This window comes from Perca flavescens, chromosome 22, assembly GCF_004354835.1.
Source record: "Perca flavescens isolate YP-PL-M2 chromosome 22, PFLA_1.0, whole genome shotgun sequence".
NCBI lineage: Eukaryota > Metazoa > Chordata > Actinopteri > Perciformes > Percidae > Perca > Perca flavescens.
Window position 1 is genome coordinate 20,155,561 of NC_041352.1, and position 288,358 is coordinate 20,443,918.

Sequence of the window (288,358 nt, forward strand, 5' to 3'; positions counted from 1 at the left end):
ACATTGTGAGGGCTCTGAATTTCTGAACACCACCTCAGTCTGTGCTGCACTTGGAGTTTTCATTTCCAAACAGGCTTTAGAAACCACAATGAAGCGTCTGACCTGGAAAACAAAAGAACATACAGAGTACCACAACAACAAAGCAAACAGAGGACAGATAAAGTTGAGGTTTGTCATTCCGCCATTTCTTTAGACAGACCAAGAGGACGTCTGGCTGAATGACACTTGCTTTTAAGGCAATGGGTTTAAATGGAATACATGCCTATGCTCATGTACTGCAGGGCCTTTTCAGTCCATTTTTATACAGCATTACACTGAGATGTAAAGACAGAAAGTAACAGCTGAAAAACAGCCAATGGATCGCTAGAAGAGCTGCTATTCTTCGGCTACAAAGTAAAGTTGAAAGCTCCCTCAAAAGGGAATGTGATCGTGGCTAATGCCCCTCATCGTGCTCAGCGATGCAATGAGCTTATTCACAACGCTGCCATTGACAGAAGTGATTAAATCATTTTCTTGACTAATGGCCACTTCCCCTCCCCAAGGAGAAAGCCGATCTGTGGCTGATGCATGTGTCGTTCCCATCGCCAGGGATGTAACTTTGATCTGATTAATTTATTCAAACAGGGCAACAGGGACAATCACCACATTAAAAGCCTTGGAACTAATATCCATCTTTCTAATCAGTATGATGAAAATGTTCTATTCATGGAAACAATCATCTGAAAAGATGACTTTGTCAAAAAAAGAATTCTGAAATGTATGGCTCTTATATACAGGGATAACTCTTTAGTCTTCAGATACATGTCAATATTTGCCTGTTGCCATTTCAATGTATAACTTCTTTTTAATTTTTATTCTTTTCTATTTATTCTAATATACTAAGGGTTGATGAATTTCTTCCTCGAGAAAATAAATTCATTAATTTCAGTCCCAAAGTGACTTCAGAACGTAAGTTTGAACATCATAAGTGGATTATACAAATCAATTGCTGCCTTATCACATTGAAAGCTAGAGCATGTTGGCTCTCTACACTGGTGGGCCACTTGAGGATTCCTGAACAGCCGCTTTACCGTTCACCCAGGAATAGAAGTGGTAATTGTTCTTCCACTGTCTCTGGACAATTACTGAGAGTCACTGGTTTATGTTAAAATTGTTCTGATGAAGTTGCATTTATAGTGACAGTAAATGGGGGACAGCAAAAAACAAGTGTATTTTTAGCAGTTATTTTCTGAGAGAAAGACAGGTTACCTTATGTTTCACATATCCTGCTTTGATTGCTTAGAAGCTTGAATTAATGCTGCAGTATTTTCATGATCATGACAAAGGCTGCTTATGTGTTATTAAGATGGAAGTAGGAGTTGCTAAGAGCAAATTAAAGTGGCAATAATGGATTGGCCATGTGTGTGAACAGTGTCACAACTCTTTGTCAATCAGATATATTGGTCTTTTTAATACCCACAACACTGACATATTATTATCTTTTACATCCAGCAGAATCAAAGCAATTTGTCGTGTTTCTGGCCACATTGCGAGTATAAGTTCAATGTTTACTCTTCTTTTGGCTCTGATTTGGTCTCCACCAACTCCAGGGGGAAATATGTGGTTCTTTAGCTGACAAATGTGCCACTATCTTCACCAGCTATTTGCTAATCTCTATAAACAGATATGTAGATATGAATGCTGAATCCGTAGAAAAGATTTCGAAGCATGGTTTCCGTTTGTAGTCCGAGTGGTATTGACCAAGCATGTTTGAGTGGACATTGGTTGCATGCAGGTAAACAATCCAGGTGGAGAGCAAAAGAGGATATGCAAATAGGAACCCATCAGCTATTGTCTGATTACTATTATTTAGTAACTTTATTTGTATTTCTGTTTATAGAATTAACCGAAATGTCATCTGGACCTTAAACACCTACAAAATCTATCGACTTGGCTGTAAATAATGGCCGACGCACAAAAGAGGAAGTCTTGGCCCGGATATCCACTGGCTACACCGGAACCCCAAAATTATTGCTTGAAGAGTCTAAATCGTCATCAGACCGATGGCCGATGGGTTCCGAGATTGGCTAGTCGCTAAGTTTCTCTGCTGTTTGGTGCTGAACTACTTCATGCTGTGGCTGAAACAACACTGATGAGAGCAGTGAGAGTAAACCAAAACAGTAGGGTTGCGGGCTGAAAAACCAAAACAATAAGGTAAAAGATGCTAATATGCTCTGTAGAGCTGAGGGGAACAGCAGTTGGAATATAATTGTCTGTGGGTTTATTCCTACAAGGAATCTCTTTCACATACAGTACAAGTAGTCACGTGATCCATTGTCAATATAAATTAAAGGAAGTTTGTGTATTATATCTTTTGGAAGAAATGTGTCACTTTTAGCAGTTTGATTTCTTTAAGTTGAGTTCTGTACAATCTGTATAGCTGTGTCAGTCTTATTCCAGTTTGTCCGCACCTTCGTGGCCATTTTCTTTTGACTATTTTCCAGACCTGTCATGGATGCTTATGAGATTGACTCAATTACTTTTACAACTGGGGAATTAGCTGTCAATGAGCACGACATCAGAGATATTTAAATAGCTAAAAAAAAATCTTAGATGTGGACGACAATTCAGAGATACTTTTTTGTATGAAACTTTCTTCATGCAGACTTGATGACCAGTGATTTATGATATTTGATTTTCTGCCATAAAAACACTCAAATGTTCCACATTATTCAGGCTTGTTATGAAAAACAAACAGTTGTGCTTTGTTCCGCTGCAGCCTTCCCGAGTTAAAAACAGCCTGAAGCTCAAATCTCTCTCCCAAAACGTTGTTGTATACGTCAATATAAATATTGTATGAGCTGTGTTGTTTATCCTCCAGATAATCTGGAGGTAGCTAATAGTAGTGTTGAGAAATTTCAGACAACAGCCTTACCATTGAGTTTCCTCACCACATTTAATGTTCAGAAGGGCGAGGCCTTGCTTTGACCTCCAATCCCTTGAGTTTACTAATTGGAGGTCAAATCAGCTAAAAGTATTTATAGTACTTGCCTCTACTCTTGTAACGTTCTCTGCTTATATTCAAGACACAGCAGGACATGTTTTCACATCCAAGCTCCTCATTTCCATGCTTTTATTCTCTCAAAACCCACCAAAATAATATATAATTACGGTATTCTATGTCTTTTTAAAGAATCATCTTTCGGCCACTATTTAGTCTGACAACTATTGGAAAGTTAGAGTGTGTGTAAAACGTGGACTTTTTGATCAGGTTTAGATCTCAGAGTGAATGCTGAGCCTATACACTTTGGGGTGATAAGAAAGTAAGGAACACCAGATTAAATGGCCTCAGGGTTCAGCCTGAGGGTGCAGTGGTGATCATTGGTCACTGTCATCCACTAAGTCCTCTTTTTCCTTGCTGCCTTTTGTTTAGCGCAGCAGGCCTCTGTGGTCTCTCCGGCACAGAGAATAATTCTGAAACAGTGTGATTAATGTGATGCCACATGATCTGATCTTCTAAGATGTTTTTCCTCAAAGCCTTTTTTATTTGCTGTGATTAGCACACCAATCGATTGCATGCAAGAAAATAACAGGAATGCAACCAGAATGCAACAAGGAAAGTTTGATTCCCTGCGTGACATTTCATTTCATCATCTAGAATAAAAGGATCTAACATTGGCAAACACTGAGAGGCTCTTCAGATGTGTAAAAAAAATTGTGAACATGGCCATCATCAGCAACACTTTACAGAGCATATTAATCTCTAGATGAACAACAATCTGGAGATTTAGGCTTTCAGAGAAATGGCTAATCAGGAGGCAGGTGCTTAGAGGAGCAAGGTGTTTTCAATTAGCTCCTCAACCAACTAGTTGGGTGCGGTGAAAAGTCTTCAGGTATCTATATATAGACAATACGGGTTATTATGTTGGGTATATGTATGCATCCACCAACAGGTACATATCTGCATACACACATGTACAAGCATACAAAAAAAGAATAGAGAGAAACAATTGGTCTGGTTTGTGTATAGTGTCCAGACATGGCTCACATAATGGGAAGAAAAACATAAAAAAAGTTGTTTTTAATTGCTATGTAGGAACTACAATAATGGCAACATGAAGAGCAAAAGCCACACATTAACATTAAATAGCAAGATATTACTCTTCTTTAAGTCCCTCTGGAAAAAAATCTCTTTACACTCTCAACTAAGTACTCCTACTCCTATGTGGTTTAGTAGTCTGTTGGATGGCACAAAATAAGAATAATGAGACTGCATGTCGTGGGACATACAGTATGACTTTGTATCACAGGTCTGCTTGTTTTACCAATATATCGATAAAAGGTAAATGGCCAAAGCAGATGCACATTGGCCTTTCTCACAGCACACATTTTTACTTGTCATAGAAGAAAAAGCACAGGTGTTACCAATGACACTAACGATGGCTCTGGTCTATTCAAGTGTTGACAGTGAGGGTAACAGTGAGCCAGCATGCACAATATCGGGAACCTGAAATCAAAGCGGCTAAACGGAATTCAGTCATCGTTCATTTAATTATTTACAAGTCAAATTACATCTGTTAAAAAAGGCTTATTGTCTGACTGGCTAAAGGTTTTGACTGTAGTGCTGCAATTCTCACATGACCTACTGTTCAAAACAAATTTGTGTTAAACTCTGCCGGATGACTCGATTAAGAAGGTTGAAAATCTGCAACTTTCTCTCTTTAGCATTTAGCTTAGCGCAGGGACATTGCAACTATAGACAACAGTGGCTACTAAACCACATAGAAGTGGTTGTTGTAGGAGTACTTAGTTCAGTGGCTTCAAAATAGTCCACAAGCCGGGTGCCCGGATAGCTCAGTGGGTAGAGCGGGCGCCCATATATAGAGGTCGTAGATGCGGCGGGCTGGGTTTGACTCTGACCTGCGACCCTTTGTTGCGTGTCATTACCCCTCTCTCTCCCCTTTCATATCTTCATCTGTCCTGTTGAATAAAGGCCTAAAAATGCCCCAAAAATAATAATAATAAAAAAAACAGTCCACAAGCCAATGGGTGATGTCACTGATGCTACGTCCATTATTTTCACAGTCTACGATCACAGCCTGCTGTTTCAGTATTTCAAGTACAGCCCCTTTAAATATTAAAAATGTCAACATTTTATGTTTACTTGTTCAGTATCTAACCAAATCATGAATTCTCCCTAACCCTACCAAAGTGTTTTAGTAGCGTATAAGCCTAGAACTTTTCATATTGCAAAAATCGACCCCAACCATCTACCTATGACTTCTGTGGTATTCAACACTTGTAGACTGGATACAAAATTAGACAATAATCCAAGCAGCAGTTATGTGCAAAACCATTAAGTGCTTTTGTTGTGTTAAAATGTTTTGAGGAGACAGGTTTGCTGATGCTATAGGTTTTGGCTGTGGTGTGAGATATTCTCTTCCACATGATATACAGTTGCAGCAAGAAGGTCATGCGGAGTCAACAAGGTTTTCCTGTGTTTCCAGCTTCTCCCCTCATGTTACATGTTGGATTGAATGAATACAGTAGTAAGAACAAGACTGAACTGAGAGAGCAGAGGAGAAAGAAAAAAGACTCACCCATAAGAATGTGTCTGTTTATCTCGGTTAGCCACCTTATGTACTCACAACCTGTCCAGGGTATTTCCCTGACTTCTGCCCAGTACATACTGGGACAGACTCCAGCCCCACAGCACCATGAAAAGGATTAGAGAAAATAAATGTGTTGTGTGTGTGCATGTGCGGGGTTTGAAAGATCAAAGAGTGACATCAAATTCATTAAGTTGCTTTTCTGTCAGGCTCTAAACAGTCCTCTCTCTCAGTATCCCACCATGTTATTAGAAGCATCCAGAAAGACACAGAGGAAGGAAATAGGAAAGCTCTATAACTCAAATTGCCACCCTGCGAATGCATCTCAGACTGAACATGATCAGATAGAGGGAGGACATTACCATTTCTATTACAGCTATTTTGCCTTCAGCAATGCAGTCCATCGTCTGTCTCCGTGGAAATAATCTTTTTTTCTCCAACAGTAAAAAAAGGGCGTTTTTTTCATTGATTCTAAAAAAAAAAAAAAAAAGAATCTGGAATACATTTTAATTCATAGAAAATGTGGGATTTTCAAGAACTTGTTTGCATGCATGTTCATTTCTCTCTCCGTGTGTCTCTGTGCAACCAAGAATAGCATTTGAGTCAGAGGCAGTGGTGGAGCCAACAGTGAATGGGAGGTCCACCTCAGTCTTATGCTCCATTAGCAGTCAGTGTGTAATAGCACGGGTGGACATGTGTTCAGTACAGATAACAGAGAAGTGGCTGAGACTGTGACAGAGAGAGACAGCCCTAACAGACTGGCCCTGATGTTCCAGCACCAATGACATGTCTGCCTCGTTGTCTCCCACTCTCTCCCTCTCCCTTTGAGAGTCAGCCCATTTCAAATACCTGTAGGTATGACCGAGCCAAAGAGAAAGATGGCGAAAGGGCAGAGAAAGCTCTTTGGGCTGGATATTATCTGGTTATATTGCAATTATTAGGCCAGGCTCTGACTAATTGATTTAACAGCTCTGTGCATTTTTTCCCCTCATTCAACCCAGGCAGCTTCTGGGACTACTGGATTATGCAGTCTGCACTGAGGCCTTGCTGTTGCTTTATTCACATCAAAGCTTATTCATATTAGATTTCTCTTATGCCACTGCTTTTGACAACATGCCCTCATGGATCCACTCAAACTAATTTTGGGCTTAAATATTTATTGTGAGGGTATTAAATCGGGAAAATCATAACAGTAAAATAAAGGTTTGTTGAAAAGACAACTGTCTTCATAAGTCAGTGAAGATGTTTTAAGTGCAGTATTCAATTTGACATTTCTACCAGTCTGCATGGAACCACATACACTGTCATTTAAAAGGAAATTACTGAGTGATACTAGTGCACGGTCCATTGATACCACTGAGTATCAACACCCTGGCCTGCACCACATTGCAGAAAATGCTTTTGTTGTTTTCTGGTCCATATGGTTGAGTCTCAGTGGCTCCTAACATGGGCAGCTCTGAGTTCATAAGCTCCCATAACCCTCGTTGCCAAGACATTGCAAAGAGCCAAAGTCAACATGTAGCTGGGGATGATTTGAAAATCTCGCAGGCCAAAGAAACATATACTTTGAGCTCTTGTCTTTTAAAATATGACTCAATTTGATGTCTAATTCCTGTAAAGTTAAATGTATAATGTTTTTTTAAATCTACTATAAAGACTAGACTGATATACAGTACATTTCCACTAGTTGAATTGCGATGTTGGCCTGTCGTCAGTCCACCACTTTGGTCCAGACTGATCTAAACATCTATGAGATGGATTGCCATGAAAGACTCTTAGTCTTGTTTTTCAGTGGTTTCATAAGGGTATATATTGTACTGACTAGTTTAAACATCAACCAAATGCCAAATATTTTGCAGTATTCAACGCTGACAGCTGTCACAAGGCATTGACAGCGCTTCTGTGACTAAAACTGTGTTCAGCATGAATGTGTGAAGTGAAATTAGACCTTGTGTTACAGTGCCCATTTTAAACTTGCACTGATGTGTCTTTGCCCTAATTCATGCCGCATAGTGCATATTTGTGTCTATGTCTTCATTCTATTGACTTTGTATGCAGCTATGAAAAGCTACCAAAATGAGTCCAAAAGACTTTTTTGTCTGCTTTATCTCCTTCCATGTGTGCCTGCTCTTGACATAGACCATGTGAGAACAAAACTAATCTTCCCATTTCCATCTGCAAGTGTGTGCAAGTAAAAACAAAGTTTACTTAAACTGCAAACATAAGCAGCCAGCACACATTGCACAATACCAATGAAGACAGTTTTTACAATGATGGAAAACCCAAGCAGGTGCAACAAAAAGACTCACAAGAATGGTTTGGATGGATTTACTTACTTACTTACTGTTTTAGACCTACAAAGCTTAAAATAGATTAATTAACACAGTGTAGATGGGCTGCATTGGAGTGTATCGAAAGAGACAAACAGAATGAGTAGAGGAAAACACTTAATTGGTCCTTAAATGGGAGCGAACAAAATAAATAACATGTCTGTTTGCCTGAGGACATGGTAATTAATTGAGTTTACATTTGCTGTACATGAATTTACATTTACATATTTACATTTAACTGTCCTTAAAGGGAGTAGTTTATACATAGCTATAACTTATACGGATATACTGTAATACAACAAATGCATTTGTTTTGCTGGTTTGATCAAAGTGGCTACTTTTAAGTACCAGCACACTAAAATTTGTTTAAAACTGGACATATTCCAGTAGAGCAGAGAGAGGCGTCACAGTTCATGAGTTAGGTCCAGGTCACATTAATTAGCAGTGACAGAAACAATTTATTCCAAAAGGATGTGGATCAGGAATACACATCAGGACATATTGTAGGGTCGAGGGGGTGAAGGAGCTTGTTGGTTAATTGGCAATATCCTTTAAAATTGTGATTATAATTGGCTTCAAGTGATATTTATTGGGGGGGTTTGAGTGGACATTTCCACAATCCACACTGATATTTGCTACTAACACAACACAACAAGCAAAGTGTTCCTTTATAACTCCTCAAAAGTACAGATTCGATACAGTATGTCATGGCGATGGTTGATGTGATGCTGCAGGTTAATTGTTCCCAGGGAGGTTTCTTCCTGTGATATTTAATACAACATACGTTACATAATGAAACATGTCAGTTTAATCAAAGGCTGTTGAACTCTTTTGTGTGTATCAGCACTTTAAATTTAATTAGCCATCTCAAAGGAAACAGAATATATTTAAGTAAAAGCCATCTCAGCTTCCCCATGTAAGCTTTGTTTGTTTGCAGCTTTATTGTAGCACAAACCAATGCACTTTCTTCTTCTATAAGTACATTTCCAGCAGGCTAGACAGTTACATATTTTGTTTGGAATGTAACTATATTTGGCAATAAGTGAGTGTAACTCTCCACATCTACTGAAAGACAGTGTTGACATGATTAACCCTTAGACACATACATCATTGGAACTATATATATAAAACTACTAAATGATTAAAATCAATGTTTTTGTTAATAATAAATATATGCTTCCTCCATACATTTGCTCAAAAAGATTTCTTTAATTCCACACCAGCCTTATTTAAAGTTTGTAATCTTGATTTGTCATTGAAATCACCAAATTATGAACTTGCAAATATTACAGTCTTAGTGACTATGCTGCTTTGTTACAGTAATGTTAGCTAGCAAGATAAAGTAGGGTAATACGATTACAATATCAGATACTATGGGCTACTCTTACGCATGATGTTCTCAAATGTAAATGTTTGTAACAACTACAAATTTTGTGATGTTAATATCTTCTGCGGTACAAAATACAGATAGTATCAAATGTAAAATGATCTTGCTGTGTGGAATAATGTAGCGGATTGGTGTGGTGTTGCCCACAGTAAATACTATGTACTGTATATACAGACACAAGTACCTTGGGATTATTTTACTTCATTAACTGCAGAGCTTGACAAATACTTTGGACTCATATAGTTTTGTAGAGAACATATTGCTCAGGCACAATTGCACCGTGCAAATGTTGATGCAAAGTGCAGTACAGTATGTGCTACAACCTGTAATTCTTACCATCTCTAATTGTAATGCATATGACAGGATTACATTTTATTAGATTTTTTCCACTTTCCTTGTTTTAACTGGTCACAAGGGCGGGAATAACCAAGGGTTATAACTGTAAAACTTCAAAATAAATGCATTGGACAAACTCTAGTTAAAAACAACCTTTTAGTTATAAGAAATATAACTGTCTTTGTTAATATAAGTAGTGTCATTGTGAAGAAACATTCATTCATTCATTCATCTTGCCAATGCATTACCAGGACTTGATGAGGCGTTATCGGTTGGCTTTGCCAAACTCGGTACTGTAGTTGTTGTAGGCATCAGTAATTGTAGATGCTTTAAAAATAACCCAGCTCCATCTGGTTTTCTTGGAAATAAGAAGCAAAGTGTATAAATGTTACAGCTTTTTAAGGAAACTGAAAAAAAACTGCTCCCATATCAAACAAAAACAGCTTTTGACTTTGTAATTCAAAGTATCGGCCACCCTGTGTGCTCCACACATCCCTCCAGCTAACTCAGATGTCTAGTCTGATGCGTCAGCAAAGGCACAGTACAGAGTGGGCACATGGCAGAGCAGAGAGACAAAGTAATGGGCTTTTAACTGGCTAAGAAACAAGACTCCAAAGTTTTGTTCCTCGGACTAATCACCTGAGGAACATGTTTAGATCCTTTCATTAAATTCTTTATAAACCTTTTTAATTTTTTTTTATATATCTTGGAGTATGTTCTAATATGAATAAATGTTCTGGGTGGAAACATTACAACAGTAATTGTAAAAGGAAATTTTTTAACTTAACTTTTTTCAGTGTACAAATCCACTTATCTGATCTTACGCGTACTGATTTTCCTCTGGCCTCTTTTTGGAAGAGAGCTCTCTCTCACTGAGTACCTAGTCCACACCTGAACCTTATTCAATCGTCACTGGAGCTGTCTATCATCAGAACCAATGTTTTTGATAGTACCGATACAACTCTGTTCAATTAGTCATGGTAACTTGTAGGGGTTCTCTGCCATGTATCCCTTGTTGTCTTCCCGTCGACCATGAACTTGTTGTCCTTCCTAGTCAAAATTTGAAGATTACCTTTCTTGGCGCTTTTTTCCGACGTTTTTGTTGTTTTATTTTATGCCTTTGATGCTTTTTTCAAAACGTTTATTTTTTATTTTTATTCATGGTCAATAAACCCAATTATAATTTAGAAAAAAAAAGAATTATCTTGACTAATAGTTATGATCAGAGGATGTTGACTGAATCACAGACTGGTTTATGTCAAAGTTTAGTCAGGATACTGTTTTGAAACCATTTTCAACACCCAACATGTAGTGAAAGTAATCATTAATTTTACCTGGGAAGATTGTTGTATGGCTTCAATACAATGTACTTTCATGCATCCATGTTAATTTTGGGGCAATTTGGTTGAAAGAAACCCATATTTCTGATATATAAAACTTTGAAAACAGCTCAAATTTGACCCGAGGACAACAAAAGCGTTATTCTGCATCCCCTTTTTCTCCTGTTTTGTGGTCAGTTTGGGAGCTTAGTATTGTCTTTCTGTTTGATTAGACCAATGAGTGTGGGCTTTTTGTTTATTATTTTAGCCTTGGAGACCCTGGCATCTTATTTGCTATGCAATGTTAGTTTTATCTCTTTCAATCATTGTCCTGTAAATAAATGTCATTCATTGTTACACTTACATGTTTCTGCAGTGTTTTCTTGTCATTTTGGTCCCATTCAAAGGTTTTTGAGTAAAGGTATTATAACTTGTTAGTATATTATTCCCTGTGTTCCCCTAAATGTAACATCTCATACAATTTAGTCAGAAGTAGAACGGAAGTTTTGAGCCCAGCAGTTATAAGTGGGTAATTAAATAAGATACAAAAGGGCAAAGTCCATACAATAAATAAAAGATATACTTTATCTGACGATTTTAATTCACTGGATTCAGTGTTGTCCTTTAACGTTGAGGCCCAATGGCACTTTTTCTAATCCAAATCTAGTATTAAACCTGCATATTACATTTTGAATCCTCTGTTGTACTTAAATAAAGTCATAAATAACAACCAGTGAAAAAGGGCGGTCAGCGTTGACATAAAACGACAATCATGCTAACATTACCTAAACGTTTTCTACTGCAATTAGAATGTAGCGAGGTTAGATAAATGGTTAGATAAAGGTTTTGCATGAGAGCTAGCATTTAAATGGAGCCGGCATTCAGAATCTAACTCTTCTGTACTACTTTATATTATATGTTAATCAGGCCTTTACACTTTCCTGTATTGGTTACAAATAAATACCAATTAACAAATTCAAATAATATCACTATTCAGCCATTTTCAAAATCATATTATACACATGGGAACTTCTAAAGGGCTTGCAAGATGTTAAAGCTTAGTGAAATGGTGCACTAGTTTATCCACTTTTGAACACAAACCAGCTTGCAGTGTTAAGATGCTGGATGCCTGTCCTCACAACTGGCATAAATCACTGTGCACATGCCTCGTCCAGATGGAAGGATTTAATCACATGGGAAAGGAATGAAACAAAATAAGGGGGAAGTCAGTCTTCTCAGTCTTGGAGGAGGGTGATAGGATATGATTTCTGGACAGGGAGTGCTAGCACGAATGTGAGTAATAAACAGGTGTAAGGAAGATAGGACACAAAAATGGAATAGGTCATTTCCATCCAGATGTAAGCTGTCAGAGGGTTTGTCTTTTCTGGTACATGGAGGGACTAATAATGTGGTTGGGGCCACTTCCTGTTCATCAAAAACTCCTCACACAAGGTTCTTTCTTTCCAGCATTAGGTGGAAAAATTGCTTCAAATAGGCGGTCAGGACTACAGTGTGCATGAAGTGTATTAGCATGCAGTGTGGCACACGACGCAGTCTCATCAGCTTGTCAAACAAAATTACAGGTGCAGAATACATAGTGAATCATTCATCACCTCACAATGTCCTCCCTGGTCTCCAACTGCTTCCTTTTTGTTTAGCCGTGGTTCTCTATTGGAGATTCACCCAATCAATGTAATTGTGGGTGATTGCTTGATTCAATCCAGTGCCTCCTTACAATCGCTGCTACGATCAATGGCCAATGCTCCCACTTTCCTGCTGTCACAGTAAAGGATTATCCAGGCACGCTACAAGAAGATAAATTATTTTAAGTGAAGATTTATCTGATTATTTCTGAAGGATTGAGCACTTTTATACCTGTGGTACAGTGCTTTTGTTACCTCTTATGTTAGGCATTATGAATTGGCTACATTATTTAACAAGCCATACATAAAGAAAATCTTGATTAATATTGGAAATCAAGACTTCTTCCTCTTTAATTGTCTCCGCTGTCTTTTCACATTCAATATGTATTGGTCACAGAGAATGAAGTCTTTGTCTTTGTATTTAATACTACATTTGTCTCTGTGGTTTTACTGCTTTTGAATAATTCTCTTCATCAAGTATTTCACATTGGATTACACAGTGTTAGCTTTTAGAGTTCAGAAACAAAGGATTTGACTGCTCAGCATTACACTGGAATCTATGTGGGATACGTGTAGCTTTTTTTATGATGAGCTTTGTAATAACTGTGTGACATTGATCGCCAGGGGTTGTGCTATTTATGGACCAGCGATTATCGTCAGTGAACTTGTCTTAAATTATGAAAATAGATTTAAGAAAGTGGCAATCGAGCTAAATAAAACTTTGTATCAGCTACAATGATCATATGTGATTTATTCAAGTCAGTATTTGGAAATCCTCTCATTAGATTTTTTAATAAAGATGAACTTTGATGCCACAGACAGCTGTGCGGGGCTCTGTCTGAATTCTCCTCCCGCACGCTGACAGACTGCTAATCCTCCCTTCTCATATCAGCTTCTTCTGAAATCACGGCTTAGTTTTCATCAAGCTGGGCCGGTTGATGGTAATGAGCTTGGCATTTTCAGAGCCACACTGATACGGGTTGTAGTACATAACACTGAGGAACTTGTTTCCCTAAATATCCATCACATAGGTTGTATTTATACAGACACATAAAATTTTCTATTTTAAATTGCTGGAATCTTTAAAGTCAAACCACTTCTCTGAAACTGCTAATGGATTGAGCAACCAGCAATGTATTAATCTTAGGGGAGATAAGTAGTTGCCGCTATTTTTGGAGCATATTGAAATGTCGACTGGCTGCGTCAGTGCCTCCTTCTACTCTTAGATAATAAACAATGTATTAACACAGCAACATCATATATCAACATGTATTGTATAAGTGCAATTTGTCTCTGTATTTGCAGCCAGGGCAGTGGGTGTCAGCCTGCGCGTCTGCCACAGTTGTGAGCAGTAGCGATGGCCTAAGCTGTGCTGATGGATGGCTTGGCTGCAGGCTGCCAGGCGCTGGTGCTCGCCTCGGCTCCCACCGACGCAACGCGACCCTTTTGCCCAGGGGTATGGCTTAGAATGCAGCTATTAGAGCAGTCCGGAAGATTTCCAGAGCTCATTATAGTCAAGTGTTGAAAACACACACACACACACACACACACACACACAGGCAGTTCCACGTATGTGCGCACAAACACAGCGGCCACTTAGGATGCAGGTCCATGAGCACTGAGGGCAGAATTCACTGGAGCTTCACAAAAAATAAGAGGTGAAAACCACAGTCACCATGGTGTGTTCGGAAACATTTACAGAAAATTGCTCGCATTTTACACAAAACTGAGACAATGAGACAATTTTACAATTTTAGAACGGCGGTATCATTATAGAGGAAGCAGATATGCAGCAGATTTTCTCCTTAGGCAGGATGGGTTTTTAGGACTATAACAGGTGCACTGTCAGATTTTGTGCCCGTTAATTATGTTTGCTTGCGTAAGTAGAGCTTGTAATTTTGTTTGCTTCTTCCAAAGACATTCACAGCTTCTTTTGCAGTCACTGGAGTTATGTAAAGGAACAGATAATGTCAGTGCTGAAAGGCGAGAGTATTGCTTAAATGGGTTTGTAATGACAGATGCTGCTTATAATGGCACCATTTAAAATCATGGCTGTAGAGTTTTCCTAATTCAGTTAAATCCATTTTGATTCAAGGATAAATGTTACTATACATGTATTAACAATTATCATACTACAATAAACAGGTGTATAGTATTTTCTCTGCCAATATCTCTAAAGCACATACAATGCATTAGTTCATATGCTTATGAATTTCACCAGAGAGTCGGACAGGAAGCACAGAGCCACAGAACAATTAAGGGTTTAGTGTCTTGCTCAAGGAGAAATTGAGAGAAGTTGACACTTGCTGGTAAACTGGAGATCACCTTTAACCCAAAGTCTGTCCCAGTTATAGGGCTGCACAATTAATCGCAATTTTATCAGAATGGCAATATGGACTAGTGCAACATCCAAATCGCAGGGGGGCAGCGATATATTTGTTAAAGGCAAAATATGTGTCAAACCATTCTGAATTAAGTATTGTAGTGCAAAAAACAAAAAACATATATCATCATTATAATCATAGTCACACTACAATCATTTTAAATTTGATATTTTTCAAGGAAAATGAGAATAATTATACAAAAAAAGTTCATGCCCTCCAATATTGTGAATCATATCGCAATCGCAATATCAGTCAAAATAATCGCAATTAGATATTTTTCTTCAAATCGTGCAGCCCTACCCAGCTATGAGCATTACTGAAGAAGAGCCAAGACACTGCAGCGATACTATATAGTACTGAATGTCATTCATATATTTCCATTTTTTACTACTATAATTCTTTCTTATGCTGCCCTCCAAAAAATATTTTACACATAAAATTAATTAGCACCAGCAAATAGATTTTGCATGGACTATACTGTAATGCCACCTGCATTATGTTTTATTATCAGCAGAATGAGGCATTAATGTTCACTGTTAACCGTTCTCATTTATTTTCCCAACAATGGAAACCAAAGCATGATTAACATTGTATATATGTATGAAACTCACAGCAGCTGGTTACAGTGGCTTTAATCAATATTTTTGAAATAAAATTGCAACAGTGTGAAAGGGGTCGTTGGTGGTGATGAATCTACAGAGAATTATCAGATGAATCTGAAGCTCCCCTCAGCTTTACGGAGCTTTATACTGACTTCCATGTCATTGATCAGCTTTCCGGCTGCAACTTTACTGTTTTTGTTTGCTTTCAGTGCTCTCATAGTGTTGTTTTAGGCCACAGCAGGCAGCTGTTTTCAGCAAAGAGACTCTATAAACCCACTCTACACTAACTGCTCAGCACAGCAGACATACAGTATAACGTTGGTAACTAGCTGGTGAACATAGTGGAGCATTTAGCATTTCTGTGATTAAGCTGCTTTTTTTCTCCACTGATGGCTGCAGAATTAGTCAAAGTACAGGACTGTTGGCTCGAGCACTTACAGCTCCTGCAGTGGTCCTGTTGTGGACAGTAAATCCAAGACACATTTCAGTCCACAGACAAATCAAAGGGGAGTGTTGATGCATTGTGGGAAAACAGGTAAAGTAAGAATCTGCAGGAAAGTTGCTTACAACGTCCAATGTGTGTAGATTATTCCCCGGCTCTTCTCCAAACTGTCACTCAGCTCTTTGTTGACTTACCCAGCTGTAATGAGAAACACTCAGCCATGGCCACCCCGAGAGTCCAGTTAGTTTTTTGATTTATTGAAATCCACTGTTGGCCTGTGCTGAGTCACCAGCTCTGTGGTGAAAGCCAGACTGATACTTCACAGTTCCTGTCCCTGCTTTGACTCTATTTAGTATTATCATACTGTCAGATATTTTTCTTTGCCTCCATGCACTGTATAGCAGCAAAGGGTGCAGTCATTTATCCAGCAAAGCCACAATCGACAGGGGACACTTGAGTTGGACAGCTGATGTATAAATATTCATTATTACACTTATAAATCAACTGCTTTTTCAAACTTTAAACAATATATACATCAACAAACCATATATTTATGTATTCCCCATCCAATTATTTTTTAAGCGTGTGTGAATGCCAAGTTATTTTCCACCAATATACTTAATGTACCACAGTTTAGTAATTTCTCATCATAAAGCATTGGATGACATTAGTCCAGCTGGCTTTGGTCCTTCCACAAAACATATCACGCAGCATTAATTCAGGCTTTCTGGAGCCTTTTGTAAAATCATTCTGAGCCTTTATTTTTTTAAATATTGTGCAAATAACACTGGGATATAACTAAACATACATAGAGCACAGATAAAAGAAGACCTGCAAAGCCCTGTCTCATATAATTTTCATTTATTTGCAAATTTGCAACAGTGATTTACTGGCAACATTTAGGAAGAGTGTGAGTGCTGGGAAATGTAAAGGTGATGGGTGTCATAGTACTTGAACTCAGTGTGGACTTTCATGACCACAATGTTTCCCTAATCTTAGTCTCGCATTGCCAGACCATCCACACGCTGCAGAGCGGAGGAGGGTCTGGCCAGTCCACACAGCATTCGGGGATGGGAGAAAAACCTGCTCTGGTTTATTGGGATTTCTTTGTTTGAACCGATTACAATCGTCATGGACGGCGCTAAGATACGCACGAGCCGCTGCAAAATAGTCGTGCGAAAGAAAACTCCGATTGGACAGATAGTCTAGCTAGCTGTCTAAATTTACCCTGCAGAGATCTGAGGAGCAGTCAACTATAGTCCTCATAAATCCACTGGAGTTTAAAATTCCAACACAAAGGAAGGAAACGGACATTGGCGAAAATACATGCATCTGGCGGAATTTCCTGCAGCACAACATAAGACATTGGTCTAATAATATAATATAAAAAGCAGGTGCTTCTGGTGGCTGCAGATGTGCTTAAATGTATTAAAAGATCAAACCTGAAGGACAGTTGTTTAGTAATTGTATTTACGTCCTCATTATCAACCCACTTTTCAAATATCTTCAATAGCTAAGACTAATAAACATATTAGTTAAATCTAATTAGAGCTTGAAAACACCACAGTTACTCTATCCTGCTTAATTCAACGCCAGCACTTTGTTTGGACTTTAATTTGCATGGTGTTTTAAGTGTTAATAGCTGCAATGTTAAGATTGATGCTTCTATTATGTTATGGCTGAAAGAATAAAAGCATGATTATTTTATAGCTTATCTTTTCTTGTCTGTTATGATTCCATTTCCACCACAGTGCAAGTCTTGGCAAAGACATATGCTTAGAAGCCTTATCAGAGCTTCCTTTCAGCCCTAGGCCTTTGTAGAAAAATCTCTCTCTGCACTTGCTTCTTCCACTCGCTCCATCTTCTTTTAGCCAGCATCTCTGGAACATTGATGATAATCGCTAAAACCTTAGACATATGCCAGTAGCGTCACAATCTCCGGACATCCTGTTTTTCCATGTTGACCACATAAACATCTCTCCTCTCTCCCGATGCTTACACAAGTTGTCAAGTAGTTATTAATCGCTTTCAGACAAGATACTTCAAAGTCCTCATTTGTTAACCTTCATTTGTCATAGACTCCCCAAGTTGATCCCAGGCAATTACTCATTGTTGAAGATGGGAAGATGAGCAGTCCATAATCAAGCAGAGTTAAGGAACTCTTTGTGATTGATAGTGAGTTGTCATTAATGGCAAAATAATAAAGGCGCAGCGTGCCATAGGGATGCCTGACAGGCAATGGAATTGAGAAAAGATTAATTAATTACACATTTTTTCATTGAAACAGTCTACGGACTGCATTGCTTCTACTTACTCATTTTAAGTGCTTGCTTTATGTCCTTGAGAAAGTTTCTTTTTCAAGCTGTGCTGCCTGCGGTGAATCAGGCCTCACAAAAGATACAGTTTGATGCATTCAGAAATCGTGTTTGGGCTCCTTTTTAACCAACTCAAGTAGATTCTGTAAGCATGACAACCAAAGACAAGTCAGGGAAAATGCTGAATAAATGAGGTTTTGAAATGATGATTGGATTTTTTTCTTTTTTCCATGTGTATTAACTTTAATCAAGATTAATGATTTATTTGTCAGTCAACAAATGGTATCCAGTATAATACTACAAACAGCTCTACTCTGCAACTGAATCTTTAAACTTTTTCTTTTAAGATGACAATTAAAGAAAGGAATTAAGGAACAATATGAGGACATTTTTCCCAAAGAAATCCACTTCCACACATAACATTGCGAAGACTGCTGCCTCAAAAATACCACACAATTATCCTTTTAATTTCTTATAATAACTTTGCAGAAGTGTTTTTTGGGCAAAGGATGGCATCAACAAGATTTCTGCACCATGCTGCATTAACTGTCGGTGTTGTGATTTTCTCAAGAGGAGGTGTTAGGAGAAACAGTTCATTAAAATCTAAGCACATGCTGAAACACAAAAGAGATATCACCTTATGTTCTTCAGATTGACAATCAATGAGCACCAAACTAGTCACCTGGAGGGCTGTGCTGCAATGCCTGGATGTCAAAACATGTAAAGTCGGGCTCTGGATTGTTGCCAAAATATCCCACAATATCTCAAAATGCTAAGCAGCAAATTCTCTCTTTTCTTACTGATATTTTTTACTTGAAAGTAGAAGTTCCAACTTGAAAAGGCATGCAGTTTGTTGGCCAACCTGAAAACCTTAAAGGTGTCATATAATGCTCATTTTTAGGTTCATACTAGTATTTTGTTTTTCTACTAGAACATGTTTACATGCTTTAATGTTAGAAAAAAGACATTATTTGTTTCATACTGTCTGAAATGCTCTGTTTTAGCACCTGTCTCTTTAAGCCCCCCTCCCAGAAAAATTAGCTTGCTCCATTCTGCTCTGATTGGTCAGTTTTCCGGGTCTTTCACATCTGTGCTTCTGGCACCGGTCATTGCAGCCGGGAAATGACTGTAACGACACTTTCTACCCAGTTGTGACATCACTGACAGCTCGTTTAAAGGCACAGTTTCTGAATACGAGCCTGTGTGCATTTGATGGTCTGTCAAGGTCAGATATTGGAGGACACATTTTCATTCTGATCACAGTCCATCACTCTCCATCATCATCCTCCAAGTGAAAACAAGCAACTGCTTATAATAACTGGCTGTGAAGTGGAGAAGCACAACAAAGCATTAACACATTGCAGAATTATGTTTCATTGTTGGTGGATAGATGAATGAATCCGCTGTCTTACCAGAGACCAACTAATGAGTTGTTGAGGTTCCAAAAAGCAGAGAATTTCTCCAAAGAAAAAAAGTCAATGGAAAAGACAGCGGGTTTGCATGGAGTTCAGCACGTCTTTCATTGTTGCATGACAAACAACTGAGGCACAGCAGGGGGCAAAGCAAATAGTAATGTGTATGCCAGGAGGAAGAGCAACGAGGAATACAAACTAGGATGAGAGCAAAGCCTTTATAAGGAAAGAGGTTGAGGGAAATCTGTTTCAATTATGTTGAGAAAGGTCAACTGTTGTGATGACAGATTGTTGGACATGCAATGAGAGTGCACATTATTAATAATCCATACATCTATATAATTAAGAGTCATGAATAATAATTGGTGAAATAAAAAACTGTATATGGCTTCATTTGGAATGCATCCCCTCAACCACATTTTTTTCATGTTTTTTACTTAGTGATTTCTATACTATGATACTGTAAAGCTCTTTGACTCACAAAGATATACACCAATGATTTTGACTTGACATGTAGGTCACACATCTAGTCTCAAAAAAGTACTGCACTTGGTGTTGAAGAGCTATGATGGAAGAAATTAATGATGTGAAGAGTTTGGAAATAAATGGAGCCTCTTAAAATTAAATGTAATTTTTGTATTTTAGGTTACATGAGCTGCTTATTTATTAATGTTTCTACGATGCTATGCCGTTTTTCTCTTTCTTCTGCTTCACCTGCGGTGTGTGAAGGAAAGATACTGCAGGTCCTTCCTTCCTGTCCGACTTTACAATAAATAATTACAAGTAGACTGCACATACCAAAACTGACAACTCACTCATGTGCAATATCAATGTATAACAAACTGTTCAATATCAATATTTCCTATGTGCAATAATATGAATTTAACAGCTCAGTCTGTCTACTTAATATATTTAGCTTTTAAAACGTATGCTACTCGTTATTTCACTATCCCATTTTCTGCTGTATCACTGCAAATGTTCCCGCTGTGGGACTAATTAAGGATTATCTCATCTTATTTTTTCTCCCTATGCCCCCTATTGTTCTCACCTTATTTTTCATTACTCTCTTATTTCATTTAAAAATGTTTTAGTAATTTAAAAAAAGTCTTTATTTGTCTTCTCGCAACTTTAAAAGTGCAGTTGTTTTCCTATCTATTGCATGATGTGTCCTTTAAAAAGAGAGCTTACTTCTGTCATGTATGATGAAGGCTCATGCTGACTAACATCCCCCAGCACATGAAGGGTTTGAACTCCTCCCCTCAGGGAAGAGATACAAGTCCACCAACAGTTTTTATCCAAAAGCCATTACTACACTAAACTGTGCACTGAAATCACACACCTTATAAACACAATTGTGCATTATGCCAAATTATTATATCTATTTTATTATTACAACTGTTGCAATACACAAAACTCTTTTACTCTTTAACTTTTTAACATGCATATGTTGATAATCATGTATGTGATTTGCATGTGTGTGAATGTTAGATAAATATAAATAAAAAATAAATACATTTTGTAGTGCACCTGAATCTCATTGTATGTATCATGCAATGACAATAAAGGAATCTTATCTTGTTTGCATCAATATTTCGGCCATTAATTAGTAACTATCTTAGCAAGAGGTATTTGTTCTGATTTTCTAAGCACTGAATCTGAATTGCATTGTTGTTTATCTCACAGTTAATCATCTGGTAATGTAAGGTATAGTCTATATCCACAACTTTCCCCCTCCGGGATTGCTCGGAAGTGGAAATTTGGGAATTCTGCCGGATGTCACTGTTTTCGGCCAGATGTCCGTTACCTTCCGCTTTCTTTGTGTTGTAATTTTAAACTCGGAAAATTTATGAGGACTATGGTTAACTGCTCCTCAGATTTCTGCAGGGTAAATCCAAAATAAATACATTTTGCTTGGAGGCTACAGTAAGTGTTGAAATTATTAAAGACATCACTGGACCAAGCATCTTAAAAATACATATTGTTTTCTGTATACACATAAAGAAAATACAATCCCAGTTAGTGAATATGTCATCAGCACTGACTGTATAATGTTGCACAGAAGCTAGTTTTCTAAGATGTAACATGCAACCAAGGTTTCAAATTTAGCTTTCCTTTAACATTTCCTTTACTTCTCTCTCATCTGCTTTAATTACCATATTTAATTTTAAAACAAATGTGAATAAAATCTGACTCCTTCCAAATGGCTTGAGAATTAAGCTGAAACCCATAATTAGATGCAGGCTTAGCCCCTTGTGTGATAGTTTGAAAGCATAATTAATATTCATGTTGTTAGTGTGTAAGCTACAAATCCCTGTTGAGTAAATGCAGCATTCTTGTCACAACTGGATGTTTATGTGGAGAAAACAATAGGAGAAAGAGCCACAGTCAGCATCTGCCACTTAATTCTAGTGCTTACAATACAAAACTCAAATCATGAGCAGCTAGTTATCTGTAAACAAAGTGAGAGTAGGTAGGAAATTGTCTCTCAGAAGATTTCAGATTACTGTTTTCTAATGCAGCCAATCAGCACAAAGAAAAACAAAAGAAGCACATACTGCATCGGGTAACAACATTGTTGTTCTCTGTTGAAATGATCATGTCTTTATGTGAAAATTACAGCTTACTCAAATAGAAGTGGAAGAATAGCGGCTGAAAAACATTCATCTGGTCTTGAAATGTTCAAGATATTTAAAAGTGCAGGTATTTTAACATTGCCTGTAAAGATGAGTTAGTAAACTGTTTCTACAGAATGGCCAGTAAAATAAATTTAAATTTATTTTTTCAATTAAGAGCCATCAATAATTAAAAGTTAAATGCTTGAATGAAATTTGGTCAAAAATGTGTTTTTGTTTCACCTACCGGTAAACTCTTTTCTTAATGGAAGAGCCTGAGGTATCATTGCTATGATTATTGATAAATGTTATGAATGTGTAATTCATTAAAGTTAAAAAATTGCTTTAGAGGAATTGCTCCAACAAATTGCAAAATAATGAAATGTATCCAGGAGGAAGTTGTTTAATGATTGCAAGACAGTATTCAGGTAGGAGACAAACTTTTAATCTGAGCTCTGAAAATGTTTGTACAGTATGTGAAATATGTACAGTTTTCCAAAACTCAAATCCAGAAAATGTTTAATATTTGTAGATGTTTTATTAGTATAAATAAAAATTAATGATACAACAGAGTTCAAACAAACTTCCAGAGTATTTTCTACCTACAATAACTAAACACAAAAATGTCCATCGCTTCTTCCATCAGTTTCTTAAAATCCTTTCACCAAGTTTTCATAATTTTACCCCATAGTTTCCAAACTCTGGAATAGAGCTAGTTTGTTTTCTATCTACTGTATTTGCTATCCTCTCTTAAATTATCAAATAATCTATCCAAACAGTTTTCAGAAAGTTATTTTTTTAACTGATTATAACTAAAAGTCTCCCTGTCTTTTCTCACTTTAACTGAGCCACGTAATGTTGCAGGGTAGTATCTCCAAAGTATGTAGATGGTGAAATGTAAAACATGTCAGTACAACCTTATCCTCAAAGTCCAAGTGGCCTTGCAGAAGCATGTTGAGCAGCCAAGAGGCTTGTGGCACACAGCAAGGGCTGGAAGCTAGTCAGCTAGCTGCAAGCCTCAGATGCCAAAGGCACCATACAAAGCCATTCACTACCACTGCAAGGTTCAATGCGAATGAACAATAGCAGGCAAGCTCCCTTAGACTCTTTCTTGCTTTCAGGAAGACTTATATAAGAAAGATCTGCATGGCTGCCAAAGTACTACTGGCCTCTTTTCACTTTCAGCTCCTGCAGGATCTGATTAAGAAGAATGTCCACGGCTTCTGCCACGACCGCTGGGAGAACCTTCTTCCAGAAGCACCTGTGCTTACAAACTGAAATCAAAAACCTTCCAGTTTGGCTGAAGCAAGAGAACATGTAGCCTTGCTTGGAGATGGAGCCTGGACACACACCCAAACACACTCACCGCATTCACCCCTTTTGTATTGGTCCACTATTTAAATGCCCAACATGATCCGAAGTTCTTAATGCTAAGCTGTACCAAAACTAACATTTAAATACTCTACATTAAGGGTTTCAAGGGAAATTAAACACAGTCTAAACAAAAGTACATACATGTGTCAAGACAGTACAGTATCTGAGCCCATCTTTCAACTTAAAAATCATCTATCTATTACAATCCGAAGACATACTGACAAGGGCTTTTTTTGGCATCATTTATAACCGGTTTGCATAATTGATTAGCTTACCCTTACATTTCAGCTTGACTTAGTGAGTCTAAAGAATGATCTCATTATAACTCCGTACCTTTGGGCTTGTTTTGCAAATAGATGTAAACTGTTAAACATTGTGATGTTAGTGCTCTCCCTCAGCAACTATACAGCCAGCAACAAAAAAACATAAATATAAGAAAAACAGGATATTCTGGATAGTTTTTTATGCTTGGTACTTCATAAGAAGTAGGAAGTATGATGACTGGACCGTGGTAGAATTAGAATAAAAGTACAAATGTATTGATTAGCAATACTAAATTGAGCAAAGATTTTAAATTGAAAGTGTTGAATATAAATATTAAATCAGGAAGGAGTTGGGAAACCATGAGGCAACCCAACATGAAAACAAGCATTCAGTAGCAACCATGTTTGTTATATTATACAGCATAGATACTGAGCAAGAAAGATGTATTTAAAATGGATTCTTCAACAAAAACATTACTCGCTTCAGTGAAGCTTCACTCAGCTGTGAAAGTAAGAGCAATCAGTCTAATGAAATATTGTGTTTCCATATTTAAAGTATATACACCGCAGTGTCCAGTCTTGTCTTCAAGCTTTAGTCTTCATGCATCAACATCAACAGTAGCTACAAAACGTGGCTTTGTTTAATTGAACAAACAGCAGGCCTATGTTTTTGCAAGCTAGTTAATTAACCATCACGCTGTTGTTAATATTTTACTAGCTAGCACATGCTAGCTTGTGTGCTAATCAGATGAGTTAGTCGTTAGCCACAAAAGAAATTGGTTAGCCAAATATATGTCCCCATCAAAGATATTAAACACATTGAAAAGAAGCTGAAGACAATATTATGTTAAACAAAAGGTGTATTTGGTTAACTAAAAATCTTTCATAGTGGAGATTTAAATAATACACCACCTTCAATTAAATTCAGTTCAATTGTATTTATAGTATCAAATCATAACAAGAGTTATCTCAAGACACTTTACAGATAGAGTAGGTGTAGACTACATTCTATAATTTACAAAGACGCAACAATTCCAGTAATTCCCCAAGAGCAAGCATTTCGTGCGACAGTGGCGAGGAAAAACTTCCTTTTAGGGAGAAACCTCGGGTGGTGAGGAAAACTTCCTTTTAGGGAGAAACCTCTGACAGACCCAGACTCTTGGTAGGCAGTGTCTGATGGTGCCAGTTGGTGGTGTGATGAACAGTGGCAATAATAGTCACAATAGTGGTTGTAGTAGTTCATGGTGTAGCAGGGCACTGCAGAGCGTAGCAGGGTGTAGCGGGGCATAGCAGGGCGCGGAGCAGGACCACGGCGACAGCTGCAACTATGATTTAGGTGACACCCTAATCCAAGGGAAACTGCTGGGCAAAAAAAAAAAACATAAGGACTCCGGGGAATAAGCTCCCCAGAGCTAGGTTAGTAACAAGCTAGTAAATACAGTAACTTCACATTTAATACAAATTAAAGCATTGCAAAATGGAATACAGATACAGCTTGATGCTGTATCAAGCTTATAGTTATTGATCAAATACACCATAACTTGTACTGTATACTTTGTAAAATAAAAGTGTGACAGGAGCCCTGTGGCTAAAACAGCAAGTGTTTAGTTTCACAGTGAAATGGTGGACAGGCTTTTGCCTTTAACTCTGACTACTGGGGCAGAATTCCTAACTCCACACTTCCCAAAGAGGTGACAAAAACGTATGCAGAGGTATATCGAAATCAAAGACATCCCAGTTGGGGTTTTTCCACACACTTGCAGGTAAACATAGAAAAGAGAAACATACAGGTCCTGAATACCAAATGATTATCAGTACATTTCATAAATGGCCTTGAAAATCCTGGAGACAAATTGACCATTTTTGGTCATTTCCCCCACACCACTGCTGACAAATAATGACACTACTGTAGCCATTACATAATCTCACTTTGTGCAGTATGTTCAGTTGTAGCAGCTCCTCTGTTATTATGGGCACTCAGAAAAGAGCAATGTAAGAGAGGAGGCAGTGATCATGTCCATCTACTGTATACAGTGTGGTTTCAACCTTTTAATATGTCTCTATAACATTAAATATTAATGAATTAATAAGCTCTCTTGTGAAATAACTCAAACTGATACAACTTTGGCAGAATGATCTTGTGTTCATGTAGGACCCCATTTCCCATAATAAGCTTAATATAAAGCAATAAAGCTTTAACATTTGAGTATCAATACCATATTCTGGTGGAACATTTCAAATCAACCATGCACAAAGTGACATATGCTACAAGTAAAAAGTTTTTTAACTAACACATTAAAAAACACTTAACTGATAGTTTTAGCCACACACAATTTAGTCCCAACAATCTCAGTTGAACCAATTTCATGCTTCTGTGATCGAACAAAGTACTTAAATGGATTAGCATCTGCAAAAAAAGTCCAAAAGATATGCCCAACATCAAAAATCCAAAGCAATCTGGTCCCTACCTCTGTCTTTAGCCACACATACAGTATGCTCTACTGTGCAATGCAGGAATGCCATAAAGCAGGGGCATGGCACAAAAGAACAATAACGCTGCATGCAAAGAAATTAACTGTCATGTACTTATGTTAGTTAATTATGAAAAGGGCTCATGCAGCACATGCCACAATCACAGTCCCACAATGCTCCTGGTTGTGTAGTGGCCAGGAGAGTCCTGCTACTTTGTGCTGAAAAGGTCATCCTGCCTCAGCCTCTGTGGGGGCCTGTGGCAGTCGCACAGAAATGGAAATGTCCCCATGTGATGTGACAATTAATTTGACTGCTGTTAACAAGGTAAGTACATCAGATGTGGGCGCATCTGTTCAGAGGGACCTTGCTTCTTCCTCTGCTTCCTCCCTTTTTGTCTTTCAGAGATGGAGCTGTTACACTGTTTACCTCCCTTTTCAAAGCCAATTATTTTGTTCATCAGAATGTAACGATGTGAGCTATTTTTTTCCAGCTCCTTGTCACCGACTGAGCACAATTAATTTAAATCAGAGGAGAACGTTTTCCTCAAGACTCCTCTTTCTCTAAACTTAATTGGAAGCGTAAATGCTTTGCAAGATGGCGCTGTCATTGAAAGTTAAGCGTGCGTCCGTGTGTGTGTGTGTGTGTGTGTGTGTGTGTGTGTGTGTGTGTGTGTGTGTTCATGTCTGTCTGGCCGGCTATTTGGATGTCTGTGTGCATCTAAACATTTGACCTGTCTCATATTTTTGTTTACTTCTCTTGACAGGACATCAAAATGAGTATTACTTGGAGGGGAAGGAAAACACAGTGTGAGTGAATACAGAACGCCTGTAATTGGGTCTTATTTCACAGCCAGACAACACAGAGAAGAGCGACTTGGTTTGCATGAGAATTACAACAACCGTTGACTGATATTTTGATGAGAACGACTTTGACTATTCAACTCTTTTATAGCAAACAACCAAATGCACTGCACAGAGGTATAGGTACGAAGAAATCTGGGCCTCTCAAAAGGAATATTAATCTGTGTTTGGGATATTTGTGGCATCCCTAGCATCCCAACATCTTAACTCAAGTGGTGAAGCAGTGACAATTCATTAAATGTGAAGATGAATAAATGGAGACATTTTTCAACCTTTGTCTTATTCTTGTAATAATAATTTTGCCCTTGCCACCCTTATTGTAAAAAGAGACAGATTGGAAAATCGTGACTCTGAGAGAGCAATGGAAAATCACAATGTATTCTGCTCATTAGGAGTACACCACCATTTTAGCATTGCAGTCCTGAAACATTGTCAGACTCAAAATTAACTTTTTTTTTTATAAAGGAGCGAAGTTGATGCCGCAAACGTCTTATCTATTCCACACATTCTTCTTTCTTGTCAAAACCTGGCACCGACATTTCCCACAATGTATCTCCACTGCCGAAAATTTGGACGGAGATTACGGAACAGTTAATGTCACCACTCACCACCAGGCTCAAGACGAGAAGAGGAGCAGGCTACAGAGGTCTGGTAAACACTTCTTTCTCCACAGATCCAGATTTGTTTACATTTTTACAGTCTCCAGCCTTACGTGACATCACTTGAGGCAAGTTATCACATTTTACGTAGCTCCCTCTGGCGCTAACAAATGCTTCTTACAAAATCTTTCACATATGCAGTCATACTCTCCAAAACCTGTAAACAGACATTAAAGGAGAACTCCGGCCAAATTTTATGTTAATCTTGATCGCTATAAATATGCTAGTACAGAGGTGAAAACACATTTTGTTGTCACGTAAGGGCCTTGTTCATGTTGCACAGACATTTGAATTGTATTTTTTGTCTGTTAAGAGGCACAACATTTTCTTTAGATCATGCCCCCACAACTACCGTTTTAGCTAAGTTGGAGCTCTACATGTAGCTTCAGCAGCTCCGTGTTACTAGCACCACTTTGGCTATTTTTTTTTCTTCTATCGACTGTACTAGCATATTTATAGCGATCAAAATTAACGTAAAAATGGGCAGGAGTTCTCCTTTAATGTGCAAAATCAGTGGACAAATAAAACCGATAAAAATAAAAGATGACATGTTTTGACAATACTTTTTTACAAATATGTCCACTATTAAACCCCCTATTCCCTCTCACAGATATCAGCCCAATTATCCTAAAGTAAGTGTTCTTTGGGCAAGTCATTTTAACATTAGGTATATTAAGCTTATTAAAATGAAAACAAATAGAAGTGTGACCTTCTGAATGTCAGGTTCAATGGATCATTAAAATTATCTTGCACATTCATGGTATAGTACAAATCTAAAACGAACTATATCCTGATTTTTATTAATCAACATGATATAATATTACCACTGCCAAGTTTCACATAACAGGCTTTACTCTATTTGCCTGACTTGAGGAAAAGATTATGGATTAATGGAGTTAGGAGCTTATGTTCCATATTTCCAAATGCTCATACATATATCTCAGTTTGTGACTTTGATGACACTGTCTTTTTGACTTCCATGCGTACATCTGAAAGATAGTTTATCTCATTTATACCCTGTAGTAGTTCTAACATCTGCTTTATTGCTATTAGATCCCATTTCAACGTATAAATAAAAGCTATAAATGTACAGAAACATGCCGTACAGCTGCAGCACAACCACAGTATCTTGTTACAATAAGAACATCCTCTTGTTATAATAAGCCGCTTTTTTCACGAGACTGTAAGCTCTGGATCTCACAAGCCTCATCTGAAGGTTAGACAGAGGAATAAAGATAGCGGAACATGCTGTCCCGTAAATAATAAAGCAGCTCTCAAATTTCACTTTGCTTTTCTCTCTCTGATAGAGTAGACAAAGTCCTTTGTAGTATCCGCATACTAATGACAATCCCAATAAATAGTATACTGTTTAGCGAGAGCACACTCCCATTGTGTGTGTTAACTCTGAAAGGAGAAAAAGTTGACTGGTTCATTAGCAGAGGAATTGGCATGCATTGCATTTTCTGTGACTGCTTCACAATAAAAGCCACCCTGTGTTTTAGCAGTAGGAAAGGTAGTAGGTAATGTTGGGTTTGGATAATTTGATGCAGCTCTGACACAGTGTAAAGAGAGTGAACAGTAACTGACAAGGCTGTTATCAGATTAATTAAAAACAGTAAAATGCTGGATTACATGTATGCATCGTTTCCTATGAATCCTTTTTGTATGTAAAGGTAATTTAAATCCTGTTCATAAATGGTGGGCTCCGCCAGTAACAATGATAGCTTTCATATCTCTATATATTAAAAATATAGATAATATAAACATATCGAATGGCTATTGCAGAAAATATGGAAACCATAAATGAATAGTATTGAAAACTTTGATTGGTCTGATTTCATGAAATGCTTGATTATAGCTTTAAGACAAATCAAAGAACTAGCCATTTGTCTCCTGATTAGTCTATATCCATGACGTTCCACTTCCGGTTTTGCTCCGGTGCTGCCGGAAATTCGTCCGGATGTACTTTTTGGCCGGATGTCCGTTACTTTCTGCTTTCTTTGTGTTGTAATTTTAAACTTCGGTGGATTTATGAGGACTATGGATAACTGCTCCTCAGATCTCTGCAGGGTAAATCCAGACAGCTAGCTAGTTTTCTGTTGCATGACTAAAACAACCTTTGAACATGTTCCACCAAAACAAGTTCCTTCCTGAGGCTATTTTGCTTAGCGCCACACATGATGATTGTGATGCCAACAAACCAGAGCATGTTTTTATCACATCCCGGAATACTGTGTGAACTAGCCAGATCCTCCTCCGCAGTGCTGTGGAGTAAGGTCTGGCAATGTGAGACTATCTCCTAATTAAATCAATTAAGTCTTGTATCGCTTTAACCCTAAACTGTTAGAAACTTAGATGGTACCAGATGTTGATGGTTTTTAGTATTTTAAAAACCTCTGAGTCAAACATGATGATTTTCTGCAGGGTGACTGCTGTTCATGTCAGTAAGCCTGCCTTAAGTCCCAACAGGCTGCTGTGGGTCAGTCAGCTTGGACAGAGTGCATCAGTTGAAGGGCACAAAGGGAAGTATAAAATAAAGGTGTCACATGGCATTGTGAGCAAGGTTCAATGTTTTTGGATTGCATTGAATGGTATTAGAATGTGAAAACATTAGTTTAACACCTTGCATATTATTTTATAGTTTTCTCATTATTATATATCATTATATTCATTGGTTTGCTAAATACATACTTCTAAATTTCAATAATTCAAATGCATGCAGTGAAATGTGATGTGAAAAACTACTTGAAAAATGCATGTTTGAAAGAAAATCCTGACTGAGGTTTTCATAATTCATGCATGAAAGGGTTGATTTATCTAACTGACCCAGCCCACACAAGCACATGTCCAACCTTTAAAACACATAAGATGGTGAAAGAAATCCTTCCCTGCAATGATTTTACAAAACCCGTATATTCATTGCTGATATTAGCAAACACAGGCGACGCAAAAAAGGCTTTGAAGTACATTGTCATTTTGAAGTATTTGATATAATCCTTCCACCTCAAGCTTTAGATTTGTAATTGTAACCCATTTATTGTAATGAGCATAAAATCCCCTTACAGTTATGTGTGCACACTCCATTTATTTTTGATTAAAACATCCCGCACAATTTCTGCAGATTCCTTGACAAAATGGTAATTAAAGAATACAAATCCTCTCATTGCTTTCAGGAAAGGAATTCAGAAATTCATTCAGTCAATAGTTTTTTTTGTATTACCACAAGATCATGTCATCACTACCACACTGAAGTGTGGCTTTCAATCCTATGACTACATGACAAAATATCACCAAAAAATAGGAAAAAAGGATATTATGTTATATATTGTTCTTTAAATTACTATGTTCCTTAACATAGGGATAGCATTTATTAGTAGCACCTGAAGTAGATTTATAACGATGACAATCTTTATTTTGTAAGGTTTTCTTGGGGCTGGGCAGTGGTGGCCTAGAGGTTAGAGAAGAGAGGGAGGGAGGTCGTCGGTTCAATCCCCAGACCAACAGAATCAAATCTGGGTGGGGAAATTGAAAGAGCAGCGCTTGTCTCTCCCTCATTAATACCACTGGGGTGCCCTTGAGCAAGGTCCTTAACCCCAACCGCTGCTGCTCAGTGGCCAGCAGATCAGACTGTGGTTGTGATGGGCAGCTTCCAAGTGTGAATGTGTGCAATTGTGTGAATGTGATCAGGGCGTTCCTGCAAAAGAGAGGCTGCCTCTCAGTGAACATCCCCTGAATAAATAAAAAATAAATAAAATTGTCTTTTCTACATTGCTGTAGCAGCATGTTGCACTTGAGTTCAGCCAATAAATAATGTACTAAGAAATATTGATTAATGCAATGCATTAATGGCTCTTAATGGCCAAAGGCAATGAGTGGTCCTTAATAAGTGGCACATTAATATACTAATAGGGATACTCATTCTAGGCAATGAATTATGATTCTGTTTAGCTTTTATCTTATTTAATTTTTAAAACTACCAATGGATATTACACAGAGATTCAGCTTAGTACAGAAATGTAAAAGTGTGTTTTTCGTTGTGTGTTTGGCCTATCTGGGGCTGCTGATTTATAGAAAGAGCCCCACCATGTCAAAAGGTTGATATGATTGATATTTCTTATTTCAGATGTTTATAAAGGGCATTCCTTTAACCTTGCGAGTCTCTTTCTGATGCACCGGCATGGCTGATAAAAAGCACAGAGTGTGTATTGCAGTGAACCAGACAGCATCTCCTGTGTTTATGGTCACATATTTATGAATTATGTTGGGTAAGACTTACATTCTTTATTTACCTGCATATCTTCCACAACATCCATTAAACATCATGCAGTATTTAAGTGGGCGAAAGGTTGATTTTATACCAAATGACTGTTTGTCAATAACGATGTCATGCATTAGTCATAGTTTATTATGGAGTGTGGTATTGGATTACAAGGAATTATGCTGTCTGTGGTTTAATTGCATATTACTCACCCCTGCTCTGCCCATGTGTTGGCGCCAATCTCTATCTATTTACTATCCAAGTCTTAAGTTAGACCTCTGCAGCTTTCTGAATCACCTCAGTTACAGTGAGTTAGGTCTTGGACACCCCCAGGCATTGATAATTAAGGCCTGACATGTCCTGCATGGCAACACGCTGACCGTCAAGCTTCGTTTATAGGTACAGATGCTAATGTGCTATGACACTGTTGACATGTAACGCTAAATGATATGGGAAAAACAGTGCTGTACAGTATGTTTACCAAAGCCTCTTAAAATGCTCTGTTGGCTAAATGAAAGAAGACTTAAACACACTCGGTGATAATGTGCTATATTTTGCTTCAAGGAAGCTGTTGATCGCTGTTCTTGGACAATGTATTCTTTAGAGAGTGTAAAGCATTTTACCTCGTGCCTCCCAAATGCCTGGATGTGATCTAAAAACTAAATTAAATTAGACAGAGCTTAAGGTGGAAACAGTGCACCAACCACGGTTATGATGAATGAATGGTGACAGCGCTGAATTGTCTCCAGCGCTGTGTGTTACATGGACTGTGTGTTACATGGACTATATCAGCCATAACCTAAATTTTTTAGGTGTATTTATTTAAGAAATGAGAGAGAGAGAGAGAGAGAGAGAGAGAGAGAGAGAGAGAGAGAGAGAAAGAGAGAGAGAGAGAAAGAGAGGGTTTTTGCAGGAGATGCTATAAATCCAAAATGCCACTAAAACCTACCACGAGAGTCACCTCTTTGGGCTGTAAATATACACGTGAAGTGTCTCTCTATGTTAATGCCTGAAGAGGGTTCAGGCACACTGAGTGTAGGGTGAAAGCCACCCTCTTTCAGCACCATGGACAGAGCTGGACAACGTTAAGAATGTGATACTGTTATTTTGTTCTAAATAATGCTACACATTCTTTTAGTTCCAGCACCATGGATGGGGCTAATACTGATTTTGTGCCCCTATGTGTGCTAAATTATCTTGATTTCAGCACCATGGACAGCGCATAGTGATTTTAAACCAGTGTGATACTGGTGGGCATTTGTCCAAATTTACAACACCCCCTCTGTTTACAGAATACAGAATATGACTGTTTGTTCTAAGGCATGCTACAACCCCTACATTTAAGTGCCATGGACAGGGCTGTCCCAATATAGCTGATATAGTGGAGAAAGCATGTTCTGCACTTCCTCAGTATCAGCACCAGAATAGCAGAATAGCTGTATGCTGATATTCCATGCTACATACTTCTTTGTATGTATGTAGCCTACTGTACTATTTGTCATAGTTTGCTGTTTTTGTAGTTTGAATACAACAAAATCAACATACTTAACTGTTTTATACAAACAGGAAATAATACAATATGTGCTGACAAATCGAACTGCGACGTCAGAATGTCACTGCCAATTAAACTTTGCTAATAAACTCCAAATTGATATCATGTATTAAGTTATTCTGTTGTTTTCTGAGCTGCTCACAAGACCGTTTTAACCGCCATGTGCAATTTTGCAACATTTTTATCAGCTATAAGCATCTCCTTTATGATCTTCATGCAATGCATTATGGGAAGATCATGTCCACCAGCAGCCCATTTGAAAAATCAAACATTTATAGCATGCATGCTTACTTTTTGAATCTTCTTAATTTAAAGTCCTACAATCCTTAAACCTGATTAGAATTAGAAAGCAACATGTAATCGACACACAGCTATTGATACTAGCTTGTTCTAAAACGAACCACACTCCTTAAGTTTCAGCCCCATTGACAGGGCTGGATGATATTACTAATATGGTGTTACTAATATTACTGATGTGATGACGTTTTACTGTTTACTTATCCTCAATGTACTACTGTACATTCTCAGTACAGTTTCAGCACCATGGACAGGGCTGGACTGATACCGTTGCTACAGTCCCATGGACAGTGCTAGCATATGCTCGTATTTCATATAGATATGATACTGTTTGTTTGTCCTGGATGTGCTACATATGTGTTGACCAAACACAACGCCTGTCCCTTCATTCCTCATAAGAGAGCAGAAACACGCAGTGCATTACCAATGCGTGCTTCTACTGAATGGAATGTAAGCACACCGGATCGCGGACGTGGCGCTGACACCGAGTGAGCTCTGCATCTTTAAAACGGGAAGAAGAAAAAAAAAGAAGCCAAAGAAAAACACACAACCAGCTCAGTCATAACTGTGAGATGATAAGGACTACCTCTTTTTTACTTTTGGAGAGAGCCAAGCCGTTAAGAGAGCATTCAGCATCAGCTGTTCAACACTGGTCTCTCATTGCTGGACGTCGGGGCTGAATGAGTCACATGACAGAACTGGAGGCAGAGATCTAGAGAAAAGGCACAGCATTTCGGCTTGCACCGCCATACTGTATTTTGAGCCATATCACATTTTTATTGCAACATTTTACTCCCGCTCGGTGAGTACATTTCCAATGGCTTTTTTGTAAGCATTTTTTGTCTTTTTAATTGCCCCCTTTTTTTAATTTTTCTCTCTTTTGCTGGTGTTTGAATTGAGCATTGACATGGTGGTTTTGAGCGTTTTTCACATCCAGGCTTCAAGTTTTTAGCATGCAGTTATTCTGATCCAGAAGAGGGTAATCGGTGCGTTATCGGTCTTGAGAAAGCCTTTACTTGCTTGCAGTTTTGTTTCGAGGGTCGAAACCAAGCAGCTTTTGTCAGTATTGAGATTTTTCAAACAATTTATTGGTGGTTTTGAAACATTTTTATTTTTTTGTTTCTGTCGACTTTTGCTGTTGCTATGCTTTGGTTTGCATTTTGCAGTGTTGTTTGTTGCCTTCGAGTTTTGTGATTTTGGTGTGTCGGTGAATGTCACCGATCAACCCCTTTGCTTTTACTTTTCTTTATAAAAAAGGAGTCATTTTTAAAGCCCGATGACGTTTTAACGTGATATTTTTTCTGCAGCTGAGCTCTCAGGTTTGTTGTTTTTGTGTTTCTCTCTTTTTTCGATTTCATTATACTTTTGCTGGTGGCAGTGTCAAGTATTTTTGGATGTTATCGTTTTTCGACTAGATGATGCTGGGTGGACGAGGGGAGTTTTGATTCTTGGGGGAGTTCAATGCGTTTTTGTTTTCGGTATCAACGAGGATGAACAGACATTTTCCATTTTGCAGGTATATAATATGAGTGCATAAGTGACACGTTTCTGTATATACAATAAAGAATAAGGTGACAGAAATATGCACCTGTGGCTGACGTGTTCTTTTGTAAGGCTGGCCAAATTGCTCATTAGAGAAGGCATTATTTATCAATGTTATCTGAAGGTTACCTGATCTGATCGATCTGTCAGTAAAAATAAAAAATAAAAAAGTGACGCGATCAACAATTCAAGAACAAGGATTGGAAATCACACGCAGGTCGTTTTGATCACAATGTGTTCTTTGTTTTGAGTTCAACAATCTTCAAGCCGTTGCAGCTGAGGAGTAAATGTAAGTAGCTACATGCAGGTTCCTCGGAAGGATGCACTGTAACGACTGTAACGATCTCCCACAGATAAAGTCAAACTCCATCCATATGTCGACTTGACAGGGGCAGAAATAACAATTTCCTTTGCTGCAGAAGGCTGTAAGCTGCAGTAGGATATGCTACCAAGTTGGGGAAATAATTAGGATAACCACAATTTGCACTACATTATGTCAAGTGTAACGCTTCACTTAAGTGCCCTCCTTATTGCTAGACAAACTCAAATCTGCTTTTGCAGGCCTAGATTCATAAATACTCTTGGATTTGTCAAATCTGATTTTGCAAGAAAACATGAATAAAGCCACTGACACAACTAGAAGAGGATTTAAGAGTAAATTAAGCCTCCAAGAGGCAGGTTTAACTTCAGATTATTGGTGTGCCGCAGGGAATGCAAACATGAGTAAACAGTTGTCATGTAGTCTTAGAAAAGGGCATGGGTTGCATTATTTTTCTGTGTTTTGTAGGCCACAATACTGCTGTGTGTATTTTCTGGGAGTAGATGTGTGCTACTGCAACATCGCTGTGGGTCCATGAACCTTTTCTAAGTTTAGTCATCGAGGCCAATGGGTCAAAAAGTACTGCTCCACAAACCTTATCTGATTTTTTAATATTTTTATTCCAGGACTAATCTAAATCTCTTGTTACCTTAAGTGCTGTCTATAGTATTGGCTATTCTGTTGTAAGAAAGGATTTCAGCTTGTAAATGAAAGCTCATGGATTTGCTTTATTTTGATCCATAGGTATTCACTTTAACAAAACAGAGGTTTTGTCAGTGCAATATTGTAGGCCGATAAAATACATGAGAGTGGACCATTAAGTCTGGGTATAGACCATTGAGTCCCAGTGTCATTAAACAAGCTGACGTGGTAGATCAGAGTCAGTGCAGCTTAATGTGGTGAAATGATAGATATTGACTGCAGAAACTATAGTTAAACTTTTAATAAAGCAAAGTGATTAGAGGCAATTAAGATAATATGTTTTTTATCATGTATTGAAAAGCTGTTATCATGTATTGATTTCCCTGTCTCCGGTCAAAACTAGTCAGCTCATAAAGTAGATAAAGAGCTCCAGGGAGGCTTTTAATGGTTTTCAAGTTGTGAGACAATTTAGAAACAGTATGTATACTTCTCTTATAGTCATTGCATTCAGTGTTGATTGTATCACAGAGCTGTCATCCATCGTGTTCAAGATGGGAATTTATCATCGTTAATTATTGAGAGGTGAGGTGTAACAATCCAATGGTTTGATTCTGCTGCAGTGATTCAAACCATTACAATTATTTTGCTCATGATTAGATTTGATTAAATCTGCAAAACAAAGCTCCACAAATTTTAAAAAGCTAAATGTATTCAGTCGTCAATAATTAAACACAGTTAAGCCTTCCACTGAGTCACTAGTTGAAAGAATGACTTTAATTTTAGCCTCAAACCACAGCATCTTATTGTGTCTATATTTTCAACAACTTCTCCAAAGCAACACACTTTCCTCTTGTTCATCTCAGCAGAAAAAAAAAATCATCTGCTCAATTGAATCAAACCGAGCCTTATACAATACATGTTTTTAGCTTTGTAAATAGTAACGTTCTCTATAAATGGATTCAAACATGTCAAATCTTGCCTTTCGAAGCTCGAATCGCTGCATCACGACACATCGACATTTCTTCACGCCCCTAGTTGAGAGGTGTTTCTGCCACCCCGCCACAGTATGAGCTCCTGGACATCTCTCCTGCTAAGCATTATGATAGCTTCTATTACGTCCTGCGGTGTTGTGTCTCCCCAGGCGGGTTTCCTGTTATCTAGGCCAAGCCCGTCCTGCAAAGGAGACTTACAGAGAAGTATGATAGCTCATAAATGGATATACCTCTGCTACCATGAATAAAACATTGCGCAAGAGCAAATTGTATACACTAAGCATGTGCTTAACTATCAGAGTGTATCTGCGTCTGCATGTCTGATGGTCTGAATGTGAGTGAAACAACAGTTTAGCTTTCAGCATGACAGGGTTGGACAAATGGAAAACATAATTGATATGCTGTGTATTGCGTCTTTCATACACGTGGTGTGTGTGTAATTATTATGATATGCTGGATTCAGTGAACACTCTAACCCACATTGATAATTATTAGAAGCCTGCATGCATCTTCTGTTATATTTTAAACAGGCTTCGCCTCAGCCCGGCGTGTTTAGTGTCTGTTTTAGTACACATGCACATGCATACTTTACGATCTAAATGTCAACTGTTCAGGCCGAAGAAAACGATGTAACGAGCCTAACTTTTAAGATGACTGTTTTTGCAGATAAGGTGTCTGTTTGTTTGTTTATTTAGGATCCTCATTAGCTCCTGCATTCAAGTCGCAAACTAAGACTGGCATGTTTCACTCTCTCAAGAGGCTTTTTCTTCCTGCTCCCCCCTTTTTAACAGATAAACAGCTTACCTTTGGCATGACTCATTCTACTGAAACGAGTGTTAAGTACTTTACTGTCCTTTTCTGAGCTGTTAATTTGATAAGTGAGGAGATCTAACACATCATATTGTGGGCAATTAAACCCATATCTGAAGAATAGGGTCAGGCTGAATGACTTTCCAGTGTCTATTATGGGAACCATTTGAGTTATAGTGCATCACTTTAATGAGCCTTTTGCACAGACATGCTGAGACCTGATTGTACTATTCAGAATTTCAGATGAAAGTTTTGTGTTCGTTATATTTCATTAACATTCGGCCTTGAGTTGTAACTTGATAAGATTAGACATTGGTTAAAAGAGCAGTGATTCTTTTTATTCGACCTTTGATTAAAATGTAGAAAACAAGAGTGAGAATTAGTGTGTGTGTGTGTGTGTGTGTGTGTGTGTGCATGTGTTTGTGTAAGAGGAGTATCTCACTAAATGCAGTTTTAAAAGGAGGCAATTAAGCCTCAATCACTTCCATTTCTCCTTATCTGGAGCTCACAGAGGAATTACTTCTTCTATTTTTAGAAGGAATTAGGGTTCATTGATAAGGAGTAAAACCTAAACTCACAAAGATAAAAGAAAGATGGATGTTAGATGTTCCAAATGTTACAGTGAGATGTTTTACTAAAGGAAGCAGAGTTGGTGCTGTTTCACAACTTTGTGTGCAGATATCGATCCAGCCAATCGCCATAGCTTCGAGTTACCATAGTATTCAATACAATTTTTTAATCACGCTGTTCATCAAATTACATTCATACATGCAGCTTCACGGGGATTCATGGGATCTAAACATCCAGAACTAGTTTTCAGATGGCATATAGATTCTGATATGTTGTTGCCCCTGATACATATGTGTATTGTTTTACTTTACTTCGAAAGTAAAACCTCTCAATAAACCATCCTAGAAAATGGTGAGTCTCCCTGTTTGCACATAAGTTTGTTTCAACACACTGAACTTTTGGAATGTTTTCAAATCTGTCAGTGGAGCGGCATCATAATTTCAGTTTAACCCTCAGGCAGGAAGATGACCGTACTAAAGATGACTTGCCTGTTTTCTTTCTTTTTCTGAAAACAATAGAAAGTCTCAGCTCGGGTATATACAGAATTATGGAAATGTAGATGAAATCTTTTGGCAGATCCCAACAATATGGCTCCATAAAACCTTATGAATAAAATACATACACAAACTCACCTATATATAGATAAAAAAAAAAAAAATCATCAGACCAGAAATGGAGGCAAATCAACTTTCAGAGGCAGATTGAATACTAAGATTGTTTTTGAGTTGTGTGTGCGCTTTATTTTAAAGCCAGTGATAACAAAACATCATCATAGTTTCCTGATACCTGGTAGCATCAGATTATGTTCATGAAACGCATTTAAGGTCTCCAGCAAATAGCGAGAGCTAGCAATATCTACTTCAATACTCCTAAAATAACTTTACTCTACTAACCTTACAGAATGAAACATTAAAAAAGCACCAAACATAAAACATAGGAGTGCAAATAATAATAAAAGAGCCCCATCACACAAATGCTACTATAAAATGCTAAAAGCAGCATAAAAAAAAGATAATTAATAGAATAGATACAAGATAAAACATCAGAGCAGATCAATGTGTAGAGTTTAAAATTTTGATTGCACTTGGAACAAAAGACTCAAAACCATTCTTGATTGCCACCCATATGGTATACTTAGCCTAATTAATTTAACATTAAGATGCAAAAGCGAGTAGCACTTGCAATTTAGAAATGACCCGGGCATGAATATAAATGAATATAATAAGTGTAGAAACATGCACGGGGGACATTTAATTGGGGAGATCATTTTTGTTTGCTACTAGATAAGCAGTCGAGCATTCCTCATGGCAATTAGGGCAGAAGAGTCTTAGTGTGACTCATGTATCGGTAAGATTAGGACCCCGTGGCTTCAATGTGGAGACAAAGGTTGAGACAAACAGACATGACGAGGAGATCCATATTTCTCAGGCACACATCTGTAAATTGCCGTGTGGTGTTCGCTGAGTCTGGGAGAAAAAAAGTAAACAAACCTGAAATAAGAAGAGGCAGAAGAACGGAGTGAGGCCTTCCAGAGCAGGTGGCGGAGCCCTCCAGATGCTGCAGAGAAGCAGCGAAGCAGATAATGTCCTGCCTAGATTACCTCAGGGACCCCGATTACAGTGGAGCGTCCTCATCTGGGTCAGCTCCAGGCTGGTTCTGCAGGGATCAGCTGTTCTCACTGTCGTTCTGCTGGCCTCAGCTGTCTCTCACCTGCTTGTGACCAGTTGTGGAGGCGTTGACACACTGAAACCCAGTCTCAACAGACACGATATACAGTGCTGTACTTCATGTGTAGTGACAGCCATATTTGCACAGTTATTGACAGTTGGGATATTGTTTTGACTACATCTGCATGAAGACACTTTGCGTGGAAGGATTATTGAGCGGGCCTCCTGGTCACGCTGACCGAAGTCCCCTGGGTCAGACCCTCTGTTTGAAGTGACTGTTAGCATTGGGGCGCCTGGATAGCTCACCTGGTAGAGCTTGCGCCCCATGTACAAAGGTTCAGTCCTTGTCGCAGAAGCTACAGATTCGACTTCGACCTGCAGCCCTTTGCTGCATGTCATTCCCCTTCTATCTATCTCCTTTCACATCTTCAGCTGTCCTATACAATAAAGGTCTAAAATGCCCAAAAAATTATCTTTAAAAAGAAAATCAAAAGAGACACAAACTGTACTACAAAGAGTAGCTAAACCCCCGCAAAGAGACTCGAAACGACTACGAGACATAAGATGAATGCAAAAGACTTAAACTGACCAAAAAATAATCACAAAGCACCACAAAATATCTAAATCACAAATAAAGGAAAACAAAACAACCACAAATAGATGCAAAATAAAGTCAAAACAACTGCAAAAAGACAAAAAATGATTACAAAGAATCAAAACAACTGCAAACAGACCATAGAGATGCAAATCAAGTACGAGACAAGAGACAACCGCAAAAAGACACAACCTTACTACATAGACGCAAAACAACCACAAAGACGTAAACAATTACCACAAAGTGACTACAAAGGGATGCAAAAAGACAAAATAACGGCATAAAGACACAAAACCATAAAGCCACAATGTTTGTAATGTATTTATCTGTTTCAGTCTGGCTGCGTCATTTGTATTTTTGCGTTTCTTTCAATCTGGGTGTCTTGCCCCCTATGTAGGAGGGGTGAGGGGGCTTTCTACATGTTTGTGCCCAGAGGCCCATTGTCATTATCTGTCCATGTTCATAAGGTAGTTTGAAACATGAGTCAGAGGTTTAAAAATAAAGAAGTTTATATCCATAAATGTGCACACAATGTTTAGCAGCCTGGCAGTCTGTGGGACATGGTGGGAAAAGTCAAATATTTATTTTTGATTTGCTTTGTCTGGACAGTGTGCTCGCTTGTTACTACTGCTGTTAAGGAGATAGTGTGAAGTTTCAATTTGTCTTCTTCTGTTGGTAGGACTGAAACTGACACCAAACCTTAAAGCTACACTGTGTAAGAATTTCTCCCATCTAATGGTAAAATTGTATATGACAACCAAGTGAATATTACTTTCTAGCCCCTCCCATTCTGATCGGTGGCCGAATCCGAAATTAACTCTTAGTATCCCCATCGTTTACACACAGCCATTCTAGCCACTCCAATATTAACTTTGGTCTTTTTGCATTGCCTGTCACATTGTCGTTTTAATTCTCTTTTTCACTTCCCTGGCGAGTAATCTCCCCTTTGCATTCGTCACGGTGCCAGTAGGTGTAAGAGGGCGAAAGGCGGAGGTATGTCCCTCTTTGGCTAATGTATTTTAAAGATGGAGGCGCAACATGCCAGCAGTCATTCGAGTGACTCGCTCGTATGTATTCTGAATGATTCTAAATGTCAGATTCTACGTTTACGAGAATACTTTGATTAGTTGGTGGAAATAATTTAACATGAATGAGTACATATTTGTGAAAGAACAAAGTTTTTTTTGCTAAGAATCAACTAAAAAAATTACACAATGTAGGTTTAACAGATTTCAAACTGAGGGTGAGATGGTTCTCTTTAATGCTGCAGATGATTTAAGCGGATAGATCAGGTGTCTTTCCACTAAACTAAAAGGAAAGTATTCAGACCCCTATTACCTTTTACACACTGTATTTTGTCATATACTTAATTCAAAATGCATTATACTTTTACACTTCTACACACAATAATCCATAATGACAAATACGCATTTTAGAAATGTTTATTTTTTTTATTTTTAATGAATGCATATTTATTAAAAATATTTTAAAAAAATACTTCTTTCATTTACATAAGTGTGCAAACTCTTTGCTGCAGCCCTCCCAAGTGAGCTCAGGTGCATCCCATTTCTATTAACTTCATCAGTGTAAAATAGTAGATATGAATAGCCTGTTAATACAGATATATAATTGTTGATAGATGCAATACTGCAGTATTAAATCTACATTATACAAATGATTGTGCAAAAAGAGGTGCAAATTCACATAAAGAAAACACTCTTTATAATTTGTGTTTAAAGGAAGAAGTTCTATATGTAGAAATATCCAGAGTAGCTATTTCAAGCCAATGTAGCCAGAAATGAAGAAAAGAAGAAGATATTTCAACACGGAGGCCTTTTGACTCACATACTCACAAGGATCATGACCTCAATTTTCAGTGTCTGCCACTAGGAAAGCACAGGTGCACTCAAGGAGAGATGGCTAGCTAGCGTGCTAGCTATTGAGTTTGTGTACCCCTGAGGGCAAAAACATGTCCACAGAGCAAACCTTTTATGTTTCTCTCAACAAACGGTTCACTCAGGGGTAGCGAGAGACTGTGGGTGATGGCGAAAAATGTATTCAGCTCCACATTCAAACTTTGATACACCCTGACAGGGAATGCTTAACTGACTAGCATATGGACAGAGTTAGGGCTTTTCATTCAGAGAGGTTCACATAGGCATTTACATGTTGTCTGCCTTCGTTGAGCTGCTTTGTTCTGCAGAACCTTCATTACAGTCTCCTCAGCTCTTGGCGTATCGCTATGGGCATGGTGTGAAAAAAGCAGAGGTGGGGAAATTTTTTTGATCATTACATTACATTACATGTCATTTAGCTGACACTTTTATCCAAAGCGACTTACAATTAAGTGCTTTCAACTGTGAAGGTTCAAACTCCAGACAACAATTAGAAAGTGCAAGTACATTAGCTTTACATAAGCAAAGTTACAAAGAGACATATGAAAGTGCAGGTTCAAGAATTTCTTTATTTTATTATTTTTTTGTTTATCTGAGGTGTAGTCGGAAGAGATGTGTTTTTAGCCTTCGGCGGAATATGTGTAGGCTTTCAACCATCCTGATGTCAATAGGGAGCTCGTTCCACCATTTGGGAGCCAGGACAGCGAACAGTCGGGATTTCGTTGAGTGTTTAGTTCTCCCTCGCTGTGAGGGGGCAGCAAGCAGGTTGGCTGATGCAGAGCAAAGTGGGCGGGTTGGGGTATGTGGTTTGACCATGTCCTGGATGTAAGCTGGGGCTGATCCGTTCGTGGCCCTGTATGTAAGTACTAGTGTCTTGAAGCGGATGCGGGCAGCAACTGGTAATCAGTGAAGAGAGCGGAGGAGCGGTGTAGTGTGAGAGAACTTGGGGAGGTTGAAGACAAGCCGTGCTGCTGCGTTCTGAATGAGCTGCAGGGGTCGGATGGCGCATGCAGGCAGGCCAATCAGGAGGGAGTTGCAGTAGTCTAGACGTGAGATAACTAGAGCCTGAACCAGAACCTGAGCCGCCTTCTGCGTTAGAAGGGGACGTATCCTTCTGATGTTATGCAACATGTCTCTACACGATCAGGTAGTAGCAGCAATGTTGGCAGTGAAAGAGAGACACCCAGGTTTCTAGCAGTCTGGGTGGGGACTAACACAGAGTTGTCGATTGTTATAGTCAGGTCTTAGGTAGGAGAGCCCTGTCCTGGAAGGAAAAGGAGCTCAGTCTTGTCAAGGTTGAGTTTCAGATGGTGTGTGGACATCCAAGAACAACAACAAAACATGCAAGAATTAAATCCCCCTTTCAGGCACGGCGTTATGGGTGGGCCTGACGGGCCTAGGCCAACCCACTTTTCAACAGGCCCACCCAAAACATTTCCTCAAAAAACATTATTTAATTAATAAATTATAATTGGGTGAAGAATTATTAAAAATCGGCAAATAATCTCATAATTTGTGCTAAAATTGTCTAAATGTTTAGTTTTCAAAAACAATTTAAAAAAACTGGTCATGTCTATTTTTATGTTTCTGCACAAGTTCAGCAGACAGTGAGGTTCGGATCGGATGTAGCTTGTATGCTGGGTTAGCTCCCAGTGATCTGAGAGTGTGAAAATCATTTCCAGTAAAGGACAAGGTTGCAACAGTCGTTGTTTAGGTACCTTAAACGTGCACGAGCGGTCTCAGAGTGATCGCTGCAACCAGGAGATGAAGGAGAGCTGAGATCCACAACGCCGAGCACATCTTTGTCTCGGACACCGCAGGATGCTAACGCGGCTAGCGCGACCAGCGCCGGTGCTAATGCCTTTGCCTCGCGAGTGGATGATATAGCCCCTATGGATATAGCCCTGTGGATCTGTCTTCCGTGGATGAGCCCGCAACTCAACCAGTGCTAAAGTATCTGGTCACTTCTTCTACTTTAGGGAGTTTAATTGTGTAGGACCGCCAGAGGATAACAGTAAGGTATGTGGCTACTCTGCCTGTATTGTATTATGTCGTTATATGAGATATATGGATTAAAATAATCAATTCATAACCCGCTACAGAAGCTGCAGGGGCAGTTCTATTTCTATAACAGCTTGTTACTGTTGTCAAGTTGTTGTTCCCTCATGGTTTTCTCTTGTTATGGCCAATAATGCTTTAGGGCTTGTTAATGCGATTTATTTATTTTTGTTAAACATGTTTATAACATGAATCATCACACTAAAGTAAGGAAATAACTTGAGTCTTGTTTTACATGACAGATGACGTTGTCAATGAACACGTTCTGTGGCCGAGTAATGATTGAAACTGTCGGGCAGTGTTGTTGATCTGTATATTGTTGAAAACTTAAAACAGTTGAAAAGAATTGTGAAATATTCTGCCTCATGTTATACGAGCAGAACTAAACTATGTTTTGGGGAAATATTAGATTCCTGACCACTTTTACAGTCTATAGGCCTTAGGTTGGGAGAGATGTGCTATATATAGCAGCACAGCCAGGTATGGTGCGTAATGGAGATTCCAAAGCGCTCTTCTTTTGGGCAGAACCAAGGAGAGCGATCGCGGATAGGTCCGTCCTTTGCACCGAAACTTTTTACAATGCAACAACATATAAATAGCATTAAGCTATTACAATCTTTATTATGTAAGCACATATAATATATATAATATAACAGTATATTAGCCAATCATTTGTATTAGGTTAAACAGGGATTTGATAACCTTTTTAATTTAAGGCCCACCCACAATTGGTCTAGCCCATCCAAAACTGGAATCCTGGCGCCGTGCCTGCCCCCTTTCAATACCATAGATAGAGTGACACTCAGCCAGCCATGCCAAAACACTTTTTTGTGAACTTCAATATTCAATGGAAAATAATCTCATATGAAAGAGCACAACGTCGTGTCAACATAAAACACAACACTTTCAAGCCGGAGAGCGGAGTTCACTTCACAGCGAAAACAAAATACTTTCACCCAGGAAACGCTCGTTCGTTCCTATGGAGTGTTTTAATCCAAACCACAATCTTTTTCCTAAACTTAAAGAGTCATTTTGGTGCCTAAACTTAACTGTCATTGCCATGGCCCCTGAAAGGAGCATCATCTGGCGGTGCCTGTAGCCGGCTCACAGTCACCTATTGGCGGCTAAACAACTGCCGCTGGTAGCCAGTGTCCCGGAGCTCTGTAACGGCTAAACACAACCAGCAACTGAAGCTCAGATTTTATTGTTCTATTGCTCTATAGACTGTTCACGTTACAGCGCTTCACTTAGTTTTGTTCAGCAGAGGCATGGATATGTAGATCAGAAAGGGGGAAATCCCACACATCCCCTGCCGGCAAATTGCACCCTGACTATGGGACACAAAGCAAACCCAACCCTTACTTGGTTATGCCAATTGTGTGTTTTGTGTGCGTGCTCACATCCCTGCAATTATGCGTCCTTAACAGGATTGCACGTTCGCTGGATTGAGATTAAGAATGGCAAATGTCTCTCTGATTACACTCTACAGGTCTACTGAGGCCCTCTAAGCTAAATCTGACTTGGAAAAAAAACATCTGTCACGCTAAAATGTAGCCCTATACTCACCAGTGTGTTTATGTGTAAAAATAGAACTCCCATCATTTAATTCCCCACTTAGCCTCAAAAAGCAATCTTCTCCTGAAACATTAAGAGCTTGTTGACATCTTGCAGTGAGCCACAGTCAATCAGGTGGAGTGTGTAAATAAGGCTTCATTCTTCATATTGATTTTTCCTCCAGGTTTTGACATCAGAGGAAATCATGGAGCTCATTGCCGTGTTTTTTTCGCAGATATTGGTGGCTATTACAGCCTTTACTTCTGTTTCCATCCACTTTCTCTATTAAACATTATGAGCCTGCACTCGCTGTGCAGATACATGGTTTGGATTTTCGCCCTTATTGGGGAAAAAGATTCTTCCATTTATTACAAATCACCTGTATCACTCAGGCAGCCTGGTCTGCTACTATTAGAGGATATCGATTTTACTGACTTGTGAATTCCCCTGCCCCTTAATAGTAATATGTTTTTCCGGATTATGTTTATTACTCATTTTGGTGCCCACTTAGTGTTCACAGTAGGCTACATTGCAGCTGTGAATAAACAGAGAGTAGCACATAAAAAAAAAGAAACTCAAGAGTTGTTTAGTTTGTGTCACATATCCCCAGCAGCACAGGACAAACCCAATAGTGGGACCTGGGTGCCCCATTCAGCCCCATGTGCTCTCAAGATTTAAGACTTTCGGGGACATTGTTTTGTTCTAATTTCGTTTTGCCAAGTAGGTTTTGGGGAAAACGTAATTAATAATTAATGACATGCAGCAAAGGGCCGCAGGTCAAATCCGCGGATGCTGTGATAAGGGCTGAGCCTTAGTACATGGGGCCCACACTCAACCGGGTGAGCTACCAAGGCGCCTCAAACTTTTTTTGAGTGACGGAAAAGTAGTGATGGCGAGATGAAGCCTCATGAAGCACTGAAGCTTTCCAGGAAAGTGGTTTGCAAAAGGGTTAATTTCTCGAGGCTTCATTTGCTCACTATACCACAAACAGGCAAGCAGCCTGTAGGCTCTTTGACCTACAGATGATCTTTGTGATCTGTGATACACTGTATCAGAGACTGTTTTTGACTGAACTTTGCACCAGTAAAGACTTTTTTATAGTTTATAGTATTTAGAATTTTAGTAGGCTATTCTATTCTAAACTGGTAAGTGGCATCGGTTTAACTGGGCTGAGAGCCGTGAATGTGCGTGTGTAGATCATAGATGTATAATAAAACAGTGTAGATTTGAACCACTTCATAAAACAAATGGCATCTTGTGTCAGTGAATGTTTCACAGATTTTTTTAGTATCAACATTTTTAGCAACTTGCCATATGCGTTATAAACAACATTCCCTCATTATGTTAATAGCAATGATTCTTATGATTCTTTGAAACCATATCTTGTTGTATATATAGTTGTTTATGAATGCAGTCATTTTCAGAAGACAAGAATGATTAAATATCTAGCTATAGAGCCATTAGCTGGTTTACTTAGCTTAGCACAAAGACTGGAAGCAGCTAGCCTGGTTGTCTCTGTCCCAAATTCACAAAATCCTACAGCCTACTATTTAACATGTAATAGTATTTTCATCTGTACAGAACCAGCTATTCTGGGTTTTATGTTAATGGGGGTTATGTTCATGTCATGTGACTCTATGCTAGACTAGAGTTGTATCAAACTTCTCATCTAACTCTCGTCAAGAAAGCAAATAAGGGTGTTTTGAGCTCTTCTTTTAAGAGCATATTACTCAGACTGGAAGAGGAAAGGCTTACTGCACTCACTCCTAATTCAACGTAAAACTTGTGAGTTCATTTTAGTTCAACATTTCACCAAAGAGATCCTGCAAAACAAGTGAGCAGTTCTGTACCACCTCTGTTTTTTAGTGTACTTCGTCCCAAGCCTTTAATACAACAATCCCAACTTGTGACCAGATAACTCGAAAAGAAGAAAGATTCGTTGTTTACATTATTTCATTTTTCAGAGCCAAAGGGAACCAACAGCAAGGAAAATCCATTTCTGTCATTTAGTGACAAGTCAGTGGATGACAGTGAATATATTTGTCAGGGGAAAATGTAAAGTCATTGCGAGCCACAGGAGCTCGACAAATCTGTTATGCAGGCGGAGCCGCAGTTTGTGCATGCGCTGCGACATTCGTACGAGGTGACTGAACTAGGACATCTGCTTAGGTCTCTTCTTATTTTACTGTGAGTACTCTAAAAGCACCTGTCAGTGGCATCGTCAGGGAGTACAAACATAATTAAGTAATCAAACAGACACATTACATATGTAAATGCCATTAATTGCAGACATGGGTTTGAAATATTCATTTAAATTAGTCACATCATTTAGGCAGGGATCTTTTCCCAGCGAGTGTAATCATTGAACTAATTAGGTCAGCCAATGCAAGTTGAAACAATTTGAAAAGCAATTTCACTATCCAATTTATTCTTGACTAAGAGAATGAAAGTGATATAGGATGCAAATGTGTGAAGCAACAGTAAGAAAATCAACACAGGAGCAGACTGACAGAAGCATACGGAAAGACTTAGAGAAACCACTTCACCTTAAAACCTGAACTTCAGCAGTTATTATTTGTCAAGATCCAGTGGGTCAGGTTGTGTGTTTTTGCCAATGTGAAAGTCTGTTTTGGAAGTATCTCAGTGACATTATTCAGTGCTGCAGTGTCAGATGAAAGCCCAACACTCTTTCACATTTCTGATACAAAACAAACCACTTCAGGAGAATTCATAACCACCTAGAGAGTGCATGCCACGTTCAGAAACACACAAAACAAACACTTTCATGATACTGGGGCACAGTTTGATACTATAACAGTTTTGGCTAAATTGAAAGCGAGACAATAATGACAATATATGTGACATTGGCAAACATATACTTCAGTCAGACAACTCACATTTGAAATGTTTATTAACAGCAGAGCATTGTGTTTGGTGGCCAGACTCCAACCTCATTACTCTATATGGATTTACATGAGATATTGGGGAGTGATGATAAAGTAGCTTCCTCCTGGCCGGAGCCTGCAGGTGGATGCTGGGGTGGTGGTGGGGCTAACAGCGGGCAGTGAGACAGGTGCAGGGCAGCAGCAGCATTGACAAGGCAGAGATAGGGAAATTGTGCAGCTTAAATAGACCGCCAAATTGAGGGGGTGTGTTTGGTAAATGACTCAGGGAGTGCGGCATGTCACGTGTGTGTACGCAGTGCAGCTCAAGTTGGCTGCCTGAACTAGCTCGCAGGCGTCGTCCCATTTCTAGGATGGTGAAAGCTGAATTCCTAACTTTTTTTTATACCTTTAAAATGTCAATTCAAATTAAATTCTTCAATAACAGGACTTAAAAATAAACGTAATATTGTCTTCTTCATTTTCAGACAAACGGTGCGTGCTACCGATGTAAACAAAAATGAAAACATGTACGTATATGGGCGGATAATGACCTCTGAATGGATATTAACTGCATCCATATTTTTGCAGACATCTTTGTCCCCTCTGATTTACACAAACATGACACCACTTCTTCTCAGAGTTACATTGCAGGCAAATTGAAACACGCAGACTTCAGGATCCTCCCATCAAAGATAAATGTCCATAAATAAGGTTAGGAATCATAGAAAATATATGCTCCATATAACTTCAGATCTTGGCTCATAATCATTAGATCAAGACTTTTTACTTTAGTATCCAAAGTAATCCAGGTGTTTTTTGTCTGTAAAGTGCGGATAGGAGCTGTTAATACTCAAAGCAATATGGCTTTTCACGAAGCAGATTTGCCAAACAAATAGGCTTTAGGCTTAAAACAAGGAAACCTGCATAGTTTTAAGTTCAATATTTAGACAGTTAGTAAGGTTCATCCTCAATGACTTTTCTTCAGTTTTCAGCAGCTTTTTCTTTTTCATGCCTTTATTGGACAGCTCCAGTTGATGTGACAGGTAACCAGGGAGAGAGAGACACTGTGGCAATAATGCTATATTCATTTTTCATGCAATAAAGGTCCATGTCTGACTCAAACCAGGGATGATGCAGTTCATGGTCGGTGCCTCAAGCCCCAAGCTACAGGGAGACACTTAAAACCAAGGATCGGCAGGATCTTTATTAGATCCTGCAGACCAACTTTAATCTGGGACTTCTCCTATTTTATAGAAAACCTCCAGTTTAGCTTAGATTCAATTTAGATGCACTTTCTAGGATTCTAAAACAAATCATGTTTTCTTATTTGATTAATTTAGGTACATGGTTATAGTATATATAATCAAATTATAATATATTTATTTAGCAGATAAACGTATACGTACACGGAGTGTAAAATGACATAATGTAGGTAACTTATTACAACTTCCAGCCTAGGCCTTACGCACTTCCATTATTCACATATTTACAGAAAGGGACGGGCACTCAGTTTTGTGCAGATTGAAACATTTTTGGAAAAGCATTTTTCTCTTTATTTTGCTAGATCACCCAAAGCAGATTTACAATACAGTACACTAGTGCCCTGATGGGACTTTGTGAGGACTCTTCACCTTTTACATTACCTCCATTCTCAGTTTTCCACCTTCCCACAGCGCTGTCCATCTCTCCATCCTCAGAGATCCCACCTGAAGCCTCCAGACAGACCGATGCTTTGTCCATTCATTCAGTAATTACATTCCCCTGCCAGGTCTTTGCAGACTGATTATTTAGCTGTCTGTTTCCTTCTCTTTATCTATTGGCAAGCCACTTCTTCCGTGTTAGCTCTGATTCGGGCACATTCACAGATAAGACTCACATCCAGTAAGACCATCCTGACTGAGTTAAACAATGAGAAGAGTTGAAAGGGATTAACCTGCCAGATTTAAATTGATTTTAGCTCCCATTCATGGAGGCAAAAAATAATAATAATCGCTTTATCACAACTGACAAACAAATCCAAAGTGTTAAACTGCATTGGACATAATGAATTTATTAGAGCGATACAATATGGGAATAATCCAAACAGTAACATATGGAGGGTGATATTGGTGAGCTGAAGCAATTAATCAATTTATGTAGCCTTTATGTAGCCTTTTACAATCACAATACAGCATGTGTACTGTGAAAACATGACGTTAATTTATTCAAAAAATGGAAACAAATGCCTTTGGGTTTTATTTCTCCCCTTTCTTTTTTGTGTTTAAATCACAGCATCACCAGCTGTTATTGCAGATGGGCAAAGCAGCAATTTAACTATTCACTTGCAAGCACACAAGAAATCGTCTCTTCCGTCGCTGTCTGTCTCACTCACTCTCTAGCTGCAGCTGTCTTATCCTGAGCAGACCTTCCCGTTTTTTCTGTGAAGGACCTGGTCTTGCCACTCTTAGATTTTGACACACAGATTTGCCACCATCATCCTTCAAGTGAGATTGTTAGCATTAAGTGGCAAAAAGGAGAGTGTGGGGTGCTACAGGAGGTGTGTAAGAGGTTGAAAGTGGCTCGAGATGCTATTGAAGCAAGGTGTAGCGACAGTTAGTTGATGGCAGGGAGGAAAAGGTGACGCTGCTGTGATTCACAAATTGCCCAGATCAATGTTTAAAGAACACATGGTGTAATTAGCGGGAGTCTATTGTGCATCTCTCTTTTGACTCTTTTATGCATATCCTAGTGTTAAACATCCAATTGCCCAAGCAATAACTTAAACAGCTGCACTATATCAGACAGCTAGAGCATTAACCTGTCTTGTTACTAACTGCTGGTTAAATGAGAAGCACCAGCATAGACCTGGAAACTCCACATGCATAAAGGAAAAAAGGACAAGGCAAGAAATATATATGTATATATATATATATATATATATATATATATATACACACATATACAGTCAGGCTTAATGTGTTGCCATAGTGTTATTGCTTTCCTACTGCTGCTATTGGTGGCATCTAATAAGTCCTGGCTGACACGTGTCCCCTTCCAGCTACTTGGCGTGAAGTGCATGAGTGGGGGGAAGCTGAGAAGGTCACTTTAATAATATTTGCACCGACTACCGCCTGTAAGTGCAAAAAAAAAAGCTTTTAGCCAAAAGACACTGACAGAGTTGTTTTCAATTCAGAGGCAATACAGGACATCTCTGCGCTGGCAGCTGATGGAAGGCTGTTGCTTTGGCTTTGGATAAGGAGAAGAAAGAGTACCATGAGGACTGCAAGGTTGTAGGCTGCAGTACATACAGTAACGCTTACAATGTGTGATGACAACATTCTTGTTTTTGTTCACTCAAGGCAAACAAATACCATCTTCAGAGTTTAAAAGGGAAACATGATTGACATAAATATGTAATAAATGTGTGCCTGTAAAAGCTGTTGAAATACGTCATACTTCCAAAATGATTGTTATAGGCTACTTCAAGTAAGTGAATAGGAGTTTCAGATTAAACCTAGTATCAGTACTGCACTGCAGCTTGGTCCACTCTGAGAGCTTCACAGTATAGGCATAGTTGAGAGTTGCTGAGAGTTAGATGAGAAGATCGATACCATTCTCATGTTTGTACACTAAATGTGGAACTAAGGCTAGCATAAGGTTTGCGTACTGTAGCTTAGCTTAGCCTAAAGACTGGAAAGACTGGTTCTGTCCAAAGGTAAAAAAAAACAAATCGGCTTTCTTTTTGATACTTTAAGACCGAGCCAGGCTAGCTGTTTCCACTCTTTGCGCTAAGGTAAGTGCTTCAAGTATACGTGAAGAAGTGTATTTCCCAAAGTGTCAAACTATTCCTTTAGATGCTGGATATTCAGAGACAAAGTGGTCTGGGAATGCGTCCTCACAGACCGATCTTCAACTCGTTAAATACCGACCCTTTGTCACGGCCCTCTGCGTCAGATACCGACGCACAAGGCACGTACATGTACTCGCAGCCGGACCGGCTATCAGAACAAATAACAGAGAAGCTCAGATTACACCCCACACAGAGGGAGTGTGAGTTCATTCTCTGCTCAGGACGCCATTACTTAACTATATCTTAACATAGACAATATTTGTTTGCTGCTATATTAATGTGCTGAATATCAAGTACAGGCTTTAACAGCTTTAACTCTGCAGCGATGATGACAAGACACGTCTACCACACACCTTACTGTATAATAGTTCTGCTAATAAATCATACTGCCCTGACATGTTAGGAAAAGTTTAAAAGTTAAAAAAGGTTAAAAAAAAAGTGATTCTTCTCTGGTTTTCTTTTGTGACCAATTCCATTCCCTCAAATGTAAGGGGGTTTAAGGCTGGAGAGCACTGCAAAGGAATAATTCAGATCAACTGGAGGGTCATTTAGTGTCTGAGTGGTGTGTAGAAACTAAATAGGCAGTCATTTTACCCAGGGCAGTGTTATACAGCCAAGAGCAGGTCCAGAAATGTGCCAGAGGGGTCGCTGGGATTAGCCCTGCCTTCCATATATCTAAACTTCTCAGTCTGAAATATTGAAATCAAATCAAATAAATGTTGTATTTGGCCATATTTCTTCTTTTACTTAAATATGTTATTTAAGTACTTAGTTAACCACCACAAAAAAATTAAAGTTAAAGGTGTATTGTATATTGTATAATCTTTTTTATGTATTATATAATTTGATTGTTCTGTATTTAAGTCCTGTAGACAAATAGTTTTTCTCCAAAGAAACCGATATAGAATAAGTGAATTAAACTCAGGGAGGGTTTCAAGTCTCTCCCAACTCGACTTTTTTGATCCGTTTCATCATGTTCTTGTCACCAACACTGCAAACATGATTTTGTCACACTAAAGGGCTGTGGCCAGCATTTAAAAAACAATAAGGTTCACGTGTCACCTCAACACAACCATAAAGAATAAAAAAATAGGGTCTCTGTTTTTGTACTTTGATTATTCACATTTGATTTACTCTGTATGTAGTCTCATTTTGCCAGACCTTCCTCCACGGCGGTGTGGAGGAGGGTCTGGCTAGTTCCCACAGCATTCCGGGATGGGAGAAAAACGTGCTCTGGTTTATTGGCATTTCTTTAAACCAATCACAATCGTCATGGGCAGCAGTAAGCGCTGCACGGAGCCCCGGTACGGCTGCAAAATAGCCTCGGGAAGGAACTTGTTTTGGTGGAACGTGTGTAAGTTCAAAAGTTGTTTTAGTCGTGCAACAGAAAACTCAGATTGGACAAATAGTCTAGCTAGCTGTCTGGATTTACCCTGCAGAGATCTGAGGAGCAGTTAACCATAGTCCTCATGAATCCAATACAAAGGAAGCGTTAGGTAACAGAAATCTGGCCAAAAATAGGGACTTCCGGCAGAATTTTCTACTCTGTAAAGCTTTTAGTTATGCTTGTACATTTTATTTCCCAACATGAAAGTCTAAATGCTGTTTCAAATTGAAACTCTTTGAGTCTAGAAACGTTGGAATCCCAAAGTAGCTATTACTGAGGACCTGATGACCTCAATACAGCCCTGCTTACACCCACTTGTGCTTACATTTGGTTCACCCCATGACATAGATTATTTGATTAGAATCTGAGTCAGCTTGCTGCACAAATGTGCATATATTAGGACAAAATGTGGGATATTGTGTACACTTGTACACTTCACATGGTAGCATTTATTTCTGCTTCATTGATTCATGATAGCCAGTCCACAAACTGATCCAGACTCAAATGCAGCAGCATACATCTAGACACTGTATGTCAGGATGAATATTATTATACAGATGTCTCATTAAGACAGGATAATGTTGAATAAAGTTAAAAATCCATTGCTCAAAGCAAAGCCATAGCAATGAAATTACTCTCTTTTGATATGTTTTGAAAGTATTAGACAGGATTTTGAAAACAGGACGTGCTTGCCAATAATCTTTAAAGTATCCCTTTATTGCAGGTGAGGACATTACAGGGATATCAAGAGTTAATAGGGAATGATGTCCTCCATATCTTGCCCTGGCACATGGTGGACAAAAAAGAATGGAAAAGTCTATCCCTTGTTCGATCTAACCAGACCTTCAAACCTTGTTTGTGCTCTACACAAAAAGCTTATCCAACATTCACTACGGTAGACACATATATAGTGTCATTCTACATGTAGGGATGCATATTTTTACATTATTTACAATTTGGATCAGAGTTGGCAATCCTGCAGCCCACATTTGAATCTAAAGCAGTAGCTCGACAAACTGTCTCCAAAGCGAAAAAAAATGCAAAAGATATTCATACAGTGCTGAATCATGCTGTCTCATATGGAAAATCAGCACATTAAAAGCAACAGAAATACTCAATGTAAACTCTCAAGATGCTTTTTCATGGCCTTGTTGTGCTTTCAAGGTTCTTCTCCCGTTTTGGATCTGTGCCAGTGTCATAGTAATGTGTCAGGATGTGTCATCGTCACTTTTCTAAGGAATCTGTTAAAGGCTTCCTGTTTGTGCAGGATTGGCTGAGTTCTGCACACACAGCATCAGGACAATGTTTAATTTTAGACAGCCCAACACTGATTGCATTTTGAGTGATTTAATAAGTGTCGGAAATGTAGAGAATCTTGGCAGAGTTTGAAACATCACCCAGGAAAGGTCAGCAGAAATTAGCAGAGTGGGAGTGAAACTTAACCTTTCTCCAGGTTGACTGACAGAAAGACAGAAGTGGCTTGATTGCAGCCATTGTGTACACTTGTGTTTGATGATAATTACACATCCTGTTGTTTGTTTGACTTCATAAATATTTCATGAGCTCTGTTCATGGATTTAGAAAGACTAAAAGAAAATATAGATAGAGATAGAAAATGACTATAATATATTTGCAACGGGGTGCAGTTGCTGTGGTTGTTTTACAATACTATTGAATTCTTCTGGGGCCCGTACTTGTGATTTTCTGTCCTGACTATTGCCAGTCTTGGAAACCTCTGTAGCTGTTGTTGCATGTTCTTTGTTGCACATAGATCCTTTTAAAAGTAACGTTTTACTAAAGCACTTTATAAAACAACTTCTCCAAGTGATTGCTAATGTGAATCAAATCTCCAGTTATACCAGCCCTGTCTTGTAAAACTGCATTCTTACATTTAGAGGGCAACATATTTTGTCCCAGATTGCCTTTGTTTTTGACATATCACAAATATGTTTTGAATCAAAGTCTGCGTAGGGGGGAAACATATGTATGTAAACTTAAGTAACATACTTAACTTGTGTCACATTCAAAATGTATTTACTTACTTGCGTACATAACAATATTTTCCTCAACCTGACCTAAAACTAATTAAATTAAAATGAACTAATTCACGTTAACCGTTCTCGTTTTACATCCAACGCCTGTCGCGGGTCAACACATTCTCACTCTCCCATCGCGTAAAATACGGACGTTTGGTCATGTGCCTTCATGCTAAAAGTCTCCTTTAGCGTCTGGACTCTTGGCGTCCTTTGGCGTTTGTTATTTATAATAACAAATGCTAAATTCATGCTAAAAGTCTCCTCTAGCGTCGGGACTCTTGACGTCACTTTTGACACTCGGTCGGGACGTACTGACTGACATGCAACACAAGAACGGGACGGTTAGGTTTAGGGAAAAGATCGTGAGTGGGGTTATAAAATGTATGTTTCTGTGACAAGTAGGACAAGAAGAAGAAGAAGAAGAAGAAGAAGAAGAAGAAGAAGAAGAAGACACGTGCTGTTGTTGCTCTTACTACAACGTCATCTTACAGCACCACGGTGGTGCTGCTGCTCTGCCCGGTGCATTCCATACATACGCTGAAGGGTGCTTTTTGCATCGTATCTGACGCTGAGAGCCACTGCCCAAGCATCCGTATTTTACGAGTTGGGAGTGAGAACGGGTTGCGCAGGGAACAAGGACGTGTTGAAACAAACATGACCTGGTTTAGTTGTATGGGAACGTACTTTTTTAGGAGACAGGGTTGGAGATACTGGAAAGTCAGTTGTTAAAGAATAGTTGGACACGGGAAATACACTTTCTTCTCAAGAGTTCAGAAGATCAACACCACTCTTTTGTCTGTGTGACCTAGTTAGCTAGAGCTGGGATTTGATTAGCCAAGCTGAGCATAAAGACTGGATACATGGGGAAACAGCTAGCATAACTCAATCAAAATAAAAAAAATAGAAATACACCTATTGTACCTACCAGCACCTCTAAGACTACGTTTACACGTGGCCGGCTATTTTCATAAACGGACATTTCCGTTTTCAAAAATAACATGCACGTGCACACCTGTTAGTTTTTAGAAAAGTGTTCATTTACACAAACCCGTGTACCGTCAAGAGCATGCCAAACCTGTAGGTGGCAGTGTAACGAGAAGCTTAAGCCCATGTTAGCCTATCAGAATCCCGAAAATAGCAACAACAGCAACAAATCACTTCCTCTTTCTCTTTTTAACAAAGATGGTGCCAGGATCATCATTCGTATTGACTGACCAGGAGGTAGAGCTCCTGTTAAATACTGTGACGTCCAAAATCTCCACTCTGGCCAGAGTTTTTAGAAAGACTCGTTTCTAGGCGAATCGAGGCGAATTCTCCATTTGCGTGTAAACAAAGGGCACAAACGGAAGGAAATGTCTCCGTTTTTCAAAATAACCATGTACGTGTAAATGGGGTATAAATCTGTTCATTGACATTCTCTACCTGTCGACCATATGTCCTCAGGCTTTCCCACCTCCTCCAGATGCCTAACTCCCTCATCAACCTCCTCACCTGTTTCCACTTTCCCTCATCAGCCGTGCAATCACCCCATTTCTCTGCGGTCCAAGTTACCAAACCTTTCACGCCCACTCACCTGCTTCCCATTTCTACTAATCAGCCCAGTAGTACATCTAGCAGTTAATTTCCACTGGTACTCTGCCAGATAGTTGCGGTTGCTATGTATCTCATGCCTTTGTGTATTAGCCTCTGAAATCTGTTGCCTGAGACTTGTTACTTTCCTATTTTTTTTTTTTTACTTTCTGCCTGCCCTCTTTGGATTTGTTTGTTCCTTTAGACTGCCTTCCCAGTTTTGACCCTTGCCTGGCTCTTGCTTCCATAAGCTTTTGTACCTTCATTCGGTCAATAAATCCCTGAACTTTACAAGTCTGTCTGCATTTGGATCATATCAGCTCGCATTCGCCAGCTGTGTGTGATTTCTTGGGGACCAGTGGCTAGAATCTCACTGTGATAACAAGGCTCCAGGAAGTCACAAGAAATAGTTGCAGCATGTAACACCCCATGAAACTACAAAATGTTGTGTTTCCCCTTGCTTCCAGTCTTCATGGCAAGCTAAACTAATCAACTACTAGCTCTCGCTTCACAGTAAATGCACAGACATCGGAGTGGGGTCGATCCTGTCATGTAACTGAATATGCATATTTTCTAAATTACCACAATATTCCTTTAAAACCAACCTTAAGATAATTTCTGTAACACCACAAAGAAAACTCTAAAGTCCAAGGGAACTTTTCTTACATGTTAACATCTCAGTCAGCCTTTTAATACCTTAACACTTCAAAGAAAGTCTGACGCTTCTGAATTGACATTGAATAACAATGTAAAATAAAAGAATAAAACTGATTATATGCATGAGCCAAGAAACAGAAAGTAAAACCCTTTGAAACACTTTGACCTTAGCGTTTTTAAACAAGCCTGGGCCACAATGTTTCATATGATGACGCAAATATACGTTTTATAATCAAGTTGTGAAAAATGAAGGTGATACGAAAAATCCAAATTGCAAACACTGAAAACCAAATGATTGCAGTGTTATTTTACTATTTTATATTTACTATTTATTGTCAACATAACCTGTATTTCTATTTCCATAGCATTGTCATACTCAAAAACATGTGTTGTCACTGTAGCATTACCATATAATGTCAACAGAGAACAATTGCAGTACTTACCAACACACTAAACTACAGAACGGTAGCAGCAGCATTAGTTTCTGCCTGCTCTGTATTATTCAAAGAGAATTCTTTACGCCAGCAACTAGAAAATTGTCTCTACTATATACACTGCATAGTAAACATGACCCAGCGGCACAAACCAGCAGACTTCAGCACTCATATTGATTACCGGCAGAGGGGTAAAGAATGTAGCATCTGGAGACACAGTTGGGTTTTGATAAACATACCCCCTTTGGACACTGGCTGGTAAATTCAGCTGAACATTAAGATTCAATCCTTTTCTGAAGCACTGTAGAGCACAATATGGCATCTTTTGAAAACCTCTCTAGGGAAATGCTTGTTTTATTGTCATCCATTTTGAATTAAACCCATTAATATTTCTACTGAAATGGCTAAAATGTTCAGTTTTACCAACATTGTTTCTCACTGAAGAACACCTGGGATAGTACCCATTTAATAGACACATAGGGGTGTTAGTGATGACTCTTTGGGGCATAGCCTTCCATATGCTTACTGTATAATGACAAGTATGAGCCTAAATGTTTGCACTGAGCTATGCAATTGTTTTGTAATCATAATGTCCTTATAAGGGAAGTAAATTAGTTTAATTTCCACCTAATTGTTCAGTACATTATTGAGTCATGACTGCATCTGTACATTCTCAGAACTGCTGCTACAAGCCACATCATGTATTTTTACTGTGCATTCTCAAACAAGCAATATTTTCTCTACTGGTTTTCACACACTGTAACTGACCTTTTACATTTACTGACAACATATGAGCTGTATATTAATTAACTATTAGTGTTGGTACATGAAACTTCATAAAGTCTGAGAATTTGCTTATTGTACTTCCATGATATAGCTTTAAATGTGTGTATTCCTGGTTTTAACAAACAAAGGGTATGGTGTTGACATGAAATATAGAGTAATCTGCCTGTATTGGTTATCATGTTCTCAGACATGACTACATAGACTTCAGTTTTTGCAACACTTGAAGAGAAACACATTTCAGTTTTTAGAACCTTGTCATTGAGGTGTCTAGAAAACCCACACACAGATACCTCAGAGAATCTCACCATCCTGTTTGAACACAAACTGGGTATAATCCAAACCTTCCGTTACAAAACCAGGAAAATCTAAAACCAAGAACAGAAGCACAACAAAAACAGTTAACTGCCTTGGTCACAAACAATGTTGACAAAAAAAAGCAGACCCAAAATACACCAGAATATCACTCAAAAGCAAAACTCACACTTCTGTAATTCCTATCCCTAATTGGCTGGAGTTTTTTTTTAAAAGTATAAGGTAAGTCAGGGGATTGAGATGCTTCTTTCAAAACAAAGACAAAGACTGTATAACTGAACACCAGAAAAACAACATCTTCTGTTGTGAGTATTTGTGCAACCATTTCACTGTAGAGAGGAGTAAATTCTATCACATCCAGACTTGGTGGGCCCATTTAAAGGATGACAAATACATTTTCAATAATTACAATGAAAACTTTTTTTTTTTTAAAGAAGTGCTAAAGAGGCCATACACTGTGCTGTATGTCAGGCTGGAGGCTGAATGGGTGCTGCAACAATAGTCTGCTACTTACAACTCTGTTTCAACTCGAACAACTGCCATAAAGTCAATAGCTTGGCATTTTTCCAACTCGCCCCACCTGCCTAGTCCGAGGAATTGGGACACGACCTGGAACCGTGACATCACACACAGAAGGTGACGAATGTGAGCAGGTGTCCTCCAACACATCCTCGTCCAGCAGCAGTCGTGGGTTATTAATACAAAGGATTTACCATCGGATGTCACATGAAGCCATTTAGAAGATAATGTTTTCTACTCCACACATGAATGTATTGCTTCTATTGGTTTATGATGTCTTACTACCGGGATGACTGAGATGACTCAATGCAAGCTTATTTGACTGACTAGTTTCTCCAAATGAGAAGCACCCCCTGCTAATGTTTTTGTCCTTTACTGAATCCATTGGGAATAAAATGTACTGTAAGTGTGTCTTTTAAAAAAAGTTACCTTAAACCCATGTATTTCTGTGAACCTTGAAGATGTTTGTCTGGAGAAATCTGCTCGTTTGAGTATCTACAGTGAACACATTACATGTCCTTCAGCAGCAATTCAGTTTCAGATGTTCAGTTTGCATGCAAATAAAACTCTCCTGGTCTTTGTATAAAACTCAAACTTCTTTTAGAAGATTATGGTTTAGCATTGGACACAGACAGAATGAAAGAAAATGTTTATATGTGGATGAATCTTTAGGTTGTAAGGTGTTTTACTCATGTTTAAAAAGCACATTTGTATTGTTAGCCACGCTAGCAGCTAAGGAATTGCAATAACTTTTTAACATTTTAATTTGTTCAATACATTTGACCAAATTCCTTCTGTGCTTAGTTCTAATTAGCAAATGTTAGCATGCTAACAGGATGAACTAAGAATTAAGAATTGTCATTGTGACTATATTAGCATGTTAGCATGAGATTTAAAGGGGTTTTCAGACAGCAAGTGATGGAGATGTTGGCCTTGCGTCATTCACGCTAATTTGACCGCTGGACTGTTTGCTGAGATCCCAAAGTTTCCAAAGAATCGAAACATTTCAAACAAGTGTGTATAGAATGATTCACAACATTTTTTGTATTATTATTTTAATTGATAGAATATTGCAAACATGAAAACATTCAGTCTTAGGTTTAATTACTTCACTCAGTTTAAACTCATTTAGCTCCAACGAAGAGCCGGAACAAGCAGATACAGAATATATATGATACTGTCAGACAGTGTGGAATAAGATGATTTATGGAAACCCATTTATGGACATTAAACTACTTCATCAGTCTCACAATGCTTTGGGTACAAAATTATTGGATACATCTTTGGGAAAATGTAAGCTATTAATTGTGACTGTATTAAGCCAATGGAAAGCAACGGCCTAAAGTATCATCACTGGTAAATGGTGTTTCAGCATTTGTTGGGCACCACATCAGGTTTTCATCAGTGTAAGAAAAATGACACAGGCATACAGATTATAAACCAAGTGGGCAAACTTTAATATTAATGGAAAAAGAAAACACTTCTTTTCTGTTATTTTATTCATGTTGTTCTGAAAGTGACATTCAATTTCAGTTTTCTTCATATCTTTCATCTCCCGTCTATTTACCCAAATACACTTTCATCACGTGAGTCATTAGAATGAGGGAAAAGTCACTACACGTCTTCTGCACACTGAATAATGGAACGTGTGCTTTGTCATTAAAATGTTCATAACCAAAACGTGCCATAACCAAATGGATTCAGCAGGATACTTCAGATTCTCAGTAAAAACATTTCACTCGTTGCTCTGTTGGATTTTTCCAACCAAAGCAGAGGCATTTAAATTGATGGATGTTATTAGCTGTGAGGTTTGCAGACTTCCATGCCAAAATTGCAAATTGCTACTCATTTCTGATTTTTTTGAATGAACATCTGAAGTGATAGCGATGTCAAAAAGACACATATTAACAACACTTGTTTTAGTAGCTTCTCTCACTTGTTTTGGACAATCTTAGTATCTGCCTTCAAGTTTTAACTCCACTTACCCAAGACCCAATCATGTTCTCTTTATTTCTTTTGTTGTCCTGACAAAACGTTGCCACTATCTCTGGTAAGCAGGAATGAAATTTCCTTATAGTCGCTGTTGACAAAGTCAGATTTGTTGTACTGTGCATGCATGTGGTAGAATTTAAGAAAGAAGTGCAGTTCACACTTCTTTTCTGTTTTTCTCTTCGCACTCATTGGACAGCATCATATGTTTGTTAGAGAAGAGGAAAAATCTCTTAGGTTAAATTTGTGTGTGCCGTGACTGTGAACGCTGTGCTGCTGTCATGAGTGATAGACTTGAAAATGTATATCATGTAGCCAAGGACTTCTGATGACTAACTTGGAATACAGACAACAACCAAAACACTTCCAAAGCCAGGGAGCAAGGGGAGATGTGCTGCAGTTCTATACTATTACTTATTTTTCTTTATCTGCTAAGCCGACTGGGGCCATGGCTTTGATAGTATACAATACTGCTCCTACGAAACCTATGGAATGAACAAATAACCTAAACATCAACCCATGTTTATGGGGGATTTTTGGTCAACTTTTGTATATGATACAAGTCAAGATATTCCTTGTAAACTGAGAAATTTTTCAGCCAGTGCCATTTCGTCTTTGTTGTGAAATGTTAAATTTATGATCCACATATAAACAAAAGAGTTTCCCCACTAGCGCTTCATAAATACCACTGTCAACACCAATTACTGTACACATATAGAGCTTATGAAACTAAAGCCCGTATAACCATGATTTACAACTGGGGCTCTGAGAACCTTTGAGTAATGCATATTTCCTGAAACGTCATTCCTTCAAAATCAAGTCCATAAGAAATGATCATTAGAATTAGGAAAACATACAACGTATCAAGCTCATAAAATAACTATGTTTTTTGAGTCATTAAAGAGGGGGTATGGGTATCCAGGAACATACATTTATATGGTCAAAAATTGTAGAGAGTGGCTAGTGTCACCATGTATCTCCAAATTTGGTGATTTAGAATGTTTAAACTGATGGATTTTGTGTTCATTTATGGACTGAGAAAATACAATTGCATTTTACCGTAAAACTTCAAATAATAGCCCGGGCTTCTATTTACCCAAATCGCCGAAATGCACCGGCTTGTATTTGAGACAGGCATCTATAAGAGACAGGCCTTTAATTGACAATAGGAGGTTACCACATTACGGTAATAATCCGCGTTGTATATGTTACAAAATTCACCAGTTTCTCAGTGAAGTGCTTGGCGTCTTTCTGGGCTACAGTTGTGCGTCTTCTGACTGAAAAGTCATTGCGCTTCAGGAATTTGTCCAGCCAGCCAGCGCTCGCAGTAAATCTCTCCTCATCCCTGCCGTCACTCACTGTTGCATACACTTCTTTTGCCTTGGCCCTGATCATTTTACGTGAGACTCTGAGATGCTTTGCCCGCATGCTGTGGATCCACTCACACACGCTCACCTCCAGCTCTTCACTGACCTTCTTCCTCCCTCCACCTCGCAGTCTGGCCCTTTTGTCGTCTTCCTCGGACAGACGTTGCATTTCTGCTTTATGACGGGTTTTAAAAAGATCAAATACAACCCGACACGAAAAAAAACAAAAAACAGGCCAGGCCTCTATTTGAGACCGGCCTTTATTTACCCAAATCTGTTTTCACACCAGGCGTTTAAAAGAGACAGGCGTCTATTTGGGACTCGGCTATTATTTGAAGTTTTAGGGTAAGTTACATAATAACTGTCACAAAGCTGAAAACATGTCTGTTTTTATTAGCTCATGGAAAGGTGACATTTTGGAGATACATGGTTTTCACAGGTCAGAAACAACAAGCTTTTTAAGCAACATGCTTGTAGCAAACACGTTCTTCACTGGGGACCACATTGTGTGTGTTGGTGAAGGCACTATGTGGATTACACACTATATGAGGCAATTGAAAATAGCTGCAGTCAGATGGAGCTGTTGGTGTAGGTACAGCCATGAAGTGGAGGCTGAAGGAGGGGTGCAGTGCAGTAGATGTGTAAGTAGTAGATTTAGTGTGAGGAGATACAGAGGTGATGGAGAGAAAAACACCAGGCATGTCCATGCAGTACGTCCGAGCTCCTCAGAGGGATGTGAGACAGTTAACAGTAAGCCGCCTGCAGCTCTGTCTCACGTATTATTGGGTTAGCTATGAAGGGATCCCAGGCTTAATCCTTTTCAGCTCTGCAAGTCAAAGTAGGGAATCAGCACGCAATGATTATCACATGACAGTGTTTTGTAGTTTATATTAAAGTAAGTCCATAACTTTGCAACAACAGCACGTGATAAGCTGGAATTTTATTTTATTTAGGTGATTCATTTTTACGGTGATCTCAGGATTGTGTCATAGGGTCAAGGGAGGCTTATTGTTGTGTAATACTTGCTATTACTTCACCAGCATGACAATTAACAGGATTCACTCTTCCATGAGAGAAAGCTGTTTATCTATGTATTTAAAACTCTCTGGGGTTGGTGTGGCGAGGAGAGAAAAAAAAACGCCCCATCTGTCATCTATCTCCTCAGAATTCTTTGATCATTTTGTGACCTCTCGGCACCCTTTCTCCGCCCTCCTACGCCGCAGCGGTTTATTCACATGACGACTCATCCGGCACTCTATCAGCATTAATAATGCAATCTGACAGATATTGTATAATGCTGAGTATGAGGTGTCACTCACAGCAACAAACAAGTGAGGAAATGGATGATGTGATAAGGCTTGAGAGGGAGGCAGAGAGAGGAAGATCAAAGGTGTAGCAGTTCACTTCACCTGAAGTTATTTTAGTATTTGACAGACACAGAGCCCCTAATCGTCGTGGATAAGATTTCATGTGTCACCGTTTTTTTTTACCAGATTTTTATTTTTTTATTATACAGATATTTTTGGGACGAGTCATTTTAAGTAATCGTTATGTAGAATGTGGGACATTGAGAGGGATTTCATTTTGGGAATGAGAAATAGTTGTCACACCGACAGGCTGTCTGAAAAACAACCCCAATGGTTATTCCATTTAAAGGTGGCCAGTCACCCTCAAAGCAACATTCCCCTCATAAGAACTTTTTGCCTTTTGAATGTTTGAGTTCATATATTGCTCCTATGAGGATGTGAGCATTCATGCACAGCTACTATGTCATCATGTGTTCTGGCTTTAAGGCTTACATGTCAGTATGGTGCTTAGAGGAAATGAAGGGTTTTAGTCATTTCAAGTGCTTGAAATCCTTTTTGATATTCAGTTATTACCTCTAACACAGACATGGTTCTTTGCTCAGATATAAATACCTTCTCAGATATGATGTTTAAAAGCTTTTTAAGTAACCTCTGAGCCTTGTTTTTGTGAAATCATTCGGAGAGAGTGTGTCATTTATTTTCCAAATGATTGATGTCTTATTTTGAAAAGAAACCCCTTCAAATGGATATGATAATGCCGCTTTCTGAACCCCAGCACTGTGTTGGTATTTTTCTAATGTCTATTTTTATATTGTGTTTGTTTTGTCTTCATAGAAGTGAAGTTTTTCAAGCTTGAGTAGCGTTATGCATAAAGCCATATGTTATTACTCTAAGAGGAGAAAAAGTGTCGAGGGCAGCAGACAGATTCCATAAGCCTCTTCTGCTACACCAAAGGCAGCATGTGCTGTCAAACTGTCAAAACTTTTACTTCAAGGGTTGTGATTGGTCCGCCGTGTGAGATTCTCCATCGCTTTTTGTCTGCGGTGTTCTATGTGAGTGCCTATGCGTCAGCTTGTGTGTGTTTCCACATCTGTGTATGCACATATCCTTGTGTTTGTGTATTTTACCACATTTGAGCGTGTATCCATGTTTGTGTGTATATTCAATGTCTGCTTATTTTTGACAAACATTAGACTCCATCTTACTGAAGTCTGCTGCTCTAATTCTGCACGTCAGTAGATCTGATAAATGGAAATATGCCAAGGCAAGAAAAAGAAAAAAATACTGCTAGACTTCATGAAGCATGATGACGGCTTCATTGCCCAGGGAGGCCCTTAAGGGTTCCCTTGGGCTCCAACTACCAAACGCTTTAAAAAATCTGCAACTGTGCCTTGCAATTACTACTTGGAGAAAGTGATCGGTGGTTTATCTGGTTTAGAATAGGTACAATTAGAGCAATTACAACCTGCTGCATTTTTGTTTACATATTAAGAGACACAAAAAAATGGGGTATCAGCCCCTTCATCAAGCTTCTCTTATTGTTGCTGCAGTTTATCTTTATTCTGAATTATTTAGAAAGTAAGGGAACTCTTTAAAGAGTGTGGCTGTCAGCAAACATTTAGATGGTTTTAATTGTTCTTTACTGTTAAACTACAAACGCTGTGCTATTAAAGGGAAATTAAATGAGGGTGTGTGGGGGGTGCGTGATGAATTGTCTATATACAGAAAGAGAGGGTGGGAGCCATTTTTAATGGAGACACCATGAGATGCAACCAGCTAATTAAATGAAGCTGTTGAACATTAAATTTCCCACTCTAAGACATGTTATTTATTTCTTTATGCTCTTCTGCAAGACACTAAATTCACACCATGCATTAGTGAGAATATGAGATGTGTCATATTCTTAGTAGTGTTGTGGCTCTTCTGGGACCTGTGGGTTATTGAGATTCAACCCTTAGAAGCTGGTCCTGCTAAGTCTCCTTTGATTTTTGGGAACCATGCCCTTAACTACAAGAGGCTGCTTTGATATGCACATTTTAAATTGAAATCAAATGAATTGAACAGCCCTGCTATTGTCTCGAATCCCTCCATGCTTGCAAGAATATATTAGATTTTACACCTGTTTGTATAAAACTAAAGAGGGGGGGGTGACACGTGAATTGGTTATTCTTGGGATAGGCAAAGGCAACAATGTGTGCATGTTTGTATATTCTGAACTTCTGAACTTATTATCTTGTAGTCTATATGTTTTAGCTCATATTTATATATGTCTGCCTGTGTTTGGGAGGAATGAATGGAGGAGGCTGATAATAATGAACAAATTGAGTCCGCCACTAATGCATGGGATTTAAAATATGTTCCTACTGGACGACCAAAGACGTATCATGCGCACGATTCACAAAATGCAAAAGACAACTCCACTCATACAAACAGAGTTTTAACTTTTTAAGTTATTTGTGTCATTTAAGATAATTTGTCACATTCACATTTTTCCTTGTATATAGAATTTCCTCTTAGGTATGAATGAAAATCACGACGGTCCAGGCCTTTCATACAAGCCATGCACAGAAAGTCTGCCTTTCTCCACGGAGGAAACAAACTTTTGTGTGTGAATTATGAGTTTGAATACCAAATGAATTTGAAAAAAAAAACTACTAACTGTTATCTTAAGGACTATATCTTGACAGTATTTGCATCAACCAGTAACTCACCATTTCGTTACCACTTACTATTAACACAGTCACAGAGAAGATTTGATTTGCCACACCACTGTATTTCATGCAGGAATAAAAGAGCCATTAAAAGTCCTAATAACAACTAAAGTAATTTGGTGGTGAGTTATTTCAGCCTCTTTTGGTCAAAGGATGCATCAGATCTCAGTTAGCAGGGGAATATTGATTGAACAGGTGCAGAAAAAGAAACTGTAGAAAGTGATTTAGTCTGTAACAAGTATTTCTCTCAAGGCGTAACATTTTTCTCCAGCTAATTTCTTGAGATTACTGTGATGCACAAGGCAGCAAAGAGGTAAAATAGATCTACAGTAAGATCCACAGTGACTGGGATAAACCTCCAGGATCACCAATAATTCCCTAATTTACCTTAATGTGTGGCTGCAACCTCTAATGACGTATTCATTTGACTGATTGGTTCTCTGGCAGTTGTAATTGTCTTCAGCCAGGGGCTTTGTATTTCACACAGGCAAGGGACGGACTTTGTCTCAATTAGCTTTCGGTTTTATCTTCTTTCCCTTTCTCTACACCTCACACCTCAGTGGCGCTGACAGGGATGTTTGTACCCGCTATACACAGCGGCACTATCGGTTCAATCCTTGGCATGACTTTGAAGATTAGTCACCGAACCATGAAGAAGCTTTTGAAGTGTTGGGGATTATTTGAAGTTAGCTTTCTTTTCCTTGTCAATGCGTTACACAAATTTTCTGCTACCTTTGAACATTTAGCCAGGCAATAACAAACATAACATGATGGAGATTTGTATCATCAAAGTCCATCTGAGGGATGTTTCAAACCGATGTCTCCGGCATACGTATCCTACAGGTCCCTTCACGCAGAACTGTCACTGCTGTTTTCTGTGATTAACATCTTCTTCTTTGGGAGTTAACAGGAAAGGAAACTATGTGGATTCTTTCCTATTTTATATTTACACATTTTCACAATTTGTAGTCTTTAAGTGGCCCAACAAGTGGTTTGAGAAACTCTAATTGTGTAAAATGACTTACTTATGGCTCTGAAAACTAATAGTTCTGAGATGTTTATTCCTGTCTTGTGGAAAAGCGCTGAATGATTAGAATAAAGTTATCCTCCATTTTGCACTTGGCAGGGAAAGTGGCTATGAATAAAAATGAAAGTGACATTGGAAACAGCAAAGCAGGAAAACCTGCCCATCGACGCCTGATGGCCACACAAAGCAGAGCTTTGGCCAACTTTTCTTGGCCAACTCTCCATGTGTAGGTTGACTTTCCCTGGCTGCTTACCTCAATATGAAATTAATGAATTTCCGGTGACTTGATTGATCGTGTTGCTAGAGGTGTGAACGTGTGGTCGGGGCAGCTGCACTTCACAGCAGACGTGGTGCTACACCAGCAGCAGAAATGTGTACACAAACCCGAGGAGGGTGATGGGCAAGCGTCTTCTCGTCAAAAGGTTTTAGCGGCAGGCGGGGCTATGGGCAAGGGAAGCTGCTGCTAGGCGACACATACTGTAGGTCATGGCAAGGCTACAGATGGCCGACCAGCCCCTCTGTGTAACACCACCATACAGGGGCAATGCCAAAAATACCGTCTCTATAACCTCTTTGAAACTGACTCAAAACATAATACGAATAGTCCACAGTATGAGCAAAGTGCATAAACCTTGAAAAAAAAAAATGCTTTTTTTGATTACACTATGCAGATAATATTCCTGCTCTTCTGCATAATAACTCCGTAAACGAAACCTGTGAATTTTAAGGTCATTTAAATTCCACTGAGCTGTTGCCAAGCCTTTGAAGCCAAAAAAAATTGCCTTCCATCCTCTTACAAGCTATTGAGCACAGCGTGGCTCACAGGGGCGCCCATAAATAAGAAATATCCTTCTGCTGTTAATTGTGTGAGCTGAGAACAAGATTAAATGCAATGTCTCCTTCTCTGACAAAACACACTGATGTTTGGTTCCATGACTCTTTCAGATACAGAAGCCTGGGCTGCAGTTTGTTTTCAGTACAGTCAAATACTTTTTAAAGTGTATATTAATACTGCTAATGAAGAGTTGGAACTTTGTCTTACCGCTCCTGCAGAGTAGATGTTAATAAATGCTAATGTGCCCCTATTAAAAATTTGTCCCAGCTGCAGCTGCAACTTGGAGCGCTAATGATGACACATCAAGATTTAATGAGGAGAGCAGAACGGTCAACGGCCAAATACATTAGACTCACCAAATCAAAGCATGTCTCTACAGTATTTTAGCATGTTTAAACACTTTTCGGTTTCGGTTATGTCATTTTACATTTTTCATCAGTTTCTCCGTATACATTTTTAATGTAGTTTAGTGATTATTATTGGTTATAATGTAACTGCAACAGACAGGATATTAATTTGCAGAATTGCCATAGTAACAAGAGGCAACAAGTGGCAACAATCAGAACATTTCAATATTATTTGATTTATAGCAGCTATAATCACTATTTTTACAAATGGAAAAGGTATTCCGTAGTGATGAACCCACAGAGAATCATCACCAGACTCTATCCAGTTAATTGTTTTAGTTCTGACCTGCAACTTTACTATTTTCGTTTTGGCAGCAGACAGACAAAGTAAGTTTTGTATAATTTATTAATTATATATGTCAGTGTTGTGTTTACTGCTTGTTTCAGCTCCCCAAAATTTTCGGAAATTTAGTTGTTGCACGTTTAAAATTGATTAACACGGACGATTTGAGGTATACAGCTGGTATACAGTGTGCAGTAATATGTAGTTTGATACACTACATTTACATTTGTCTAAGTCCTAGTCCACACAAAGCCAGGTATTTTTGACCTCCCTCCTTCGTTCTTAAAAAAATGCCATCCACACAAGCACGGTTTCAAAATATCTCTTCCAAATAAAAACGCAAAAACACGTGAATGCAATGTCAAGAGCAAGCCAAAACAACAGGCGGCGATAGAACCCTAACCCTAAAGTCTTGTTGGCTGAGCAGAAGCCTGAAGAAAAACTATTACCGCAAGACTACCTGGCTGCAATGGCACATTGATCGCTCCGTAATGCATTGGGACGCCTCTGTTCCTCAATACAGTGGAAGAGTAACTGTACAATTATGTGTAAACATGTAAACAAAAATCCTGTTAGTGTGTTAGAACCAGTGCTATTGTGGCCACGTCACACAGCACACTCCCGTCTAGTGTTGAGATCATATATCGCAATCAACTCTCTCGCGCCACGCAGTTCAAGGTACGTATTACAGCTACTGTAGCCTTCGCGCTTTTTTCTGATGACGCCGGTCTCTAGCTCTTTTCAATATCCTTTTTCTTTTTCTGGGAGAAGAAGAAGACTCCTGTTCCTGAAATTTGGATTTTGAATACATGTGGTCCTCCATGTTTCCTTCTTCAAACTTGCCGGGGGCCGGGAAGCGACAATACCCATTAGCGGCATTAGCAGCACCTGTGAGTTTATCATGTGACAGCAAAAACGTGAAAGGCAGAGCAGTTTATCCTGTATGTCCCTTACCGGCTAATGTATTTCAAGATGGTGCATACAAACACAAATGTAACATTTCAAGCCAATAGGAATACTTTGAATTGATGGTGGTGGTAAATATTCATGAAAAGGACAAGTTTGTGAACGGGCAACACAGATTTTGAGAATGAACAACTAAAAACGTTACACACCGGACCTTTAACAAGCCAAAAACTTCACTCTAGTCTACAAGATCATTTTTGTTTTGACAGCATGCAAACTTGTGTATCTTTGCAGTTATTGTTTAAGTTACTCTTATAGTTACAATATTACTGCTGGTATCAATCTGTATATGATATAGGGTGATACAGGAGATAAGAGAATATTGTATCAGTCTGCAGCCCCTCAAGAAAGAGTTTACTGTAGCATATAACTTGAGCAAATTCAATAGGCATGAAAGTCTGAAAGTGAATGCAGTTTGCTACTTAAAAAGTGCAGAGCTTTACTTACACTTTATTCCCAGAGGAGTGTACTTCAGTTTACTTCGCGCTGCTACTCTTCTTCCTTTTGTGATCCTTCATTTACACTCCACCACGTCTCAAAGATAATAATTTGCATTCAGAACATCTAATAAGTGATGATGCATTACTATAACCAACAGAATATGCAGTAACCACCTTGCCACCCGACCTGTTTATATGTTGATTTTGTCCTAAAACAAAACAACATATGCCTGATGTGCTCATAAGCACTCTGATTGTGTTTGGTAGCTCAGAAACAGATATTAGAGATTGGTCTGATTGCCTATTTTGAGAAGATGGGGATATTCCGCTGCACTGGGCAGAGAAAGCTTTTAAGCATCCCATGGAGCTAAGTTCTATAGTGGAGAGGAAGCTTTCAAAACAATCATGCAGAGTGGGTTTTATGTCATAAAACACCCCGGTGCTTTCCTTACCGATCAAATTGGATTGAGAGCAGACAGAGATTGATCTATTTTGCGCTCAACAGCTCACTGTGTTTGACCAGATTAGTTTCAACTCTGTGCACCTGTGCCATGGAAAGAAATGAAATCTTGTCATTGCAGTTGAGGTGTTCCCCTGTCCATCACAAACAGCAGACTCCCCCCCTGGACAATAACAAATTCCATTCGTATATCATCTTCTGTGCCCCGGCACACAGGAGTTTCTCCCACCTCATTTTATCCAGTTTCCCCTCTGCAGGTGAATGAGGGCCAACTGAGAAATGGCTCCATTTGCATCTTAGCTAATTGTATCATTGCTGCAGGCTTTTTTTTTATATAGTTAATTTATTTTCTGAGAGCAGAGTTTGGAAGGAAGAAAAAAAGGTTGGAGCTGCAAAGCACATAGCCACTATTTGTAGTGAAATCAGGTTTGCTGCAGGTAAGAGAAGGCTGAGAAAGGCTGTGATAAAACGTATGAGGGACATATGTTATATGGTCCAGAGACCATAAATATACGGTAAACCATACAAGTAAAAAGTATTCTTAATAAGTATGTAAAAAAAAAAAACGGTTGTAAGAGATAAGATCAAACGTTATTGTCCATTCGCACGGAAATGTGTCTTGCTTCACATTCTCCAAACAATCTACAGAATAACATAAACATTTTTCTTTCCCGTGTCATGCACATTCATACATCCTATATCTAAACATGTATTAATTGTTATGATCACACAGTCACGGTGGGGGGATGTATGATCACAGTCTGTGAGTTAAATGTGGGCACAGTCCAAGGGTGGGGAGTTTAGTGCAGAGTTTTCTACATAGTGACCCACCACCTTAGAGCAGATCCGTAGTATCCTAGCTTTCAGTTGGACTGAGAGGCCACTGAACCCAACTGAGCCTCCGTTCTGCTGAATACTTTGCATGGTGGAGCAGAAGAATAGACTGAGTGTTTCCTCCCTGGCTCCAAATGACCTGAGCTTCCTTAAGAAATAAATCCTCTGTTGCACATGAAGTACACATAGTAGGTCAAGTTTTTGAACAAAGTATGTTATTAAGCTGTAACGTATAGCCCAAGCTCAATCTTATTCCCACTGCCATCAACGCCAGTAATGTAGCTCAGTAAAGTAAAAAAAAAACATACTGTTTACTTTTATTTTCAAACAGGACATGAACCTTGGTCTACTGGGTGAAAGTCCTGTGTTTGTTTGACCCATCCACCTTACTTCCTGCTCTGCTCCTGTCATATTTACTGCAGCCACTAGAGGACACCGCCACTGAAAACGTAAAAATGGATTTTGCTGCATGAACAAGCGACTTATGGGGGCGGTTTTCACAGAGGACAGTCTCATTCAGCCACTGTGGAGATCTCAATGTCTAAAGAAAAAAAAAGAAGAAAACTACAGTATCTTTTACCGCAAGGAACATTGGCTATATCAATCCAATGTTCACTCTTTTTTAGCTCTGATTTGGTCTCTATCATCTCATGAGAAACACATGTCTTTTCTGTTGTTTTTTTAGCTGCTAAATGCTCTAATATGTCAGTAAGCTAGTCACTAACTTTGTCAGGCTTGGTGCTGGATAGGGAGTATACAGTGTGTTTATCTGAGCTTTCATGCTGAAAGACCTGCCTGCATGGAAAAAGATTATGAAAGACCTTTCAGACTTTAATAGCTTGGGTTCTATGGTTGAGTATAGTATACAAAAGCACACAACCCTTGCCATCCCTTCACACTATTATAGGTTTAAAAAATAATCGCTCAGTTGTGATAGTCATAAATAGTGATGTTAATTCTGTAATTTATTTATGCTTTTACAGCGCTTCAAGCACCCTTGGCGGGCAAAATTAAAGTTGTTTTGCTTTTATTTTATTAAAAATGTGGGGAAAATTAGGTTTTTATCCCTCTATCGTGAATATTTAACACATTTTTCAAGGGACAGGCTAATCTGTGGATATGGCATTTAAGACCACTATCCTGTTTATATTCAATTACATTTATTTTCCCTTCAAATCAGACAAAATGTTGTGACTGCAGTTTGTCTTTGTGCAGTAGAACAGCTTCGCCTTCTGACCAAGCTTCACAAAAATGTATGGCTGGATGCAGCACAGAAATGCTCTGCAGCCTACAATACAAACAGTGGTATTGATTTACAAAATAGAGCGAATATATTTCCCGGTTTTGCCGTTGCTTTCACCAGCAGAGAGACACATTTTAAGACAAGATATAAATGGAAGGAATCCATGAAGCAATTATTCCACCTCTGCAGTACATGGCAGCAACACCATTGGAAAAGGTGTATCAGGGTAACTTTCTCTGTTCTGTCTCACTGAGCAGCTTCTTCAGCCTTTTCTCAAACCGTCAAGCTGCCTTGGCAACATTCAGAGCAGAGTGGCTGAGGCATGGCGGAGAGAAATGTACAATGGCGGAGTGGTAGGAAATTACAAAAGGAATCAATTCAATGAGTTCCCTCCCTCCATGAAAAAAATGTCTATAAATCAGGCAGGTGGCTAGACCCAAACAACAACCTTTTAAGAGCCTGTCTACCAAGGCACAATGCATTACAGAGCAAGGTACAACTCAGTAATATGGCTACTATTCTACTAAATAATTTCTTCTTTTTTTCCTCTCAACCCCTCTCCCAACCCAGCAGCGCTGTCAACCACACAAGCTTGGTGCTTTTCCTGCTGACCTTATCCATATTTCTTTATCATTGGCATGAAATCAAGATGCTTTTTTGTGGTGTATTAGAGGCCAGAATTTTCTGTAATGCCACAAGAGCAAAGTGTTTCATTCTAAAAGGAGACATCCACCTTTTGAAAAATGGGACACCTATTCTGACATGACCAAACTAGCATGAAAGTGAATATGAAGACATTTTGGTCTTTACCTACAAAAACGCAGTACTGTAGAAGCTGTAATCATTTTTAAAGAGCGGGCTTTTGAACACCAGGTCGTCCTTTTTTCCTTTTAAAGAAGCCGTTTGTAGAATGCATTTCTGGGATGAAGCTCTTCTTTGTGTTTTTTTTTCTTATAACAAATGTCAAGTCGGAACAATTATTATGCCAATTACACTCCCAGTGCCTATCACTTCCTGTGTTGTTTCCCCATGTTTCTCCTCATGACGCTATCACCTCATGGGATGAGAAGCTTAATGAAGGTTGTAAATAAACTAAATGGCAAGGTCAGCAGGAAAACCACTGATGGAATAAATTAGTGTCCTGCTCTAAAAAAAACAACAGAGACAACATGAAATATAACAGTAAGGAGCCGTAAAAAGGCTCTTTGACCGTTACCCACTCCTGATTTATCTGACGAGAGAGGCAATCTAATGCTCCTCCACTGATTTGTCATGTTCCCTGTGACCTGTCCATGGACATCAATATGGGATGGATCGTGGGCTTAAACTACCGTTAGGTGGCTATTGTGGGGCTCATTTGAGTTAGCACATGTATATGTGTGCGCTGGCACCACATTAATTTCCAGTGTCTGCTGCTGATAAATGTCAAGGCCATTTGAGAGATGGCGAGCAGCATTTATTCACACACACCCACGCGCAGAAACTAACACAAGCCAATGCAGCACCGTAAACAGCAAGTCGTCACACACGCACGCCCGTAGTGGATGTTATAGTGTATGTGATGTAATGCTAAAAACATGTGCTGCCAAGTGAAATAATATGTTTATCCATGTATGAGCAGCTGAATGTCTAGCATGATCTCAGTTTCAGGTGTAATGGATGCCTGAGAGAGAATAGCTCTCTCTGTAAATCACTTGGCTGCTCACACATTTCCTGGATGACTGGTCAGTTTCCTCATCATCTACTGTAGGTACAGGTACAGAGCGAGTGGCCTTATGATGGAATGTAAGCATCACTCAGTTTGTTAATTACATCATCTAGTCTTTTTTAACAGAATCTCTTGCCCTGCTATAATTAGCTAAATGAACCCATTTTAGTGTAGCACTTCACAATAAAACTACTTTGTGTAATTGTGGAGATTCTGAGGCCACACAGTGTCAAGTCAGGGAGGCTGAGCTGTAAGGATCTACAGCCTCTTGCAATCGGGAAATTAAGTTGGATCAAGGAAAAAGAGTGTGTGTGTGTGTGTGTGTGTGTGTGTGTGTGTGTGTGTGTGTGTGTGTGTGTGTGTGTGTGTGTGTGTGTGTGTGTGTGTGTGTGTGTGTGTGTGTGTGTCCAACAACATCAGTGTTACCTTGGTTACTAATCCTATTTACTCAGGATTGGATCCATTATTTAGGTTCTTCGTCTCAAGGCTGAGTAGTTGTTATCACCGTGTGTCAGGGACAGAGACTCAGAGGAGACAAATATTGAATATTCAGTGTTTTCTTCACAATATTTCACAGTATTTAATGCACAAGGTGTAATCCATTTTGGAATATAAACTGTAATCAAAACTGGGATGTTAAAACAAAATGATGCGTGTGCATAAAAAAAGAAATTCAAGGGGAAAAGCAAATAGAAATTTGTGGGATATATCTACATAGTTATCTACTTTATGCCTACTGTGATAAAATATAGACTTAGAAATAGTGCATCCTTTCGTTGGGATATATAATTTCTCTGATCCTGCAGCCTGCATACAATCATCTTGTATAAAAACATTTGGGTGAAGAAAAGGTCACTTAGAAATAATTGCAGGGGAGGCCTACAAAAGCTGAGGGTAATGTGTACTGATAACTTGACAGCACAAAAAGTCTGAATAAAACTGTAACATAAATTACAGCCTCCGCATTCTGTGAAACGACACACAAAGCATTAGGGATGCAACAATATGGGTATCGAGATAGCAAAGCTGTCCTTCCACTGGCAGCTACTGTATGTGGTTTCTCACGAAGCAGAGGAAACTGCTGTGCCATTCACATATTGTTGCTCCTTCTAATTCTCTCACTCAGCCATAGTAGAGTGGTAATATTTCAGCCATGCGAAAATGTGGCCTAGGTAAGCAGTTGACTGGCCGATGACCTTGTACATAAATGAAATAAGGTAAACCATCAACAAAAGCCTTCATCAACAATAAAGTGTCTATTTAAAATAAATTGATTTAGATTCAAACAGCAAATTCAAGTACATACATTGTGTGTATGGAGCCCTAAAGTGTTCAGTATTAAAGACAATATATAGGACATTGTGAAATAAACAATCAAATGAATAAATGTACCCTATAAATAAGTAAGTAATTTAAGAAATTATTAAAATGTTTGTTTGTTTTATTATCATTCTATTTTAATTTTTACATAATTCACTTTAAATACTATGTCAAAATTCCCTTTCCAAGTCTGTTTGTGACATTTTTATTTCATAATGTCACTTTTCATGACAGTGGAGTTGCCAGTCACATGCTCTCAGTAGGCTCAGCAACTGCCAGCTAGCCAACTAGCTAGCTCCTGTTGGCTAACCTTTAGAGTCACTACCTGCTCCGTACCCAAAACCCAATCCGTTTAGGGGCCTATCCCCTGACCAATGGGCTATCCTGACCCTCACCATCAATGCCTAACCTCAAGGCTCAAACATCTATGCACATGCGTAGACCAAATTGGTTTTTCGGTATGGGACACGCAGTCACAGACAGCACAGAGAAAGACTGTCTTTGCTCTTCAGAGTTGTGTGATTTCTCTTTGAAATCACAACACTGCTCACACCACACTCTGAATTAACCAGTTAACCCAAGCTTACAAACCAGCTTAGCTAGTTAGCTAGCTCAGTAGGTAGCATGTAAAGCCTTGTAAAGTTAATAAAAAAAAGAAGTTAGTTATTATTGTATTGTGTTGTGTTTATTTACAGCAGAAGCTAGTTGGCTCATTCAGAATTACTTTGACATTGTTGTTGCTCTAGCTAACAGGAGCTATCATGCTAAATGTGGTATGGTGACAGTTGTTGCTTTCTGTAGGCTACATGCTACCTAACGTTACCTCCCCATCTAACTAGCGTAACATGAGTTCAAAGTGAAGAGTCAATGTTAATGGAAGAAGTTAACTGGTTAATTAAACATTTTCTTGGCAGTAAATCACATAACTCTGAAGAGCAAAACCAGTCTTCTCTGTGGTTTCTCTAGCCAACAGAGTTAGCTACGTTAGTAAGCTACAGGGTGGTTGGTGGGCCTCCTGAGACGCTGACGGTATGTAATATGTAAATGAGAATGATAAAATTACATTTGTTTTTTTTGTTGAGTAGTTTAGCGGTTCATATATATTTTTCTAAATGATTATTTCATAATGTCTTATTGTCGATGTAATATCTTCAATTTGGGGTTCCATAGTGTTTAGCAGATTCAGCTGGAGTTAGCCTGCCCCAAACCTCTAAAGTTGTGTCCTCCCCTCCCCCTCTGTCTGTGTCCCAGGAGGGCAACTGGAGGAGAATGACTGGTAAACTCCAGACCAGCAACGTGACCAACAAGAATGACCCACGCTCCCTAAACTCCAGAGTCTTTATCGGCAACCTCAACACAGCCATCGTCAAGAAGACCGACATAGAGGTCATCTTCGCCAAGTACGGCAAGATAGTGGGTTGCTCTGTGCACAAAGGTTACGCCTTCGTACAGTATTTAAACGAGAGGAACGCCCGAGCAGCTGTGGCGGGAGAAAACGCCCGTATCATCGCTGGACAGCCTCTTGGTGAGTCTTTTTAGCTTTCTCTTGTTTTCTCTTTAGTGAGAACTTTTCTGTATTGCTTGCATTGCAGATTCCATCAGAAACTCATGAAGGGCAAGTAAGATACAGTCTACATGTCACTTCACAAAAAGAATATCTCATTGAAATACAGAATGTTTCATTAAAGCTTGTTCTTTGCTAGAGAAATGGATGGTCTCTCTCGGGAACACAAAATGCCTCGAACATCTCTCAGACTTTTAGTTTAGAACTTCCCTAGGCTCCTAAATGCTGAAGTGTCTTGTGTTTGTTGTCACACTTTTTTGGAGAAAATCCCTGGTGAATCCTGTAACTGATCCGCTAATGAATGTAAGCACAGTTTGATTTTAACATCTACCAGGCAGCAACTTGCAAAAAGTATGTCAAAGTTCCAGAGACACACTACTTAGAGCATTATATGTTAAGTGGCATTGGGATGCACCTACAGTATGCTGTGCAAGCATTGATTTTTCTACTGTGCACGCACTTTGTAACGTGTTGTTTTTTTGTGGATGTTGACTATGAAAGGTTTTAACTAGGGAACCTGGGGTCCAGAGTCGAAAGAGTGCAAATATCAGCTACACAGTTAAAAAATATCAGCGTGAGATGATTAAGGTAGCAATACATGATGAAAGTTAAGTGAGGGACTGGAATGGATTATTATGCGAATGTGGGATGGGTTGATATTTGGCATTTAGGCTCTGACCTTGTCACTCTCTACAGTGATACACCAATCTTACCCAGCTGAGATTGGGGAGTGATGATGATAACTTTGACCCAAAGGGAACAGAGATTTGAAACGTACAAGGGGACCCTAAGTTGGACATGGAGGTGTGGTAGAGAGCAACATCTTTGGTGTTTCAACCGGGTAATGTGTTCCAGGGAGTAAAGAGTGCAAAGGTGTCAGCATATTACAAATTAAAATGTATATAGTATGAGTTGATCTTTGCAGAGCTTTGCTTTTTCGCAGAGCTTTGCTTCCTGCAATGCCCAGCCTGTCCTGCTGCGTCCGCCGCATCCACCCATGCTCTGCAGTACCATGTTACATACCGCAACGCCTCAGTATGACACAATGTGCCCTGCTATTTGCCACTGTTCATCACACCCCCAACCGGCCCCGTCAGACACCGCCTACCAAGAGTCTTAAAAGGGAGTTTTTCCTCGCCACTGTCGCAACAGCCACTGCTAATGCTTGCTCTTGAGGGAATTACTGTAATTGTTTAGGTTTTGGAATTTATAGACCTACTCTATCTGTAAAGTGTCTCGAGATAACTCTGTTATGATTTGTAATTAAATTGTAATTGAAATTGAATTGATCAAAGAGAGTAGTACAACAAGATGGAAGTTTAGTTAGGAACTGAAGTAGATTATTAGTGGATGTATAAAGAGAACTGGATACAGAGTTTGAGGTGGAGACGGTTTAGCGCGTCTAACTTAAATTGGAAGTAAACGATTTAATCATGCGGCTCTTCTAGACTTTCCAAATGTTATTGTGCCAAATGAATGAAATTCTGATAGTTAAACGAGTCATCATTTTGTGTTGGTTGTGACGCTCAAAAAAATACATCAACTGATTTACAGACGCCTCTTTCACCATCTAAGTCTATCGGAAAAAGTCTTTTTTTGGTCTTAATGGCATCACAACAGACACACAGAAGTTGTTATTCCACTGTTTGCCCACTATGTCAAATTGGCTTCAAAGTCCAGTGCACTTCCTGGGGGCCTAGGATTATTATGTGAAGTAGTTGATATTTGGCATTTAGGCCCAACCTACACCGCAGGCATTGGGGAGTGACGATAATAAATTACCCTATACAGGTGGACACGAGAGTTGAGGTGCAGGTGAGGTGCAACAGACTTTTGTTGACAGAACTAGCTTGGGAGCTTTGCGTCATTATAAAGTGTAACTTAATTGATGCTGTTTGTCCACTCTTAGGGAAGCAAGAGTGTTTGTTCAGCCGTGGTCTTGGCATAAAGATAGTGTCTTTGTGGACATTCATGTTTGTCATCTCTTGTCCTGTGGCTTGAGGATGATCTTTCTAAGTGTTTGTTACATTTTCACACTTAACATATAAGATGTTTACTCTAAAAACTGATTTTCCGATCTAATATCACCGAAAATATAGCATCAACGGTTAATGAAACATTTAATGCATCTCAATCTATTGACAATATAACGACAAACAGATGTAATGATGAGCTCCTGATTAATGTCGGCTAATGTGTTTTTGCTCTTTAAATCTTTCATTAGTTTTATATTTGGCATTATGGATGCTGTAATCAGTGCATAAGCAGAAAAACACATCCGTTATTAAAACCTAGTCGCAAGCAGGACCATCCCAGTCAGAGCCAGTGAACACTCTACCATATCCATAATAATGGTGTTAGTGATTTATTTGTTACTTGTCTGCAAATCATTTGACTCTCTTCACGTATGATTGCTTGTTTTTGGTTGAGAAAGCAGACATAATCAAAAATATTTTCATTACTCAAGACTTCAATTCAAAAACATCGCAGCAAGGCAACCCTGCCCACATTGTTATCACTCAATCTACAATTCATGTGGCGGGAGTATGACTGGGAGATGCATCCTTAATTGACAATTAAGGACACCCTCCGTCTCATCCTCTCAAGCTGATGCTCTTTATATTAACATGGCGGAGGAATGAATCACCCACATAATCATTTGGAGTTGAGGTATGACCTCCTCAAAGGAGTCGTCGACGTTTCATTAAATTTTGCTGTGTTGCTGCATTCAGATACGTTGGTGTCTGGGATCATCCGCAGCCCCCATAAAAAGAAGCAGAACGTGTTGTTGTGGAGGGAAAGGTACATTTGAAAAGCATTGTTTTCTGCTGGCAGTGGTCGCTGGAAAATAATGACAGTGGGATAATCACATCATACTGCAACTGTACAGATCCACCTCAGCTGCTCCGATGTACTGGTGATGACTACTCTGTGCACTCAATGATACGCAAGTGTCAAAGGTCATAGCCTGCCGCCACCACAGAAGAAAAGACTGTTACTCGGTGTGTGTCTGTGTCTGTGTCTGTGTGTGTGCGTATGGATGAAAAACAGCTAATGACCGAATGCAAAAATTCTATAATAGCACAGCTGGCAGCACCTTCCTCCCCCCGCCCCTAAGTGAAAAAAAGTGGATGCTCCATTACCCTATCAAATGTGAATAGGAGTTCACGAGATCACATCTAGGATTGTGAGCACAGCAATCATTGCTAAATAGCAGTGCATGCAATGCTATTCTGAATGCCGTAAGTGCAGTGTCTCTTTGCAGTTCAGAGGTAAAAGACATTTACGCATAAAGACATTTCTCTAAAAGCCCTCCAGATGAACGCAGATGTAGAATTTTGAGTCTTGCAGGGCAGACGTGACAAATGTTTCCTATGTTGTCTCTCTCTCCATGGGGCTGAAAACCCTGACGGTGTCCCAGTTAATATTATAAAGTATACACATCTGCATGGTATAATGTTTTGGCAGTAGATATACAAGAAATGAATCCACTTTAGTCAATAGTACTCCTTACTGGGTTGGTTCTTTATTGACAACATAAACCTAGCAAAAATCAAGCATACATACTTTCTTTTAATTGTGTTGCCATCTTTTCTCTCTCCATGGTGCTGAAACATTAAAACACAAGCTGTGTTCCACTAAATTCTATAGGGTATCCAAATATGCATAGTCTTGGGAGTTAGTATACTGGAAATAAAAACACTTTACTGGAAATGATACCAAGCATGCAAACATCAATCAAACAATTTTGGAGCACTACCAATTTCATGTCTGCACAATGTTTACACCTAGATTTAATATTACATATAATGTAATTGTCATTTAGCTGATGCTTTTATCCAAAGCGACTTACAATTGCTATATGTATGTCAGAGGCTTGCTCAGGGACACATTGGTTGATGTATAGTAGTGGGATTTAAACCCAGATCTCCCACACCAAAGGCATGTGTCATATCCACTGCGCCATCACCACCACGCATATTTTAGATACTCTAGATTTAGTAATACTCTTTTTTTGAGATGTTCATGGAGATGTGTCACCATTATTCCGTATTAGTTTTACAGTGCAAACCCACATAGGTGTTTTCAGTTATTCTGGCTGATTAGACCTCTGTTCAGGTAGGTGGAGTTCAGAATAAAATCCCTTACAGTCGGCATCATAATCATCTGAGGTCAGTTGCTCAGTTGTGGCATAAGTCACGTTAAGTAGAACTAGCTCTACCTCTCATTTGTTGTTGATGTTGTTGTGTGTTCCCTTCCCTCTGGCTAAAAGCTGACTGGGGGGAATTCCTCGTGATACAGTGACATGATGATTGCTGGCATCCATGAACCTTAAATGCATCTGAGCAGTTTTCTTTCTTCACCCACTGAGATCTGTCTGCTGTATCTCTGTGGTCTTGCTCTTCAGTGGACTCAGTGGGCTGCCATAGAGTCAAAGAGTGACAGATTGTTTTTGCCCTCAGCTGTCCCAGCATGCACTAAACCATGACCATTTTACTGCTGAGTCTCCAAAGCTACATGTATGCAAGTACAGCTGACAGTAACCCAAATGCTATCTGAACATCCACTGCTGTATGTTGCAGCAAGCTAAAATCAAACGTAGGTGTTTGAAAGTTTTCTGAGATTCTATGAAGAGTTATGATTCTGAGACTGCATACCACTCTTGCCCTTTATGTGGTGAGATGAAGATCTCGCCTTTATTATTTATTATTTTTTCTACAGAGGTGGTTGTTTCAACTATGTCCTGATGTGGCACCGTTTGCTTGTGTGTGTCTGATGCGTGTGGCAGGTGGTGATTGAAGCGCTGATGTAAAAGGACAATGAAAGAATAGCATCCCACATTTCTCTAAGAGAGGCCATGTATGGAGATATAGGCTGCTGTGCAAAATGTGAGAGGCGGGGGAGAGAGAGAGAGAGAGGTTAATAGCAGAGAGAGGGTGAACTAACAACCTATCTGGTGAGTCCTTCTAGTAGCAAGCACACCTGATAATCTTCCCTCTGTTGACTCCTGTTTTGAGTAGCCTGACACCCTCCCAGAAGAGATCTGCATTCCCTTCCACCCGGAAGTTTCATGGTGAAGGTCCATTCATACAATATTAATGACCACAGTGAAGGATAATGTGTGATGGATCACCAATCATACTGCCTCCAAATGGCATTGGCAAGAGTTAGGCACATAAATAATAAAGTGATTTAGATGCAAAATCCATCCTAAGCGGATTACAAAGGCAGTGGCACTGCAATCAATCGTCATTTTGGGCAAACATGATGCATAGCAAGGAGAGCAGGACACAGAAACTGAAGCATACTGGCAAGAAGGAGAAGACGGAGCAGGGACAGGTAGAGGGAGAGTGTGCAGGGAGTATTGCTTTCAGTGTGTAGTGTGGAGTGTCTTGTTGTTCAAAACTGGCCAAAGACAGTTGCTGCAATGCCATTTTGGAATATTTAAAGGCACTCCTACAGTGGACTTTAATGGCATCAATGTTTTTTATTCTCTTGAAGGCCCTTTACACAAATATCCAAATAGGACAGGCCATAATCACACAAATGTATGCGATATGTGGTGAAAACCTTGGAAAATATAGTCTTAGATCAACGGTTTATCACTGTATTGTTTTCCCTCTGCTGGTATGAAGCCATGTATGCAGGTTTTTTGCCATGTGTGGACTATGTCTTTGGTTGTTTTTATTGTTTGACTTTCTACCACTAAAAAACAATTTCCTTTGGGATAATTAAGTTAATCAATCAAAGCAACCTATCAAAATACAACAAGAAATAACCCTGAATACGCTGGCGAGCAAGGTTAATTCTGTGCCTATAAAAAAGAAAAAGACTTACATTCAGAATTTCATGTTGTCCTACCTTTGCTGACCACGATACGCTTCACAATTTCATCGACCTCTTTCTCTTTTTCTCCATTTGAATTGTAGTACTATGATTCACCAGGCAATCCTGGCTTCATCTGACATTAAAAAATGTATCATACAGTCCAACACAGATTGCAACCATAGACCCTTCTCATCGCACAGTGTGGCATACAATGAACATGCAAGATTGTTGTTATCGCACTATAAGTGCCTGATAACAACAGTTTGATTAATTGTTGAGTGTTAGATTGTGAGAGAAGACCGATATCACTGCTATACCTGTGTGTTAAGTATGAAGCCACAGCCAGCGCTTGGTTAGGTTAGCTTAGCTCAAAGACTGGTATGGAAAATAGATAACATGGCTCAGTCTGAAGGTTATACTGTACAATCCTGCAACCAGGCCCTCTAAAGCTCACTCATTAACACAAATATATATTGGCTCTGGGACACACACACACAGGTCTGATCAACCTGTGGTGGTGGGCCTGCCCTGATGAGAGTGTATTGTGAGTAAAAGGCCGAAACACCCAATGACACTGGGGTACACAACGGATGATGTCTTCCAGGTAACCAATGGTGGTCAACAGCGTCCCTATGTCAGGATAGCCAGGCCAACTAAGGCTGGGTCTTTGGTATTGTAACACCTAGTCCTACAAACCAATCATGTTTGTTTAATCTATACAAAAAAAACTTAGAAACTAGTTCTGGTTTTATGATGGGTGGTATTGATATTCTATTCTAACTCTCGGCAAGAAAGTGATTAACCACATTTTTGGTGTAAGAATTTTTTTTTGCAAAGGTTTTTGGCTGGACTCATCATTTTGCAGATTCAAAAGCATCCTGGTAAAAAAAAAAAGGAAATGTGTAACTCACACAAAGATGAGGCTGTAATGTAAATTGAAACACTTCCTCACAAAATACATGCAACTCCTTAAATGCTGTGAATATCACAGGCTTAACAGTATAAGTGAATACCCGAAGGGGATTTTTTTTCTTTAATGTCTATCCAAAGCAATCCTCCTGCATTTTCTCCACCTGGATGCTGTAATTCTCTCTATCATTCACCATTAGTATTCACAGGCTCACTTTCACTTTGAAATTTGCATAGATAATTCCAACTATGTCTACAATAACTGCACAGCTCAGTAACTTTATTTTTCAGAGCCAGGTTCAGAGGCATGAACAGTCATGAGTGAGAGGCCTTCTGGGTATTGCAGTATGCAACTAGATCGGCCAATTCTTCCTGAGCCATTGGACTGAGCCTTGCAAAGCTAACCCCATAAGGCCCCCTCTGTGTTTTTTTATGTCCCTGTGTTTGCTTCTGATGCTGTGAGAGTATTCAGTAGGGGTGTGCAAAAAAAATCAATTTACATTCATATCGCGATTCAAGCTCTACCGAATCAAAATCAGTTCTTTTTTATTTTTATTTTGTATTTTATGTCTACTGCAATCATGGGAAAAGTAACTACATTTACATACTGTGAATCTTTTTTTTTGTTTAAGATTATGTTTTTGGGCATTTTCAGCCTTTATTTGGATAGGACAGCAGAAGACATGAAAGGGGAGATAGAGGGGGGGATGACATACAGCAAAGGGCCGCAGGTCGGAGTCAAACCCGGGACTGCTGCATTTAGGAGTAAACCTCTATATATAGGCGCCCGCTCTACCAACTGAGCTATCCAGGCGCCCGTGAATTGTTTTTTTTAATCAAGAATTGTTTTTGAATCGAAAATTGATTTTGAATCGAAAATTGATTTTGAATCGAATCTTGAGCCTAAAAATTGATATTGAATCGAATCGTGCACCCCTAGTATTCAGTGTGTCTGAGCGTGTGTATGTGTGTGTGTGTGTGTGTGTGTGTGTGTGTGTGTGTGTGTGTGTGTGTGTGTGTGTGTGTGTGTGTGTGTGTGTGTGCGCACGTGTGTGGGCTTGTGTGTGGGGGTCGATGTGTGCTTGCAGATGCAAAAATGTTGAGTTGGGAATTCAGGTTTGTGCACAGAAAAGGAAGTGAGGACACTTCACACAAACTGTAATATCAAAACATTATCTCTTTCTTTCTCTTTGCTCTCCTATTCCCTTCCTTCCTTTCTTCTGATATCTCTCCTTGTCCTTGTGGGTGATTAGAATGCACCCTGGTTGTCCGTCTCCTCCCTCATTAATCATGCTCTGAGCGACTGGGCCGGACGTTGAATGCACAGTTGGCCTGACCCAGCACTTGACAAAAGCATCCATAACACCAGGAACAGAGCAGTGTGCAGGCTCGCAGTCATACAATAACATCAACAGTATAGCCAAGCTGAGGATTTAACTGAGCTGTAATGTATTCAGAATATAAGAACGTGTTTCTTTTGTGGAAACAGTACTGAGAAAATTTAAAGATTGTCATTGTGCACTTTAGGGGCTTTAATAAAGCCACCAGGAAAGCACATTTCCCCAGCTGCCAGGATATCTTATTGTCTCTCTGTCTGTCTTTTTCTCTCTTTCTCCATCCCTTTCTCTCTTTCAACCATACTGACAAATGCTTTAGTGGGGCATGAGCCACTGTGTGGACAAAGTGAGATGGATTACTGTGTGGATTTTGGCAGGGGAAACTGAAGCTAATTCTCTGATTAGAAATCTGGGTTCAGAAGGCAGAGAAACACTGAGCTGTGCATCTGTGTGTGTGTGTGTGTGTGTGTGTGTGTGTGTGTGTGTGTGTGTGTGTGTGTGTGTGTGTGTGTGTGTGTGTGTGTGTGTGTGTGTGTGTGTGTGTGTGTGTGTGTGTGTGTCAAAGTTTCACTTTCCATCACCTCTGCCACAGAGCAACAGGCTATTTTATATTATATGTTATATTAAAAAAAAGGGTGGTGTGCTGGTTGTGTGGCAGGTTGCAATGTGGTTTCTCATAGAAAATTACTATGCATACTGGTATGTATACATATATTTTACTTTTCTGTTTTTTTTTTAAGAGCCCTTTGATGGGCAGTTGATGAATGCCATAATATACATGGATAAACAAGAATACCATTCGTTTGTATACTTGTGTTAAAATTATCCATGTTCAGTTTTACAGATGTATCTAGAGGCTGATGGTGTGCTGTTATTCTCAATCTAACCTAGTATAGAGTATTAAGTATTGAAAACTAAAACTTTGATCACAAAAAAACTTATGTGCCAAAGTGCTCTTGAGCAAAACAAAGAATCCTTCTCCCTCAGTACAAGCAAAACGGCCACCATGAAAAAAATTATATCCACACCTGATTGCCGTAGAGAAATCTCAGATTTGACTGTAGTTTTTGCAAGTTCAACATGGGTTATAGGTCAAAAGTTGAATGAACAAGTACTTATGTCCTTTTGATTTCTTACAGGGTGAGTTGTTGTTGCCCATAACACGCTAGCATTTTGCTAATGAATGCTGATTGGTCAGTGAAGGACTGATTACGACCGGAGATCCCGCTTGACTGTATCCGAAACGGAACCAGAATTTCAGAGTGAATATTTCGGCGTGGTCTTTAAAACATTACCAAACTTCTTTCTAACACGTGTATTGACAGGGAGAGCCTAACCTATCAGCTGTGTTGTTGACGCCAAAGGAAACGACTCTGAGCTTGCCGTAAAGCAGTATCTCTAGCCGTACGATGTGTATGACGTCATTGAAGGCTTTTTAGAACAAAAAAGTGACTTTAAAAAAAATCTAACAACCAGCAGTGTGTATTTTCTTAGCCTCCCCTTTGCGAATGCAACATTCAAATTACTAGACAAAAAATGATATACTGAGAATTTTTTTTTTTGAGGAGTATAGCTCCATAGAGTCCCATTCATTCTGCACTCGCCCGTGAGCGCCCTATAGTGGAACCAGAGTGGAACTGCAACCAGGTCAGAAGCCGGAAGTATCGAGAGAGTGGAACTTCTTCCCTTATTAGAAATTCTTTGTGTATTCCAAAAAAAAGATTATAGATTCCAAATTGATTAACAGGTGTTATCATGCAAAGTTTGTATTGTTTATGGCTGTAATAATAATCAGAATTGGAAAACAGACTTGTTGTTTTCAACTATGATCAAGTGAGAAATATGCAAAAGTTAAAGATGCAGACTTTGTGTTTATAATTCAGTCCTTATAGTCATTTAATAGCTAAACGGGAAAAAGACGTAGATGAGGCTTAGAAGTAACGAGTGACTTTGCAATGCATTTCGGTACAGATTACATGGTAGCTCATGTAACTACATTGATTTTATTTTGATTTGTTTATTTCAGTTAAAATGGTGTGACTTTAGAAGTTATTTTTGTTAGCATAAATTAAATTAAAAAAAAAAGAAAAACCAGAAAAATCTTATGTAATCTGGCACAGATGAAAGGCTGATGATAAGATCAGCAAAGGTGCAAACAAAGTTTGTGGCAATTACTTATTACTTCAGTATTTGGGGTTTTAATAAGGTCAGAAGAAAAGAAAAGAATGTGTTTTTTTTTTTCTTCACATGCAGCAGTGGGGTCTGTGAGAGAGTATATACACACACATTTATTTTGGAGAAACACTGCAACTTTTTAGTTTTTAAGGAGAACCCTACCATTGGTCATGACATGATCCGAAATATAACATTGATGCCGACATGAGTCAGTAAGTATAGAGGACACATCCATCTTAATTCCTGTCTTCATATCTTCCATCTGACCGACCAGGCACCTCAGTCTCCAGCTGCATTTCTTTCCTTTGTCAGACCGAGGATCCCTGAAGCTGCTGTCCCTTCTTGTAGCTTTTTAGCAGTTAGTAAATAAGATGATGGGAGCCCAGTCCAAGGTGAACAGTGGGGACAGTGAGAAATAGGATTAGCTTGAAGCCTAACAAGCATCCTGGCTGAGATGTGTTCATTAATATTACATCCATCTACAGAGAGAGAGAGAGAGAGAGAGAGAGAGAGAGAGAGAGAGAGAGGCACAGGCAGCAAGGGAAAAGGGCTTTGGACCACTGAAGAAGAACAGAGTTGGATACTTGTTCCCCATGCATAATCAAAGATGCCAGTTTAGCTTAGGTTCACATTTAGGGCATGCTGATACAGACAGGATGGGTTCGAATGAATGGTCATTGTTTGAAATTTGAGATTAGGGCTTTTTTTATAATCCAAAAATGTACAACAGATATGCATATTTATGATTAGACAACATATTTGGAATAATGACATCAACTAAAGAGGCTCGGCTTTACACGTCGCAGCGATGTGTATCAAGAGTAATGAGCCTTTTGTGTAGGATTAGTGTTCTTACAGATGCTCTACTGCATGCTGACAGATAATACTTCAGTAACAAAGCTGTGTGTTTGTGCCAGGTGCGCAGCCTTGCTATGACATAGACCACTGCAGTGCGACCTTTACACGGAACATCAGCCCCCTCCCCCCCGAATGGAAAATCTGCCCTTTAACAGTCCACAATTATTGATTCAGTCAGTCATGTCTGTCTCTTAATTCACGCCGTAATCGTCGATATGCACCTCAGGCTGAATGACAAAAGAGAAATCCAGGCGATTACAGGGTGACGTATTGTGTGAGTAATGGTTTGTGACTTGTGATTACACATGCAGTGATAATTACTGCGACCCCGGAGGGTTTCTGTGGACCCCTGCTCACAGGGCTCTGCAGCATAACCCCTCTGACTCCCCCCCGCTTAGTGTACGAATTAAGAATCACTGTGACAGACTCACAGAGGAGTTCTCCGCCCTGAATGAAGACGGACAGTATAAACAAAATAACATTAAAAACAGCCCCATAACCACGCCCGGAGCAATCTCTTGCTCTCTCAAGTGTTTACTTTTCCCGCTCACATTTCCTCATTTGACTCCGCATTTATTCTCCCTCCGTCTCCTCGCTCTCTCACGCTACTTCGCTTCCACCCTTCCTCATTCCCTTCATCCTCTTACTCACAAGGCCTCCTTGCCAATTACGTTACAAATCTGACTGCTTGTGAATCATTGCATCCAGCTGTTAGCATGGAATACTGACTCATAGCTGGAGGAAGGGAGCCTGCCTTGGGGTCCACTGTCCGGTAAAAGGTCACGTTGAGCATTATGGCGGTTAACTACCTCAAGTTTATTGCAGTCAACACTTTGCATTAGCTGCAGCCAGGAGTAAACTCTCTGACAACATGCAGACACAGTTTACAGTCAGGCCATAACCATCCCTAGGTACTCAGAGAACTGGTGCATGACAAAACTGGCCACTTGGCCTTCTTAGACCTCAAGCCTGTGCTATTTCAGGGAGTGCAACTAGAAGGATAATTCCACCACTGTCTGAGAGGGCACAGATTTGTTCTTGACATAAGATCCACATGCAAACATATATCTAAATGAATATAGACTGATTAAACAAAGCATCTGGTACATTGGTCTGATATTTTTGCAGCCCTTTTTCGAACAATCTCCCCTATCTCAAAACTTAAAACTCCTATCTTAAACTCCGCTTTCTTTCGTTTTATCTGAGTCTCCTCCTGTGTGGCTGGTATAGATTTAATTAGGGAAATCAGAACGGCATAATGACTTCTACCTGAATTGACCTCTTCATAAAAAAATAGTGTCTTGAATATTTTGCATAATCTGTAAAACTTTGATTAAAACACTGAACTGCCTGCTCGCTCTGAGAAATTCAATTGGATAAGAGTTAAAGGGTAACTACTGTTTTTTTCAACCTGGATTTTCCCATGTTTTTGTGTCTAAGTGACTGATGGGAATAACAATCTTTGAAATTGGTCCAGTATTAAGCAAGATCGCTGCAGTTGGCAAACAAGCTACAATGTAAGTCAATAGGGCAATTGTCCAGCTTGTATTTACCTTCACAAAAATGCTTGTTTTGCCACTGACAGGCTAATATTATTTCCACTATTCCAACCATCACAACTCTAGTTTTGGTTGAAATAAACACATATTTACATGTGAAAATATGTTGGTTATATACACGCTAAAAATATTGCTTTTTTTAAATGGAGTCTGGTGGGTTTAGAGCTAGCGACTTCAGAGCTGTTTCTGGTTAAACAGAAAGGTCTTAAAGAGATTGTAAAGGTCTATCTCTGTAGGGATCCTTTCCATAATGTTGTCAGACACTTAGAATATTAATCTGAGTCAGTGGCAAAACGAGCACTTTTGTGAAGGTAAATACAAGCTGGACAATTGACCTATTAACTTACTCAGCAGCTTGTTTCGCCGCTGCCGACTGCAGCGATCTTGCTTAATGCTGGACCCATGTCAAAGATTGTTGTTCCCATCAGTCACTTAGACACAACAACATAGGAAAATAGGGTTGAAAAAAACGGTAGTTACCCTGTAAGTTGCTTGAGCCGAAGAGATGGAAAGATGCACACTGTACTGAGCTGACAGGATGACCAAAACGTCTATTGCAGCTGTTGAGGGAAGGGAAGCCTAACACACAGCTGTCTGCTCCGTGTCTCCAAGGACTAATTGACAAACACAAGCTTAATACGCACAGGGAGGGGTTGTCTTCAATAGATAGCAGCTGGCTTGAAGTGCATGCCTGACCTTGACAACGCCTTGTGGCTTGTTTACACATCCTCATTAGCCCGTAGCCTTGGTGGAGAAGTAGGAAGTGGTAAACAAGTTGCCAAACTAATGACTATAAAACGAGGAACATTCATTGGTAAATACCAGTGTTGTAGTACTCAAGATTAAACTAAGTCTCAAGACCACTTTTTGAAGGTCTCGGTCTCGTCTCAGAATCGACCGCAATTTTATTCAGTCTAGGATTTTATTTCAAGACCGGTCAAGACCACAACTGCAGGGATATCACTAAACTGCCAGTGCATTGCTTGATTTATGTGTTAACATCATTGCTGTAATTGGATGTAAAACTTCCTGTTCAAATGCAACCAATAACTTGACTCATTTATAATTTGAAATTTGTTACTGTTAACCCCCAACCCCCCATTCCCTTAACACACTTTCAAGAAAGTGAATGAGAAGGGAGACAGGAGAAGAAACTCTGGCTGTCTGGCACTGGTCTGGTCTGGACTCGGTCTCGCCCTCCCTTGGTCTTGGTCTTTACTTGATCTCAACCTCTCAAAGTCTTGGTCTTGTCTTGCTCTCGATACACTCTGGTCTTGGTGAAGACTTGGTCTCGGTTTAGGTGGTCTTGACACACTAGTAAATACAAGGTGCTTTCATACGGAGTATTCACACAAGATGACAAAAAATGTGTAAATGTTACACACGAAAGATGGATAACTCAAAGCATGGTTCTTAATAGTCCCATGTGATGTAAAATCTGTGCCAAGGTCTTAAGCATCTTACTTTCCAGGGTACACTATGTGAACACATACCTAAGTGGGGCTTTGCAGCTTCTGGGACTCAGACTGCTTGAGCTGTAAAGTATGTCACCTTTTTTTTTTTTTTTTTCTGTGGCCTACCTGTGTGACAGAGTTATTAATGAGCTGTGTCTGTATTTATGCACCTCATCTAACAGGGGAAGATGGGCTGCCTTCATTACTTTGAGTTGTGGGAGCCGTCCTGTCAAATGAAATTTGAGCCTCGGCCAAGACGAGCGCTTCTTATAACAAAAGGGGAAATTCATCAAGTGTTCATTTGGTTTGACGGGTCACGACGGTGTCAGTCTCGTCTCCTCTCTCTCTCGTCTCATACATGGAGTAAATGAAGATTGTGGAGTCAGAAGTGTGTGTGTAAAACGGCACTTTTCCACTGTGTGGTCACTGAGCGCCACACTGTGGTTCACAGCAGTTATTACCACTTGTGACTGTCATAACCAATACAGTGTGCTTTAAGTTGCAATCATGCCTCAGTGTTCTTCCCATCTAGTTGGTTTCAGTTTCTTTTTGTTGTTGAGAGGAAATGGTCATGTCTTAATGTGCTTATGTGTGACTTTCTAAAAACCGTGGACAAGTTTGGATTTTGATGCGGTTGGATTTGACACACATCATATTGAAGGCCTGGTAGAGGGGCGTAACATTACGTTATATCAATTGAAATGTCTAAAAGAGGTTTAAGTGACTTTTGTACGTCTATCCTGTCATTTGCTAAATCTAATTTAGTGCACATAAAGTTTGTTCTTCAGAATCTAAAAAATGTGCATGTATATAGGGTGTTATAGAGATGTTTTTATGCATGTGTCTATGTTAATGACAATTAATATTAGTAGCATTATTATGCGTATGTACTTTGGTCATTATTATCAATCAGTACAGTAAAATGTCTTTGTATTGTACTTCTTTAAAAAGCTGTTTTGAGGCTTAAGACTTTTGTGTTTAAAGTTAGGATTAGGCATTAGTTACAGTGAGATTATGTCAGAAAAAACACATTATTTCTATTACAAATAAAATATTGAATATATATGCAATAAAATTCACCATTAATCAATTAAATACTCTCAGGGGTTTGCTCATACAGCCTTGCTTGGTCTTAGAACTGAGCATTTAATAATATCCTGTAATTGTCACTTGTGGCAAAAGTCTAACTTTAAGGTTAGAGTTAATGGAATGCATTATGTCAGGTCCTCAAATGTGTGCAGCTGGAAATACTTATTTTCAAAGCTCATCACAGTCATTTTATCTTCTTACATTGTCACAGATTGTTGCAAAGATAAGATAAGATAATCCTTTATTAGTCCCACAGCGGGGAAATTTGCAGTGAGGATAATCGGTGAGCACCAAAACGTGAATAGTTTTTTCTAATGTTTTGACAAAAATACATGTTTTAAAATGATTATCCCTCAAACTTAAGCGCTGCCAACAAGTGTTTTTCTAAAGGGGAATTTCTACCTTGCGAATGTTTTCATAATCTATTTGAAATCTAATAGGTAGAGGAACCATAACTGATTTTCATCTCAACTGAATACCTGCAGTCAGTTTCATCACCGTTTATGAAAAGGGGGCATCTTTGGCCCTTCAGGACACAAGAGGAGATGTTTTACATATTGGCTGAAGATTGCTGTAAAAAGGGACAGACTTGCAGAGGGATTATTACCTCAGACAGAGCATACAGTAGGTGTGACGCTGGTGTAGCCAAATGAGTTAATTACTGTAGTGTAGACTGTGAAAAAAGCACTTTTAAGTTGCGTTTTGTTATATTACAGTGTTGGAATTCTTCATTGTATTACTTGTTTAGGCCTATGTGTAATTGCTTTATGCTGCATATGACTTGTGTGTAAGATGGTACCCTCTGAGCCCCCATAACATAGAAATATGAATCATCTGTAATGCTGCCGTTTGTTAGTGTCTTATTTGTAAAACTGTACTTGATAGAAGAACGTTTTAGTCTTGGTGTTTTAGTAGATTGATATGTTTTTGATGCATGTATTATGTAAATAAATGTAAATGTAAAGTTTGTGGTTAGAACAAGTTAGCAAAAGAAAAAAAAAAAAAGAAAGTATGTGGCGTTTGTTCGTCCGGATTTGACTCTTTGCAGCCAAGAAGTTTGTAAAAGTGTTTGTGAGTTGAAATGTTCTTGTTAGATTTTGTAAAACAGTTCTGTGCTGCCAATATAAAGTATAGAAACATTGGAATAAGTGATCACAGAAGTAATATTTAGGATTAGTAGTGAGAGCAGAAGCATTAACATTCAGTCCTCTGAACAGTTACAGATGTAGAGCATGACAATGTGTCCGACATTGTCTCGTAAAGGTTTTCACTTAAGCTGCCATTTGTCATCCTTGGTGCATTAATCACTCTATTCTTTACGAGTGCTACTTTCTAAATCATGGAAAAGAAATTGCAGCCTTGTTAATCGCAGATGCAGTAGGTAGAATCAAATATGAAGTAAAAGTCCACCTGCTTTGGTGCCTCTTTTCTTCTGCGGTATGGTCAATGGCTCCGTCATTTGTGGCTCCATTACATCCAGGAGACATTATTGTCTATGTATCAGGTTTCTATAAACTGTCGCCTCCGTGCGTGGTGTGTATTATCTCTGGGTGAAATACCGTGGCACTGATAGCGTCGGAGCTGAATTAGGTTTGGCCAGCCTTTATGAATAGCAATTGTGACTAGTTCAACATTTGAATACTTCTTAATGTAATTCTTTGCACTCTGCTGACCCTGCCAGATGGAGAAAGAGAGAGTGTGAAGCAGAAAGAGAGGCAAAACAGTGAGAGGAGGGAGGGAGGTAAAATAAGGGAGAGCAAGTAAGCAGGAGGGAGGGATAATGCAGATTAGGGCCTATAAAAGAAATAAATGAGGTCTTACTTGAGAGGATGTAGGCTGGATACATGTAATTCCAGTGATGTGTATGAAAAAGATGAATGATTAAATGAAGATGATTAGAAGGGTTTCGTTTTCCTGCCCAGCTTTTTAGAAAATAATCGCTCAATGCAATTAAAAATTAAATGTTTGCTTGTGTATTTGCTTATTTACTGAAGATCTGTGGATTTTAGAGGCTTGGTCAAGTTTATTTACATGTTCTTCCGTTAATTACTCCAGTTGTTTTTTCCAAAAGTGCAAAGACATGTCTTACTTGGAGACTCCAACTAACTTTCAGTTTTTTTTCTATAGTTTTTTTTCTATCTGTATTTTATGCTCTGTAACAGACTGGAAGCCAGCTGGTGATCTGCCTTTGGCTCAAGACATGTTAAAATAGACTATCATCCTCAATATGATGGGAAACAAATGGATGAATGATCAGCATTTATACATTTTAATAAAGTAGGCCGGGCAATTTTTTAATAAAGCTAAATCCACCCTACTACAGACTTTACATTGTTCTGTTCCTGTGATTTCAGACAATAAAACTATAATGTACAAACACAGAAAATTGTGTTTTTAAACTAACAAATTAGAGCAAAACATGAGGTGACAGATTGGCCCACTGACACTGATTACTTAAAGACACAGTATCCAAGGGAGCTAGGGCTTAATCAGCCGAATAGGAAAATGCACTGAGGCATATAATGTCCCCAGGGCCGCTTTTATCACTACATCTGTCTCGCTGATGTTCAGCCTATAAAGAAACTCCATAAACTAAGCCGGCAATATAGAAATAACAAGTACCGTAAATTCTTTTTTTAGAGTAGATGTTCCCTTTAAATCTCTCAGTTGGAAGCAGGCATTGCTGTCATGCTGTTTGTGCTCCACTAGAGTGCGCAATTTTCCTTCCCAGGTCTGGGTTGCAATCAACACTTGAACCACAAGGATGCTGGTGTTGAAAAACCCGTTGAGAGGTTTCCTACAGTTTATGCTTTTAGAGGAGGTAACTCAGAAACTGGTAGTAACGTGTGTGTGTGTGTGTGTGTGTGTGTGTGTGTGTGTGTGTGTGTGTGTGTGTGTGTGTGTGTGTGTGTGTGTGTGTGTGTGTGTGACAGGATGCCTTTTTTTCTCCTTAATAATGTTATTTTTGAAAAACTCTCCCAGGCCATTGTTCTTCTTCTTCCCAGTATAATGCACACTGCCCCTTTTGAGTAGTTGAGGCTTATCTGCATGCATAAACTCGGAGAAGTGAAGTGAGAAGGTCACAAAATGTATTCGAAAACACCGCTAACAAGGCAATAATTTGACACTGTTTTAGAATAGCGTGCATCAGAGATTATCTGTGCAGAGTTTTCACTGTGAATGCTGAGAATTTAAATGAACAGACTGCAGTTTTACAACAACAACAAAAATACTGTCTGAGAGTTTGTTCGAGTTTGTTTTCTTTTGTATTTTTTGACACCTTGTTCTGTCGAATGGACGGAATCCAAACAAATGAGTCGTTCAAACATTATAAGCTTAGTATTAGCAAAGAGAGGTGATTTGCTGTCACAGACTGCTAAGCAGTTGCAGGAGTTGACACACTAGATTCGTTTGCAATTACTCAATGCCAAAAGCAGTGCGTGTCTAATGAGCTAAGAGAGGCTGTAAGTAGTAGGCCAATGATATGTGATGGCTTGAGCAGATTTATATCCATCTTGTAGAAAATCTTCCCTGTGGGCATCTGCAGCATCCCTCCATCTCGGCTATAAATGAGGGTCATTTGTTAACAGGCGTGTTTCAAATGCCAGCAGAGATTGTCTGAGAAGGCAGAGCACTTTGATCTGGTTGATGCATGTACTTCTTCTAGGAAGCTCTTAGTATCTTAAAAAGGGTAATGATGTGCTTAGTTCTTTGAAGACTTCACAAAGTTCCTAGAAACAGGGTGTATTCTTCTTAAGGAAATCGCCATGTCCAAGTTGACCGCTAATTTGTCTTCATCCTCCCTTCCTCGCTAAGGAAACCTCAGCACCCAGGTTTTTAATTGAAATCAGTTTAACTGGATTTAACCAGCCCTGTGGTGCAGTATAATAGCAAGGGAAATAACAATGGCTGCTTAAGATAGGTGTTAATATATTGCGAGCAGTCCTTTGGGAAGATGTGTATGTTCAAGTTTTTACACTTTCTCCCACATAAATATTGGGAATTTAAATCATATAATATATGGAACCAAAGTAAGAGTTTAAACCTTTATTTTTTTGGCCATCAGGGGGCAATGCAAACAAGCTGTGAACATTGATATATTATATGTTTATACTTTTATATTATATCATTATATGGGGCGTCTGGTAAGCTCACGTGGTTGAGCGTGCGCCCCATGTGAGGCTCAGTCCTTGTCGCAGCAGCCGTGAATCGGGTCTGACCTGCAGCCCTTTGCTGCATGTCATCCCCCTCTCTCTCCCACTCTCCTGACTTAACATTTCCTATCAATAAAGGCAATAAAAGAAGCCAAAAAATTATCTTAAAATATATATTATTATTATTATTATTATTATTATTATTATTATTATTATTATTATAATACTTTTGTTAATAAGGCAAACTCTTTTCTGGTCACCTATATCCAATATTTACCCTCCTTTTTAACGCTGTTTTTGGTCTCCACCAACTCCAGAATGGAGCGGGGTGGGTATCTGGCTCTTTAGCTGCTACATGCTGCCGATAATGACTCGGACATCAGTGAGAGTGAACCAAAAATGTTCACGTTGCACGTCAGAAAACCAAAAACAATGAGCTGAAAGATGCTAAGAAAAAGCTCTGTATAACTGAGGGGAACTGCAAAGTTGGGTCATGATGCCCTGAGGGTTCATGCCTATGAGTAAGTTTCACATTACTCATTTTATTCAGTGTTAATATACAGATATTGATTATACCTGCTTTAATAGCCTCATGGAGATCCCAGAAGTGTTGTTCAAGTAAATCTATCTGAAAGTGTTTGCCTTGCTGAGGTGGTCCTGACAGAAAAACATTGAATATTGTTATTCAAATTGCAGTGACTGAAAAGGTTGCAAAGGTCAGATTTGTAGTTTTGAGAAATTCACCACACAACTTGAGGATCTTCCCATCTAACTGGAAACATCAGGACTATTCAGATGAAAGGAAATGCTGCCTTTTCCACTAACAAAGGTTGCTAAAACCTGCATTTCATTTCAAAATATTCATGTTTCTAAATGTAAAATAATTCTAATGGGGAGTCTAGCTTTGCTCAGAGATTTTATTTCTGTCTGATGCTCATTATTAAAGCCACTGAGTCAAATGGGAGTATTAAACACAGCTGGCATTGTGTAAAGTCATTCCTGAATTTCACATTTTTTGAGAGAGAAGTCACAAAATGAAGCACATGAATAGTATTAATTATGAGTGATTCAAATGTCCTCATTTTGCTGTGAATCATGTTGACTACATGCTTCCTGTTGTATTATCGAGGCCAGTTGTTGTATTAATCCATCATGGACACCAGATGTCCCTGCTATACTTTAAAGAAAGATTTTTTCTCATTACTGGGTGCTGATGTTTGTAACATGTTTATTCCTTCTTTTTTGCTTTCCTTATCCAAAGAAAAATGTTTAAATGTGAAGAAAAGCTGTGATAATAAATAGCCATTTTTTACAACTAATGACTTATATAGCCAGGGGTGCACATAACTGGTACGCAAGTACGCATGCGCGACAAAAATCAGGAATGCGTAATGCCACTTGTGTTACTACGCGCCTTTGCGTACTTGACCGATCTTCTCATCTAACCTTACACATGACACGTTGCTTGTCAACTACTGTCAGAGATGTCCAAAAAGTAACAGACATTAAGCAGCTTGTTTGGCATTTCGCCACTTACAAAGAAACGCCAACTGGAGCCAGAGCCGAAGAAAAGACTTTTTTCGGAAAAGTGGCTCCAAGATGTGCAGTGGCTTGAAGCTAACGATGAGCGCACTGAAATGTGGTGCAAGATTTGCCGCTCAAATCCACATCTAGCAGACAAAACAGGTGCGTTTTATAAAGGCTCAAAGAATTTCAACCATCCTTTATTTGACAAACATGAAAAGAGCAAGGAGCACACGAATGTGGCGCAAGCCATTGCTAATAAACGAGCTAGCCGAGAAGAAATGTCCAGTCGCCCACTTGTCAAATGGCGAGACAAGCTGAATGAAGAACAGCGGCAAGGTCTGTTAAATATTTTTTTTCCTCGCCTTCCATAAAGCTAAACACGCACGTCCCATGTCTTCATATTCTGAGGATGTTCCTTTACTGAAGCGGCTAGGAGTAAATGTCGGAGGTGCATATCATTCACGTGAAGGGGGCACACAACTTGCAACTTGACAAAGATACCACTGTGACAGAATGGATGCACTTAAAGCAGGCAGGAAAACGCCTGGGAGCCTCTTCTGTGTATGACTTGGTCCAAAAGTAAATACAAGTAACCCAGATGCTTACTCCAACATCAACACTGTGGTTAAGCTGTCTCTTACACTGCCTTTAAGCAGTGCAGCTTGTGAGAGGGGATTCTCACATTTCAACATAATAAAAACCAAGTACAGATCTCGTCTGTTACATGCTCGTCTCTCAGCCCTGATGCACATTCACCTGTCAAAGCAGACCACAGAGACATTTGACCCAAAGCCTGCTGTTGACCTGTGGATGGAGACAGCTAATCGAAGGCTCAATCAAGGACAGAGAGGTGCATCTTCATCATCTACCATGCAGGAAGCTGACGCAGAGGACAGTGGGGGTGACAATGAGGAGGACCGTGGGGGCGACACTGAGGAGGACAGTGAGGAAGACTGCACTTATTAAGACCACGCTACATATGGGGTGAGTACCAGACACCATCTGCTGGTACTCACCTGAGTAACTCACTGAAAAAGTTATGTGCACCCCTGTATATAGCCCAGTGCACGAACCAGTAATCATATCCTCTTTGTTGATTTATTTAATTTTCATAACATTTGAGGGATTTCATCTTTTCTAAGTTTCAAAGTAAAAGCATAAAAAAGGCCATTTGTCATTCTGGAGCATGTTGGAGCAGCAGCTACAGTTTCAGAGGAGAGTAATATTGATTGTATTCCTGCTACTTCCATGGAGTTGGCTTTCAGGGTTATTTTTTTCCATTGCACAATTCATCTCAGGCCAAAAAGACGTGTTGTTATTCAACCCACACAACAATAATGTAATATAGTGAAATGGATGGCACAAAATCAACATCCAGGCTGCTTCCTTATCCTCGTCTCCGTAGCAACACAATCCCCTTTGCAAGTGAGATGAGATGCACCTTTTCTCAAGTATGCCCAGAGGTTGTGGAGGGAGTGGAATATTATTTGAATTCCAATGTCACTGTATGCGCATGTGAAGTAAGATAATAATCAGACCAGTATTACAATTGAGTGGGTTGCTGCCGAATGCCAACTCCTTCTTGTCTAAATACAGAAATGAGCTATCACTGATACAATGTACGGTGGCACCTTTAAGCTCACAGACGGTACTTGATTTCTGAGTATGGTTATCTTTTAAAGGTTGGAATGATAGATCTAAAAGTAAAGTGTGCATACTGTGAGTCAATCTGAATTGAGTTATTCCTAAGATAAAGTCGGATAAATTTTAAGCACTTTTGAAGAATAGTAAGTAGCGAAAATACACTTGGATGACATAGTGTCAACTCATTTAGCAATTTTAGCTATGCTGGCAATATGGATGACGAGGACAGTAAGCCTGAAATATCTCAACAACTAATGGATGGACTGCCATGAGAATTTGTACAAACATTTATCCCACCCCGTCATGATGAATTCTAATAGTGGTGGTGATCCTCCGACTTCATCTAGCGCTGTCATCAGGTCAAAATCTTCAACCAAATACCTTAGTACAGCCTCACAGAGCCACTAGCACGGCTGTAGACTCCCCTTCTTTACTGTAACATATATATCTTGAGTGACGTAAAATAAATATCTAAAATAATAAATATTCATATTAAATGCAATAATATTCAATTTCTGACAGTGAGAAATGATACTCACATCAGTAATTTGCAACGTCTGCATGTAAAATATGTCCTCCGAAAAAAGAAAAATACTATCAACCTATACTTTAGTGTAATGCTTTAGTATCGCTCCTAACGTTATCACGAGATGACATCTTTTTTATTAAGGGATAATTGATCATTTTTCAACTGATAGTCAAGACTAATTTTACCAATAAACTTCACTGCAGACATAAGTATACAATATGTAACCAACAATATAACATGTTCAACTTATGTGTATAAAAGAAAAAGATACAAATGGAAACCCTATAATTTGTATTGGTAGCTACAGATGGAACATTTTCTTTGACTCAGATAATCAGCTCCTACATGTTGATTTATGACAATAAAATGTGGTCAACATAACGAGTATATTAATCTTGAGAGGAAGAACTCCTGACGGTGAATCCAAACACATTTGTCTAAAGAAGAGATCTCCAACAGGGGGCCCGGGACCCCTAGGGCGTCCTCAGAGTTACTGCGTGGGGGCCACCAAATTATTGTAATTTTGTCGGAAGTTGTTTTCAAAAACTAAACTTTCTTAAAGTGATGGTTCAGAGTAATTTCACCCTAGGGTCCTTTGCACCATGACCTCGAGCCAAACACCCCCCCAGAAGCTTTTTTCACCTGGGTCTAACATTGGGAGAGTTAGCGTAGAGTAGCGTTATCAGCTGAATAGCTTAGCGCAGGGGCTAATGGACCCACGTTTGTATCTGGTAAATTACCCCACTAATAATGCCCGAAATGATACCAAACTTCTACACTAGTACAAATAGGTTATGCACTCATAAAACGATGGATTGGAAAGTTTGTAAGAACACCAGAAGTTTATGAACACTTGCCTGCTCTCTTCTGCTCTCTGTTGCTGCTGCTGCTACCTGCAGTTTGACGAGTGCTTAGGGCCGTCTACAAATTACTACACCGAAAAGAGATACAACAAAAATATTTATTAATTTAATGATTAAATAAGGTAATGTCTCCAAACTTACCTCAGTTATTACTTGTCTCCTGCTAGTTATACTACAGCACTTAGTTAAAAAAAAAAAAAGTTAAAATAAAAAATATCTTTGTTGCATCTCTTTTCGGTGTTGTAATTTGTAGACGTCCCTAAGCACTCGTCTCACAGCAGCAACAACAACAGCAGAGAGCAGAAGCCAGCAGGCAAGTGTTATTTAGATAAACTTCTGGTGTACTTACAAACTTTACAATCCATCGTTTTATGAGTGCATAACCTATTTGTACTAGTGTAGAAGTTTGGTATCATTTCGGGCATTATTAGTGGGGTCATTTACGAGATACAAACGTGGGTCCATTAGCCCCTGCGCTAAGCTATTCAGCTGATAACGCTACTCTACGCTAACTCTCCCAATGTTAGACCCAGTTGAAAAAAAGCTTCTGGGGGGGTGTTTGGCTCGAGGTCATGGTGCAAAGGACCCTAGGGTGAAATTACTCCGAACCATCACTTTAACATGAATCCAACATATTATAAGCAAATATATATCAGCCTATTTCTGAAAAAAATCATAATAATGGCCTATAGGTCAGGTAGTCACTAAGGTAGCCATCCACAGATACAGTTAAGGCCGTTTTATGGTTGTGTGTAGAATCAACGGTGTACCCCCGCAGACCCCTCTGCGTCTACACCGGTCGGACCCTACGCCGTAGCCTTACGTGCACCTCTCGAAAAATTTAACTATACGTGGCAGCGACGCATGTCGCTCGGCCGTGGCTTGGCAGCGTTGCTTTTCCCCCGTCTCATTCCCTGGTTCTCCTTCTCCATAAACATCATGAAATCAAGGGTAGGGTTACATTTTCCTGCTAAAGATTTCCCACCTTGGTCAGAAGACACTTTGTTTCTCTCACGATGACTCTAGACTCACTTGCTCCGAAGCTAATCGCTGTCACTCTCTCCCTCGCTCTATCATCCATCCACCCCCCCACACACACACACACACACCCACACACCAGTACAAGTATAAACATCAGGCCACTTACGTAGGCTACGGAGAAAGCTCTGCGTGGAGCCTACGCACAACCATAAAACAAGCTTTAATCCTGAGGATTCCTTGTGCCACATAGCCTCTGTTTAACATTAAAGCATGATTTATAAAATCATGCCAACAATTATTATTTTAATAGCTTAGTATCCTATACACTAAAAGGGTATGTATAAAGGCTTTAGGCCGCCCACACATTATTGTATCATAAGTTTAATATGCAACTTCATTTTATACAATATATGTAGTAGGGGGTCCATCCGTCTCTCAGTTAAGGGATCCTTAGCTTAAAAAACGTGGAAGACACCTGGTCTAAAGTAATATATATATATTAGAGATGGTCCGATACAATTTTTTGCTTCCCAATACCAATTCTGATACTTGAACCTGCGTATCGGCCGATACCGAGTACCAATCCGATACCAGTGTGTCATATATTTTATAATGTTTTAATAACTGTACACTACTATCCCTGTATGGAAGTGATATTATTCTATCTTTGTTGTTAAACTCTTCGTAAAACATGAACAAATACAAACAATGAATGCCACAGAACTTTCTTTTTATTATCCAGTTTGACAGTCAGTTATAACGGAAAAAGAACATAAACTACTTTAATGTAGATTTTCTTTAGAGGTTTATTACGTGGTATCGGATCGGTGCATAAACTCCAGTACTTCCCGATACCAATACCAGCGTTTTAGGCAGTGTCAGAACATCTCTAATTTATATTTATATTTATATATATATATATATATATATATATATATATATATATATATAAATATATATCTTGAGGGTAGATGTGACCAAAATGTATCCTGCCAGATTACTCTAGTTGTTATGCAAAGTCGTGGCTATTTATTCCTGTCATTTTCAGATTTGAGCTCCCTATTTGTGTCGATATAACACTCCAAAGAAGTGTGTGTGTGGATGAGAGTCACTGTGGTCCGGCCTCCCCACCCCCATCCCCAAGTCTCACATGGTATGATCCCCGTTCAACCAGCGCATCCAATCCCCCCCCTCCCCCGTCTGAAGGGCTGAAATTTATTTCAGAAAGTATCTCAGCTCGCCGAAGTCTCGACGCTCCGTGTCTCTGTAGCAGCTGAAACTGAAAGAGGATCTGAAAGAGCGCAAAGGTGGACCCGTACACAATGCCCATGTACAAGGGGAAGCGTCGCAATAACCGATGTAAGTTTTACACAGCATCATGATACGCGCGAGGACATTTTCTTTACGCTGATGTCGCTCGATACAAGTTGCAAATAATGAGCAGTACGATGCATGTATTTCAAGATGCATCCGGTTCACTTTAAACTGGATGCAGGCCTTTTTTGTGTGGAAATTGTTATAGCCTAATTAACGTGAAACGCAGTTTCAGCCAAAGTTAAAGGTAAACCCACCGCTATCCGTCTCGCTCAACGCTTTTGTCTTTGGTACACGTAGCTTGATCAGTGTTTGCGTCAAGCTATTAGTTTGGGAAGCCATCCTCGCAGCTGCTCTGTTGTCTGTTGTAGGCTAATATATTCATTCTGCTCAAGTTGGAATTCATTATCATGAGAAGTGTCGATTCATCAAGGTTATGAGGTCGCTATTCATAATGAAAAGACTCCTTTAAGGTTAAGTTCAGTTAGAATCCACCACCGTGTTAAAATGGGAATTCTGATAAACCGTAATTGCGCTGTCTCATGTAAAACTTGTCCTGGTGGTGCTTTATACACACACACAACACACACGCACAGTGTGAAACACACACACACACACACACACACACACACATTCTTCCGTAGTGATAGACAGTTTAGTCTCCATTAATGACTTCACTCATATGGTGAGAAGGTCAAATGTTTGTGCTGATGTACCATATGAAGTAGGGCTGGGCGATATGGCCTAAAAAAAAAAAAAAAAAAACCAAGATTTTTTCACAAAAAAATCAAATTTAAGATTCAAATCAATCCCCCCTCCCCCCCTACTTAGAATAAATCAGCAGATGACAAAGAAATTGTTCAAAACAAGTTTTAACTTTATTTTGTTTTGACTCATACCCACACGCACACACACATGGATGCAGCATGTAGCTATACTATTATGATTATTCATGCCAATTTTGTGGAAATATAAATTGGTTTGGGTGTTTTCCCTACCATTGTTTTGTATAGTGTGTATATAGCTTAATTATATAATTAAGCTATATATTCAACAACAACAAAACGGATACACACATACAGGTAATTCACTTCTCGTTCCTCGTCTAAACGTTCAAATCATTTTGACTTTAGTCGCGCAACCTTGCCCCTATTTTCAGCTGTTGCTGAGTAACGTACATTAACATCCCATGGTCTCATGAATGTAGCATACCTGTAGCTCCTTCGTAGTAACTAGTGGTAAAAGAACGTTGAAGAGGAGCTCCGTGCTACAAAGCGGCGATTGCTAGTTGTTTAAGCCGCTACAGACCTCCCTCACAGCTCGGTCGGATCAGCGGCATTTAGGAAATGTGTTGAGCCGCAACAGTTCATCAACACCGGCTCCGGTGCTCCGTCAGGTCAGCTGTAGTTGGTGGTTCAGTTATCCGAGAATAGGTGACTGTCAGCCGGGTACAGAGCACCACGAGCTGCCAGTCATTTCAGCAGAGATTACGGTTAAGTAAGTAATGAAATGACTAGTTAAGAAAAGAACTAATGTTAGTCCCTGTCGCTGCCATGTTGTTTGTGTATCTCTATGGCAAATGCGCGGGGGGAGGGCTGAGCAGTTAACTACCCATACGAGTTAATCGATAAAATCAATTTATTGCCCAGCCCTAATATGAAGTCTAAAACCATGGAGCAATGATTGTGATGAAAGCAGCTCAATTGACGAAAGATTAATTAACAAAGCAAGTCAGGTTTTTTTAGGCAAACACGTCAATAATTACCTAGTTCAAGCTTCTAGATTGTGAGGATTTGCTACTTGTGTTTGTCTGTGACTATAAACTGACTATCTTCAGGTTATGGACTGTGAGTCAGACACATTTGAAGATCATCTTAAAAAACTGTGATTTTTCTGTCATTTTATGAACTAAATTGTGATATGATTAATCAATGACTTAAGAAAACAATCAGATTTACTGATAATGAAAAGAATTGTTAGATGCGGCCCTATAACTGTATAATAGAAGTCATACATTCAGGATCTAATGCAAACCTGTTGTGCATGTTTTGATATGTAAAGCATATAGATAGAGTGGTTCACAAATTACCAGTTGGTTAAATTGTTGTTGACACAGTTTTCCCCATCTGCACACACGCTCTACAGTCAGGTGGCACAGGATTTGGAGAGCTGGTTTGTGGTCTAGATGTTTTAGAAAAGACAACTTGATTTTCTTTTCAGCAGAGGAAATGCAAAACTACATTGTGCACTGCAAAGGCTACAAATAGGCCGTACTGCATAACTTTCTGGATGTACAGCTTGCTACATAGACAAAGGTGGGTGGAAACCCAAATTTGGACGCCAACCACAGAAAAGCCAGTGTCAAGAGACAGCGTGGGCAAAGAAATCCAGGAGATCCTAAGCCAAAGAACAGGGACATGGTAACAAAAGCCAATTAATGTGCATATGGGCTCAAATTGGTGAAGATGTTTTGGACTTTATCTGTCAGCTATCAGGCCAGAAACACCGCTAGAGAGAGAGTGCAGGTCCAAGCTCCTGCTGTCTGTTTAAGAAATGAACACACTTGCTGGTGCTTGAAATGTGTACAGGATGCGACATTTTGTGTGGTGCTGTGGAGTCTGATGTATATGGATCACAGACCGTAAACCCGTTGATTAGGGCTGCAAGTAACGATCATTTTCATTGTCGATTTTAATACGTTGACTATTTTCGATTTAGTTGTTTGGTCTAAAATGTTGATCAGTGTTTTCCAAAGCCCAAGATGATGTCTTCAAATGTCCTGTTTTGTCCACAACTCAAAGATATTCAGTTTACTGTTGAAGAGGAGTGAAGAAACTCGAAAACATTCACATTTACAGACTTTTTTTTTTTTTTTTTTTTTACTCAAACCCATTCATCGATTATCAAAATAGTTGGCAATTAATTGAATAGTTGACAACTAATGGATTTATCGATTCATCTTTGCAGCTCTACTGTTCATGAGTTCATTTTGTATAGTGATGGGTTTCTAACATGAGAAAACTACAGTTAGTGGTGTTGTGTGTCATTAGGTTCACTATTACAAACCCCTTTAATTCAACAGCTGGCTTAGTTAGTGTTTCTTTTTCAGCAGAAAAATAGGTGTAACTATTACGATGAGTTAGACCAGGGGTCGGCAACCTTTTTGAAACGCTCAGGACAGTATTTTCTTTTTTTCCTTCGTGCCTTATTTTGTAAAAGGCAATGAGTACTAGCCAATCAGAGCCAAATTATAGGGCGGGTCTTCAGGCAATGAATATTGCTAGTGTACCATTGGTTGAGCTGCTGTGTGGCACGCTTGCCTAAGGTTGCTGACCCCTGTGTTAGAATATATAGATTTATTTTTTGCACCAGCAGCTCTTATTTTGAAATGTCCTTTAACAATGGGGCATAGATATAAAATGGTGGTGGGGATGGCACAGTGGATATGGGACACATGTATTGGTGTGGGAGATCTGGGTTCAATTCCCTCTGTAACCCCTAGTTGCTCCAGAGGCGTGCAACCTCTGATATATAGTAATTGTAAGTCGCTTTGGATAAAAGCATCAGCTAAATGACATGTAATGTAAAATGCAACACATGCAAAGCATTTTAGAAATAGCAATTGTTCCTTTTTATTAGAAAGTAATAATTTAGTAGGCATGTTATGTTATAAATGTGCTGCGTAAAACACATCCCTGTGTAGTTACTGTAATACCCGTTGGGACATTCATCTTTTGTGCTGTTCGCTTTGTTCATTATCAAAAGGTGAACTCTTAGCCTGTGAGCATGTTTATGGTGTTGACTATTGTGATAAATTAAATTAGGAAAATAAAACCTCTCTGTCTCTTTTCTTGGGTGCCTGAGAATGAGCTCGAGTATGAGAATTGAAGTCTATAAATATTTAAGATTTTGCAGCTCAGGAGTCTTTGGAGATCAAATGGGGGGTTCCAGCTCTCTGCACCACCGGGATTTGTTCCCTGTTCATGTGTGTCTGTGTTATTAATGTGTGTAGTATGGTATGTGGTTGTGTGATTTCATCTTCAAGGGGTGTGTGTGTGTGTGTGTGTGTGTGTGTGTGTGTGTGTGTGTGTGTGTGTGTGTGTGTGTGTGTGTGTGTGTGTGTGTGTGTGATTCAACATTCAAAGTTTCACTTTCCATAACCTCGGCCACAGAGCAACAGGCTATTTTATATTATATGTTATATAAAAATATCACTATTGTGGTGCAGGGTGGTGTGCTGGTTGTGTGGCAGGTTGCAATGTGGATTCTCATACAAAAGCCATACACACTTTACTATAGATACTGGTATGTATACATATATTTTATTTAAGAGCCCTTTGATGGGCAGTTGATGAATGCCATAATATACGTGGATAAACAAGAATACCATATTTGTATACTTGTGTTAAAATGATCCATGTTCACTATTACAGATGTAGGCTGTGCCTTCTAGATTAGACTTATTTTCAGCTTAGCTCCATTTCGCCCAAAATCTCAGTTTGCATGTCCTTGGAAAGGAATACAAATCATGCCCAACACCATCCTTGGTGGAGCTGTTGGGGTCTGCTGCTCTGCTTCTTTTGAATAAATCCCAAGCAATTACAGAGTATAATCCGTTCCAGATACTTTAGTTGCCACCAAAGATGCAGTTGCTACGGTTTCAAAAATACACCAGCTGTACTTCCACGCTTGTTTTTTTTCTTCCTCGACCTGAACAAGCACCCACATCACACTCCACTCTGTCCTGGAAATGTGATTTTTACCTGTCAGAAAGGACCTAATGAGACGCCTTGAGTGATTGTCGATGATGAAATAATGTGAGCAGAGTTGTCACAAGATGTCGCCTCCCCCCCTCCCTCCCCCTAGAGTCCTCGTCTCTCCCACCAGCAGCTCCATTTGCGTTTAGTGGAGCAAAGGCTGTTTGGGACTGTTGCCAGGAGAAGCACCAATCAGTGTGACATAAAGACAAGCATTCAGTGACACACATACACACTGACATCTGCACGCATACAAGCGTTGATGTATGGAGAAAACACCAGCACTGACACCTTATCATCCATTTTACTTTGTGCAATAAGCTTTTGGAGGAACAAATGTTGCAAAATGGCAGATTTGTCTTTATCTTATCGTGAAGAAGCAGAATATTTAGAGCAACAGGCTTTGGTGAATGGCCTGTATTAATATTGGATCTAATGTGCATAGTCTACAGCTACGACTGCAGCAGTGTAGCAGTTTGAGTACGGTGGAATTATGTCAAGTGTCATAGCAAGCACAATGAAATAAATGAAATCTCACTCTGTTGTCTCTCGCTTCCTACCACGGAGCTCGTCGCTCATATGCACACTTATGCAGGGATGTGTAATATGGTAATGAAAAGGCGTTCTAGGCCAGCAATATGCCTGTCTGATTTCCCTCAATCAGTAATTCCCTTTGTTTCTGGTTTAAATAAAATAGAGATGTCTTAAGGAGCATGTCAGAACAACTCAAAAGATTTCTCTTGTAGGTTCAATGCTAAAGACTCAAAAAGGACCCATCTTTAGCAGTAAGGAAAGTCGGTGGCGATATCCTGATCATCAGCGTGATTGTTTGTCAGAGGACACACTGAATGCTTACGTGACAGCGACTGACTGCGAGGTGTACGTTTTGAGGCCTCGCTACCCACCGCTAAGCATCCCCACCGTGCCATGTTCAGACACCCGAATTGTCCCCTTTCTGAAGTGCATCATTGTTGACTCGCGTGAGACAGCTTGCTGGGTTTTACAGGTCACACATAGGGATGTGATCTCAAACCGATGCCATGCCTTTATCTGCTCTGCTGGTGCCTGAAGGGCCGGGGGATTATGAGCTGATCCCCTCGGACTTTGGTCCGTGCAGCCTCAGAGAGGCGCCGAGGCAGAGCAGCAGACTGAAAGTCACACTCGAGTGTTTACCCAGGGAGAGATGCTCCAGTTTTGTAATGGGATGTTCACTGAGATGTTGTAGTCGTGTATATAATAAAATGGCTGTTCAGCGAACTCCGGTCTGTATTATAGAGTGGAAGGTGGATGGGATTTTTGAGGCACTGGTTATCGTTGTTAAACCTGAAGAGGATGAGTTTGGAAAATGCTTACAACATAGAAGTAGAAATGAAATTAATCAGCCACTATTTTTGATAATGGATTATTATTTTTTCATTTTTTTTTAAAGAATAAATAAGTGTTTCCAGCCTCTAAAATTGTACCATTGTTTGTTTTTCTTTATGATATTCACATAAATATTGGACTTTGGAACATTGGTTGGACCAAACATCCGACTTGAATATGTCAACTTGGGTGTTATGTATTTTCCAACATTTTATGAACCAAATGAATAATTCGTAAATAATGGGCAGATGAGAATACAAAATAATCATTGGTTGAATCCCTACATAGATGTACGAATGAAGCCACAATGAAAGATAATTTTCTCAGGTTTCTTACTTTTTAGTTTGGAAACAATTAGTGAATTAATCAATTATTCAGATGATAGAAATTTCCCAATAACTTGAGTTTGGATAATGACCAAGCAAAACACACAGACATTTGCTGGTTCTGTGTTTAAAGGTGAAATATGAGGCTTTTGTCGGTTTTATATTTTTGTAAATTGAACCTCCTCTCTGTGTTTTGGACTGATGGTTGGACAAAACAAGCTATTTTGAGGACTTTACCTTGGGCTTTGAGAACTTGTTACTGGTATATGTGAGGCGTTTCCTTTTTTTTTTTTTTTTTTTTTTTTTGTAGTCTTTCATAGATTAAACCTCCTTGAATTTATTGTCTGAGAAGGAAGTGTGAGACATTGGGCAGGAAGGCTGTTGTGAACGTCTGTAAGGATCCACTGTGAATGGCATATTTGTGTTTAATTCACTACAATTTTAGGAAAATCTTTCAGTCTATACCTGCAGTGTGGCCTTTATCAGAAATGTATCAGAGAAGCAAAGATGAAAGGCGTATCTGGAGTGTTATGAGGCTCACACCTGCCAGTGCCTCGCCTGCAGGTCATGATGTACGGCGCTGTGAATGAGATGCGGCAAATCCTTCATTTCAGACCACCTACCTTCCTCACAGACCAGGTCCAGCTTCACAATTCACTGAGGAGTCTGTGACGACCAAGCTGAAGCTAAAGCTGAGACGAATTTCCCCCATCCCTACCTGCATATCCATCACCTGCTTGATTCAGCTCCTTCACTCCTTTCTTGTCTCTTTGCTTATGTCTCGCCTGCTGAAGAGCAATTTGCATGATTAGATACTTTGTTCAATTAATAAAGACGTTGGGGAGATTGTCGCCAGAGTTTCTCGTTTCATGAGATGATCGACAGCTCCCGGTTTCTCATTCTTTCTCCGTCCCTGCCTTTTAATTTGTATCTCATGAAATAGACAGTTGGCCTTTCTGAGGAGAGAAGAATGAAATAAAACATTTGCTGGTTCCGAGTTCTCAAGAGGATCCTCAGCTCTTTTCGGTTTTATATAATTGTGAATTGAACCTCATCTCTGGCATGATGGTCGGACAAAACAAGCTATTTTGAAGACTCTCCCTTTGGGAACTGGGGTTTGTTTTTGCAGTCTTTTATGGATTACACATTTTAAATTTTCTTTTTACAGATAAATCAATAAAGAAAATAAGGTGTGGAGTTTACAGCTCTTATAGGATGCTTGTGCAGTGAAGCCAACTTGTCGATTTTCTGCATTTAGTAGAGCATTCCACCGTGAAATGTGTGTATTATCCATTGCGAGCTTGTTTCAGATTCTGCAAATAATCAAATCTAGCTACTGAGACCCAGTCTTGTTTTCTTAGTTAAAATGAAAAGGGATATTTGCAGCTCAACAAAAATGCACCAGTGTGTTGAAGCTGGTGTGACCTTGAAAGTAATTTTATATGTAGGCAGGAATGAAAGGCTTCAAATCCTAATTGTGTACTTTTTTTTTTTTTTGCGATACCTTACTAAGTGTAACTTTTGATTGGCAAAATGAACTGACCAAGTTATGATGTAATTTTTCATGTCATTGTGCCTTTAATACATTAGAGTAGGGGTTGGATGATGTGGGCAAAATCCTCACATCACAGTTCACGTAACATGGCTGCAACTAACGATTAAGCAAACAATTCATCGTTTTGGCTATAAAATGTCAGATAATAGTGGAAAAACCCAGGGCCCAATATGACATCTTTAAATTGCTTGTTTAATCTGACCAACAGCCCAAAAGTAAAATATTTTCCATATACTGTCAAGCATGAAAAAGTAGAGCATAAAATCCTTATATTTGAGTAGCTGCAACCACCAAACGCTTCTCGCTCAGAAAATTAACTGACGTGATAGAGATTATTAAAATAACTGCAGATTAATTTTCCGTTGGTGTTGACTAATTGATAAATGGACTATTCGTTTCAGCCTTAACGTAATTTCATATTACAACATTGACTTGTATTGTGATACATTTCTTGATGGATGAAATAACAAGACGAGAACTTCTGTTTTTGGCAAACCCAACAAATTAAAACACCTGACAAATCAAAGTACCTTATCACGTTGATGCCAAATTCACATGAAAATCAAATCTAGCAAGAAAGCAGTTCATTGTTGCTCGTTGATTTGTAACATTGCTCACTCTGGCCTAACACCTGTACAACCAGAGATCATGAAGAAATGTATCGTCTCACGGTATGAAATCATAACGTCATTTAAATAAAATGGACCATTTCAAAATGGTGCCCCAACTTAATGCGAAAGAATTCGATGTGCAAACTACACTTGACTTACACAACTGAAAAATGTAGAGAGCCACATCACTTCACCTTGAACTTTGTTTCCCGGCTCACCTAAATAGCCCCGTTTGATGTTTAATCTTCAAAGGTTCCAAGAAGAGCATCTTTGATATGCAGAAAGCCATCCACAGCGTTGGCCTGCTGCAGCTCTCCTGTTGTTAAGAGGTGTCCGTAAACAAACTGTTTTTCTGCAGGTGTTGAGAGGGAAAAAGGTAAATGGCTATTTCAGTTTGAAGGGACCGCAGTGCCTTGTTACCTTGATTGAGGGCTCTGCAGCCCCAGAAAAGTAAAAACAAGGCTAATGTCTGAGAGCGAAGTGAATGAAATCTGAGGTCTTGATTCAACATGGATTGTGAATAGCACATTTGAGTGTTCTTCACTCTGAGATTTTGAGGGAAATCAAAGTTGTCCGCCTATACCTGCCAAATAGCCTTATCAGAAATATATCCGAGAAGCAAAGATGAAAGGCGTATCTGGACTTTTTATGATGCCCACACCAGCCAGGGCCTCGCCTGCAGGTCATGACAGTGCTGTATGATGCTGCAAATCCTTAATCTCAAACCACCCGCCTTCCTCACAGATCGCTCCGGCTTCACAATTCAGCAAGGAGATTGTACGAAGACCTCAGACGAATTTCTCACATCCTTACCTGTCCCTTCTGCACGCCCATCACCTGCTTGATTCAGCTCCTTCACTCCCTTCTTGTCTCTTTGCTTACGTCCGTCCTGCCGAGGAGCAATTTGCATGATTAGATACTTTGTTTAATTAATGAAGACATTGGGGAGATTGTCGCCAGAGTTTCTCGTTCCATGAGGAGATGATCGACAGCTCCCTCTGCATGCCGCTCTGCCTTTCTCTTTCTCTGCCTTTAATGTTTATCTCATCAAATAGACGGTTGCCGTTTGCGAGGGGAAGGGAATGAAATGAAAGAACATGCAAAGTGAAAAAGTGACAAATTATGTTGTAGAGCCGTCAGCTCTGGTCCGTGGGGAATTCCCCCCTCCCGTTTTTGGAAAAGAACAGATTCCTCATTCCTTGAAAGTCCCTTGCTGATACGCCTGAAAGGGAGTTCATTGCAGTCAATCACCTGGTCGCTGTGCTGCACGTCTGTGATATGACTTATAGGCGACACCGAAGCTTTTTAGGTAATCAGGAGGAAAAAAAAGACGTTTGTACCTTGATGGTGACAGGGTGTTTAAGGTTAGCAAGACTGTCCTATAAACTTAATATCACTGGTTTCATCCCTTTGACATAGCTGTATGGCTAATGCTTCTGAACATAGGAACACATGGAGCTTCTGGGTCAGTGTAACGCTTATCAGTTCAATTTTCTAAGCACAAACGGACATTTGGAAAAACATCATGTTCATTTTCAGGTTAAAGATGCAATTTTTTAATTTGTCAAGGTGGAAAAAAATGAAAACTTGGATATTTGAACCCATTTTTCCAAATTTTTCTGTTTTTTCTATGATCCCATAGTAATTATTTCATATTTTGTTTCTGAGAAATCACGTTTTGTTCCATTAGTTTATCATTGCTCTAAATACTTCAGTACCCATGAGCTTTAGCCACTGTTGGCTTGGCAACTGCTACAGGGAAGAAGCCAGTCAGTGGCTGGCAGGTGCCAGTGAATTCACAACACTTCGATACAGCAATTTGGCCCAAAACATGGTGTCCTTGTTACCAAATTTGAGCTAATAATACAAAATGAATGTAAGCTACATATTGTATTAGAATTTACAGCAACTCTAGCTGCTAAATGGACATCTCAACAATTATTGGATCATTTTGCATTGGAAACATTTGTGATCTCCAGAGAATAAATCCGACTGACTTTGGTTATCTCCTGACTTTTCATTTACGTCCACCAAAAGGTCAAAGTCTCACTTAAGCTCCTTTACCACTGGACAAAAAAACCACTAATACTGAGTAACATATGGCTTTTATCTTGAGAAATCACTCTGCAGTAGTAAAGGGGATGTATGGTCTCCAGCCCTAATCGGCAGTGATAGAAACATGACACCCTGGTGGACACGCTAATTTTTGCCTCTTTTCGGGCAACATGCGATGACCTGTTTTTGTCCCCATAGCCAATAATTCCGTCTGTCTCTGTACAAGCAGCGCTCGAACATTGTTCCAAAATTAGTCTGTCTAGTTTGAAAGTGTGACAGAATAAGTAACAGATATAAAAAACGAAGTAACCACTGTAACATTTTCACTGGCCCTGCATACGTATAATCTCTTCTTCAACCAACTCCAAAACGGCTAGTAAATGGCGTTTGTCCTAAAGCAAAAGGCTGAATCCCGACCGGTTTATTTTCAGTCTCTAAATGAGGCCCCAGACATATTTAAGTTGATAATGGACTCACATAATTTTGTTTTGTCAATTATAGCTTGTGTGCTGCACCACAGCAGGTGTCCAAGCCGAAACCAACAAAACACCTGGGTTTTCCTTGCTGGGTTTTCTGTAACAATAATGGGGTTTGGCGGGCAAATGATTTGCAAATTTTAGTGCGTTTTCAGCCCTACAGTTGGTGTAATTTGGTGTAGCTTTGGTCTAAGGAGCTTGCACCAAATTTCTGCCCTACATGCAAATGGTATTGAGCCTGTATTTATTAATGAGCAATGCAGTTTGAATGTTTTATCTTGATGATGACTGACTACATTGATGGATGTGGCTTGCCATATATTTAGACAACACTCTTTATCACCACACATTTTAAAGAAAAGCCTGTGGAAAATGAGCTATTGAAAGCCGAGTGTTTGAATTGTTATTATTCCAATAGCACATAGTTATAGCTGATGAGAACGGTGTCTTTCCGAAGAAATAGATTTTCAGGAATCTGCCCTTTTGTCCTTCTTCCATCACTCTCTCCCCACTAATACAAAGCGGTTCTATGGCTGACATACAATCTATCCGTCTCTTCTCTCCTCTGACCTTGTGGTCACCCCTGCTACCTGTGATTGTTAGCTTACTACAGCCGGAAGCCTCGGGCTATTAGCTGGTTTTCCCCCCTCAGTTTGTGAGAGGAAGAGAAAAGGTAGAACGTAGAAACGGAAAGATTGTGGTCTGATTTGCTGTGGCTTCAGCAGGAGCAGGAGCTTTTGTGGCTGCTCCAGTATTTCATTCATATTCCTTCCAGGAATATAAGGTGTCCTCCTGTTCCCTGCATTCTCACAAAGACTCACCCTCTCCTTATGTTTTTGGGTCCTGTTGATTTTCACAGGAGTACTTTCGCATCCCAGTGATTCCCCTGCAATATGTTGCCATATGGCTGAGTTTATAGCCCTGATTTATTCAAAGCCTTGACTTCTGTTGCTCGGCTGTTATTCATCCCTCGCTAATGAAATGAGGGGAGAAATAAGACTTGCAAAGTTTTCGTTGGCCGGAGGTGTCGAAAAGAAAAAGCCCCACAGGTGATGCTCGGCACTGAAATGTCTCATGATGAGCTTCCTCCGTGCACACAGAGCAACAGGAAGAAGTATGAAACGTGAGGGCGAGGTGAGGTTAGATGCAGTCTTGTTTTGAGCAAAGGGCAGGTGAGGAAAGTGAGAGGAATGAAGACAGAGAAAGAGATGCTGAAGAATCGGGTGAGGCCGAGGGCAGAACAGGAAGCGTGAGCAAGAGTAGTCTGAGGGAGACAGAGACGTAAGGCAACAAATGAGACCAATAAAACACATGGGCATGTTGCTTCGGGGAGTCACGGATCCTTGTTTTCTTGACAGAGGAACACCGGTCTGTCTTCAGTGATTACTTACGCTCTGTGCCTTGGTCTATTCACTGCGATTTACCTCCAGAACCTTTTCTCTCCACATTCCTCAGCCAATAACAGTGTTGCCTTAAATATTTATTCTGTGTTGTTTATTTCAGTATCTATAGGCAGACAGACACCCTCCCTCTCTCAGAGATAGAAAAGTCAAGCTTGGAGTTGAGCTCAAACACATCTATGAATAATTTCACGGCTGCAAAATTCAAATTTCATCATGTGCATGTTCACGCAGCTGCAAGGTCGAGCCCTTTTTGTTTTATTCGCTGCCCAGTCAGAGCAGTGCAACAGACCTTAAAAACCCCTCCGTTCAGCACCACAGACAGCTCCGCCCCATCCCTGTCTGACCGAGCTGCAGATTGAGCAAGCAGACAAACCAATGGGAAACAGGAGAGTAGAGCACACAGATTTGGTCCATGACCCAGGGTACATCTCATTCATACCAATCTTAGTCCTTAGTGCTGCACTGATACAAAGCATTCTGCTAAAAGCTGCATCAGAGATAATCTTTTAACAGCTCCTTGTAGGTTCTTTTCACACTAACAGAAGTGAGGTATGTATGTAAACATGCCAACCCTGCTCTTAGAATCGCATCTAAAGTAGTGTGCAAACAAGGACAATGGGGTGCTTTTGTACCAAAGCTGCTGGTAGCAATTATTATGTGCAACTATGCCTTTTGGTTTTTACAAACCAACCAATTAAAATAGTTTCTCTATGCTTTTGTCTGAGAAAAACATATTTCAGTAAAGTTCTTCTGCTGAAACAATAAATACCAACAGCGTGGATGGATTCGTTGTTTAAGTCATTTTATTTTTGTAATTGATGTCTTTGACAGACAGACATAACCACCACACATATCACACACAGTTTTTTTTTCTTTTCTTTGTCAAGCAAAAATTCTCGCTGGTTATAACATGATGATTTGCTGCTTTTCTATGTTTTGAAAATTGAATATCTTTGGGATTTTGGTCACATATTTGGTTAGGGACTTGTGTTGGGCATTTTTCAATTATGAAACTGCTTAATTAGTAATAGATAGTCTTAAGGTGCAGTCATGATTGAAGTCCAAACTGATTTGAATTATTGTAGGAGCATCTGTTATCTAAAGCAGTGCTTGCATTAAGACAGGGCTTTCCACTTTTTTGGAGGCTGAAATTCATCATAAATGAATTAACCATTTAGGAATCATACAGTAACACTGTCTGTGGTCAGAAAAAAAGATCTGGGGTCAGGGGAATTTTAGATTGCTTGAGGTTTTGGATGCCAGTTGTATTTAGCAGGATTGATGTGGGCTAATCAAAGGGTTGGTCTTCCTCTCTAAGTGAACCTTCAGGTTAATGAGCACAATCATAATAATATCACTTAAATAAGCATCACGGTCAATCCCAACATGCACACACAAAAACACACCCATAAATACACTTATACACTCATTTGGTCATGCAGCTCTGTGTATAAAGTCTGTGTTTTAGCTTGTCTAAGTAGGTAATACAAACAGACCGGGTTTTAATCCAATTTCTCATGAGAGCAGCCACTGGGAGAAGGAGGCAAGAGTTTGCCTGAAGCTTATTTACACCCCTGTGCAGTTCCACTCCCGGGGATTGAGGCACTTCCACATGAAGGTGGGGGTAGGGCGGACGCATAAGTTATTTAGGCAAATGTTTATTGCTGGAAGGGACAAAATGATAGTGAGAACATAGCTGCATGCAAAAAATAAAAAATTGGTCTGAAAGTGCCTTTTTAAGTGATCTATGTGCCTATGAGGCACTTGGCTGAGGCTAGATTTAGGTTTTGTCTCTTTTGCACTTTAAGTGATCCATATTCATCAGAATCCCCTGTGTTGTTTATTCATCTTTTTTGAAAATGTTTGTATAGTGGCGCTGCACGATTTGGAGAAAAAGTCATATTGCAATTTACAATACTTGTACTTCCGATATAATGGTATCATGAGTCTACTTGCTTGATTATCAAGGAGAATGCACAAAATACTAACATTTTTAAAAACTACAAAGTTAAATGAGCAAAAGAAGATACACAAACTAAAAATGTGCAAGTTTTTTAAAACAAATAACTTTTGTCAAAAAAACAAAATAATCTTTGACATTTTAGATGGGTTTAATTTAATAAGTAGTGATTAAGTTACAAAATACTGTATACTTTGTACAGCCTCTTCTTAATGTCTGCATGCTCTGAAACCTGTGTGCGCGCGCACGTGATTGGTCGGGCAAGGAGGGAGAGGGATTAGCGTAGCAGCTGTGTGAGGAAAAAGAGATAGCAAAGACCATGTAAAGTGAGTTAACAGAGAACACTAAAAACAACAAGCTCATTAAGACACAGTGTCACATCTGTTGTTAATACTGTCGGTAAAGTGAAGGCTGTTACGACGCAGAGACTGCAGTGCACACAGGGACTAGAGTGTCACGCGCACAGCACACCTTATTGTTTACCTAAATCCCACATATTTTTCCGTTATGTAATCGCAGGGAGTGACATCGCGATTGCGATGACATTAATCGTGCAGCCCTACTGTATAGCTCACCTGAACTCTGATAAGGATGTGAATGCTTCTTTGAATTGTAAAGCTCAGTTACATGTGTTCTTCTCCTGCACCATTCTCTACTTGACTTCATGGATATATCCTCATGTCCACATCCATAAAGTTTCTGGAATCTTTTTCTCGCCTTTTGAGTGTTTTACTTTGAACTGGGTGCTTGTTATGATCCACTGGCTCCTCTCCCGGTAGCCAGACTGTTACCAAAACAAAAGGACCTTGCAACACCCTTGGCAATGCACAGATAGCAATTGAAAAAATTCTGCATCAATGACTGGCCTGGTCACAAAACTATTCACCTGATGGTAACATTTTTTTTATTTCATTTTTTTTTTTTTACACAAAGAACAAACCACCAGCTATAAATCAAAGCTCCCCAAACATCCAGCTTTTGATGGGGAGTTTTCTTTTGTATGGTTGTTCTTTTTAATTGTTTTTATGTGTTCAAGGATTCTCTCTTGCCTTGCAACAAGACTTTCATTATGTAATCTTTCCAGTGCATGGTGGCAAGGTCAAATTGTCATTCACAGTGCACCTCTACATGAATGTGTCCTACAGTACTGTAGCTTTGTGCTTATTTAAATGTCTCATGAAAAGTTCAGTTCAGTTTTACAATAGAAATAGCACAGAGCTTCCGGAGAGCTTGAACTGATATTTCACTCTCTTTTATTATTAAGTAGTACTTTTATTACTTTTATGCTCCCTTGTGCTCCGGCACTGCTGTGAGCTATAATGCAGTACCATCGCTACCATCATGAGCCGTCGCTCTGTTTGAAGAAAGGGCGTGGTTTTATTTTTTTTTTTATTGACACAGTTCTCTGCTTTTAAATTAGGTTGCACTGCAGCGTAGGACACATTGGTGTTGATAGGAATTAAAATTGAAATCCTATAATGTCACTAATACTCTAGGGGCATGTCCAGTAAAGACTATTCATGAATTCATATACATATAGTAAATAAAGTATATGTTAACAATTTTTCTATGAATCATCTGTTATACTTTATATATTACACCAGAGCTGTTATTGTATTTAATTCAGTGCTGTAAGTTAAACGCGTTATTAATGGCGTTAACGCAAACCCATTTTAACGGCGTCAATTTTTTTAGCGCGATATTAACGTTCTTTTTGGCCTAGCAAACTTTGTAGTTTTTTCACATGCTGTTGCAACAACTAGTAACGTTTAGAAAAACTACACCACCACACCGGATCTAGCTAGCCCGGGAACAAAAAAAACGCACACACTTGTTTGGGCTTGCGAGCCGGCCAAAGAGTAGTAGGCTAACGTTACGTTTTGAGTGGATGGCGAGCGCGCGAGACGCCGAAATGGATGCCAATAAGATTCTGAATAGAAAGTTTACTTTTAAAAAGTTGCCAAATGGTTCCATTGAGAAGACCAAAGTGATCTGTGTGTTTTGTCGTTGTGAACTGAGCTATCATCGCAGCACGTCCAGCCAATTCTCCGCTCCATTGTCAAAGCCAGGCGACAAAAGCACAAAGCAATTTTCCATGTTGATAAGAGCATTAAAATGAGAAAAAAATAAAGGTACAAAAAGAAATCAAGGGACATTTAGAATGGATCAAAATGTGTGATTAATTGCGATTGATTGCTAGTTAACTATGACATTAATGCAATTAAATATTTTAATCGTTTGACAGCACTAATTTAATTATGTGATTAAAGACATTAATAAATTCTCACAGTGCGTAATAAAACATTTACTTACTGCTTATAAATGTGTTCAGAACATATTAAACTTGAAGGCTCATTCTTGACAGAAGAATTATTAACTCAATGTCACTAACCAGATTTCTACTGTGGCTTTCAGCCGCACCTCATGGCCTTCATCAGCGTATATGGAATGTATTTATGAATTTAAATTGCAATTTTTTTTTGTTTTGTTTGTTTCTTCTTCTTTTGTGGGGAGGGTGGTGTTAACAGATTGAATGATGAAATGTTACCATTACATTTTTTATTTATGCATGAAATATGTATAGTTCACTGTAATGCAAGAATGACAAGAGATTTGTCTGCGTTTGTGTTTTTGCAGACATAAACATGGCAGGCGAACCCAAGCCATACAGGCCCAAAGCCGGTTCTAAACGGCCGCTCTCAGCTGTTTATAGGTAAGATTTGCTCTCCCTGCAACATACTTCTTCACATGCAAAGCTTTCACATCCTGCTGCTCCTCCCGCTGATGTAAATGTGGAGTAATATTTTGCATGCGAGGATTCATATAATGTTTTCTTTTTTTTCTTATTCTTTTGAACCTTGAATTTCTAATTGAGTTTTTAATGCAACATTTCTTAGCCTTGATTGGAGTTTGTTTGGCACGGGCCTGTAAAGCTCAAAGGAGATGCTGTTATATAAGCTTCATTAAGCGTGACCCTGAATTTCTGCCCCGTACACATCTCTGGTCACAAACCGATCAAAGCAGTGCTTGTTTACTGCAGTTTAATGTGATAGAGGGACAGACACGGTTTTTTTTCTATTCACTGGGACACTTTTTTTATGTTCTATGATAGTTTGTCCATTCGCAAAGTCTATATTCCCAACAATTTATTAATTTCTGAATTGTGGATGTGCATGGACGTCTTATTTTACAAATGTATTAGTTTGTGCATTGTGTTATTATAAACCCTCATTTGCATTGTATAGCTGCCCATGAAAACAGACAGGATGTAATATGGTAATTATGGAACAGGAACCAGAGAGGTGAAAACCAACACACCACTCTAAATTAAAATAGTAATACATTAATACTAATTAAAATTCCTCTGAGAATTTTGAAACAGCTCCTTCTTTGCTCCTCATCTCTTTATTTTATTTCTGTTCCTGAATTATAAATTAGTTGCCATCCCTAGCGTGTACTTAATATTGATTTTCCTCTCAAGGGTCTAAGAAAAAAAAAATTGTTGTTGATCTCTGGTCTTTGCATGCCAGCGTGGCTTAGGCAGTGAGCTTTAGGGCCTTAACTACAGCGTGTCCGTTCCAGTCAAAACAACTTGAGTTTGATTTGCTTATTTTTGACAGATCCAAAATGGCTGGTCTTAATAAAACCCATCTCTTTCTTTATCTGTTCTTCCCTGTCTCTCTGCGCCCTCCTTACTTTCTATCTCTCTGTTTGTCTCTTTCATAGTGGTTATGAATTTGATTACGAGTACTACAGGGATGATTTTTACACCAGGTATGTATCATTCACATCATTATTATTATCAAATTTGAGATTGAACAAGGAAACAACTGACCTTCAGCCCCATCCGCTTTACTTACTGTTGCTATGCCTCATGCTTTCTGTTCTCACACTGCACATATATTTTATAATGCTAATGGTGGTGTATTTACCACTCAAAATGTGTAGTATTTTTTCTAAACTTTTTTTGGTTTTTGGTTTCAGACAGAGGTAGACAAAAGCAGGCTTCTCGTATCTAACCGTCAACTAACTTTCCTTAGCACATTTTATAAGCTATAGCTAGCTAATTAGCTTGCTAACAGATTCGGTTGCTTTTTGAAGATTTCCAGCTGACTTAAACACTCTTAAAAAAGGGATCTTACTGTAACTATGCACTTAATAGCTATATAAATATTTTTGTGCTAAACCTTCACTTGCCCCAGGCCAAATGTTAGCATCCTCACCAGTTGGTGATCCATGTTGAAGACGTAGACATTAAGAAACAGCATTGTAAGGTTAAACTTTCATTTTGTGCTAACATAAGTTTGGCTGCTTAACCTACACACTTTGTGCTTTTATTTTGAATTTTTGTTAATTTCTTCAAATAGTTTTTACTTTTGACGTTACAAGAGAAAATTAACCTATGTATTTGGCAAACGTAATGCTATCTCGGGCAACCTTAGGACAGAGCTGCTAACTTTACGCTACATTCTGATAGCTTCCAGGACCAGCTTCCACACAGTTGGAAAATACAGTGGATGTGCTAGTTGTGAACGTTTTTTTTTTATTATTTATTTTTCCTTTTTTTTTGTAGCTTGTTACCTCACAAACTAATGTAGTTAGTCCACGGCTATGGAAGTAACAGTTACTACTACTCAGTTACTTCTGTAGTTGGCTAGTTAGCCAGACATACTAACTATTGCAGGTTAAGTTAAGGCAGATAAACACATTTGTTTCTCTAGTGTTTTAAGTTTTGGAAAGGCTAGAAAAAAAGACTCTCTCTATGTAACACAGAGAAATCCAAAGCCTGACAGACGTGGCATGCCTAGTTATGGTTGCTAAGCTATGATGGGACTGTTCAAGGAAGAGAGTTTAGCTAATGATCAAGAGATTTTTAACTCCCTCCCCCCCTTCCTTCATTAAAAGTGTCCCTTGTCAGATGTAAGTCAATAACTATCCCACAGAGGTCCTTTTTAAATAGTCAACTTGTCAAAATGGCTGAACAGATAAAGCATGCAACTCAAACACAAACGCTGATGAAGGAGCAGTCTTGTTTTCACTCTCATTTATCTATCAGTGATCTGACTGCTTTTCTGTGGAGACATTTTCTGAATGTCAAACTTGTTGAGAGCAGTGACAGATATCTGCTGTCACCGAGAACAGTCAAAGCTGACACCTTCATTTGACATTTAGCACCCTCCTCTTTTCATCCTCTTCACTTTCAAAAGATATGTGAAGAGATTATTTGCATGCACGTAACGGCCTGGGTAGTCGTACAGAAAGAGGGATGGTGATAGATTTCAACTGTAATGTTTGTCTTTTGTTTTATGTGTGCCGTTTGAGGGAAAGAACCCAAGAGAAATCCACGGAAAATCTATCTTGAAATACAATACTGGGAACAGATAATAGGCTTTAGAAAGAGGTGATGGAGAAATAAATGGAAAAAATATTCAACTCTAGTAGATGGGTACTTTCTGAATGCTTTAGGGCCTCTTATAAAAAGTGTAATATAGTTTTTTTTTCCTTTCCTTAAGGCTTTTTGACTACCATGGCAGAGTGCCCCCCCCACCAAGAGCCGTGATCCCTGTCAAACGCTCCAGGGTGCTCGCGCCCTCCTCCCGCCGCGGGAAGACCTCCTTCCCTATCAAAACATCCTCCTCTTCCTCCTCTTCATCCTCCAGACCTCCCTCATCCGGGCTCAAACGTACGTATATTAAGGTGCTTTTTACTTATCTTGTGTTTACATTTTGCTACTCAGATGCTCCTTTATTTCATTTTTATTTTTCAAAAGGACACTGCCTAATTACACTAGTGGCATTCTGTCCTTTTCAGGGCTTAATGCAAATCTCAAAACCACGGCTCTGAGTAGGGAGAAAGCAGTGGCATGATTCAGCTGCGCTACTTACGACACGCCACTGTAAAAAAAAAAATATATATATTTAATTCACTCCAGCAGCTTAGAACAAGCCACACTGCAATGTAGAGCAAAACACTAAAGCGCAAACCTAAATATAATCCGAGCTTTGCGAGCAGCACCCATTTAGCAAACAGTGCTACTCCTGTCACCCAGGATCTATCTGGATCTCATTCGCTCTTCTGATTAACTGGTGATTCATTAAAACGTCCTAAATGTAATTAATGTGAGATTGGGGCCATCTCTGTGGAGCTGCGGTCAGCTGTGTTTTCCTAAACATTAGTCTCTATCTGTAGCCTGTGTAATTGGCTACAGTGTTTATCCCATTGTTGCCTGTCTAGGCCTGTGTTATCAGCACAAGCAGCTTGGTAAAGTCTGTGAGGAGGACCCAGTTGCAGTTGGTATTATAGAGAACGGGGGGGGAGGGAAGCCCATCTCCCATCCTCTTTTTGGACAGAGTCATTGAATTCTCTCCTCTGTCTAAGCAGTGTTTGGGAGACTAATTTGCCCCATCCGGTACTGTATTGACTTTGGCCTAAATGGATTGGACAGCAAAACAAGGTTACTGCAGGGTGGGTTAGTGTGGGCAGTATTAAAAACAACTTGGGCTGAACAAGTGATAATTAACTTGAGGGGGGGGAGAAATGCAGATATCACGAGGATGGATAGATTTGTGTTTTCCACATTAAACCTTCTTTGACCCACAATGTTGATCGTCAGTTTATGAAGACAGGATTTGGCTTATTTTGTCTATTAAAGAAAGACTGATGGATTCATCCTTAAGCAGTGCTCTATTTTGTAAAGTTGCAGGTGGCTTTGACAATGGGACACAATCGTATTGTATGTATTTTCTAAGACTTTCATGTTGAATGTAGTGTAGTGTTCAGTGTGTGTTTTCTTTCTTTTACTCAACTGTCAACTCAACTCCCAAAAAGGGAGCTTTTTAATCAAAGTTCCCTTTTTTTACAAGCCCCCAAATGACAAAATATGATAGTTTTTGTTCCGTGGTCTTTTTCTTTTTTAAAATTGGATTATGTTCCCCTCTGAAAGGCAACTTTTTGGAGTTCACTATCAAAAAGTCAGAATTGTTCTTAAGTGATACTGAACTGGAGCTGCAATGATTAGTCAAATAATCAATTAGCTGATCAACAGAAACTAAATAGAATCATCTTTTTTTATAATTTAATTAATTGTTTATTAAAAGTCACTGGTTTCAGATGCTCAAATATGAACAGTTTCTGTTTTTCTCACTCTTCTACAATACTAAACTGAATGTGATTGGGTTTAGGACAATTAATCAGGCTATTAGAGAAATTTGAAAGCATCACCATTTTTCTTTTCTTACAATTTTCTGACATCGTATACACCAAACTAAACACATGTATTTACAGAGGATGTTAAGATCTCAAAATGGTTTACTGGATAGAATGATGAGGCGTCCTTGTCCTTTCAGACGATTCATAGTTTGTCAAAGTTAAATAAAAATTCACCAGTATGACATCCTAAATAATGTAACAAACCCCCCTACTTGCTCGTATTCGGACTTAAATTTTGCGTACATCAGTGCATGAAAAAGTAAGTGTTAAAAAATCAGTTTCTCTTCCATCATGTCTTTAAACTCAAGCTCCTAGAATCATCCTAATGTTTATCTGTCTGAATTATATCATCACCAGCCCCAAAACTCTTTGTCCACTGTGATTATCATCTAAGACTACAGTTTCTCACTATTCCCAATATAAAAAAATGTCAGCTCATCTTGAGTCCCTAAAATTGGATCCAATACCCATACCCTTATCTAGTAATGCTTATTAAATCACGATGGCATTTTTGTCTTCCTTTTCTTTAACACAAGCTATTTAAAATGTGCTGTCTTGATGAAATGATGTTGGATTAGGATGGGTATGTCTCACTGCAGCTTATGTGACTGATAGCACAAAAGGGGGAAAAAAACCTGGAGGCAGCGATAAATTAAAAACTGTTCCACACTTTCTTATCATCAAGTAAGCTGCCCAAAGCGAGCTCCGATAACATTGGAATAAGGGAGAAAGTGTGCATGTGTGTGCATTCATGGATGTTGGTGTGTCCACATGGAAGCCGGTGATACTGAGAAGGAGATAGACACTTTAGCGTGTCCTACAATCAAGATATCATTGTATATTCACTATTTTCTCCTTTTTTGCTCCCCCAGAAAGGTTGATGTTCTGCTTCTCTGTAGCTTTAGGGTTGATGGCTGCTTAACATAACAGAATGAGATTCATTCTTGTGATTTCCAAAACACACATAACCTGTGTATTGCCTTCAGTGTGGCATTATAGACTCCTTTTCTCTCTTTTTCTCATGCACACATTAATCATCCTGCTCCATTCGAAAGAAGTAACATTTTGACAAATGCTATACAGTATGCATTGGATCTTACCTAGGCAGTGTTGTGTTTCAGCATGAATTCTTGTGAAAGATTAAAATGTCCTTTCAGGGAAGCTAGTTTACAGCGAGCTAATATGTCAGAAAATTCTATCACACGCTGACATCTTCTCTAACCGTAGATGTTCATGTTTTATGCATTGGTTTAGCTCATACATGTATAATGGTGCACCTACATAGGAGGGAATCTGCATTGTGATGTGTTGTGGGTGTAAATATACATCAAAGAAACTAACTTAAAGAGCTGCATGCAGACATGATACCAGACAAGTAATGTTTTGAGTCTGTGCATGTCTCCCGCCTCTGATTATCCGGCTGCAGCTTTACAGGAACTTGTGGGTTTGTTTACCGAGTGCTCATCCATCCTCTTTACAGCCCTGACAGAATCTGAAAGGTGTCAAAGAGAATTTTATGATTTCTTCTCAACTTCTGCTGTCTGTTTTTCCATTCCTTCCTCAAAGGATGACACGTTTCAGCTGCCGAGTGTTAAGGAATAAGATTATCTTATTATTTTTATGGTCTAAATTCTCTAATCTGCTCAGTTCAAGCTGCTAAGGACTACACACTTGTTTTAGTAACCGTGAGACAGGCCAGATTGAATTAATGGTAACATCCTTCAGATAGATTTTTTTATTATTATTAGCATATAAATGTTGGCATGATACAGTTATTCATTTACCAAAAGCTCATATATCTATTGTAGATTGTGCACTGAGTGTAAGACAAAGCAGAAAGAAGATAGTAATTATTCATGAGGCAGTAAACAGAAGCTGTGGGAGGGTGATTCTGCCCCCTGTTTCTCATGCGGCAATGATCAGGCGTAGTTGCAATGAGTGTCTGAAATAAAAAAAATGCAGGTGAAACATGTGATACATGTGTTTTGTAATCTAGTTTAGTGTCCTGTACGCAAGTGTCGAGCATCAAAGTAAGATTTTAGTCTTTCTTTAAATACCCTGGATTAACGGACCGCAAATAACGTTTAGCGAGGCAAAAGTAAATGATAATGACTTCATGACTCCTGACAATGAAAACGACTATATATAGAGAAGTAATAACAGACTGTAAATTAATTGAATGGTGCCATAATTTTCATGAAAATTGTATTATATGTTATATGTATTATATCGGATTATAACTTTAAGATGCAACACTTTCACCTGATGAATACAATATACACTAACCAAGTTATATCCTATAGTGCAATCTCCACGTTTTATGTAATCACCTAATGCCAACTGAAAGGTAGCATACAGTTTGTTTAGATGTTGGCATTATTAAGCAAAACTTGAGCAACACTGCACAGCATGGTGGGCGTAAGCTGTACACTAATCTTCAAATTGAAAGCAGCAAGTCCACATTTTCAGCAGGGAAACTTTGCAGTCGGCCAGATGGAGATGTTCTTCCCTGAGGAGGAACGTGTGACTCAGAGTGATGACATGATATCCAAAACTAAGAGCATTAACAGATGACAGCATGCCGTCTGAGATAAAACTTTATGAAGCAGCTTTATTAAAATGAGTGCACACAGAAAATCAGGACAAACTCAACTTAAAGTAACTATAGATCTGTTTCTGTCCCTCAGCAGTGAAGACGGACCAGCTTCAGACTATTAAACGGGAGCTCACTCAGATCAAGTTGAAGATCGACTCTTTGCTGGGACGCCTGGAGAAGATCGAGAAGCAGCAGAGAGCCGAGTCAGGTAAGAAGCAGACAGACGAATCGGAGCTAGCCGGGAGAGAAAGGGAAAGGACACCAACCACAGAGGGAGGGAAATTAAGAGCAAACGCTGGCCATAAGTCTTCATGGCATTGTGCGAGATAAGAGTAGTAGAGCTCTCTGTCATAACAGCAGACAGGTGTCAACGCCACGCTGGCTCAGTTTATATGGGAGGTCTTTAAAGATGCCCTACACTGAAGGACAGCCACAATCTAGCTCACTGTGACGGTCATTTAGACTTAATGCAATGGTTTAGAAAAACACCAGGCATGTTTGCAATGCGTTATTCTCTTTTTTTTTTTTGATTTGTTCCAAGTGAGAATAAAAACTAACTAGAACAAACAGTGACAAATCCAAGGTTTTCTGGTTAGAAGGAAATGGTTGTTTGTATCGAGCAGCTAGAGGCATGCAAAAATGTTTAAAAGGCCATAAATTGCTAAAAGGGCCAGTTGCCATGGTCATCTACCATACAAATGTCTTTTTAATTGCCGCAGATTCTTTATTGCTTGACATATTTGATTTCTCCCATCTGTATTTGAATATCACTTGGGGCTGTGATTTTGTAATCAATTAGAAAAACACCAGGTAGCCTGTGCAGGGAGGAAATGTGGTCTTCTTGCTTTGGCTCAGTAAAAACAGGGGAGCTTTGAATTTGCTGTGACCAGGATAGACAAAAGCATTGAACCATAGATTTCATGTGTTTATCTGTATAAGCTTAAGCTGCAAAGATGATTGATGATTTCCTTAGGAAAATACAGTATGCATTCTTGCAACTTTATGTGGTATATCTTGCTCACAGCAATAACTTTCATCTCCTTTTTATGCATTTAATCAAATTTAGCCTTTAACTCCCTGTTGTTTTGTTTTTAACTAAAGAACAAAAATGCCATGATAATGGTGTAATTTCTTATGGGTATTAATTACATTATTTTTTTTTTTATGTTAAATTGGCGCAAATTCACACGAAGACACATCTGTGCAAAATAATAAAAGGGTTACACTTTACTTGAAGGTATCTACATAAGAGTGACATGACACTGTCATGAACGCTGTCATAAACATTATAATCAAGTCAAAAACATTTATGACAGGCCTAATGCTTCTTTTAGTCAGTGTCATTTGGTTGTTGTCATGACAGGTTAGGGTTCATGTGTTCATGACAGTGTCATGTCACTCGTAAAGTAAAGTGTTACCAAAAAAGGTCAAACGTACAGATGAATAAAAAGAGAGTTCTGAACAAACACAGAAACCATTCCACAGACACGGTTGGTGTGTTAGTTGCTTACAGCTAACATACAGTTACAGGTACATTGGCTGTTTAGAGCAAATAAATACAAACTGTCAAAGTAATATGAATGACACAACATGAAAATGTTCTTCTCTTTCTGTCGGAACACACCTAGCTAATAGTTTCTTTCTAAGTGCACTTTTAACCCCCAAAATTGTAGCATTTTAGTGGAATTCCAAGAATTTGGGCATTTCTTAGCATTGAGCACTAACACCTTGTCTATACAGCAAAAAGAGCAGTAGCAACTGCAGTCCTTCATCCATGTCTACACTTTAATCAATCATGTATGGGTTAAGTGGAAACCTAATGCTATGCTTTTGATTGCAGTTGTGCTCGTATAGCTTGTGTGAAATTCAAGAATTCAGCAGCTGGTGTAGACAGCTGCATTGGTTAAAATAAGAGTGTCTGTTGAGGTCGAACCACTTCTGTTCAGCCGATGGTATGGAGCAGCACAGCCTCTAGGGATCGCTAGTGGGGGCACAGAATTTGAAAACAGAAAAAGGCAGCCAAGTAGCTTTTCTACTGCTGTGTGAACTAAATAAAAAAAATAAAAAAAAATCTTTCTCACTCAGAAGCTCAGAGAAAGTACGAGGACAACTGTGATTCCCTGCATGAGGAGTCTGTGTCCGAGACGGCCGAAAACTCGGTGGAGGAGGTTGGCGAGGGGGTGCTGGACGTGGAGGCAGGAGAGATGACCGATGGCGGCGAGGACGACTACGACGAGGAGGGCAGCCACCATCTGGTAAGAGAAACGTCTTGACAGGCCTGACGGGAGGGAGAGAGCAGGGCACTTTGGGAGATCTCAAGTGGGCAGACAGTCTTTGCTCTCCGAGAGTTAATTTTCCAGAATTATTCATGGCCACAGATCTAAGAGAGCGGGGCTTCACACGAGTGAATGGTGAGAGTGCGTGGACTGACAGTTCCTCCCTGTCGACCCCTGCTCAAACTGTGCCGGCGAGGCTCTTCACAGGCCCTCACACAGCCCAGGCGCACACACACAAACACACACACACACACACACACACACACACACACACACACACACACACACACACACACACACACACACACACACACACACACACACACACAGGCTAAAATTAAAGCAGATGGCTCAAGAGACAAAGAGCAGCATTTTTAAGATCAAATCAGCATGGACTGGTATGATCCAAATGTTCTTCAAAACTTGCCATTTTAGGCATGTAGCTTGCTAGCTTGACGTTTGTTGTTGTTTCCCGAAGAGAACAGAGTTAGACAGCTGTAACACACATCGCCGGAAATGAATTGTCATCGATCCAGACTAACAAATATCCCATCCAAGGCTGCAATTAACTTTGAGACACCTACAGGAATGATGTTTCTAATGGAACAAATGGGCTGAAAGATGTTTGAGTTGAACGAAATGAACCTGTCTGAAGGCCATCTGTTGTTTTTCTTTGAAAAGAATATAGTTTTCTTCCATTTTGTGCTTTGAATAATAAAACAGTGTCACTGAAGTGTTCATATTATACTGAGAGTTAAAACATTATTTCCTTTTTTTTTTTTCCCCAGAAAGTAAACCCTATGGCCACGTTTTATTTCAGTCCACACAGTTTTTTGAATTGAAGCATCGAGATTAAATTATTATTCTTGCGTTCATCTGCGTTCGGTTGTGCAGGGTGGCCATTCTTTTGACCATGCTTTCTCTATTATGCTATATTTATTAGCCATTAGGCCGGTGAGCATGGCCAGGCTATCCTTGATGAAAGCTTGGTGCCCACGCTAATGGAAGACATTATTTTTCAGAGACATGGTGGGGGAGATTTATTTGTTTCCTGAAGGTCACATTGATCACGGATGGTGATAATGTACCACAAAGACTGTTCTCGCAGGTTGGCATGGCTGCTCATGTTATCAACAATGACCTTTTAGAAAAGATGAAATACAACTTGTGTGCTCAGTTTAAAACACTACATCGTATCTGTGATTTTAACTTCCTCTCTCTCCTTTTCAGATAGAGAACCATGTATCGGATGTTGACAACTGAGATCAGGTAAGGTTTAATCCATTACAGCATCTGTGCGGTTGTTGTACAAGACTGCTAAAGGTCCTGGTCTTTATTAAAGGCCTTACAATGGTCCTCATTAAAAGCTGTAAACACTGAACTGTGTTTTGAGCATCTCTAAACATTCGTTAATCATCTCCTAAGTCATAAGCTCAATGACATTTAGAAGACCAGTTCCACTGAAGGGCAGCTAATGCCGAATTCAACAGAGGGAGCAATAATGGCATTACAATGGGCCAGAACTGCCCATAAACAACATTGATCTAATTGAATTGTGTGGAAGGAGGTATGAATGGCGAGGCCTAAGGTAAAGAGTTCCCTGCCTCTCGCCTCTGAGGGTGTGGGTAATGATGCAGCCACATCATCAGTTGGCTCGCTGCTGGCTGGCTCGCCGTAACGCGGGTGCTTAGCTGTGTTTATGAGTCGCACGCTGTTGATGTAACGTAGAGTTAAGCTGTCTTCTTTTCTGATTTAATGTGAGTGTTTGGACAAATGTGTTTATTTTAAATATTCTTAGTTGTAATCTACCTTTAGTCAGCAATACTGAAGACATTTTAGTCTAGTTTTCACCAGTTAAAGTTTAGTCTTAGTCATGCATTTTTAACGTTTATGGTTTTTAAGCTGTCCCCATCTTTAAACTGCACAGTTGCCATGGTTACAGGTCTTGTTCTAGTCTATTGAATTTGGCAAAAAGGGCACTGTGCACCTGTTTAAACCAAACTGAAATAGTTCACAGAAATGTGGTAATAGACTCATTCCCCCAAACTTCACATTCATTCCTAAACTCTGGCAGCTTGAATATACATGGTTATTTCACTGCCGTTCTTGCTCACTTGGCATTTTTGCAGCTACTGTACCTGCTTATTCATTTGCTTGTTCACTAATATATTATTCTCTGTTCAGGTTTAGCTTGAACAGATAGTTTGACATTTCTGGAAATACATTTATTTGCTTCCCTGCCGACAGTTAGATGAAAAGATCAATACCACTGTCAAGTCTGTTCACTGAATATGAAGCTAGAACCAGCAGGCAATTAGCTTAGCATAAATATGAAGCAGAGGGAAACGGGTACCCTTACTCTGTCCAAAGTTAAGATAGTCTGCTCACCAGCACCTCTAAAGCTCACAAATAAACATGTTTGATAATGTGTGTCTTATCCAAATGAAAACCAATGTGTAAAAACTGAAGCTACAAGCTGAAACTATTTCTTTTTTAACTCTCTGACAGAAAGCCAATAGGCGTATTTCCCAAAACGTCAAATTATTCTTTAAAGTGGCCACTGCTGTCGTAAATATTTTATCTTTGTGGTGCTTTATTGCCCACTGTAGATAACTGAGTAAATGTTACCGAGAAGTCATATAGTCGTAATGAATATTTTTCTCAGACAGAAAATAATTAATTTACAATAAGGGAATACGTTAACAGATGCATCGTTGCATTTCAAGTGTTGCATAAGGTAACTTAGCCTCCGTTGGATGTATCGTGAGCTAAACCAGGTAACCAAGTCATCACTGTCACTTTATCAGGAGCCAAAGCATTAAGAGATTGTTGTAGCAACCAACGTAGTAATAACTTATATTGCGCATCTCACGAAACCCAAGGATGCTTTACACAAGTATAGGGGCACAAGGGAAAAGAAAATAGTAGGCCAACACAAACACTGACTAAAAGGAATAAAACGTCCGTGCATAATGGAAGGGGGGCGTAATTTAATGTCTGCTACTGGCATACAACCACATCGGCCATTGTAAGTAATTTTATGAATGAAATAGACATTTCGGGAACGTTGTTGAATCATTTACAATCCTGTAATTGTCTCCATCTGTTTTAAAGCCCCACCGAGATTTCGGTTTCACCCATTGTCTTTCACTTTCCCTTTTAGCTGTTCTTCATTTAATTTCTTTCTTTTCTGTGATTTTCTGCCCTGCCCTAGTACAAGCCATAACTACAACAGATAACTTCTAAAATAAAATAAAAATACCATTAGGCCTATATAAATAAATCTCCTGCTACCTTTTTACCTGGCTGGACACAATAACACAGGCTTTTCCGGTGTTATACAAAAATCTGTGACCCTTCAGAATGTGTGCTCTGTAGCGCCATTTACCTGCTGTACATCATTTTGTGACTTTGCGGGAAAAATTACACAGTTTCAGAAACATTTAAAAGTTACATATAGGAACTTTTAAAGACAAAATTCACAGCTACCCACACTCCTTTTCCCCCCATCTGCCTGTGCAGGTGTATGGTGGTCCCAGTTCTATCCACCTCTAAAGAAACCACGTTACACTTCAGTTTTCCATTTCCTTTCCATATGTCTGCCTTGTTGTGCTTGCAGGCCCACCAAGAATAGAAAATCACAGTGAAAAGAACCTCAATAAGTCATGTCCAGAAGGATTAGAGAGGCAGCTTTGGCTACCAGCAAATATTTCTGCACTTCCCAAGATATTTCTGAGGCCATTCAAAATGGACAAGCTTTAAAACTCAGCCTAATCCTCATCAGATTTACAGCATTATAAATAGCCAACAGGTTTGAAAAGGAGACATAGTCCTATAATGTGTTTTCATCAGTTTTCTCCTTTATCACTTCAGGATGAGGCAGCAGACACCCCCGGTCGGTGGTATTAGAATTCATCATCACCTTCAAGAGACAGAACAGGATCTCTGAGGATCAAGACTTTCATTCTGGACTGTAAGTTGTGTTCAAGTGATGCTGAATCACATTTAGATGCCCAACTGTGAAGCACAAACCAAATGTGATGTGCTCTCTAAAGAAATGTATTCAAGACCCATTTTAAGTCATTAGCCTGAGTTCACCTCATGGATATTCTCCTGTGCAACTTATTTATTCATTGCAAGAGGCTAACCACATCATGCGCTAATCCTGTTCCTGAAAAAAATAAAAAAGAAGGGAATGAAATGAACGCTTTTATTCAGATCAATACATTGAATTACATGCATTTTTTACATGTGTTTGCAATGTACAATTTACAATGTTTTTCAATGAATTTATGTTGTTGCTCAAAAATGAAATGACTAAAAAACAGAACAATCTGCGATCGCAGTATGATATTCACAAAATGTAACATCGGTGCCGTCTGGTTCGGATTTGACTCAAGCATAAGCCAGTAGCTGTCAGCACAACTTTATCCAGCTTTATCCATTTATCACACAAATGCCCTGTGGGGCCGTTCCATCATATATTCAAACACCTGCCAAGTTTCAGAAGCAGAAAGGGCTTCCTGTGGTAGAGAGCCAACATTGGCACAGGCCTCCTGCCAGGGAGCAGTGCTCCAACGTCGCTACTCCCTGCTCAGCCTGTGTATCCCAACATGCAATGCTGCTGTTCAGGAGCCAACGCCCTTTCTCTTTCTCCTCTACTATCTGCCTCTGGATTCTGCATTGATTCTGTCTTATGTAGGCAAGAGAGCGAGGCAAGGTTTTTTAAATTATATATTGAGATGCCTTGATTTTATCTAAGGATGTGATTCAGATTGCTTACATTTCTAAATAAATATGGAATAATCTGACATGACACAATGGCTAATGCTGCCTTAACACAACTTAAATAACGTATTACTCTTTTAATAAGTTACCCATAAAAGTCAATAAAGTGTAGTGCAAACTTTGGTCAGATGAAGCTGAACTAGCCAGCATTGGATTTTTAATTAACCTGATTATAAATGCATTGCAAAGTGAATCAACCAGTGACTGGATGTCAGCATGTTCTACTGTTAATTATTCACTTCATGTTTGCCCATTTTCCCCCGAATATGTAACGAAATAAATTCACTCCAAACAATGACACAGGTATACTTGTTGTCTCAAGCTTTTAAGATTCTTTTAAAGCCAATCCTCAGAAAGAGATAGGTGTTGGGAACTGCAGCTAATATTGTGTGTGTGTGTGTGTGTGTGTGTGTGTGTGTGTGTGTGTGTGTGTGTGTGTGTGTGTGTGTGTGTGTGTGTGTGTGTGTGTGTGTGTGTGTGTGTGTGTGTGTGTGTGTGTGTGTGTGTGTGTGTGTGTGTGTGTGTGTGTGTGTGTGTGTGTGTGTGTGTGTGTGTGTGTGTGTGTGTGTGTGTGTGTGTGTGTGTGTGTGTGTGTGTGTGTGTGTGTGTGTGTGTGTGTGTGTGCTGATTGTTCCGTTGCAACAATTGGAATGATGTGTATATCAGCTGGCACACCCGGTATGTATTAGCTGTAGATCGAGGTTGTCTGCAGGAGCTAGCAAGGCTAGTGGGCTAACAACAACATTCATCAAAGCTGTAAATTACACAGCATCTTATCAAACACTTTATTAGGCTCATTAACCTGTACCGTTGTCCTTGCACTCACTGCAGCCAAGCGACATCTCTCGTCTCTGCTGCTTGTATAACTTCACTAATGTGTTGAACTCTCTTTTGCTTCAATTCACACTCTGAAGCATGAGCATGACCACACCTTAACTCCTCCTGAGGGTGTTTTAAAGTATGAAAGCAGACCGACCTCTTGTCACTGGAGTAACTTACTGAATATCAGAAGTCCTGAATTGATGTAAACGGTTTTACCCAAATAAAAAAAATTGTTGACTAGTCTAGCAGTTAGTTGTGGTTTTATTTGCACAGGTTTTGAGATATGGACTCTTAAGAATTGCAGTCACCCCAGTACAATCAAAGTGCTGGAAGCATTAAAAAAAATCATCTGAAGAATTCAATTCAATGTCACAGTTACTCTGGGAAATCCACACATGCCTCTGTAGACATTTTAAAGCTGGGGTAGGCAGTTTTCTGGAAAAAGGCACAAAAAAACCACCAGCCCATGCCTTCATGCAGTAGCCTGTACGAATTTGAGCCATTCATTTCAACCCACCCTGATCATGATTGTGATCCCGATGCCATTATATAGCTATGAGAATATCAACGCTTCGTTGATATTCACTTGTGTTTTATTCCATTTAATAAAGTCCCGTCCGTTTCCCGGTCTGTTCCTTTTTTGGGGGTTGCTTTGCAGTGTAGGCAGTTGTTGCCAATGCTGGAATAGCAAGTTTTTTTTCCTGCAGGATTTTCCACCGTTGAATCTGGCTTTTACCATCTGAAGGGATGTGCACGCACATCTGCATTTGTAGAACAGCCAATAGGAATGCACCCTCTCTGTAATGACCTGTGATTGGCTAACATCTGCTGTCACGAGCTAGATTTTCTAAAGCCTGAAAAAAGCAGCCAAGAGGATGTACAGAAGTCTAGTTTTCTCTCAGACCAATTCTATATTATGGAATTTTTGCTCAATGATGCCAAATAAAAACTGCCTACCCCATCTTTAATTAGTCTTCGGTGGGAAACGGTTGCCAATGGAAACTGTGGATTAAAAATCCAGAATAATGGTGTTTTTTTTATATATTTAATTTTGCAATGTTTTCAACACCATAAACCAAACTCTTTTCACCCCTATTGTATCTTATTAGCAAAGCACCTGAGAAAATAAAACCAAACCTCCAGGGTAAGTAAGAAAATATTGTTTTGTGATTTGATGCAACTGACCCTTTTAAACAGAGACTTCAAATTAAATGTGAAGGAAAGGTCGCCTTGCACAATTTCATGAACGCAACGGTCAAACTTGGCAGTGCTGCCTGAAAAAAATACATTAGAAAAATGTCTGTCCTGCAGCTCATTCAAAAATAAGTGTCTGTTGAATGATGATAACGTGTAATCTTTAGCACTATTTTTGTATCCAAAAACATGTGTAAGGGAAATGGCTCTGCTACATGTTTATCTTTTTTGCTGTTAGCCTGTTATTTAATGAGCAGTATGGTGATGTGTCAAATATTTTGCTAAAGTACTAAAAAAAAAACTCATTGCTTTTAACTGTTGTAATTTATATGGGTCACTTTAAAACATGTCTGGCTCAACACTCACTTTTAGTTTGCACTGTAAATAGTCTTTTTGTTTATTTCAAATACCAAAAGACTGAAAGAGACATTTTATTAAGTTTAAAATAATGCTGAAACAATATACTGACAGTTTGTTGGAGTCGTTGCAAGTTTTAACCAGAATCGTGGGGCTTGTAGAGATAGTGTGACTGACAACTGTTGTATAGAAATGTACATTTTTTTGTAAAGATATTTTTATCAAAAGGCATGTTTACTGTAACTTTGTATTTTCAGTTCATGTATAAAAAAAACAAACAGTATATTCCAACTGTTGTAAGGCTAGAAAACTCATCGTCATTGTACATAACTATTTGTGTTCTTATCAGTCAATAAAATGTTTGTGTCATGTTTAACTGGTCAACTGTTTCAATGATCAACACTTTATTTTACAAATAAATAAACTGAAGGACAAAGAAACCTTTGGGCTTTATTGTAAAGTGCTGTACATAAACATACATGATAATTACTATCAGAAGGTTTAAAGACATGTAAATATTTGTTGCATCTTTAAGGCGTGCCACTTAAAAAAAATAATATTCTCCATTCATTACCATTCATCTTACTTCAGTGCAGGCTGCTCATTTAATCATGATTTATATAGTTGATTATGCAGCGTGTGTGCCACAGTTGCCATCAAAATGACACTTTAACAAGTTATACAGCACAGTGTTTGAATACATGTCAAATTAACGTCAGTCAGCAGAAAAGTGGACACCATAACGGCAGCTTGTCATCTTGTATTTTAGTAATAGCACCAGTCTCGCTGGCTGCCAGCTGATATCACTAAGCCTTCAACTGTGGCTCGTTTTCCTAATGAGTTCTGACTGCAGCAGCATGTCCACCTGTGGCAGGTCACTCTACACCTTCTCTTGTTGATTTGAAGCGGGTGGGGCTGGAAAAAGGGGATATCATATACTTCTTTGCACCAATCAGGATTTAGAATCTAATGACAGTAGGAAGGTTATTTTGTCACTGTCGAATATGATCAAATCACACACACTCGCATTCCTGATGAAGCAGATTAGTAACGCTTAACATAAATAAATAATACCTGACGATTTTTAGGGTCCGAGCAGTGAATCTGCACGGACCATAGTGGACACTATTGTTTTTGCCGGTATTATTCTGCTTCCTAAGAAATCCATGTTCCCATGCGTGAAAACTCACCAAACTTTGCACACAAGTCCAGTCCTATGCCAAACTTAATCAGTGTGATTTGTGTGATAATTGTCCTGATGGTGGCGCTACAACAGCCATCTAAAATTCTAAACTTTAAAAACTCATAACAAACCAACCGTACATGCTACGCAACTTACGTCAAACTGTAAATTGAGCACACAGTGCATTCAAATATTTTACTGCATACATTAGTGTAAACACATTGTGCAATTTCTTCCAAACTACATATTTGATGTCGATGGAAAAAAAACATTCAAAGATCACTGTAGATTTTGTGCGCAAGATTTCAGAATTTTATCTCAAAAAGTGAATTTAAATGTTTTGTTTTAATTGTGTCCTCATCTACGCCATTGCAGTCAATGCAAAATATATCATCTTTAAACATTGGTTTGTCATTTATTGATCGTTGTGACAATAAATTACAGCTCTATGTTGTCTTAACCAAGTACACAAATTCTCAGAATTTTCTAGTGAGAAATGTTTTATTTTTACAGTAGTTTAAAATTCTGAATTTTCATACAATCCTACCTCTGTCTACTAGATGTTGTGAGGCCACTTGTGTCATCACCCAAATAATAGCTCCCTGAGATCACCAACTGTGGATAACTGCCCTACATATTTTTAGGGGGCTTTTTAGGCCTTTATTTTCCACAGGACAGATGAAGACATGAAAGGGCAGAGAGGAGGAATAACATGCAGCAAAGGGCCGCAGGTTGGAGTTGAACTCATGGCCGCTGCGTTGAGGAATAAACCTCTATGTATGTGGCCTGCTCTACCAACTGAGCTATCCCGGCCACTGCCCTGCATATTTTAAATGTGTCTGCATTAATACGTATAATTATTACATTTTCGTAGCTGTCCAAGCTAAAAGTGTCATCGGCCAATAGCTCGCTGAGATCAGCACTTACCTTCAGACTCAAAGGTTGTGAGTTTAAGCCCCAAGAGTTACAAGGTGACCGTCTTATACCTAATCATTGTTATACCACAGCCATTCTTCTTAGGACACCTTCCCTGCATGTTTTAGATGTTTCTGAGCATCAACACGCCTGTCTGAAATGATCGGCTCATTAGTTTGTGTCCTAGGTTAACGTGCCACTGTGTAATCTGGCATTATGCTGTGGGAATTAGAGGCACAGGTTTCTTAGAGGAGCTGTAGCTCAACAAGTTTGATACTGGTTCTCAGAGATTCATGTTCTTCACAGGACAACAATTTGCAAACGTTCCACTGTATTTGTGTTTTTCTTTTAAAAGTCAGTTATGGATTAAAACATATGGTGTAAATGTGTAAATGGAGAAAATATATACATACATACATACATACACATATATATATATATATATATATATATATATATATATATATATATATATATATATACAACATACATACATACATATATAAAACCTTTCCTTGACACAGCCCTCATGCACATCCATTCACAAGTTTTTGACAGCTAAACTAACATGCGGAAGGACTCGACAGAGGTGAAGAAGATAAGGTGAGAGGTTTATTGATCCGTGTTGAGAAAGATTACTTTTGGTTGCTGCCTTTCTAAGAAGGTCAGAGTTCAGGACACATGGGACTTGTACTTGTACTTGACCAAACAGCACTTTCCCTTGTGCTTCACTTGGGAACCCACAACGTGATTTAAAGGCCGATTATCACCCTGATTTCGACTGCAGGGTCTGCTCCTGGCTGTGCCAATCTCAGCAGAGCAGCATGGACTGTGAATGATACAGCTGGGATGAAGCATTTTTCTGTAGTTTGAGCTGTTAAATAGCAACGTCAATCTCTTTTGTGCGAGTCAGTTCAAGGTGTGACGCACAGCCTTTTCACAGTTGGATAGGTATTTAGTTCACATGGACTGTTCTGTTTTGATCGCGTCCACTCCAGAAAAATCATTTCTTCACCACTTTTCTGAGCTACCACTTGTTTAATTTTGTCGGTCTAAAAAAGAAAAAAAGAAACTTGAATTGTGCTGAAGTAAAAAAAAAAAAAAAAAAAAAAAGAGGGTCTAAAAATACAAATCATTAAATGACAAGATTTAAAAGACAGGATGCCAAAAGCAAGAAAAAAAAGCTCCTGAGATTAAAAGCAAATCCTTTCATAAATGGCGTTTATAGTGACTTTAAAAATGGCTCAACCAGCTCTGCAGGGGTTTTTGTGTGTTATTAGAGACTACAACATTAATGTCCTTGGAAGGTTTCAGTATGTCACTTCCACTCTGTTAGCGACTCTGTAAAGGTATCTGGGCGGCAACAGATGGTCGATTTAAAGCTCCACCATTTATCCACAGTAAAAGGTAATGCAGTAAGGTTAATGAGAGCCAACTACAATGCCACACACAATTAGCCCGCTGCATCGAGTCCACAGCGCCAGTGACTGGCATGATTGCACACAGCTGTTCTCGTTTAACCTATGTGAGAACAAGTTTCACCCCCCCCTGCTTAATGCACTGGAGTTTATTCATATATAGTGAAATGACTGAAGCTTCTGAATTGAAGATATTCAGCCCCGATATTGAGCCTCAGGATGAAAATGACTATACGATTTTAATTCCACTGGAGCTGTTAAGCTTCTGCAATATTGAATTTTCACTTTCACAGCTGTGGAAATAAAAACTAGATTCAAATTGCTGCTGGCCTGTTGGTCATCTCTGGAAATGTGTGTGCATATATATATTTTTAATTTAAACTAATTTAATACTCAATCTGGCTCACAACCATTAACTCGCATGTGTTTATATCAGCTAACTGATTCCGTTCACTCATTTTTGCTTGACTCTCTCAATGTAGGAAATAAGTCATGTCTTCAGCAAGCAGTTACATAAAGATTTGCATCTCTAACAACAATGAATTACTGTGATGAAAAATAAAGCCAAATTTAAAGCATATTTAGAAGCAAGATTTAGGCGATAACTCAAGGTCTCTTAACTGTTGATTTTAATTTGTAAGTTGAAAAAGTACATATGAGCAGTATAAAAGCCCCTAATACTGTATTCCATTGCTAAAGCTGGAGAGCGTTCGCTTTATTGCAAATATTCTTTTTCCCAGCTCGCTGCACAAATCTGAATTAACATTTATATTATATTAGCTCAGGGGTGCATGATGAGCATATTTTCCACATCGGATTTGAAAAATATTTAAATGAATCCATGTGTTGCCAATAATCTGAGTGTCAAATTGCAAAATTAGGATGAAGAGTCACGAATTTCATCTCTGCGGAGGCTTTAATGAAATCAGTAGAATTTATGACTGCAGTGAAGGATGATGTGTTGCAAAGTCACTGAGTTTGGTTAGAGGCCATGATATCATCCTTGTTGGATATAGTGGGGGGATCTCAAAGTCAAATAGTCATAACAATTTTGCTAAGTGCTAAGCTTACATGAACAGACATTTACATGCAGTATGTACATGCAGTGTATTTGAATGCTACACTACATCTTCCCAAATTGTTATATTGCCAGTGCAATTGTAAGCCTATTTGACGATATTGAAATTGGTTCAGGAGCGGGGAAGAACAATCACTCCTCCCGTCCCCGAGCTGCGAAAGTCATCAGGTTTTTTTTAGATGATATCCATCATGGGGTAATTTGGGATTGAAAACACGTCACGGTGATGTATAGGATGTATAAGGAGTTGGAGCCGAGAGCAGGATGATCGTAAAGGTTAATCCTGTTAAATCTAAGTCAGAAATAGACAGCCAGACTGTGTGTGTGGTTTGGATTTGCAGTTTCGGCAGAAAATGAAATGTCACAAAATTGAAAATCAAAAAGAAAAGACAAAAAGCTGAAAGGTCATTGATCCTAAAGCAGCATTTGGAAGAGTAAAAGTAGGAGAACTTAGAAACTTCTATTTTACTATTTTAGACTTCAATACGGAGGAATACTTCGAATGGACTCGTAGTTAAAGGTACCCTGTGGAGTTTACTTGTACACTAGAGGTCCAAGACTCCACAGGATAGCTTTTAATACATTTGATAAAGCTTGTTATCTTTGTTTTTTGTATAATTATTTTTTGGTGCTAATAAAATTATCATTTTTCATGCTGTAGTTTTGTAAAGCACATAGAGGTTGGCCTGTGGAGTTATATTCACATTCAGTGTCATTCAGTAAAATGCATTGTGTGTATCCTTAAGGGTCAAACAAACGTGTTGATTTCCTTCCTAATAAATCATTTGTAATGCCATTTCTTTTAGACATATCAAACCATGCATTGATTGTGATATTTACTTGCTAGCCTCGTTCTTCCCTAGCTTTGTTGGTGCATTGCCACGTTTGTACGTAGATCAGCGGAATAGCATTAACAGCAGGATGGGAGTCACACAGAAAAACGTTACATTACAGTAGCACTAGTGGTAAAAACTTCACAGGGTAGCTTTAAGTTTGCTAATGTAGTTTTCCAGTGTTAATTTGAGACTTTTCTTCATGCAATTCTACAAAATAACTGCTGCTCCAGCAGTTGTCGCTAAGACTATGATCTCTCTGTAAGTTGCTCTTGTTGCCTTAAAAACATTCTTAGAAAAAGGTGATTTTCAGATGGTATTAAAGGTCAGATCAGAATCAGAATCAAAATCAGAAATACTTTAATAATTATTAGTTACAAACTCGAGCTATACAAACAACATTGACAGTAATAATATATAAAATATAAAAAAGATCAGAGCTTTTATATAGACCTTAGTGGTCCCCTAATACTGTATCTGAAGTCTCTTAACCGAAATTCAGCCTTGGTGCAGAATTACAGCCACTAGAGCCAGTCCCACAATTCCTTAGGATGTGCCATTTCTGTGTCTGTAGCTTTAAATGCTAATGAGGAGGAGGGGGGGGCAAGGTGGAGGGTGGGGGTATGGCCTTGACCAACTGCCATGCTCGCTTGTTTGCAAGCCATGATGTCTCTCTCTTTCTCATGGGTGGGCCAAATTCTCTTGCCCGGCAAAGCAGAGAAAGGGGAGGTAACCTTTCCCCTTATGACGTCATGTAGGGAAGATTCCAGATCGGCCCATCTGAGCTTTCATTTTCTCAAAGGCAGAGCAGGATACCCAGGGCTCGGTTTACACCTATCGCCATTTCTAGCCACTAGGGGACCATAGGCAGGCTGGGGGAATGCATATTAATGTTAAAAAACCTCAAAGTGAAATGTGCATGCCATGGGACCTTTAAAGCTGACACAATCTGCTAATTGGTATTCAACCTAATAGGACACACTTGTACCTTTGCAGCCTTTCTAATTTCTTTTTTCTCTTTTGTTGGTGTCGCTTGTGTGCATTGCAAGATTATGCAGCGTAGCATTGAGAAATCCTTAAAATGATGAATGCTGCCAAAAAGCAACACACAAAAATGAAAGACGTTTCAGGGATATTTGCTCATCATATAAATTTAAACCAAAGCCTGAAAAATCACATTTAATGAATGTCTTAGAGAAGATGAAAAAAATGATTCAGAAAATTGAGTTTACTGCCACTATTAAAAGACTCATTATTACTCACCATTAAAAGACATTCATTAGTGCTTTCTTTCTGCTTTTAACAAAGTATAAAAAATATAAAATATGTTACTGTATCTATGTTTACAGTAGTGTATAGTGGAATTATTCAAATACATGCATGTAAAACTAAACACACTCACTTAAAGGATTATTAGGAACACCATACTAATGCTGTGTGTGTAATCCTATCAATATGCCCCAACATTTCTAAAGAATGCTTCCAGCACCTTGTTGAATCAACAACACAAAGAATGAAGGCAGTTCTTAAGGCGAAAGGGATCCCCCCCACACCATTACACCCCCACCACCACCAGCCTGACCAGTGGTAACAAGGCATGATGGATCCATGTTCTCATTTTGTTTACGCCAAATTCTGCCTCTACCATCTAAATGTCTCAACAGAAATTGAGACTCATCCGACCAGGCAACATTTTTCCAGTCTTCAACTGTCCAATTCTGGTGAGCTCGTGCAAATTGTAGCCACCATTTTCCTATTTTTAGTGAAGATGAGTGGTACCCGGGGGGGTCTTCTGCTGGTGTAGCCCATCCGCCTCAAGGTTGTGCGTGTTGTGGCTTCACAAATGCTTTGCTGCACACCTCGGTTGTAACGAGAGGTTATTTGAGTCAAAGTTGATCTTCTATCAGCTTGAATCAGTCGGCCCATTCTCCTCTGACCTCTAGCATCAACAAGGCATTTTCGCCCCCCAGGACTGCAGCATACTGGATGTTTTTCCTTTTTCAGACCATTCTTTGTAAACCCTAGAAATGGTTGTGCGTGAAAATCCCAGTAACTGAGCAGATTGTGAAATACTCAGACCAGACCGTCTGGCACCAACAACCGTGCCACGCTCAAAGTTGCTTAGATCACCTTTCTTTCCCATTCTGACATTCAGTTTGGAGTTCAGGAGATTGTCTAGACCTGGACCACACCCCTAAATGCATTGAAGCAGTTGCCATGTGATTGGTTGATTAGATAATTACATTAAATTTAACAGGTGTTCCTAACAATCATTTAGGTGAGCGTATATGAACTTTGTGAATTAGGAGAAGTTGAGAATTTATCCTTATTTCGTTTGTATTGTCCTTGTTATGAGTTAGGAACACCCATCTTAAATGATTTGTCTGTTCAAAATCCAGAAATGTTTTGGTGTACTAATGACGACAAAATGTGCTTGTTTCAATTTAATGTATATAAGTTGGAAAAACAACAATAAGGTTTATTTCTTTAATATATGTAACTCATGTTGCAATTCTGGTATCTGTTCTTTTGCTGTAAATAATGGTGTCTTATGAGCCTTTTTGGGCTGGGCATATTTTTTCAATCAATTCAACAATCATTATATCACAATAAGGATACATTCCTTCATACATGAAATTAAAAACTTAAAGAGGAGAATGTCAAATAAAATGGCAAACAGCTAGAAAAACACATCTCTCCGTGCAGTGGAAGATCTGACTGCTGGAAACAAAAAGTTAGTAATCATCATTACCTACAGTATGGAGCTGTGTGGGCTGAGTTATCCCTTCAGTTCTGCACTAATTGCTCTGAATCAATAAAAAATGTTTAATCTAAAGGAAGAGTTCGTTCTCAGTCACATTCAGGGCATCATCAACTGTGTTATGTGCTTTCCAGAGCAGAGACAGAGAGAGAGAGAGAGAGAGAGAGAGAGAGAGAGAGAGAGAGGAAGGCAGACACAACGAGATAAAGGGAGAGGATACATTTTGAGTGATCTCTTTTGAAGCAGCATGGTTTTGCTACACGCCTCAAGGTGTAACTTCATAATTGAATCCCTTCCTTTGTGCTGCTGTAAGGCCGAGGAGGCTTGAGGACAGCCTGGGGACGGCGACGGGAGCATCTGCAGGTTTCTCCCCGCTGATAACACTGAGCAGTATCACCACCTGATAACTCTCCATGGAGACAGACTCCTAATGGGAGAAAAAAAAAAAACGTTATTATGCATCTCAATGGGGAAATGATAACATAGTACAGAGAATTGTCACATTATAATTATGAGCAGCAAATGGGTAGAAAGGAAACCCTTTAGGTTTTGTGACTGAATCCACTCCTGCTCCAATTACGTTCTCAAGAGGCCGCTGTCCATTCATGCACAGCCACAAATTATTGTCATTTTAGTCCCAACTGTCATAATTGTCATTCACATCGTGACGAAACTTTAAAATGGGGTTGGAAAGGTAACATGGTGTTTTGAAAATGGAGGAACGGCTGTGAATTCAGCGCTCATCATGTGTTACTGGGGATATTTTAATAAGTAATTAAGTAAATTAAGTAAAACAAGTATTATGAGCAAAATGGATTTGAAGTAGCAACATTTAAAGTATACAATACAATGTGCACCAAAATGGCTCTGTTTAGAATGTAACTGTTACTGTACCAGGGTGAGGTTTTTTAACTACTTTTTACACAGTTACTGAAGTTAAGTTCCGAACTCTATAGGGGTCGGTTCCCTTCCAAAGGGTCACACGATAAATTCTGAAGGGTCATGAGATGATTAATTGGCTAGCAAAGAAGAAAAAACTAAGTTCTGTGTTACAAATTTGTATTCATAGTTTAGTCTTTTTTCAAATCATTTTTGCTTTTTTTATGAAATATTGCATAATTGTACGTCTTCTGGTCTCAAATAATTTAAATGAAACCATCTGAGACATTCAGAGGCCAAATCACTCTTAAACTGCCATACTTCATCCCAACTGCAGAATTGGGGGGGGCTGTGTCTGACTATTTCTGTGACTTTCCAAAACTAACAGTCAGACATTCACACGCACTATATGCAGTGACTGACCAGAAAGAGCAAACAGGGTTTGATCTTCTATCTTTCTTCATTAGAAACTTTAAGATGAAAAGTAACTATAGCTGTCAGGTAGATGTAGTGGAGTAAACGGTACATTGTCTCCCAATGAAATGCAGTGGAGTAGAAGTAAAAAGAATCAAATGGAAATACTAAAGTAAAGTAGCCGACCTCAAAAGTGTGCCTTATTACTCTCCATTAAGGGAAAATGAGGAAATCTGGAATTTTACAACAAAGTTTCTGAGCACGTTATGTATTATAGTGAAAGTACAGATCACAAAAAAGTAATCCTGCAGTCTTATCTGCACTGCCAAGGTTATACTGCGGATGAATGATTCACTTCTTTACTGTACTAGTCGGGAGAGTTCATCATACTTTTCCTGATTTCTCCAGTCTTTCCTTGATCCATTCCAGCCTCATTGCAAGGCCAAATTGGCTATTGATCACCGTCTCTTTGTCTATTAAGGGAGAGTCATGCATGCCAAAAAGCGGTCTCCGCCGTGACGGTTGCCAATATCTCAATGCTGATTGATTCTGTGCAAGCTGTGGTCGGCGGGGCCAAACCAAGGTTGATGGGAGAGGGGCTGAGGATGATTGTCTGAGGTTGCTGTCAGCCTGGCAGTCGATGCACACGACCAGTTGAGCAGAAATCCACATGAGCCGATCCTTCTGCCCCGTTTCTTTGGCTCAACACTACTCCACACCCTCTGTGTACTGCCATCAGTTGAAAAGGGAATGGATACAGAGAGGAACGTTATTCTTTTTATCCCGTCTGGAGGGGCTTGATGTAATCAATACTGGGAGTGTGGAATGATGGAGCAGTGGCTAAGGCAGTGCATAGACTTACTGTGTATTGTATAAGGAAGCAGAAGAAAGCAAAATCCCCCTACTGTGACCCAGTGAGAGAACAACAGTTGCCTTGATTGCTCTTTTCTATGAATGAGTTTTCAACTGTGCTTTGTGGCTTTCACTGGTGTGAATGAGAGTTGATTGATTTTCAAAAAAAAACTCTGAACTTAAACATATTTTTCCCCTCCTGTTCAAACCCAACTACCGGACAAGTTTGGACAAGTGATTGCAAGAACAGAGATTTTCCAAAATAGTTTAAAAAAAATTCTACACCACACATTGATTTTTAAAAAGTTTGCCTCTTGGTAATTTCAGGTCAGGCTACAGTCTTAGCAGCACTCCTCCAGCATTCAGGCTCAAGTTACAATGACAAAACTCTGATTCATGGTTTTAATGGTGAAGAAATCTAATCTCATCAAGAGATGTGGTTTGTATTATATTAATTTCCCAGATACAGAACCATGAAATGGAATAAGCTTGTGTGTTAATTTGATACACCAAATGATATTGGATATTAAAATCAAATTTGGTATGCAACATTGTTCTATTGAAAGGTCCTGTGAGCAAACACATTAAAGGTGCTGTAGGTAGGATTGCGAAGAGCCAGGACTTAGCCAAAAAAATTGACAACTTCTCAGTCCCTCCCCCCTTTCCGCTAAAGCCCAAAACGGTCTCCTAAGCCACTCCCCCCCACAAGGGAGAATGAATGTGCATGAGCAGTGCTTGACACGCAGTTAGACAACCCGGGTTGTCTGCGGGTTGGCTTTGATAACGGGTCAGTTGGGTGCGGGTATTAAAAACAACCTGACCCTCCACTAGTACAGTGGATTCAGACATCTGTAGACAATGTTCGTGAAAGCCTTGAGAGTGAATAAAAATGATAAAATTAAAACTTAAAAACCAAAATAATGAGTTAAAAGATGCTAGAATGCTTTGCAGAGCTGAGGGGAACTGCAGAGTCTTGTGGTAATTTTCTGTACATCCATCGCTTACAGATGTAGTCACATTAAGCATAGTGATTTTTTTTTTTATATTTGTTAGTGCAGCTTTAAGTCATTGCTATTGTGTTATGTTTTCCTGAAACTCTCAAGGACGTGATCAGATCTTATCCACGTTTCATATTTTCTGTTGAGCTATTATGATGGAACATTTGTGAAATATTTCTCTTCATTTAAAAGATTACATTTTTTTTCTCTATCTAGGCTCTACATACGCTGTTGTGCAATGTAGCTTTGTTCACAAAACAATAAGCATTCAAGATGGTAAGAAAGTGCTAACTGAGTATTGAGGGGGAAAAAACATGTTTTGCCACTTTGAGATTAATATTTCTCCAATTACCTACAGCATCTAGTTAATTCTTGAACTGTGGTATTTCAACATTAAAAACATTCATCACCAACAATACTTTCAAAGACGCTGAAAAACTCTCAAGTGGTTTCTCTCGTTCGAGGTTTTGCAGCACGTCAAAGAAAGAGGTTTTGTCATTCAGTGATGGCGTGCCTGTCGAAGCAAATGGGCTGTTTCTGAAATGTCAAACGAAACGGTGCAACCTTTCAAAAGGTTAGGCATAACCAGGGAAGCCCTACTGTACAAACCCCACCACCTGACAATCACTGTGGCCCCAACACAAGATTAACCTCCCTGCAAACTGACGGAAAAATAATAAAGACATCAGAATGGGAGCCGGGGATAAATTGAGTCAGATCTTAACAACAATATTAATGTCTGCTCCAGAGTATCAATAAATCATGAGTTACACTGAGGGTGGCTGCTGAATTTAAATCTGATCTCCATGCATAATTTGATTTTCCCAAACAGCTGCTCAGGGTAATGCGGAGGACTTTATGGGAAGGGGATGGAGTGAGCTACGCACAATCCAACGAGGGGGGAGGGATCCAAAGTGATGGCCTACAGTACAGCTCGCAGGTCTGATTTAATGACTTTTTAAATTAAAGGATGTGATCGATTCGAGGCCGTCTATACGAGTGAAGTGGCTGCTGTTTTAATTGAGATGGGATTAAACCGGTGTAGTTGGAATTACTGAATACTGCAGGTCAAATACATTACCTCTTCTAATTTAAAACAAACACAGCTGCAATCGCATTGCGGTGTCAGGAATGAGGTTTGTTTTCAACCTCAACACTGTGGTGCCATGTTTGCAAAGCACCTTGTGGAAAAAAATCAATGACTTTGGTTCTAAAATGAGGTATTTAGGATTTGTGAATGTGTGCTCATACAGTGTGAGAGTAGGCTAAAAGGTAAATCATTTTTTTGTCACTTATCAACTACTGGACTAATCAATAGTTTCATATTAGCAGTATGTGAAATGATGTGTAATGTGGAAGGAGTCTCTCTGAACCGTCAGATAAACCTAACCCTAACCCTCTAACCCTTATCACCCAACTCTGCAGTTCCTCTCCGCTCTGCAGAGCGTTTTAGCGTCTTTCAGCTTATTGTTTTGGTTTTATGGCCCACAACTGCATGTTTTGATTCACTCTAACCTTGATTCCAGCATCAGCAGGCAGCTGTTTTTGGCAACAACAAAAACACTGAAAAACCTACAGCGCACTACCTGCATCAAGCAAAAAGACAAACAAAGTTAGCGACTAGCTAAATTGAGACCTAAACGTATCTAAAAGAAGGAAATTAGACTTTCCGTGACCAGAAACATGACTTCAAATAAATGCTAATGTTCCTCTGTGTCTGCTGGATGAGCAAATAGGCAACTGTTTGCTAACATGTTCACCATAACAACTTTATATGGTGTCAGTGTTGGGTTTACGGTTTGGTGCTGCCCCCAACATGCAAAACATATTCATGCCAATGAAAGATTTTAAGGCTAGAAATACCTGTAACTTTACCTGTAGCATTTTCAACCAAAATCACAGGCCTCTAGAGAGGCTGAATTATGTTTTGTATAATTTTTTCTGCAAATGTAAAACATAAATATAACCACTGTTCTGTTGCTCTGCTTGGGATAAACTAAATTTTAAGTATGTTGTGAATTTGTTTTGCAATAATGCGTGAAGAATTGATTTGCTGTCATAATTAAAGCTAGTATTGCCCCACTCGATCCAACTGGAGATAAACAAATCAATGTCAAGCTGTCGACTTTTGGTCATTTTCAGCAGTTTTTAAGTTGACTAAGAAATAGACCAACAGCCACATTTTATATTTTGTGTCATAATGAGGTTTTAATTGCTGTGCAGTAATTTGTTTTCTCACACTCCATATCCCATTGTGTCTTTTTGATTTACCGTTGAGAATTGAGTAGGTAACGCTGCTAACTTCACTTTGTCATTTTCACTGTAGCTATTGCTGCTTATGCTAAACTAACAAAAACTTAACTACACAGTTCTTCACGCTATCCCAAATGAACCTGTTACTGCTTCTAAAGATACAAAATGCATTATTCCAGCAGAACGTTTTTTTTTCTTCCTACCAGACACTTGGTTCTCTGAACTGTGAAAATTGAATACAATTTGATAGTAAAACAATAATTTCTTTATGCAGGGAAATGTTAATAAGATCTAACACTTTTACACACTGGATCCTCCATATATTGATGATACTCTTATGTATATCTGTTTATGAATATTGTTATTTGTGGCTTCTAAATGTGTTGTTTATGAAGACATCACACCACAGTCAACTTTATTCCAAATCCAATCATGAGATTCCACATGTCAATGAGTTGTGTGAAAAAAAATGTTACATGGTGAATCACGTTGCATACAAATGTGTCTTTGCGACATCATTAATGGCATCGCAGAGATGTGCCAAATTGAAAATGCAACACAGATGGGTTTTTCGCACAGTTCATTACTTAGATTGCCTTGTGAGAACACAATTGTGGAAATACAGTGTGTGCGCATTGGTGAGTCATGCGCTGTATGGGCAACAACAACTGTCTGCTGTAACTCTGAAAACCATAGCTGTGAAGCAGAGAGACAGCGCTGCTGCCTGTAGTGTAACATCAAGAAGTTCTTTATATTATTGTTGCATGTCCACTGAAGTATTTACACAGTAAATAATGAATCCTCTGTGCTGTGGAGTCTGTAGATTCAGCATCAGATGTCCTGTTGATCCTTAAATTTTAATTGGAGTGTTGATCGATATCTACAGGCTGCTGAAGAACATCATGGAGAATGTAAATGAAAAATGCATTATTAATTCAATGTCAGTGTTTCAGTTACTGAATTGAAAATGAAAAATGCTTTTATTTTATATCATAAGCACTAGGATTTTTGGTATTATAACTAAATATTGTTGAGATTGCTGCACCCTCAGTGCAAGAAGGAGCGCTACCGCAGGTCCTTCATTCCAGCAGCAGTCAGACTCTTTGATGCAACATCATAATGTAGCACTGCTAGCTCTTTCTGCAATATGAGCCATCACTGGACAATATTCTGCACTATGCACATTTATCTATTTATTACTCTTTGTCACCTCCAACGGTGCAATATGTCATCTATTCATTCACACCTTACTCATCTGTATATCTGTGTTTATATACTGTCTGTTTATATAAGGTTGTTTATTGTGTAAATACGGTTGTTTTATTACTATTATTATTATTATAACAAATTTTATTTTTCCATTTCCTATAGTCTATGTATATGTTTTCTCCTATGTCTAATTAATGTGTATTTGTGTTATTCTGATGTGTGTACATTTTTCTTTTGAACTACTGTAGCACAGGAATTTCCCCAGTGTGGGATTAATAAAGTCTCTTATCAATATGTTGTGCATGATTGCCAGAAATCAAATCAAATAGAAGATGTCAGTGTTTCACAAGGTTTACAAGATCGCTCTATCGCACTGACCCTCACATTTAACATGGAGAAGAGAAAGGTCTGATTAAAAAGGTCTCAAATAGATATACAAATGATTCAGACTCGTTCACTTTTTTCAACATTTTATTATGTTGCAGCCTCGTGCTATGATCATTTAAATAGATGTTTTCCCTCATCAATCTTCACTCAATACCCCACAATGACAAAGTGACAACAGGATTTTAGAATGTCTTAAAAAAGAAAAAGAAAAAAATAAATATCACATTGACATCACTATTTAGCTCAGGTGCCTCCCATTTCTCTTGATCAGATGTTTCTACACCTTAATTAGAGTCCACCTGACTTTGAAAGGCACACACCTGTACATGTAAGTGTGATTGATATGAGTGGAGAAACATTTATTTAAATGGCTACAACATAACATCTGAAAAAAGTGAATACTTTCTGAATTCACTGTATATTTGAACTTTAAAAACTTTTCATAACCAAAGTATTCTGAATTATGTCAGCTTCAATTTAGAGAATAAAAAGACATTTCAATTCATCACAAAACAGTGTGCTGTGGGTTAAAGGTTTACATAGTTTAAAATGGGCGTCATGTTCAAAGTTAATAATGCATAAGAGAAAAGGTCAACCTGATATACACAGTGAGGTAAACACAAAAGTCTGGTAATTTCAATTAAGTCACACAGTAGAACTCTCATTTTAATGTCATTGTGTAATGCAATTTTAGGAAACCGTACAGCTTTCAAAGTTGTACTGTAATATATCCAAATTCAATTTTGGTTCTATGAGAAGGGGGGTGGTTTCAGTCCCACAGTTTTCACTCTTCATATACTTCATTATACATCAAAATGTTCCCACAAGCCTCCTTTTCCCCAATATGTAGAAATCTAACCCATAGGAGTTACAGCTTTGTATCTTTGACTCTAAATGAATGTAAATAGCTCTGAAAATAAAGCGAAATCCTTTTTTACTTTCCCCTTTTGTCGCTCAAAGATTCTTCCTTAATTTGAACAGGGTGTACATTTATTATATATAATTATGTTTAGCTACACCAGCTGTCAGTCAGTGTAAAAATCTAAGAGATACAAGTTATATTTTGAGGGGATGAGCTGTTATTTTCAGCCTTATCATTCTTTTCAGTAAATCAAACTTCTCTTCAGGAAACTGTTGGCTCATGCAAAAGGTCCTGGCTTTAAACTCTCTAGTGTGTTAGTTGACAAAGATCCTCCTACATGTACCACTTCACCTGATTGAATAGGGACTTTCAGGTTCTCTGAGTGTGCTCGCTTTAGGTGAAGGACACTGATAGAAAAGGCCTAGTCTAACAGGTAGCTTCATTCAGGGAACATTCATTTAACTTTGAGCTGTAGACCTGCTAAATGTACAGACTAATGCAATTGTACTTAAAGCTGCAGTAATCAGTATTTTTATTTCAACTATATGGATCAAATGACTATTGTAAAAGGGGTCACTCATATTGTAAGAGCCATGTATTTGATGTGGGTTTGTGTGTAATTTGCTCCCGAGCACTAGGTAGTGTATTGTTCAGGTTGAGGCTGGCCACAGGTTATTGAAGTTCTTCATATTAGTAACCACAGGTGTTTTTAAATGATAAGAGGCAAACAGTCCTTGACTGTCCTCGGAATGTGGGATAACATTGTGGCATCGTGGTGTATTTTTTTTCCTTTTCTGTTGAAAGTTATTGGAAGTGAGGGACATTATTGAATATGAATTATTTTTTAAACATGGTAAAAATGTCGATGTGTTTTTATGACTCCAGGTTGCTTAAATAATGCAAATGTAACAAAGAATAAAAAATAAAAAAAAAATTAAAGGGGGGGTAGTTGGTAATTTGTTTTATTATATATATATAATTATTTCTTTAAAAACATGCTTTTAAAGGTCCAATATGTAATATTTGTACTGTAATAAATCCAAAAATGACACCAGTGCCTTATCAGATATTAAGGAAACATGTTAAACTGAAATACTGACAACACTGCTAATTTCAGTATTTTTTCTTTTTGAAATTTACATTCCGTGACGGAATTTACAGTGGTGTGAAAAAGTGTTTGCCCCCTTCCTCATTTCCTGTTCCTTTGCACGTTTGTCACACTTAAGTGTTTCGGAACATCAAACCAATTTAAACAATAGTCAAGGACAACACAAGTAAACACAAAATGCAATTTGTAAATGAAGGGGTTTATCATTAAAGGTGAAAACAAATCCAAACCATCATGGCCCTGTGTGAAAAAGTGATTGCCCCCTAAACCTAATAACTGGTTGGGCCACCCTTAGCAGCAACAACTGCAACCAAGCGTTTGCGATAACGTGCAATGAGGCTTTTACAGCGTCCTGGAGGAATTTTGGCCCACTCATCTTTGCAGAATTGTCCTAATTCAGTTACATTAGAGGGTTTTCGAGCATGAACGGCCTTTTTAAGGTCATACCACAACATCTCAATAGGATTCAGGTCAGGACTTTGGCTAGGCCACTCCAAAGTCTTCATTTTGTTTTTCTTCAGCCATTCGGTGGTGGACTTGCTGGTGTGTTTAGGATCATTGTCCTGCTGCAGAACCCAAGTTCGTTTCAGCTTGAGTACACGAACAGATGGTCGGACATTCTCCTTCAGGATCTCCTGGTAGACAGCAGAATTCATAGTTCCTTTTATCACGGCAAGTCTTCCAGGTCCTGAAGCAGCAAAACAGCCCCAGACCATCACACTGCCACCACCATATTTTACAGTTGGTATAATGTTCTTTTTATGAAATGCAGTGTTCCTTCTCGCCAGATATACTTGGACACACACCTTCCAAAGAGTTCCACTTTTGTCTCATCGGTCCACAGAATGTTGTCCCAAAAGTCTTGGGGATCATCAAGATGTGTTCTGGAGAAATTGAGACGAGCTTTGATGTTCTTTTTGCTCAGCAGTGGTTTTCTCCTTGGAACTCTGCCATGCAGGCCATTTTTGCCCAGTCTTTTCCTGATGGTGGAGGCATGAACGCTGACCTTAACTGAGGCAAGTGAGGCCTGCAGTTCTTTGACGTTGTTGTGGGGTCTTTTGTGACCTCTTGGATGAGTCGTCGCTGCGCTCTTGGGGTAATTTTGGGCGGCCGGCCACTCCTGGGAAGGTTCACCACTGTTCCATGTCTTCGCCATTTGTGGATAATGGCTCTCACTGTGGTTCGCTGGATTCCCAAAGCTTTGGAAATGGCTTTATAACCCTTTCCAGACTGATAGATCTCAATTACTTTCTTTCTCAATTGTTCCTGAATTTCTTTGGGTCTCGGCATGATGTGTAGCTTTTAAGGATCTTCTGGTGGACCTTACTGTGTCAAGCAGCTCCTATTTAAGTGATGCCTTGATTGTGAACAGGTGTGGCAATAATCAGGCCTGGGTGTGGCTAGAGAAATTGAACTCAGGTGTGGACAACCACAGTTATAGTATGTTTTAACAAGGGGGGCAATCACTTTTTCACACAGGGCCATGATGGTTTGGATTTGTTTTCACCTTTAATGATAAACACCTTCATTTACAAATTGCATTTTGTGTTTACTTGTGTTGTCCTTGACTATTGTTTAAATTGGTTTGATGTTCCGAAACACTTAAGTGTGACAAACATGCAAAGGAACAGGAAATGAGGAAGGGGGCAAACACTTTTTCACACCACTGTATGTTTATGTTTTGATCTGTGTGTTGTTTTCAACAGCCCAGTTTGACAGCCAGGCCGGGTTGCCAGATATACCTGTAAAAACGTAAACCCAGCGCGCTACAGCTGTAACGTTAGTACAGCCATGAAAGCAGCAAACAAACGAACAGGATCAACGGAGATAGATTCTACATGACATTAAAAAAAGAAAACAGCATGTTTCTAACAGTTGCGTGACCAGAGACGTAACAACCCCCTGGTAAATATTGGAGATGTATTTGAAAGATGGAGACAGCTTAGATCCCAAAAGGACGCAGAGTTGGCTTATTTTCTCCTGAACAGGTAAGCATTAGCTTCAGGCTAATTTATCACAGCTACTAGGGATGGGCATTTTTTGTCATTTCAACATTTGTGTACTCACATAGAATTATATAGCTATGTATAATAGAGTACCCGAGTTGGTTACTCGCAAAAACAATTGAGACATAGCCAGTAAAGTGATCCCGACTGGTCCTGGCTAACGCCGCCATGCTAACCCTGCTAACGTTACCGGAGGAAGCAGCCCATGGCTGTTTACAACGTGTAGTTCAGCGGCTCGAGCCGACAACGGTGAGTTATTTTAAGCCACGAGAGGGGGGCTGTAAATCGGAAAGAGAGGACTGTGAGTTTCCAGTGTGTTTAGCGATTGTTGCCGTAATTCTAAGCCAATGAAGTGTGTTCCGTCGGCAAGGTAGTGGTATTTTTAGCGTTTCGTATTGTAATTCTAAGCCGAGGAAGTGTGCCTGACTGGCGTGTGGAGAGGACAGTGAGGTTGTTGTGTTTTTAGCGGTTCATACTGTAATTTTAAGCCGAAAAAGTGTGTCTGTCAGTTGGTTACAGAGCTCCGCGTGAGCACGGGCTTTTATGACTGTCAATATAGCCAGCATCTACCGTTAGCTACTCTGCTGTGCTGTGGAGTAGTGTCTGGCTATGTGAGACTAGCATCTACCGTTAGCTACTCCGCTGTGCTGTGGAGTAATGTCTGGCTATGTGAGAAAAGCGTCTAACAACGTTGTTGTGAATGCTGCGGTCTCAGCCTGGCAACCCCCGTGAACTTCGAGTCTGGGCAGGAGGGGGCGGGGGAGACGACTCTCCAGTATTTTGAATTGGTAGTGCAGTAACTATTTTAACCGCTAGCTGCCAGTATTACACACAATATTACATATTGCACCTTTAATGAAAAAAATACCAAACAAATTCAACTTATATTTATTAAAATGTACAGCCCAATGTGTTTACAGTGAAATTAGTTTAGTTTTAATTGTAGTTTGCGATGATTATTAATAACACTGTAATAAGACAGTTATATACATGCAAGAAATTCATTTACATTAATGTGTAATTAATGAGTCAGATAATATATTAATTAAAAAATGGCTGGAATAACACAATATAAATACATTTTCATATTTTTTCCTTTTAAAATATTAGAAATAATTTTTTTTTACAGAAACAATATTGCATTTTATCTGGTTTAAATGATGAAAATTGAAAGTTTACTTACCCCAGATAACAGATGATTTTTTAAAGAAATGCTTCTAAAATAAAAAATTAAAAAAACCTACATTTTGGTTGATACTGGGACGTGATCTTCAGTGTGGCACAAGTGCAGAAAAGGGGCCAGCAAACAGGATTTCCTGGTTAGATGATGTCATCAAATATATTAAAGTTCAAAATAAAAGACCCAATTACACAATTAAATAGAAAACAATGCATTTTATATAGTTTATTGTGAAAAAAAAGAATGTGTTGCTATATGGCAACACCATGCAATAGAGGGTTATCACTGAACACAGAAAATAAAGCATTATGATATTGTGTTTTCTTAGCGCACGTCGAAACAACTCACGTCAATTAGCAGCCAGTAGAGGCTAAAGTACATATATCACATGTACATCACATACATCCTATAGAGCTGTATAGAGCATTTTAGTGAATTTCTGTTCATTGTTTTGGTTTTAAGGCATCTGCAATGTTTTGGTTCACTCTCTTGGCTCTCATCAGTGTTGTTTTCAGCAGGCAGCTTTTTCTTTAGCAAAAAAAACACTAAAAAGCCCACAATAAACTTACCTGCTCATCTCCGAACAGCACACAGACAAAGTTAGCGACTAGCTTTTGAACATAGTGGAGCACTGAGATGGTGAAGAGACAGATGTTTCCCTCAGGAGTTGGTAGGGACCAAAATCAGAGCTAATAGGAAAGTGAATATTCTTTATCAAGTGGACACAAACATAAATGATAATCTTGCTCCGTTTCTGCTCAATGTGTAAATAAGCCACTAGCATGTTCACCATATCACCTTTATCGTGTTTACAGCTTGTTGTGCTGCCACCAAGTGGCCAAAGAATATAAAACGTAAACTGTGTTTTGGATTACGGCAAAGCTTTTTTATTCATGAAGACGAGACAGATTAAAGATTGGAGGCTGAAAGATTTGTAATTTTAGATATAGCTGTTAGTCTAAATGTGTATCTCCTCCTGTCTCTATTGGTGTGTCTTTTCCTCCTGATCATAACAATCTGAAATTGGAATCTGACAAATTGTTTTGAAACTTCCTCCTATCTGCTCCATTTTGTGTACTTGTGTGCACCTTCACTTTCCTCCATTTTACTCGTCTCAGTGCACAGCCGCGCTGTAATCCATTTCTTCACAACACCTCTGGGCTCCTCACCTCCCTGGGGTGAGGTGAGCCCTGCTGTCATCATCTTCTCTCTGCTTGTCTGCAGGTGGAAAATGTCCCTCTCTTATCTGCAGAGTCTGAAGAGGCTAAAACACAAGTACATTTTTTTTTTTTTTTTTTTTTCTCTCGCTCATTGAGGCAAACATCACCAACAAAGCCTCTCCACTCATTGTACAAGTGTCTGACTACATCTGACATGCCTGTGAAACATTAATAGCAACATCATTTTTAGATGTTTGCCATAAACCCTTTAAAGGGAGGAAAATCCTGTTTTTAAAATGTATTTTGGTGACATCCTGGTTGCAAAGCAGCCAAGCAATCAATTCCCAAGTATTGCCTGTCAATCAAATGCTGTGTGCAATATTGTGCAATCTCCCCTCAGTTTTTCTGTTGATGGCTGCAACTGCTCCTGCTCTTCTTCTATTTATTCCACACAAACAATGCTGCTGCTTCTGGTAACATAAAAAGAAACATTTCCTGTGCATCAGAGGACTTTTCCCAGGAAAGACCCACCCAATAGCAAGTATACAAGCTTCCATGGGCTGACACAAACAGCAGGCACATACTAGGCTGGTATTTATAAACAGGATTGATAGTCATTTTGTTTCAATTTGTCTTCATAAATTCATGTAGTTTTTTTTTAGTAGTATTTTGATGGTTTGATGGTGATCAAGGTAAAGGCTTATTGTATTTGTAGAAAGTGTGGAGGTTTGTTTAATTAAAAGAAAGCAATTTTATTACAACAACTAACCAACTACATGGATTCTAATAATAATAAATCAGTAGGCAAGCTGTTAAATTTGTTTCATTCACTCACGACTTGCAACCGCCCCACGAATGACTCTTTTTATTCTGTATTTTTTAATTGTTTGGGGAATATTAGACTATAGATCAAAAATGTAAATGACAGAGAAAAAGTCACAATTACAAATCAGTCTGCTACTTCAGCTGCATGAACAGCACCATAGATTTATCAAAACAGCACAGTTAGGCTACTGATATTTCAGAGCCATGGTAGGGGCCATAGATTCTAACTTGCACAAACCTTAGTCAGATAAAGGATCAATGAGTAAGACAGTCTAGGGGATGGAGAAGATGGCAGGTTAACAAGAGGCATGTATTTTGGACACTTTCCATCCCCCCTCTAAGTATTTGTTGACATCTATGAACACCATGACGTCACTAAAGAATACACCCAACAAGCTAACAAGTATGAACTATCTGATAAGTATATTGGTTGTAAACAAGCCAACAGTTTTGCCAGATAGCTACCACTATACTGTAAGTAAGAGCATCCCGATATAATTCCTCACTTTTGGCCTATAGTGGTGAAGATGCATACCATATACTGTGATCGCGATATCCTAGGGCTGGGCGATAAATCGATATCATATCGATATCGTGATATGAGACTAGATATTGTCTTAGATTTTGGATATTGTAATATCGTGATATGACATAAGTGTCTTTTCCTGGTTTTAAAGGCTGCATTACAGTAGAGTGATGTCATTTTCTGAACTTGGCCACTTTTATTTTATAGGCTATTTTTATTTAAGATATATTTTTTATTTAAATGTGCACCTTATGGAGCTTTGATTTAAAAAAAAAAAGGTACTCCTGTTGTTATACAGTATTTATGTTTACATTATATTGTTATTTTAACAGCTGAGCATTAAATCATGAAACAGGTGAAGAAACCTGTTTATTATTTATTCATTTGATTTTGCAACTGTTCACTGAAATAGCCGGTTTCTATGAAACTACTTGTGACATGTCATATTTGGCTTTGATTTTGACTGAATATTTGCTCTCACTCCCCTTATTTTCTTTAACCTATATCCACAAATAAAGGCAAACAAGCCTCATTACTCAGGAAAACCAACTATAGCAAGTACATTGAGTCTAAAGTTCGGGCAGGAAACATGGGCAATCATTTTATTTTTTGCCTTTGTGTTCTTTTCCAAATATCTTTGTCCAACCTGAGGATTTGTTTTCAATCACTAATTGTTGCCCCGTTGGACCCATTTTGTTCCAAGATCCCAGCCATTACTTTGGTGATTACGATGTTTTTTACAAAAAATGAAAACCTCAGTTGTAGATTTAAATCCTTAAATGTCGTTGCAGTAAATAAACACAATAAACACTTCCAAACTCTTCCAGCAAAAGAGTTAAAAAATTTTCATCTTCATCGTACAGGTCTTACGTGTTTCAAGATAATGGAACGTAACCAACAATGCAGCATAATACTATCTACAAATTGTACAATCCTGGTGCTGGAACTCCTGGCTACTAAGGGAGCTGCACCAGCTCCCTTTTAGTCTACAATCCAGCAACCACGTTGTCTTCCTGCCCGGATCCTCACCCTCCCTGCAGCAACATCCCCACTGCTCTTGAAGAGCCTCAGCTCCTCTGCCTCCTGGATCCCTGACGTTCCGCTGACCTGCTCACCCCGGTCGGGACAGCAGAGTTTCCTTTTCTTCCACTGAGACTTCCTCTCATCAACAAGCACTTCATGTAACTCCCTTTCTCTCCTGAATAACAGATCGCTCTCTTTTTGCTCTCCTCTGCTAACATTGAAAATGTTCCTGTGTTGTAAGAGAAATGTACGGATCTTCCATTATCCCAATCCATTGTCCCAATCCTTTGTACAACTTCTATCGTCTCTAAACTAAAATCTGATTGCTTATTATCATGTCATTGATTACTAGATGTAATATGCTTGAACTGCCTTGCAAAGCAAGATACTGTGCCAAACAATACAAATTTATGACTAAATATCAATGCAAACACAAGCTGCAGACCCAGAACAGAGTCATAGATTATGTATTGTTAGAACAAATTTGTGGTGAGAGATAAGGAGCATTATTTCTTTTTCTTATTCTACATTCAGGGAGGTTTTGCTGAGCATGCATAGTCTTATTCAGCACCTTCACAGGCTTATTTACATTTGTATACTCCCTGTAGCACTATTATCCACCACCTGCCATTGAGAAGATCCAACAATTGCTCAAGGGAACTTCCACAACAGCTGCTTAGAGGAAAAAGAACATCACAACTAAGTTTCTTGGCTATAGGTAACCCCAAGCCCATCATTGATTAGCAGTATAGCACCAACAGAATATCTGTTGAATACAATGAACTTGGACCAAAGCAGTGAACAGCAGTTATGCAAGGTGACTGGCAAAAAAAAACTATGAGATTAGAAATAAAAAATCTCTGGTCTAAGTGTGCAGCACCAGTCTGCCAAAACACAGAGCAACCAACTTTAAAATTCAAATGATGAAACAACATCCCTCTGTGCATAAAGAAAGCTGTGTAAGAAAACACCAATAAGATAACAGTTAACCATATCATATCAAGCAAGCCAAGCCATGTATTTAGTCTTAAGATCTTGTTTTTTGCCTGAAAGAAAAAATATTTCCATGTTTATACTTTCAAGTGTTGACAGCTTAAACATCAAAAACTTGCCTTAAAAGCCCCTAAAAACGTGTTTTTAAATCTCTCTCTATAAAGAGACTAAATAGCAACAATTAAAGGTTAAAGGTCCCATGGCATGAACATTTCATTTTATGAAGTTTTTTTAACATTAATATGCGTTCCCCCAGCCTGCCTATGGTACCCCAGTGGCTAGAAATGGCGATAGGTGTAAACCGAGCCCTGGCTATCCTAGCCTGGGTAAACCCTGACGAACTTCCGGCAAATTTGAGATTTGCTCTGCAAGTCAGTCTGTTGGTCAAGGCCACACCCCCACCTTGCCCCCCCCCCCCTCCTCTCTCCTCCTCAATAGCTACAGACACAGAAATGGCACATACTAAGGAAAGCTCATTATGGGACTGGCTCTAGTGGCTGTAATTCTGCACCAAGGCTGAATTTCGAGAAAAAGACTTCAGATACAGTATTAGGGGACCACTAAGGCCTATATAAAAGCATCCAAAGAGCAGCATGTCATAGAACCTTTAAAGGTTTGGGAGGGAAAAAACAGCTTGCTCACCTGTGTCTCATTGCCCAATCACCCTGCCGGTATATATACCAGCTCCTTTTTCCCCACTCACTTACCAGATTATTAATGTTGCTTTGTACCCTTGCGTTCCAGCAACCTGAACCTTGTATCCTTGTAACACCCTAAAACTCTGTTAATCTACTTCATCAGGGCCGTGTGGCTGTTGTTTGATTGGATTTGACCGACATTCGTGGCAGCACAAGCAAACAACCCAACTATCATTACTGTTTTGGTTCAAGTGTAACTAAACTCTGATTAGTGCAGGGTAGTGTCACATTTTTCCAACTGAGCTACATCCGTTTCAAACCAGCGAGAAAATCTAGGACAAAAACACAAACACAGAAGTCTCTCACTGGAAATAAAAAACTGATACAAACTGTTAAAAAAAAAAATTGTGTCCTCATGTCCCTTACTGATAGTGAGGGAAATTATTGAGAAAATAGTTTCAACACCTTAAAAAAGAAATACATTTGTTGAGATTTTTTTTATTTTTTAAATATCATCAAATGCAAGGCACGTCTGTCCCAAACACTAGTCAGACCTAATGCGTGAAAAAGGACAATTTTGACATTTACAGTATATTACTGTATATTTTATATGCATATATTAATTCACACTGAATTGCTGAAGATAAAGAGGATGATGATGATGAAGTCGATGCATCAGCCAATCTGTTACATATTTTCTCACAAAAGCTATACTTTTTAACATATATTTTCAAGCCCAAACATTAGGCAGTGATTAAAAATCTCTTTTCACAACCTTGCACATGACACATTTTAAACAATTTCACTTTTGCTACAGACATGCATTTTGTGTAAATACAGAAACAGCACAAGGCTTTCTGACGACTGGACAAATTATATAATGCTGTAAACTGAGTATTTTTGCACTGCGGTATATCTTGCCCCGCTTTCTTGTGCATTTCTGCTCATATGTGTGAAACAGAACGAGACTGTGACACAGGGGCATCTGACAAAGGAGGAGGGGATGAACAGATGTACTTTGTTCATGCGTCGACAGGTGTACCAGAGAGCTCTCTTCCCTCTCCACTTCCCTGACAAGCAAGCAGACGCTCCCCTCCAGATCTCCTCTGAGCCTTACACCTCTCTCCTCCCTTTCCTGTCCCTCAGCTACAAACCGGCCCACAGTACCCGCAGGTGGGACCTCACCGGTGACTCGAGCATCGTGCCGGGGATCCCATTAAAAAAGCAACTCTGTGTGCTGTGTTCTCTCAAGTGTAAAACCTATTTTATTCCCTACGAGCCAAACAGCTTGCAGTGGCTTGACGCTCGGGTGGTTTGTTGCAGATGGAAAGAGCTGCAGAGGCTTGGGTTTGTTTGTTTTGGCATTTGGTTGTGATCCAGATACAGTTTGTGGCATGGAGTTTTTGACTCGGCTAAGAATCGGGACTATAAATTCTAGTGGTCAGTCCCAAGCATTGCCCTGTCTACCAAGTTTGAGATTCTTGCATGTTAAGATCAAATTGTGGATAAGACCTTTGATAAATCATGATACATTGGGAGTAACTTCCCTGTTATTTGCAGCATTGTACTACATTTCAAAATCAAAATGTGGTAGCTTCATTATAGGACCCGATATACGTTGAAATATCCTCGCAAGGCTTTAAAACAATGGTTATATGTACAGTATGCGCTCCAGAAACCTGACATCAGTCGTTTGTAGGGCAGCATCAAGCGATTATTTTCTGTTACCAATAATCTGATAATTATGTTTTGATTAATTCATTCATTAAAAATAGTAAAAACAATACCCAATCACAAACTCTGAGAGCCCAAGGTGACATCCCCAAATGTCTTGTTTTTGGAGAAGCTGCAAATGAAATCTCTCAGATGCAAAGGTGGAAGGAATGTGACATTGTGACTGACATTACAGCGAAGACCACATGTTATGTATCTTACCCAAATGTAACCAAACCTTAACCATATAGAGGTGGAATGTCCTTTTAAATTGCATTGACAAATGACAAATGATTGAATGATGAATCATTGTGATACTTGGGTATGAGGACTGAAGATGAGGTATTATGTAGGCAAATTACCCAGAAGAACCCACTTACTGATTTTGTTTTCAAATGGCTTTTGTTGAAGTTAAAACTCAATAAATGATGAGCTTTTGGGAGACTCTCAAAGTAAGCATGGTCTTGATGATTTAAAGGAGCTGAGTGGGTAAAGCTTGATTGAAGAGTGGATTTTTTTTAAATCTCTGTTACGTATGAAAATTGTTTGATACTGTAGAATAATGTTCTTACTATTTGCAGATACATATAATAAGAATGTAAATGGTTTCCATAAGAGACCAAGTGTGTTTTGGTGTATGCTTATTTAGCTTAAGCCATAAATATAAGATAGTTAGGGTCACAGTGGCCTCGAGCAAAGTACATTGAGTAATAATAACAAGTGAAACAGGAGTAGAATGTATAGCTTCGCATGAGAGCAAATGAAGACGACACATAACACAGTGGCCCCCACCCTGGCGGGTGTTGTGTGAAGATAGCAGTCCCGGTGCGGAAGAAGAGGGGGCCCAAGAAAGAAAGTATAAGAGATGAGGGGAAGAATAGATTGGGGCGCACAAGGTCCGATAGTCTAGAGACACGTGGACCGGCTCCGGATTTTTGTCTGTTGCTAGGAAAACTTAGTCTCTGCGTGCCTTGTGATCCCACAGATCTGTGTATTGAAACTCTGATGCTTGACTGATTAAACAAATGTATTTGACTTTATCTTATCGTCTTATTTGGCTCTTGCTTAGGATCATTGTAATTCCAATTTAACGAATGTGCGGGGATATATAGGTCTTTTATTTGGAGTCAGGCACATTGTCCCAAAAGGGGGGACACAGAGGAGGAAAATCCCCAACAATACTTTAACACGTAGTAGATACTTGTACAAATAGTCAAAACATCTGCAAACGCCTCCATTTTCTACTATTTTCCCAGGCAAAGATTTAGCAGACACTGGGGTTTGGATCTGTATAGTCTTTAAAATTCAGTTTCTTCCTGACCTTGATGCAAAGATATTTCTGAAGCAAGGAGTGGCAGAATGCCAAGCCTCCTGTGTTTCTAACGATAAAAGAGACAGGAAAGAGACAAGGGAAAAAAACATTTTAATCAGCTTTCCTTGCTGGCATTAAGAGAATTCAGAATTTGAATTGTGGCTGGCACTTACTTTAACTCAGTGAGAAGCCCTCTTAATCAAGACTTTTTACTTCTACCCCAGGTGCTAAGAACAACAAATGTAAAAGCTTTAATGAAATTATAACATGCTTAATCACCACTATTCTAAAAACATGTCTGCAAAAACACCAGTCCTTGTGTAATGCTAAATTTATTCAAAATGTATTAGATTAATGTTTTCTTGGTTGAGTTCTATGATGGTAAACGGATTGGGAAGACTTGTTGTAGCTGTCTTTTCTCCTGCCCAAAGTTTTCAGATTCAACATAAATTCAAAATAAAATGCTAGCTCGATGCCAGCTTCATCATGTCAGTCAGTGATGTTTTTGGTGTTTCTGTGGAAAAACATCACAAGCGTGTGCATGGGTGTGATCTGACCTTCGGAGGGATAGACTCTTAATCAAACAGCAAATCACACTGAGGGCACAGTCGCAGCCAGAAATCCCTGACTATAACACTGAAGATTATAGCAAAAACATACAGATTCACACGAGATAAGTCCGCAGGCGTGAGAGCGTGAGGAGAATTTTAGGACATTGCTCCACTGGACTCTGGTCTGACAAGAAACTTTAATCATAATTTGAATCTTGGCTGTCTCACTTGTTGGCAAAATGCCTTTAAATACATTAAAAAGGGAGATTCCAAAGACTACTGTAGGAAAAGGGCTCCATTTTTTTAATGACAAATGTGTTTCAGTAAAGATAATTTTCTGAGTAAATTTACATTAACATATATCCTTTTCAGGCACATTTATCAGACTTTAACCCTATGCTGCAGAGTGAAACATTAATTTGTTTAATAGCCATGCCAACATACCGTTTCAGATTTCATCACGACTTATAATTTACTTTGAATGGCATTTAGACATTTTCAAATATCACAATTTCACATGGCTTTCTTTCAAAGTCAGGGTTGATGTGCTTTGAATAGTTCACCATGTGTTTTTCACAAAGCAAAGCTGTCATAAAAGCATTCATCATTTAACCGCATATTCCATTAAGACATTAAAGCTGACAATATGCCCTTGCCCCCTACGGCATTCGTAAAAAGAGGAATAGGAAGAAGATCAGAGACGTGTATATCACCATAAAAAAACACTGCCGTCTGGCTTGTGACAACTGCTGTGATCTGAAATGGCTGTGGAAAGCAAATCTGCATAGGCAAACACAAGCAGACAACACACACACACACACACACACACACACACACACACGCACTTGCTGTGTCTGTCTATGTCTCTTGCACCAACAAACACAGTGATTCTTATTTCTGTCACAGGGAGAAGTGCAGGTGCTGTAACCTTTTGCTGCTAGTCCTGTCGGAGTGAAAAACCCAGCTGTGTGGTGGGAATGGCATACTGCAAATAGGCCTTCAGCTTCTTATTGGCATTCAGGGAGCCTAACACTTTACTTGCGCACACACACACACACACACACACACACACACACACACACACACACACACACACACACACACACACACACACACACACACACACACACACACACACACACACACACACACACACACACACACACACACACACACACACACACACACACACAGATCCACTTCCTTGCTTGTCACCCTGCATATTGATAAGCCCCATCCAGAGCACCATCTTGTGGACATTTCCAGCTCTGGTGGCTGTCTAAAATGTCCCTTTTGATTACATCCAATTAAGCAACTGACTAATGAAGTTCAATCAAAAGTGCCTTTATTTTTTTTGTCTTAAGACAAAGTTTTAATTAAGAATCTAATTAATGAAAATCAATTCTCTATATGCTTTATATATATATATATATATATATATATATATATATAAAATAAAATATGGCATCATTAGATTAGTGAGACATACTGAGCCAAGTTTTTTATAAGTTTAAAAGAAACAAGCAGAACTGTGTTTTGTTTTTGCATGACTAACAGCAACACAAATGACTAACAACACTCTTTGGCTGAGAAACACACAAACACACCCTCTCCCTCTGCACAGATCCAACTACCCCCTACCAGCTCATGAAGATTACATTCAAAATGCAATGTGTGCATGTGCTGGCACGATATCTGTCTCCCCAGGGTGTGTAGCAGTGCAACCCCACCGCCTGTGCTGTGGTGCAGCCATCTGGATCACAGTGGGAAGCACCTGACACCTTAACTAACACTGCATCTGCTACTCTACTCGCCAATAGTTTCCAACTGAAAACCTTTTCCTCTATATTATAAAATAAATGTTTTAGCCCTAAAGGCATTTATCTAATGCATTTCATACCAAATCTTTTCATATTTGTTGATTTCCTGTGATTCTGCTGTCGTTTCTTAGAACTTTTATTGATGCTTCAGGGGTTAGATGCCCCCTTTTCAGGAGCTTCCTGCCTCATCCATTTACACATTTATATATTTAAAGCTCTAATCAATATTTTTATATTAACAAAAGATCAAATAACTACTTTTAATTGGGGTTGTTCATAGTGACAAACCCTCTGCAGTTTCCCCTTCAGCTTTATGAAGCGTTTTAGCATCTTTCAGCTCATTGTTTTTATGGCGCGCAACTTTAATAATAATTTAAATAATAAAATAATAATAAAATGTAATAATAAAATAAATAAATAATAAAATAATAAAATAATAAAATAATAAAATAATAAAATTTAATAATTTAATAATAATTTTTGGTGTCACTCTCACCGCTCTCATCAGCGTTGATTTCATGCACAGCAGAAGACTTTTTAAGACCTTTTTTACACCATTTAGAATAAAATGTAATACCAACTTCATGAACATACTGGGATATAATGGAATATCAGAAACGATTGTAGGCTATAAAAATAATTGTTTACCAATTACTTGAATTTAATGCATTTTAGTACTCAATAGCTTCGTGACGTAACAATGGAGTTATTTAATCTTATGAAAATTCAATACAAATGTATGTAGACCTTTGTGAACGAAATGTAAGACTTTTAAGGCCTTATTTTTCAAAATTATATTTAAGACATTTTTAAGACTTTTAAGGCCCTCCAGGTACTCTGCAGATTATATTCTTCAGCAGGTGGTAGAGACCAAAAACAGAGCTAAAGAGAGTGAATATTGGACTTAAATTAATCAGGTGGACACAAACATGTCTCCAAATGAATCACAATGTTGCTCCGTGACTGCTGAATGTGTAAATAAGCAACGGTTTTCTAACAAGTTAATCATATCGACTAATAGTGACAGTGATGTGTTGCACAGTAGTCAAAGTAATTAGTTATTGCAGGTTAAAGCTTTTCAGTACAACCACCTCTACTGAATAATAAATAAAATCTTCATTCAAGTCATCTCCACCTTGAAAATCTTCTTCTTTCCTTATTTATGTCAACATGCGTTGGTTTGTTTACCAGCCTGACTCATGCCTTCACCTTGCTCCAGACTTATTGACTAACTAGCTCAGCCAGAGGTCGCCATGAAGACGAGCACTCAGCTGGGCCCGGGTACACCTGTGCCCTCTGGTGTCAAGTTTCTACAACAGGACGCAGCCGTAGCATACTGATAACTGCCCGCTGTCCGCAAGTGGAGCCGAAAGAAATCTATACTTCATCTTCAGGTGCAGTCCTAATATAAATGACAGTGTGAAGCCTCTGCAATAGAGCTTGTACTTACAGCGGTGGACGGAATATTAGAAACGCCTGACACTATGATTCAGTTCAGTACAGCAAGACTACAAACTGCAGCCTCAAAATGAGTTTGATCAATGCCTCTCTCAAATGAACATTACAGTATACTATTTAATGATGCTACATATGTGAGTTTGAGCTTGTTATGTGAACTTCTACATGCAATTTTAATGATTTCCAGAAGAACAAATCTCTTTGGAACAACACACGTTCATCATCACAAACAGCAGTCATGACGATCTCCTTTGTGACTTCATTTACACTACATCAGAGGCAGGAAAAGCATGGAGAAAAAAAAGGTGCAAAAACCTTGAACTGGCTTGCAAAACAAAATTCAAAGAGTAGGGCACAGTGCACATGGTTATATCTTTCCTTTGAAAATGTTCTGTTTAATTATCTTTCATAAGTCACCTTTAACTTCATGCAGATTCAGATGATGAAGACGCAGCCACATCAACAGTTTAGTCAAGAAAACAGTTTACCGTCAAATCAACAGAAAATGAATTAGTGACTACTGTGTTAATTGATTAATTGTTTCAGCCTATTTTCAAGCAAAAATGCCAAATATTACCTGGTTCCATTTGCTTAAATGTGAAGTATTTGCTGATGTTCTTTTTTGATATATGATAGTTAACAGAGTATGTTTTTGTTAGGGACTGTTGGTTCTTTGTTATGATGGATATTTTTCACTAGTCTACAGTTAATCAAGGAAATAGCCAGCAGCTTAATTAATAAGGAAAATAATCATTTGTTGCAGCCTAGAGAAAACAAAGATTTCTACACAAAAAAATATTCATTAATAAAAATAAAAGAATCTCCTTTGATCCTGAAACAATATCACTGAGCACACATTTGTCTTTCTTTGCATTGAATATACAGAATGCTTACAATACTTAGGGTTGGGTATCGTCTGGATTTTTACAATTACGATGCCAAACCGGTACTTTTCCTAAACCGATTCTTGAAAAACTGAAAAATGACATCAAAGATATAATATGTTTACTAGCGATCACTTGCAATGAATGGTTAATATGCTTTTACGTCCGTTTTGGTGAGCCCAGAGGGAAAATATGGCATTTTAAAAGTAGAATACATTTACGGTAGCTAGCTAACGGTAGACTACAGACAAAGTGTGATATCGAAACGGAAAAAATATCACACTTTGTCTGTAGTTCCGTTTCGGAGTGACAGAGGGAAAATATTTCAGTCGACACATTAAGTGGAACCGAAAAGAGGAACCAAAAGTGGACGCGGGTTTCGGTACCCAACACGTTTTCCTATCATGGAGTAACCTCTTTTAATTTTCATCTTATCTGCAGTCCTCATTTTGCCATGAAATGTCAAAATGCATTGGAAGTAAACTGACTGACATGTCCATCATGAAGAGACATACAGTTCAGTTGGTCACTGTGTTTGTCCTTAGACTTTATGACAGTCCCGCTGTCGTGGTCCATTATAGCTGAGAGAAGAGCTGAGCCGCATTGTCAACGTTTACAGATTCCTTTGGTGGCTCTCTGACAACCTAAAAAAACCCACAAAACATAATTAGCATTAATTATGTCAAAAGGATTAAAATGCTGGATGATAAACATGAGTGTCAAATGTCAACAATTTACTCCCCTACCTGCGTTTGTTTCTTTGGTTCAGGAGCTACAGACTTTGAAATGCTCCTAACATCCCTCTGGACTTCTGTGAAGATTTGATTGAGGTTCTCCACCTTCTCATTTTTCACTGCATTGATCTGTGAAGCCACAAATGAAAGTACGCTAGAACAGGTCCAACATACAAAAGAGAAGAAAATATAGGCAAAAAGAAAATAGATCTTACATGCTTGAGCGTTGTCGTGACAGGTTTCGCTTTGTTCTTGGGCTTCAAGTGCTTGTTTGCGACTTGAAAGACGTTCTTCTGCTTTTTCCCCTTTTGTTTATTCTTCCCCATGTTACCTGCGGAGACAACACCAGTCAGCTTGGATAGGCGCATGGGAAGATACTTCATTTCAATACCATGGCCTCCGTTTTATCCTTTGTTTTGTTTAAGTATTAGTTCCCACATTGATCACACAGGCTCACTACTCTAAAAAGGACAGCTGTTGAGTTTTTTTTCCAGGCTCTCTACATGCCTCCTTCACTCAGTAGGAACCTGATTAGCAACATTTGTGTTTACACCAAAAGCTCGCTCCTTAAGACAGTGAGTCATAAAACGTGAACAGGGTCAAGAAGTTCAGATGATATAAATCAGTGGTTCCCAAACCTCTTTTTTTTTTTACCTCAACCTCACACCAGATAAAGACTTGCGCACCCCCTGTGATCTTTGCTGCCCCCCTGAGGGGTGCCCAGACCCCAGGCTGGGAACCACTGATATAAATTAATAAATTAGTATGAATAAATCCTTCTGAATGTGCCATAAATTGAGGCCAAACCCACCAATATGTTTTCTGTTAAATTCACAACATTTGACATTGTCACAGCTGACCATCTTACAATTTCATGCAGTGTCTAGACTCTTACCAAGAGTTGCACCATAAACAAAACAAAGCCTGATCCCAGTTGTCTGTCTGTTTATTTGTAGGGTTGGTGGAAAAAGACATACATAAGCTGAGTTTTAGAAAAGCATTTTCCAAATGAATAGCTCGCAATTCACAAGCAATAATTGTAATAGTATGATAATAGACTACTAGCCTATATAGAACCTTTTTATACAGTAAATGTAAAATGCAACCTAATGTGATTTCATTAAAGGAAATCGGCCAACCAAATATAAAAAAGAAAACAAAATAGAGAGAATTTGTATTAACTAATCCTACAGTCAAATGCAGGTAGTTAAGTACAATTTTGAGGTACTTGTACTTTACGTGAAAATTAATACTATTTATATTTCTACTCCACTATATTTTGGAAACCAATATTGCACTTTTTACTCCACTACATTTATTTGACAACATTTGACCGTTTTAATTATTAATACAAAATATAAAAATAGAAATAAATTCTGATTTATGGATTACTGATTTTACTACTGACATTTCTTACAGATTAATGCATCACAATAAATAGTGATGCATTAATCTGTAAGAAATGCATGTTATAAATTTATAATCCAGTGATATAATATTAAAAGGGCCATTCTGCGTAATCCGTACTTTTATGTTTGATACTTTAACGTTATAACGTTAGCTAGTTAAACATGCTAATACGTGTATATGTTAACATGAGTAATATTTTGAATGCAGGACTTGTAACAGAGTATGTTATTATATGTTTACACTATGTACAAGATCTGAGTACTTCTTCCACCACTGGTTAAGTGTGAAGGCAACTAGACAACCTTTTAGTGATAAACCAGCTGACGTACTGTATCGTTACATGTGAGGCTACAGTTATTTTCGTCACCATCTAGCTAAAGAAGTTGATTAATTTGACTAAATGGCGTATTTTGTTCATAAAAGAGATCGAAAACAGCGCGTTTACAGCGTAAGGACTTAACAATAAAAACGTATAAACACACCGTAATTCAGGAGCTGATGTTTGGTGTTGATATCCTCATGTGCTCGCTAGGTAGCTACTTAGTGGGTGCTCTTTCTTTCACGTCATCTGTTTGCGACGACTGTTGACACCGGTTTCCCATGTCCCGCCCTGCTCTCCCTCACTCACACCTCTGATTGGTTTACCCTGACATTCTTACCTAACCTGACCAATCCCACTCCTCTTGCCTAATCCTAACCAACGAGATCAGGCAGCGAGTGCTAGCAAATCAGAGGGCGAGTAAGGCGGGTCATACCTTCGCCATCCTAGGGGGGGGAAAAACGGAAAAAGTTCCGTTGTTGATGTTGTCGTTTTTCCGTATTAAAAAATGGCGACCAGAATACTAAAGCGAACCGGCGTTTCACATGACATGTGTGAGCAACTCAAACGACATCAAATAGAAAGTTGCAAGGACCTGTTGTCTCTGTCTGCTGTTGAAGTGATGTATGTTGCAGGGCTGAGCTACCACAAGGCCTCAGTGCTGCTGCGGTCAGTGAGCAAAGCCGTTGCACCGCCAGTCACGACGGCTCTGGAGCTGTGGAAGCAACAGTCGTGTTTCTCCACGTCGTTGCCTGCTCTGGATAAACTTCTGAGAGGAGGCCTGCCCCGTGGGACCATCACAGAGGTCACAGGGCCCTCTGGCTGTGGGAAGACTCAGATGTGCTTGATGCTGAGTGTTTTGGCCACTCTGCCAAAGAGTGAGGGAGGCCTAGAGAGCAGTGTGATCTACATCGACACAGAGTCAGCTTTCTCTGCTGAGAGGCTGGTAGAGATCGCTCAGAGCCGGTTCCCAGACTACTTCAGCGGTAAGGAGAGAGTCCTGCAGATGGCCGGGAGGGTGCACCTCTTCAGGGAGCTCACCTGTCAAGATGTCCTCAACAGGCTGGATAGATTAGAAGAGGACATCATCTCAACGGGAGCGGGTCTCATCATCCTGGACTCTGTGGCCTCAGTGGTGAGAAAGGAGTTTGACACAACGCTGCCTGGCAACCTGATGCACCGCAGCAGCCTGCTGGGTCACGAGGCCTCCACCCTGAAATACCTGGCCCACCAGTTCAACATACCTGTGGTACTCACCAACCAGATCACAACTCATGTGGGATCTGAGGTGGATTCTGGGTTTGTGACAGCGGCTCTGGGTAACACCTGGAGTCACAGTGTCAACACGCGTCTTATTGTCCAGTATGCGGACGCAAACCAGAGACAGATACTGATAGCCAAGTCACCCGTGGCCCCGTTTGCTGTGCTGAACTACACCATCGAGAAGCAGGGCATCTGTATAGATGGAGGTGACAGTCGGGAGAGTTTGTATGAGGGCACAGATCCAGGCCTCCAGCCAATCAGGGTACAGACTGGATTCAACTACAACTTGAACACGTCTACAGACTGCACTGACTAAACACAGCTTGTGTGTGTGTGTGTGTGTGTGTGTGTGTGTGTGTGTGTGTGTGTGTGTGTGTGTGTGTGTGTGTGTGTGTGTGTGTGTGTGGTGACACAGCTACTATTTTATTAAAGCCAATACATATTTCACCTCACCTGTTGTCTTTACTCTCGGACAGCTAAAAGTTATCTAGCATAAAACACCATCAGTTTGAAGGACAACTTCATTGGGAAAACTACTTACTTCATTCCAGTCTCAACTTTTATTTAAAAAAAAAAAAACATAACATTTTTCATGTTCAGTTTATTGTCACAAAACCCAAAAATATGACTCTGAGTTGATTTCCAGTGAATAAAAGCAGAAAACGCTTGTTTGTTTTGGACGTGGAGCCTTCAAAACAAAAGCACACAAGTGTAAATCTGTTGCAAATAATGATTTTCTAACATTATCTAATTAATGCCACACACTGTTTGGCACCCCATTTTCCGCCAAATGACACTGTCCCCATAATACTGAAATTCATGGTACAGTAGGTCTATGATTTGACATTTTAGAAGTTATCATTGGAAAAATTACAGCATTTTAATTACTGTATTGCAATTTTACTTTAATTGGATTGAGATGGAATTAATATCAATTTAGTTTCTATTGGTTATGTTTATTTGCCTCAAACCTGCATGGAGAGAATAAAAAAACGAAAAAGACGCACCAAAAGTCTTGTAGTCCCATTGACCAACAGCAGGTGGCACCATAATACCATCACAGCTGCTGTGTTCGTCTCAGCATGTTTGATATTCTGATCAGCTGAGCTATCTTTGAACACTGAGCTGTTTTGGCCACAAGGATGATGATCAGGGGCGTAGCAAAATATTCTGGGCCCTTTAGAAAGGCATTCTCAATAGGCCCTTCCCCACATCCACAGCTATTCATTCTAGCATCTTTTTGGGCCCTCCTCACATGAGGGCCCCGGGTACTCAGTCCCCTTTCCACCCCCAGTCCGACGCCCCTGATGATGATCGTCAATAGAAGGATGAAAGCACATCCCCAAGACAATTTGTTCTTAATTATTTTGTTTGTAATACTTGTCATGCAAATTATGGCACGCTTTTTGGCATAGGTTACTAATATGTGATTATAATGTGTTGATGGGTCAAGTCTTTATTAGTAAACACAAGTCAGCCTACTTGCATAGCCTACTAGGCCTGTCGTGGATAAATGATGTGCCTTCAGTTTTTCTTATCTGTTTTGCGGAGCATTAACCCGCCAGAACTCTCCTGTCGAACATTCTCTTATTCCAAAGACACTAGTTGTGTTTTTGATTAAAAGTGTGTTTTATTTGCCTATAGGAGATAATTACTATTTTGTTTGTTTGGAGATCCAACTGAAATTCTGCAAATAACATAACGCATGATTCCGTGCAGCAGCGACTCCAAATGCCTTTTTTGTTGTTGTTGATCAAAATAAGCTGCAGTGTTAAAGCCAAACAGCCATTGATGTTACACTGTATCGATTATTACATTGTCATCAAACGTATAGCCTATGTTTTTTTTACTCGTATTTAGTCGTGATCCAACAAGTAGGCTACCAATTGTGCGTATTGCTATTTTATACTTAGCCTACTAATTATTTGAGGCCCTCCTACCTTGGAGTTTTCCGTTTTAGGGTCTTAGTATTATTATATTTATTATATATATTCCCAAAGCTATTATAATGTCACACAGCTGTTTGAAGGTGCCACTGCATTCATTCGCGTAATTTCCTGATATGACAAGTTAAACCTGTTGAATGAAAGGTGAGAATGTGGGAACTTTTTTCGAGGAATATTATCTTGCTCGTCTGTCGCCGGTGAATGAGGACTTCACCACCACCACAACAGAGAGAGAGAGTGTGAGAGAGAGAGAGAGAGAGAGAGAGAGAGAGAGAGATCCTGATTGATCTAAAGTGTTGCAACGTTGCGGCGCATCCAAACTCCTCCCGATCATTGCGGACATCATGTGGCTAACACCAGCCCGACAAACACACACACACACACACACACCGCTCACAGGGGACCCTATATAAGGTCTGCAGCTGTCAGGTGGAGGACACTGGCTGCTTTGCGCTGAGGGACGACTCGCTTTAGGGAATTACAGCTCTACATACTCATAGATCCAAAACTGTTACCATGTCTTGGGGATACGAAGAGAACAACGGTGAGGCTCTCATTGCAAGTACACGCTATAATGCAGAGGTGACATTAATGACAGAGAATGAATGGAAGAACAGAGAATGCACTGGCCAATGCATGCAGACATTTTTAATTCTGCACATTTGGGGGGCTTTTCTGACGCGCATATGAAGCGCATTCCCAAATGCGCAATTTGTTTAATTAAAATACTCAAAACTAATATTCCTATGATCACAATTTATTATCCTACTGTTTTTAGGACCCGACAAATGGGCTGATAACTTCCCTATTGCCAATGGACCCCGCCAGTCTCCCATTGACATCGTCTCTGGTGCATCATCATACGACAAGGGGCTGAAGCCGCTGAGCCTGAAGTACGACCCGTCCACCTGCCTCGATATCCTCAACAACGGACATTCCTTCCAAGTGACCTTCGCAGATGACACCGACAGCTCAAGTTAGTGTGACATTAATATTGTATGAACACAGGCGCTCAGTGGAGAGCCTATACACGGCTTGGTATCAACGCTCCAGAATCCGATTATGCGCATTGTAATATATCGTCTTAACCTGGAGAAAACACAATATCTTCTTATATTTGAAATTATAATTCAAATATTTGTAGATGTAATAAGAGGAGCTGAAAGAGTTCTGGACCTGGGCTATTTTTTGGTTTGGTTGCTAACAAAGACAATCAGGGTCCTGGTGATGATTCATAGGATGCATTAAACTGCTAAATGCGGCATTCAGGTTTAATGCATGGCTCCTGTGTGTTAACAGCAGCTCTCCCAGTCTCCACCTTAAAGACTATAGAACTCAAGCATGTTAACATTATCTTAATATTTATATGGATGCATAGGTAATTGCGCCCCAGTTTCCAGTAGGCCTATAGCGCCAACAGGGATTTGACAATAATGATCCAACAGACAAACATTGATTTTTTATTTTATTAATTATTTGGGGTTGTTGTTGTTGTTGTTGTTGCATACCGTTAATACAAATATAAATAGCCTGCAAGGGCTTCATTAAATGCCAATCACAAAGCATGTAGAGACTGATTGAATTGGTAATGTAACCCCGTGGTAAACCTTTCCCACGCCAGCTCTTTTCAGCTGCTAGTGAGGTCAAAAGCGCAAAAAAAAAAAAAAAAAAAAAAAAACGAAGGTTAGGCTCTCTCAGTCAAACAAACCCTGGCTCGGTTCACTATCAATACGCCAAATGTGCGTGGGAGTGAGGTACTATACAAATGAAGCTTACACTGTTTTTATTCCCTCTTTTGTTTAATTGCATGTATTCATATAAGATTGTATGATATTTCAGTAAGAGACCAAAAAAAAGCATTTAAGATTTGAAGAATTTTGGATTGGTTGTTCTGATAAAGGATAATAAAGAATATGGTTACATAACAACAGGGGACTACAGATGAAAAATAGCCTTTTGGCTAATTCTGGCTTTTTTAACCATGTTTGTTCATGTGTTTTATGAAATTGCACTGTCCCCTTCTAAATAAACCAATAAATCAAATAACCAACACAATGATGGCTTATTTCTGGTGGGCATTTATCAAGATGAAAAAAAGCACTTCTGCTAAGAATGAGCTAGATGAGTTAGAGCATCTTAATCTTTCCTTGATAGTTCACTTGTTTTCCACCCTGCTCTTCTAAATAAAGGACAATCTGACGCTGTCATTGTCATGCAGCTGTGTGTGTGTGTGTGTGTGTGTGTGTGTGTGTGTGTGTGTGTGTGTGTGTGTGTGTGGGGGGGGGTGTTTGTGCACAGTGGAAAAGATGAATACCACAAAGCCTCTTTATTTTTGTATTTTTCAGTAATGCCTTTAACTCCCTCACATCTCTCAATTTCTTCAAGATCAGTTCTGCACCTTTTTAATCTTTTGAGGCTGACTACTGAGAAACAGATATCCTGTGTGTGTGTGTGTGTGTGTGTGTGTGTGTGTGTGTGTGTGTGTGTGTGTGTGTGTGTGTGTGTGTGTGTGTGTGTGTGTGTGTGTGTGTGTGTGTGTGTGTGTGTGTGTGTGTGTGTGTGTGTGTGTGTGTCTCTCTGTCTCAGCTTTTCGTAACATTGCACCAGAAATAGAATCATCCGCTACAGATTGAGCTACTTTGTATTCTGCAAATAGATACGTTATGTAACATTGGGAGACAGATTAATGTTAACAATACCTGGACATCATTTCGGACTGAGCGTAGCCCGCAGTTTGACTGGAGCTTACACAACAGGAACTGAGTCTGCTTCCATTAAATAGGAAGTCTACCACAGTGACACAAGTGTGTACAAATAGTGTGTATACTCAGATCTTATTCATCTTGTTAACCTGTTCTTTGTGTATTCTGCTCAAAAAAAATATTATCTTTCACATAGGTTGTTTGAAACTTGGCCATGAATCACTGTTATCTTTTTTATAACAAGATAACAGGCTGACTGCAGCACTACCCACGACTAGTGTGGGATGAACTGATGGGAGATTTGTGTTTGTTCTGCAGCTCTGAAAGACGGCCCCATCTCAGGGACCTACAGGCTCAAGCAGTTTCATTTCCACTGGGGAGCTTCTGATAACAAGGGCTCCGAACATACTGTGAACGGGACCAAGTATCCTGCTGAGGTACAGATGCTCAGGGCCGTTATGCTGATTGTCATTCTCAGAAAGCTTTAGTTTCTAACAGATTGAGGTTGACATACAGTTAGTGTCTCTGCTGTCTCTGTTAATTGTCTTTGTATAAGTAAACATCAATCCGTGAGCAAATGAATGTGGTTTTTCTCCTTAAATAAATACACTTTTCTTACATCCTTTAAAAAAAAGTTATTGCCTTACAACATTTTGTTTTTATTGTGTTGTGTTGATCAAATAGCATTTTTATAGCAAAATAAACTTTTAAAATAATCTATTCATCCCATCTGCTATTCAGTTCAATATCTATATCTTGTATTGTATTGTATTCTATTATTATTTCATGTATATTGTATCCTATTATTTAATACTGTATATTCTGTATGTGTGCTGTGTGTCTGATATTTTGCTGCTGCAACACCGTAACTTCCCATTTTCAATCTATCTATCTACTGTTAGATTTAGAAAAAAATGAATAATGATGTGCATGAAAGGTCCTGTTACCAGATCAGAAATAACAGGATTTCCATGATTCTAAAAATGGATCATAAAAAAGCAATTACTTCTGAAGGGCTTTGTTTTTCATTTATTTGTTTAATTTATTCCCAGCTCCATCTGGTGCACTGGAACACCAAATACAAAAGTTTTGGTGAGGCTGCTAGCAAGCCTGATGGGCTTGCTGTTGTTGGAGTATTCCTGAAGGTCAGTAGCAACGATTAAAACATGTTGTTCAGTATAAGTGCAATCAATATAACACATTTTTACTGCAATGGATGGCTTTGTTTGCTGATGATGATGTAATTAACCTTCAACATTATTATATTTCAGATTGGTGGTCCAAATGCCAGTCTTCAGAAGATTATTGACGCCTTTAAAGATATCAAGGCCAAAGTATGTTTCTATAAAAACCACATTCTCTTGGATTTAATGATTTATGATAAGGTATTTCACTGACCTTCTCTTTCTGTTTATTTCTTTATTGTTTTCAGGGCCAGCAGACCACTTTTGGTGGCTTTGACCCTTCTACCTTGCTCCCTGGTTGCCTAGACTACTGGACATATGATGGCTCCCTAACCACACCTCCTCTGCTGGAGAGCGTTACCTGGATTGTCTGCAAAGAGCCAATCAGTGTCAGCGCTGACCAGGTATGGCTAGCTCACAGCGTCCATTAAGAGGTAGCGAGAGGGTTGGCTCCGAGCCCACGGGCTTGAATAGCCCTGTCTGAAAAGCCTCTCTCACACTACGATCGAAATCAAGGGCTTGATTGTTCAGTGATCAGCTGCACGGCTGAACTGACAAGAAAAATAACTAGGAAAGGCAATACAGGAGCCTATTTCACTTTCAAGATGAAAAACACAGAGAGAATGGGGGCAGCAAGGGTTCACATAAATGCTGTTGCTTTACCACAGTATTTCTGTTTCAGTACGTTGTGAGTAAACAGGAAGTGTCCACCCCCGACATTCTGTACTGTAAGAGACGTAGCTGCAGTCAGTGTGAGATTTCATCCATAAAGTAAACACAGTAGACATTATACCTGCATTTGCTAAGTATTTACTCTCACAATTAACCCTAATCCTACCACTGCAGTACCAAAGTGGATATTTGACTTCTAACCACCCATTAATCTGAACTAACAGCCCCTCTAGACCGGTTGGAGTCTTTAGGCCTGCTCAAATGTTTATTTCATGGCGGCGAGTAGGTGTTTCAAAGGTAAACATGTGAGATGTGTTGACATAACCTTCAGACTTGGTGCCATATAAGGCCAGCAGATAATGGCATAGAAGTCATTGAGTAATGGTTTCTAATCAGGTAAGAAGCTGAATCATTTTGTCCCAGTAGAGAATAGTTACCTAAGCTATACATTATACTCATGTGGCTGAAGAAGTGTGAATACCTTAGACAAACTCATTCACCAGAGTTAATGATAAATCTCTTAAATAGGTCATCTGACACCATGCTGTAGCAGCTGACCTGTTTTTCTTGCCGTGCTTGACAGAAATACGCTTATTTGCTTTCTTGCCGAGAGTTAAGTGAGAAGGTATTTTTGTTATATACCACTGTAATGTTTGTACGGTAAATATGAAGCTAACGCCAGTTTTCTTAACTTAGGATAAAGACTAGAAACAGCTGTTTCTTCCCTGAAAATAGATTTTTCGTACGAAACACGTTCAACTTATGAAATATGATGCATCATCATAGATTATGTAAAATTCTGAATGCAAGACTTTGGTATTTAATGAACTATATGTGACACTGTAATGTTGCTACTTTTACTTAAATGAGTAATTTTGGGAAATATGCTTATTCGCAATCTTGCCAAGAGTTAGACGAGATGATCGACTAATGCTAAATATGACACTACAGCCAGGAGGCAACTAGCTTAATCTTAGCAAAAAGACTGGAATCAGTAAATAACCACAATTTGTAGATTTTTAAAGAATATTTTTTTGGGGCATTTTAGGCCTTTAATTCGACAGGACAGATGAAGACATGAAAGGGTAGAGAGAGGGGGAACGACATGCAGCAAAGGGCCGCAGGCCGGAGTCAAACCCGCGGCCGCTGCATCGAGGAGTAAACCTCCATATATGTGCACCTGCTCTACCAACTGAGCCAACCCGGCCACACAATTTGTAGTTTTTACACTTCAGTTTTTGTACAGATTAATCTAAGGAGATATAACATTTTAATTGGTGAGCTTTAGATGTGCTGGTAGCTAGCTGTTCCTTCCTGTTTACACTCTTTATGCTAAGCTTAGCCAACCGGCTGCTAGCTGTAGCTTTACATTTAGTGTACAAACATGAGTGGTATCGATCTTCTCATATAAACCTCGGCAAGGAAGTGCATGAGCTTATTTCCCAAAATGTCAAACTATTCCTTTAAGCATCAATAACTCAACTGCTAGTACAAGACTCTTGAATTGAAATAAAGTGTAGTCAGTGACTCGGCGGTGAGACTAGTGATGGGTTTGCTGAGTGACAGTCACAGGAGGTCAGCAGCAATGACTAACGTGACCGTCTTCTCCCTTTCCACAGATGGCCAAATTCCGCAGCCTGCTCTTCTCCGGTGAGGATGAGCCCGAGTGCTGCATGGTGGACAACTACCGCCCTCCCCAGCCTCTCAAAGGTCGCTCTGTCCGTGCTTCCTTCCAGTAATACCCCCTTCAGCCCTTTTTGCTCTTTCTGCCCTGTTGCCCTCTCCCCCTCCCCTTCCCTTTAGATAGAGTTACCTCTCTTTGCAGTGAGCCACAAAGCACACATATCTCTCTCCATCCAATTTTTAAAAGAAATTAAATTCCTGTGACCCATTGCTTTTGACACTGGGCAGTCTATATGAGAGAGAAGCACTCTCTATTTCTGTGTGTAATAAGCCAGCAAAGATGCCCTGTCATAATTTATTCTATAAGACAAGCTGCATCTGGTGCCAATGTTTTCAGAGACATTACACGGGTGTGTGTAGGTCTTCTTTGTGTCAAAATGGTGCTTTCGAGCCAGCAGAATGCAGAAACCACAAGCTAGTTGCAGTAGGCAGGGGGGAGGATGAAACTACATCACCATCTGTGAGGGAGGTAAGATGCACACACAGACAAACAGGACACATACAATCCCGCTGCCAGTCTGCCTGTAATCTCTGACTGACTGCCAGCCTCTGCATCACAGCAGCTTAATGAAACGCTGCAGCCGCCTCCATCACAACCGATCGACTCAGATAATCCCCCTCTGGCACACATGCACACACACAACATGGCACGCACAGTCTCATGCAGACACGATGCCTATAGGCGCTGACCTGCTTATTGATTTGAATTCAGTGTACAGCAACAAAGGGCACAAGGACAGGCTACTGCTAGTGCTAGATACTGAATATCATGACAATGGCTTATTTCTGTATTTACAGCCTAATCTTGTTATGTTTCATGTTATCCCATGTTGTGTGTTCTTAGTATTTTGGATTATGTATTTGTTTTTGTAGCTTGCTATCTTATGCAAAATAAGACTTAAGTGATTCCTAAATAATGTTTTGTAACCAAAATCTGCATTTTTGCAGATTCCCTGATAATATAGCAATAGAGAGGAATTATCCTCCTTTTCAAAATGAAATGTGATGTGTAAAAAAAATCCCTTCATGTGTTGTTTTGAAAACCCTTTGTGTCGAGTGCTAAAGCTTTAAACGCACAGTCGCCTTGTGGGCTAAGCCATAGTGGCTAATGCACAAAGCCAAGGAATAAATTACCCTGCCAAGGAAGCCTAGTAAGAAAAGAACCTGTCAACAGATCAGATTATAGTGTTAGCCTGGTGTCATGCCCTGTAAAGGAGCAAAATTAACAAAAGACCTCTGGTTTTAGCCCTATACCCAATGAAACAATAGAAAAGCTTGGCAAAAAGAAAGATTGTAATTAACATAAAGAAAACGCCTTATGCCAATCATTGTTCGGGCCGTCCCATGAGTATACGTTGTTGTCATTCTATTTTGGAAATGGACGTTTTACTAGTTAAATAAAAATATTTTATGACTAACAAGTGTGAAGTGTTTTGCTTCTTTCTATACAATTGAGCAAATCCTGCATATCAGTTGCTGGATAATGATGTTTTATTGCCTATCACCTTTTTGAGTTCTATACATTTTGGACCGCAGGAAGACTAGCTGGTCGTCTAGGCGTCAGCTAATGATGATCCTCATAATAAACTAAACTATACATTATATAATGGTGCATTCGCATTTCCTGAGTTGGGAAGTCGTTCCGCCGACTTTGGTGTGTTCGTGAGCTTTAAGTCACAATGTGGAAACAACATGGACGCTACAAAGAAGATGTGTTTTATTTTATTGCTCTGAGCATCAAGTTGATAGCTGTTTCCAATACTTATTTCTAGTTTGAAGCTTTATATTATTGGTTTTGTCCCAGATTTGTTGCTGCACCAGTACATCCCTTAAAATGTAATAATTAATAACTTTTCAAATTACATATTACAAATCACATGTGAGGAAATAATTGATATGCAATACATGAATTGATTAATTTTTTTTTACCTTCAACACAATATTTTCGTCTGCCATGTTACTGTGTAATATGACGTCAACTCAGCAAATTGAGTAACAACATTTTTGCAGACTTTCCGAGTTGTTGTTCCGACTTAAGGGGGGCGTTCATGTGATTTTTCCTAGTCGGGAATTATTCCGACACCTCTTGCAGCATATGTCAATGTATTCTCTGGCATGCAGATTGTCGGCTGGTGTAAATTCCCTTTAGTGACTCAATTTTCACCTGCCAATACCTAAAACCTACTAACAGGATTAGAATTGCACAATCCCAAATGACATGCTGGTCAAAACTGATGTATAACATGATTCCTTTTTGTATCCTACATATAAATATTTTCACTTAATCTGCACCAATTGTCTGCTGAATAATTTGAAAATTAAGGAATGTACCAAAGAGACAGCTTGTTGAACAACCAATTTACAGTACACTGTATGTCACTACATGTGCTTGGTATATGCTGACTGGTGACATTAGGCTGTCTTATCTCAAAGGACCTTTTAAAAGTCTCTACGGACTTGAGATCAAACATACTAGAGTGCATGTTGTGGTGAAGTGACTGACTTATGAAGAAGCTAGATTTTTATCAAACTTCCTGTGCACTTTTGCAATTGTCTGTGAGTGTGCAATGTGCAGTGGTGAAGGAAGTATTGATCCTTTCTCAAAAGTATCATTTGACATTTTGGAAAATAGGCTTATTTACTTTCTTAGTGAGATGAGAAGGCAACACAGTTCTCAGTCTCATCTCAGTTAAATATGAAGCCAGGAGATGGTTAGCTTAGCCTAGAATAAAAACTGGAAACAGAGGGAAACAGCTAGCCTGGCTATGTCCAAAGGTAACATAGTTCTCCTACCAGCATCTAAATACTCACTAATTAACATTGGTTGATTAATAAATGAACGTAAAAATGACAAGTTGTGGTTGTACTGCTTCCAGTCTTATGCTAAGCTGTCTTGGCCACAGCTTCATATTTAACAGACAGACGGGGAAACGATGTTTGTACTGAAGTAGAAATATAGAATATTAAATGGAAATACTAAAGTTGTTAGGATTTGCTGTATTTTCCACAGCCCCTCTTGCTTGTCTCCCCCACTGTTTGTCTCCCCTGTCTGTGTTCTGTGAGGCTGGGCGTTTCCGTTCACCTGCCTGTTCACTCAACCACCTGGAAACCCTCAACACTGATTGCCATCTACTCCTACTTCCATATTGAACCCGGCGCCACTCCAGTCTTTGCCCGTTCGTCATTATAACCTCAGTGGTAACGTCCGGCTCCTATCCTGCTAAACTTTTTGCTCGCTGCTGGTTTTGCCTTCTACTTACCTGTCCTTTTTTGATGTGTTTTTGCTCTCAGCCCTGCCACGCTTCACCTGCCTTCTGGCCTCGCCCAGCCTCGACCTGTCGACCACAATCTGCATCCTGATCACCACTCTCTACCCCGCCTGCGTGTCTCCACACACAGCTCCCATTTTTGAGTCTCCTTTTTGTTTTGTTTTGCAATAAACCGTTTAAAGGAGTCTGCATTGTGGGTTCAGTTCTGTTTGAAAGCGCAAGCTTGAGAAAACTTAAGTAAAATGATCTAGTAAAATACACTTTACTGAATGTACTTTTTACTTAACACCATTGGCCTTATGTGTAGCTATGTCAGAAATAGTAGCTCCAGGTCTTTGATTTTGTAATTACTGTAAATACTTTCCAAGAATAAAACTGCCTATGGTCCAAAGTACTGCACCCTCAGCATTGGGAAAGGAGCTGCTACCTAATCCTAAACTATATGTGATTATTTGAGCTAATCAATAATCTTCAACTGCATACTGAGACAAGGTTAAACGGGAAACATCCTCCAAAAAATCCACAGTACAGGCTACCTTTTCCTCATGATATTTTCACTTCTATTATAAGTGATGAAGAATTACGACTGCCAACACCAATCAGAAGATGGGCAATGGGTGATGATCTCCAATTATCATGTGTGGGCCAGAATAGACAGCTAGCTGCTATCACCTCTGTGTACCTCAGTGTAAGATTTTAATCAGCAGTGGTATTTCACCCTCTGCAATGAGAGCAACTTCTCGCCTCTCTTGTAAACCTTTGACAGGCTGATGAGACAGATTTTTATCAAACAAGCTTTTCTACCTCCTCTGCTTGAGGGTTGGTGTTACCTACTTGTTTCAGATTGCCTTGAGGCTGTGGGGGAATGTGTGTGTCCCTTGTGTACAGTTACAGTTGGTTTGTGCACACAGAGCTCTAAATAAAGCTGGATTTGTCCCCAGTACACCCTCAGTCCCCAGTGTACCCTTTGTCACCCTGGTTTAGCATGTGTCCTAAAAAGTATCAATAAAAAAGGGCTATTGACTGCTGTCTGTCTGACTACCCCAGTCAGAATCAATAACTATCTGTATAATAAAAAATAAAAAAAACCACAAGGTCAACCCACAAGGTCAGTTGTTGGCAGGAGACAACAGTGATGTCAGTATTCTCTTTGTGGACAAACCAGTTACAAACCACTGTGTAAACTACGCAGTCTTTCTTATGCCAGTGAAGTGTGAAGTATGAGGAACTTTTGCCTAGATTTGACACTCAAATTTCTTAGTAATTTGTTACACAATTATGATGTGTCACTTGCAGATTATATCAGCAGTAGCTAGCTGTAGCTGTCTAATTAAGCTAGAGCTTAAAGAGGTTGGGTAAAAACCTCACTTAGGTTCCTTTCACACCTGAGCTGTTTGGTCCATTTAAACCAAACAGCAAAAGTGTTTCATCGGATCATTTTTGGTGGTGTAAAAGCTTGTTGGAACTCTGGTGCCAACCCGTTCTCACTCCAAACTCGTAAAATACAGACGTTTGGGCAGTGGCTGTCAGCGTTAGATACGATGCAAAAATAGCCCTTCAACGTGTGTGTAGAACGCACCGGGGAGAGCAGCAGCTACACAGCGTTTAAAGACGACGTAGCATTAAGAGCGACTACGGTAGCGAGTAGTATGAAAGCCGGAAAATCCGCATAGGGAGGTTGGTTGGGGCGCTGGATGGGTCAAACAACACAGGACTTTCACCCAGGAGACCGGGGATCGTGTCCCGCGTGTCACGTTTCCTAAACCCAACTGTCCCGTTATTCTTTTCCTAAACCCAACCGTCCTGTTCTTGTCCCGCGTGTCATGAAAACGTAAGCCCACCCACGACCTTTTCCTTACCCTAACTGTGTCTCGGTTCGCTTCCAAGTGCACTAGAGTTTGGTTAACTTCAGGGGAGAACGCAATCCAACTCAAATAGGCTTATATATAGTGAACCAAAAACCAAAAAGTGTATTTACTAGCCTGTAATTTCAACCTTGCACATGTCAGAATGTGACTTTAGCACTTTGCATGTTTTGGTTAATTTCACAGTTTGAGTTTTAGCAGTGTGTGTATTTTGCATTTGCATTTATTGGTAGATGTGTTGCATGTTTTAACTGTTATTATTTGCATGGTTTGGTGTATTTGCTGTGTTTTCTTAATTGTTTGTTGGACTGGGAATTAAGGTTATGAGAAGCAGCTGTGATTGCCCGGACCACACCCCCTCCACAGCTCAGGATTGGCCACAGGATAGTATGACGTGCTTGTTGCAAAGATGGATGTGAAACCGGCGCAGAGGACAAGGAGAACAAACAAAAAAACTTACGGGTGTGACCGGCTGGAGGAGAGTTTTTGTTTTCAGTACTTTTTATGCTGTACAAAAGTTTTATTTTAACCCTCCTGTTGTCCTCGGGTCAAATTTGACCCATTTTCGAAAAGTTTCTATACATAAAATGTGTGTTTCTTTCAATCAAATTGTCAAAGAAAATAACGTGGTATAAATATGGTGTTGCTCCATTATTTCTGAGATCAGGAAGTCTGTCGAATTTCAGCAAATTTCACTCGGATATTCTTTTCAAGTAACAGGCGACCGTTTTGACCGTGTGTTCACAATACTTGGTGCGTTTGAAAAAGTGCAGTCTGAATGCAAACTAAACCAAATGAGAAATACAAAAATGTTGCAACTACACCCACGAACTATAGGTGTGAAAAGCGACCTCAATGATCTTTCCAGATGACTCATTTTAAAACTGTCATCCTGTAAAAGGTATCTAAATCATACCCACCAAACCAAATGAGAGTTAATCTAGCCAATGCCTACTACACAAGTGTCAACACTTAGGTTAGCAGCTAGCTAACATTAGCTATGAAGGGTTAAGGTTAGGTTAGGGTGACCTTACCCTAACGCTAAGAAGCGTGTGACGAATAAATGGCATGAAAATTTAAAATAATCGCCTGCAAATAATCTTTAATAATCTTTAATTTATCCCCCGTCACCATCTCAGTAAAGCTTCCTATTTCCAGTCTTAATATATCACCAGTGGTGTCTTTGTGTTATATCTTTTCATCTCACATGCCGTTGTGACAGCTGTGTGAAAGGAAAGATCCTGCTGGGTACCATCATGTAACACAGATGTGGCTACGCATGTTTTGTCTCCCCGAAAACATGCTTTCATAATCTGATGAGAATATAACATAAGGCCTGGTTGTAGTCTGCAGAAAGGTCAGAAACTTCAATGTCATAGCAGATTTATATTAGTTACAGTGGGCCGAGCCCCACATGAAATGCATGAGATGGTTTTGTCATATTGTTGTATAAATGAACTTTACTGAACATAAGGTGATGGCATACAAATCAGTGACATTTATTAAGGAGACAAGAACTATGCACACATCCATAATCTGAGCGAAGAGAGAGTGAGGGAGTCCAGGGAGGTAAATGTACACCTCTGCAGTACACAGTCAATAGAGCTGACGTTGCACTTCTGTGTGATTGACAACCAGGGTGAAATCTAACCTCTAGTCAAGGACAATGAAGTCCATTTCCACCGAGGAAGGGATGCATCAACCTACTGTAGAGACGCAGTGTTACTTAATCTCATTCAGTCACTGACAACAATGAGCACTTAAGGTTGTATTAAATATTGGTTCAGTGCTGCTAGGACACACATCGAGGTCTACAATCCTGGCTTGGTTGCTTAAAGGTCACCCTTTGTTGTCATGATGGTATTTTATTCTCTAAATTTCTGTCATTCTTGGTAGGGATGTGTGTTTTTGAAGGTAGGCCACAACCCAACCCAACCTAAACATTATTAACTAAATGTTACAGTTACGGGTGAAAATGACAACAGCAATTAACAAGTTTGCAGATTTCACATATCTCCGCAATTCAAGTCAACTGCCATTTGTCTACCCAGAAGGGATTTTGCGTTAGCGTGACGCCACGGTGATTTGGTCTACATGTTTAATGATTGGGTCATATGGTGTTGATCAATCATGTGACAACACATCTGTGGCTGCTTATGGAGTTCTTTGTGTTGTTGTAATAGCCCTGATACAGAACACTGTGTCACTCAGTCGTTTCTGTTGACTATAGACCATTTCTGCAGTTGGAGCTTTCAATGTCAGACGTTACTGTTTTGATTTTTGCTTGTTTACCCGGCGATTCACTTTTTGTAGCAACTTGTGTTTTGTAACCATTGAGTCCTTAAATCAGACCAAGAGGGACACGTGTAAAAAGAGGGAGGGTTGCGTTGGTTTAAACTGGATTTAAAGAAGATTGTTGGGTGGATAAATTGGAGTGCAGTTTTGTTCCTTAACCTGAATGCAGGGGCCCTACTGCGTTCAGCTATCAATCCATGTTGTTTCCTGCTATTCGCTGCCGTTCCTTTTGAAAACATTCTGTAAACGATAAAGTAAAAAAGCAATATGAATGACATATTCATTTCATATCTGCTTCAAGTGCTAAACTTCTTATGACCACTTGTGCACAATCTAGAAGTCATCAGTTCAAAGATAGTGTTCAGGAAGCCTTCCACTTAGCACTAAGCATTTTTCAGACTGTGTGCAAGAATGGCCCACGTAAACATTTCAACAGCAAATTTCCTCAGTAATATCCTGCTTTCGGGTCTTCATTGCAATTTACGTAAACATCCACTTATCAAGAAGAGTGTTTCACCGACAAGTCCACTGACTCAAGTGTGATTCATCATCTTCTCTCTTATTGTTTGTTTAGGAAATAAATGTTTCAACACACTCTGGTCTTTAACCTGGCAATATGACACAATGGATAGATCTAATTTAAACAAATGTGTTAGATTTCACAACCTACTCCTTTTTGATAAAGCACATGCTAGCGTGTACTTTATTTCCTAGACATGAAAGTAATAACAAACACTGACCCTGTGTGTGACTCTCAAACATCTACAGGCAAAGTGTGTAATTCAATCAATAAATTGAAGCTAAAAGAAAATAATTTGGGAATTATATTGGTTATTGTGTATATTCTTGAACAATTCTTTAAATTCTTCAAAAATCCATCCCATAAATAGAAATGTCTATTGCTGTGTTTGCAGCCAGGACACTTTGGGACAACAGGATATTTGCCTCAAACATCAACAACAGTGTTTTTACATGTAAATCCATGGGGATGATGGTGGCCAGAGGATGTGTCAATAAACAAAAGTAAAAATGCAAATATTCGTTCTATTTAGTTTCCCACGACCAAAAGGACAAAAACAACCATTTGTCCATGAAGCCTCAATAGTAATCGACTTCCATTGTGGCCTCTTTGTTTCTATAATCACACTATATTCAAATGTCAATTACATCCACTGCTTTGTTAAAAATAGTATCTTAAATTGATTCCTACAAACAAAATAGCACGGTGTAAAGCTACAGCAATTAAAATATCACATTAGATATTCCTGATCACACATAGCTTTTTAGTGAGTATAAATAGATGCAAAAAGAAAGCTGACGAGTCGGTTCTCCTGCAGCTCTGTGAGACCATCAGTATGATTCTGAATTACGTATGACAAGTCCCCATACAGTGGCTCTAACTATAATGAGATCATGGGATAATCCCTGTTAACTGCAGGGTCATGGTGCTGCTGAACCAAACTATCTCTGACAATTAAACTGTGGGTCATTACAGACTGTCGTGACATATGGAGCATTCACTGACACACTATGTTCAGCATCTGTTTATGTTTAGTGAATTACTCATTTCTGTCGCAGACAGGATGGATAATGATGAATGTGGATTTTGTGTGTCCGTTTTGAACCCATAATCCACAAGATGCTTATTCATTTTGATGACATCATCAGGCAAAGCAATGATGATGTTTTTTCCAACAGCATTTGATGAGCTTAGCCAATAGCATTGCAAGTGGACCCACTTCTCCATCCAACAGTGTTTCAAATATTAAGTCTAGTTTTGGTTCAGAGATTCCAACTTTTGTTTTGCAAAACATGCATGTGTTTGCTCTGAGGGTTGAATCTGTTTGTGTTTTTTTTCTTTAGTGCTTTTGACAATCTTCTTAGCTAATGTGTATTTCCCTGCTCATGCTGACTAGCCAGTTCTTTTTTGTTTTAATCAGAGTAAACTGAAATCCGCAAAATAACAGGTGCACTGGCATCCAGGTCGACTCTGTACCCCATTGTACTTCCAAGCAGTCACACAGCAACATTTTCTTAACAAATCAATTTATCTTAAAAATCCTTAGCATGTGTTTGCAGTTGCTACAAGGTGAGCAATGGTAAAGTGAAACTTGTTATGTTAATTGTGTCTGGAGTCCACTGACAGCTTGCTGACAAGTTGAACCTGTGCCACTGGACGTTATAACTCAATTGGTGTGGTGTTTTCTAGCTGTAAATGTAAAGCCCATTAGTTCCTGTTCACCATTAATCACATCTCAAGACTCAAGATTTCAGCATTCCAAGCAACAGGAGTATCGAGTTTATTATGGACAACTGTGAGCAGGAAACACTATTTGTGTTACATTTCCTGTTTTATGACTGACATGACAGTATTTTCTACTGGGGGTTGATAGCGGAGGGGTGTGTCACCTTCAGAGGCCGCACTTGCTCAGGAATATATAACCTTGGTATATATAACCTTATCTAGGTCACCTACACAGAACCTCCTCCTCCTCCATGCTCTGCTGGCGACACTGATAAGAAGAATGAGTCTATTCAATGAGGCTATCAGGCTGGCGCTTTGCTTAGTGAGAGTGAGCCAAACCTGTACCAGTTCCAACCATTTTCTGTCTGATTGTTGGGTGTCTCTCTCTCTCTCGCTCTCTCTCTCTCTCTCTCTCTCTCTCGCTCTCTCTCTCTCTCTCAATCGCTCTCTCGCTCTTTGTCCCTCACTTTTTCTCACACACACAAGGACACACATTTTTTAGGTGGAGAGACGTTTCGCCTGAATAGATAACAACAGTCAGTTATTCACTTTCTCATTCCTTCCTTCCTTTGTTCCCTTATTTCCCAGTCGCTCATCCGAAAAAATAAAAATCTTGTCTTCTTCTTTTTTATGCCATCCACTGATTTCCCCCTTTCATTGCTCCTCCTGACCACTGTCAAATTAATTCACCCATGGGCCGGATTTCTGTTCATGCTCCTGTGCTCTCTCTTTCTCATAGTGGCATGCTGGCTAGCATTACCCATGGGAGTAGGGTTTCCTGTAGCACAGCGGGGGGTCATTTCTCTCACATTACCACCTGTTAGCTAGTGCTTGTGAAGGTAGTTGAATGTGGCGATGTTATGGCAACATTTGCAGCTCTCTAAGAAGTTCTTAACGATGTGAAAGATTTAATAAGGTAATTAAGAGGGAGTGGTTTTTGATAGTGATAGTAATCACTGGTAAGTAGCAAAGTAATGTTATCCTTATCTAGGTCATGACCGCCTTTAGTATTTAAAGGTGTGTATGTATTTGTTTTAGATTATGTAGTAAATATCTAATGCTTGGTTTACTTATCTCTTGAATTGCTATCAGGAGATCGGCTGTTACATAACCTGGTGTGCCAGATGGTTTGTTACACAGAACCATCTAAGAAGCCGTCATTGGAAACTGTTTGGGAAAGGACAGGCACTTTAAAAAAAAATGTCTATCTATCAAGTTAGAAGATGTATTTATTTATATTAGGACAATGCACATTAATCAACATTTCTGTAAATGTGCCAGTGTTATCCAGTTGGCTAATTTTCAACTGTAGTCCTAGTTACACGCATGTCTTTATGGTGGGAAGAAACCAGAGCAAACCCACACAAGCACAACATGCAAACTTGACACAGAAAGGCCTGGGTCGACCTGGGTTTGAACCCAGAACCTTCTTGCTGTGAGGCAGAAGTGCTAACCACTGAGCCACCGTGCTGTCAAGTTCACAGCTGTTGTTTATAAAATATGTGATTCTGGCATGATCTTGTGATATCCAGCTGCCGTGCAAGGTAAGCTGTTACCTGAAAGAGCTATATAAACTGCATATTTCTAACACTAACAGTAGTGACAGGCCATATTTTGAATTTAATACAATATTTTAAATGAGCAGCCATCAATTTGTTTACAAAACTGTGTTCATGCTGTAAAGAATTGCAACCTAATCTGATTCTTCAAGGGGTATGGCTGTCTTTTTTGGCCCCTGTTGGTTTTCTGATAACATACTGTTACTCTGATAACGTACGTTCTTTTTGAGGAGACTACTCTATGCAAGGGCGTCGCACCCGTGGGGGATGTGGGTGTTTTAACACCCACACTTTTCCCGGTGAGAGGGTTCAACACCCACACTTTTTCTGCAGTTTTTCCGCAGTTTTGCACAAACGCCTCGCGTCGAACTGCCGCCGTAGCTACGTCGTAGGCTGTGTGTAGCGATAGCAACGCTCTGTTTTTCATGGCAACGGTGTGTACTTCGCAGCGGTCTTAATCATCCCGCTGCTCCGCGATCTCTGTCTGCACCCTGTCATCATATACCCAATGCATATACCGTTGGAAAGCTCTCTCCTCTACAATGCTGTCGGATCCAAATATGGCAATTTCCTTTTCATCAGCAACCAATCGTGAAAGTAAAAGGGGATTTGATTCTAAAAGCGCAATCTCATTGGCTGATGGCAATTTCTGACAACGTGATTCGCTTAGAATGGTCACGTGACGTGCTCTGACATTTCTGCGGTAGTTCAGAAAGTCAAAAGAAGTGCGTCGAAAATGGTCGAAAATCACCTCAGAAAAGACGAAAACAGTTGTTATTAGTAAGAAGACACAGGGGATTACACACTGAGACAGCAGATGATGAAATGCATTCACATAGTACGTTGATGTGTCAACTGTCGTTCAGAAAACAGGAGTTTTCAGACAGCGCAACAGATCTAAACATTGGGTATAGCCAGGTGAAAATGTCTTGTTGACATATAACAGTAAAAGACTTAATGTAAAGGTCTGAATGGAACCCATTTAGGCTACCCATGAGCATTAATACATAGAGGCAGGAAGAAGTGCTTTAAACCAGTATTGATTATTGAGTGTATTAAACCAGTATTATTATTATTGCAGAGATGGGGTTTGGGGCTGAGTCAGTGGGACTGTTTCTGGGGGATGAGTCTGAGGGAAGAACAAGGGTAAGGAGAATGCAGAAGACAAAAGGTAGGTAAAATAAAAAAGTGAACCCCCAGAAACAGTCCCACGGACCCAGCCCCAAACCCCATCTCTGCAATAATAGGCTAATTAATAAATGCTGGTTTAAAGCACTTCTTCCTGCCTCTATGTATTAATGCTCATGGGTAGCCTATGGGTTCCATTCAGACCTTTACATTAAGTCTTTTACTGTTTTATGTCAACAAGACATTTTCAGCTGGCTATACCCAATGTTTAGATCTGTTGTGCTATTTATGCAAATTACCACATACGTAATTAGATTATGCTCCGTTTGCCCATGTTAACAAACAGTACGACACCGTTCTCTCTACACAGACTTTAAACGCGAACTTATTTTTCGTGTGTTTTTATACTTTTCTAGTATCACTCATTAAAATTTTTTATATCTTATATGTTATACATTTTGTACCCCTCTGTCATTGTATCCATCATTTTTATTGTTAATAAACAAATCACATCCATCCCCCTCACTTTTGAAAAGCTTGCCACGCCCCTGACTCTATGAGAGGGAAAACGACAAACTGAACTGACCACATGGCCCCAAATGTGCTTTGTTTGATTTGATCTACTGTAAATGATTATTTTGCCTTTGATGCCCATCTAATTTTTCAACTGTTTTGTGTTCCTGATTCACATACCCACAGGAACATACTAATCATCTTAGAAATAGGTGAAAAAACAATCTCACCACTAGTTCCATGTTTTGGAGGTTCCTGAGCAGATAGAGTTTACAAAGTCATCGTGGAATTTCTACTTTTAATCTCAACTTTAATCGGACATGGACATAAATGAAAATTTGAACATCTACAATTCCCTGACAAGTTGCCAAACTTCATTTGCTGAGAAAGATCCCAGGATTTGATTGACAGCTTCTGTTACTAAATGGTGAGATCATATTGTCAAATTCTGTTTGCCATGGCCGAGACCAAATGCAATTGAAAATCTGTAAAATATTTTCTCTGTCACTTTTTTAATCATGTGTAAAATGTCATTTTAAGCACAAAGGTACTTCAATATCTTCATTGTGCATCAAAACACTGCCATGCATTGGTTATATAACAGTGGCTGAAGTATGCTCACACGACAAGAGATACTACAGCATGTTTGTGCAGTGTAGCAAAAACTAAATGCAGCTGAAGTGTCATCTACCACAGTCCCTTGCCTGCAGTTCCGATGGCTGTACAAGAGAATACAAAGTGACAGCTTCATTGTAAATCTGACAAACCGCTGGACTCGAGGAAGACGTCAGGGGTTTAGGCTGTTAAATCTGTGGGATGTTGACGATAGCATGTTTGTGTGGAAGTGAATGGGAGGCAGAAAAAGAGGCAGAAAGAGAAAGGTAGATTAAGCTGTATCACCAGCTGAACATAACCTCTCTCCCTGCCCACGGTTGAAACACAGAAGGTTTATTGTTCTAATTATTTATTCTCTGAGATTGTGCAGCCTGATGCAGTGACTGAGTGTTGACACCAAGGCCAGCATAGTTCTCCACATAGGCTCTACCTTTTGAGATGATAATATGTTTTCCAAACTCTAATGCACCGGATCTCTTGTGAACAATATGCAAAGGTATTGCAAAATGAGCATCAACAGTTGGCTAACTGCTATTTTTTTTAACCATTTAAGCAATATTATATGTCACGATAGCATAAAACGGATATGTTTCACTTGTGCAACAAAAGGTTTGCTGACAATTAAAGGTGGCCTGGAGTTTATGACCACTAGTGGCCTTATTGAGTAATGCTAGCCATAAAACATGAAGAAAACAGGAAACTATAAACAACTAGATGGGGCACTCTGAGAGCGCAGACCTCGGCCAAGACCAATCCGCTACAAAAATGTTATGGGTTCCTCCTTGGCCCATGCTACATTGTTCATCAAGTTTCATGAAAATTGGACCAGTAATTTTTCGGTAATCCTGTTGACAGACAAACAAACCGAACTGAAAGTATAAGCTCCTTGGCTTGGTTGGTTTATGAATGAACTAATAACTAATGTTTTAGGGCATTTTTACCTCAGCTGGAAACAACTTATCACTTAGCTGGTTCTGCATATCAAATTGCCTAATCTCCTATGTTGCCTTCATATGGAATATTGTTTGTATTTCAAGATACCATTATCACTTTTATGAGAGTACTAGCCTGCTCATGCTCCATTGAAAAAACGTTTTTGGATAGAAAAGCAAAAAGGGATGCTTGAAAATGGGTTAATCACAAATTATGTAACAGCAGAGCAGCAGAACTGTGCGTTTTCCCTCTGCTGCCTCGATGAGTTGTTCTGATGTCTTTGCAGATAATGATGATTGCTGTTAGTTATCATGCTGTAATACCCAGAGGCATTAGGAAGCTGGTAAGGCTGGGTGTAGTTTTCTATCGCATATCATGTGGGATGCTGTTCCCAATTATGCTGCATAAGCCTGCTGACCTGATTTCATTGTTTGGATGCTCGTTTTTAAATTTTTGACCCACACACACACACACTACTTTACGAGCATTTTCACAGTGCATATTTAATGTTTTACTCAGGCCAATTCATTCATGGACTTGCATGATATTTCTCTGACCTACACATCTGATGTCGCCACAACAGCCCTCTTATCTGCCAAGCTCAGATACTGACTGTGTCGTCCTGTTGGCAATACAAACAAAAATGCCCTCATCATTTGAAGCAAAAACAGAGAGAATATTAGGCCAGCTGATTGCCATCACACTTCCTCCCCAGTGGGGCCGTTGACTGGCCTCCTTATGCAACCAGCACCCGCACATCAAACTGATGTACAAATAAAGTGGGAGACGAGGGAACAGGTTTGTCACAACAAATCCCACATGTACTGTATCTGTTTGTACATCACACAGTGCATGGAGTGGCCATCAGATTTTATAGGTTCATGGGATGCAGAGACACATGTATAAATAGCAGGTGGACGAAATAAAATAAACTCTATGAATAGTATTTAAATCTGCAATACCTGATTATGAGTATAGTGTACAGTGTTTGGGAGTAAGGCTGGATTTATTGTTCTTGCCACAAAATGTAAAAAGGTTAGTCGTTGTGTGGAACCTTCAGCATTTTTCATTTATCTGTGTATTATAATTTTGGCGGTAATGTCTGTTATGCCACAAAAGGGTTCTCTTGGATGCCCTTATATATAAAACGTGATAAAGTGCCTTCTACATTGGCCCAATGAGCAAGAAAATGTAATTAAGTACCCTTTATGGTGCCCTTCCAGTGTGGAAAATGGGATGCAGTGCCATATAGGAGCCTGAACTGCCCCAGGTCTATTTACAGTATTGTCTAGTTAGACCTGTTTGATACACAGTCCTCAAAGAAGGTTACTTTGCTCAAAGTCTATATCCTTGACGTTCCACTTCCGGGATTACTCCGTTGCCGATGGAAAATCCGCCGGATTTCACTCATTTAGGCCAGATATCCGTTGCCTTGGGCTTCCTTTGTGTTGGCATTTTAAAGTCCAGTGGATTTATGAAGACTATGGTTAACCTTTTCCAAACAGCTAGCTACACTATCTGTCCAATCTGAGTTTTCTGTTGCATGACTAAAACTACTTTTAAACATATTCACGTTCCACCAAAACAAGTTCCTTCTGAGGCTATTTTGCAGAGGCACTGCTGCTTTTCTCCGGTGCTTGGCACCGCCCAAGATGATTGTGATTGGTTTAAAGAAATGCCAATAAACCAGAGCATGTAAATTGTGAATTGAATGTTTGTTCAATTTTAATTAATCTATTCTTAATAAATTAATCCTAAAATTCAAAATCCTTTCTAGTCTCCCATTACGTAAACTCCAAACTGCAGCTACAGGTAAAAAGAGAAAGAAAAAACAATTATCAAATGTTTCTGGGTGAGCGATTAAACCAACATGTTAGCATCAGAGTTCAGGTGTGCCCCATTCTTCTTAATGATGTGAGGCTGTAAAAAGAAAACCTGTCATTAACTTGTTATTATGATGCTTTAGTGAATGAGTCAGAAAGATAATTGATGGTTTGATTGAGTAAACCTGGTTTCTGTTGAGCAGGTTCAGGTACCTCAGCAGTCCGCTCTATAATGAACGTTTAACTGAGAGCTATAGGAGCTAGATTGTAACAAATGACAGATGTCAATACCTTCCAATAAGCTTAAAAGCAAGGAAGAAGGTTGATTTAGAAGATCCTTTTATTTCTGACTTATTTTCTAAAGACTTTTAAAAAAAATGAGGAAAGGGTAAACTATAATTACTACTCACAGTAATCATAAAATTATGTGAAAGGTGGTTGGGTAAAAGACATAAAAGGTATTGTGCACTGGCAATAAAGGTTATTCCTTTAAAAAATAAAAAAAATAATGTTTGTCGTTTGTGTATTTTTCTCTTTAAAATCTAAACTGTACAAAATGTCTATTTTCAAAACTTGAAAATTTGATCTTGATAAAATATGTTTAAAACAAAAAGCAGACCAAAAGTGCAGTCGAGCATTGTTTCCTACAGCATATCAATAAAGGTGCATAAACATAATAAATATCCAATAAGTAAGGGAAAACTTGTTCTTACCTTTTAACAAACTAAATGGTTGTTTCAGAGGCTAATGTTTTGAGTGACCACAAAGCTCTGTTTTTAGGTTTACAGGGATTACATCACCCAATGATCTGCTTCTGCTCAAACCACCAGTGTTTTCCCTAAGATGATTATGAGTGAACAGAGGTCTGCATTTATCAACATTAAGACAGCTTCAGTTGTTTTAATTCAAGGGTGGTTTGCACCTGACGCTTAGTTATTGTTCTTGGGAATTTAACCTGATCCAACACAGCATTCCTTCACTGCTGAATATTTCTGTATGAAACAATGAAAACTGTTAGGTAATAGTTTGCTGAGCTTACGACTGTCTCGTGTGGTGTCAAGGTCATTCTTAAAATCCTTTCTTAGAAAGTAGATCTCATTATCTCAATATAGCACACAACAGCTTTAATCCAAAGCCTCAAACACACAGTCACTCTGTGAGATTGCATGCTCACTGACCATTAAATATCTTAAGCCAACAGGTTTAATACAGTTTTAATTTTCACCTCAGATTTTAAACGTGAGGCTGTCGGTCAAACAGGTCTTTGGCTCGTATGAGTTTCCTAAAGACCTCAAGCCTTTTAGCAATCATGCATCTAGTCTCGCATTGCCAGACCTTCCTCCACAGCGCTGCGAAGGAGGGTCTGGCCAGTCAACACAGCAATGTGGGATGGGAGAAAAACGTGCTCTGGTTTATTGGCATTTATGTAAACCAATCACAATTGTCTTGGGCAGTGCTAACAGCCGGACGGAGCCACGGTGCCTCTGCAAAATAGCCTCGGGAAGAATTTTGGTGGAACGTGTACATTCAAAGGTTGTTTAAGTCATGCAACAGAAAACTCAGATTAGACAGCTAGTCTAGCTAGCTGTCTGGATTTACCCTTCAGAAATCTGAGGAGCAGTCAATTATAGTCCTCGTAAATACACCGGAGTTTAGAATAACAACACAAAGAAAGCGGAAGGTAACTGACATCCGGCTGAATTTCCAGAGGCACCAGCACAATCCCGGTGGAAGTGGAACATCATGGATATAGACTTTCATGCATCAGACTGAAACAGTCCATGATCAGATGGGAAAACATGGCAAACTGGCATGAATAAATTGATACAGTAAATCTTTCTATAGTAGGTCCCCTTGTAGAACATTTCCTGATAAATTGCCTCAAGTGATGTCACTTGTGATGTCGGTTGGTGCTGAAGACTGAAGTTTGAACATGAAACAAATCTCAGGTTGTGGAGTTACAAAGAAGTGACTTCAACAGAGCTCTGCAGCCCACTCCTCATCTCTGCTTGAGGCTACTATCGTAACACACCTGAGTCTCAGACCAAACTGTCAGCGATCAAGTTGCATTGTAGGTAATGTAGGCACCAGGTTTTGACAAATGAAGAAGAATTGAATAAAACATTACTGTCCATTGTGAGTCCAACAATGTTACAAGAGTGCAGTGCTAAAATAATGGAGTACTCTTATTGATCTTGAAAGAGAATGAATGCTCTTTTACTTGGATTGAAAGTTATTGACCAGCATGCTATTACTGTATTTTATTCGATCTCTCTCTGTCCTGGCGTAACATAGCGTTAAAAGCTTTAAAGCAATGTTTCCAAATTCCCAAAGAGGATTAGCATAAAAAAGAATTGCAGGGTTCAGCAGCAGTTGGTAACATCTGTCTTTAAAAAACAAAACGAGGCATACATTACGCCCTCTCTGCACAATGTCTATTACACCACGCTAACGCTGAACAAAAAATGGTTACACCCAAATGAGTAATGTAACCTGTAGTCTTGGTAGACCAGGTGTGGTACAAAGCCCTGTGAACATAAGATATGGTGAAACCTTATCGATCTATGTCAATAAATTACGTCATTGCAACAGTAAGGATTCGGCAGTGAGGAAACTGGCAGTAGAAAGAGAAAAAAGGCTAAATCATCATGTTTTGGGAGTTATGCAAAAAACAGAGCCAAAGGGCATGGGAAATGGATGGATTGCTTGACACTACCATTAAATTGACTGAGTTGCTATAGAATGTATGTATTTTGAATTTGAATATGATACACCACCCAAAATCTATTCTTTGAGTATCACAACATTTAAATAGAGTTTAGCTTTTGTAGCTTTCTCTCTATTTTTTAATAAATCCATCTGCGCACAAACCATATTTTCTATTATTTGCATTCTTTATATTCATAAGGTCATTGTACCAGTCCCATCACGGGGCTGATTATATAAATAGCGGCCATTTTACTATAGTGATGTCGGTTGGTGCTGAAGACTGAAGTTTGAACATGAAACAAATCTCAGGTTGTGGAGTTACAAAGAAGTGACTTCAACAGAGCTCTGCAGCCCACTCCTCATCTCTGCTTGAGGCTACTATCGTAACACACCTGAGTCTCAGACCAAACTGTCAGCGATCAAGTTGCATTGTAGGTAATGTAGGCACCAGGTTTTGACAAATGAAGAAGAATTGAATAAAACATTACTGTCCATTGTGAGTCCAACAATGTTACAAAAGTGCAGTGCTAAAATAATGGAGTACTCTTATTGATCTTGAAAGAGAATGAATGCTCTTTTACTTGGATTGAAAGTTATTGACCAGCATGCTATTACTGTATTTTATTCGATCTCTCTCTGTCCTGGCGTAACATAGCGTTAAAAGCTTTAAAGCAATGTTTCCAAATTCCCAAAGAGGATTAGCATAAAAAAGAATTGCAGGGTTCAGCAGCAGTTGGTAACATCTGTCTTTAAAAAACAAAACGAGGCATACATTACGCCCTCTCTGCACAATGTCTATTACACCACGCTAACGCTGAACAAAAAATGGTTACACCCAAATGAGTAATGTAACCTGTAGTCTTGGTAGACCAGGTGTGGTACAAAGCCCTGTGAACATAAGATATGGTGAAACCTTATCGATCTATGTCAATAAATTACGCCATTGCAACAGTAAGGATTCGCAGTGAGGAAACTGGCAGTAGAAAGAGAAAAAGGCTAAATCATCATGTTTTGGGAGTTATGCAAAAAACAGAGCCAAAGGGCATGGGAAATGGATGGATTGCTTGACACTACCATTAAATTGACTGAGTTGCTATAGAATGTATGTATTTTGAATTTGAATATGATACACCACCCAAAATCTATTCTTTGAGTATCACAACATTTAAATAGAGTTTAGCTTTTGTAGCTTTCTCTCTATTTTTTAATAAATCCATCTGCGCACAAACCATATTTTCTATTATTTGCATTCTTTATATTCATAAGGTCATTGTACCAGTCCCATCACGGGGCTGATTATATAAATAGCGGCCATTTTACTATAGTGATTGAATCCACCCACAAGGGATAATCTATCATTTTGTAGGATGAACATTATAAAAGGGTTTCCAGGAATCTGATGCCCTGCAGTCATCAGTGTTCTCCCCTTTTGTTCATTTCTCTAAGCCATAATTCATCAGCAGTCCTTTCATGTACTGTATGGTCACCACTATAATACTCTACATGTCACAACTATCATACAAAACCCCCTATTAGACTGTGGTATAGACAATTATGATGTATTGATACAATAAATCCCAAAGTAGCATTTTTCCAGACTAATGAAATAAAGAGAATTATTTTGTGAAAATAAATATGCACACAAATGCAACAAACATTCATTAGAGAAATAGTGCAAGCATTTTGTGAGAAAAAAGGGGTGAATCTCCCACAAATTGCAACAGAAAATCGGCCGAATGTATATTACTCATAAAAGTCTCTATAACATATAAAAGTCCTAAGAAATCCAAGTGGTGGAAAGTATTGAAAAATACTGAAATTGGTGATACCAATTTCCCATTGAAGCCCATGTTATGGGGAGACACTGAATAGGAAAAATATTTAAGCCACCAGACTCCATGTAAATAAACAGTACTTTTAGCATGTACAGAGCCAGCATATTTTCACATGTAAATGGGTGAATTTAGGGTTTATTTCAACCAAACCAGAGTGGAGATTGTTGGAATAGGGGAAAGAAAAAGCAATACAGCTATTGGTGGTTTAATTGTGTTTCTGTCGACTTTGAATGTCAAGTCTTTCACTATGATAAAATTACATGTTTATTACATGGAGTCTGGTGGGTTTGGTAATGGTGATTTCGTTTTATGTTAAACAAAAAGGTTCTTACTCTTTAACAAAAAGGTCTATCTCTGTAGGGATCCGTTTCATAATGTAGTCAGACATTTAGAATTATAATCTGATCCTGTCAGCGGCAAAAACAGCACTTTTACTGGACCACAGATTTCAAACGATTTCAAAGATTTTGATTCACATTAGTCACTAAGACACCACTGCATGGGAAAATAGGGTCCCAGTTGAAAAATACTGAAACATCATTATTTATGCAAATTAGCACCTTTTTTTAGGATTATTTTTTAGGCTTTTCTGCCTTTATTTGATTGGACAGCTAGGTAAGAAAGGGGGAATACATGCAGGAAATTGTCACAGGTCGGATTCAAACCCTGGACCTCTGCATCAAGGTATAAAACTCCAAGTATATGTGCGCCTGCTCTAACCACTGAGCCAACCCCAGCCACATTAGTGCATATTTTATAAGTTACTTTACAGTGCCTCATATGCATAATTAAACATACAAAAAACGATTGTCTTAATGCAAGTAATCAATTTGGGAAGTTTCATGCTGATATCTGTTAGTCAAAATATTTTCCCTATTCACTTGTAGTGTTTCCACTTAGCATGGGCTGAAATGGGAAATTGGCATCACCAATTTCAGTATTTTTCAATACTTTCCACCACTTGGATTTCTTAGGACTTTTTATACGTTATAGAGGAGACTTTTATGAGACTCGATAAGTTGAAAGAGTTTCTGTTGCAATTTGTGTGGGGTCATGTCTCATAATGCCTGTACAAAAAGGACTTTTGTTGCAAAGTATTTTGAAGGAATTGACCATTTAATATTTCCCTTTTCAACAGATTGTCTTCCTGGCAGATGGAAGGTCTCCCACTTCACCTAAGGAAGACCATCTGTTCAAAACATCGTCAGTCATGTCCACATAAAATAAATTAAGGCTTGGGAATGAACAAGACAGCACTATGTTGCTATTACTCTATTTAGTCCCCAAAGAAATCCAGCACAAGTACACACAAACACTTTTGTTTGGCTCTTGGCTCTTATAGAACTATGAATGCTTTCTTGCCGGTAAACCAGCGGGAGATGGGTAGCTGGGAGCAAGAAATAACATGGATTCAGTGTAGACACTGTATGTGCCAAGTGACACACAATTCCTTCAATTTCCCCTTAATTTGCAATGTATGGTAACAAGATGTGGTGAGTAGCAATCTCAAGCCTTGTCTATGCATGTTGTAAGCTAGCATAATGACTTCCGCACCTTTTCATTTTAGCTTTTCACTTTCACTTTTGATCAAAACCTGCCACCTTCTCCCCTCCTATTGGGCCGATGTGAGCTGGCTAAACAAGAAAAACTATGAATTTTTAAATTCTACCCACATCTTCAACAGAGCCATTCACTTTCATACAAACATCATACAGGAAGTAGTGAAATCAACCAATCCTAATCATTAACCTGACTTAGGCCTATATATTTTTTTATTAATTTCAAGGGAATTCAACTTAACCTTTGTTTATTTTAGTTCTGAAATTAAATGAAAAATATGATTTCTTCTGCCTTGAGATCTTTTAACTTGAAATAACTCAAAGTAAAGTGATTAGCATTTTAGCATACTTCCCTTAAAGCTGAAACTCTCACAACTTTTCCAGTTCTTGTGTAGTTCAACGACATTGACATGTTAAATGAAGTTTATGGTTGTTTATTCTCATAATAATAAAAACACACTAACCAAGATTAGCCTTATGTTTTGTCTTTGTAGCAGCCACAGCTGCAAGGTCTTTGCCTGGATCCAAAATACACAGTTTTAGAAAGATCAAAACCAACATATTGATTTTATCCTGTTTGCTTGCCACCAATGACAAATGTAAAAATCAATGGCAGCACGGTGGCTCAGTGGTTAGCACTTCTGCCTCACAGCAAGAAGTTTCTGGGTTTGAGTCCAGGTTGTTCCGGGCCTTTCTGTGTGGAGTTTGCGTGTTCTCCCTGTGTTTGTGTGGGTTTCCTCCGGGTGCTCTGGTTTCTTCCCACCATAAAGACATGCGTACTAGGACTACAGTTGAAAATTAGCTAACTGGCTAACACTGGTGCATTTACAGAAATGTTGATTAATGTGCATTGTCCTAATCAAATAAACTTACTTACAAATTTGTATTTGGGAAATATGAAAGTATATATGTGTATTTGTGAAAGAAGAGAAAAACCTTCATCCATAAGGGCCTGGCTTGTTGCTGGTGACGGCCAACAAACCTCTATGTGTTTATACAATAGCTTCCTTGGTGATGCTGTGTGTTAAGCATCTGCTAAGATCTGAATTCCGCTCAGGGACAAGCACCCACGGACATGAATGGAATATCAATAGTCCATGGCTGGACCATTTTTTTTTCTGCCAGACTGAAAAGAAGTGTCAAGGATCACAGCTTAAAGCCGGTTCAACACTCGCTCATTCAGATGCATATGAACCCTGCAAGCTCCTCGCTCAGCCATGTGCTCTGGCTCAGTTTTCTATTGAAAGTCCAGCTTAATGTCCCCCCCGGCTCTGCAGCTCATTTTGTTTAGTGAATGTGTCCAGTGAATTGCAAAGAGCACCTCCTTTTGAAACAGACCTCTTCTCCCTTTTGATAATTACAAAAACTGGTCAGCGAAGACGTGCTTTGCATGGTGAGAAACATAATGTATCTGAGTCTATTCATAGCAGTCATTCATCATCTTCAGCATGTATAGCATGTTAAGTATTTTCCTCAAAGAGGTTGATGACTATAGAGCAGCTGGGAGAAAAGACATTCTATATACTAGTCTGTACTAGTACTAATATATGGTATGTGTGTGATGATTTATCTCTTCTTCGCAGGCAGCAGTTGTACTGTATATACTTGTCTGGTATATAGTGCAGTGCAGTGTTTAACATAACACCTAGTGGTGAATTTACTGCAGTGGAGAAACATGGCAAATGTCCAGCTTTTTGTAAACAAGGCGGCAGAAAGAACTGTGCTGAATTTAGGTCCTTGCATATCTCCAGTTAAATTGTATTATCAAAATTCACAGAGGCATTATTAAAAAAACAGTAAGGAAAATAGATCGTAGGCACTGCAACTCGATGACCCATGTTCAGCTTGGGAGCGCTTTTTAATCCACTTGGATCACTGCTAAAATCTAGTTTAAATACAAATTGGGATTATGTGAAGTCTTACGTAATGTAATCCATTCAAGGAAAACAGATGAAATTAAGTCTGTGTCCTGGCGGAGTTCTATGGAATTTCATTTAGAGAATTAAACCTCCTAAGAAAGTTTTAAGGAACATGTGCATAATACCATCATGATTTACGTAATTAACTGTTCATTGTTATTATTCTTCCTCTGCCTCTTGAGACGTGTATCCAAAGTTATCAGGCATAATATCCCGCAGGCTGAATAAAGCAATTAAGTAACACAGATTTGAACTTCTTCATAATGTGTGTCTGTAACGTAACCCACCCCGATTACATAAAACTGTGGCCCCAATCCAGTTGCTCCAAATGAATCATCTGGATGCAGTTTGTGTATTTTTGGACCCCGTCTGTCAGAGAAGCCCTTCGGACACAGGAAGAGAACAGAAGAGGTCAGAGCTTTTTGCTGTTGCAGGATTGCGCTGCACCAATATAATTCCCCATGTCAAATGTTTGTTCATGCCACTCATCCATCACAATCCCTGCCGTCAGTCCAAATGTGCTCGCTATCTTGTGTGCTTTGGGGCCTGCGGGCCTCTCTGTTCCTCTGTGTGTGTATGTGTGTGTGTGTGTGTGTGTGTGTGTGTGTGTGTGTGTGTGTGTGTGTGTGTGTGTGTGTGTGCACGCGTGTTTGACTGCAAAATGACCTTTTCCACCAAAGGCACAGGATGTAGTTGTTTCTGTGTAATTACATAGTTAATGCAAGCTAGTAATTGTACAGTCTAGATTGTAGCAAGTGAAGCAAGCTAAATGTACATGAAGAAATCTTGGCATCAAATGACAAAAGCAATACAAGATGTTCTAATACAATAATTCCACAGTACCACGTAGCTTTGCATGATGAATGCTTGAATGCATGTACTTTATGATGTTACTCCTTTGATAAACAGTAGCAGTAAATTGCTAATGCAAATCATGGTTGTTTGGAAAAACAAATCTAAGCACATAAACCTAAACTAATTAGTTGATAGCCTCGATTGGAGCTTCTGGATTATGACACATCCCACCCCAGTTTGTAAGACGAACTTTACATCTCAAAATTGCAGTCTCTAATCTTAAATTCAATTTACTTGAATTTAACCCAAACTTCTCTTCAGCTCATTGTTTTAGTTCACTGTCACTGCTCTCGTCAACCTCATTTCCAGCCCCAGCAGACAGCTGTACACTACCCGCCCTTTACCAAACAGCAGACAGACAAAGTTAGCAACTAGCTGGTGAACATGGTGGAGAATTCATTTATTTAATAGCCAGCTCAATAGTTGGTGGAGACCAAAAACAGAGGTAAAAAAGAGAGTAAATATTGGACTTGCATTTGCCAGGTGGCCAGACACACTACTCCAAATGGATGGCAATGTTGCTCTTTGTCTGCTGGATGTGTAAATAGGCCAATAGTTTGTTTGCCAACACGTTCGCCGTATAAACTTTAGAAGGAGACAATATGTCATTGTTGTATTTACAGCTAGTTCCTGGTTGATTTCGGTACACCTGTAGTTACTGGTGTGTGCTTTGATAATATTTTCTCCACATTACATGAAATGTGTGCATGCATGGCATGATGAAGATCTTATTTCCAGATAGTGCACAGTTTCCTGGCTTTATACAATTGTAAAACCAGTTGTATGAAGTCGTTATGTATATAAACATACAGTGCTATACCTTTAAGACCAGTAAGTGATCTGGTGTTAATTTGCAGAATCTCACCTCAACAAACTTCACAGGAGACATGGTTAGACAGAGGATGGTATCGTCATCAGAAGAAAAATAAAGCAAAGATACAGAGACAGACAGACTGACGATACAGATAAAAAGGATTAAGGATGAACCTTGGTTTTATTCATTAGCATACCCAATATAGCCGCAGTATTTCCAGGCCATGCAAAACCATCCAAACCAACACATAATATTTGTTTAGTTAGATATTCTGGTCAACATTTCAATGTCTTTGCATGAATACGGGCACACAGTGATGCATTTTACAAACGTCCTTCAAAGAGTCATTCATCGGAAAGCTTGCAGCTGTGACTTCCCTGTGGCTCTATCTAAACCGCGATTACTGTGGCTCAAATTCACACATAGAAAGGGTGATATGAATAGTAAATAAAATAGTTGCTAAAGACATATTTGCCATCACAACATAGTGTTCCTCCTTCTGATGAATTATGAGATATACTGTAAATGTCAAATTGCGAGAGCAGGTGATGTGGGAACAATGGACACCACAAACAAGTGGGTTATAAATAATTCCCTCTTATTTACATTTTCTTATATTTACATGTAGGCTTATTAAAGCATCACAAACGTGGTGTGACAGCCAGTGAGCGTGTGAACTTCTAGATGTAGCAGTCAATATGCAGCACAATCTGCTGATGCAGTGGCGTAACTAAAGGGCAAATCATAGCTTCTGTAGCACTTTGACTGATGCTCGACTAATCTTGAGACATTCAAGCTGTCGTGAAGAGGGAAGTTGTTAAAATTTAATCTTAGACTTCACATTTTTCATGATACCTTTTTGCAGATTGAAAGACAATCTGATTCAGTTACATTTGGCTTTTCATGCATCTTCATTTGTCTTGACAATGAAAAATAAAAACAGTAAGTAATTTAACACAATTTGTCATGGTCTTGAAAGTATTTCCAGAATCACTGAAGTCTCTTCTAACCATCTTGATAAAATAATTTCCCACATGTTACATGATAATAATAATTTCAAAAAAGAGATAAATCCCCTTGCTCATTTTTACAACATTTTTAAAATAATATAAAATATTTTTTTAAATATAAAATAATTTAGAGTAACATAAATATCGACAAATATAACTAATTTGTGTGATTTACCATCTTTGTTTGGAATCCCCAGCCATAACATGACTGATGAAACTGAAATTGGCCTGTGGCCTACACAGTACGGGAAATCCTGGCACGGTCATATGTGCATCATACGGATCAAATGCAGCCTGATCATTTTAATGTGGCTATACTGTGACAGACAGCAGTTGTCCAACTACTGAAGGGTGAGTGTGATGGATTACTGTTGATAATTTAGCACTCAGTACTGGATAAAGTTCATACTTTATACTGGAGCTGCACCTAATATGTCTGCAGGAAGAGAAAGCTGACACTGAATTCAGCTCCAAAGGTTACACTTTAACAGCAACGAGACAATCTGTAGCAATAAAAGTAAAGTAATATTAATAAAGTTGATATCTATCCTGGTCCGTACTGGTTGGTATAAAGTATTTGCTGTGTAAAAGAATCCATAAGACTCTGATGGCTGCATGACATAATGAGGATGCCGCTCCCATTTGGCAAAAGTGATATCTGGAATGACATAGAGGAAATAAATGTCATGAGGAGCGACTTGTAATGATAGTACAGGCTCAGTTATCGTACATTCTTGTGAAAGGGTACAAGAAAGTTTTTTTTCCCATTGTAGAAGCATCAATTAAAGATCCAACCAGAAGTCATTTAAGGAACAAAAAGCAAGATGTTTGTTATAAGACAAAATTACATTATCTCATGCTGCTAGAAATGTCATAAATCAGCCATGAAAACAGGCCAACCCCCTGTACCCCGAAGGAAGATACTCTACAGTATTGACTCCTTGAGACAGCTCTATGAATAGCACTGAACACCTGTTTCCTGGGGCTCATAGCTGGGCCCTAATGACTGTCTGCTCACCCTCAAAGGGCAACATAACCTAAATTCACCACAGTGCCATCTTGTGACAATATTGAATTATCTCTTTGATGGACAAAGCCAGAACGTTTTAATGGTTTTAGGTTGGTGTTGAAACGCACTCTTGACGCTGATGCTGTTCTTTGTTGCCCAATTTTCTGTGACAAAGTGATACAGAGGTTTAACTGTGATTCATGCTGCCACTAAGATGAAACAGCGAAGATCAAACGGTGGATATGAAGGGAAGGAACTGAAAGGTGGGTATCTGCAGAAAGCTGATACATCTCTTCAGAATGAAAGGTCTCAATCAACTTATTATTATTATAAGCACATTAGTCTTATATAAGCACACACTACTGCCACATTTCAAACCATTTTGGTGATTTAACATTTTCTACTCGTTTGAAGTGGGTGGGACTGAGTAATGCTACGTGTTTCTGTGCACCAATCAGGCAACATTTGATTTAAAATCTGATGACAGTTTTGGCGTTGTTGAGCTGATCAAATCAAAACCCACAAAGTCCTAAAGAAGTAGATTAGCTAGAGTTTTTGATTGTTTAACTCTTAAAATATTATCTATTTATTAATGAATATCTGATAGTACAAAAATATACTTTGGAGAATTGAACCCACATTTTCAGGGCCTTTTAATTTTGTGTGTGTTTTGAAATTCATTTTTCTCGACCACTCGACCAGTTCCAAAACTTCTACCCCGATGCTGCTCTTTCATTGACATTTGCATTTTGGCATTAATTTCCTGTTCAAAGGGTCAGTTCACTTATTTACCAAAGAAAGAAAAAAGAATAGGAAATAAATAATAAAATAATGATAGATTTGTAGAAAAAACATTGCAGTTTTTATTCACATAACACAGGCCAAAACACATTGTTCTGACAATAAAGTTGTTATTCTTTATATGGAGTGTTGCTGACATTAATCTTCTGATTTGAGTTTTGTGAATGTAATTTAAGTGGAAGTTAAAAACAAGAATGCAGATAAAATGTATTTACAGCTAGTTCCTGTTGAATTCAGGACACCTGTGACATTCCCACATTGTGCACAGTTTCCTGGCTTCATACAATTATGAAACCAGTTGTATGAAGTTATTATACATATTATACATATGTTGTGTTGTTCCTCAAGACCAGTAAATGCTCTTTGAAGTGGTTAATTGGTGAATGTCACCTTCACAAACTTCATAGAAGACATGGTTAGACACAGGATATTATCATTAGCAAGCCAAAGCAATGATAGAGGGGCAGACAGACTGAGGATACAGATAATAAGGGATCAAGGACAGACCTTTTATTCATTAGCATTGCCGCAATACTTCCAGGCAATGCAAAACCATTCAAACCAACAGATTTGTTTAGTTACAGTAGATATTCTGGCCTGCATTTAAATTACTTTCCATGACTACCAACACATTCTCATTCCCAACAAGTAAAATACGGACGCTTGATCAGGTGCCTTTGGCATTGTTATTGACGCTAAAAGTCTCCTTTTAAAACGCACTTTATCTAAACACGCTTGGTCGGGACTATTGGCATCACTTTTGACGCAGTTATGTTAGGTTGGGTTTAGGAAAAGAAGAACGGGACGGTTGGGTTTAGGAAAAGAAGAACGGGACGGTTGGGTTTAGGAAGCGTGTCATGCGGGACACGATCACCAGTTTCCTGGGTGAAAGTCCACCGCCCCAACCCACCTCCCTGTGCGGATTTTCCGGCTTTCATACTACTCGCTAGTGACTATGTCATCTTCAAACGCCGTGTAGCTGCTGCTCTCCCTGGTGCGTTCTGCACACAAGCTGAAGGGCGCTTTTCGCGTCATTTCTGACGCTGGCAGCCACTGCCCAAACGTCCGTATTTTACGAGTTTAAGAGTGAGAACGGTTTGTTACTACAGGCACACTGTTCAGTTCAGTTTATTCTTTGTCCCAAAAGGGCAATTTGTATGCAGCAGGAAGACATCACATGCAGAATATACAACACAAACCACACACACCAATAAGACTGTCACGTTTTTTGTACGGCAGTACACAGAAAATCAGCAAACTTTCACTTAAGTTACCAGCTAACATGAGTGCTCGCAAGCTAGCTTGGTTGGCAAAGTGCAAGCGAACGCTGTACAAGACATTTTTAGCAGACGAAAATGTTTAATAAATGTAATACACACAGTGAAAGGGTTACAGTATAAGACGAAAACATGGACACCACCCCAAAACAAGTTCACGGCTATCTAAATGTACACAGGGCCATTGTTAGCATTGACAAGCCTCTACTATGATTGACAGGTCGGCATGGCCCTAAATCATCCCCTGCTTTATCATCTATTTTACTCTAAATGGGACAATCATTTGAAATGAACATCATGCTGTATTGAAGAAGACTAAGGGAATTGATTACTAAGGTAATGAATCAAGTGAGAAGTAGGGCCATTTTCTCATAGACTTCTATATAAGTAAACTTCTTTTGGAGAACCGCTGGAGTCGGCCCCTGCTGGAAATTAGATAGAATGCAGGTTTATGGCAATTCCACATTGGCTTCACTTTTCAGACATGGAAGCTCTGTCCATTACTTTTTACAGTCTATGGGTTTAAGACAAATTATGCAATCTGTAATGTTCCTTTGTGCAAGACTCAAAATTACAAGGGGAGTTTTAGTTTTCTGCATAGCTCAAACACAAACACCGAAAAACCCATAAGGGGGATCTGTTATGCAATATAAACTTGTTTTATTTACATGTTGTGATTTGGATACGCAAGGGAGGAAACACTCATAAATCAACTCTGGCTGCATCCAACATGATAACCTTTAAATGTCCTTCCGGTTTTTGCAGCTTTGTGCTGATTTCTCCAGAGAAAACCAAAACTGGTGAGAAAAGTCTTTAGCCCAATAAAAAGGGAACTAATGTGGCAGAGGTAAGTGCTGCAGTGTGTTTCAGTCAACAGTGCAGTGTTGAGATGGAGTCTGTCATCTGTTTTTGTTTTTTTTTATTATTTTCTTCATTATGAAGACATAGATTTGTATCTCAGAGAAATTGTGCAGGAGTTGAAAAAGCCATTACACATTGAAAATTGGATCAGTAAAGAGAAAGAGTGTGAGCGAATGAATGGCCCCGTTTATGTTATGTAACCACTCAAAGAGGTGAGGGAGGCTAAGAGTGTGAGAAACTAAATACAGAAGCATGACGGGGGGGGTGCACAAAGAGCCAGACTAGACAGAATAGTGATGAAGAGTGATGGATGAACCAGTGTTGGTTTTTTGTTTGTACAGTAAAGGTGAAACAGGAGATGAAGACACTTGGAGATGTTTATCAGGTCCCAGAGCTTTAGATCATTCGAGAGAGATGTGAGAATTTGTTTTGTAGATGAGAGGTCACTGTACAAGCCAGACTGCTGGCCGCCTGCGTGTCTGTGTCAGGGGAGGTAGGCAGTGAGGGTAGTGAACTTGGAAAGATATCATTATGCTGATTTATGCTTTGCCACCGACCTGTTTTAAATGGCAAGAAAAGGTGTTTGATATATTTAAATATAGTTATTCTCTAAAACAGTGTTTTGAATGTTTATTGTGAACCTTTCGGCCTATTTACTGTAATTATATCTGTCTTTAGAAAATCTCCTCCTGAAAACTGTATCATGAAAGGGCCTTTCTCAAGCTGTTATCTAAATTCTTTATTTTATTGTTTGAATAAAACTCAACTCAAATGCTTATTTCTGTGACCATCACTGTGCAGAATTATGAATGTGCAAAGTTTTGAAACTAGTAGTATTGAAAGATGGAAACCTTTATATATATATATATATATATATATATATATATATATATATATATATATATATATATTAAACATATTCTAGGGATAAAGAAACAACAGCTATTAAGACTGCTGCTGATATAGTGACATCTTATATGTAAATTGTGTTCAATTTTATATTTAAAATGTAGTGCATAGTCATAATAATTTTGTATGAATTCCAAAGCAGCAAGAGGGTTGGGTCGGACAGTGTGGGTGGATGAATTTTTCTGTTTGTTCAATGTAGTGACTATTCTAACATCGTCCTTTCAGAGAGGGAGTTGGAGATGGGAGTGTCCGTTCTTCAATGTAGCATAGTCAGAGACTTTCTTAAGAAATCGTTTATCCTCAATGGATAACTCACTTTTCTCACTGAGACATTGTTCAGGAAAATCTCGGTTGTACTGTTGAACAAGCAATTCTTCAATGTTGGCCGTCATTCATCCACGCAGGGACTGCTGTTGAGTGGTCCATCCAAGTTGTGTCTTTACTGCGTAAGGGCCATTCCCTTCACTATTCGCAACCTTCCATGGTTCCAAAGCTTCAGGGCAATTCAGTCCAATGAGTAGTCCTATATCCTTTTCAACAGTAGTAAGCTGAACTTCACTGAAATATGGCCATTCCATGATGTCTCCTTGTGTAGGGATGTTTTCCTTTGTAACAGGAATCTCTGAGTGAGTGGCAGTGTCCGGAATTTTCCATCTTGGAGACTGCATACTTCTAGACCAGTTACTTTGAAGCTGCTTTTCTCCTGTCCCATTGTTTTTAGAAGAATCCTCGTTCTCTGCTCCTGGACGTTAAGTTCATTCGTCAACTTCTCGGTACAGAATGTTGCAGTACTACCAGGGTCCAAAAAGGCGTAGGTTGTTGTAACCTTTTTACCTTTGACATGTTTAATCTGTTCAGGCAGAATGGAATGAGCCTAATCTTTTCATTTCTTTACGGTCACCGATTGTCATAGAAACCATAGCGCTCATTTTTTCTTTGGGTGTTTCCCTGACATATTTCACTTCTTTGTGAGCGCATTCCTCTTCATCAGTCTTGATGTGCAGTAAAGTGGGGTGTTTCTTTTGACAGATGTCACATATGAGCAGCCTTTTTGCATTCCCTGCTCATCATTAGTTTTTTTTCCTGTATTATTTCTTCTATTTTTAAGGTATACTTTATTAATCCCTCTTGGGGAAACTCTGTTAGTTTTTCATTCCATTGTTACACACACACATAGGCCGAAACTACACACACACAAGACCTATAGACATGCGTTATTGTTATGGAGAGATGTCGGAGTGATGGGCCTGCCATAGTAATGCGCTTTGAGTAGTTGGAGGTTTGGTGCCTTCCTCAAAAGCACCTCAGCAGTGCCCAGGAAGTGAACTGGCATATCTCCAGATAACAGTCAACACTCCATACTTGGACTGCGCCTGGTCCCTATATGTACTGAGCGATATGTTTGTTTTTTAAACCTACATTATGTCAATCAATTGTAATAATATATTATTGTGACTCATTGTGTGAAAAGTGTAAAACTAATTAAAAAAAAGTTTTGAAAAAGATGATTAACTTTTTCTGTGGGAAAACCAGTGTATTAAAACATGTCTGGAGAATATCTGTTTTTTTATCTGTGCTATCTGTCTTATTATTTTACTGAAAACACATTCTGTATCTTTGTTTTGAAGTGCAATGCAAATACATTTTGCATTTATTTTTCATTGAATTGCTATAATCTTCATTATTATGCTATGAGAAAAGCCATTCAAAGTTGGTGTGCAATATTAATTATGGATTTTTTTACAAAATTACATTTGTAGGCTAACCACTTGTTTATTTGTGTTTACTCCCCTCTGTATAAGAATAAAAACCTGCATCCTCTTTCTCCACATCTGCCAAAGTAAAGCTAACAGTCCCATTATAGCTAACGGATTGTTCTCATCGTTTATTTAGTGCATCCTCCTGCCTCTCCATTGTCTTTGGTCGCTGGGAAGCTGCTTATGCGGCGCCAGTAATAGCTTAGGTAAACTGTTATGTCTAATGTTTTTTTTGCCACTGATGACAAAACAGTAGTCCATCAACATAGCAAACATATAAGAGGGGGTGGAGAGGCAACACATTAATAATAATAATAATAATACATTTTATTTGGCGGACGCCTTTCTAAATACACAAGGACATCTTACATGTTTAAATGGGCATAAAAGAAGGAAATAGATTAAAATACATTTAGCCTCATTGTAATACATTTTACAAAATAGACAACATCTGAAAATGCTACAATACATTATTGTGTCATACAACAAAATCTAAATTTAAAAAAGATCACAGGCTATCCTGGATAGTCAAATATTCACCTGAATGTGTATTTTTGTTTAACATCTGTTACACAACCAGATGATTTACTGATTGTGTATTTTTGTTTAGCATCTGTTACACAACCAGAAGATTTACTGATTGTGTATTTTTGTTTAGCATCTGTTACACAACCAGATGATTTACTGATTGTCACTCACAATAAGTCATGTTGTTGAAAAGTACAGTATATGAGAAATTAATAAACAGCCACTTACCACAACGTGTTGCTTGAATAAACATGAAAAAGGAAGTGAAAGAGGGGAGGTGGAGGGTCCGGAGGATACAATCAGGATAAGTGCACTCAAACTTGATTTGAACTCCTGGGTGTTTTCCAATCAGCGTGAATCCAATTATAACTACAGACCTTTATCTGTATTTGTTATGCACCCCCACACACATAACTTAATACATTTATTTTTTTATATAGCGCTTTATATGGTACTCAAAGACACTTTACAGTAAAACCAGCACATATATAGCACATTAAAAACAGATAAGAAATAAAACCAACACATAAAACAAGCATATTAAAAGCAATTAAAAGCAATAAAACCAGTAACTATCAGGTGAGAAATGTAAGACTATTGTATGTGGAAAGCTAATCTGAAGAGGTGTGTTTTGATTAGTGTTTTGAATGTGTCCAGGTCAGTACAGTCACAGATGTGAATAGGTAGGGAGTTCCATAGTTAGGGCCTGCAATGGTGAAAGCTCTGTCACCCCATGTACGGTGCTCGGTCCTGAGTGGTGGGGAGAGGAGGTTTGCGTCAGACCCGTGCACTCCTTTGCTGACTAATCTCCCATAAAAAAGGGGAAGGAAATGTTTGCTTACGCACAATCAGCTGATAACTGGCATAGTGTTTCCTGCTCTAATGACCTTCTGTCCACCATGTAATCCCACTGTATTCTGGCATAATGTCTTTAACGTATGAATGAACCATTCACAGTGTTTTGGTGAACTTTGATAGGTCATTACTGTACTACAACAAATTATTTGCCAGCAGGGTGAAATCTCAGCCAAGGACAAGATTTACCCAAATACCAGCCTGTTAATCTTTCAATAGACATAACACAGTAACCCAACTCAAACAGGCTACCTCAGCTGATTCGTGGTGAGGTGGTCATGGGCTGCCACCTGCTGGAGAGAGGAATGATGGGATGTTTTGTCTAGAGCAGAGGTCTCAAACTCAATTTACCTGGGGGCCGCTGGAGGCAGAGTCTGGGTGAGGCTGGTGAAATGGCACTTTCTGGAGAGTTTTGTGCAAATAAATGGAGAAATTGAGTCTTACATGATATGTGCAAAACTGCAAGAGCCTATACTCTGCATTCTTGTAGTATCAACAGGTATTAGGGCATTTACATTACTGTTAATCAGTCATCACTTGATTACACATTGTATTACCTTGTTATGATATAAGAAGTGACCCATACAATGTGCCAAACATAATGTGCCACATGAAGAGACAGACATGCAGCATGTCAGTAGCAACAGCTGAGAAGATTTGGGTCTGTGGTGAGCAGGTCCACCTCACACAAACTTCTTCTCCCATTCTCTCTCTTTACTTACACACACACACACACACATGCACGCACGCACGCACGCACACCGAGTGGGGCTCTCCGATGCTCGGAGGTGAGCCGTGGCCGGTTCGGAGCCCTACCGCTGGCGGAGATGCGACAGCGAGGACCGGTTCCACGGCTTGGTCAGGGACATGAACTCGTAGCGGCCGTTGAAGCTTCCGAGCAGCGGGCTTCCACCGCTGCGAACGGTCCCAGTTCCGTCAGTCCGCAGCCCTCCCGAGCAGATACGCAGAGCTTCTATTTTTGACGGACGACGGAGAGCTCCGCAGCAATTCAGCACACGGCAGATAGTGCGGGACAGGAAGTCGAGCACATAAACAAAATAAATATCCGGTTAATTTTCAAAATAAATTACACCGTGCTCACGACGGATCATATTTCCCTGCACTACACCTTGAAAACACATCACAGAGTCGTTTCCCCTCTACTCCTCTGGATGGAAACAAACTGTTGTTGGTTTTGTGGTTCTATTCTACCTGAATTCGCGAGAAATTGTGGGTCCTCGTGACTACAGCTGTCAGTCACGGCCGCAGCCGTTCCGCAACAAATCCGGACCTGGTGGGTATTGACGGACGGCGGAGCACGCAGCCGGCACGCAGCGGAGCCGGTCCGCAGCTGTTACGCATCCAGTGGAAATCCCCGGTTATGTGCCGGGGCCGAGCCCCGGAGAGCCCCGGCCCAATTTAACCCCTGGTTATATACATTTAATATACATATATGTATACGTATAATGTCCCACTGGGCAGCAACTTAAAAAAAAGTGAAGTGTTGTGAACGCAGCGCGCTGGGACGAATGTCCGCATGTGCCCAATAGAAACGAGGCAGCCAGCCAGGAATGGAAGAAAACACTCCATGACAACGCTGCTGTAACTTTCACTCATTGAGGAATGTTTCTCTGCTTGCTTCAAGCCCGGCCGATGTCCCGCCCCCGAGAGCCATATACCCCACCGTGATTGGTAGAATTCGTTCAGCCCCGCACACAACACTGTAAAGTACCATACATATCACACTCGCGGGCCGCAAAATTACGAATCCCACTATGGCCACGCCAAGACCCGCCCTACGAAGCAGCTCGATTGGTTGCGGTTAGGCAATTGGGTTAGGGGATTGATCAGGGATAGGACCTGTACATGTAAGCATGGACGCTTGGCCAATAGTAGTGTGTGACCGCTATTGAAGGGCGGGTCTTGGCGTGGCCATAGTGGGATTCGTAATATCGCTCGCGGGCCGCACTAACATTAAACTTTCATATTAAGGCGGGGGCCACAAACTATCGTCCCGCGGGCCGCAATTGGCCCGCGGGCCGCGAGTTTGAGACCCCTGGTCTAGAGCAAGTGGGTTTTCTTTCTTTTTTTGGTGTTTTTGATGTTTGTTTGTTCTTTACTTAGCTTTTCTATAGATAGGACATAATTGTACAATCATAATTTACTGTATATTGGATATGATACATTGGGTGTTAAAAGAGGTTATGCACTAATACATTGTACCATGTGCTGTATTTTTAAACTCAGGGGTACTATTTACAGACAACAGAATGAAGAACCAGAATGGCCATTAGTTAGTATTGGTTATTTCTTTGGCATTATTAAAATATAAATATAAAACAAAATGCCCTGCTAAATTTGGAGGTTTTTCCAAATTATTCATTTGTTCATTTTTACGTATAATAATCTAGTCATTTTTTGACTTTGCTGTTAGACGATAGGCTACTTAATTATTACTGAAAAATATCACAGTTTAAAGTGAATCAAACAAATAAGTAAAAAATAAATATAAATAAATAATAATAAATATAATATATAATAATAATTATTATTATTATTATTATTATTATTATTATTATTATTATTATTATTATTATTATTTAAAAGATTAAAAGTTTATTTTTAAACAAATAAAGAAATCATTTTAGTTTCTATAGTTACTGTTGACTTTGCTCCCTACCCATCCGGCGAAGCCCGTGTCCATAATCGAACAGACCACTAAGGACAGGCCTTAAACTTAAAGTTTAACCAATCAGTATTGTCCAGGAGCGACTGAGTCGCATCCGATTGGCTGAAATTCCAGCCAATCAAATGTAACTCATAAATGACAGTTCCGCATTGCCAATTTCAACCCAACTCATAGGAACTTTGTGGGATTTCCGTGCGGTTGAATCTGAGATTGAAGATTAGTTTTCAGGTTTTTTCGTTAGGTGTTACCCCCGCCAATCACCTAGCTGCTGTAGTAAAGCGAGATGCAGGCTTTAAGGTGAGGACTCCTTATATTCATGAAAATAACGTGACTCCAGCCGTCAAAATAAATTATGTAACGTTAGTTTTAGTTATGCTCAGTTGGTCAACTAACTAACTAGCTAGCTGATTTGTAACATTTCAACTTAATTTTTAAATAAAATGGTGAACACAAGTTGTCTTTGACCTAGTTGAGAAAAAAACCTAGTTTAACTGTTTGTACAAAGTGTGTTTGCTTTGTCATATCCCACCCATTTTGCTGGTTGAGTCACTTACAGTTATGTAACAATGATTTCTCAATATTTCAGAAATTTCTTTCGGCCTGCCTGGTCCTCTGATGAAAGGCTAGATGACAAAACTGTGGTCATAACTGGAGCCAACACTGGGATTGGCAAAGAGACAGCCATTGACTTGGCCAAGAGAGGTGCGTCAGACACTGATCCCCACATCAACTTTAAAAGGATTTTCTTTTTTCTTTTTTTGCTTTGTCATGGTTCCTTTCGTCATGTATAGCCTATTACTGGTGGTTTTACCCGTTTTAGATTGGGTTGGATTTAATTTGACAATTTTGTATGGTGATAAGAAGATACCTTCTGATACCAAAACCAAAATTATTTTCAGTACCTCATGTGGGGGAATAACAAAAACGTTCTAACAAAATAAGCCAAATTTCTCAAATGCATGTGTTTAATTTTGTGCTAAAAATATAAATAAAAATGCAGCAGTTCAAATACAAAATGTATTTCCCCTAAAGTGACCCAAAGTCGCATATTAAGCTCCACAGAAAGTTAACTTGTAATCTTTTCATATTTTATGTCCAGTTAAAGAAGCACCCAATTAAAGCGAGAAGTAAAAGAGATGGTTTGGATATTTTGTAGTGGGGTTGTATGAGGTACTTATCCATAGTCTGTGTGTTGCCTACAGTGGATGGTGGCCAGCACGCTCCCAGTTTGGAGAACCAGGCAGGAGTACCGACACGCAAGCTGAGCAATGTACAGCTGTGGACGGGGGCTGCAGCTAAATGTATTTTAGGCACCTAAAAACAGGAACACCTCAAAAAGTACATATTTGTTTGTGTATGCTATATTTAAAATATTTTCACCTCTTTTCTTCAAAGCCACCAGACTCCTTTAACAAAAAACAGTAATTTTACCTCGCAGAACACTGGAGTCTACCACTGCTTCGATGGGTTAGCTTGTTTGTGTTATTGTGCGACTTTGGTGAATCTGAACTAATGCTGTAAAACACCTAAATCACAATTTTTCATATTTTCTAGTAGCTTTCTGTGAAGCTTAAAGTGAAAATTCACCACTTTTAATGTAGATGTCCAATAAGTACTGGTCGGTATATGTAGTCTATTGTGCGCTACGTGTATATTGACTGACAAAGTAAGTTTTCCTTCTCGTGCTGTGCCTTCATGTACCACAATGCACTGCATGCGTGCAGCGACTTGGCTAAGCTCTCCTAGTTTTCTTTAGTCACATTTTTTTCCCAGTTTATCTTTAGGATCCTGAAGGTCTTCAGCACACCTCTGTCCAAGTAAACATGCAGAAATGCACACAGCCTGTGAGAACCAGAGTATATAACCAAAAACATGGTGAAAACTGCCCTCGCTGACATTCATTACAGCAGAGTGATTAATTTTTTGTTGGCATCAAAGGCCACTTTCAGCAAAGGCACCACCAGTCGGTGTTTGATCTTGACAGCTCAAGTTCTGAAGGCTCCAAATCCTTCCTGCTGCATCTGCAGCCTCCCTCAGCCTCTCTGGCTGAATACAGATACGGCTGAATGTCTGAGTCAGTAAACTAGGGATGCACCAAATCCCGATTTTTGGGGTTCGGCCGAATACCGAATCCACTGGTTAAGATTCTACCTAATTCGAAACCGAATACCGAATCCTACTCCCATCCTCAGTCCATTAACACAGTAAACTCATGTATTTTTCATTTTTTAGGGTCCTTGCCACCATGAGACAAATTGGCATTGCAAATTGAACATGCAGCTGGACTTGAATCGCCTTCTTTTGACTGAAAGTACTGCCAAACAACACTTTTTCTGCTCACGAGTTCCATTTTCACTTTCTCACAGCTTACCACATTGAACGGTCCACCTACGTGAACATCTTCCCGTAATCAACGGCGTCGTCATTACGTCGACCAGCGTAGTGCAAGCGTAGGGTTTGGTTCGGTGGAAAAAAATTAGTGGTTCGGCAAAAACCAAACCCCGTCAAAAAGCCCAAAATTCGGCCGACTCCTGGATTCAGTGGATCCCTACAGTAAACACACATATAACGTACACTAGGGTTGGGCATTGAGAACCGATTCCTACTTGGAATCGTTTGGAGGATTTTTGGTTTCAAATCTGATCATGGTTTCCAAATTTAATATGCGCAAGTTTTGCTTTCCGTAGCAGCCAGACTTTTGTTGTGTTGCAGCCATGGAGCACAGTAAGCGGAGCTCTAGTTTACATTGAAAAAGCCCCGTCAAACTGCAACCCACCTTTTGAATCAAAATCTTATTTGTGAAATAAGCGTGTGACCCGTTTCAACCCCACCCCTCAAAGAATCGGAATCGATAAGAACCGGAATCGAAAGGAAGAATCGGAATTGGAATCAAAATCGTTAACATCTAAAAGATGCCCAACCCTAATGTACACCTTATGGAAAAAAATATCTTCCATAACATCCTCTCGCTGATGGAAACACCGCTGCATTGCGCCCCCAGCTACCAAAACTGAAGTAGCTTGTAGCTCTTCCGTCACGTCACTGGAGGACAGAAGTAGAGCAGATTTTGCAGCTGCGGCCGACTGAGCCCCAAAGATGCAGAACATAGGGGGAAAAACTGCAGAAGGCTTTTTTCACACCATATCCCTTCAGATAGATTGAGATATGTCACTTTGGCCATTTTTTTTTTTTTTTTTTTTTTTTTTTTTTTTTTTTTTTTTTTTTAAGATGAATATACATATAATAAACAGACGTGATGTTATTTAAAGAGTAAATTCTGAGCTGCTTAATATAATTAATAAATAATTTGATCTAACTATTCATTTTTCATGCAGCTGCTTCACAAAGTACATTGACACAACATCACAAATTGGGAGTTTAATGTCTACATTTTAAGCTAGACTTTGTTAATACACAGTAAATTGAGTAGCGTTTACTTATTTTTTTTTTATTTTTTTTATATGGGTCATCTTAATAATTTCTAAGACTATTTTCGTACATTGACTCCATTTCTTTTTGTCCAGGTTGAAACCTTTTATGAAATACAGTACACACATTTTGTCTCTAGGGGGAGTTCTTCACCCATATTACAGTACATGCATTATTAGATGTATACAGACATTGCTTCTGCTGTTGTAGCTCACTGCTGTATATTGTTGTGTTTTAGGGGCAAAGGTCATCATGGCATGCCGGGACATGGAGAGAGCACAGGCCGCTTTGAAAGAGGTCATTGAAAACTCAGGCAGCGAAAATGTCGTTTGCATGAAACTCGACTTGGCAGATAGCAAGTCGATTAAAGAATTTGCTGAAGCCATCAACAAAGGTTAACTAATTTATTCCTTTAGAAGAATTTTACAAATGGCGGGACTTCACAGAGACAAACATTTCACTTCTTAATGTCCTTTTTGTACAGGAGAGCCGAAGCTTAACATCCTTATCAACAATGCTGGTGTGATGGTTTGTCCTTTTGGGAAAACAGAAGATGGCTTTGAGATGCAGATCGGTGTCAATCACTTTGGTAAATAAAACTGTCTTACCTTTGTCATGAGAAAAGAAATGAAAGATGGGAGTCTGATTTGACACATACATTATTAGTAATATGATGTCCTGTCCATATAGAATCAATTTAAAACCTATGTTAAAGGGGCGCTATGCAGTTCTGGCAATTTCTTCTCTGTTCTGTTCTCGCTTTTTGCTTGCAGGTTTCTCTATAGAGCTCTCCCTACAGCTTCGGAATAGATATTTGGCAACACTGTGTAAAAACCTGTTCGGTCAGTCTGCCGTTTCCTCTTTCTCTGTTCCTTCGACAATGCTCTCCTAGCTTTCCGTTTCTTTTTTGCCAGCTCAGCCATGACGATAGTGTGAAAAACTCCATTGTTAGCTGTTGTTAGCTGGTTCCTAGATGGGGGCGTATATGTGTGCAGTGCCGTGAAGCAATTCGTTACATAGTGAGACCTGATATCACGTGATACTTCCTGACGCTGAGGCCGGCGGCTCGCCGGCCAAAAGTTGCAAGGGTGGCTTTCCTCTCACAGGCGCTAGGGGGAAGCGAGACGACCATCATTCAACTTGGGGGGGGAAAAAAAGACATATAAACATTCCAATGATTCCGAAACTTTTCAGTTAAGGTAAATTAAGCAAAAAAAAAAAAAAACTGCATAGTTCCCCTTTTTAAAAGAATCTCTTCAGATACTTTTTTTTTTTTTTTTTGTCATGTTGGACTGCCAACATCAGTAAAGTACTTAACCTCTGAGGTTTTCTTTTAGTGCACACACTGTACCAGCCATGTCTCCGGGTGGGAGGCATCAGGACATTCAGAACAATTTTTGTAATGTCCACTAGGAGGCAGATGTGTCTTTTTTTTTTTTTTTTTTTTTTTTTTTTTTTTCCCTACACTTGACGACTTGTGTTCTTACTAAATGGGATGTAGTGTAACATCACTTTGGTTTCACTGTAACATTTGTAATGCATTACTTTGAAAATGGTTAGAAGCAAATCATGTCACTGATATCACCTTGCCATTACTTTCTTAAAGGATTAATTAACAGGATTACCCTCACCTGTATATAGCCCTTTATACTACTTTTATTACAGGAATAGGTGTTGACATTATTAGTGCTTAATCCGCTAATGGTTGATTGGGGTTATAGTCCCTAGGAAAAAGTACAGTTTATGAAGCTGCCATTGGAAAACGTTTGTCCCTGCCAAGTTTTATAGACAGTTTTATTAACTGTCACTAAAAATCCATGTACCGGTCGTTTGTCTTGGACGGCATTACTGGCCAGCCTTTTTAATAATTTATTTCTACACATCCAGTCAAACGTTATAGTATAGGTAGGAATAGGTTGAAGTTATAAGGAAGGGGTAGATATGAATTGAAAATGACAGCTCTATTTGGACATACAGTAACCTTAACAATACAAATTCCCAAACTTAGTTTTTCACATCCCATTAATCCAGCCAATTTGTTGCCACCAGTCAGTTACAGTCCTCACCAGTTCTTAACTGAATTTTGAGTTTAGAAAGCACTATTCAGATATACTCTGATAAAATCTATTTCTCTGTAACATTGTCTCTCAATTAGAGTAGTTAAAAGTTCTTCTTTCTTTTCACAAGCTGACATTTACCTACCACAATGACTGCAGAGTGTCTGTTCTTACAAAAACTTAAAAATGTACACCTACTGTATGTTCAAACAATCTAGCATTTGACAAGTTCATAGATCTTAGTTAGTGCTGTAAAAAAAGAGAAAAAAAAGTGAGTGTTTAACTATGTTAATTTATTAACTGCTTATCAATGAGGTTAAACTAAATACTTGAAACACCTCTCTGCATAACACAATAAAATTCAACAGCACCACAAACTACAGCCTCTGAAATGACTGAAGTCGAATCAACAACTCTCAAACTTTGTCAACAAAGACTGAACATTTTTCTTAAATATGTCTTTTGCCATAATATCTGTGAGATGCAATATCCTCCTTTCTAATTTCTCAAACTCTGAATTGATTATGAATGTCATTTCATTGTTCTCCAGGTCACTTCCTGTTGACCTATTTGTTGCTTGACCTGATTAAAAGATCGGCACCAGCCAGGATTGTCACGGTGTCCTCCATGGCTCACTCCTGGGGCTCCATCAATCTGGAGGACATAAACAGCGAGAAAAGTTACGACAAGAAGGCAGCCTACGCTCAGAGCAAGCTAGCCAATATCCTCTTCACCCGCTCCCTAGCTAAGAAACTAGAAGGTGTGCAATATGCCCTTATCTGTCATGAAGCCATTTTAAGAGAAGGGGGAAAAAGATTTTTTATTTTTTTTACCCTCATGTACAGTTACAGTGATTATAGAATTGACTTGTCTTTCAGGCACAGGTGTGATGACATATTCTCTCCATCCTGGAGTCGTCCAGACAGATTTATGGCGTCATCTGAGCGGCCCTCAACAGATTGTCATGAAGATGGTCAGCCCTTTCACCAAAAACTCTTCCCAGGGAGCTCAGACGAGTATTTACTGCGCAGTGGAACCGTCACTGGCGAAAGAGAGCGGTGGATACTACAGGTACACTTTGGTGTGCGTGCACGCGCGTGTGTGTGTGTGAACATGGTATAATATGTACGTTTTCTTACAAATCCCTACTACACAATATAGTAACCAAATTAGTAAAAAAAAAAAAAAAATTGTATAATACATAAACATGAATTGTCTAGTTAGTTGTGAAATAACTGATACATGGCTTTAACTACCTAGCATACACATGTAGTAAAAGCAGCCACTGTTAATGTTAAGTTTCATATCCCAGACTTTTACAGGACACAATAGTTGGCTTGTAGATTAGAACATATTTACAATCAGTTATTTGATGGAACACATCGAGCAGCAAGGGCAGCTAGAGAGGAACTCAACCATGAACTTATTGTGCATTGAATCATGCAGAACCACACTGACAAATATCAAAATTTGACGTCGCTCATCTAATGCGTCTTTGTTTACAGTGACTGTGCTCCTGCCAACTGCTCAGCGGCCGGTAAGGACGACGACCTTGCGCAGAAGTTGTGGGATTTGAGCTGTCGGATGCTGTCGATAGAGTGGGATTGAGGCAACCTGAATTTAAAATAAAATTCTTCAGTTTAAGGTCTTACTGGGTTTCTTTGCAATATATTTCACTAATACAGCCAACCAAGAAAACAATGTTACAAAACATTATCTTTACATTTTTTTCTAGCACTTCGTGTTTGTTTTTGATACTAACCTAAAGTATTTGTATTTTGAACATGGCACTACTTCTAATTAAGAAAATACTAAGTATATAAAATAAAGTATATAGTTTGTGTGAAGATTCTGATTTACAGAAATGACCACAAACTTCAATAGGTTCATTTTTATAACTGCATAGTAGTGGAGATTTGGATAAAATCTTGGAATAAAAAGAAAAACTTGAGAGTCTGACGAAAGACTACACTTCCATGTTGCAAATATTTTTCTGTACCTGTATTTCCTGGCATTAAACCCAGTGTTGCACTCTATCCTTTTTGTCTTTGTTTCCTACTTGCACATGCTTAATCATTTAATTAATTGTATGCAAAGAAACACATTTTTGGACTTATTTACATTGGAAAAGGCGAGCAATTGGCACCACAACATATAGATATATGTAGATAATAAATGTGATACCACCGTATGATCTCATATGTGCCTGCAGTAGGCAATAAATAAACGATAACCGCTAAATATGTACATGACTGGATTGGGGATTTACAAAGTAAACTGCAACTAAGATGACATCAGGAAAAACTACCCATGATTCTGCTGCGTACAGCGTTCTATGAAACTCAAATTATCAAATCAAAAACTTAATCTTGTCCTAGAATGTGAGGTTGTTTGATTGGTTTTAGTGAAAACACTGATATGATCCAAATAGTTAAAAGAAACCACGGCAGAAATAAAAGTAAACGCGGTACCTTTGAGTACATGACCAATTCTTTAGGATGCAGTGTTTGTGAAAACTTAATTTCTCTATTTCTCTGTGAATAAGTATTCTTTGTTTGTTTCTATAATATTTTGATTAATTATTCATTGCATAATGTGTCCAAAGGTAACTGCATACACTGTTATTTATGGACATGCTTGCATAGGTGTGTGGGGGAAAGAAAGAATAGAGTTGGTTTCAATGCATCTCCTTTGAACTCAACATATCTAATCATAACGCTAATAGAAGGTAAGTTAAGGCCACACTCTAATTTAGATGACTTAAGTTAAATGCAAAGTACCCATCCCAATATTTTAAAATGTGATTGGTAGATTGTTAGTTATAGTAGAACTGTGATAAGCTTCAATGAAACGAGACCTGAAGTCACCCCCATTGTTTGATAACAGTGACTACTACTATTAAACTTGGTCCAATCATTTGCAAGGCACCATAAATGTGTGCACTGAAGTCCTTCATCTCCATGGCTACGTATACAATTAATCATTAATGTTTCATAAAGAAAAGAAGCTGGCTATAAGAATCAAGCGTTAAGTCCGGCACTGATAACATCACAGGGAAAAGGCAAACGGAATGGATGTAAGGATGCACCGGTGCATGACAAAACTGGACTAATTACACAGTTTTTAAAGATTGCTGAACACATTTGTTTCTGGATGTGATGTTGCCTGGAGGAAAGAATGATGTTGACTTGATGGTGCAATAAAGATGTTTGATTTTCTTTCTTAGTGATGTTTGCTCAGAATGGAAGAAGCTGAAGACGGTATTGCCGTGGTAGGCATCGGATGCAATTTTCCAGGGGGTAAGCCATTTGAATTTGGGAACTTAATTTTGGTTATCTTTGTGTTTCTTTATATTTTATTGACACATTTGCCATTTACAGATTTTTCTCCGTCTCCCACAATGTGTATTAAGTTAAATGAACAATCTCTGAATGTGTTTATAGAAAATAGAAAAGACAAATTACATAATTTCAACATTATTAGACAAGGTCTGAAATTAACAGATGTGTTCATTTGATACATACAACCTCTAACCTCTTGTAAAATGAATCCCTGGTAATTCTAAAAATTATGTGTCGTCATTTTATTTTATTTCACAACACAGTTTCTATTCTTTTCACCATAACATTGTGTTTACAAATCAGGAGAATCATGCAATTAACAGTGGGCATTTATCTCCTGATACAATTTATAGTACCACTCCTACCATTAAACTTTTAAGTTTTATATATATATATATTTTATATATTCCAAACAGGAGAAGGGCTTGACAATTTCTGGAAGGTCTTGGTGGATGGGAGAAACTGTTCTGTGCCAATTCCCAAAGAGAGATTTGACTTGGCCAGCTGGTATGATTCTGATGAAAACAAAGCGGGTAAATCTTGCACGGCCAAGGCTGCTCTCATCGACGGGTATGGTCTTTAAACATTATTATATAACCTATTTAGATAGATCCACTTATGTGTTTTGCAAATATATGTATGTGTGTATATAGTCTTATAGACTTGTCTTTTTCGTTGATAAAAGGATTAAAATTAGAAATTAGAAAATATTTTTTTTTGTAATGTGTAAATGACAACAGGTGCGTCCATGTCTGTGTAGCTCTTACTTTGAAATTGTCCTTTTTAAACTGAGTTATTGAGACATCTGAAAATGTTTGAGACGTACTCAAAAAATCTCTTTGTATCAGAAATTATATATGGATAGAAATGTTGGTGTATTTGCTTAAGTATTCTAATGTTTAGTGATTGTGATTGAGGAACTCAGGTGTACCCTTGTAACTTGTAACAGGTGTGAGATGAAACTTGTATTGCCTTGCCTTGAGAAAATGTGTGGTCGAAACATTGGTTTTCCAAAGTTTGCTGTCATCTTCTCTTCAATATATGTTCTTTAAAGCTAACACATGATCACTAAAAATGACAATGATAAATATCGGCACATAGAAAGACAGTGGCAACTTGTGAAATAAGGTCACTGACGTGACCATGCAGGAACTCATAGTGCACCTTTAAGTAAATACCAAAGTTTAAGTTGGTCCAGGGTCCCTTCTTCATTTTTGATAATCCAAAATCCCTTATTTCACAAGTTGCCACTGTCTTTCTATGTGCCGATATTTATCATTGTCATTTTTAGTGATCATGTGTGAGCTTTAAAGACCATATATTGAAGAGAAGATGACAGCAAACTTTGGAAAACCAATGTTTCAACCAAGTAAATTCCAAACAAAACATAGCAAGCTCGCCCCTCCCATGTTTCTGTAAGTGTCATGACTAACTGACTGTCACTAACCCCCACCCCCTCCCCCAACCATGTTGTTGGTGATTGGACAGCCTGTGCCACTAGTGTTTGTTTGACGTTTACGACCCCTGTGTTGTCTCCCGAGACCGGGCTTTTTCACAGTGTATTTAGGGGGCAGGCAGCTAGCGGATCAAATAGAGATGCCTACAATTTGAGACGAAAAAAGGAAATTGCGCTGAAACCATGCAGGAACTCATAGTGCACCTTTAAACAAACCAAGTGTTGTACAGAAAGCCCCTTCTTCATTTCTTAATTCTCTCGCATTGCCAGTGGATAACCAGCATCCCACTGAGTTATGTTGCTGTGCAGAGCACTTGTGACTTTCTCATACTATGGTCATCACTGGGTGTCCTAGTTCCAAGTTTTAGATTATTAAAATAATCTATTTCTCAGTCACTACATTTAATTTAATAGTTTTTAAATCTTTTTAGGTTCAATGAATTCGACCACAAGTTTTTCGGCATCAGTGACAGTGAAGTGGAACAAATGGACCCTCAACAAAAACAGCTCCTTCAGTGCGTCTACAGGGCGTTGGAGAATGCTGGAATTCCCATGGAGACTGCCAGTGGGACCAGTACAGGAGTGTTTATTGGTATGTTAGTAAAAAGATGGTGCCAGTGACTGGCTTTAAACAATTGTTTTGTGTAATATTTCCATCAGATTTTTACTTCTGTTCTTTGAATTATCCTACTATCTTAATAATATTCATGTGATAACAATGCTTTTATTATAGGCCTAATGAACAGAGATTATGAGACAAATGCTGCACACGTGCACCCAAGTGTGATCAACCACTGGACTGGCACAGGGCTTGCCATGAGTATTGCATCAAACAGAATCTCCTACATCTTTAACTTCACTGGGCCCTCACTGTCTATAGACTGTGCCTGCTCATCATCTCTTGTGGCTCTTCATCTTGCCTGTCAATCCATTAAACAAGGTCTGTACAGTATCTATAACTAAAGACCATGACACTCTTTAGAGCAGCCTCTAACTCTAAAGGAAAGCAGTGCCATAGGCTTGTGGTTCTAATTACAAGGATATATTATAATATTATTGTGTGATATAACGAAATGTTTTATTTTTATCAGGCGATTGTGACATGGCTGTTTGTGGTGGAGTCAACTGCATCATAGAGCCAAGAGTGTTTGTAGCTCTCAGCAAGGCCAAGATGATCTCACCTGAGGGGACCAGCAAACCTTTCTCCAGCAGAGCAGATGGCTATGGTAGAGGGGAGGGCTGCGGGGTTGTTCTCCTGAAGCCTCTGAAAAAGGTCCAAATATGTAGAGTAATAAAAGTGCAACAATTTATTTTTTTACCTGTTATGAACAAGCACCCATATCAGATATTAGAGCAACATTAATGATTAACTGATTGACCAACAGTACCCATAAATGTTGTATTAGTCAGCAACGTCCTAGTTCCTGTTAGCCCTGTTTCTCTCCACTCACAAAATAACATAATATTCAGTACCCATATAATTGCATGTCAATATGGCATAGTTTACAATGTTAAAAAATATTGTACTCTTGTTCTTGTTTCATTTTAGTCTTATTGTTGCTTTACAGGCTATACAAGACCATGACCATATCTGGGGTATCATCAGCAAAACAGCGGTCAACCAAGATGGACACTCAGTGACTCCAATCACCAAACCCTCCATGACACAACAACAGGAGCTGTTGCAAAGAGTCTACTCAGAGACTGACATTGCAAATGTCCAGTACATAGAGGCACATGGGACGGGAACCCCAATTGGAGACCCAACAGAGGCAGCAAGCATCTCAAACGTCATTGCTAAAGCAAAACCTACTGGTTCAGAGACACTGTGGATTGGCTCAGTAAAGAGCAACATTGGGCATACAGAATCTGCTGCTGGAGTAGCCGGACTTATTAAGGTTCTCCTAATGATGAAGCATGAGACTATTGTTCCCTCAGTGTTCTACTCTGAGGAGACTGCCAGTGTAGATGCCAAAGTCCTGAACATTAAAGTTCCTAAGGAAGCAGAAAAGTGGGAAGCCTCCCATGCAAGAATTGCAGGAGTTAACAACTTTGGCTTTGGGGGTACAAATGCACACGTCATTGTCAAACAGTACAAACAGTCACACATTGAGAAAAAGCATGATGGGAAACAGGCAAAGTATTTTATCATGTCTGCAAATTCACCAAAATCTCTTACTCTGATGATGGAACACACCATTAAACAGCTAGAAGCAGACAGCAAAGTTGATTTAGATTCTCTGCTGTACACGTCAGCTTGTAGGAGGAGCCATCTAAAGCATAAATACAGAAAAGCTGTCGTTGTTTCATCTGTAGTCGATCTTAAAGAGAAGTTAAATGCCACTGCAGGCAAAAATATTCGCCCGTCTTACTCAGATCCAAGGTTAGTGTTTGTTTTTTGCGGAAATGGCGTCACTTTCCATGGCATGTGCAAACAGCTACTAAAACACGAGCCTGTATTCAGGGATAAGATCAAAGAGATTACGAAACTTTTCCAAAGACTGAGTATGCTGAACATTTTGGACACGCTTGAGAGTGAGTTTGAGGGTAGTGACTACAATAACCCACATGTTGTCCAACCACTCCTCTTTGCTATCCAAGTTGGCATTACCACCCTACTCAGACACTGGGGTGTCAAGCCAGATGCAATGCTTGGACACTCTGTTGGTGAGGTTCCAGCCGCTCACTGTTCTGGCCTCTTGACTCTTGAGGATGCCGTGAAAGTCATTTATTTCCGGAGCAATCTCCAGAACAAAGTTACTGGGGGGAAGATGCTTGTAATCAGCAACATGGCTGTTTCAGAGGTAACGGCTCTTCTCCCTTGTTACTCTGGTAGAATTTGCCTTGCTGCTTTCAACAGCCCGCAGTCCTGCACCCTGTCAGGTGATGCAGATGCAATTGAGAGCCTTTATAAGGAGCTAAGCACCTCAGCCAACAGTCCGAATCTGTTCCTTCGTGTCCTGGATGTCCCTGCTGCTTACCACAGCCACATGATGGACCCAATTCTGACAGAAATTGAGGAGACAATTGGCTCTTTACAGGTGAATGGTCTTGACACAGAGTTGTTCTCAACAGTGACGGGCAAGGAAGTCCAGCAGGGTGATTTCTGCACAGGGGAATACTGGGTTAGAAACATTCGTGAGCCAGTAGCTTTTGAACAGGCAGTGAGGTCAGCAACTAAAGGAAAGACAAATACTGTGTTTGTGGAAATAGGGCCAAGAAGGGCACTACAGAGAAACATCATGGAAACACTGGGTAATGACACAGCTGTTCTTGCCTCGGTGCAGCCAGAGAAAGATCATGAAACGATGATGTCCGTTGTGTCTAAGCTGTTCGAACTGGGTGTCCATGTAAATTGGAACACCTTCTATAGAGGATATGAGACAATGCCACTGCCTATTCCGAAATACCAGTTTGATTGCTCAGACAGAGATGTTATCATTGGAGCAGCACAGAAAAATACAGTGAGTAATCATCCGGTGCTCTGTCAGACAGGAAGTGAAAGCAACATTTTCAGCTGTGATCTGATGTCTGACTCTTCTTACTACCTGAAAGAGCACAAGCACAACGGCATACCCATCATTCCTGGTGCTTTCTATGCTGAGCTGGGTTTAGCTGCATTCATGGCCAGTGCCAAACCAAAAGTGCCGCTCAGCTCCTTGCAGCTCAGTGTCAGTTTTCACAGTCCATTTGTTTTAACCAAGAATTCACCTGAAATGAAGGTTCAATTTGAACAAACAGAGAAAGAAACTAGGTTCATGGTACTCTCCCCATCTGCAATGTATGCCTCAGGCACAGTGGTTTCAAAGAAAGTGAGACTGATTGAGGAGCAGTTCATTTCACTAAGCTCCATCTACAAAAGATGCAAATCCGTAGTGAGCTCTCGGGAGTTCTATGGGTATCTCTCTCAAGGAGGCTTTCAGTATGGAGACGTCTTCCAGAATAAGGCAGATGTGCACTATGGAGAAGATCTCAAGGAGGCGTTTGCAAATGTCACGGTTCCAGAAGAATTGCAGTCTCAGTTGCATGACTACTGCATTCATCCTGTTGTGCTGGACTTTCTGATGCAACTTCTCCCAGTTACAGTAGAGCACATTTTTGCTGGTAGACCAGGATTTCCTGCCAAAATAGGAAGTTTGACAGTGTTTGAACCTTTGCAAGATGAGATGGTTGTCTATCTGAGAGCAACTGATGTGGGCGTTGATCACTTTGAGATTTGTGGCTGCTTTGCAGATAAAGAAGGAAGAGTGTTGGTTGAGGTTAAGCATGTGATAATTAAGTACCTTGGCAGTCGCTCGCATGTGGTTGAGGAGTATTTCTACCATAATGCCTTCAGTGTCATCCCTGAAGGTGTCACACCTGTTCCTCCTCCTAAGGCCTTAGTCTTCTCTGACCATATAGGGATCTCTAAAGGCCTGGAACAATATTTGGACTCTCGGTCTAGATATGTTTCATTCCCACATGCAAAAGATATCTTGAGCAATGGGTTTCCTTCTCTCTTGGCAAATCTCAATATAACAGATATTGAGAACAACTTTGATGAGGTCTTATTTTTGTGGGGCAATGCAGACCTCACTTCACTGGCAGCTGATGATGTTCTGCAGAATTGTGTGAGCTGCTGTGAGACTTTCCGTCAAATAGTCGTTGAGCTAAAGCGAATTTCCTTCTCAAACTCAATCAGAGCAGTCACCTACTGTTCTTCTGACATCACAATAGACCACATAAGTCCAGGTTTTGCTCTCGCTGGCATGACAAGATCATTTGCTGCAGAGATACCAGATCTTTCATTTCAGCTGATTGATATAAGCACTATCTCTGCTAAGAACATTGCAGCTCTGTCTGAGGTCCTAAGGTCGCATCCTTGCAGCAAGTACCCAGAGTTGGTGGTCAAAGATGGTCTGATTCTGAAACCTTCCATTGTCCACACTCCACCTGAACTCAATGACTGTTCAGAGGGCAGTTTTTCTTCTACATTGTCTGAGCCCTGCATCATTCAGACAGCTGAGGCACACAAGATGACTCAGCTGAGTGCCATTCACTTTGAGGAGGAGGCCCAGCCAATCAGGGATACATCAGTTGAAATTCGGCCCACTAAGATATGTGTTCATTCATCTGATTACTTCCCTGTCACTGCTTCACATCTGAAATTTGGCCAGACACTGTACTGGAACAAACACTCATCACAGAAACACAAGCTACTGGCTCTTGATTTCAGTGGTACAATTACAGCAGTCGGAAAAGATGTCAGGAAATTAAAAGTGGGAGACCACGTTGCTTCTTGTTACCCCGTGGTGGCAACCAGCAAGGTCAGAGTTCCAGAGGATGTGTGCTACAGCACCAAGCGGTTCCCATTCCTTCAAAAAGCACCCTGTGTATCCTACTTTGTGCTAGCATGGGAGATCCTGCATCGAGCCTTGCCTAGAGCCAAACATAATCTAGGAATCATATCCTCTCTGCCTGATTCTGCTCTGATTAAAGTCTTGGCACTCACTTCTTACAAGTCAGGTTGGAATGTGATTGTTGGCACACAGTATAATGGCTCTTTTGTAGATGGCAATCAAATGGATGTATTTGTCGTCCTGCCTCCATTTGATGAATCTCTGATTGCTAAAATTTGCAATTTTCCAGGTGTCCAACATGTCGTCTTCATCTGTGAATCTCAGATGCAGTGTTTGCTTGCTCAGGATATGTTCCAAAGTGTAAAGGAAAGTGTTCATGTGCAGACAATTAAGATGCCAGTCATTTTGCAAAAGGGATCCTTGAGTGCACAAGGGCCATACATTTATCACTGGCTGAAATCCTTGAACTTAAGCAGGAAATTTGCTCTGGAAAGTTTTACCTTTCAGAATGTAAAATCTGAAAGCATTGAGAGCCTAGATTCAGAGACACTAAAATCATACTTCAACTCAAAGAAGCTGGCTGTTGTGGCTCTGGATAAAGGTGGCAGCAGTACACTGTCTGACATTCCATTGCTGCCAACAAAAAAACAGCTTTTCCGAAAGAGAGCCGTGTACATAGTGGTAGGTGGTCTTTCTGGTCTGGGATTTGAAACTGTAAAGTTCATCTCACAAAGAGGGGGTGAGTACATTGTCATACTCTCCAGGAGCAAGCCCACACCAGATGTGCAGCAAGACTTACACAATGTGGAGAAACAGTGTGGAAACTGCATCACTACCATGGAGTGTGACATATCTATGTCTGAGTATGTGCACAAGGTTATCAGGGTCATCTGCCAGAAATTTCCTGGTTGTCCAATCAGAGGAGTGTTTCACAGTGCAGTTGTCTTACATGATGGGCTGATTGAGACCCTTAACAGATCTCTTTACGAGAAGGTTCTAAAACCCAAAGTAAATGGTGCACTGAATTTGCACCATGCAACACAGCACTGTCAATTGGATTACTTTGTGTGTTACTCTTCAATCTCAGCTTTTCTGGGAAACGCATCACAAACAAACTATGCAGCGGCCAACTCGTTCCTCGACATGTTCTGTCAGTACCGGCGCAAACTTAGGTTGCCTGGACAGTCAATCAACTGGGGAGCTCTAAACCTCGGTCTCCTTTTTAACAAGGAACATTTCCAGCGGTTTCTGGAGGCAAAGGGAATGATGGTGTTGGATGTGGCGGAGATTCATAAAAGTCTGGAGCAATGCCTTGTGCTCAATCGACCCCAACAGGCTGTTTGCAGGTTTCACTTCAGAAATATCAGGTACAACATCCTCTCTCAAAATGCAGCCTTGACCATGCGCCTGTCCGCATTGGTAGAGGAGGCTTTCCAGAAATCAAAAGAGACAGACTCTCAAACTAAACAAGCTGAATCTGTCTCGCCAAAAGAATATGTTGTCTCTCTGCTTTGTGAGACCATTGGCATGGATAAAAGTGAGCTGAAGGATGAATCCCCTCTTTTATCCTTAGGCATTGACTCCATGCAGGCCATGACTCTGCAGAATCTCATCTTTCAGGAGAGAGGTGTGAATGTGCCTTTGGTGAAATTATTGGATCCCAATGCCACACTATCAACAGTAGTAGCTATACTGAGTGAAGAAGGTGAAAGTTCCAGTGATAACCAAGAGTCTCTTCCTGTTGAAAGCATTGTTGTTGTTTCTACCAGATTGTAAAAATGACAACTGCAGATACAGAAATGTAAACAGTTATGAGAACATCATGATACTAATTAGAAAGGTTTTTATTGGATTCAATGGAAGGCTCATGGTGGCCATTGCAATACGACAACATTCTTGTGTTAATGCCACATGTTCAAAATGTATTTTGCCTATGTTATTGTCTTCTTTGTAAATGTTTGGCCCTGGATATTGTTTTGGTTCCTTCTGGTATTTTAGTTTTACATTTTCAAAACCACACAGCATGTTATGTTACTCACTTTTTTTGGAGACATGCCCAATTTTATATGGATGTTTTGTATCACAGTTTTACTCATTCTGTTTAGTAATATGTTCATGATGACAGTCGGCATTTCAATTATTGTTGATAAAGGATGATTTTCAATAGTGAATCATTTATGTAAACCGAGTATTAAAGTTAATGTAGGTACATTCCTATTTTCTTTCAATGATTTTCATCATTATTTAAAGCTTGTCTGTAAATCGGTCACAGGGTTCATTCCACACAATACTAATGTGAACTTACTTTTATCTGCCTGTTTTACGTTCACTCGTCCCTCACAGGTCATGGCCAATTGTTATCACTGCTAGCTCCTTGATGTGATTGATAATCATCTTTATGATTATGATGGAACAAAACAAGTGATACAGTATTCTGGCATGCCCCATAAATGTTCAATTGGAGGCATGTATAATAACTTATGAACCACTAATTTATCATATGTGCTGACAAGGACATTGCCACAACAAGGACAAACATGCTATTTAAATGAAAACATAACGGTTTTCCATGATGTAAGTGTTTATAGCACTGCTTACCTAAAGTAGAAATCCAAATTAAGCAATTCCTCCTTTCAATCAAGAAATGATTTGGCGGAGGAGTTTTGACAATGCAGATATTTGATATTGCATCGAATGTAAAACATTGTAACTTTTTGACATAGCAATTGAAAAAAAAAAAGGTGGTACTAATGAATTCTTACATTTTGTCATCTCAACATGTCCAATGTTGTTTTTAATTGTTTTTGCTGTTTCATGACACAATAAAACAAGCTGCCAAGTTCTCTATGCACTTGGTCAGGTTTGTTTATTAATAAATATTCCTTCATTCAGTTCACACAATTGCAATTTTATTAACCTGGCAAAAGTATCAAGCGAGGCTCCAAATTGGTCCAAAGCCTATTTTGTTTGTTCACACTTCCAAAAAAAATCAGCAATGCTTCAATGATTAGAAATATTACAAAATAAAAAGAAATACGTACAGCTTAAGAAATCTATTTGAAGTCAAGACATTTTAATTCTGAATGCTAAACATGTCACCCATGGTAAATCCTTGGGCCAAAAGGAGTGTTGCACTCTACCCCCAACATCACACTAAACCCATCAAATGACAAAGCAAACAAGCTACAATAATAATCAATATTCAAACTGTGCAGTGACAATGACAGTGGAGTTCCATGACATGAAGACATAAGCAATATTGGGCTTTGGCTACACAAGCAATACTTGCTAATAGGAAACAAATTATTGTGGGTTTTAGTCTGATTTATTAATAGACAAACATATAAAATAACACCAGCCTTATTTATTCCAATCTCATTTTGTGATTTATTGTAAAAATCTTCTATACAGAAAACTTGTCAGCAACATAAATACAGACATTACAATAGAAATCAGGAAGTAGTATGGCATCTGTGACTAAGCCAAAATCTCAATGGAAAAACAACTATAATATATACTTACTAACTTTAAAATATTATCGTAGGGTTGTAGAAACAAGCCAACTGTAAAGAATTTCAATCAATCTGAGAAAAAAACCACAGCAATGAAACATTTCAGTGTCCATGCAAAACACCTAAATTAATTCCAAGCATTTTCATGCATTCACAAAAGCCTTTGTTAGTTTTAATTCAAAGCATTCTTTTATGCAGTACATTAAAATTATTCATTATTCTTTACAATAGCTGACAAAGTAGCCAGTGTACTGTTCGGGTCCAATATTCTAACCAAAGGCACATTCACACCTGTCTCTTGGAAAATCTTATTCTGCAGAGTCATGGCCAACATTGAGTCAATACCCAGCGCAGACAGAGCTGAGTCATCATCCAGCTCATCTACACCAACATTGCTGATGTCACTGACAATTGATCTCACACTTCCATGTGTGGAAGACAAATTCTGAACCCTGGGTTCATTGCTTAGTTCATCTTTTAGCTCCATTTCCACTAAAGCTGACAGCCGCTCTCTGAGAGATGCATTTTGTGAAAGTACATGAATGTGCAGATTTTTGAAGTTGAACTTGCATATGACTTGTTGTGGTCTGTTTATCACAATACACTTTTCAAGTGCCTCTTGCACATCACACACATCCATTACCATCATCCCCTTTGCCTCCAGGAACTTTTGGAAATGGTCTTTGTTCAACAAGAGGCCAAGGTTTAAAGGGCCCCAGTTGATGGACTGACCAGCAAGTCCAAGGTTTCTTCGATAATGACAGAATGCGTCGAGGAAAGAATTGGCTGCTGCATAGTTACACTGTGAGGCATTGCCGATGAATGAAGAGATGGAGGAGTAGCACACAAAGAAATCCAGTTTGTTGTGAAGTGTTGCATAGTGTAGGTTTAGAGCCCCACTCACTTTGGGCTTCATCACCTTTCGGAAGAGGGACTCATCGAGGTTTTTGATCAACGCATCATGTAATACTGCAGCACTGTGAAACACTCCTTTGATTGAACAAGAGGAGAATCGTTGTTTGATCTTTGAGATCGCGTCCACAACCTGCATCGACACAGAAACATCACACTGGACATTCATGATTGTCACCTCATATCTTCTTTGGAGGAGTTCCATTTCAAACTGCATTTCATCAGTCAGAGTACTTCTGGACAGTGTTGCAATACAACCTCCACCATTATGGGCAATGAACTTTACCGTTTCTAGTCCCAATCCAGAAAGCCCTCCGGTTACAATATAAACACAGCTTGGTTTAAAAGGTTTCCCAGGCCTTGTTAACAAAGGGATTTCAGAAGCTGGACAGTCACATTCTCTGTGATCTAGAACAACTTGCTGCACTGTCTTTGTTGTAAAGTATGACTCTGCATCTGCATCAGTCTGCGGCTTTTCTAGGCTTGATAATTGAAAAATCTGCCTTTTCAAAGGTAGAGACTCTGTATCAAAGCCTAAGGAAATTAGCCAATCCAAGATATTCCTGTTTTGTACTTGCAGATTGGCTCTCTGGAGAACATTCGCCACATCAATTTGATGTACATGCATGTGTTTACTCTTCAATGCAAACATGTTTGCTGAGAGTGAGGATGACATGTGATTGCTACATACAAAAATAAGGTGTCTGTCATGAGTACCGCTGTCATGCATCCACTGCCAGGAGTGATCGAACGGGGGTAGAAAAACAAATGCATGACTATGATCAAAATGTTGAGATTTCCCTCTGAAATGTGGCAAAGAAGAAACATTCCAGCCTGACCTGTTTGCTGTCAGAGCCAAAACCTTCATCAGAGCAGAGGCTGAGTTGGAGGAGAGGATGAGCAGCTTTCTGTGCTGTTGTTTTACCTTAAACAGTATTCTCTGCAGGATCTCCCATGCCAGTATGAAGTAAGACACACATGGAGTCTCTTTCAGAAACGGGAGCCTCTTTGTGCTGTAGCACACGGCTTCGGGAATTATAATCTTCGCAGTGGCAGCAACTGGGTAACATGAAGCTATATGATCTCCCACTCTTAGATGACAAACATCTTTCCCAACAGCTGTGACAATGCCACTAAAATCTAAAGCGAGGAGCTTGTGAGTCTGTGACGTATGCTTGTTCCAATACATTGTCTTGCCGAAGTTCAAATGTGAAGTGGTGATGGGAAAGTAATCAGATGAGTGAGCGCAGACATTGGTAAGCTGCATCTCAACTGACTTCTCTTTGACATAATTTGCATTTGTGTCGTAGGGGATGGCAGACAAGTGAGCCATTCTGTATGGATCAGTTGTCTGTAGAACAAAGTCGCTCACATATACTGAGTGCATATCACTTTGACATAAAGCGCCGTCCCCCATCGGGGTCCGTGCTATTCTTGTTGTTGATGCTTGGCCTTTGCTGATCATGACCTCTTGTTTTTTGCAGGTGTTTATCACACGAACCAACGTTTGAAGGTCTTCACTGGTCACAGAAGCAAGGTCAATCAGTTGAAACGAGAGACCTGCCATCTCTGCTGCACAAGCCCTTGTCATACCAGACAGCACGAAACCAGGACTGACGTGGTCCACAATTTTTTCTGCCGATCTATAGGTTATGACGCGGACAGTGCAAGAGCGTTTGCTCTCATTCAACGCTAAAACAATCTGCCGAAACAACTCACAGCAAGTCACCAAGCAGTCCAGCATCGTCTCAGATGACAAGTGACTGAGGTCCTCTACACCCCAAATGAAGAGAACATTTTCCAAATCCACAATGTTGGTAAGTGAGTCAAACACTACATTTCGAATTTGATCTGCAATCCAATGCTCTCTGCTCTCCACAAGTGCTGACTCTGGGTGAATGTATGGCCTAAGTCCTTTAGCAATGCCGAGTTTGTCTTCAAAAACTATTGCTTTTATTTTGTGATTTTGCAAGTTTTTCATATCAGGAATTGCAGTTATTTCATTGTGGAAGAACCGTGACTGAAGAACACTTGAGCAATTGCCCAAAAATGAGATCCTCACCCCCTTAAGTTCCACCAGTACATGACCCTTTGTGGTGGAAAAGCTACCACATACATCAAGGACGTCTGGAGTCTCCTGAGTGACCCGTAAGTACATAACCATTTCCTCTTGTAGTGGTCCTGAAATGGCTACACTACCGATAGCTGAAGGGAACCCCTGCTTGGCTGTTAGCCGTCCGATAGCTACCACAGCGGTCATTTGCAAGAAATAGTCCAATACCACAGGGTGAATGAAATACTCATGAAGGTGTTTAAGAAGTCCACTAGGGACTTGAATTGCTGTCACAGCTTCCTTGAATTCATCTCCAAAATGCACATCGTCAAGCTGTTTAAAGACAGCGCCATATTCAAATCCTGCTTGAGAAAGAATTGAATAAATCTCTTTTCTCTTCATAACCAATTTGCACCTCTGGGAGATCATGTCAAGACAAATGGTTGGTTCTTCTAACAGCGGTTGGCCATCTGTACACCTGTATGTGCCAGAGCTATGTGTTGCGACAGAAGACTGTATTTTAAATGAAGCCTCATTCTCTGCATGTTCCAGTGTCACTTTCAACTGATGACAGTTTGAGCTTAGTGTAAGCAGATTCTCAAACCGTACACTGAGCTGGAGCAGAGAAACAGGTTTCTTTGGCCTTAAACTTGCCATCACTGAGGCATAAGCTAGTTCAACATAGAACGCGCCTGGCACAATGGGAACGCCATTGTTTTTATGCTCCCAAAGATATGGTGCAGTCTCTAATGAGAGGTTGCACATATACTCTTTGTTTTCCTGCTTTATTTGGGATATGAGCGTATGTGGGGAAAATGCAGATGATTCACCACCTTTTCTCACAGCTTCAAAGTTCAATTCTGTCTTTGTTTTGACAAACTGATAGACTGGAAGAGCTATGGGCAATGTTTCAGAACCTCTGTAGAGTTGATGCCAGTCCACTCTGATGCCCAGTTCAAATAGTTTTGCCAAGGTAGATAAGACTGTGTCGTAATCTTTCTCTGGCTGAACAGAGGGAAGAACTATGGCGTTATTTCCCAAAGTCTCATGTATGTTCCTTTGGAGAGCCCTCCTAGGTCCAATCTCCACAAAAACCACATTTGTCCTTGATTGCTTGTCTTTGGTGGCAGCACGCAGTGTTTGTTCAAATAAAACAGGCTCTCTGATGTTCCTTGCCCAGTACCTGCCTGTTCTAAAGTCACCATCTGAATAACTGTCTCCTGTCACTGTAGAAAAAAGCCTGCACTCCGTGTTGTTGGCATCCAAGGGATTGATACTTTTCTCAATGTCATCCAGTATAGGATCCATCATGTGGCTATGGTATGCTGCTGGCACATCTAACTCATGCAGGAACAGATTTTTCTCTGTAAACACAATCTTCAGCCTTTGATGAAGGATGTCTATGGCATCTGCATCCCCTGACAGAGTGCAGGACTGGGGGCTGTTGAACGCTGCAACACAAATCTTCCCAGAAAACTCTGGAAGGATTTTTAATACCTTTTCTACTGCCACATTACCAACAACAAGCATCTTCCCCCCTGTGACCTTACTCTGAAGATTACTGCGGTGATACAATACTTTTACAGCATCCTCAAGAGACAGGAGACCAGAACAGTGAGCAGCAGCAACCTCACCAACAGAGTGTCCAAGCACGGCATCAGGTTTGACACCCCATTGCTTTAGGAGAGTGGCAATGCCCACCTGAATCGCAAAAAGAAGAGGCTGGACAACATTTGCCTTGCTGAAATCCTCATTATCGTATTCACCAGCAAGCCATTGACTAATGCTGATGCTTTTATGACTCTGAAAGAGATTCTCAACTTCTCTGACCTTATCTTTGAAAACAGGAACCTCTCTCAGGAGCTGCTTGCACATACCCCTGTAGGCGACCCCATTCCCACAAAACACAAACACCACCTGGATGTCAGAGCTTATTGGCCGAACTTTTATTTTTAGTGCAGATGTCAGCTGATGTTCTAAATCTGAGAGGGAAGATGTTGGAAAGGCCTTCCTATATTTGTGTCTGGAATGACTCCTTCCACATGCTGAAGTGTATGACAATGCCTGTAAGTCAACTGTTTGATCACTGAGAAGCCTGTGGTGGGTGTCAGTAATAGACATGATAAGTGATTTCTCAGAGGCTGCAGATATTACAAAGAGATTTGGACAGCCTTTTGGAGTCTGAGTGGGTACGGTGGTCTGTCTGTACTCTCTTACAATCACGTGTGCATTTGTGCCTCCAAACCCAAAGCTGTTGATCCCAGCCACCCTTCCTAATGACCAATGTGTCTCCCATCTTTCAGCTTTAATCGGAATGCTTATCGGCAGAGTTTTTACATCTACACTGGCACTGTCTTCTGAGTAGAAAACTGAGGGAACAATGGTTGCATGCTTCATCATTAAGAGTACCTTAATGAGTCCGGCAACTCCAGCTGCAGATTCTGTATGTCCAATGTTGCCCTTCACAGAGCCAATCCACAGCCTCTCTGAACCAGGAGGTTTGGCTTTAGCAATGACGTTTGAGATGCTTGCTGCCTCTGTTGGATCTCCAACTGGAGTTCCCGTCCCATGTGCCTCTATGTACTGGACATTCGCAAGGTCAGACTCTGAGTAGACTCTTTGCAACAGCTCCTGTTGTTGAGTCATGGAGGGTTTGGTGATTGGAGTGACTGAGTGTCCATCTTGGTTGACCGCTGTTTTGCTGACAATACCCCATATTTTGTTGCAGTCTTTTATGGCCTTTAGATAGAAAGTAAAATATTGGTAATGTTTTTAGCAGACCATGTATTATCTCTGCTGCATGCAATTTATTAATGGCATGAAATTATCATGAACAATAAACAGAATACTTGCTTACGTTTTTCAGAGGCTTCAGGAGAACTACACCACAGCCCTCCCCTCTACCATAGCCATCTGCTCTGCTGGAGAAAGGTTTGCTGGTCCCCTCAGGTGAGATCATCTTGGCCTTGCTGAGAGCTACAAACACTCTTGGCTCTATTATACAGCTGACACCTCCACACAGAGCCATCCCACAGTCTCCTAGTTTAGATGCCGTAAGAGTAAAATAAAATATGGTACATTTAAATGTTGATTAGCTTGCTTTCAGGCATGACATTCGGGGAACAACTAACTAAATACCTTGCTTTATAGCCTGGCAGGCTACATGTAGAGCCACCAAAGATGAAGAACAGGCACTGTCTATGGCAAAAGAAGGGCCAGTGAGATTAAAGGTGAAGGATATTCTATTGGCAGCCACACTCATGGCCGTCCCAGTGCCGTTGTAGTGGGTTATCGTAGCAGGACTGTTACTTCGGAGTATCTCGTAATCCCTGTTCATTAGACCTGTAACATTATTATGAAGCAGAGTATGTCACAATTTGTGTATCATGAAATTGGGCTTGTTTTAAATGTACCATAGAACGATAGATGATCACCTATGTAAACTCCAGTTCTGCTGCCACTGATGCTTTCCATAGCGATTCCTGCATCTTCCAATGCCCTGTATGTACAATGCAGAAGGAGTTTCTGCTGAGGGTCCATGAATTCAGCCTCTGCTTCAGTAATGCCAAAAAACTTGTGATCAAACTCATTAAACCTGAAATATAAAAATAGCAGATCTATCATAATCCGAAAAATCTTTCAATAGAAATGTAACACTTAATCTTAACAGATGATGCTTACCCTTCTATAAGAGCTGCTTTGGTGGTCTGTGTTTTTCCAGGTTTTCTATCATCAGCATCATACCAAAAAGTGGTGTCAAATCTCTCTGCTGGAATATCTACGGCACAGTTCTTCCCCTCCAACAGAACCCTCCAGAAATTGTCCAAGCCCTCACCTAAAATAAAACAGACCACAATACCTTTGTGAAGACGACTAGGGAAAAACACATTCACGCAGAAATTCAAAATGCTTGTATCATACCTCCAGGGAAATTGCATCCAATGCCGATAACAGCTATGTCATCCTCTGCATCCTCCATTGTTCCTTTGAGATGGTAGTGAAGTTGTTCTCGGGACGTGGTTGCTTTATTCTAAAAGCCTAAATGAAACTTCAAGCCCCTCCATAGTGAAGCGTAATGTTCAGTCCTGGTTGCTGTCTTTGGTCAGGACTAGAGCTGCTGTACCTCCCAGCCTTTATAAACGTTGTGCCTATGAGTTGGGACGAGAGGACACAACAATGCCCTGCATTGTTGCATCTCAGTTGGCTTCATCTGGAACTAAATACACTAACTGTAACTTAAGATCATTCAAAAGGCAGCAGTGAATACGTTTTTTGTTCTTGTTTGCAGATTGACAAAAGACCACAGTATGTAGTAGAGTCTCTAGCAGATTTCAAAGTAAACCTGTGGTCACATTGTCTCTACAAGGAAATAGTTTTTACTTAGATGTTCCTAAAAATAACATCATTACTGTGGATGAGACTGCATTAATCAGGTGTTAAAAGGGAAAGAACACAGAAAAAGAATACTTTTTTTTTCTTCAATTTAATTCAAAAGTATACTTGAAAAAATAAACCCTAGAAAATGAGGACATTGGATGCTGCAGAATCTGCAGATACATGCATCCTTATGAATCAATGTGTTGACAGGGGTAACAGTCATAATTATGTTAAAGCTGGTCTAATTTGTATTACTTATCCATACAGACCTGTACAGTATACAGACCCCTTCACTTTTACACATTTTATTATGTTGCAGGCTTATTCTAAAATTGTTTAAATTCATTTTTTTACTCATCAATCTTTACTCAATATTCTATAATGACAAAGCAGAAACAGGATTTAAGATTATTTTTTTTTTAAAGAAAATATCTCATTGACATAGCCTAAGTATTCAGACCCTGACATCTTTTTGCTTTGACACTTAAATTTAGCTCTTGATCATCTTTGAGGCGTTTCCACACCTTGATTGGAATCCACCTGTCGTGAATTCAATTGATTGGACGTGATTTGGCAAGGCACACACACCTGTCTATATAAGGTCTGACAGCTGAAAGAGCATAATAGAGTAAAAACCAAGCCGTGCGGTTGATGGAATTTTCGGCAGAACTCAGAGACAGGGCTGCGTTGAGGCATGTATAGAAGTTTGGAACAACAAGTACTCTGGGGAGAAGGGCCTTGGTAGAAGAGGTTACCAATAATCTTGATGGTCACTCTGGCTGAGCTCCAGAGATCCTGTGAGGAGAAACTTTCAGGAAACAACAATCACTGCAACACTCCAATTTGGGCTTTGTGGCAGAGTGTCAGACAGAAGCCTCTCTTCAGTGAAACATGCATGAAAGCCTGCTTGGAGTTGTGTGTGTGTGACATGTCAATGTTGCTTCTTTTAATAAATTTGCTCAAGTCCTGTATCCATTTTGTCATAATGGTGCATTAAGTGTAGGGGGATATACATTTAAACTATTTTAGCACAGGTCTGAAACTTAAAGTAAATGGGGTCTGAATGTAGGCCTACTGAATGTTGACAAGTGACAAATGTTTCAGCTAGGAGTGAAAGGTGTCACTCAGTGATAAACCAGAGCATTCTCACCCAACTTTGCCGTTCCCCTCAGCTTAAAGGTGCTGTAGGTAGGATTGCGAAGATCCAGGATTTAGCCAAAAAATTTGAACATTGACAACTTCTCAGTCCCTCTAAAGCCCTAAACTGTCTCCTAAGCCCCTACCCCCACAAGGGAGAATAGGGTTGTTCGAGATGAGCCAGATCTGCGCAGAATTGATCACGGTGATCGTCGCCCAATGCATGCCGGTTAGATTTGTGTCCGACTTGATCCCGATTTGCTCTGACGTCACGCACACGTGGGCAACGATAACCTCATGAGATCAAGGCAGCCGCAGTTCTGAGACGCAGGCAGTGCAGTTGCTTTTCACCGACTGCAAGACCCGGGCAGACCCAGGGTATGCTGGGAAACGCCGGCACCTCAGCTGATTGGTTCAGAATCGACTCAACATGGTGATGTTTTATATAAACTTTTTATTGATTTGGATTTGGAGGGATTTTAACTGCTATTTGTCTGATGTAAAGGCTTATTCTGTATAAACACATGTGTGGCTGATGGTGATATTTATAAGTCAGAGAGACCAAATCTGTTCAGACTACAGATCATCAGCAACAGATCGCATGTAGAGCATTTTGACATAATAAAAACAACTGGCGACTGTGTATTAGTTGATATATGGGTCTGATAACATTTTATTAAACCGGAATCAGACCACAGTGTTTCTGTAACTTCCTCTACAGCTTTCAAGGATGCTGGAAACTGTCTGATTTGACAGCAGATTTTTTGTCACCGCCCCCCAGCTGCTCCCGTCCACTTTACAGGCGAGGCGCAGTTCATCTCGAACAGGCCTAATGAATGCGTGTGCATGAGCAGTGCTTCATGTAGTTCTACTCTAACATAGGGTCAGTTTCAGCAATTATGTCAGAAAGTTAGTTTTATAAGTCTTACCTACTGCACCTTTTTAACAGTGTTTTCATGTCCTCTCCACTCAATGTTTTTAAGACCTGCAACTTAACAATTTTTTAAAACCAGTGGGAAAAGCTGATAAACCCACTGTGACCAGCAGGTGTTTGTACAGCACCAACAGCTGGAGAAAAAAGTGGAGCATTTGGCAACTAAGAGTCAGATATTTCACCACAAAGCTGGCAAAGACCAAAAGTGAACCAAAGTGAAAATGAATACTGGAGCCATTCATCTCCAAATAAATGCTAATATCTGTTTGATGTGAACTGTTTTGCTGACACATAATTGGCCATGTAAGCTATGAGAGCAGCTTGTTGTGCTGCCCCAAGTGGCCAAAGTCAGTCACTGCAAGTCTAAGTTTCATTTGAGTCATGTACTGATCAACACGAGGCATTCATTCATGAGCAAGGATAACCTTTATTTGAGCTCCAACGTCTTTGTCTCAAAGAACAAACCGAAGCACAAAGCCAATCCTTTTACACGTTTATAGTGTGTGTGTGTGTGTGTGTATATACATACATTTCCCCTCATTTATCAGCTACACGTGGGCTTAGAATAGGGCGTGAGGATCACTAATTTCAGAAAAAGAACACACCTTTGGGCACTTAAATAAATAAACAAAATAGATGCAACTGAAATATATAATTTTAGAGAAAAAAAACAACTCTAAAATGAGCAGTGGTATCACCTGTACTTTGCTACAGCCAGATGGTACATTCAAGATTGAGGTATTTTAAGGTTCTATGGTGTTCACCGGTCTGTACACATTTAAAATGAGACATAGACATATGTGAAATCATTCATCTCACCTTAATACATATGACTGATTAATCAAAAAGTTCTACAGATGTCATTTGTCTTGAGTAGAGGACAGGAAGCCCCTCATGACACCTCAAACATCTTTGGCTGTAGCAGACTTCTGGAGACTAAATATGTATTTTCTTTTCCAATTAAACTGGGTGCTTTTAAAAATCACTGTGAAACCAAAAGTCTTTGCTACAGGAAATGCAAGACAAATGAAAATAAAAAGGTTTATAAGGGGTGAAACTTAATCCTTTAATCTTCACATCGATAATAAGAGGGTTACTAACAAATGAAATACAAGGCTTCCAAAAGCCCTGTGCACAGCTTCATATATATACATGATACAAGAGTCAAAAATATCTACTGAGGTATCTGCTGGTCCAATGATTTGCCCTCCAGCACCATCTGGATCTCCTTGGCATTCAGAGTTTCATATGCGAGCAGGGCATCAGCTAGCTTCTTGTGCTCCTTGTTGTATGTCTTCAGGATGTTTTTAGCACGTTCGTATGAGTCCTGGATGAGAGAGCAAGAAATTTGAATAAGAAAGGGATACATTAAACTGTCAACTTTTGAGTGCTGTGGAGAAAACTCACCTTCAGTAAAACCCTGACTTCCTGCTCGATGGCGGCCTGTGTCTCGGGGCTCTGCTTGGTCACGTCGCTGTAGGTCATGACACCAAGCTGCAATCAAACACAAATTACATCCTTAGGGTTGAGTGAACAACAGACCTTCCTGTGCATTAGGCACCTGTCGTTACTGGTCATTATAAGCTGCGACTCCTGCGAGAGATTTTTTTTTCTTCCCAGAGTTAGACAGAGATTGTCATTGTCTTTTGTGTAATTCTATGTTCTAGAAATGTTAAATGACTGCAGGTTTTCTTTCCACCTTAACAATAAATGAGTGTCCCAGTCTCTGATGTTCAAAATAACATTTACATGTGGCTTCACAGAAACATTTTGGTGTATATACTGTAAACAAAGGGTCAAGCCCCGCAGCAATCAGAGCATCACCTCCTCTATCAGTCATCTACATTGGCAAAAAGGATCCAAGTGGTCAATCATTTACCACACAAATTCAAATGTTACCTTGTCACTCATGCCGAACCTGGTCACCATCATTTTTGCTATTTTGGTTGCTCCATCGAAGTCACTGGAGGCTCCTAATATGAACAACAACAGGAAATTTAAACTAATGCTGTATCACAAACGACCAAAGCATACAGCCAATATTATCAGACGTGTCCTATAATATTACAATGTCCTGATTTCATATATTTAAACAAAGACTTTTGTTTCATACCAGCATAGGATAATCTGTGAGAATCCTTTGAAACCACACACATTTGCATTTTGCACTCCAAACACTGCTCTGAGAAACTTTTTTAAAATGTTACGGTTTTAGAATACAGGTGAAGTATATTCTCTTTAACAGCGTTTCTGCTGCTGATAGCACAACAGGACGGACACCCAAACACCAACTAAATAAAGTTCTTTGATCCCCGCACCAGTGGTGATGTTATCATCTCCAAAGATGAGCTCCTCTGCTACTCGGCCGCCCATACTGACATCCATCTGAGCCAGCAGCTGGGCTCTGGTCTCACTCCAACGGTCATTCTCTGGGAGCATGGACACCTGGAGGACAGAGACAAGGACAGAAATTACATTTGGGTTAAGTTTTCACATTAAAAGTTACCCAAACCGTTCTGGAAAGGAGTAGGAGATGAGCTCACATGGCCAAGAGTTGGACCTCTAGGCATGATGGTGGCCTTATTGATGGGCATTGCATCTTTGGTGTAATAGGCAACAATAGCATGGCCGGACTCATGGTAGGCTGTGATGGTCTTATTCTTCTTGTCGATATCGACACTCTTCCTCTCAGGGCCTGGTATGGAAAAGACAAAATAAAAAGGATTAAAAAGGGATTCAAACGTGGCTGGGTTAGCTCAGGTGGTAGAGCAGGCGCACATATATGGAGGTTTAATCCTCGTCGCAGTGGCCGCGGGTTCGACTCTGGCCTGCGGCCCTTTGCTGCATGTCATTCCCCCGCTCTCTCCCCCCTTTCATTTCTTCATCTGTCCTGTGGAATTAAAGGCCTAAAATAGTAAAAATAAATAAATAATAATCTTAAAAAAAAAAGGGATTAAAACAAAGATTTTACTTGGCTCCCATTCATGTCATCTCTCTTTGACATTCTTCCTGTCTCCTAACTAGAGTGTGTCTTGGTAATCCGTCCCATGTGATGTGAGGGGTGTGTGTGTGTGTGTGTGTGTGTGTTTGTGTGTATTCACCCATGAGGATCTTGTCCTTAGCGAACTCCAGATCCTTCATTGTGACCATCTCTTTCTCGTCCATGGCTGCCTTCAGGGCCGCCTGGTTGACCAGGTTCTCCAGCTCTGCCCCAGTGAAGCCCACCGTGCCCCGGGCAATAATCTCTGCTTCCACAGCTGTAGAAGAGCAACACAACAGAAAAAGCCTTCTTTATAAAAGGTGATCAGTGTTCACGAGACAATAGTGTCTTTTACAGAAATTAAAAAACAAAAAGCTATTCTCACAGGCGTGCTCTTTTGAATGCTTTAAGATGATTTCAGTTGATAAGGAGAGCTAATGTTTCTACATTAATTCCCAATTAGAAATTCATTTCTGAAATACTAACAAAGGGGAATGACAAAGACTGCAGTAATAACCATGACCTGAAACATTTGCTTTCCGAGATATTACTTTTAAAAAAAAAAAAAAAAATAAAAAAAAATCCTTCATATCCTTTTGGATATTTGACACAGAGATGTAACGTACCAGGGTCCATTTTGATCTTCGAGAGGTACCAGTTGAGAATTTCAGTGCGTCCTTTCACATCGGGACGAGGGACCGTCACCTGCATGTCAAACCTTCCTGGCCTCACCAGAGCGCTGGAAAGTAGTAGCAAAGCAGCATTTATTAAGATTCATACTGCATTGACTCTTATGTGAGTAATATGGGTTTAAATTCACTCATTGTACAACTGGAAAATGAACACTGGGACACGTACCACTGCACAGCTAATTTTAATTAACTTCCAATGCAAATGTGTAAACAACATCACTGCATGACTTTAAGTTGTTGTCTAAGTGTAGTATAAAATGGGTCAGTGATTCATTTTATTTTTTGTTTTGTGTACATGAAACGGTTCCATTCAGACAGAAACTAGGACAAGGCCACGGATAAAAACCGCCCACAGAGGGTAAAGGTCACAGCTGAACAGTTGTGTATACATGAACTACATACTGTAGGGATTAACATTTTTTTTTCAGCTTATTTTAAACTGTTTATTCCACAATCTGTTATACTACCTAAATATTAGCAACTGTAAGCCTAAGAAAGAGAGAAAAAAAAAAAAAGAAAGTGAAATGTAAACATACGTGTCCAAAGCCTCTGCAAAGTTTGTAGCACCAATAACGATGACGCCCTCGTTTGGTTTAAACCTGTAAAATACCAAAACATTGAGCGTGGGAAGTAAAAGTTCCTGACGCCAACATTTATCTTTTCCACGATGCAGTTTTCAAAATGACAAAAGCAGAACACGGACCCATCCATTTCAGCCAGCAGCTGGTTGATGGTTTGTCTAGAATAGGGATGCATTGGAGACTCGATCCTCTTTCCGCCAACGCTGTCCAGCTCATCAATGAAGATAACACAAGGAGCGTTCGCTTTTGCCTCTTCTGCAAACCACAACAAAAAAGGGGAAGATTTGTACTTGTTTGGATACGTCCTCAACCTCACTGGTTTCTCGCATTTTCTCACATCCAGTAAACTTACTGAAAAGGTTCCTGATTCGACTCGCACCAACACCCACGAACATCTCATCAAACTCTGATCCGGAGGCGTAGTAGAAAGGCACATCAGCCTCCCCAGCCACAGCCCGTGCTAACAGAGTCTTTCCTGTGCCTGGTGGACCAACAAGGAGGATTCCTGAGAGGATAAAAGGAAACAGCTTAGCATAAAATAGCTGCATATAAAAAAAAGAAAAAAAAGGATTGAAATGGAACAAAATATGAAATACCTTTAGGCAGCTTTCCGCCCAGAACAGTAAATTTCTCGGGGTTCTTGAGAAAATCCACAACATCTTGTAATTCATTCTTCGCCTCCTCTGCTCCTTTGACGTGCTCAAATGTCACATTCTTCATCTGGATGGGGTCGACTGCTGAGTCAAGACCAGATGTGGTGCGAAACCTCACTGTGAAATCCCCAAAACAACCGGTTCACTATAGTAACGCCAGACAATGACAGTCAAAAAAAAACTTTCCATTTCTTTAGTCTCACAATGATTACAATTACAATATGCTTACTGCAGCACATATATATGTAAATATAAAGATCCAAATGTATGCTGCTTCTATTCAATTATCAATTCCAAGTATTCAAACAGTTCTAGCACACTGGCATGAAAACATACATAGCCGATATTGATATTAAAGTATTACTACACTGTGGTATGCAGCAGAATAATCAGTCAAACTCTACAAGCACACTGAAAGAAAGATATTGTGTCTTATCAGCTATAATGTAAGGTATTACCTTTTAAAATGTACACATTAAAAACACATCAAATATTTAAGCTGAAATAGGCTCAAGTAAAACACTTATTTGACATCTTTGGAGGCTCTAACAAGCTTTGTTCTATTTACAGTGTGCATGTAGGGCGATAAGGACTTGATTTGCAAGCATAGGAAAGAATAAAGACTGAAACAAACCAGCATCAGAAAAGGAGCCTTTACCCGAGAGAAACGGGGTTCTTGACAAGCCATAAATACCAAGAAGTAGGAGAGCCAACAGGATAATCCTGGTTCTCCTCAGCGACGCTGTAAAACACAGCACAGACAGAGATTAGATAGAAGTTCTTGGTGTCAATCATAGGATCTCTGGGTTTTAACTCGGCACTGCCGCCCAAAGAAACCTGGTGCAACTCCTAAGACTGACTACCAGAGAATCCTTTAATTATATAAGGCAGCTTTCTTTGTATAGCACATTTCAGCAACATGGCAATTCAAAGTGCTCTACATAAAACATTAATGAGCAGTTAAAAATGATTAAAAGATTCAAAACATAATATGAGAATACAATTTACAGTGCAGTATATAAATGAACAATTATCTAAAGAAAGGCAGCATCAAAAAGAAAGGTCTTCAGCCTTGATTTAAAAGAACAGAGTTGCGGCGGACCTGCAGTTTTCTGGGATTTTGTTCCAGATGTGTGGGGCATAAAAATTGAACGATCCTTCCCCCTGTTTAGTTTGTACTCTGGGGACAGAAAGCAGACCTGTCCCAGGCGACCTGAGAGGTCAGGGCGGGTCATAGTGCAGTAGCAGATCCGAAATGTATTTTGGCCCTAAACCGTTTAGTGATTTATAAACCAGCAAAAGTATTTTGAAATGAATTCTTTGAGGCACAGGAAGCCAGTGTAAAGACTTCAGAACTAGAGCGACGTGATCCACTTTCTTGGTCTTAGTGAGGACTCGAGCAGCAGTGTTCTGAATCAGCTCTCATTTTTTTTTTTTTAGGGAGACCTGTAAAGACACCGTTACAGTAATATAAGGTCCCATCCATGATAATAGTAGTGCCTGAAGGCTAAGTAAGTGAGCAACATGCCTTGTGTTCTCTGAGTGAAGGCCTGAGACCTCATGAACCCCTCGGTGAACCCCGTCTTGAAAGCCTCCTGCTGGTTATCTGGAAGGTGCTTTTGTTTCAGCAGCTCGTCCAGTGATTGGGCTTCTGGTGCCTTTTCCCTCTGAAGCAATCCCTGGGAGGGAAATGTAGGGAGAGTTGGTTGGAAAGCTTCAAAATTCACCACCGCTTTTTGGTAACACAGAGTGCCTTCCAACAGGTCCTGCTAATCTTGGCTGACCTTCATGAAGGCTGGTGTGTAGGCCTCGGACTCTACCGGACCGTCATAACCAGACTCCGTCCGTCTGGTCCTTGATTTAAGTGTCTTGAAACCCCGACTCTGGATCCATACTAAAAATGGACAAACACAAATGGAAAGCCAAAAAAAAAAAACATTAAAAACACACTTCCTTAAATGTCAAGCCATTCATACCCGTACATAATTTAACACACAGCAGTTTAAGCATTCAAAGTCTGTTTCTTACCGGGCAAGAATTGTAGCTCTGAGCAAGCTTCTTTTAGAGGACTGTGGTATTGTCTGTGGAATATTGGGGAGCCAAAAACACCCAACCTTCTGTGTGAAAACCCTGTCAGACAAAAAGTGCAAAAGGTTGGTTTCACTTAACTTGATATTATATATTGACAAATGTGTCAAATTAGCTTTTGTAAAGTAACTAAATTGTCTCAGATTTGACAGCTTTTCATAAAGTAAGATTTTCTTCGAGAACAATAAAGCTGGGAAGCCTGAGCTGCTCACCATGCTTGTTGTGAAAGAAGCTGTCTGAAGAAACGTGACTCGACCTCCATATGGAAGGAACAGTGGGAGGTTCTTCTGGCCCGGGGATAGGCAGTAACCTGCTGACCAGCTCATCCAGCTGACTCGCCCTGATCTCCGACAGGCCAAGGTCCCTCAGACTCACACTGGGCTGGGAAGAAAGAAAGAATTGCAAAATAAGGTTATTTACCCTTCTCTACATCGATCATTGCGTGCATGTGGATTTTTGAAAAACATACTCACTTTTTCGGAGACATAGAAATTAACACAAGTGAGATAGACCTGCTTCACTACTGTGGGATGTGCAAAATAATTAGTTTGCACATGAAATAAGACGGACAACGTGACAGGTAGTAGGCTTGGGAATACATTTCTCGGCTAGTGTAAAATAAAAAAAAAAAAAGAAATTCTGCCATTCTGCTTGTGGTGAAGATGAGTTAACATTCTGCATTTAATAAAAATAATATTCTGCATTGGCAGATTACGTCTGTCCCTGGTTATTACTGTGTGTTTAAGAAAAATGTGACTATTGAAGATTGTGCATCCTTCACCTTATTTACAATTTTTTTTTTTTTTTTCCTGCAGGAAAACTTTTTGATGATAAATGATGAAAAGTCCATTTCAAACAGCTTCAGTAAAAAATGCATTAATGAGTGATATGTCTTGCTTCATGTGTGGAAGCCTCCTGAAAAGAGGTTTTCCTCCCACTTGCAAAAAGTGATGTCAGACAAATTCCATGATGTTACAGATCTATTGTTTACCCTAGGTTGCCCAACATAACTAGTGTTCAGTACGATTTTTAATTATGTCTTGCATTACCAACAAAGTAAAAAAAAAAAAAAAAAAATGTGCATGTGAAGACATTCAAGTTCAGAGTTCAGACCAAAGTCACTGATGATGATGATGATGAGCTGTCAATCATGTCATGTACCTGCGTGGTGTCCGTCTCACCTCTTTTAGATATGAACTGTGCTCTGGAATGAAATCTTTGTGCAGGGCCTGGACTGACGCTGTGGCTGAGTTCTTCAGAGAGTGGAGGGCATTGATGAGCTGGCTGAGGGGCACTATCATCTGGCAGATACACAAACACAACAGCTTTTTAACACATGATGAGATGTACAATATTTCTTTTACTATGTATTACGTACTAAACACTTACATAAGTTAATGTCTAGAAAGGGATTTCAGGTTTTCTGGATTGTATGTGAAGTGTCCAGACAGTGAGGTCGGAGTGTTATTCGCTGACTCTACTCTGTTTTGCCAATCTGAGAAAAGTGTGGCCCACATTCGTCAGACGTGCGCCAGTTATATAACCTAAACTCAAAATTATGTTAGCACCTTTCAATTTACTCAAAGCCTCTTCAGAGACCTATCAGGTGGTGACGTCAGGAGAGAAACCGCACGTACAAAGCTCGCTGTTACGTGTCGGATCTTGCTGCTTTGGGCTCACTACGACAACGTGACGTATGCATGGGCTGATTATGAAGAATAATGCTAACATTAGCCGAGCTAGGTTGTCATTGACAAGAAGCGAAGACATAACATAAACAACGATAGACAGATCTTCTCATTGCTCCCATAACAGTCCCTTCCCGGCAACGCTTACTTTATAACTAAAACACACAGCTGTCTGTTGTCAGAGGAGCACACAATTAGCTAGCTAGCTTAATAATCAAAAAGCTGCTATCCGGTCGGCTTTACGTTACCTGCTGTGGCTGAAAACACGTTGACAGTGAAAACATTTTTGCCCAATGATAACTCAAAATCAGGAGTTGGGGGGGTTGATGTGAGAGGAGAGACCCTCTATATAACTCAAACGAACGAGTCCTCCCGGGAGCGGTGTCCTTTTGTTTCCCTTGTTGTTACACAACTTTCAGCAGCTTAGCTAAATAACAGCAAATGGATTCTCCGGCATCCGAGGTCAAATGGACTACAATATGACGTCATGTTGAATTACTACCGGGTGCAGGCTGCGTCGTTACATCACTTGTGGATCTCAAATCACGAGTTTATTAACATTAGATTAAAAGTGCTTAAAATATATATGACAAAAATAAATGTTCTCATTTCAATTCATTCATTCATTCAACGTACGCTTGGCTGGTATTATATACTGTCTATGGTATTACCATGGATGTATTAAGAGAACTATTACACAATTTATACATTTACTTCTACTACTTACTGCCTGATCAAAAATAAAATGTCAAAACGATGAACAAAGAAAATTTCAGAAACATATTTGCATATTAAATATACAATCGTTTCCATAGACCTTATTGTGACTGATGGTAATAGATTTGGTAATTTGACAGCTAAAATTAATAACCTCAGGGATGATTTGCACACAGGCAGTTAGTTGAATAACTAAACGGAACGGAAGTTCACAGGACCCCGCGAAAGAACCGAACCAACAGTCAATTCAAAATTTCAAAACAAACCCGAGATTGTTGTTCAGACACGCAATGTTTTTACTCTGACCTAGCTGGCTGTTACAGACGCAACCCAGTTCTTCATTTCAAAACAGCAGTACGATGGACGCAGATGAAAAGCACGACTCCAGCAGAAATGATAAATCGGTGGATACTCCTAAACCGCCTTCAATCGAGGATTTCCTCCTTTTGAAGCCTATCAGCCGGGGAGCTTTTGGCAAGGTTTACCTTGCACGGAAGAAGTGCAATTCGCGATTATATGCCATTAAAGTAAGTCGGTTTGGTCTTTGACAACTTTAAATCAGTTAATTAGACTATTTTTTTTATGTGCTAATATCCACTCTTCTTTTCTGTAGATGACAAAGAAAGCAGACATGGTTGATAAAAATATGATGGGCCAGATGAAGGCGGAGAGAGATGCACTTGCTTTGAGCAAAAGCCCCTTCGTGGTTCACCTGTTTTACTCCCTTCAGACAGCCACCAAGATCTATCTGGTAACACCAGAAAGTGAAAGAAATGGCACTTGCACAAAACACATTTACATTAACATTAACATTATCATTATAAGTACTATTTTCATGTTGTTTGTTTGTTTTACAGGTAATGGAATACCTCATTGGTGGAGATGTCAAATCTCTGCTTCACATCTATGGGTTCGACTCTGGCCTGCGGCCCTTTGCTGCATGTCATTCCCCCGCTCTCTCCCCCCTTTCATTTCTTCATCTGTCCTGTGGAATTAAAGGCCTAAAATAGTAAAAATAAATAAATAATAATCTTAAAAAAAAAAGGGATTAAAACAAAGATTTTACTTGGCTCCCATTCATGTCATCTCTCTTTGACATTCTTCCTGTCTCCTAACTAGAGTGTGTCTTGGTAATCCGTCCCATGTGATGTGAGGGGTGTGTGTGTGTGTGTGTCTGTGTTTGTGTGTATTCACCCATGAGGATCTTGTCCTTAGCGAACTCCAGATCCTTCATTGTGACCATCTCTTTCTCGTCCATGGCTGCCTTCAGGGCCGCCTGGTTGACCAGGTTCTCCAGCTCTGCCCCAGTGAAGCCCACCGTGCCCCGGGCAATAATCTCTGCTTCCACAGCTGTAGAAGAGCAACACAACAGAAAAAGCCTTCTTTATAAAAGGTGATCAGTGTTCACGAGACAATAGTGTCTTTTACAGAAATTAAAAAACAAAAAGCTATTCTCACAGGCGTGCTCTTTTGAATGCTTTAAGATGATTTCAGTTGATAAGGAGAGCTAATGTTTCTACATTAATTCCCAATTAGAAATTCATTTCTGAAATACTAACAAAGGGGAATGACAAAGACTGCAGTAATAACCATGACCTGAAACATTTGCTTTCCGAGATATTACTTTTAAAAAAAAATAAAAAAATAAAAAAAAATCCTTCATATCCTTTTGGATATTTGACACAGAGATGTAACGTACCAGGGTCCATTTTGATCTTCGAGAGGTACCAGTTGAGAATTTCAGTGCGTCCTTTCACATCGGGACGAGGGACCGTCACCTGCATGTCAAACCTTCCTGGCCTCACCAGAGCGCTGGAAAGTAGTAGCAAAGCAGCATTTATTAAGATTCATACTGCATTGACTCTTATGTGAGTAATATGGGTTTAAATTCACTCATTGTACAACTGGAAAATGAACACTGGGACACGTACCACTGCACAGCTAATTTTAATTAACTTCCAATGCAAATGTGTAAACAACATCACTGCATGACTTTAAGTTGTTGTCTAAGTGTAGTATAAAATGGGTCAGTGATTCATTTTATTTTTTGTTTTGTGTACATGAAACGGTTCCATTCAGACAGAAACTAGGACAAGGCCACGGATAAAAACCGCCCACAGAGGGTAAAGGTCACAGCTGAACAGTTGTGTATACATGAACTACATACTGTAGGGATTAACATTTTTTTTCAGCTTATTTTAAACTGTTTATTCCACAATCTGTTATACTACCTAAATATTAGCAACTGTAAGCCTAAGAAAGAGAGAAAAAAAAAAAAAGTGAAAAATGTAAACATACGTGTCCAAAGCCTCTGCAAAGTTTGTAGCACCAATAACGATGACGCCCTCGTTTGGTTTAAACCTGTAAAATACCAAAACATTGAGCGTGGGAAGTAAAAGTTCCTGACGCCAACATTTATCTTTTCCACGATGCAGTTTTCAAAATGACAAAAGCAGAACACGGACCCATCCATTTCAGCCAGCAGCTGGTTGATGGTTTGTCTAGAATAGGGATGCATTGGAGACTCGATCCTCTTTCCGTAACGCTGTCCAGCTCATCAATGAAGATAACACAAGGAGCGTTCGCTTTTGCCTCTTCTGCAAACCACAACAAAAAGGGGAAGATTTGTACTTGTTTGGATCGTCCTCAACCTCACTGGTTTCTCGCATTTTCTCACATCCAGTAAACTTACTGAAAAGGTTCCTGATTCGACTCGCACCAACACCCACGAACATCTCATCAAACTCTGATCCGGAGGCGTAGTAGAAAGGCACATCAGCCTCCCCAGCCACAGCCCGTGCTAACAGAGTCTTTCCTGTGCCTGGTGGACCAACAAGGAGGATTCCTGAGAGGATAAAAGGAAACAGCTTAGCATAAAATAGCTGCATATAAAAAAAAGAAAAAAAAGGATTGAAATGGAACAAAATATGAAATACCTTTAGGCAGCTTTCCGCCCAGAACAGTAAATTTCTCGGGGTTCTTGAGAAAATCCACAACATCTTGTAATTCATTCTTCGCCTCCTCTGCTCCTTTGACGTGCTCAAATGTCACATTCTTCATCTGGATGGGGTCGACTGCTGAGTCAAGACCAGATGTGGTGCGAAACCTCACTGTGAAATCCCCAAAACAACCGGTTCACTATAGTAACGCCAGACAATGACAGTCAAAAAAAAAAAATCCATTTCTTTAGTCTCACAATGATTACAATTACAATATGCTTACTGCAGCACATATATATGTAAATATAAAGATCCAAATGTATGCTGCTTCTATTCAATTATCAATTCCAAGTATTCAAACAGTTCTAGCACACTGGCATGAAAACATACATAGCCGATATTGATATTAAAGTATTACTACACTGTGGTATGCAGCAGAATAATCAGTCAAACTCTACAAGCACACTGAAAGAAAGATATTGTGTCTTATCAGCTATAATGTAAGGTATTACCTTTTAAAATGTACACATTAAAAACACATCAAATATTTAAGCTGAAATAGGCTCAAGTAAAACACTTATTTGACATCTTTGGAGGCTCTAACAAGCTTTGTTCTATTTACAGTGTGCATGTAGGGCGATAAGGACTTGATTTGCAAGCATAGGAAAGAATAAAGACTGAAACAAACCAGCATCAGAAAAGGAGCCTTTACCCGAGAGAAACGGGGTTCTTGACAAGCCATAAATACCAAGAAGTAGGAGAGCCAACAGGATAATCCTGGTTCTCCTCAGCGACGCTGTAAAACACAGCACAGACAGAGATTAGATAGAAGTTCTTGGTGTCAATCATAGGATCTCTGGGTTTTAACTCGGCACTGCCGCCCAAAAGAAACCTGGTGCAACTCCTAAGACTGACTACCAGAGAATCCTTTAATTATATAAGGCAGCTTTCTTTGTATAGCACATTTCAGCAACATGGCAATTCAAAGTGCTCTACATAAAACATTAATGAGCAGTTAAAAATGATTAAAAGATTCAAAACATAATATGAGAATACAATTTACAGTGCAGTATATAAATGAACAATTATCTAAAGAAAGGCAGCATCAAAAAGAAAGGTCTTCAGCCTTGATTTAAAAGAACAGAGTTAAATTGGCGGACCTGCAGTTTTCTGGGATTTTGTTCCAGATGTGTGGGGCATAAAAATTGAACGATCCTTCCCCTGTTTAGTTTGTACTCTGGGGACAGAAAGCAGACCTGTCCCAGGCGACCTGAGAGGTCAGGGGCGGGTCATAGTGCAGTAGCAGATCCGAAATGTATTTTGGCCCTAAACCGTTTAGTGATTTATAAACCAGCAAAAGTATTTTGAAATGAATTCTTTGAGGCACAGGAAGCCAGTGTAAAGACTTCAGAACTAGAGCGACGTGATCCACTTTCTTGGTCTTAGTGAGGACTCGAGCAGCAGTGTTCTGAATCAGCTCTCATTTTTTTTTTTTTTTTTTTAGGGAGACCTGTAAAGACACCGTTACAGTAATATAAGGTCCCATCCATGATAATAGTAGTGCCTGAAGGCTAAGTAAGTGAGCAACATGCCTTGTGTTCTCTGAGTGAAGGCCTGAGACCTCATGAACCCCTCGGTGAACCCCGTCTTGAAAGCCTCCTGCTGGTTATCTGGAAGGTGCTTTTGTTTCAGCAGCTCGTCCAGTGATTGGGCTTCTGGTGCCTTTTCCCTCTGAAGCAATCCCTGGGAGGGAAATGTAGGGAGAGTTGGTTGGAAAGCTTCAAAATTCACCACCGCTTTTTGGTAACACAGAGTGCCTTCCAACAGGTCCTGCTAATCTTGGCTGACCTTCATGAAGGCTGGTGTGTAGGCCTCGGACTCTACCGGACCGTCATAACCAGACTCCGTCCGTCTGGTCCTTGATTTAAGTGTCTTGAAACCCCGACTCTGGATCCATACTAAAAATGGACAAACACAAATGGAAAGCCAAAAAAAAAAAAAACATTAAAAACACACTTCCTTAAATGTCAAGCCATTCATACCCGTACATAATTTAACACACAGCAGTTTAAGCATTCAAAGTCTGTTTCTTACCGGGCAAGAATTGTAGCTCTGAGCAAGCTTCTTTTAGAGGACTGTGGTATTGTCTGTGGAATATTGGGGAGCCAAAAACACCCAACCTTCTGTGTGAAAACCCTGTCAGACAAAAAGTGCAAAAGGTTGGTTTCACTTAACTTGATATTATATATTGACAAATGTGTCAAATTAGCTTTTGTAAAGTAACTAAATTGTCTCAGATTTGACAGCTTTTCATAAAGTAAGATTTTCTTCGAGAACAATAAAGCTGGGAAGCCTGAGCTGCTCACCATGCTTGTTGTGAAAGAAGCTGTCTGAAGAAACGTGACTCGACCTCCATATGGAAGGAACAGTGGGAGGTTCTTCTGGCCCGGGGATAGGCAGTAACCTGCTGACCAGCTCATCCAGCTGACTCGCCCTGATCTCCGACAGGCCAAGGTCCCTCAGACTCACACTGGGCTGGGAAGAAAGAAAGAATTGCAAAATAAGGTTATTTACCCTTCTCTACATCGATCATTGCGTGCATGTGGATTTTTGAAAAACATACTCACTTTTTCGGAGACATAGAAATTAACACAAGTGAGATAGACCTGCTTCACTACTGTGGGATGTGCAAAATAATTAGTTTGCACATGAAATAAGACGGACAACGTGACAGGTAGTAGGCTTGGGAATACATTTCTCGGCTAGTGTAAAATAAAAAAAAAAGAAATTCTGCCATTCTGCTTGTGGTGAAGATGAGTTAACATTCTGCATTTAATAAAAATAATATTCTGCATTGGCAGATTACGTCTGTCCCTGGTTATTACTGTGTGTTTAAGAAAAATGTGACTATTGAAGATTGTGCATCCTTCACCTTATTTACAATTTTTTTATTTTTTTTTTTCCTGCAGGAAAACTTTTTGATGATAAATGATGAAAAGTCCATTTCAAACAGCTTCAGTAAAAATGCATTAATGAGTGATATGTCTTGCTTCATGTGTGGAAGCCTCCTGAAAAGAGGTTTTCCCTCCCACTTGCAAAAAGTGATGTCAGACAAATTCCATGATGTTACAGATCTATTGTTTACCGTAGGTTGCCCAACATAACTAGTGTTCAGTACGATTTTTAATTATGTCTTGCATTACCAACAAAGTAAAAAAAAAAAAGTAATGTGCATGTGAAGACATTCAAGTTCAGAGTTCAGACCAAAGTCACTGATGATGATGATGATGAGCTGTCAATCATGTCATGTACCTGCGTGGTGTCCGTCTCACCTCTTTTAGATATGAACTGTGCTCTGGAATGAAATCTTTGTGCAGGGCCTGGACTGACGCTGTGGCTGAGTTCTTCAGAGAGTGGAGGGCATTGATGAGCTGGCTGAGGGGCACTATCATCTGGCAGATACACAAACACAACAGCTTTTTAACACATGATGAGATGTACAATATTTCTTTTACTATGTATTACGTACTAAACACTTACATAAGTTAATGTCTAGAAAGGGATTTCAGGTTTTCTGGATTGTATGTGAAGTGTCCAGACAGTGAGGTCGGAGTGTTATTCGCTGACTCTACTCTGTTTTGCCAATCTGAGAAAAGTGTGGCCCACATTCGTCAGACGTGCGCCAGTTATATAACCTAAACTCAAAATTATGTTAGCACCTTTCAATTTACTCAAAGCCTCTTCAGAGACCTATCAGGTGGTGACGTCAGGAGAGAAACCGCACGTACAAAGCTCGCTGTTACGTGTCGGATCTTGCTGCTTTGGGCTCACTACGACAACGTGACGTATGCATGGGCTGATTATGAAGAATAATGCTAACATTAGCCGAGCTAGGTTGTCATTGACAAGAAGCGAAGACATAACATAAACAACGATAGACAGATCTTCTCATTGCTCCCATAACAGTCCCTTCCCGGCAACGCTTACTTTATAACTAAAACACACAGCTGTCTGTTGTCAGAGGAGCACACAATTAGCTAGCTAGCTTAATAATCAAAAAGCTGCTATCCGGTCGGCTTTACGTTACCTGCTGTGGCTGAAAACACGTTGACAGTGAAAACATTTTTGCCCAATGATAACTCAAAATCAGGAGTTGGGGGGGTTGATGTGAGAGGAGAGACCCTCTATATAACTCAAACGAACGAGTCCTCCCGGGAGCGGTGTCCTTTTTGTTTCCCTTGTTGTTACACAACTTTCAGCAGCTTAGCTAAATAACAGCAAATGGATTCTCCGGCATCCGAGGTCAAATGGACTACAATATGACGTCATGTTGAATTACTACCGGGTGCAGGCTGCGTCGTTACATCACTTGTGGATCTCAAATCACGAGTTTATTAACATTAGATTAAAAGTGCTTAAAATATATATGACAAAAATAAATGTTCTCATTTCAATTCATTCATTCATTCAACGTACGCTTGGCTGGTATTATATACTGTCTATGGTATTACCATGGATGTATTAAGAGAACTATTACACAATTTATACATTTACTTCTACTACTTACTGCCTGATCAAAAATAAAATGTCAAAACGATGAACAAAGAAAATTTCAGAAACATATTTGCATATTAAATATACAATCGTTTCCATAGACCTTATTGTGACTGATGGTAATAGATTTGGTAATTTGACAGCTAAAATTAATAACCTCAGGGATGATTTGCACACAGGCAGTTAGTTGAATAACTAAACGGAACGGAAGTTCACAGGACCCCGCGAAAGAACCGAACCAACAGTCAATTCAAAATTTCAAAACAAACCCGAGATTGTTGTTCAGACACGCAATGTTTTTACTCTGACCTAGCTGGCTGTTACAGACGCAACCCAGTTCTTCATTTCAAAACAGCAGTACGATGGACGCAGATGAAAAGCACGACTCCAGCAGAAATGATAAATCGGTGGATACTCCTAAACCGCCTTCAATCGAGGATTTCCTCCTTTTGAAGCCTATCAGCCGGGGAGCTTTTGGCAAGGTTTACCTTGCACGGAAGAAGTGCAATTCGCGATTATATGCCATTAAAGTAAGTCGGTTTGGTCTTTGACAACTTTAAATCAGTTAATTAGACTATTTTTTTTATGTGCTAATATCCACTCTTCTTTTCTGTAGATGACAAAGAAAGCAGACATGGTTGATAAAAATATGATGGGCCAGATGAAGGCGGAGAGAGATGCACTTGCTTTGAGCAAAAGCCCCTTCGTGGTTCACCTGTTTTACTCCCTTCAGACAGCCACCAAGATCTATCTGGTAACACCAGAAAGTGAAAGAAATGGCACTTGCACAAAACACATTTACATTAACATTAACATTATCATTATAAGTACTATTTTCATGTTGTTTGTTTGTTTTACAGGTAATGGAATACCTCATTGGTGGAGATGTCAAATCTCTGCTTCACATCTATGGGTATTTCGACCAGGATATGTCTGTAAAGTACATTTCAGAGGTTGGACTAGCTTTGGACTACCTCCACCGACATGGTATAATCCACAGGTACTTTGATACAATTTCTTTAGGTTGATTGATTCATCTTTGGGTGAGGGTGAGATTGATTGCGTGACCTGGAAATTTACCTGAAATTATAACTTTTTAGGGACTTGAAGCCAGACAACATGCTCATATGCAACAAAGGTCACATTAAACTGACAGACTTCGGCCTTTCTAAAGTCAAGCTTGACAGAGGTATGAGTCCCATCAGCTTAACACCTGAACAAAGTGTGACCATTACCACTTGTAATGTTAGTAACATTTCCCTTTATTTTATGACTGTACTCTCTATCAGAGCTGAGTCTTATGGATATCCTTACTACTCCGTCCTTGGCTAAACCAAACAAAGATTACTTCCGCACTCCGGGTCAAGTCCTCTCCTTAATCAGTGCCATTGGATTTGTAAGTAAATTTATAGAATTTTGCATGGAGAAATGCCCTAATCGCATGCTGTGTGTATGCATATTTGGTGTTGAAAAATGACTCTTTCTGGATTTTTTTTTCATCAAACACAGAATTCACCTGCAGGAGAAGCCAAGCGTCACTGCAGTACATCTGCTGTGTCCAGTTCCATGTCCTGTGGCAAAATAAAACCGAAGAATAGCTCTCTTGGTTCTCCCTTGATGAAGAAAAAAGATCAGTGGTCCTCTCCGGTTCTTCGGGTTACAGGTCATTATAGATATCCACCTTTGGCTTTTTCCCATCATTCATTAACCTCGTGGAATCACTGGTTATGCAAGGACTTTATAAAAGGCTGGTGCGTAGTTTAGCTCCCTAGTGAGATCTTGACATTGAAAATGTGTTGTTACAGTTTTGGTTTATATGTATTATCTCTACAGGACCCAACAGTATTGTCTTTAGCCCTCATAACCTGTCTAAAAATCTGACCACCAAACTGCTGAAGATCAGGAAGAGGTGTGAGACGATGAGTGTATGCAGCACCACCGACACTGAAGGTGGCATCAGTCCACTGTGGGAATGTGACGACATACAACATACCGGTGCAGATGTAAGCGGATACCATAAACAAAAGGATTGGAATTAGATTTTCTTTGAATTTGCCATCATCAGTTCCTATACTGACCTTTCAGATTTGTTCATTCCTTATTGTAAAAACGGATTTTCTTTTATCTTTCTTCTTTAGAAAGAAAATGAGCAGACCAGAGGGCCCGACCAAGACGGTGCGCCCACAAAACTGGCCACCTTTGGCTTCTCTGCCGGTGCCACGAGCATTCGGTCAGATCCAGACCATCTTGCAGAAAAGAGTCCTCACACCAACAAACTGGGGTCCACAGCTTCGGATGACTCTTGTCTATCCGCCTCATCCGCAAAGAGAAAATATTCTGACGTTGGGAGAAGCCCCGTCCCACTGGAGATCCAAGCCAAGAGGAGTAATGCAATCTATAAGAGATGCTACGAGATTCCAGAAGAGACTATGAGGTTTCACACTGGCCTGACTGGAACATTTTCAACCATCCAAATAGGTGACTTCATGGTCTCCACTGAGAGGATTGGGTCAGCTGAAGACCAGATCCCAAAGCGCTCCAGTCCCATTGCTGTGGCCAAAAGTCTGTTTAGTGAACTGGAGGACGTGTTTGAAGACGAAGCCAAGGACCTGTCGCATTCAAGTTTTACATCACCACTTGCCGGGAACAGTGACATTTGCAGGAGCTTGAGCCTCGACTCTGACGGGTCTATGCACGAAACATCCCTCACTATCGACAGCCGTGCATCTCTCATGCCAAGCACATGTTCCATAAACCGGAATTTAGCATCACCCGAGGAACAAAAGGAAAATAAAGACGTGTCCGTCACTGAATCACTCCCACAAACTCCCTCTGCTGTTAACACTGGAACACCCAAACTCGGTCACTTTAGCCGGGGAGGATCTCAGTGCTCCTTCCTTAACCGGCTCCCTGATCCTGCACAGTCCTCCTCATTCCTCAAGCCGCGAAATGTTGTAGCTTTCCGTAGCTACTGTAGCTCCATTAACCGCTCCAACGCATCAGGGATGTCCCGATTTAGCGTCGGTTCTGTTGAGGCTATGGACATGTCCACAACCGCTTCTTATCACCTTGCGTCTGGCAATGCAACACCAGTGCAGAAAAGACCCAGCTCCAACAGCTCACTCTATCAGGTATGCATACGTAGACACCGTTTAAACAAGGTTTTGCTCTGGCTGTACAGTTGTAGAACTCCTCATTCAAAGCGGCCTCACAGAGCCATTAGATTTGTAGTCTTTTGTGTAGGGCTGGGCGATATGGAGAAAATCAAATATTGTGATATTTTTGACCAAATACCTCTATCGATACTGCAACGATATTGTAGTGTTGACTATTGGTGCTTTCACAAAATATTTACACAATGAGATTTTTGATAAATAATCATCAGTAATGTGGATATAATGAGTAAGTGGGTAAAGACATATAACAGTTACAACAGTCTGCTAAGTTCAGAAAATGACATCACTTTACTGTAATGCAGCCTTTAAAACCAGGAAAAGACAACACTTATGCCATATTACGATATCCAAAATCTAAGACGACATCTAGTCTCATATCATGATATCGATATAATATCGATATGTTGCCCAGCTCTACTTTTGTGCACAGAAGTTATCTTGGGTACACAAAACCTTTGTGAAGCTTGAAAGGTCTTTTAAATACAAAAATGCGAGTGGTGGTGATTCAACTTCCAACTTTCAGGGCATAGTTTGTGGTGTATTACATTGTAATTGACATAAATGTCACAACAGTTATTAATTTAAGGGCAGTTGGATTAGATTACACATTGTGCAGTTTTTGATTACATTTTTTTTCTTTTATACCATTTTTCATGTTTCCTTTTTATACCCCTCTCGCATCAGACTCCTCAGCCCATGTCGACCACTTGCACCCCTTTCAGGACCCCTAAGAGTGTCAGAAGGGGTGCACTGCCTGTTGAGGGAGCACCCATTTTAGGAACTCCTGACTATTTGGCTCCAGAGCTGCTCTTGGGAAAACCGCACGGTAAGATAGGGAATGCAAAATTCCAAGCACCGTGACAAACACAACAACACAGAAATAGCCCAACATGTTCTTACGGTATTGACATTGGATGGTTGACATTGTAGTCCCTATGACAGGCCTTCTCTTTGAGTTTCAGGAAGTCGTCAGTGTGGTAAGTTTATAGTGTTATCGCTGTTGGTGCAAGCGAGCTTGCATGTTCACCCAGCCTGCTAATACGCTAGAGGAAACGAGCTGATTCTTTCCCCATTTTCCTTTCCCCACTGGTTCTGTTTCTGCCCCTTGGATTAGTGAACAAACTGTGGGCCTCATCAGAGGGAAGGGGACAACATTTAAACTGTGTGATTTGTAATGGCTACAAAAATGGGATCGTCTTCTAACATTAAGCTAACACCATTGTTAACAGCTGGGGGAATCAGGCTGATGTGCTTTTAACTGGACAATAGGACTTTTCTGCTCTTAAAATCTGTAGATTTGGGGTAATTGGACACATAGTCAATGTGCTATGGCACTGGCTTTATGTTTTGGATATTTAGCAACTACAAAATGCCATCTAATAATAACCTATTGTTGTAGTTGTTCATTAAAATGTTAACACACTGAAGGCAGCATTTCCTGTCAGTCGCCCCATGCCATTTCGTAGCATGATTGCTGCTATGTGAATTCATTAACGGACGGTCTGTGACATGAACGATCCTGTGGCAGTATTAATTCATCGGCTGTCATGTGTCTTTCTGAACTCAACACTAGATCGTTGTGAGAAATGTAGTTTTAAATCCTTGCAGTCATTTAAAACTACCATGCTAGTCACAAATATCACGAGACGTGTGTGACCTATTTAATTGTATTTGCAAAATGACAGTGTGATTGGTAATGACCGATATCTCAGGCCTATTTCATTCACCTACAGGTAGAATGAAGTTTATACCCAGAAATTCCATCCCTCCATCCTCAGCCTAACTTAGTCCCTGCTTCTGCCACCGCAGTACAATCAGTGCACTCTAACAGGAATCGCAGGGGGAAACTGTGGTGTTTGAAGCCGCTGCGGCAGCTGTATGAAATGTGACCTTTCTTTCCATCCAGACTGCATGGTGGATTGGTGGGCGCTAGGTGTGTGTCTTTTCGAGTTCCTCACAGGTGTGCCACCTTTCAACGACGAGGCGCCTCACCTGGTCTTCCAGAATATTCTCAACAGAGGTGGGTTTGGTTGTCTTTTATAGGAACATCCAAACCGAAACCACAAAATGCTCTAAAATATGTTAAACAAATATGTATAAAGCCTGCCTTAACACATCCCTTGTGTTGTCCTTTGGGTCCCTGGGACCCGTTCAGATTATTTGACGTTTTTTGCATTGGCCTGGCGTTGAGCTTCGAGTCCCCCGGTGACCCTTGCGTACTATGTGATGTCATTTCACGTGAACTGGCACGGGGGGGGGTCCCAGAGACCCGTGCTGCGATCGAACGCGTTTGGACAGGCTAATACAAAATGTAAATAAACTGACCAAGTGCCCACGACACGAAGGACAATACAAGGGATATTACCGTTTTAGTTGAACAAATGGTTTGATAATATTAATGACATGCTTTTGTTGCTTCTTTTACCACCTCGCTGTCTAACAATTTTAGATATTCCCTGGCCTGAGGAAGAAGAGGAGCTGTCTGTAAACTCAAGAAATGCGATTGAAATCCTCCTGACCATGGACATGACAAAACGAGCTGGTCTAAAAGGTGAGGACCACTTTTCATTTTGTTTTTAATTTCTGAATTTAAAACGTTGGTCCTCCGAACTTCATGTAATGGATTAGAAAAGCCATTGATTAAGTGAGTCCAAGTGATCGACAAAGTGCACAATTAAAAAAACCTATCAATATGACTTTCTGGTGTGCCAAACATTAAAACACACCTGATATAATACAGAGTACACAACTAATAACTAAATCTACTTTTTTTTTTTTTACACTAGTCATGTTTATTTTTAACACAGCAGGATCTCCAGGCCTATGTTTTATTGTCTGACCATTTTTTTTAAATTATGTATGAGAACTTTGCTTGAATTTATGTGGTTAGAAAAAAAGGATTTTTAACCCTTTTTTTTTTTTTTTTAGCTGTAATCAGGGAATCGCTGATAATAAAATGCTAATATTGGCCTGAGTTTCAACACCTGTTGTAAGCAAATCTAGTGTGTTTCTAATGATTTTTGCTTGAACATCCACCAGAGCTCAAGCGTCACCCCCTGTTTGAGGGCCTGGACTGGGACAACCTGCAGAACCAGCCGATGCCTTTCATCCCTCAGCCAGAGAACGAAACGGACACCTCGTACTTTGATGCGAGAAACAACGCTCAGCACATCACCATGTCCGGCTTCAGCCTGTAGACGTCCAAACAGCAACAGTTGAGTTTTATCAAAGCAGCCTGCCAACTGCAAAAAAAAATCACATCCATTATACAAACAAATACACAGTAGATATACAAATACGATGTAGATTCTGATTGGTTTTCTCTGTTCGTTGTAAAACTTAAAAAAAAAAAAAAAAACATTTTACCTATGTGCAATCGCCGTTCACAAGAGCCAGAAAATAGCTGAATCTGTTGACTTATTTACAAGTGCAATGCGTTGTAGACCGTAAACTTCTTTTACAACCGTTTTACATAGTTATCTCTTAACCCTTGTGTTGTCTTCCTGTCAACCATGAAAACAAACACGTTTGTTGTCCCTATCTCAATGTTTTAGCTGCTTTTTTCCAAGTTTAGTGTGTTTTTTTTTGTTTGTTTGTTTTCAACATTTTGGTCACTTATTTCGAAATTGATATAGTTTTATCTGACATTTTGTCGTTTTCTCCTCCGTTTTTTTTTTCATTGTTTGTTTTCATGTTTTCTGCACTTATTTCAACATCCCATATTTTCTAATATAAAACACTTTGTTTTGACCCGAGGACAACATGAGGGTTAAATTAGGTTCTTGTACTAGAAAAATAAATTTTGCTACGGATTTACCTTCATAATAGGTGTTGATTTCTGTTGTTATATTGATTCATAAGTTCATGTAGACATGGCTCTTAAGTTTCCATGCAGTTAAGCTTTTTTTTTTTTTTTTTTACACTGTTAATTTCTCTTTGAGGGGTACTGAAGGAAAATGCTAATATATTAATCAATAATAATTTTATATGTAAATCTTGTTAATAACATTCACTGCCATTGTTTTAAGACTGGGTAGGAGTACTTTGTATTCAAACAGAACAGTTTGGGCTGCTTTTATGTCATTTTGTGTGTGTGTTTGTGTGTGTGTGTAATTGTGATGTGATCTACTGTCCATTTTCTACACTACTATATTTTTAGAGAAGTTCACTCGGCTCCCAGCTAATTGTGAAATTTTAATCTTGTTCACTCTAAGAAAAAAACTTAAAATACAAATAAAATCTTGTTTGTAACATGGTGTACTGTGTTTCTTTTTTCTGGTGGAACACCACAATGACAAAATTTTGAAAAATTTAAATTTTGCATGTTTGGGTAATTTGCTTTCTTGCCACGGGTTGGATGAGAAGATCAATACCACTCTCCATAATTTGCACCCTACTGTTGTTCCCCTTTTCTGCTTTAAAGGTCCTATGAACATTTCACTTTATGAGTTTTTTTTTTTAACATTAATATGAGTTCCCCAAGCCTGTCTATGGTCCCGCAGTGGCTAGAAATTGTGATAGGTGTAAACCGAGCCCTGGGTATCCTGCTCTGCCTTTGAGAAAATGAAAGCTCAGATGGGCCGATCTGGAATCAGCTCCTTATGAGGTCATAAGGGGAAAGGTTACCTCCCCTTTCTCTGCTTTGCCCGCACAGAGAATTTGGCCCACCCATGAGAAAGAGAGAGACATCATGGCTTGCAAAGTGGCAGTTGGTCAAGGCCACACCCCCACCCTCCACCTTGCCCCCCCCCTCTCTCCTCAATAGCATTTAAAGCTACAGACACCGAAATGGCACATCCTAAGGAAAGCTCATTGTGGTACTGGCTCTAGTGGCTGTAATTCTGCACCAATGCTGAATGAGAGACTTCAGATACAGTATTAGGGGACCACTAAGGCCTATATAAAAGCAGCATGTCATATGACATTTAAACAAAATCATAGTGAAATTTCCACCCAGTGGAAACCTCATTTAGTGTTAGCATGGTAGTATATCATTCTTTATTTTAAAATTGAAATCCTGCTATTAATCCCTACTTTTACTAAGTGCATCAGTATACAGTTAGATGTTTTTTTTTTGTACCCTATTTACGTAACGCCGTTCCATGTATCCCGTTACTCCCCAAACCCAGCTGTAGACCATATTTTCTGAACAAACATGAAAGCCTTTTCAATCTCATTTAACTCTGAGTGCATAATCATATCTGAAGAAATATGGACAAATTAAAATGCTTTATGAAAACTTTTATTTTAGGCTTTGATTATTACATGCAAACACCCCTCTGTCCACAGGCAGAGAGGGTGAGAAAGCCTTAGCACATTTCAGTAGAAAGGTAAACTACTTTTTTTGTTTTTTTTTATTAAAACATAGTGCCTCTGGAAAGATTAGTGCTATTGCAGATGCAAACCTTTGTAAATGATATAGTATTCTATATTAATAATACATGGGAATGCAATTAAAATACTGCATTTTAATCTGAACTGTACAGCTATTGTATACAATTTACATAGATCTCACTGCTCTGAAAACAATTCATGATTTCCATTGCTCGGACAAAATCTTTCCACCACATTCGTACGAACATCACATTAAAATTAGACAAAATAGAAAAACTTGACAGCGTAAACAACAAAGGACAGTGACAAGTGTTATGTACTAATAATCAGACAGCTGAGTGGGCACTGAGGCCGTGAGATATTCTCACCACCTCTTGGCTCACTATATAGGTAATGTGATGAATGTTAATTTGGTCCACCACTGGAACACTTATGCTACAATATGTGAATGTAAGAATAACCCGCACCTACATTATGAATGCACCTTATGATGTTGAGGCACCTCTTCTATTTGGAAAAAAACAATTTGAAGTGGAGACCACTTTGACACAAAGCACAGCCTGATATGCAGCAGGACGGCTGATGAAAACATTTTTAATAACTTTGTCTAACCGATACACAACATTTAGCGGCTACTTTGAACTTATACCTCATTTATAGAGCTGGGATTGGCCCAGCAATGTCTTCATTATAACTCGCTGGAAGCAATAAATATTAACTTATTCTCAGAATTTAAATGAAATCTCACATATCAATACACTTTCACATTCAATCCTCCCTTCTAAAACTACAGTTATTACAACATTTTGTTATTATAGCAGCATTTCCTGGGCAACTAATAAAGACAAACAACAAAAAATTGTTAAAATGTATAACCACATCAAGCGTTACGCCAAAAACAACAAAGTTTTGGGCCATTTTATGTGCAACACAGCCTTAGTTATTGAAATAATTGACAAGCTGCTGTGGTTGGTTTATAAACAGGCTGACAACATCACATCTGTAAGTTCCCCCTCTCAACACAAACCATACAGAGAAAAACAAAAATTCCAGTATAGTGGCATCATCTTGAAAAGCTTATATTAATCACCGACTGCGAGCCCATATGTTCACGGTTCTATACGATTCGTCATCCACAGTACAACACACTTGAGAGATATCTTGCTCTCACTCATTACTCTAGGTGCCTTCTTCATAGTGCAAAAGCAAATTACTGGGCTGTGGGTCTAAGCAGGGGAGTGGGGGGGTTACAGCCATTAGCAACCAGAGACATTTAGACGACGACTCCTTTATCGTCCGTGTCCATGGGTGTTTGGGTGGAGAGCAGGTTCAGTTGATTTGTCTATTAAAAGAAGATGAAGAGGGAAATTAAAGAGTTCAATTGGGTAGAAAAATGGCAGTAGATTGCAATTACCATTTCTGTAAAAGGAATACCTTCTCCTCCTCCGCAGGTATAGGCGAATAAGCCACTGTACCACAAATGGCCATATGACAGCAAAGGCCAAACTGGTCGGGGAAATGTCAAAAGGCCACCAGGATGGTTTCTAGGGGAAAAGAAATATGTAGAACAAATTAATCGGCATTATTTCAAATGAAAACTGGTTCGCCAGTGTAATGTCTAAATCCTTTAGTGCCTGCGAATGATCATTACAACTTTTATTTTAGCTGAAACATGGTTTTGGTGTAAGTATTTTTTATTTATTTTTTGTATTTTAAACGGTTTACCCGACTCCTCTTTTTCACCGAGGTTGATCCATAGGTTGGAGACGGAGACAATAATTTTGCCTGCAGAGTAAAAAACAAAAAAACAAATCAATACTTGATACTTGTCAAAGGACAAGGTAAGCAGCGCTGAAGTATTTCAGGGATCATCTGTACTCAGTGTTGTTTACAAAGCCAAAGTACAAACTCCTTATCTATGTTATTTTTAGACACGCTATCAACTGTATGTGTAGTTGGATTTCATTTATGTCATATTGAGCTGCTCCTCAATAGTTTCAAATAGATTGGTTACATCTGGGAGATCGTTTTGGACGGGAACAAAACTCATTCTACTGGCATACTAATAGTTATCATACACACGGATTACAAAATTCATAAAATACCAACAAGCATAATCCAGATTCATTTATGGCAATATTATCACAATGCAACTACTTTTCAGACTGGCTGTTTCAAATTGCTTATTTTGTCAGGCAACAGCCCAAAACGCAAAGATATTCTATTTCCTATCTCATAAGACAAATAAACCAGAGACTGTGGTTGTTTTTGGGGCCTATTATTCCTGAATGAAGACCTCTCATTCAGGGAATAACATAAAAACAGTTGACTTGACCTGGCTAGCAGTCAGAGCCTCCAGGGTGTGAAGCCTCTCCAGAACACTCTGCATGTCCTCCTGTAGTCTAGCTAACACCACGACTATCTGCTCATTCAGGCTGCCTCCGGGTGTTCCTGCTCTCCCCCAGTGGTCCCCGTCCCCGTCTCCACCGCCGTACGTGGGCATCAGAGATTCGGAACCGTGGCCTGGAGACCTGGTGCCTGAAAACACAGAAGTTATACATAAATGAATACATGTTCACAAAATGCCAACAAAAAGAGAATGTACTGTACAAGGTTGCCCTCTTCAGAATGTCATCTGTGCAAACTACAAATAGAAACCAAAGGAGTACAAACGACCTGAAAAAAAAAAGAAAAAAGGACAACCTTACCCCGCTCTCTTCTGACCAAAGAGCTGTCTGACATGTCTGCATTCGGCCTCTGCGACATTGTTCCACCGCTCTCTCCGTCTTCACCTCCACACCTGATGCCCTGCACCGCACCGTGAACCTCCTCCTGGTGCTCCTGTGCTGCCTGGGGCTCCTCTAGAGGCGGCAGGACGTGGTTCTCATCTTCATCCAGGTCGTCCAAAGAGTGGTTATGCTCCGAGTTCTGGAGAAGAAGAACGTTAAAACAACAAACAATCAATGACTTGCCGAGAAATACAACCACGGCACCAAACAAGTGGTTTTAAAGTGCTCATATTATGCTCATTTTCAGGTTCATAATTGTATTTAGACGTTGTATCACAATAGGTTTATGTGGTTTGATTTAAAAAAAAAAAAAGCTCCTCTTTTCACCCTGTGTGTTGAGCTCTCCGTTTTAGCAACAGAGTGAGGCATCACACTTCTGTTCCATCTTTGTTTGGAGTCGCACATGCGCAGCAGCTACAGTAGGTAAGGACTACTAGCCAGTCAGAAGCAGAGTATGAGGGCGTGCCACGCTAGCAGACGTGTGTAACAAAGTGTGACGTGTTTGTCACAGAAGTAAAAGCTGGACTACAATAGAGCTGTTTGGAGCAGTTTGTGAACAGTGTTTTCTGTTGGTTTTCTGAGATGGTAAGTCCCTTTTGGGGTGGACTTTTGGCTTTTTCCACTTTGTAAACCTATAACGTGCACAAAAAAGATATATAACACAATAAAGGAAAGGGAAAAAGCCAAAAAGCATAATATGAGGACTTTAAGTTTTACTTGCCTCTTCCTGGCCAAACTGGTCCACGGAGTCGCAGTAGACTTCACTGTCCGAGTCACTGGCCAGGTGGCTGGGACCAGACACATCTTTACTGGGATCTGAGATCGGTACAAAAGGCACAAAAAAAAAAAAGCATTGTAATGCAGAGTAAACGGCACTGTAATTAACAAAAGTGACACAGCGGAAGGCAGCGTTCGCTTAATTTGGGAGCTTTGTATGCCATTTCCACGAAGCCAATAATTTAGTCCAATAAATCTTAAATCTCAGACTATACTGATATTGCACTATTCTTTCCCCTTCCCTCGCTTCAATTGTTATTGTATATTTTTTTGTAAATTCTATTGTAACACTGTATATTTTACAGTATTTTATATTTCTTACTGTCCTTTCTGTTTTTATTTCTTTATAAGTTAACTGAGAGTTGTACTTTGAGAGCAAAGATTAACCAGAGTCAAATTCCTTGTTTGTTTACGCAGACCTGGCCAATAAAGCCGATTCTGATTCTGATTGAAACTGTCCCAGGAGCAGCTGTTGTGTAAAGTTTTAAAGATTCAGTGTCTGCCGAGTCGCCACCGCTTGGGGAATGAAGCTTAGTAGATTATCTCCTCACGTGGTGCACGGGCGGTGGGTGAGGCCAGTACAGAGTCCTCAGCAACAGAGCAGGACTTTCATAAAACGCAAGATCTGAAACCAGAATAGAACGTGCAAACACTGGAACTTGGATTCCCTGACCTGTGTGGTGGCCGTTGAGCAGAGGCTGGCCGACTGAACCCTCCTGCGAGCTGTCACTGTTCAGGGCAGCCCTGGAATGACTCCCATTGGTCAGATGGGTGACCCCGTTGGCCACTTTGCCGTTCGACAGGGGCACTTTGTGTCTCCTGGCTGAACCCTTCTTCTTTGGCTGCGAAGCTGCTGATTTCTTGTCTGAAATAAAAAAATAAAAAAAATCCCATTAACGAGATGCTTTTCTCACAGTATTTTATGACCAAGTATTTATAACTTGGTTACCTTTTTTGACGTCCCGTATCACCACTTCTTGCTCTATGTCATCTTCTTCCTCCTCCTCCTCCTCCTCCTCTTCCTCTTCCTCCTCATCTTGTGTTGCGTCCTCGGACTTTTCGTTCACTTCCTTTGATTTGAGCCTGGCCGGACGAGTCTCCAGAGTGCCGTTCATTTCCATCGTTCTGACGATGCTCTTCGCGACGCTCTTTGATTGCATTGAATTCAACACTGAACCAAACCCTGTGCAACATTATGGATTTCAAAAAACAAATCCCAAAATGCAATACTTCACTTCCTGTTTAACATGAGGTCGAGAGACACAAATGGAGCCGAACAAAATCCTCATGTACTTTTAGGTTCTGTGATTACAGTGCAGGATAACATTTTCAGCCACACAGACACTTTTCATTTGATACAGATAAATCCAAACTTCATCCATTTCTGATAGCAAGAGAAACATCAAATTGTGCTAAGCCACGTGTTCTGTGCCACTAATTCTGCAAGCATGACTGCCAATAACAATAAGCGCCAAAAGCACCAGACCAGTACTAAACTACACCACCACGCTCTAACACAGTATTTACACAATATACTTGCCTTCCAGCTGCCTAGCAAACTGTGTCAAACGGGCTGAGCGCATAACAAAGAGGCAAATAATGAAAAAGGTTATGCTCCACATGCTGTTGTTGACATCACAAACTAAGTGAAAGGAGGTCAATAAAACCCACCTGTGCTCAAGTCGGATATCTGTGTGATCTTTTTCTTCTCGTCAATCAGCTCGTAGAACGGGCCGAGGACGCGCAAGAGCTCCTCCACCTCGTCTGTCATGGGCATGCCCTCCAGAATCTAGCAATCGACGACAGCGGTGTTTAGCTCAAAACCACGGACAGTTAAATAAAAAGTTTTGACGTTAATATCAAAAATTGCTAGTATTCCTATACGATACAACAGTTACATCATTCTGTGAAAGTAACGTACCAGCTTAATTTCATCAACATAGGCTGCCATTGCTTCTTCTTTTGGCATATCTCCAAGACAACTCCATGCATCCCTGAATCATTAAATAAATAAACGGTATTATTATATCGTAGAGCTGGGCGATATGGAGAAAATCTAATGTCACGATATTTTGGACACAACACGTCGATGTGGATACTGTAGGGTTGACTATTGGTGCTTTCACAAAATATTCACACAATGAGATTTTTGACAAATACTCATCAGTAATGTGGATATAATGACTAAGTGGGTTAAGGCAAATAATAAAACAGCTAGAATAGTCAGATAGGTAAATTCAGAAAATGACATCACTTTACTGTAACGCAGCCTTTAAAACCAGGAAAAGACAACACTTATACCATATTACAATAACGATATCCAAAATCTAAGACGATATCTAATCTTGTATCACGATATCGATATAATATAAATATATTGCCCAGCCCTATTATATCGCTTTTATCCAGTAAAAGAGAGTAATGCATCTAGGTCATCAAGATTGGTTTTCAACTTTGTCAACAAGGCCGGCTTAGTTGAGGTTAAATGTGTTCAGAGTTAGCGGAGGGTCAAAGGCCGAAAGAAACCTAAACCATTTATCAGTAACTACAGTTATTCCTTAACTAAGGGCTACATTTTTCCGGATAAACTTGTAGATCCCCCACCCCAGTGTAATGGGACCATGAGAGAACCTGTGCAGCCCAGTGGGTAAGAGGTTACATTCTAACAGTTTACATAACAAAACTTGAGACTAAAAGAGGGAAAAGCACTATGGTCGAAACCCAGTAGAGAGAATTTGGCCCAGTCTTGCTTTGCACAAATAAGGTCAAACTGGGCCAAAAGCAACACAAGTTGTGTAATGTGCACAAGTACAATTTCAACACTCCATGGTTTATCCAGAATTAAATTTCACGATATGCCTTAAAGACTGTGGTATTCACATAACTCGTGCTAGACAGCTTGACACACTGAAGGAAAATGACCAATAAACCATCCACAGAGAATAGTGTTATTAATTACACAAATATTTCCATCCATAAAAGATACAAAGAATGCAAGAAATCTGTATATATTTAAAATAAAAAAACAAAAAAAACATATTGACTGACTCTATATTTTCTTTTATCTTTACCATTTGGCTTTGCCAACTGCATCCCAGAAGCCAGGTCGGGGTATATTGCACGTTCCCACAGTGGCTTGTTTATAGTAACTGTAGAACTTGAGCATCATGTCATTGGAGGGCTGAAAGGGACCTGAGGGAAGTAAAGGACATTTCATGCTGAAAATGTGCAAAATAGCTGCACTATTCTTACGGTTTTCTATCGCTTACATATCAGTGAAGCCTCTGAGATGAGAAAGAACTTTAAAAAGTGACTGTTGTAACTCTGCATTAAGGTACAGACTGCTGGCAGGGAGGCAAATCTGCGAGTTAAGTGGATTAAGTCTTTTAAATCGCACAAGATCCAAAGCAGACCAAGCTGTTGCACTGCACCAAACTAGGTCTGACACGATTCTGTTTGTGCCCTACTGTATGTTAAAGCCATGTGGCGAACTGGCTTAAAGAAGTATTTTACCGCTGGAAAGAGGGTCTTTTCATAAAACTGGGCTGTCTACGCAGTAGAATGGTGCAAAAGTTGTTGTTTTTTAAGTTGGTGCGACATGGCCAGAGAAAACAGAGAAAAGGGGCTGTGGTATTCTCTTTTGCTCAAAAAAGGTAGAAAAGAATGCACTGCATTGCACCAATAAGCTTCTGCTGGTGGGTGACAAAATGCGAGCGCACATCACAGAATCAATATGGCGGCCGGCTGGTAACAAACCATTGCGTCTGAGCCAGAGCGCTAAACCAGAAGTAGCCTGCTCTATGAGCCCCATAGTGCGGAAGCAGCAGCGATCATCCTGGTAATTGTTTTGGGAGTTTTTTTACGCGGAATATGAACTTTTTTTGGCGTCATGTTCCAAGGAGCATCTCTCATAGGAATAAACAGGGCTCAGACTTGAATGCTGTATCCAGGTCTCTTTATACATCCACGGCAGCAGCCCTAGTATAGAGCTACCCAGCAGAAAAAACGCCAGATGACGCAAAACGCCTCATCTGGCGTTTTTTCTGCCTGTGAGTAGAGAGATCTGGGCACTGGTAAGGCGGAGTGAAGTTAAACATAGTTCGATTAACACACACCACCAACATGATTATGATACAAAGTTGTTTGAATATCAGCAAAGTGTCCCTTTAACTGGCCCAAATGACTATTTTTCGACTGGTACGTTCACTTACCATCTGGGGCTAAACTCTTGATCACTTTGACGGCAGCCTCGAACCTCAGCAGGTTCAACCGGCTCTCATCTTCCACTTTGACACTCTCCACCACCTCCATCGTGTCCCACTGAGACAGTCAACACAAAACCTACAGACAGGCAGTAAACAAACACAGCGTCACATCTAGGACACAGCGTCTGCTATGCGACACACGTCTAACTGCCCAGACATGTGTAATAAATGCAATATATACTTCCAAACTGTCGACGGAAACGCTCGAAACCGGCGAACCTTACCGTTAAAGTCAACGGCCTATCTGTTTGTCAGAAGGCGACCTGTCTCCTCAGCCTTCGACCAGCCATGAACAGCGTAATGGAGCCAAGCGGAGGTGTACTCTGGGAGTTGTAGTTTTAAACCGATATTTTCCTACAAGCTCCACAATCCTTCGCGTCCACTACGACAAGGCTGTGTGTAAAATGTAGTTTTACGGAGAAATTAAACATGTGTACTGAATAAACCAGAACACGTTATTAGGAGGTGAAAAATAAGACATGTTATGTCATAATAGTTTTACATTTCGATGTCATCTCGAAGTCCTAACATGAATCCACACTGTCTATAGTTGTAAAACTACACTTACCATCATGCACTACTCGTTTTTTTTTCTTCAGTTGGAAGGATGATAGGTAGACGGAAGCAAAAAGTATGAGCACTCACTGTGTTTTTATTTCCGAGTAGCACAAATCGTTGTAAGATATCTAGAGCTGATCCACCTGATCCACCTGATGATAATAATATAAAGAATGGCACTTTTCAGAATTTTTTGTATTATGTTATTGGATTATTGATGCATTAATGTGTACATCACTAATATTGAAGCTGGTGAAGGTGGAGCTTAGTTTAACTACTTTGTATACTAAATGTGCTGGATAGCTTTATTTCTTAATTATCTTTTATCTTGATCTATAATATTAAATCACAACTTATTTGTTGAATTTATTTTGTAATGGTAAACTGAACATGCAATGTATCTAAAGTTATCAAACAATTGTTATGGAGTAAAAGGTACAATATTTGCCTCTGAGTCGGAAATGTAGTGAAGCAGAAGTGTGAAGGAGCGTAAAATGGGAATACTCAAGTACAAATACAGTACTTACAGAACAATTGTACTAAAGCACAGTACTACTTAAATGCCAGTCTATGGTAAATGCCCTAGACTGTGATAAATGCACGTTACTTTCCACACTTGCAGAGCAAACACTGGTCACACTTTTATACTACTGAGTGACTACTCTTCGCAGGCACAGACGATCTTTGGGCGGAGGTTACGCCAAAGCGAGGGCAGGAATCCCACAATAGCAGGCGGAGGATTTTTTTTTTTTATCCGAGTCAGAGCTGAGCTAGTGGCCGTTTCAATCAAAGGGAAGGCAGAGGGAAGGGAGGCTCTGCGGGGAGATGTAAGATGGCAGAGCTACAAATGTTGTTAGAGGAAGAGATTCCGGCCGGTAAAAGAGCGCTCGTGGAGAGTTACCAAAACCTCACCAGAGTAGCGGAATACTGCGAGAACAATTATGTCCAGGTAAGTTAAAAAGCTACCACGTTCTCCTCGAGCTCCTTTTGTCGCGAAAAAAGCTCGGGATTGAATTGGTTGTTGGGACAGGAAATGTGGATGAAGAAAGCTGGAACGATCCCCTCCGCCCAAAGCATGAAGCTGTAATAACATGATGATTTTTAAAACTGTGGGACATTTAGCCATATTGTATCTATTCGGACTATTAATCACATTTATTCCGTTTACACACAGGGTGTGTCTACTTTTTTTTTTTTTTTTTTTTTTTTTTATTATAACTGGGTCGGTTCAAAAACTGCTTCCACTCTCACTGCTATAAGGAGGCCTGTGTGTTTTACAGGAGCAAGTTTTAGCGGCTGAAAAGGATTTTTATTTAATGTTAAAGACACAAGCAAGAAAGTTACTGCAGTTTTTACCTCCTTAATTGATGCGGACACAACCTAAAATGTATAACTATTGTGGGAAACTAAATGTCACACTAACACTACAAGTCTACATGAATATTATAGTAGTAACATAGCAGTCCATTACATTCCATAAGGTCATTAAACTCACCATTTAATACCACAAAAACTCCCCATCGGGATACTATAGGGATATTACAGTGGAGGTGTGGTGTCTACATTATGGACTTGTAAGCTCTCAGTGCAAATGCTATAATGCCAGTGCATGGCTTTTATTGGTGCTGCATACTTCTTTTTTTTTAACCAGTATAAACACTTTAAATTGCCGCATTAAAGGTATAATATATGCATGGAAAGCTTGTTTTGTCCAGACTTAATGGAGAGAAGTGCTTATTTAATATAATTCAGTTGGGTTCGCAGGCTTGCATCTAGGCTGGGAGAGGAATGTAAAACCATTGTAAGTTGGTCAATAAAGGATGGAGGTATTGATTTTTCTCAACTTATTCATGGGAACAGAGCTTGCTTTCATCTATGCTGGCCTATATGGAGCTTCACATCTGTCTTTGGAGTTGAGCTTTAAGTTCTTCTTCTTGATAAAGTAGCACATCTGTGTAATGTTATAAAAGCTCCCATATTTGTAAGTAATTTAAGGACTATTTTCATCTGAATGTGAGTCAGTATATGTTATGATTCTCACAGTGGAACTTCACTATAGCGTCATGATGGTTAACACGGATATATCTGTGGTAAGCCACTTCTTAAAAAAAAAAAAAAAAAAAAAAAAAAAAAAAAAAAAGCCAGAGAACAAACTGAGCGACAGACAAATAGTTTGTTCAGTCGGTTGGTGAGAAAACATTTTTAAGCAGGAAGACAACCCCACCATATCAGCTACAGAGGGTGTGTCCATTCCAGCTGTACTCCCCAAGGACTCCCTGTAATTTAGTTTTCTCCGGTGTCCTCGGATGATTTGGCATTGGAAAGGCACAGCTCTGAAGCTCTGTGCCAGTTATAACCCACGCAAACGCTCCAGGACGAGAAGGTTGTCATCTGTAGTCCCACATGAGCCCTAAAAATGAAGTGGATGAAGCTTCTCCCCCAAAATCAAGATGTGTCTTTTTGGTCATTTATCATTCAAAGTTCAGATACAGTGACATAAATAAATGTGGCGATTTTTTTGTTCAGGATTTTGTTTACCACACCGTAGCCAGCTGTAACCCAAAAAAGAGGCATGACAAACTGATTTGTCACAATGACACAGTGTTAAGATCTTCATATCAATGCAGAAAAAAAATGACATTTTGTTTTCCTTGTGAGTACATAGTTTGCAGCATGACAGCATTTTGCTAGTTTTGAAGGCCAGTGCTGATATCTTTTAGTTGCCAATAGCTCATATTTGTTGCGGATATTTAGTGTCTTTCCTACCGAAATGACAAGACTATCACTGCTTTGTAGGGCTGGGTATCGAACCTACTTACCGGCAGAAATGTATCCGTGGCAGAGATTATCTAAAGCTACAGAAAGGTGGCTTGAAGGTCTGGTCTATAGGCTGTGTATTGGCAAGAATCTGGCGATACAATACGTATGACGATACGTGTGTCACGATTCAATATATTGCAATATATTTTGATACTGTGCGTAAGGCGATATATTGGGATTTAATTGGGATGGAAGTATAATTTTAGAAAAACTAATATTTAAAAAAAGACATGCTGTTCATAAAAGTCAAAGAAGTTAACTTTTGGTAAACAATTCAATACACCAAAAATCAAACTGCCAGTTTGGGATTGTGGTTCACAGGTTGTTAGCGAGCTAATTTTGATTTGCTAAAGAAGGCCAAAGTTCAGCCATAGCTACGATGTTAGCTTCTAGCAAAAAGTCAGGCCCTGCTAGGCACTGTTAGGCAAGGACACTGGTGGTGTGTCTCAGCATAGCCATCTAGCGGTAGGGGGTTTAAACACAACATAAACGTGAACCACTGTCTTACGTGAATATTTTTGAACGTTTAAAAAAAAAAAAAAACGATATTGCCTTTTTGAAAATTGATACAGTATTGCAAAATAAAATATCACGATACTCAAGTGTATCGGATGTATCAGATTTGTAGTTCTTTTCAGGCTTATGAGATATGAAGTTATGAAGTAGTTCTTTTAGATACAATTAGAGAAGTTTGGCTTCTTTTGGTAGATGGAATTTTTTTTTTGGTATGGCTATTAAACCTGGGTACTGTAGTTATTTTTAAAATTCAAAAGTATTACTCTGCTTTTCTTTTGAAGGTCAATACTGACATCAAATTGCA

The 288,358-nt window shown here is 39.5% G+C and overlaps 13 protein-coding genes and 1 pseudogene across 28 annotated transcripts in view; 9 read left to right on the top strand and 5 right to left on the bottom strand.

Moving 5' to 3' along the window:
* The first annotated feature begins 34,782 nt into the window (after nucleotides 1-34,782).
* On the top strand, nucleotides 34,783-101,481 carry LOC114549610 (RNA-binding Raly-like protein). The gene is made up of 3 exons (XM_028569991.1): nucleotides 34,783-34,907; nucleotides 79,312-79,585; nucleotides 101,255-101,481. Exons 2-3 carry the CDS (start codon nucleotides 79,330-79,332, stop codon nucleotides 101,479-101,481), a joined length of 483 nt encoding a protein of 160 aa, XP_028425792.1. The 5' UTR covers nucleotides 34,783-34,907; nucleotides 79,312-79,329.
* A 4,237-nt stretch (nucleotides 101,482-105,718) lies between these two features.
* LOC114549549 (RNA-binding Raly-like protein) lies at nucleotides 105,719-137,529 on the top strand. Of its 4 annotated transcripts, none has more exons than XM_028569900.1 (8): nucleotides 105,719-105,891; nucleotides 122,992-123,067; nucleotides 124,081-124,128; nucleotides 125,868-126,037; nucleotides 130,251-130,367; nucleotides 132,245-132,414; nucleotides 133,666-133,704; nucleotides 136,309-137,529. In XM_028569900.1, exons 1-7 carry the CDS (start codon nucleotides 105,855-105,857, stop codon nucleotides 133,696-133,698), a joined length of 651 nt encoding a protein of 216 aa, XP_028425701.1. In that variant the 5' UTR covers nucleotides 105,719-105,854; the 3' UTR covers nucleotides 133,699-133,704; nucleotides 136,309-137,529. The 4 variants fall into 4 exon arrangements, with proteins under 4 accessions (XP_028425701.1, XP_028425703.1, XP_028425702.1 ...); XM_028569902.1 differs by having other exon boundaries at nucleotides 132,248-132,414; XM_028569901.1 differs by having other exon boundaries at nucleotides 130,254-130,367.
* A 35,847-nt stretch (nucleotides 137,530-173,376) lies between these two features.
* rbis (ribosomal biogenesis factor) lies at nucleotides 173,377-176,154 on the bottom strand. Of its 2 annotated transcripts, none has more exons than XM_028569241.1 (4): nucleotides 175,894-176,154; nucleotides 173,785-173,900; nucleotides 173,582-173,698; nucleotides 173,377-173,479 (listed from the first exon to the last, which is right to left on the bottom strand). In XM_028569241.1, the coding sequence occupies exons 2-4, from the start codon at nucleotides 173,893-173,895 to the stop codon at nucleotides 173,411-173,413; spliced, it is 297 nt and encodes a 98-aa protein (XP_028425042.1). In that variant the 5' UTR covers nucleotides 173,896-173,900; nucleotides 175,894-176,154; the 3' UTR covers nucleotides 173,377-173,410. The 2 variants fall into 2 exon arrangements, with proteins under 2 accessions (XP_028425042.1, XP_028425041.1); XM_028569240.1 differs by lacking the exon at nucleotides 175,894-176,154 and adding an exon at nucleotides 175,462-175,562.
* rad51b (RAD51 paralog B) lies at nucleotides 175,690-176,987 on the top strand. Its single transcript, XM_028569239.1, has one exon. The coding sequence runs from the start codon at nucleotides 175,807-175,809 to the stop codon at nucleotides 176,875-176,877; it is 1,071 nt and encodes a 356-aa protein (XP_028425040.1). The 5' UTR covers nucleotides 175,690-175,806; the 3' UTR covers nucleotides 176,878-176,987.
* Nucleotides 176,988-178,909: 1,922 nt separating this feature from the next.
* Nucleotides 178,910-185,897, top strand: ca2 (carbonic anhydrase II). The gene is made up of 7 exons (XM_028569235.1): nucleotides 178,910-179,051; nucleotides 179,286-179,483; nucleotides 181,528-181,646; nucleotides 182,262-182,354; nucleotides 182,481-182,543; nucleotides 182,642-182,797; nucleotides 184,685-185,897. The coding sequence occupies exons 1-7, from the start codon at nucleotides 179,024-179,026 to the stop codon at nucleotides 184,802-184,804; spliced, it is 777 nt and encodes a 258-aa protein (XP_028425036.1). The 5' UTR covers nucleotides 178,910-179,023; the 3' UTR covers nucleotides 184,805-185,897.
* Nucleotides 185,898-222,519: 36,622 nt separating this feature from the next.
* On the top strand, nucleotides 222,520-229,902 carry rdh12l (retinol dehydrogenase 12, like). Its single transcript, XM_028569230.1, has 7 exons — nucleotides 222,520-222,677; nucleotides 222,967-223,082; nucleotides 226,048-226,203; nucleotides 226,294-226,398; nucleotides 228,417-228,626; nucleotides 228,745-228,937; nucleotides 229,372-229,902. The coding sequence occupies exons 1-7, from the start codon at nucleotides 222,664-222,666 to the stop codon at nucleotides 229,472-229,474; spliced, it is 897 nt and encodes a 298-aa protein (XP_028425031.1). The 5' UTR covers nucleotides 222,520-222,663; the 3' UTR covers nucleotides 229,475-229,902.
* Nucleotides 229,903-231,107: 1,205 nt separating this feature from the next.
* On the top strand, nucleotides 231,108-240,527 carry LOC114549299 (phthiocerol synthesis polyketide synthase type I PpsD). Its single transcript, XM_028569548.1, has 6 exons — nucleotides 231,108-231,165; nucleotides 231,624-231,777; nucleotides 233,095-233,255; nucleotides 233,397-233,603; nucleotides 233,755-233,936; nucleotides 234,232-240,527. Exons 1-6 carry the CDS (start codon nucleotides 231,108-231,110, stop codon nucleotides 239,776-239,778), a joined length of 6,309 nt encoding a protein of 2,102 aa, XP_028425349.1. The 3' UTR covers nucleotides 239,779-240,527.
* A 1,195-nt stretch (nucleotides 240,528-241,722) lies between these two features.
* Nucleotides 241,723-248,458, bottom strand: pks1 (polyketide synthase 1). Its single transcript, XM_028569993.1, has 6 exons — nucleotides 248,401-248,458; nucleotides 248,161-248,314; nucleotides 247,914-248,074; nucleotides 247,618-247,821; nucleotides 247,337-247,518; nucleotides 241,723-247,218 (listed from the first exon to the last, which is right to left on the bottom strand). Exons 1-6 carry the CDS (start codon nucleotides 248,456-248,458, stop codon nucleotides 241,723-241,725), a joined length of 6,255 nt encoding a protein of 2,084 aa, XP_028425794.1.
* Nucleotides 248,459-251,334: 2,876 nt separating this feature from the next.
* yme1l1a (YME1-like 1a) lies at nucleotides 251,335-260,135 on the bottom strand. Of its 2 annotated transcripts, none has more exons than XM_028569206.1 (18): nucleotides 259,858-260,135; nucleotides 259,103-259,222; nucleotides 258,134-258,302; nucleotides 257,862-257,963; nucleotides 257,618-257,727; nucleotides 257,362-257,512; nucleotides 256,492-256,575; nucleotides 255,777-255,950; nucleotides 255,533-255,685; nucleotides 255,303-255,435; nucleotides 255,136-255,198; nucleotides 254,534-254,646; nucleotides 254,029-254,184; nucleotides 253,471-253,622; nucleotides 253,246-253,372; nucleotides 252,827-252,900; nucleotides 252,335-252,421; nucleotides 251,335-252,254 (listed from the first exon to the last, which is right to left on the bottom strand). In XM_028569206.1, the coding sequence occupies exons 1-18, from the start codon at nucleotides 259,891-259,893 to the stop codon at nucleotides 252,102-252,104; spliced, it is 2,157 nt and encodes a 718-aa protein (XP_028425007.1). In that variant the 5' UTR covers nucleotides 259,894-260,135; the 3' UTR covers nucleotides 251,335-252,101. The 2 variants fall into 2 exon arrangements, with proteins under 2 accessions (XP_028425007.1, XP_028425006.1); XM_028569205.1 differs by having other exon boundaries at nucleotides 256,468-256,575.
* A 395-nt stretch (nucleotides 260,136-260,530) lies between these two features.
* LOC114549612 (serine/threonine-protein kinase greatwall-like) lies at nucleotides 260,531-261,479 on the top strand. Its single transcript, XM_028569994.1, has 4 exons — nucleotides 260,531-260,853; nucleotides 260,940-261,077; nucleotides 261,184-261,236; nucleotides 261,446-261,479. Exons 1-4 carry the CDS (start codon nucleotides 260,686-260,688, stop codon nucleotides 261,477-261,479), a joined length of 393 nt encoding a protein of 130 aa, XP_028425795.1. The 5' UTR covers nucleotides 260,531-260,685.
* Nucleotides 261,480-261,512: 33 nt separating this feature from the next.
* LOC114549613 (ATP-dependent zinc metalloprotease YME1L1-like) lies at nucleotides 261,513-267,638 on the bottom strand (annotated as a pseudogene).
* A 388-nt stretch (nucleotides 267,639-268,026) lies between these two features.
* On the top strand, nucleotides 268,027-275,251 carry mastl (microtubule associated serine/threonine kinase-like). 2 transcript variants are annotated; one of them, XM_028569221.1, is made up of 13 exons: nucleotides 268,027-268,349; nucleotides 268,436-268,573; nucleotides 268,680-268,819; nucleotides 268,920-269,008; nucleotides 269,109-269,215; nucleotides 269,329-269,482; nucleotides 269,653-269,822; nucleotides 269,958-270,950; nucleotides 271,680-271,821; nucleotides 271,958-271,972; nucleotides 272,902-273,015; nucleotides 273,445-273,546; nucleotides 274,035-275,251. In XM_028569221.1, exons 1-13 carry the CDS (start codon nucleotides 268,182-268,184, stop codon nucleotides 274,190-274,192), a joined length of 2,490 nt encoding a protein of 829 aa, XP_028425022.1. In that variant the 5' UTR covers nucleotides 268,027-268,181; the 3' UTR covers nucleotides 274,193-275,251. The 2 variants fall into 2 exon arrangements, with proteins under 2 accessions (XP_028425022.1, XP_028425023.1); XM_028569222.1 differs by lacking the exon at nucleotides 271,958-271,972.
* A 964-nt stretch (nucleotides 275,252-276,215) lies between these two features.
* Nucleotides 276,216-284,634, bottom strand: acbd5a (acyl-CoA binding domain containing 5a). The gene is made up of 13 exons (XM_028569822.1): nucleotides 284,385-284,634; nucleotides 284,107-284,236; nucleotides 282,967-283,087; nucleotides 281,817-281,889; nucleotides 281,567-281,684; nucleotides 280,845-281,078; nucleotides 280,569-280,760; nucleotides 279,840-279,934; nucleotides 279,038-279,257; nucleotides 278,665-278,867; nucleotides 278,055-278,114; nucleotides 277,764-277,873; nucleotides 276,216-277,671 (listed from the first exon to the last, which is right to left on the bottom strand). Exons 2-13 carry the CDS (start codon nucleotides 284,204-284,206, stop codon nucleotides 277,659-277,661), a joined length of 1,539 nt encoding a protein of 512 aa, XP_028425623.1. The 5' UTR covers nucleotides 284,207-284,236; nucleotides 284,385-284,634; the 3' UTR covers nucleotides 276,216-277,658.
* A 770-nt stretch (nucleotides 284,635-285,404) lies between these two features.
* Nucleotides 285,405-288,358, top strand: part of abi1a (abl-interactor 1a) — a 56,576-nt gene continuing 53,622 nt past the window's right edge. For 3 of the 10 annotated variants that reach the window (XM_028568797.1, XM_028568795.1, XM_028568800.1), the window contains exon 1: nucleotides 285,408-285,667. In XM_028568797.1, coding sequence (XP_028424598.1) covers nucleotides 285,551-285,667 — 117 coding nt within the window. In that variant the 5' untranslated portion in view covers nucleotides 285,408-285,550. Of the gene's footprint in view, nucleotides 285,668-288,358 lie in introns of all 10 variants that reach the window. The other 7 variants (XM_028568796.1, XM_028568801.1, XM_028568792.1 and 4 more) reach the window with 6 other exon arrangements.

Excerpts from the sequence above, each read along its gene's own strand:
- rbis (XM_028569241.1), bottom strand. The coding sequence starts at position 173,895 with ATGGGGAAGAATAAACAAAAGGGGAAAAAGCAGAAGAACGTCTTTCAA. Across the intron at positions 173,699-173,784 it reads TCACGACAACGCTCAAGCAT|ATCAATGCAGTGAAAAATGA; the intron begins GTAAGATCTATT and ends GTGGCTTCACAG. Across the intron at positions 173,480-173,581 it reads AACCAAAGAAACAAACGCAG|GTTGTCAGAGAGCCACCAAA; the intron begins GTAGGGGAGTAA and ends GGGTTTTTTTAG.
- ca2 (XM_028569235.1), top strand. The coding sequence starts at position 179,024 with ATGTCTTGGGGATACGAAGAGAACAACG. Across the intron at positions 179,052-179,285 it reads GGGATACGAAGAGAACAACG|GACCCGACAAATGGGCTGAT; the intron begins GTGAGGCTCTCA and ends TACTGTTTTTAG. Across the intron at positions 182,544-182,641 it reads TTAAAGATATCAAGGCCAAA|GGCCAGCAGACCACTTTTGG; the intron begins GTATGTTTCTAT and ends TATTGTTTTCAG.
- acbd5a (XM_028569822.1), bottom strand. The coding sequence starts at position 284,206 with ATGGAGGTGGTGGAGAGTGTCAAAGTGGAAGATGAGAGCCGGTTGAAC. Across the intron at positions 281,079-281,566 it reads GATATCCGACTTGAGCACAG|GGTTTGGTTCAGTGTTGAAT; the intron begins GTGGGTTTTATT and ends AATGTTGCACAG. Across the intron at positions 280,761-280,844 it reads GATACGGGACGTCAAAAAAG|ACAAGAAATCAGCAGCTTCG; the intron begins GTAACCAAGTTA and ends TTTTTATTTCAG.
- LOC114549610 (XM_028569991.1), top strand. The coding sequence starts at position 79,330 with ATGACTGGTAAACTCCAGACCAGCAACGTGACCAACAAGAATGACCCA. Across the intron at positions 79,586-101,254 it reads CATCGCTGGACAGCCTCTTG|CCCTGATGCACATTCACCTG; the intron begins GTGAGTCTTTTT and ends CTCGTCTCTCAG.
- rad51b (XM_028569239.1), top strand. The coding sequence starts at position 175,807 with ATGGCGACCAGAATACTAAAGCGAACCGGCGTTTCACATGACATGTGT.
- LOC114549612 (XM_028569994.1), top strand. The coding sequence starts at position 260,686 with ATGGACGCAGATGAAAAGCACGACTCCAGCAGAAATGATAAATCGGTG. Across the intron at positions 260,854-260,939 it reads CGCGATTATATGCCATTAAA|ATGACAAAGAAAGCAGACAT; the intron begins GTAAGTCGGTTT and ends TCTTTTCTGTAG. Across the intron at positions 261,078-261,183 it reads CAGCCACCAAGATCTATCTG|GTAATGGAATACCTCATTGG; the intron begins GTAACACCAGAA and ends TTTGTTTTACAG.
- yme1l1a (XM_028569205.1), bottom strand. The coding sequence starts at position 259,893 with ATGTTTTCACTGTCAACGTGTTTTCAGCCACAGCAG. Across the intron at positions 256,576-257,361 it reads CTTCACTCAGAGAACACAAG|CGTCGCTGAGGAGAACCAGG; the intron begins GCATGTTGCTCA and ends TGTGTTTTACAG. Across the intron at positions 252,901-253,245 it reads AGATGATAACATCACCACTG|GAGCCTCCAGTGACTTCGAT; the intron begins GTGCGGGGATCA and ends TGTTCATATTAG.
- LOC114549299 (XM_028569548.1), top strand. The coding sequence starts at position 231,108 with ATGGAAGAAGCTGAAGACGGTATTGCCGTGGTAGGCATCGGATGCAAT. Across the intron at positions 233,256-233,396 it reads CAGTACAGGAGTGTTTATTG|GCCTAATGAACAGAGATTAT; the intron begins GTATGTTAGTAA and ends CTTTTATTATAG. Across the intron at positions 233,937-234,231 it reads TCCTGAAGCCTCTGAAAAAG|GCTATACAAGACCATGACCA; the intron begins GTCCAAATATGT and ends GTTGCTTTACAG.
- rdh12l (XM_028569230.1), top strand. Across the intron at positions 223,083-226,047 it reads CATTGACTTGGCCAAGAGAG|GGGCAAAGGTCATCATGGCA; the intron begins GTGCGTCAGACA and ends GTTGTGTTTTAG. Across the intron at positions 226,204-226,293 it reads TGCTGAAGCCATCAACAAAG|GAGAGCCGAAGCTTAACATC; the intron begins GTTAACTAATTT and ends CTTTTTGTACAG.
- mastl (XM_028569221.1), top strand. The coding sequence starts at position 268,182 with ATGGACGCAGATGAAAAGCACGACTCCAGCAGAAATGATAAATCGGTG. Across the intron at positions 268,574-268,679 it reads CAGCCACCAAGATCTATCTG|GTAATGGAATACCTCATTGG; the intron begins GTAACACCAGAA and ends TTTGTTTTACAG. Across the intron at positions 273,547-274,034 it reads AAAACGAGCTGGTCTAAAAG|AGCTCAAGCGTCACCCCCTG; the intron begins GTGAGGACCACT and ends AACATCCACCAG.
- LOC114549549 (XM_028569900.1), top strand. The coding sequence starts at position 105,855 with ATGCCCATGTACAAGGGGAAGCGTCGCAATAACCGAT. Across the intron at positions 123,068-124,080 it reads CCGCTCTCAGCTGTTTATAG|TGGTTATGAATTTGATTACG; the intron begins GTAAGATTTGCT and ends TCTCTTTCATAG. Across the intron at positions 132,415-133,665 it reads AGGAGGGCAGCCACCATCTG|ATAGAGAACCATGTATCGGA; the intron begins GTAAGAGAAACG and ends TCTCCTTTTCAG.
- pks1 (XM_028569993.1), bottom strand. The coding sequence starts at position 248,458 with ATGGAGGATGCAGAGGATGACATAGCTGTTATCGGCATTGGATGCAAT. Across the intron at positions 247,822-247,913 it reads CAGAACTGGAGTTTACATAG|GTCTAATGAACAGGGATTAC; the intron begins GTGATCATCTAT and ends ATAATGTTACAG. Across the intron at positions 247,519-247,617 it reads CTGCCAGGCTATAAAGCAAG|GAGACTGTGGGATGGCTCTG; the intron begins GTATTTAGTTAG and ends CATCTAAACTAG.